The sequence below is a fragment of the Apus apus genome, chromosome 4 (genome assembly GCF_020740795.1).
Source record: "Apus apus isolate bApuApu2 chromosome 4, bApuApu2.pri.cur, whole genome shotgun sequence".
In the NCBI taxonomy this organism is placed as follows: Eukaryota; Metazoa; Chordata; class Aves; order Apodiformes; family Apodidae; genus Apus; species Apus apus.
Window position 1 is genome coordinate 64,078,728 of NC_067285.1, and position 273,533 is coordinate 64,352,260.

Below are 273,533 nucleotides of genomic sequence, written 5' to 3' on the forward strand. Positions count from 1 at the left end.
AAAAGTTAAAGGAGCTCATGTACTTCTTACATAAAACTTGAGAAGCTGAAAAGCAATTTTATTAGAATAAGATTGAAAGGATGTTCTGTGGCCTGCCTGAGGCTGATGTTTTTAAATGACAGGTGTATGGGGGAAAGGGAGAAGTTTGATTGTTGGTATTCCTGTTGTTTTTTTTAAGGATATTAACACCTAATCTTGCCAGCTGCTCTGCAGGTAAGCTTTGTGGGGCTAGTAGGGCACTGCTGCAGTGAAGGAGTCCCTTTGCAGCTTTTGGTTAAGACAGCAGCCCTGAACTTGCATCGTTGATTGAGAGTGTTTGTAGTCAATTAGAAACCTGGTTCTGCCTTACATTAGGGCTGCTCTTCATCACCCTGGGAATATAAAATGGATTTTAAGTTAGTGTAAGTGTAACTTATAACCATAATAAAGCAGCTTTGTGTCTTATAGCAGTTTAAAGCCTTGGGGTAAGTGAGAATCTGGATTCCCACTGTATAAGTTATGGTTAGTCTGAATGAAAATTAATTGACAATTTTTATGTTTTTAATGCTACCAGTAAGCCAATTTGAATAAGTTAGTTACATTTAATTCAATATAGCAATTTTATTCATTAGAACTCCTGAAACTGAATGGTAAACTCCAGGTTTCAGTGTTTTGCTTTGTAAGCATTTGGAAGCCTTACAGACACACATGCAGAGATCAGGTTGTTTTGTCCTTTTTTTTTGCCATTCTGAAGTTCCTAGGAAAAACATAGCACAGGAGGTCAGTATGGAAAACACATTCTACTCCATTGTTCCTTTTCATATTCACTATGCTTCTTTAAATAATACGTCACCAGACACTTTATATTCTGAGAGCTTTTGGCAATTCAGTTAAAGTGTTTGGTGTTTTTTCCTTGAGTATTAACTTACTGTGACTAATTATCTCACCCCTAACACCAGTTATTGTCAGTTTCTTATGTCTGAGCCCTCAGTTGACACTGATGGCACTTGAATAAATTATTTACTCCAGGATGTGTTCCATGCATGTTACCTTTAAAGTGGCAGAGATTTAACGTATGGTCTTTTCTGCCCATAAAGGCAGCAAAAATAATAATAAATCATGGCCCTTTATGAAAATAATATGGCTCTACTTTTGAAAAAAAATAAAATAAAAATTACACATGTTCATCTTTGTTCTTGTGTCTCTGACAATGGCATTGCTTCTGAAAAAGGAGACAGAAAACACCCTGGGTATTAAACACACTGAGTGTCACGTCTTAATTTAGGATCTCTTCAGCTGCTCCTGCCACTAGTAGTTTTTAATACTGTGCCAGAGTTAAATTAGCTATGTGTTAGATACTTATAATACAAAATGAACATGTATCTTGTTATTTTGCCATTTCCACTTCCTTAAAAATAACGTTCCTTTGTCTCTAAAGAGGCATCAGTCTGTCATGCTGTTTGCTGCTGTAAGAACATCTTAAAAAAAGCGGTGATCTTTCCTTCCTTTCCTTTCTTTCCTTTCTTAATGTATGTTTTCTGGAAGATTTTAATACTCTTTGGGTAAGATCTTAAGGCCCACTGTGGAATCTGTATTTTGTAGTCTCCCATTAAAAGCAATGTCTAATTAAGAACCAAAGTCTGCAGGTTGAACTCTCTGGGAGCTAATGACTAATTCTTGATAGCAGGACTGTGGTTTTAAGCTGTTGCCAGCATCTTGAGAACAGTTCGATGCTGGAAGCTGCTCCCAAGGGCCCTTTTTTGCAGTTACACAAAGTACTGGCTTAGGCAAAGCAGGGGAGGTAGATGATTCTCATCGCTCGGAGGCTTGAGGGTGTGCGCACCAGTAGGGGGAGATAAGGGGATATCTTTCTGCTGCTTGGAACCTTGGCGCAGTTGCCTGTCTTCAGACGCATCTATTTCTTCTACACTAAGGCATTTCCAAAGCACAAACTTTCAGTGCTTAATTAAAGCTATAATTTTAAACACATTTAGGCAATTCAGTGCAGTGCTCTACTGGATACGTGAGTTGACTTAAATCTGCTGCTAACATCAGTAAATTTATGGGGACAATCTACTCCTGCAGGTCAAGTTTTAAACCAATGCTTATTTATCCATACTGTTGGGCTCTGCCTGGGCTACTGGCCCTGCAGCTGGATGCAACAGGGCAACTGGGACTGTGGCCCAGCTGTGCTGGAGCTAAGACTTGGCTAATTTCCTCTAATAGCAGATGTGTCAGGCAACTCCACCAGTTGCTCTTGGCAGTCTGCAGTGCCATTTGGCTGTAGTTTTGCTTCTGACTCTCTTGCTTTTCATTCTTGTTTGCTTAGTCTTGATCCCTGGTTCCTGTCTCCTTTGTGTTATGCTCCTATACCTCACCTTGTTCCAGGCCTGACTTACAGTGAGGGCTCTTTGATTTTCAAACTTCTGGCTCTATGACTTTCTGACTATGCTTTTCAGTTTGATATGACTTTGTGTCTCTGGTGTCTTGGTTTAGTCTTATGCTAGCTTTAGTACTTGTCTCCAAACTTAATTCTAACCCAGTCTTCACCTTTGGGCTTACTAGGGTAGTCTGATGAAATTATGTGCCTCTTAAGAAATCTGAAACTGCAGTGGAGGAAACTTGCATTAGCTCACTTCTCAGCAGTATTGGAAAGGGAATAGATATGGAAGTCCCTTGCATGATTTCTCCTGAGTTTGCATGCTGCTAGGTATTACAGGCATGACTTGTGGATCAGTTTTGCACCAGAGGCTTAATCTGAATGCAAATATTCTTTCACAGTCTTAGATGACCAGTTATGCTTCTTTTATAGTGAGACCTGTTGTAAGCAGGCCAGTTTTGGCAGGGGGTATAACTATTTCCAGGGTTCGAGGTAATTTTCTTCCACTTGTGTTCTTTTCTTTTATTATCTGTTGACTTCAAATGTCAGTCAAGCTGTGTATAATTGCTCATGGCACCATTTGTTACTGTTTTCTGTGTTGATTCAGCAACTTGGCATTTGGAGATAACCTGCTTTCCCTCTCTACTATTCCAGATGCCATTGCTTGCATTTTATTCCAATGCAATTAATTTTGGTATCATCCATTCCATGACTCTCTGTGGAATTATCTATTTTGCTTTGCTTTCTAAACCAGGCACAGTATCATTAACAGTGTGTATAAATTCTGCTAAAAGCTTCAGGACCAAATCCAGAACCTGTATAAATAGCTGAGCCAAAAGCTTAACAGTTGTATGCAAGGGGAAAACATGTAAAGCTCCAGAGAGGCTGACAATACAACAGGTTAAGTGCTCACACTGGAAGCATAAAGGCCACGGGTGGAAAGGAGAGGATCCATTAGGTGATGGATGATACAAAGTATTTTTACCTGCTACAGACCCTTTATCTAGCTCCCTCTTGTGTACTGAGGTAGAATAAGTGTGGGAAAACATTTGTCAAGAAAATCCTCAGACCATGGCCCTTGATGGTGATCTAAATTGGTATATGGTCCTTTGTATAAGATCTCTACACTGGAGTGAATTTCCTCTCTTGGATATGGTGGAACCGAATGGCACGTGGAGTACTGATAAATTGTGTTGGCTTTCCAAGGCCAGTATATGGCACTTGCTATCAAGTTTATTTTGGTCACATGTAGATAAATTTAGTTCTTTGGAAGTTTTAGGTGCTAGTAAATGTTGTATAACTATTCCTTATTACTTAAATCTGTAGTTTTCTCCCATCTACACAGGTGGTCCTTCAGCTTTTTCTCACATAAACCTCCTTTGCCATAGAGGTATCTCTTTTCCGTGGAATCTGAATCCTATTAGATTCCTTTTTCTCATTTAACAGTAGGAAGAGAACATAAAGATCACATATTTGAATGGAAAAAACAGAGTATGTGGATTCTGGGAAAATTCTAACAAATTTGCCCTCTTGCATCACCAATCCCTAGTAGCATCGTTAGTCATTTCATTTTCTAGTAGAACAGAAACCCAGCATGACACATCAGAAGCTCTGATCTGAAATGCAGTCACTTCTGATCACAGATCTTGGAGACAAGGTCTGCGAGAGCTGGGGAGAGGGAATTTTTTCGAGTCCGGTTAAGTCAGTCTCCACCTTTTCACCTCAGATGAGCCATTCTTTTCCATTTTAGCTGAGACATGTCAGTTAGTTTATACAACATTACTACTAGCATAGATATGAACTACAGAATTTTTCGTGTCTGTTACCTTTATGAGAGAACAAAGATAGTATTTGGTGATTTCTCTCTCTTCTTTTCCCTCCCTGACAGCAAGGATAAGGATTTTGCAAATGGTCCAAAAACAAGTCATGGGGTTAAGATTGCACCACACCATAACAGAGTAGTCATGAGGTCTTATACCTGTAATATAAATCTTGGCCACATCATACCTTGCAGAAGTGCCATGGTATGTAGCATTTGGTGGTGGTGCTCACCTTTGTCCTATGAAAGCTCCTAAGGAAGAAACTACCTGAAATGGAGGTTCTACCTTGGAAAGGCAGACTAAATGCATTTGACAGATGCATAATCAAGACTTTCCACAAGATAAAATGAAATAACTTTACCTAGCCTGGATGGCATATTATAATTGAAAACTTAGAAGCAAATTAAAACTTTAAAAGTCCCATATAACTTTCAGAAGTAATACAATCACGCTGGAGTTGTGATGCTAAATGTCCTTACGTAGCAGCAACAATAATAATACTTTCTTGTTTAAAAAATCAGAGCTGAAGTCTTGTCCTGTGACTAATGGAGGAGCAAGGGTAAGCCTGAGAGATCCAGAGTCTCTCTTTATTGCCACCTATCAAGAAGAATGCAGATGACTCATGCAAACAGCCTGCAGTCACAGAAGAACGGATCCCAACTGGTCCTCTGCATCTCATGAAGTTGTGGCCCACAAGGTGTAGGCAATACCTGAAGGTACTGGCCATACTGCATTCCTAACATGCTGCTTCCCCTTCTGTGTCCGAGTGCCGCTAAACAGTGCTTTCCAACAGTGGAGAAGAAGATGCAGAGTTTTCTTCTGTCCGGCTTATTCTATGCACTTGCTGCTTCATGAAGTATGCCTGACATATGGGGAGCCTTCTTTATACTTGTAATGGCATTCAAGAGTTATTTGGGCATATATAAAATACCCTTGCTTGGGCACTAGCTCCATTTCTTGTGTTACCATCATGATAAGAATCTCAGATGGGAACTTTGTTACCCAGCTAGTTTGTGCTAATGGAACAAAAGGATGGTCACACCACATGGAGCTCACCACGGTTGTCGGAACAAGCTGAGAACTCATGCTGTTGTGCTGAATGTCAGCTGCATACGGTGTCTTCCCATATGCAGTGAAAATACCACTAGGACAGCCACCAAAATGGCCCCTAAAAATGTCAGGCAAATCAAATCAGAGAATATGTGTCCTAACTGCCATCTCATTTTCTTTGTGGCTTTCTAAAGCAATAGTATCTGCTAAGCAAGCAACTTGTGCATCACCCTGGAGGGAAATGGGAAGCTGGCTTAGGTGTCTGGTGATTCTTGGCTCATCTACACAGAAGTTATTCAACAACAGCTCTGTAAACATCCCTCTTACAGAATAGGTGTGTCCTATTTTCCTCTTTAATTAAAACTCACTGTGTTAAACTAAACCGGAACAGCTCAGCCTTATTCTGGAAATTAGTCATGAAATTAGTCAGGAATAGCTCCTCCTGAACAACTACATGTATAAACAAGCCCTAAACAATATTTATGTTGTCTGGAACAATGTGGGACATCAACACTGATGTAAATTACTTTCCAGTCCTCAAAGAAACATAAAGTAAGAGTTGTCATCTTCCAGCCAGGGACAATGAACACTTCACACCCCATGTCTGACTGTTGCCTTTGTCCTTCCTAGGCAGTTTGAGATGGTGAGTCTGAACAGGCCACAGCAGCAAGGCTGAGTGCTGCAACTCTGCCAGCCCTTTCGGCAAGCGGGCCTGCACCAGGTGCACTGGGCGAGATACACAATGCCAGGAGATGGATACATTTTTTCTTTTATCCGTAGTGGAGAGCATCTCACCCGGGGGATGTATTAGGAAGCCCCCAGACTGAAGGGTGTTATTTGAGCAGTTTCCTGCAGACAAGCCTCGGCTGTGCCCCCGTGTGACCGTCCCGGGGACACCCCTCCTCGGGGCAGGCGGCTGCCCGCACCCCCGCAGCAGCGCGGGGCGCAGTTACCCGGCGTGAAGCCGCCGTCAGAGACAAGTGGCGGCCACCCCCGCGGCCACGGGCGGGCTCCCACGGCCTCGCGGAGCCTCCGCGCCTGCCGACCCGGAGCCGCGGCTCCGCGGGGGGCTGTGAGCTGCCCGGGGCCGTGAGCTGCTGGCGGCCGTGAGCTGCGGGGGGCTGTGAGCTGCGGGGGGGCCGTGAGCTGCTGGCGGCCGTGAGCTGCGGGGGGCTGTGAGCTGCGCGGGGCTGCCCGCCCGTCCCCGCGGAGCGGGTGGGCGCAGCGAGCGCACCTGGGCGGCGCGGCGCGGGGGGCGGGGCTGCCTGACAGTGATTGGCGGCTGGGCGGCGGCCAATGGCGGCGCGGGCGGCGGGCGGGCGGGGCCGGGCGGAGCGGGGGGCAGCGCCGCGGAGCGTGTGCAGCGCGGCGGGGCCGCGGCCGGTGCGACTGCGGGGAGAGACCCTGCGGGGGCTGGCGGGGGAGAGACGGACCCGGATCCCGATCCTGCGCGGCGGCGGTGGCCGGTGGCGGCGGCGGGAGGAGCCGGAGCAGCCGGCGGCGCGCCGCGGAGGAAGGAAGCGCAGGGCTGGCCGCTGCGTGTGCAACCTGGCTGTTCCTGCTGCCCGCGACCACTCGCGGCTTTTCCTGGCGGCGCTGCCTGACAGCCGCCCGCGGGGCTTGTCGCCGGGGGCTTTGGCGGGGGGGGGGGGAAGAGCGAGCCGTCCTAAACAACCTGGAGGCGTGATTGAAAGCGAGCAATTATTAACTGGAGGAGGAAGAGAAGGAGGAGGACGGGGGTGGGGGAAGACGAAGGAGGAAGGCACCGCGCGGCAGAGCCCAGCCGAGCCAGCCAGCGGCGGCGGGACGCGGCAACTTCGGCCGCAGCAGAGGAGCCGGAGCCCTGACCGCAGCAGCGGCCGCCGCCTCAGCCCGCGCCTGCCCTGCCCGAGGGGGGAGAGCCCCGCCGCCTCCCCGGCCGCCGGACATGTCGGAGCATAAGGCCGTTGATCCCAAGTTATCGACAACGGACAGGGTGGTGAAAGGTGGGTGCTGCGCCCCCGGCGCCCTTTCGGCCGGGTCGTCCCGTCGTGCCCCTGGCCGGGGTCGCGTCCGTCCCCCCCTTCCCCGCCGCGGGCAGGTACCGCGGGTTTGCCGGCGGCACGGCCGCTGGAAGCGGTGGGCTCGGCCCCGGGGCTTTCGCCGGGCGCCGGTGGAGATTTGCGGCTTCCCTCGCCTGCCCGCCCGGCGCTACATTGCAGCATTTCCCCCCCTTCCTCCCCCCGCCGCCTCCTCCTCTCCGCCTTGAAGGCGCTGCACTGGGCTGGCGTGAGAGAGAGGGGGAGCCCCAGCTTCCTCACCCGCCCCGGCGCCTGGGGGAGAGGGGGGCAGGGCTCAGCCCCCTCCCCCAGCCCTCCTGCTCCTCCGGGCATCCCTCCTTCCTTCTCCTCCTTCGGACTGCGCTCCCCGGAACCCCCCCGCAGGCTTGTCACTGCCGTTCAGCTGCCCACATGCAGCAGGATGCCTGGAACCCTTCCCTCGCCGGCAGCCGCAGCTCTGCTCCCTCCCAAACCAAACCCGATTGCGGGGTTCGGGCAGCGCTGCCTGCCTTTCCCCCACCCCGCTCCGTGCGGGGCCGCCCCCGCGGCACCCGCGGCGGGGATGCCGGGCGGGGAGGGGGGCCGGGGCCGTGCGCGCTGTGGGAGGCGGCGAAGGCTGCTTCCTCCTCCTCCGTCGCCGCCTCTTGCTGATGGCCCGGCCTGCGTGGATGTGAAGTTATCCAGCGGGCGAGCCGCGGCCGCACACCCGCGTGTGCGTGCAGATGTGCGTGCAGATGTGCGCGGGGGTGCTCTGCACAAGCACGTGTCGGCTCCGTGATTTTTGCTTGGTTCCGAAGGGATACCTGTGCTACCAGCCTCGGCCCTATAAACAATTTAGAGTTGGGATTAACAACACGTCGTGCCTTGCAGTACAGACCGAGGTCTTTATTGGGGAAGTGGCTGATTTAAATTGCACGTGTGCGTTTGTCTACATCTATGAAGTGCGTTTATGTTTAGTGGCTTGGGTTTTTTGGGTTTGGTTTTCTTCCAGTTTCTACTCTGGCCACATAGGTGGATATGCTTGGATACAGTGTAATTCATCCAGTATAGGTTGTAACCCGTATACCAATACAGAGTGCTTTTTTTTGGTGAAAAGCACAAATGCCAGATGCAGAATGCAGCCTTCCAGAACCCAGGAGGCTGGAAATTGAAATGGCCTTGGAATAGATACTCTTTCGTATTTACATGAGTGTACACCAAGACTAAACACTCAATATAAATATTATTTGAAAAGGCATATTGTTTATATTTTCGTATTTATATTTATATTTGCTTTCTTATGCTTTTCCCTCCTCACTATGTTTTTTTTTTTTGTCCTCCAAATGAATATGTCTGTCTTCACATGTTGTAAAAAACATAATTACAAGCTTGTTAAGGATTTTTTTAAAATGACTTGGGAATTTACCTTTACCTTCTAATATCTAGAATATTTACTGTTTAAGTATTCAGTCTGTTATATCACACCAAGAGTAGGCTTTAGAAGCCTGTTTAGCTGATGTTTATCTTCTGTAGAAACAACGCATGACCCATCCTATTGGGAAGACTTATTAATGATTATGGGATGCCTAACTTTATTTTTTTTCTCTTTACATCTGCCTTGGTCCTAACACGTAACCGAACGTCCTGATCTTTGCTATGGCAGATCTTCCTTTGGCTTAAATTGATGAGTAGGAATTACCTTTATAATATCCTTAATAATTTCAGCACTTCTTAATGTGTTTTGTCATCGATAGCTCATTTTTCACACGTAACATCTCAAACATCTGAAAGGACTGTTTCTAAGAAAACTTAGCAGTATGTATAGTTAGATATTTCTGTAATGCAACTAAAACATAAATCAACTTTGTTAAACTGAGAATTGAACAAAAAGAACAGAACATACAGGTGAGATGGGTGCCTAAGCAGCACGTAACTAATGTCTCATAGTATCAGTGTTTCACTGGAGATGTGAAGATTTTTTTAACTGGTTCAGTCCCTTATTAAATTTTTTTGAAGGCCTTAAAATAGCATGTGAAGAATAACCTGATTCCTAAAAGAATTATTCTTTGCTGTATCATAGGCACTTCACACTGCCTTTGTATGGACTGTAAGGATATTGAGTAAGAAAATAATTGGTGGTAATAATCAGAGAGACAGAAAAATATTACTGTATGGTTTCTTTCCTATATGACATGGTACCTTCTTGATGAACAACAGAAACAGGCTTGCAGTGTTAAATGAATAAAGAATATTTTTAAAAAATAAGGTGCCTTGTAAGCACCTATGCAAGTAGTTGGAGATCCTTGGTATTTTAGAGAGGAAAAACAGATGTTCTGATGTTGGTGAGATATAGCCTTTGAAAACAACTTTTTATTTTTTAATGTTAGTTTATCATATAAAATCTTACCTGGATAGGAAATGTTTTAGCATATGTATGCAGGCTCTGGGTTAAACTCTGTCCTCTGTTTGCAGGTGTTGGTTGTTGCTTGGGTTTTTTTGCTTGTGTTTGTTGTCTTTGTGGCATTTTTTAAAAACCCTTTGGATTTGCTGGTGCATAACAGGAGATGTCTTCTAACAACAGTTCTGGGCTGGTTGGAGACAACCCTGGCTGGGCATCCTTATGTAACAGGGGGGTGGGTTTGGGGTTTATAACACTTTCAGCGGCTTCACGGAGATGGCATGTGGCTGAGAATTTCCTCTTTTTGGGGTTGCTCTGGGCTTTTTGTGTGTGTGTAAGCGTGCCATGCCTCAAATATGCTGAGAAGTGGAGTATTTCCATAGGTGAGGACATCAACTCATGGTCATTTTGCTTTACGTATGTGTCCTGCTACATTATGGAATTGTTTGAACTGTGCTTAAACAGATCTGAATAAAAAATGGAGCATGCTTCTGGGAGGAGGGGAAAGAGGCTCAGGTGCCCCTAATGCTTATAAACTTTTGGTCTTATCCCACTGCTGTTATGCAGCTTGTACGCAGTTAAATTTGATGTTGGAGTGAAATTTTTGGATCTAATGCTGTCGTGCAATGAGCAGTGTAAAGAAGAAATTCAAGTCTGAGTGTAATGTTAAGTTTTCAGAAGCAAATTAACTCTTGGCAAGATTAACAAAATTGTTTTCTGTTGAGTTAAAGGGAAATAATATCCTGTATGTGAATCCAGAGGCTGTAGTTAAAGAGTTTGAAAATTACTTTTTTTATTTACTCCTGTGTTCTCCTTAAAATAGTATGTGTGAAATGATGCAAATTAGACCTTTACTCTCTGGATTTTGTGATCCTGTGCCGGACAAATGCTTTGAATGGTCTGTTAACTGCAAATCAGAACCTGTACATGCAGATATTTGCGGGATCCAGGCTCAGGACAACATACTGTTGCAGCAACTGCTGACTTGATGTATTTTTTAATTGAAATTCCATGCTTTAGTGTTAGAGGTGTGATGCAGCCTCCACCTGGACAGAACTGTTTCCAAGTTCTTATTCTTCAGGACTGAGAAAGCTACTTCTTATCCACACTGCTTTTAACTCCTGAGACTTGCCAGCCAGATTGTGGGCTTGGTTGTTCTTGTGAAGGTAGGAATACCTGTCCAGGAAGAACTGAACTGAAGATAGTAGCTCATTCCTTATGGGACACACAACAGCTGTCTGATGTCAACAGCTTTTGGTCACTACTGACATTAGCAAGATTGAACACCACTGACCTGGAGAGGAGAGCTGCGTATCATGTTACTTGACCTCCTCAAAATATTCAGTATTGCATTACTGCCTCCTAGAAATACTGCTCTCAATCAGAGTAATCCTAAATAAAAGCTTAGAAAGTGAACAAGAGTAGTCATACAAAGAAGTACAGGCAGTATTTCTTGGAAATCTTGCTTTTAGCTAGGTACAAGGATTGTTTTGATTCTTCTGGGCAGGTCAGATTATGTGCTTTTGAGTGGCTTGTTTGTGGAGGTGTTTTTTTTTTGTTTGGTGGTTGTTTTCTCTTGTGTGTGTGGTTTTTGTTTTATTTTCTTTGAAGAAAAATGTAGTTGTAATGAAATCCTTCTGTCTCAGCTGTTTAGATGGGCTGCTGCCATGTATCATGAGCCTCAATGTTGGCAATCTCCTTTCCTCTTGTGCAGTGTGTGCAAAGGTGTTTGCAATTATATAAGCAATTTGGAACACCCAGAAAAGCTAGACACTGGTCTTTGCTGTCGCTGAATTTCAAACTGTGTCATTATTGATGGTCTTCTCATGTTCAGACTATTGGTGATATAATATGAATGTCAGCTCATTATCAGTAGGTTAGCCAACAGTGTTAATTTCAGATTAGTGGAAGGTAAGATTGCTGTCAATAATGGGAATTAGCAATTAAGTTTAGAGTTTCCATTAGCCCAGGGAGACTCGTATGTACTTGCCAAAGGCTTGTGCTCCAGGCTGGAATCCAGCATCATTGTATTGCAGGAGCCTGCCTCTGTCTCTGTGAATCAAATACAATTTTTCCAGCATAGATGGGACCTGCAAGTGCTGGGCCACCCCTGTGTGGTTTTTGGGTAATTGTGTGATTGATGTCAGTAGTGTTTGTGAATTTTATATAAATTTTGGTATATATGTGAATGTTAGGAAATGTATGACAAGGACCAGTTGTAGCTTTCTAATGGCAGTAGATTAAATGGTTCTGTGCCCCTCTACTGAGGGTGCCGATGATTTGGTGTCTGTCCGATCCTCCTGAAGGAAAGGAAGGAGTTGCTTTGTAGCTGTTTCTATTAGCATAGGAAAGCTGACCTTTTTCTTTTAATTAATTTATCTTTGTAGAACTTAGGAATGTACTTGCTTGCTCTGGGGAAGCCTGCATCTGGCTTTAAGGAGTGTTACTAACTACAGAATTCATGCTTCAGCTGTGTCAAAAAGGTGGCACTGGTACAGCTGGGAATTACCTGCTCTGCTGTATCTACTTTCACCTTCATTTGAAAGGATGGGTGTTCCTCCACCTCACCTTTGGTAACTCTGTAATCACAGCTCCCTTGCTACCTCCATGAAGCAAGCCATGAGATGGAGCTGAGAGCAGAAATCAACTGAATATGCTTCTATAGGCTTTATGGTTACTTAGGAAGAAAATGAGGTTGGCTTGTTTTGTTGTTTTTTTTGTGTGGTTTTTTTTTTTTTTTTTTTTCTTGTAAGTAACCATTTTGTTCTTACATCATGGTCAAAACTAAGTTAATATTTGTAAGACCAGTGGATTCTGTGAGCTGGGTGCTGCTTGGGTCCTTGTATGATTTACACCGTGTAAATATGTCTGAACTGTGAATAACACTCATAAAGGATTGTGAATGTTGTAATGTGAAACTGAAACAAAACCAAAGTACTGTGCTTGACAGTTATACTTGTGTAATAAAGCTGGTGATTTATTTTGGTTTGTGAACTCACTGGCCTCTTAGTCATTAGGATCATTTTGTAAATAAGGCCTTCAGCAAAACAAGTCTTTTACTGTATAAGCGTAGGGAAAAGTCGTGTTCACACTAAAGGGTGCCTTTCTAATGCAGTTATTGCTGCACTGCATGGGTGGAAGGCTTTTTTCGTGCTCTGTATTATGTGAGTGGTTTGCTGAGCGTGCAGAGTCCCAGAACTGATAAAGTGAGGGACAAAATTGCTTGATTTGTGTGTTAAAAAAACATTTGTATGTTTCTGAATTCCACATTAGCTACAGCTGTCTTCTGTTACCTGCTCTTTCTGGCTGAGCCTGGCAAGAGAGCTGGTGCTCTTGATGCCATTGGTGGTGATGAGAAACCTGAAAGAGGAGTTCAAGCTGAATGTTATCAGCATTTAACTTAACTGGAAAATGTGAGACAGTTTAGGTCATTTTCCATAGAGGGATGGTGTAGAGAACAGTTGTTTCCTCTCTGCAATCTATTCCCAAATTGAATGATATCTGCTTCCACTGTGCTCATCCCACTTAGAAATGATAGGTGTTGCATGGTTATGCTTGCTTTTCTGTGCAGGTCATGACAAGAAGATCAAATGCAAAATATATTTACCTTAGGTTACATAACTCAATATCTTATTTTTTTGTAGTTTCATGACTTCCAGAACTCTCACATTCCTTACTGTCTGGTATTTCTAAAGGGATTTTCTGTCATTTTGGGTATTGTCTATTTAAAAAGTACTTGTAGCTCAGTTAGTCCAAATGAATCCTTTTTTTTTTTTTAAGTTTCTTCTATTTTTTTCTGAGTGGCTCCTACTTAAGGTGCAAAGGCAGGATTATAATTTAAATTTGGTACTCCATTTCAATATGAATATTAATTTGTCCAAGGCTTCCCAGTAATGTTCAAGCAGCATGTTGTGGAGGATAGTTCTCTCTTTATAACTTCAAAGAATGTGGAAAAAAGTACTTCCTTAAGAGTATTTTAAGATATGAAGATATTGCTTAACACTTTTCTCAAGCGTGCCATAAAAGAAGCCACAAGTTTCTGAAGTAAAAGCCACTTCAAATCATCTTTGTGAAGAGGTACCTTCTAGTATTCTTTCGTATGTGGTTTCTCAAGTCAAATGCAAGTTACAATGGCATTAATTGTTCTTCAGCCTAATACTTAATGTATTTCCTGTTCTGATAATCAGTCATTTACCTTGACTTTCCCCAATAAAAGATCATTTAATGGCTATTCAATCAATAATGCTGGAAAGTATCATCCTAGTTCTGAAAAATATTGTAGCATATGTGCGGCCTAGTTCATGTAAGTGTGTGGCTCATTGAGCTGTCTGCCAACCTGGTTGTAGATTCAGTCCTGTTATTGCTGGAGGCTGTACCCCAGATATATTTTTGTTGTTTCCCTTCAATTATTGAATGAAGTAAGAGATAGAAGATGGTATGTGGAGAAACAGGGAGACAATACATGCTACGATGGTGAATTTTTCTTTTAAAGGTAAAATGCTGAATTTATTCCTACCCTACTTACTCCTCCACCAGGAAGCTGCTACTGTTGAACTAACACCTTCAGAGTAGTACCTCCTTGACAGTCATTTACGTGCATCTTAAACTGACTATGAAATCTATTTTTATAAGGGAGGTTGCGCATGTTAGCGTTGATATGGCAACACTGCTGTATGAGGAGAACATGACCGTCTTAATTTTATGATGCCAACACAATTTCCAACTAATATCTAGCTGATACCATTTATGTTTGGAGCTGGAGAGGGGAAGGAGCAGAATGGAAAGGCACCAGAGTTGAAAAATTGTGGGTTTAGTTAGAACTTAATTCCTGGGTGTCTGGGGGCTGCATGTGCTTAAGGTGTAGATGGTATTCTTTCCTATTAGGGTCTACTTCATGAAGTTTTTGAAAATGTTTAGTTTGAGGACTGTCTACTGCTCAGACTTCTTTCTACTTAGAAACAAAGCTGTGCTGTACTGGATTTCTGTTGCAGCTTCCTTTTTATTTGGGTGTGTTCTCTTTTATTACCTTCTCCCTCTTGTGTTTCAATCTGCACTTTCTTTTTCTGCCTGTTCCCTTCCTATGTGTCTGCAAGCTTCTCTCCTGGTTGCTGTCATGCTTATTGCTAAGTACGTGGAGTAGCCTAAGTGCTGTCTGGTAGTTGTGATTTGGCTGCGTGTACCTAATGCAAGATGTTCACTGAGCACAGTCTGGTGTCTTTCCTCTGGTGCATCTGTAGGTGCTGGGGGAAGCATGTGAGAATAGGGGAAGTATATTCTTCCTCTTAGGCTTATGTTGTAATTCTGCAGCCAGCTGCTGACTTTGTAGCTTTCTTTTCACTGAATAGTTCCATGATCAGTGTGCTGCTCAAGCTCTGCCCCACTTGTCACAGAAGGACATCTCTGTTTTGCAGTTTGGCTGCTGTTAGTAAGTTGCTTAGCAGTAATGTTGAAAGCTCACAGTGTGCCTGTTTTAACTTGTAGACTGCATAAAGCTCTGAAGGGCTATCTAGTGGTGTTCTTTGGTTAACTTGAGAATAGAGGTGATACAGGCACTTATGCTTTGGTGTCTCTGCAATCAGACACAAGTTAATTAGCAACAGAAGGGAAGATTTGGTGAAGCTGATAATACTTGCTTGAAATAAAATGTGAAGTTCACTACAGGTAAGTGAACTGTAAAACTCCCACCTTAAACTCTAAGCAGAGAAGGTGCAGAGCTTGGTCTGCATAGAGATTATACAAAAATCTTTGTGTTAGAGAAAGAAGGAAAACTATTCTAAAATATGGTTGCATTAAATCTTAGCAATAGTAATAGCTATTTTTCTGTCTTTCGGATAGGCATGTATGGCTTAATAATATAATCAAACTCCGATGCATTACAGGGCTTTCAGAATTGGAAAGTGCTGTAATGGGATTAAATATGTACTTATGGAGACAGGTATCAGTATAACAGCACTGGTATTGTACGCCATATTCTTTTTCTCCATCCCATCTTTTAGAGGCATGCAGCTTAGCCATTTTATTGTATCAGATTAGTGTTGGCCAAAATACTTTCCTGAAGTCATCTTTACTGTTGCACAGTGTAGAACTGATGGAGCAAAAAAGTATAACTAACCTGCTAGGAGCAAATTCTGTTGTTATGTTGGGTCTGATACTTGCCAGTCATACAAAAATACAAAGCCTGCACAGTGTTGCCACAAGAAAGGAAGTGCACTTCAAACTTCTGTTTGGAATGGTGAAAATAACATTTTAAATAATGGGTTACACAGATGTGAGGCTGCGGTCTTTAACACTCACTCTGAGTAAGGTTCAATAGACTTAATTAACAGAATTCAAACTGCAGGGTTTTGGCTTAATTTGGTATGTGGTTAGATTTTAACTTTTAATGTAAGCTTTTGGGAGTGTCTTTGGAAGTAGGTTGTACTTTTCTTTTTTAACTTGCTGATAGTGACAGCTCAATAATGGTGTGGTCAGATAAAGTGCAGTTCCTGAGTTGTTCATATTTTGAAGTAACCATCACTTGGCAAGAAATCCTCTGTGGTCTAGATAAATGGCCCCGAGTAAGGAAAAGGTGTGGCTTCAAACATGTTTTCCGTTGCTGTGTTTGGTTATAAGTACATGTTTAACTATTCTTTCTTTCCTTCTTGGGATAGGGATGGTTATTTCTTATTCTTCTTTTGCTATGGCTGTATTTGTTACTCGTTATCAAGTCCTGCACTGATTTCTGTGAAGATAGATGCATGCTGTATGATTAGGTGATAGTCTTTCTGAAGTGTTTGGAATTCCTCTGGAAGTGTTTTTCTGTCCTAAAGTGGAGAAACTGGTAAAATTAAAACTAATTCTCTTATAGTAGTGATTTCCTTGGTAACTAGGGAAAAAACCAAAACCAGTGCAGGATTACTTTCTGGTCTGTAGTTCTATATGAGTTACTTTGGAGGGGAAGGCACATGGTAGAAGATGATCATGTACACATGTGTTTTCTCTAAAAATGGCATGAATTATTATGTTCCAGCTTCTGTGGAGAATTTATGTGGAATACACACTTTCCCTTATCTTTTTCTGTATCTGTCAAGGGGTAATGCTCCAGTAGAGAGTATTGTATCTGAAAAGCATTTCTGCATCTATTTTTGTGGGTTTTTTCTATTTCAACTTTTTTGTTGCATTTCTGCATTTGACATATTGTGAAAAATCTGATTTGGTTCATATATAGTATTGTTCATAAAACAGTTAAAAGCTTCTAGATGGGAAAGCTCAGCTTGTTGGCTCCAGAGAAAAGATGTTTTGTCATCCACTTTGGAATTGAAATAGTTTTACTCAGCACACCTCTTAACAGATTAGGAATTTCTTGGCTGTATCCTGCTTTTATTACTGGAAAAGACAGTTTTTTAGTAATTGAATACCTTTTGTTTACCATCATTTTAAAGCAGTTTAATGTAATTGACAATTTGAATGCAGAACCATTCATACAAAATCCCTGCCCCCCAAGCACAAAAAATAAGCCATGAACATAAATTAAAAAAAAACCACAACAACAATCAAACAAAAACAACCAAAACCCCAAACAAAATTTAAATAATATTTGTCTCTTTTCCATGATGCTTGCCAAGTTTCGGTTTGATGTAGATTACAATGGTCATACTGTGTTACAATCTTTGAAAAAGTGCAACTGGTCATTAGCTGCAGTGACATCAACAGCTGTAGTATTTTATGATAACAGCTGGGAACAATCTAGTTCTCTTCAATAACTTTATTTTATTGTTCCTTTCATGCCATTTTTAAAATGAGAAAGCGAGATTATTGTATTTGTTCTCTATTTTACTCCAGGGATTTCCTCATAGGCAGTGGTGGCAATTAGATATCAAAATATGGCGTTGTTTATGACTTGGAACATTTCCCTCTGCAGGACCTATTTCATAACCCACTGAAATATGTGGGAGTTGGAGTCCTTTCATTAACTTGAGTAAACTGTGAATCAAGTCATCATCATAGTACTTATGATTTTGGCCTTCTTTTTCAGATCATGATTTCTCTTTGGTTTAAACTGCTTTGTTTATCTGCTTTTATGCTGCTTAGGACAGGACAGCATTAGCTCTTACTATAACACGGAGCAAAGTGCACTTCTGCTTCGCAGTGCTCTCTTTTAGCAGGTGAAAAGGGGCTTGTCTATTTGTAGGCTGCCGGTTTCCCAAGAAATAGTTTGCTGTTCTGTTGCTGTGTCTTCAGAAGTGTAGTCTGAATTGCTTTTTGTTTGTGTATGGATGGTTGATTTTTATCATTGGAAAGACAAGTAGGAGCCTTTCTCATGTATATGTGTTTTTGTGTCCCCTTTCAAATTAGTTTCCTTCGGCAATGAACACATCTTGGTTGCCTTAAATCAAATCTGTTTGACTTATTTTACTGGTGTACTAGAGGAAATACTAAAATCACATTGGTGCTACTGAAGATGTACATACCAGATCTGCATAGGAATGTTATTTTCTTCCTTGAGGGACCTGCTGTTCTGTGTCGCAGAAGTGGTGTCTGTGATTACTAGAGGGGAGCCTAATGGCATAACAAGGTATATTGGGCGTACGGCTAGGGAGTTTGCTTTTTTCAGTGCAGTACAGTGTTGCTTAGGAAATCCCATCTAGTTTAGAAATCAAAAGCAGAGAGCTGTTCTAGGAGTGCTTTGCCTAATGAGTTGTATTGGCTCAGGTGAATATCTTAGAGGTGTTTGTGAGCGGCAGGAGAGGAAGGTATGTGGTAACTACAAGGGAGTTTGTATCAATAAGCAGAGAACTGGCAAAGGCAGTTGGTGAAATTTTTAGTTACTCATATACTGTAGATTGGTTTAGATTATTGATGAATGATCTTCCTGCAGCTTTTAAAATAAAAGTTTCCTGAAATAAGGTGCTTAGTTTCTGTTAACAGTAAGAACTTTTAAGCTGTTTGTCCTTACTTTATTAGTAATGAGGAGGAGGAAATTACCTTAATGTGCTATCTGTTGAGCATAGTGAAATGAGGTTACTGTTGCTAGACAGAGGAAAGGAAGAGTGAACTCAGCATCCCCCCTCCCCATATTTGTACTACAAAAGGGGATGAATCTGCATTAACTTATTAGTTTTTTAGTTTCTGGGCTGTTGACTACCTTAGCAGATATGGGGTATTTTTCTTTATAATTTAAGCTTCTTTTTGCCCCTCCACTGGAGAAATACTGTATCCTTTATTTTTATGAATTCTATGTTGTAGTCCCTTTCTCACTTGCTCTTGGCTAAAATGTATGAACTCTGGCAACTTCACAGAAGCATAGAATGGTTGAGGCTGGAAGGGAACCTCTGGAGGTCGTCTGGTTCAGCCCCAGCTCCCTCAGCCTTTCCTTAAAGGAGAGATGCCTTAGTCCCTTAAATCATTTTGGTGGTCCTTTGCTGGACTCTCTGCAGTTGCTCCATATCTCAATGTTTCTGTGTGAAATCTAAATGTAAATAAAAGTTAATTTATACACAAAGAACTTGCACACTTGGGCGTAGCACACGCGATCCTTTTTAACAAGGTACTGCTTCTTTCTTTTAGTTCTGCATTTCAGGGGACACCTACCTTGCGTGTAAATACTGTCTCACAGAAGATGAGGGATATGACTGTCATTAACTGAAGTCTTAATACTGTATAAAAAATTCACATGCGTTTAACCTAACGTCTTGTGTCCTATTTTCATGGACAATACTTCACTGTAGAATATTGTTTGTACAACTTGGGCTAATCCTAGAAGTACTGTCAGTCAGAAAGTTACTCTGCAGATCTTGGTTATAAGCCAGTTATCTTTTTGGTTATAAGCCAGTTGCTATGGCTTCTAAATGGGTGTTGGACTCTGCCTCCTCCCTGGACTTATGGGAGTTGAAAGAGACAGGTTTATATAGGTCATCTTAGAAAACTTACCAACAACCTCCTGGGCTACGTTAGCAGGAGTGTTGCTAGCAGGTTGAGAGAGTTAGTCCTTTCCCTCTCCTCAGCACTGGATAGGCCACACCTGGAGTGCTGGGTCCAGTTCTGGGATCTCAAGGATGAGAAAGACATGGACATACTGGAATAACTGGTGTAGGGCCACAAAGATGACTATAGGACTGGAGCATCTTCCGTATAAGAAGAGGCTGATAAAGCTGGGGCTGTTCAGCCTGGAGAAGAGAAGGTTCAGTGATCTTATCCAAGTGTATACATATATAGTGGGAAGAAATGAGAAGAGGGAGTCACGTTCTTCTCAGTAAAGAGAACTTACAAACTCTCAACTTGACAGTTCTCATAGGGAGTGAATTTTCTGGTTTTCAAACACTAGCACAAGTTGCCTAGGGAGGTTGTGAAGTTTCCATCCTTGGAGATACTCAAAAGCCATCTGAACGTCACCCTGGGAAGCTGTCTTTGGTAGCTCTGCTTGAGGAGAGGTGCTGGACCAGATGACCTCCAGAAGTCCCTTCCAACCTCAACTATTCTGTAATCCTCTTTTATTGAACTCTTTTAAATGGATAATTAAAACACTATTTATAAATTCACAGGCCTTTTGACCAAACATGAAGTACAGATATCTCCCTTTAAAATGAAAGATTGTGTCTGCTTCTGAGGTATTCTACAGGAAGAATGCTTTGTTTAATTGTGAAGATCCACCATAAAAATACGTATTTGGAAATAGCAGCAAGATATGTTGCTTTGGGAAATAATATATTTTTAATTGACACATCGATATGTAGCTGGTACTGTTGCTGGCAAAACATTTGCACAGGTGACTCTTGATGACTTCCAGAATCTCCTGAGCATGTAATTGAAATGGAGAAAAAAACAACTTTCATATGAATCTTTCATAGATGTTACCAGTACTTCTGACAAGATCATCAGAAAGGTCCATTTTCTGGTTACTGGAAGGTAGTGGTTATCTTTTACTAGTCCTTGGTTAATCTAATTTTTTTCTATAGTGGCATGATGATTAAAACTGATGGTGATGTCAATCAGTTAAAAAGCTTTGAAATTTGTGCTAATTACAAATGGCTTTGTCTTTCATCTCTAATACTCTCTGGCATATTGTTTTCTTTACTGCTTTTCATGCTTTTTTATTTCCCTCTGAAGATGCACATTGCTCTGTAAAGCTGACTAGGAAACACGTGTGTTGTACGTGTAAAAGTAAAATCAAATCTGATCAGGAAATCTCTTCATGTGAGTGGCAGGGAATGAAAATAAACTGTGGAAGAGTTTGAGTGTGACAAAAGAATGCTGACTGCTTCAGGAAAGTTGGTAGAACTACCACACTGGAAGTTTTGAGCAGGTTCTGGAGGTGGGATCACCTTTGTGCATCATTAATATGGCTAATGGAGATGATTTTTTTTTTTTTTTGGTAGTGAAATGCAGCTGCCAGGGTTGACTCAGTTGACTAGATACATTTGAGGAAAATGGTAGATACTGTTATTTGAAGTGTGAGTTATCTTGGTGTTCTTATAGGTCACACTGTATAAGAAAACCTGGGACAACACACATCCCTATGAAAGAAGTTTTAATGCATTTCTGTTTTTGCAACATACCAAACAATGACTGGGAAGAGGACTTGCTAGTGCAACTAATAAATCTTTGCAAAATGGCAAGTGAGGTTTTGAAGAGTTGCCTTAAAGACACTAAAAAAACAAAAACAAAAACAAAGACATTGAATGTAGATACTGTGGCCTGGAAGGATGTTCCTGGCAAGTAAACACACTAAAGGAACTGGAGAGGTGCTTTGAATAGATGGAAATGAAGAGTGAATGAGAGAGCCCAGCAACCTGCAGGTGCTCTTAATAGCATATATTCATCTATCTGAAGCATGAATGGATATTCCAGGAATCTCTCTTCTAGCTGTGCTGCAGGGTGTTTCTTCCTAAGTAGCCCACTTAGCAGTCTGGACACCTGCAGTAGGCACAAATAAGTCACCAGAGGAAACTGTTTCAATGGATTATATTAATAAAAAACTTCTCAAGAGTGGCTGTGGAGGAAAAGTTAATCATACAGCTGCTAACATGGCTTTTTGAGGGAAGATACGTGATGCTGGGCTTTGTTGTTGAGAGTCTACTGTATCCTGATTCTCTGATATATTTGGCAAGATTAAAAGTTGACTTCAGTTTGTGCCATGTTTTATCTGAATCTGATGGAAGCTGCTTCTAATAAATAATTATATCAGCAAATGTTAACAAATTACCATGGTTTTGTAAGGCTTCTAAAATGCTTTCCTGAAGTTTTAATATAGTAGAGCTAAAACCTGTTTCTGTCATGATTCCCAGAAAATAAAGAGCTGCGTGAGGGCAATGGATTCGTTCCGTGCCTTGATGCAGGGCCAGAGTTTTAGCTGCCTTTCTAAAGGTTTAGCAGAAACCCTTTTTGCCTAAAAAAATGCAGGTTTTATCTTTTCCAAAGGTAACTGGTGGCAGTAATAATACTTTTTCTAATATGCGAAGCAACCAAGTGAACTTAAGGAGTCAGTGAGATCAGGTGGCCTCTACAGCCAGAAAGTGCTACAAAATCCTGTCACAACTGTATTTTAACTACAGAGCAAATTACCTTTGAGTTTATATTAATCCAGTATCATGAATTATTTGGGTGAAAGCCAATCCTTTCAAGGTGTTCCCCTTCACTCTTCTAGAAAAGCTACCCTTTTTAAAAAAAGCATAATGGTACATTTATAAAAAGTAGTATGTAAACATGGGAATAATACATGGCAGCTATTTCATTGCCAAAGGCCTTGTTGAAAACAATAGCTTTTTTGCAGGTGTTTGTTTGTTTGGTTTTGTTATTGAGGTTTTTTGGAGGGATTTTTTTTTCCAGCACCGTCTGAACATACAAAATAGTATTTACTGATGAGCATCTACTAAGATCTGTCACATTTATATGAAGGTGAGCCTTCTGAAAGCTTCAGTGCAGTGGGGACCCTGGGAGGAACAGGCTGAGTTAGTTCTGAAACTTTCCATGTTGTAGGAGGCTGAGAAAGTAATAGACTGAATTTGTTACTGGTGCAGTATGCAGCAGCAGTCAGGAAGGGTGCTGCTCAGAGCTCAGGAACAACACGTAGATTTGAATTGCTGTCTGCTGCCTTGCTAATAACAATGCAAATATTTCCTACAAACCTAGGAGGCCTTGCTTTTGCATTTTTTAGGTGAAAAAAGGAAGTGACTTTTGTACTAAAACACTTTACTTGGAAATTGTGCTATTTAGTGTAAACTTTACAGTAAAATTATTTAAAGGAGAAATCTTCTTGTTTGGTATTAACTTTGACTATCAAGGAGTGCTGAGCATGATAAATGGACCAAAGAGTATAGTTAGTTATTTATTAATGTTTGTGTATCTGCTGCACTGTAGAAGTGTTTATTGAGGGGCTGGTTTCTCTTAAAAGATGTTTGTACATGGCAGAACTGCAGTATCCTGCAAACAGGTGCTTCCAACCTTTATTTCAGGACAGGAAATAGAAAAATGTGGATGTTTGCTATGAAATGATAAATACTAGGCATGCTAATAGTTTTTTTCTAGTAGAACATCATCTCCAGTCCATGTATGTGTACCTGTTTCTGGTTCACTGGCATTGCAGCAGAAGAGGTGATATTTGAACCAGAACCAGTGTATAAGGGAAAGGTGTTAAAAGCTTGCTACTTCAACCACCACTGATTCCGTTTCCAGCCTTTAAATTCCCGTTTAGGTGGGGAAGTAACTGTGGGTGGTTGTGTGGCCAGGTAGGTCTTGCAGAAGTAGTAGTGTTAATATTTTGTGCTGTGTACTGGCTAGATTTTGATACTTTGGAAAACATTTGCCTTTTTTCACCTCAGAAAAGTCTTGGGTCCCAGGTTGCTAAATGTTATGGAAAGGAATAAATTCATTCCTGGGTTAACCCAAATGACTGCCTTTTGATTCTTTAAAAAAGAAAAACATTTAAAAAATCAACAAACCTCATAGAAGAATATATATATATAATCTGTGCATGATTCTTTTTTTCTTCTTTATGTGCAAATTTGGACTTTCCATGAAAAAGAGGAAGTTTTCTTGCTTTGGTGACCTAGCTGTTAGAAAACTTGTGTTAATATGGCCAGTCTACTGTCATATTCTTCTTGTATACCAAGAAAACTGTGATGATTGGAATGCATGTCCTCAGTCTCTGTAGTCAGGGTACTTGAAATATTTACAATACTGAGATTATTTTAGAACATCTTTCATATGCCTACACTATAGCTGCCTTGCATGTTTTTGTCTTTCAAGTTTAAGTCCTGGTTTGCCCACTGTTCTTGTTTTCTAGTTTTTAACCTAAGGTATTTGGCAAAAATGAATACAATACAAACATCATCTCCTTTTGCCATGTAGACACTTCTAAAATATCCCAGTGAAATCAGTAGGACGAAGGAGCAATTGTGCAAAGTTTGAAGCTTTTCACAGGGAAAAACAAACCCTCAAGCATCTGCTGAAGCAGCCAAATTCTCTATCAAGGGGCAATCTGTCAAGAGACTGAAACCTTTTCATGGATCCAACAAATGGAAATGAGCAACAGGGGGATAAATCCTGGAAAAGGGTTTCTGGAAAGGCCTCTGTGTTTGGAATGCTATGTCAAATGGTTGAGACCAACCTATGAATAACCATCCACTTGAGTTACTTCCAGTAGGCACTAGATGCAGAGGCGTTTCAGAGCAAGACTGCAAGTCCAATACATTTCTGTGTTCAAGAGCTGTGAACAATTGGTGTCATTCAGCAGGTCAAGGGAGGTGATTCTCCCCTTTTATTCAGCTCTCGTGAGACCCCACCTGGGGTACTGTGTCCAATTCTGGAGCCCCCAACATAAGAAGGACATGGAGCTCCTGGAGAGAGTCCAGAGGAGGGCCGAAAGATGATCAGTGGGCTGGAGCACCTCTCCTCTGAAGACAGGCTGAGAGACCTGGGGTTGTTCAGCCTGGAGAAGAGAAGGCTCTGGGGAGACCTTATATTGACCTTTTAGTACCTGAGGGGGGCCTACAGGAAAGCTGGGGAGGGAATTCTTGCTAGGGCTTGTAGTGAGAGGACAAGGGATATTGGATTAGAACTGGAAGAGGGGAGATTTAGGTAAGACATTAGAAATAAATTCTTTAGTGTAAGAGTGGTGAGACACTGTAACAGGTTGCTCAGGGAAGTTGTGGAAGCCCCATCCATGGAACTGTTCAAGGCCAGGTTGGGTGGGGCTGAGCAACCTGATCTAGTCCCTTCCCATGCAGGGAGGTTAGAACTAGAACTTGAAGGTGCATTCCAACCCAATCCATTCTATGTTTTTTAGAAGGAACTTCTACTTCTTTCAGACCCTGATAGTTGGTCCAATGGGAAATAATAAGATAGCCCAAAACTATTACAGCCATAATATTTCCTGCCTGATGGACAAAGTTTACAGTAAATCTTCTCAACCCTGACTATGGGCTTACTTAATTGAATCTCATATTTTAAACTGGGTGTATCTTGGGTTGAGCCCAGGGCATGAAACTGGAGAGGTTTTGGTGGCACTAATGGATTATGATCTCCTGTAACTGGATTGCCCGGTGTCTATTGCCTGCCCAGGAGGAGGCAGCATGAAAGAACATGGCCATCCAGTGACAGGCAAAGGAACTTGCCTCTTGAATTGCTTCTTGCTGTGAATCTCGTAGAATCTTGTGTGCTGGAGCCTAGAGCTTCAAAATGAGGCTTTTATAAGTGATTTTGCTCCTCTGGCACAATGGAAATACCCCCAAGAAGAGGATTTGAATTTTGCCTTATTGCTAGGCTAAAATTGTGGAATAAAGTTTGCCTTTTTCCACTGGGATGAAGGCTCATGCTAGATCTAGTGGTCGTAAAATAGGTTTAAAATCTGGGTGGTTTGATGTGTCTCGTACCAAAGTGAAGCTCTCTTTTTGCTTGTCCCTCTCTCTGTGGAAAGGCAAAGAGTTCAGACTTCGCAGATGCTGATTGTTGTTGTTTATTTCTGTTCAGGTTTTCTGGCAAGAAGGACAATATAAGAACAAGAAGAGAAAACAAGTATTGACAGCAACAAATCATGCCTGCATATGTGGCTGTGTAGTTTTTGTCTTCCTTCACAGCTGAGGGCTTCGACGGCTGGCTGACACACCTGGCCTGCACTGCTGGGCTGTACAGCCTGTCTTCCCTACCAGGTTTTAACAGTTTTTGTCACTTCTTTCTGAGAATTTTCCATTTTGCAGGATATTGAGGGTATTGTGTGTTTTGGGGTGTGGTTTGTTTGTTTGTGGCTTTTCGGTTTTTTTGTGGTGTTTTGTTTTTTTTTTTTTCCAGGAGTCCAGTCTCCTCCCTCAAAGGTTCTGTTGTGTGTTGATGTACATAAACTACCTCAAGGTTTTCTTAAAGAATAGTGGAAGCTAGCCCACTAGTCCTCCCAGGAGGAAAGTGCAGTGAGGTCAGTGGTATTTCTTTTGCTTCCCTTTTGGTTTTGTTCACTCCTATGCCTTGTAAAATAGCCAGGAAGATTTTTCACTAATCGCTTAATTTCCTCTTCTGCAAAATATAATCCAATATGGACTTTTTCTTACAATAAATCTAACAAAAATTTGGATTTTTTTACAAGCCTTAAAACAAAATACAAAACAAACAAAAAACCACCCCCCAAAACCCACCCAGGCATTACAAACATATCTTGGGCATAACTTCACTCAGACTTTTTTGTTATTGGTCTGAGTTGTTTAATCTCTTGTTACTGAATCATGGAATGAGTAACTAAGGTTCACCTTGCCTGTATAGCCTTTGATTATTTTGATTTGTATTTAAAATAACTATATTATAAAGTTAAATGACTGTTATAGGCATCTTCACATATGACTCTGGACTCTTATTCAGGTTTTCAGGTGTTGGAGAGTTTTATTTGGGAGAGGTGTCATGACATAAGCAACAGTGCTACAGAGAGGGATAATCTGTGCAGAAAGGAGGAAGAAAGCAGGGGCAATATGAAATTTTTTTCCTGCCAACTTTATTTCCTTATAGTTTTCACTTGAGCCCAGGCCAAGAAGGGGGAATGTAACTTTTTTCTTCCTCAGGTTTTTTGGTTTTGGTTGGTGTGTGTGTGTGTGTGTTAGCATCCTCCTGTTCTCAATGTGAGTTGTCAAAAGGGGAAATGGATCAGGTGTCCCTGGTGGGAGTTAACATGTGTTGAGATCTACAGCAAATTTCCTCTCTGAAAACGCACTGCGAGTTACTGGAGTTTGTTGCTTGGTATTATGCACTAAAGCAAACGACAAATATTATTTTGCTGTGCTGATTGGTACTCTTGTTAACATACAAGCTGTGAGTTTTTTCTGTTTGAGACACAGAGGATAACTAACTTGCCTCTCTGAGTCCACAGCTGCTCAGTGACTTTCCCATTGTCTTGCTGGAAGCCAGCAGCAGAGTCAGGACAGGCAGCATTTTAGTCTCCTGCTGTGGAATCCAGTGCCCCAGTATGAATATTGCTCTAAAAATAGTGCCACTTAGTGCTACCTGTGTGGTGAAAGCATTTGTTCGGGGGTTGGACTAGATGATCTTTCGAGGTCCCTTCCAACCCCTAAGATTCTATGATACAGAGCTGTGTTCTCACTGTGCTGCTTTACCTTTTGCTTAAGTTAGAGCATGTGTATTCTACACCCCCACGTACATGATTCCTCTTTCCACAACTGGGATTGCAGAACAAAAGCAGGGATTAATCTTTAAATGAGACTATGAGTCATCAGTGCAATGCCTGGACTTCAAATAGAGTCAGTTGTCCTTATATTTTTGGGTGCAAATCTTTTATCTTCTTCAGAGCTGTCACAGCTTCTCCTTTCCATCTCATTTTTTTAACTGCAATGTTTGCTATCTTTTAATAACTTTACTTGAATTGTTATGGATAGAAAGTAATCAAGCTGCTCACAACACAATATTTGAAGGTTTAGAATGTATATTAAATGTATAGTAAGAGTCTGTTGCTTTCACAGCACCCTTGGGCTTTGATTCCTCTCTTCAACCTGACTTCATCAACATTCAGAGTCTCTCTGGCACAGGGAAGTAAATGTGAAAGGCCAGAATGTCTTTGGACAATTACACAGGTGTGCAGTCATCTAACTTTGCAAGGCTTTGTTGTAGCTTAAAACAATGCGTGCATTGCTCTGGTATATCCTCAGACCTTGAAGATGTTCTTGGGCAGTCAGCCAAATACGAATTATTACCACCGTTGAAAACCGGTTGGATTCCAGTGTAGTTTACAGTAATTTGTTTTTGTGTAGCAATGGATAATTAAGATAAATACCCTCTGAAAGGCCTCTCAAAATTTTAGAAATAAAAGGTCTTATTTTCTCTAAGACATACTTTCTTAAGGCAAAGTGATTATTTTGTAAACTGAGTCTCCTGCGGTGATTTTTTTTTTCTTCCCTCAAGAAAATGAAATGTGAAATTCACAGAAGAGCTGTGTATAGAAAATATATTGCTCTCAGATTCTCAAAGGGAGAAAGTGCTGTTACAAATGAAAAATACATTAACAGCTTTAGGGAGGGCAACTAAGAAGTACTTTCTGGTATCTTTGAGTGGCAACAATTAGGAAAGTATTTTGTGATTCAAGAAAAAAATTGACATTGCTGTTCACAATGGCTTGTGACTTGTACATTTATTGAAAAGAAGGACCATGAAGATATGTCTTGTCTTTTTGAAGAACAAAGGGGGTTGTTCTGTGGGTTAGAGGTGCTGTCTTACAGGGTAGTGTGGTGTTGTCCAGGAAAGAAACCCTGTCCTGTTTTATCTTCTACTTTTGTCCCTTGCCTTTTTTTTTTTTTTCTTCTGTTTAACTGAACTGTGTTGATTTGTCACATGATCCCAAAGACAATGAAAATGAAGTGTGTTGACAGGTTGGCATTCTTTGAGATCTGGTGCCAGAAGGCTTTTGGAAAAATGCCTAATTCTAGCACATCGAGAAAGTTAGATCAAATACTGTATGGGAGACTGCTTTCATTTTGTTCACTGCAGAAGAGGAACAAATTATATTCTTATGATGGTGTGCTAGCTCTGGTGGGCTGTCAGGAGTATTGTCCTTCTGGGGACATTTGTGTACACAGAATCGCAGAATTGTCTTGGTTGGAAGGGACCCTTGAAATCAGAGTCCAGCTGTCACCACAAAAAAGCCCAACAAAATCCAAAGAAAACCAAATCAACCCCACCCGCCACCCAACAACAACAACAAAAACACACCCCACCAAAGAACACCCACAAAAACCCCACAACCTCAGCCACTAGAGCATGTCCTGAAGTGCCACATCTATGCATTTCTTTAATATCTCAAAGGATGGTGACTCAACCACCAGCCTGGGCAGGTAAAAAAGGTAGGTTGTGGAGTTCTAGAATGGGATTCCCTAGATATGCCTAGTTTAAAAATTACAGCTATTTTTATTTTCCATCTAAACTCACAATCAGCTGAAAGCAAGTTTAAGGGAATATTTGTGGATAGTTGTCTAAATCACCCCTAGTCATATAGAAGTTTTTCAGTATTTCGTACCAGAGCTGTGTTCCTTAGCCTCCATGTACTGGACTGGCCCTGAGTGGAAATGGAACCCTTTCTTCAGTATTGTCTGATAAAAGCTATTTGTTTTGGCTGTATGGAGACCATGTTTTGCCTTTAATTCAGCTAATGGAATAGCCAGTTAAAGCTATCAGGTGGATGGATGTCCGTGCAGGAAGAAGTAGTCTGGCTGCCGAGCATGCAGGGCAGTTGCTAGGTAGGACGGGTTAGGTCAGCCCTGGCCTCTCATCCGTGCCTTCTTGCAACAAAGGCTCTTCAGGGAATGGTGACAAGCTTACGGTTGTCTTCTCAGTTCACAGGCTTGTTATCAAGCCTGCTTATTGAAGTGGCAAAGGCCTATGGTGTTTTTTTGTGGTTGTGTTTTTTTTTCTGTGTTTTTTTTTGTTTGTTTGTTTTGTTCTGTTATTTGCTAGCAATGATGGGCATTTTGGCTGGAGAGCCAGTTCTTTATAATGTGTAGCCTGTGAGTTGGCTGTGGTGTTCCCTGTATCTGCAGTCAGTCCTGTCTTAATGTACCAAACAAGCATAACGGTTTATAGAGAGCTCAGGAAATACACTTAAGGACTTGTAAATATTGTTGCCTTATCTCTGTTAACCTAAACTGTTTCTCTAAGTGGCTGGTGGTAAATTATCTTGACTAAGTTCCATGAAAATTAAGTATTTAATTTTGAATTAGTTCAAGAGGCCAGCCAGAGTTTACTTGCATGTGATGCCAAGTTCTCAAATCTCGAAGTCATGTATGGGGGGTCTTGAGGCAGGCTAATTAAAATTATTAGGAATCTAAAATTCAAATCGAAATACCAAGATTTCTTTAGGTTTTTTGTTCTTAAAAGGTTAGTTATTTTTTTTCCAGAATTGTATAATCTGGTGTTTTACAGAAGTTGTTACTAGACATTGTAAAAGTTTTAGCATCCCCTCAATTATTAGAAGAAAAATTTAAAAGTACTGCTTTAGCAAAACATCTGCAAGAGGCTGGAGTTTATTTTGTCATTTTGTAGAAATGAGGATGGATCAAAAGGCTTTTTCCTGCCAACCATGTTGTTCCATGGTCAGCTGAAATCATAATGAAGATGCATGATGTCTTGGCTGTGTGGGACATACAACCCTTGACATTTTACTGCAAAAACTAGAAGCTGACCTGTTTTCTCAGCATCGTGCCTAAAGCCAAGTATGGAGCACTTGTTCAGTAACTCAGTGATGTATTTTTGATAGTGTTTCCAGGTCTTGTTCAGCTCATGATGGCTTGTTGATTAATATAGGAACTACAGTTCTTGTTAAACTTTGTCATCTTCTTGCTTTAGTTTTGTGATATATACCTCTAAGAACATCTCTGAAATTTATTTTCTCTTGCTTTGCTTGACTTGTGAATTCCTTTTGATTTTATCATTTGTAAAATGTGTGTTTTAAACAAATTCTGCTGCCACCTGTCCTTTTGAAGGGGATGGAGGGTGACTGCCTAGGCTTTCTGAATGACTCAACGCGAGTCACCTTTGCTTGCAAAGAATGTCTTGGTTGCTGTAGACCTCCATGTTGGAGGAAGTGACCTGCTTCTGTAGTCATCCACCATCCAGACAGAGCAGCTTCAGCATTTCTGGTGCTGTTACCATGATCCCCATAACACGATGCAGGTCAGAGGACTCCTCATCCGAGGGTGGGAAGGACCTGTGATCCTCTGTATAGTGTAGGACTCTTCAAAGGTCTCTGTGCCAGTTTAAAATGTTTTACTTTCTTTAGGAGGAGGAAAGAAAAGAGAAGCTGCAAGTCTGCTGATCCTCCAATTTTCCTTTCCAGCATGAAAAAGCTCATTAGCTCATGGTTAAAACTTAAAGCAGTTTCACCTGTGATGCAAGACAAAAGTCACAGTAACTAATTAACTAAAGTCACAGTTCATTATCTATTTTAAATAATCATAAGGCGGGTTGGACTAGATGATCTCTAGTGGTCCATTCCAACTCAAATGGTTCAGTCATTGTGTAATTCTGTGATCACAAATCTCACTTCAGCACCTGTGCATTAGCTGCTGCATTCTTTCAGACCCTCGCTGACCCAGGTTTCACTTGTAGAAATCCCAGGGTAGCATGTAGGCCTCATGTTGTTCTTTGTGCTTATTGCTTTATTTCAGCTCTTTCTTTTTCAGTGTTGGGATTGACATGTGGCTCTGGTGGTCATGTACAATGTCAGAAATAGACACCCTGCATGCAGACAATTAGTAACCTGGGAAATCTAGGAGAGAGCTGCTGCCCTTCTACTTCTCTCCCCTTTGCCCTAGGCTGCAAAGCTCAGAGAAAATAGCAGAAGTCCTAATAAGTAAAATTGTTTATGTATTTCAAGACCATTTTGTAGAACAACTGAGATCACATCTGGAGGTCATAAAGTACAGCAATGGATGTGCTTGTCCTTTAAATTCTTTAAAGGGTTTCTTGAGGTTGAACATTTCAGCTTTTTAAATTACCAAACATGGTATATGAACTATAATACTCTCCGAAGAAGAAGTGTAAGAGAGTCAAAAGCATTTGCTAAAATCAGTAAAGGAGTAAGTAGACATGGTATAATTTAGATTTGCCTTTCAAATCCAACGTTCTGTAATTTTAGTATTAATACAGAGATCTGTTCCCTGTGGCGGGAAGTCCTGAATGAGGCAGAGCTGAACTTGCATAGGAATATATGTAATATTTTTTTCCCTACCCGGTTTCCCGGTGGAGGGAAGTTTCCTTGCAAATCTCCTTACCAGTGTTGTTCTGGCAGAAATTTTCTCTAGCCATGTGCAGAGCGTAAGCTCTTGTGACTTTTAAAAACAATCCTTACTGTTTATGAATGCAGCAGTGAGAATGAGGTCTCTGAAAATGGGTCCAAATTCATATTTGTGGGTTGGAGCATGTGAGGTTTTATGTTTTTTTTTCTTTAAATCTGATGCCTCGAGACAAGCAGCTGCAGTAACTCTAGCATTGCTCAAAGGGATGCAAAATTGAATTAATCAGGCATGCTGCTTTTCCTGATGCTTAGAAACCCTTGGTAACCCTGAACCCTGCTACTGTCCCTGGCCAGCTGAATTTCACCTTGTTCGAACTCCCAGTGCTGTTCTCTGCAGTGGAGAAACCTGAACCACGGGCTAGACCATTGCCTATCTTACTAGTTTACTTTTTTCTGTATCTAATTGTTTAAAGATTGATTGGGGTGTGCTAACAACAAAACAGAAACAAATATGTTTATCCTAGGCTGCAGTATCATTAGCTAAATATGCAATATGTTGTAATCTTCCAGACTAGCATAAAAAGTGCGTAACTTATGAAAGGCTGGAGGATGCACAGTAAGCATGGGATATGGTGACTGCCTTCCTCTGTGTTGTGGTGCTCCCTACCAGTCCCACAGTGGGCTGGGAGCTCCTCCATGGATGATGCATCAGCTCTTGTACACCACCAAGCTGCTTCCAGGCATCTCCCACCCTCCTCTGGAGAGGAAGTTTTGCTCTGGTGCCTGGACAGATATTTTTGCAGGCTCATGAAGTCAGAAGGCTAGGCAGAGGCTTTTCCCACACCTGGGTGTGGATGGTACCTCAGTAGGTTTCCTCATTCGTTTTTCTTTTAAAAGGCAAGATATTTGCCTAGGTCACAGAGCTGAAACTAGACCATGTCTCTCAGTACATGGCCCAATGTCGTCTTGAGCTGCCGCTATGTGGCCTTAGTTATGATGTGGAAGCAAAAGTAAGGGAAGGAATGGTGCTGATATGCAGTGTAATGTGGCATACTGGTCGTCGGTAGTGCCAGTAAGGTAAGTGCATTTTGCCTTTGGTATTTATGCCAGAAGACATCAAGCTGAAGGTGGTAGCCCCCTGGGGAGGGAGCAGGGTGGTGACAGTGGTGTGTGGCTCTGCAGGCAGAGCAGAAGACTCTACTGCTTTTCAGGATGTCTTCAGTTACCTGATGTGCTGTACATTTTGTCTTTTGGCCTCTCAGATTAATGCAGGTGCTAACCTGCTCTCAGAGCAGTTTTGGGTATTACTGGTTTCAGATTTGTGAAATCCTTCTGCTTGATAAATTTTTACTATGTATATTTCACAACTGGTGTGTAAAGACTGGGCTGTGATAGTGACAGCCTGAAGGAGCCTTGGCAGGGTGGATGTAATAAATTAAAAACTTGTCTTGATCCAAAAGGTGGAGTTTGCATTTCTTTTGGGGTGGCTCTTTTGTTTTTCAGTCTGCATAAGTATCACCTTTACTGTGCTCAATAAAGCCTGAATAATTCATGCAACTCAGACTAGTAGTTGACAAGAAGCAGCAGCAGCAGTGCTCTTGGAATTTTTGTGATTGCTGAGATGGCTACTTGTTAAGAATTGAAATGAGCTTCCTAAAAACTGAGAGTAGAAAAGTTATTTCAACTGGAAGCATGTTATTGTTAGGTATTTTCTTTTTTGCAAGTGGACTTGCAAACCGTGTTCAACAGAAGCATAATGATAAGAAATGAAAACCATTGAAAAGGAAGACTGTATTAATGTGTTTCCTGTTTTATCATTATTTTGTGTTTAACTTAATTTGGCAGTAGCAAGATTCACATGACCTAAACCATCCTTTTGAAGCAAATTTGCCTACTTGTATGACTGTGCTTATTAGTTCTGCATTTTCAAGAAATCCTAAGTGCGTTCCTGAAGAAGCTTGCTTTCAGTGTGATACAGCATACTGTGAATTATCAATTACTGCTTTATTGTACTTTACTTACAGGAAATGAAGTATGGATGACACTAAGTTATTTACTTAGTAGTAGGTGGTCCTTGTACCTCTTAGTATTTAATTTATAGAAAAAACACATGTGAACAGCGGGTGGGAAATATGCATCTCTCTTTTTTTGCATGAATAAACCAGGGTTTAATTTGCTACCCCAAGGTGCAGGCTTTAGTTTATAAATGTATACCTCCTCTTAGAATGTAACAGATCTATTACTGTTTTCCCTTGGTCACTCTTGCGTGAAACAGGAAAAGAGATGCAAAGCTTTCCTTCAAACTACAGCATAGCTACACATATAAAAGCTGCGGAAAGCCCCAGTGCGACTTTTCAGTTGTTTTCGGTTGAGAATATTTGTGTTAAGCAGTCTCCAAAACTAGGCAGTGTAGTGACGAGATAGGAGGAGGTGAATTATGCTGGGACTGCTCCAAAGCGGTGGGATCAAGGCAGCTTCCCAGGCCCACTTGTATGCCCCAGTTATATCATGACCCCATATTAGGATGAGAGATGATGTTTAGCATCTCTTTCCCTCTCCCAGCTTCTCTTCTACTGTATTTTCCAACACGAGGAAGCTTATGAGCAACGTTTGGCAACGTGGCTGGGTACTGTGCAACCTTGCCCTGGATGGGGATTCTGGACCCTGGGTGGGCTGCAGAAGGCACCTGCAGCTGGGCTTCCTCACAAGCTCTCCTCATTGAAGAAGAGATGCCCAAGTGTGTCCTGTGCAGGAAACTAATTGTGTGAGTGGGTTTCCAAGTAAAGTGTTCAGCTAGGAGAAGGGTTATTATTCATTTATCTTATTGTTTTAAACTTGGAAGCATATCTAAGGGTTGTAGAGTTAAGAAATAGTACCAATAATGGGCATTAGAAAGACAAACTGAGCATTCATAAGCAGAACAGAGCAACAGCAAGATATGCAAAGTTTCTGAAAAGGCTGGCACTTGTCCTACCAAAGTGATCTGTGTAATGTTACAGTAAACTGCTAATGCTACAGAATTTTTCATAGATTAAAGTGCAGTTTGTTTGTATAGATTTTTCTCTAAGGTTCATTAATTCCAATTGAAAATGTAGGTATTTAAATAAAACTGTTTTCATCTTTATTTGTAAAGCTTGCATAGTGTTCTGGCTGAAGAGTAGTTGCCATTTTGGAACTTAAAACAGTAAGTTGTTTTTTGTATAACTTTGCAAACACAAAATAGCTCCACAGTCAAGTGAATAGGCTTGTAATCTATATGGATGCATTCCTGGTTTATTTGAAATACATGGGTCATTTAACATGTTCTTATTACCTGTGTCTTCTATAGACCCTTAGAAAGGGTGGTTGGTTTTTGTTTTGTTTGGGTTTTTTTCCCGCCATTTGGACAATCATGATTTCGGGAGAGTTGCCTTTCATCTGAAAACGTGACAAGGAGTTTGTAGCTCATATAGTTAGTTCAGTTCTTAAATAGCACCATCTTTCCAGATATCTTTTTGGTTTCTGCTTAATTACATGCTTTTGGCAATAAGAATGTGGTGGGGTGTGGGTTGTTGTTTTTGTTAGGATAATAAATAGGTATATGCATATAAAAATAGGCCCTGTTGAAACTCTGACCACCAAACTAAATGTTAGTATTTAAAAATCTATTAGCAAATTCTGTGAGGAAAGAAGTGTTCACAGTGACGAGATGAGATTAGCTTGGTTAAAGCAGATGCTGAAGAAATTATTTCTTTTCCATTGCCTGGATGACGACAGGCAATACTGCAGTCCACTGAGAAATCAGGCTGAAATGTTGAGCTAGGCTCAGTTGTTTGCTGTCAGACTATTAAATTAATTCCTGGAGGAGGCGTGCTTAAGTTGTTTACTAGTCAGTGTTCTCATCATTCATCATCCATTTTTTACTGTCGAAGAGGGTAATTTGAGCATTTTTGGAAGACAGAGTGGGAAGGGCTTATAAGCTGTTAGGAGGATAGATTTAAAATTTCAGATGAAGAATTTGAAAAACGGTCTCAGATCGATGAAATGAAATTTAATAAAGATAACCGTAAAGTGTTACACTTTAGAGAAATCAAATACACAAATATAAATGGTCTAGGCAGCATGCTGCCCAGCAGGGAGGACCCCGGGGTCTCAGTGGATCGCAAACTGAATTTGTCAGGGATGGTGTGTGTAACACTGGGATTTCATTAGGGCTGTATAGGTGATGCAACATGTCAGATAAATAGCAGAGGAGGTAATTATTCTTCTGTGCTTAGCCCTGTGCTTTTAGCCTCTTTTAGACTTCTTATTGAAGAAGGATGTGGTAGATAAAGAGGGCAGGGTCTCAATGGGACCAAAAAGGCTAGGACATGAGATTTGAAAAACTCAGCCTTTGAGGAAAGTCTGAAGGCATTGAGTTTTTTTTAAGCCTAGAAAACAGAACAATTGGGGGATACCTGAATCTTCAATCGTATGAAAAGATGGTCTAAGGAAGATAGACAACAACTATTCTTTATTTCTGCTGAGGCTAAAACTTTTTTTTTCAGTTGTTTTTCTGTTAGCAGTGGTGGAGCTTTAGATGACATGACATGTAAAAGTTCCAGTGCTGAGCATGTTTTAAAAGCAGAAAGAAATTCTCCAGATACTTACAATTGATAGATGAAACACAGACACCACTGTGAAGATGCACAAATAAAAAGTGGCCTTAGTAGGTAACCTCCTCAGGTCCCTTAGCTGTGGTGTACATTATAGGAAAGGAGATTGTAGTTGAACTCTGAAAGAAACAAAGCAACAAGTTAACCCCAGCCTTAGAGCTGCACTGACATAGCCAGGGATGTCTGGTTCTGTTCACATAAGCCTGGGATGCTTCTGTGCAGAAATTGTGCTGTGTGTGGTACAGAGAGCCTAAAGATGCCAGAGTCTGTCTGAAGGCAGGGACTGTAATTGGTCGGGGCTTCTCAGCTTTTCTATCTGTTTTTTCTTAGCAAAAATTCTTGTTCATCATAGTGTGTGGTTCTTGGATTGGGAAGACTCTCCATGCCTTATTTGTTTTCTGCAGTTTTTCAACCGTGAATTACACGTGACAACTTGGGAAGAACAGGCTTAGATGATTGCCATCGGCTATTTTTTTTGAGTTCTGATTTTCTGTCATTCAGTGTTAAAATTATCAGTTCTTTGTGTAATTCACAACTGTTTGCAACTGATTGAACTTGATACCTTGCATCTCATTCAGTCACTTTGTACACTAGCTTCTCTGAGGACAGCATCTTTCATCTACTGCTATTAATGCTAATAACATAGCTTTTAAGATGATGCTAACATTTACTTATACTCTTTTATACAAAGATTATGTTCAGTTTTCTCTCTGGTTCCCTCTGAACTGTGTTTGATAAGCTGATGGTTAGCTCTGTACTCACTGAGGTCAGTTTTGTATTGGAGTTATCCAGGAAAAAATGTGCTGGTTTGTTTCTTTCTAGTTATTCAGATTCTTTAGCCTTGAGATTTCAGGTTGTTGGGATTTGTGTCATCTTTTTAGCTTTGGTAAAGCTGCATACAACTATGCAATGAATTAACATTCTGTAGTGAGTGGTAGTTTTATTGCTTCCCTTTTTATTTCTGAAAAGTACAGTGTGTACTTCTGGATTCCTTGTGTGTGAATGCTTTAATTGGATCGTTTTCATATTCTCTAAATAGTACCAACTGATTATTTCTTGGATGTTTTTCAGTTTTATCTAAAGGTGCATTTCAAAGTTAGGAAAATGAATGTATGAGGATTAGCTTGCAACTTTGAAACAAGTCTGAGATTCATAAGCCTTCAGTTTAGCAGGCTCAGAAGCAGGTAAAATAACAGAGCTGGCTGTAGTGTACACATCTGAGTCAATGCAGCTTGGATATATTTGGCTGGATATACTTGCCTACAAGAGACTCTGTGCTTCAAGGACTAAATTGGTTCGTCTGCCCGAGCTAACACATTGAGAACTGGCCTGGGAGTCTCTGTAGTGCTGAAATACCTCAGTCTTGGGCATGTTCTCCAGCCCTGAAGCTGTGGTACAGGGAAAAGCAGTCTTTCCTTCACACTCTGTATTTGGCAAGACTACTGATTTTAAGCCAGATGGACTATGTTAACTAGTGTGTTTGGAGAATTATTAGGTGGTAGCAAGAGTCATAGTGTTTTTCTTTTCCTGTCCGGATCTATCCCGCTGCACGGAGCACACAGACTCAGATAAATTGTTTACTTGCCTTTTGCTGTGACTTGAAGTAGGAGCTGCATGCACTGATGAGTATGAGGTGACTTTTTTCTTTTTTTTTCTCCACCCCCCCGGCCTTAAACAACAGTGGTAGATAAAAGAATTAGTTATACTTACACATCATGAGGAAAAAAAAAAGTCCTGATTACAGATCGAAATGACTTTTTTGCTTTTTAAATAAGTTTGCTATTTTTGAAATTAATATCTTAACTGCTGCACACAGAAGGGGGCATGAGACAATTTCAGGAAAAAGGAAATAAACAGTTTTTATAGAAGTTGTGGAGCTGTAGTTTGGGGTTTTACTGGAGATGGGCTTTTGAGCTCACTGAAGTCACTTTTAACTTAGATGCTTTTGCAAATGAGAGGAATGTTTATTTTTGTAAATTAAAGAGGAAAGATTAATTAAAGCCTTCTGTAAAGTAATCTTATTCTTGAGGGTGGAGGAAAGTTCTTAAAAGTGAAATGATACTCAGACAACAAATTGGCATTTAAACTTTGCAAATTACATAATCAGAGGCTAAAACTTTGAAACACAGATATTTATGCAAGTTTGTCACTTTATAAGGACCTGATTTTCAAAGTGCTGCAAATAGGAAATTTGTGCCTTTCTATACTGTTTTCTTTTGATCAAGCGAAAGTGTACAAAACCAAAACGTGTTTCAGTGTTGAGGCCATTGACCATTTATATCAATCTCAGGGAATTCAAGTGAAAATGTTACATAGAGAAGGGACACATGTTCCAGATGATTTCAGAAGATAATTATCATAGTTTACGACAATTTTGTTTCCAGGCTGCTGCTGTTAATTCCTAATTCAAGTGCTTCTTGAGGAGATGGATACATTTAATTATAAAACCTAGTTCTCTGGGCAGCTGCAATGTATGATGCAGTTGCCTCATCAGCTGGTTTAAGGATTATTTTGGAAGTCTATCTTACTGCTCAGAGTAAAATTAATAGTGTAAAGACTTTCTCATGGAGACTCTAGATCTGGTTTGCGGCAGTTGAAATGCAGATTAGATGGTAAAGTAACAGTAGTCTTCCAACGAGTACTTTCAGTGCACTTGGTCAGCAGCAAGGCTGGTTTCACTCCTTCATTTAGCAGCTTGTGTTAGCCTAGTCTGTTTTGATTTCACTTCCTTCCTTGACAGAACACCTACAGAAGTTTCTCATGAAGTTTTTTTTCACAAGTGAAAATAGCTTTGTTAATTGGCTAACATCACTAGTAGGGTTTCCTTTGCTTCTGGTCAATTAGTTTTTCTTCAGTGTGTGAAAATATCAGCTTCACTGTCCACCACAGCATAGAAACGTTTCTTCAGAAAAACTCAAATATTTAGACAGCTGTTTCCTTTATTCAGTACAGCACTAAAGAGGATATTTTTACTACCCTGACACTGTGTTCTCATACTAACTCCTTAATTCATTTGGCTTCTTGTTTTTCCTTCTCTGCTAAGACAATTGGTTTATGATAGTCTGTTCCATTGCTCTGTGATGCTTTCTGCTCTCACTGTATGAGGGGCAGCAGGTAGTTCAACAAGGGATGTGGCATGTGTGAGATCAAATGGTGTGAAAGGTGGGTCTTCACTTTCCTGAAAACAGAAAGTTGTAATTTTCAGTGATGTAAATTCAAGCTTCCCAAATATTTTATAGTCCATGTGAATGCACCAAGCCTACTGTTCTCTTACTAGGCTAGGCAGAGATCAGTGTGGGTCTCAGCAATTCTGAAAATACCCCCCCCAATCACACCAAATACTTTCCGTACCAAGTGAAAGGTATTTGTTATTTATCATCCGCCAGGATTTGACATCCTGGCAGTACCTGCTACTTCTGCAGGATATAAATATGCCACTTTAATATACTGATTTAAACTTAATACTTATTTAGACATGCTTTGTGGTGCATCTGTGTACATGCTAGAGTCAGGCAAATCTGAGGCACCTCCTGGGGTTTGCTGAACTTCTTTGTGAGTTGCATTTACTGTCAGTCCCACTTTGGACATCCTGTACTTAATGACAATTTGTAGTTACCAAAGCAGTTGCATAGGAAGGGTTTTTGTTTTTTTTTTTTACCTGTTGTTCTGTGTAGGCTTCTCTGGAGCATGTATTCTAGGCTTTCTAAATTACTAGAAATTTTCATATTTTGAGATAAATTTCCCCTTGTTTATAATTGTATATATCTTTCAGAATATTCTTTACAGTGTGCAAAGCTAGTGTTTGAAATGTATGCAATGCTGGGGGAATAGTAGAATAGTCCCCAAAATGAGGCTTTTGCAGTTGCTAGCTTTGTGTTGTGAGATTGTGAAGCATGGAGTGATGTTACTCAGCATGCGATATCTGTATTTGCCAGAGGTTTTTCTGAATAGCAGGTTGGTATGGGACATATACCTGAACATAGCCTTGTGTATGTTCATGTTCTTTTCCACTTCTCAGATAACTTTAGGAACAGTGGTAAATTTGGATAATAGACTTTGTAGAGTTACTGCGTGGTAAAGGTCTTCTCCCAGTGGTTCTCTCCTTTCAGTAAGAATCTTAACTATTGATGTCCAAAGACAGTATATTTTAAAATTTTTTTCTAAGACTTCCTCATTTCTTGCTTTCCTCAAAATTCTTTAGCTATTCCTGTTTTCCCCACATAACTATTTATAGCCAGTGTCTCTGTAACTGGGAGGACTCAGCTGGCAGGGCTTGAGGGGGATTCCTGGAGGTGACATCATCCTGTCTGCACAGCATTCTCCTGCTGGCACTGCAAGGAGGGAAAAACCCTTTACTACAGATGAGATAAGAGAGCTTGCAAAATGCCTTTTATAGAGAATACGTGCAAAGATGTAAAATCTTCCCCTCTTCCTACTGCCTGAAGAAATAATGTCTCAGAAAGACTGCAACAGGAGTTTTGAATTTTTAAACTGTCCACCCACTCTTTTTTCTCTCCTGAAGACTCCTTTGTATTTCTTTTCAAGTGGAACTTAAAAGCTTTTTGAAGCAAACAGAGGAGAAAAGAGATTTTAATTTCCTTGTCTTTCAAGCAGTAGATCACAAATTGGATAGAACTTAGATTTTCATTCTGACAATAAGTTTCTTCTGTGGCGAGCAGGACTAAGGAGGACAGGTGTTTTGTTGCCTTTTTGCCCTCTTGGATATCTGCATCCCTCCTTTTACATATCCAGTTATTATATGGTATCATCAGGAGAAGAGAATGTACACAAGGATGTAGCTATTTACCACCTATATTTTTTAGATGAGGAAGAAAAGGGCTTTCTGTGGGAATAAAGGATAAAATTTTCTCCTATTCATGATATGGAATAAAATATATTTTGACAAGAGATATATATGGACATCATAATCTGGAAAAATACCTGAGGAGGGAGGATAAGGATTTGGAATGAATGTGGGCTCTTATTTTTTTATTATTTTTTTTTATTTTTTAACAGGAATTTGAAACCCCCAAATGGCATGGAATCCAGGTTTTCAGGTTTTCCTTTGCTGAAGCCCTGAGCCCAAGTAACAGAGCTAAGCAGAGAGACAGTGACCACGTAGGAAATGCTTAGGCTCCCCAGGATTGTTTTTGATTTGCAGCATGGCAGGGCTGGAGCAGCAGCTGATGAGGTGTTGAAAGTTGAGCAACTGTATCCCCACTTCACTTGTCTGTGTGCCAGAACATCTGAACTCCAGCCTGTCTTCCCTTTCATTGTCCCTCAGTGGTCCAGCAAACTTGAGCTTAAGATAGTGCTTGCTCTAGAGATTTTAGTTGTTGTGAGTTAGATTATGAACAAATCTGTAGCTAAAATGCTGAGGAAACAAGTCCTTTATAAAAAATAATACAGCTACAGTGACCTGTGCATTTTAGGACTGTTTATGTGAGAAGAAAGTAGCTTGGAAGAGGTGCTTTTTAAAACCTAATTGTTCGTTGATGTGATTGATGTTGTGACACTTACTGTTTCTGGCAGGAGCAGAATAATGTAGAAATGTATCAAAAGGAGGTATTTAGGAAGCTGCTTAAAATGGCAAGTATGACTCCCTGCTTCCGCCGCTTTGAAGCATGAAGTCATACATTTAGCCTCCCAAAAACGTTTATATTCAAGATGTATTTGCGAACTTGAAAATGCTGGGTATGTTTGTAATTGTTTACTTCAAAAGGACGGATTCTTGCATCTTGGTTCTCATGCAAGTCTCCAAAGCAGACAGCTGAAGTTTTGTTGGGGAAGAAGTGGTCAGCACAGCAGCTGGAGGGCTCTTCCTGCTCCTGTCTTTCCCTTACAAAACAAAGGGGAGAAGAAAGCTGATTTCTTGGCCAAAAAAGGTACTGGGGTTTTTTAGAGGCAAAAAGATTTCAGCCTCAGCTGTCAAAAACTGATTCTGAGATACGGCTGGTAATGTGCTCTTCTGTGAGAAGCCTGAACCCTGTCGCAGGTGACAGCTGACCTACTTACTCAAGCCTGGCTGAAGGGCAGTGGCCAGCCCTGGTGCCTGCAAGTGATGGGGACATGTGGCTGCCCCCGCTGCCCCGTGGCGACCCTGCCCCAGCAGTCTGCCCTACAAGAAATCTTCTGTCTCCCCTGTGTAATTAGTGGCAGTATTTAAACCAGCACACTGGCAACAGTTTGGCACTTTTTATTAAAAGCCTGTACCCAAGGGAAGAGAGATAAAAGGGGCACAGCTTGGAAAATGCCTGGTGTAAGCTTGTGTAAAAGGAAGGTGTCTGGGGGCTGAGAGGTTGTAGAGGGAAACCTACTGTGCAGGCAATACTACTTAACACAGTGACTTGCATATCCTTTTAAAAAAATAAATAAATAAAATCTTTTAAATGTCAGAATAAAAAGTTCACTTTGCTTCATCTGTTTTTGAACTCAAAGTAAGATTTAGTTGCTTAAGGTGAAGTGTGTGATCAGACTCTTGTACTACCACTTACGATTAACTGTCCTCTCTTACCTTGCTAATTGCTTCCAAGAATGTATTCCTTCCTGTCAAGTGTTGGCAGAGACCTGTCATTCTGGGATCCTCATTTACTTGTTTTCAGAACTGCAGTGGGAGGGAAGGAGGAAGGACCAAGTATGCGCATCAGTAGAAATTTCATTATTGCTATCTGTATGCTGTTTGTTTAAGCCAAGTGTAATTGGAAATGTATTGCATGGCTTGCACCCTCTCTGGCTGCCATACTGAGGAAGGAAAACAATTGGTTCCTCTTCATATCACTGGGCTGTGAGTGTGTGCTTGAGGCTGAGTGCAGGTCGGTGTGCTTTCTTTGACCAGGACCATTAGTCATATTGTGCATCTCAGTCATTTTTTTTCTGTGAAGAAACAATGTTTTTGTGAACCTTAAAATAAAGGGAATAACAGCCACATACAGTGCAGCTTCTTAGATTTTTTTTCAGTTAGACTTTTATCCTTTTTCTGTAAGAAGAGGTAAAGAAGCAAAGAGAGAAGAGACAAATGTGCTTTAGGCAGTTGCATCTTTTACCAGTGTAAAGGCCAGTGTTCCCTAGCTGGGGTTTGCAAATGTGTGGAAACCAGTTAATATTGCTTTCATGTAATAAAACAAAGATCTCTCCCTGTGCATCTATTTATTTTAAAAATAGACCCTAATATGTATAGGCAAATAGATCTGAAATCTTTGCTTTGACAAATTCTCCCATGGGCCATTTTGTCCTTCATGGCAGTTTTGTTGAGTCGAAATTCTATGAGTCTGACCAACTTGAAAACAGTATTAGCATAAGGCAGAAAAGAAACATGTTTGTTAAATAGAAAAGGAAAAGAAAGAAGGCTGAATGTTTTCAACACCCATTAAAACCAGCTTTTCACTGTAGCTGCTTGAGTAAATGAAGACACGTGTTGTGTAAAGCAGCTTATGTTGGTGTCCAGATGCAAGCTTCTGGTCTGGACTCCTCTGAATTCAGTCCTGAGATAACATATTACTTTCTGCCTGTTCAAAGGGTAGGCTCCAAGTTTGGGGTTAGTGCATAGGAGGATGTAAATTTCCCAGTTACTAAAGTAATGGTGTGGGGAATTCTTTTTTGTTTTGTTTATTTTTTTGGCTTGATGCTGAAGATTGAATGATGATAGAAAATCTATAATAAAACAGTTAGTAATGGTCAGTTTACCTGAGAATTAAGGTTGCTTTTTCATTGTCATGTCAATTTTGGTGTAAGAGCCCATATTTTTATTTTACTTAAGAAAACAAACAAACAAAACAACTGCATATTGTGTCAGAACTTCAGTTTGTGGATGAGAAGTACATCACAGGCAGCAGCTCAGATGTGGTCCTTGTTTGGTAGTACTGCTTCATTTATTTTGATTGGCTTTCCCATTTAGCTGCCAGGCTCTGACAACATAGGAATGAACTGAGAAATGTTCATGCTGGCAGTCCTCTGATTCCCCAGGTTGTCACAACTCCAGCAAGCAGTTTGGTCTCCAGAATGCAGAGATGCTCAAACACGGTCATTTGGGCAAAGCTGCGGTAGAACTTACCTCGAACATCAGAAGGTGGCCAGCTACAGAGTAATTACTGAGGAGGAATTTGTTTGTGATGGGTTCCCAGTGGGCCTGCACTCCATGGCCTCCAGCCCTGCTGGTGCCAGGCATCAGTGGTAGATGTGACAGGCCATATGCTCCTGGTTCGAGATCACTTAAAGACAGTAAGTCAGTGGTTGCATCTAGATTTTTCTTCCTGGCATTTCTGACTTGTCTCAACCTCAAAAACAGTGTGCAAGAATAGTAAGTAATCAAGCCCGTGAGGTTTAAGAGGCAAAGAACAAAGTCTTAGCCAGTCCTGTCTCATCCAGTCACCTAGAAGCTGCCATTTTCTTCTGTAGAAGTTGAATGCCATGTGCTAATATCCAGTATATATATAGAATTTGTGGTAGGTAGGGGGAATCCTTGGATGACCTAGCCTGTTGCATCCACACAATTTGCATCTCTAGTATCTGTCTTCACAGTGGCATCATGTTATGAGTGTTTGACCACTCCAAATTCCCTGTACACGGCACTGAAAACCCATAAGCTGTAAAATTGTTCTATCTTAACATTATTTTTCAACCTCCTTCCTCCCATTTTATTTCTTTAAAATAATAAGGGATGTTTCTTCAGTAGGGCTGTTGATTATGATTACAAAATTGTATAATGTGGATGCAAATAGTTAATAGTGCTGAATAAGCTTTAAATCTTATTCCCAAATGTCACTGCACCATCTGCTACACTGAAATACAGTAGCTAAGATCTGACCCTCAGACATCTATGCAGAGTTGGATTTTTGTATGTATGTGAGTGAAACCTGCTTTTAGTCAAATAATAGCTATATTTGAAGCGTTGCAGTTGTTGTCAAGATGCTGGGTTCTAATCTTCCACATCCTGTAATATTGCATCCCGTACTATTACATCAACCTTGCAAATTTGCTGGAAGGTGACTTCTACATGAAATTCCTGGTATTTATCAGCCCACATATTTTGAGCCACCGGGAGCAGGTTTTTCCACCTTTTAATAAGTATCTTACAGTGGTTTTGAGCATATTGCTGAGCATATACTCATCTGTAAAGAATATCATTCTAATAAAGAATAATAAAAAGAGTTAGGAATAGTATTGTAATGGCAGCTGAGGTACCTCTATTAAAGATATTTGTTGTTCTGTAAGGAGTTTTGTTTTGTTTTTAGTATCTTGTAAAATTCAGTAACTAGCACTTGACAGTGTCATAAAGAGCAGAGCAGTACCCATTCAGTATTTTGTCTAGTTGGACAAAATTGGACTTTTGAGTGCACACAGGGCTAAGTTGGGAGCACCTCTACAGCAGCGCAAGCGCACATGGCCCTTCTGAGAAAAGGTTTTGGGATCATTAGGGCAGCAGTTTCATTGGCAGTAAAAACAACTATGGGGAATCATGCTGGAGTTTTAGTCCTTTTTTGTACTACTACAACTGTGCAACTACAGCACTGTACACCTACAGCATTCAAGGAAAATATGCTTTCTGGAATTATTGCAAAGGCCAGGTTTTATTTCCCTGGGGAGTGAGCGCTGCTTCAGCGTGTGTTGTACTGGGAACGGGGATGTCGGAGAGCAGCGCTGCTGCTGCTGCTTGCTAAACCAGCCTTGAAACCCCCACACAGCTGGTCTACCAGCAGTTAAAAACTGGCAGAGGTGGTGTGGGGGAGAGAGGCTATTGCTTACCTTGACGAGGACATGAACACTGTCTAACAGTGCCACCCAGTGATATCTGCCATAACAGCACGGGGGAGCAAGGCGCTCCCTGTGCCGGTGGGAAGGGGACGGGCTGGGGGGCCCGGGGCCACGAGGCTGTGCTGTGCTTAAGCCTTCGTCTATGAGCTGCACGTTTGCAGTGAGGGAAATAAAGCTACTTGTTGACAAGATAACATCTACTTCCAGCTTGAGAGGGTGCCTTGTTTAGTTACGTGCGTGTGGGATTAAGCTTTGTAGCTAGGTCTTGTGAGAGATGATTTTTTGAGTGTACAAAATGCAATTAGCTTCATATACCTTGTTCATGTGCAGTAGTATTAAATTGACAGTGCAGTTCTGTTGCTGTAAGTGTGGCAAGAGCTCAGTGTAGGTCTTTGACATGTTTGTAGTCCATGTGCGCTAGGAACAGAATCATTTTGAGACTGGTTCAGTGGCCCAGTGTGGCAGTAATCAAGCATAACTGGGCTGTGGAAACGAATCACTACTGAGTATTGAGCTATAGTTTAGATCATGCTTATCTTTTGTGTTTAAAAAAAACCCAAACAACCAAGGTAATTTCTGAAATGTTACAAGAAAGAGGAGACTGTATAATATCACTTTTAAGTGGCATCAGTCCTCTGTCTTCTGTCTTCCCAGATACTATGTTGGAGAATAGCAAAATCTAGAAAGCTGGAGTTCAACTTGCAGCTGCTGAGTCCTGGGTTGGAATTAGGCAGAATTTAAGCTCTGAAAGCCACCTGGAGGTGTGGAAAGATGACCAGGGTCTGCAGAGGGAGGCATAGCGTTTTAGGCAGCTATTGCATTTTTTTTTTTAGGAAGGTAATTCAGACATCAGAGCTTTTTCAAAGGCAAATCGGAATCTCTTTACAAACAAGCCATTTGTATGTAAAAACTGTGAATTGAGATTACATGAAGTAAAAGATTAATGTGTATTTAAAAGAAAAAGAGATTTAACAGTCTGGTTGTGGTCTGAAACTAAAAAAGATCGGTTTTATTACTCCTTTAATTTCAAGCCAGATACAGCAATAAAAGTCACTGCAAGGCCACAGAGAGATGAGCCACCCTCTTTTGTGGTTTACGCTTTTTAATAGTATCTGGCTATGAAGCGTTTTGGAAAAAGTGGAAGAAAGCTTTCTGAGTATTGCTGATATCATCATGACACACTGGCTTAATTTTATTATTTTGCATACTTTAATATATGAAATTAATTTGTTATTGCTTCAAACTGTAAAAAGTTAAGATGCATTTTAACATCACAAGTAGTTGAATATTCATGGATCAGACTTCCTAGAAATACTTTGAGAAAAAGAGGGATAAATTGGATACTTACCCTTCTCCAGAGGTCCTTGGTAAAGTTATCGAAAAGTATGTAAGCCAGCAGTGCTATTTCAGAAGAATGAGTGATTTTGGAAGGGGAGTGTGTGGTGATAACGTAAAAAAAGATAAATACTCTTGAAAAAGAGAGTGATTTTTTTTTATTATTATTTTTTTTTCCTTGATGATCTATAGAGTGTTCTCAAAACTGGAGTCTAAAGGCAGATGCCTTTATGTAGATCAGGCTTTTCTGCATCCAGTAAAATGTTGGCACTGGTACCTGATTTCTAAAAACTGCTTCTTTGTAAGACAGGCATAAATCCTCAGTTTTGTTTTGTAAGCTATGCAGAGTGAAAATAAAAATTCCTTGCACGCCTTTTTAATCTCCCCCACCTTTTGTATTTCTGGCTGGTGGTCAAAGCCTAAAGAGATCTCTTTCCTACTCTTGTCTTGGAAAATCTGTGGATATAAGCTGAGTTTGGCTTTTGTGTTGTCTGCTGCAAATTAGCTGAGTCCATTGATAAGTAGTCACAATTTTATTATCCTACATTGGGACTAATGGGATTGGGGCATGCACATACTTGAACTTCTCTTTTGTTTAAAGGGATTGCAGGTGTCACAGAGAAATCTCCCCAGCCCAACAGGTTTAATGTGCTGCCTGAATATGAGGCTGCCTCACCTGCTGGAAATGTCTGAGGAGATGGGTGCTGTTTGACTTGCAGAGAGCTGCTGTGAACCTTTGTATGGTCCATTAAGCAGAAACTGACAATTTTAATTGTGTTCTTCTCTTGACGGCTGTTTGTGTTAGGGTGGAAGAGAAGGAAAAGCATTAAACATTGGTATTATGTGGAAATCCAAAGGGAGTGGCTCTTCAGTTGAGGTCTGGGCTATCAAGTTTTCCTTTATGAAAGAAAATCTTAAACTAAGTAAGTGCTTAATGTGTTTTTGTCCATATAAATCATGTTACTGGGGATGAAATTAAGCGGAGTAATTACCACTTTAGATGAGAAAACCCTCAGCTTCATTGTTCACTCTTGACTTGGGCAATAGAACTTGATGTAGCTAGCAGTATTGTTGCTCAACTTCCCCATTTGACCTAATTTTGATAGCAGTACTGTTTCAAACTCCTGTCAAGCTTAGCAGCATGTCCAAGAAATTTTTGTAGTATTTTTTACTCAAAGTTAATGAAAAAGTGTAATGATTTTTGTGTTTCAATAATTAGCTTTCAAAAAAACCCAAACCTTGTTGAGCCTTTTTGGGATGAAGGGATCTCCTCTGTACCAACACTGTTTCTCTTAATTTTACACATTTGTTTCTAGTGGTAGTCGATGCTCAGTCTTTCATGTATGGATGTTCTGTGTCATGTTGCATTAGTAAAGTCAGAAAACCACGCCATATAGGACATATTTGCTGTCTACTCTCATGTCAAAATATTTGGACCTGTTTCTTGCAAAGGAAGATGTAGTGAGCCATCTACATTCAGAGATGTGTTATGACTACTGTTCCTGTGTCAAGATCTAGGTCAAGATCTAGAACTGGTTTCTCTGTAGTAAGGCTGTTACTCTACACGCTTTGTGGAGTCCAGTATGAATGTCTCTCTGTATGTGCAAACACTAAGAGTGCTTTTCTGTGGTAAAGGCAGTTGTTACTTGGTTTCTTTCTTTAATGAAGTGTGAACAATGGTGTAATAAAACTTAAAAATATTTTGCCACCTCACACAAATGATGGCTTTTTCTGCTGTAAGAAAAAAAAATATACAAATGATCTCTTAGCAATGTATTTTTGCAGAATAGTCTTTCACAGGATCAAACATTTAGCCTTTACTTAGTCTCACTGGATTCTGGTGCTTAGTTTTGGTGGCTTTTTTTTGGCATTTGTTCTAATATGTTTCATAACTGAATTTAACGATTTTTTTCCCCCTTGGTTTATTAATGTCAGATTTGCAGTAACATGCTGTGCGTGTACCAGGACATGAGTGTGTGTAGGTGTTTTGGTCTGTGTTAGTTCTTTACTCAGATAATTGTTAGCACTATTCAAGTATTTGCTTTCCTAGCTTAGATTTGCTTGTTCCTGTTGGGTTTGAAAAAGAGTAGTCTGGTACCATCTGTTCATTTCAGACTGCCATATAGCTTGACCGTTGTAATACTTGTCAAATGTAGCACAGTGCTGCCTTGGCTTGAAATTGCTTCACATGGGAGGCTTCTTCTCCTCCCTACCCATTGAAAAACAAACCTTGATGCTTTCAGTGTTTTGTGGGGTTTAATTATTATTGTGTGTCTTTTTCCCACTGAAGAGGCTCGATCAGTGTATAGATTCCAAAACTACATCTGCTTACTGCTTGCTGCTGCATTCAGACTGTCATTTTGGTCTGTTTCTTTCGTTTCACTGGACTGTTCAAAATATGGAAATATATGGGAAACTTGTCCAGTTTGTTCTGCAGAAGTATGATTTGTTTTCCTTAAATTCATAAACAGTTAACCTTTTAACCCTTAAGCCACAACATGGAAAATCTTTTCATAAAAATCTGTGTGCAGTCTTTCTACTGTAAAGTGGAAGGAAAAGGCATTAAAAGAATGTAAATTATGTAAACACAAACATTCTCAAATTTGAACAATTACTGATCAAAAAAACCCAAACAACTAGAAAACCCTAGCAAAACTAGTCTTAACATGTCTGCATTTTCAAATAAGATGTGTTTGGGAACTTGAAATGCTTACATATAGGACAAACCCACCAATATTTGTACTCTTTAAATACCCGATGCAGCTCTTTCCTTAAGCAAAGTTGTTCAGTGTGCTTCAAATTATTTAATGCATCTTAGTGATAAAAAAGGAAGATAGCAACAGAACAAAGCAAAAAACCAAAAACCTTCCACAACCCTAAACCGACTGCTTTCTCAGAAACATGGCTGTTTTTTTTTGTCCAATTCAAAGCTTTTTATGCTTTCCAGTCAAATAGTAGAACATTGGATGTTTATTGTTTAAGATTTTTAAGCTCACATCTGTTAAAATGTTATTTGTTTTCATAGCTAAGTTTTTTATTTTCAGTATGTTTTAAATTATCACATTTCGTTCAGTAATTGAGTTGGGAATAAGCAAGACTCACAGTTAATTTTGCATTTCTATGCAAATATGCAAGTCTGACTAGTGCTTAGTTCCTTTACCGTTAGTTTATTTTGGAGAAATTAGATAGAGTAAAAAGGTATGATAATTTTTATTGCTGAACTGCTTTACATAAATGTTGACCTGTGTATGAGATAATGGAATTGTTGGGCAAATTAGTTGAAGAAGTTAACTAATTAATAATAATTTAGGAAGTCATGCATCAAGCATTTGATGTCTTAATGGAATTTGAGACACATCTGAAGAATATCCCACACACGTAGCTCAACCAAGGTGCTGTTTACTCCTTGAGGTTCACCAAGTTGTAAATGTAAACAAAAATGTGCATCAGTGGAAAAAGACAGAAGTTCCAAAGTGTAGACTTAAATATAAGTTGGAAGCAGTCTAATTTTACAGATAAGTATATTTAAAAAAAATTCTGGTCTTAAGATGATAAACCCTCTCTGCATCTGCATGCTAAGCTACAGAAATAACCTGTGTAATAAAATACAAGTAGTAATAATTGTCCTAATCTTAATCCAAGAGTTTTGTGAAGTGGAAGTGTTTAATATGTAGCAAGGTTTCATAATGGAAGCAGTTGCAAGAGCATCTCTGAGGATAATGTATTATCAATAGAAAAAACCTGACAATAATTAGAAAAAAATTTCTGACTTTGAGCCAGAAGAGACTTGCTTGCTCAAAAAGCAAGAGCTTTCCTCTACAAAATTAATTCTTTTACAGGAAGCACTGTAAAGTAAGTGATGTGGAAAGGTACACAGGGCATAATGTTATTGGAACCACATTATAAAATTATTCATACTTTTATGCCTAATATAAGAAAATGTATCTGTTTTTCAGTGAAACTGTATGTGCACACTTCTCGGCCTTACATTTAGTACTTACTGTGCAATTATACTTGCCTAAATATTTATCTGAAGTTACTTTTGGATAGGAATGCTGTGTAAATACAAAGTACATAAATAAAGTCTATGGTCTGTGTATGTACAATAAAATTATTAAAATACTATTTGTGAAATATAATTATATAAAATATGCTACTTTTCATATAGCAGCCACTTGAGTAATGCTGATAGAGTGAACACTGCGTTAGATCTGCTGTTCTGGACAGTATTGCTGAAACCCAAACCATAACTGGGAATGTTGATCCCCAAAGAAAATCTTGCCTCTAAGTCGGGAGCTGATGTCCTCTCCCTGCCTGATTGCTGTTAGGGCTCTTCCCTGGGTTTCTGTGTCTGTAAATACTTGGTTGATAATGAACTATTAGTTGCTTGTCCCCTGGGAAGCTGTATGTATCAGTTCTGTGGCTTGATGGCAGAAGCAGAGCACAGTACATGTGGCACTGCTGCCAAAATTAGCAGAGCAATAACAGCAGCTGACCAGGAATCTGGAGGGATTATTTTAAAATTGCAAGAGGAGGAGTTTCAGGACTGGGAAGGACCTCTCCTGGAGCACTGCATCTGCTCATCTCTCACCTCCAGTGCTTCTGCAACCCTCTCCAGAAATGGTTCAAACTCCACTATTAACATTGTTGAGATTTGTTTCTCTTTCTACCTGGACTCATAGACTATGTGAGATCTCATCAGTGCTCACCCACTTGTTCTCTGGTCAGCACTTTCCACCACTTCCTTTCCAGCCCATCTTTCCCCTTTAGTGCTCTGATGTCTCTATGGCAGGCAACCATCTCCCTCCCTTCTCCTGGCATTCATTTTTGCGTAGCAGAAGGAGGCAAACTCTTTTAGCTTCTCATAAAAGAGAATTGGGGTTGCTGTGATCATCTTCACAGCCCTGTTCTGCACCTGTTAGGGTATGAATTTATTTCTTGATCACAGGTGACCAGAGCTATACATTGTGCTCCCTGCGATGGCTCACCACAGCCTTCCCAGTTACTGTGTCTCAAACTTGCCTTATACATTCCAGGATCTTTTAATAATTTGTGCTGCTTACTGCATCTCTGTATGTAGCTCATTTAAGCAAGGAGTAACCTGATAGGAAGGGTCTGGAACTAGGTCATGTTTTGAAATTACAAAACTCAAGAAATAGAAATATAAAACTTGGGCTGATGAAATGAAAAAATTCAGTGGACTCTTTCAGGAAAAAAAAAAAAAAAAGCAGGAGACCCTTGAACCTCTGCTGATAAATAGATACTGGTGACAAGCATAGTTTTTAAAAAGTTATTGTTTGATATTTTTCAAGCTGAACTCTGCAAAACATCCAAAATAGGAACAAAATCCTGCCCTGTCAGGAAAATGCTCGGGGTGATGTAATCAGCACTTCCTTTTTTAACCTCAGTATTTCTGTAATATACCATTGGTATTCTCTTCAGAAAATCATGTACAGAGGGAGCTGAAATAAATAAACTGCAGTGAAAACACTGCCTAAAAATGGTTTTGGATGTGATACACCAAGTCTCTAAGTGCAGTAACCAGCTTGTGGGGAATAATCAGCTGGTTCTTTGCACATCAAAAACCACTGTGTTGCAATTTTGGTGTTCAGAATATAGTGCTGGAGACCTTCAGTACTTCTCTTTGATGCTGTGGGATACATGCTGAAGGGTTTTTTTGGTCAAGATTTTTTCTCTCTCCTTCGCTGTGGGGAGGGGGGCATATCTGGACAGCAAACAAAACTTTCTATTTTTAATACTGTTGTCATAAGAGAAAAACTAATAATAATAAAATTCAAAGTAATTATTACTTGCAGAATACCTAGCCTAGCAAAGACTGCAGAAATGTTACCTATAGGCTCTGTAATTGGTATCACTGTGGATGTGATGCATTTACTTTTACATCACACAAGATTTTATTTTTCCCCCATTAATCTCAAAAACTCCCTGTGATCTCTACAGTAATGGTAGTGATAAACACAGCTTACAAAAATATTTTGAACATGGCATGAAATCTTAGAGATGAGGGGGAGAAATTTAAAAGCAAGGCAAATGTTTGCTAATTAAAACCCAGACTTACACAGGTAGGAATTAGGTAAGGATTCCTAGGATGGGTATATGCTAAACCCCTTGATCTTGAAACTTGGGGTGGGGGCATTGGAATTCTCATGGATTGTCAAAGATCCCTGCATGGGGATCGGATTTAGAAGAACCTGCATCAAATTAAATGATTGGAAATTGAAATCTCAAACCTTGTCAAACTCACACTGGATGTGTAGACTCTGTTGGGAGCTGCTACATGCAGCTCAGAGAGCTGAATAGTTCTCTGTGGTGAAAAGATAAGATACGTCATATCTTCCTATGCCATTTCCAAAGAAACACTTTAGATATACAAACTTGAAAATTACCTAATGTTTTTTGCTCATCTAAGTTATCATATACTGATCCCATGATTTCAACACAGAATTTATAGTGGCAGGAATTCTATTTCATAAATGGTGACAAATCTCCTTTTAATTAATCTAGATATTTTTCTCTGAGGGTTAATAAGTAACTTCTAGTTAGTCTAGTAAAAAGCTTGATTGACAGTTCTATTCTTTGCTTGCAGAATATTGTGCCCACAGTGAATACTTCATGCAAACTTCTCTGGTGTAGCAGCCAAATATAAACTACAGGAACAAAGATTGTATTGCAGGTGTAAGTTCAGGTCAGTTTAGCAGTTCAGAGCTGCAAGTCCACAATTTACTCATGTAATTGTCTACTTTCAACAGGTAATACCCGTCACCTAGGGAATAATTTTTAAAGAAATCTGAGAGGTTCTTGCAGCTTCTTGCAGGTTTTCGTCATGAGTGAGTAATTCTAGTGGTGTGGTTCCTCCCTACCACAGAACCAGTGATACTCTTGGTTTTGTCCTAAACCTGCAATGAGGTATGTCAAGACAACTTCCTTTTCATCTTCACTCCAGAAACTCTAAGCTCAACACCTCATACCAACTGGGCAGAGTTTTCAGTTGGTGCTTGTGGCAGAAGGTGCAATTTTAGAAACACTGAAGTACTTCTGGATTCATTTTTATTTTGTGCAGTGGTTTATCTCCTGCAGGGAGATAATATTTTAAACAGTATTTTCAAAATACTGTTTAAATACAGTATTTAAACAGAACAGTAAGTTCTCTTACTGTTGCCATTTAGAAGGAAATTAAATATTTTTACATAATTCCCATTGTTTGAAGTTTTCTTAGTCTAAACAATATTATTTAACCCAAATCAAGCACCATAAATTCCTAGTTTGCCCTGTTTATTAGTAACATCCTCATAGGAGGTGAGCATTTCAATGAAATGCTGGTGAACCAGAGCTTGCTTGCCACCATCATGCTCTCTCAGCCAGTTCTGAAATTATTTACTGCTGGGAAAATGAGCAGGAGAAAGCAAGAAGACTGACGTGCAATAGCATTTTATTACAACAAAAACAAGAAAAGTTGGCAATCTACAGAAGTAATCTGTTTCTAGTGTAATTACTCTTCAGTGATTTTTCTCTCAACCCATCACCAGCTTCTGTTTTGGGGGAGGATGGAGTTGGCCATTCTTCAGCTCATAGCCCTCTCCTGCTCTCTCCCCACAGCATCCTCTGATCTGGCTCCCCATCCTCAAATAACTGCCATACCTGTGCGTCCCACAGCCTTGCAGTCATGATGTTTTTATTGATGGATCTTTGGCTGGCTGAGGAGCCCTAAGCAGGAGGCAGGGGCAGCTGGCAACTGGTGTCTCAGGGAGCTCAGCTCCACTGGTGTTGCTCTAACTGGCAGCTGGCCACAGTGAGCTGCTGTGCAACAGCCTGGTGCAGCTTTTGGACTTGGCATGGTGCAGCTGCAGCCTCAGGTAGCAGAGGAAGCAGAGTGGTGCTTTCAGACCCATTATGAAAGAGCAAGCTCTTGTTACTGCTCTTGAGAGCAGAAACCTTTGCTTCACACACCTGAATCAGCATCTTGGGAGGGCTTGTTGCACCCGTTCTGGTTTTGCATCTTTGTCTTGTTCCCTCCCAGACCTGATAGAAGAGGTGCAGTAACTGGAGGAGGTGGCTGAAGTAAGGCTGCAGAGGAGAGGGAAGGTCTGGGAGCCCAGAGAGGGAGCATGGTACTCTGGCATGGGCTGGTTCTTGCAGCAGTGTCATAGGAGATGTAGTCTGGAAGACAATGAGATAACCAGCTATCAAGTTAGTAACAAAAGGAAACAGGATCCTATCATTCTTCATTCATCCTTAATTAAACACTGCTTGTTTAAATGCAAGTGTCATAGAATGTAGAAGTTGCTGCAAACTGACTAAAAATTCTGGTTTTAGCTAGGAATTTTTTCAAATCCCCTTCTACAAGATTTTTTTCAGTTATAACTTCTGTTTCTTACAGTGGTAGAAGTGTTACACTTTTTTCCTGAATTGGGCTTTGGGTTGCCTGTTGCAATTGTGGCATTCTAATAAAGCTGATGGGATTTAGTATATTTTTGTTAATTAAAATAAAAGATGTACAGGTATATTATGCATGCAAGTTATATCACCCTTTTGATGTTGCAGATTTATGATTATATTGGAGTGAGTGGGAAAAATCTACTGAAATTATTTATTTACGGTCATAACAGGAAAGAAGATGACTCTTTGCTTTAACAGTATAAGTCCCTGTCTTTAATCTTTAATTAACTCTCTGAATTCGACTAGATCTGCAAATAGCAGATGGCAAAGTGCTGCCAAATTGCTGCTCATCATCTGCTTCTCACATACATAATTTGTAAGAATCTAAGTGTAAAGAAAGTATATAAAAAGTCCTCAGTACAGTATTTTGTGATAGCAGGGGGTTGTGCTCAATTCTTTTGGCAATTAAGTTTTACAGTGAGCAAGAGATTAAATAAAGCATTAACACAAAAGAACACTTTCATGATCAATTTTTGAGAACAAGCAAATATGCAGCTATTCCAAAACTTTGCATTGTACTAAACAAAATGAATACTTGGTCTTTTAACTGTGTGATGTTCAAATGAAATGGATAGTAGCCTACAGATGAAGTATGTTACATATTTTTGGTGCTAGTAAGTCATGTCTTTTGTTAATTGTCGTGGTGCTTCTGAACTGTGACTGGGTTGTAGTAGCTGAACACAAAAGGGGAAAGAAGGGTTCATTAAATGCAGGAGTCCCTTTTGGGGCTGGGAGAAGCATGGTGACTAATTTTACCTGGTAGAAATACACAAAATTATTCCTGTCAGCACTGAGGAAAGATGGAATTGTGGAGTTGTCTTGACAGCGTTTATAAAAACTCTCATTGATAACTGAATGTCTGCTTTAAAAGAAAATAATATAACTGCAAAATTATAAGTCAATTTGAAATACTGAGAAAACTTGCTGCCTGGCCAGTCACTCATCTCCAGATTTAAAGGTATTTCATATGCAAGGCTAGTTTTGCATTATGTTTTCAAGGCATTAGTCTGTAGATGGTACAGTTCTCAAATATTACACTTCCTGTAATTCAAATAGGATTGCAGCTGGGGGTTTACATCAGCAGATCTTTTTAAGGCAGTGATTTGAAGCTTAACTGTGTGGGCTTGACTGTGTTGTTTCTAAAGATGGCCTCATCCTCCTCTTACTTGGGAGTCTGTGAGTCTTACAACTGGGAGATGCATATGTGAAACCTTGCAAGGTGGGGGAGGAAATTGCTTGTGTCCTTTAAGAATTTATTTGAATATGTAAGAATTTATAGAAGCTTTTTATACCAGAATAAGAAGAAGTTAGTCCAAATTTTTGTTGGAGGAGCAGAGCCTTACAGCACTCAAACAGTTTAACAAGCTCACAACTGAGCAAGATAGTCCATAGAAGTAACAGACTTGAGGGAAGAAAGGGGGAGAAAAAGAGCTGGGTGTTTTATCCATTATCTGTACTCTTTGGCAATATTTTATTAATGGTTTTTTATGGCTTCTTAACTTTTCAATTCCATTATAATTAAGTTTGCATTTAGAGTGTACCCATTACTTCTGATATTTGTCATGCTGTCAGGGTTTTATACTTATTTTTGCTGTCTAGTAATAGACATGTGGAAAGCTACATCTTGAGTATATGGGTTGAAAATGAAGGCAATAATTTTGCCTTCCTCACAGATCAGTCTGTCATGTCACTTAAAAATATATTTCTAAAAGAGCTAGTCACTCTTGAGCTATGTTCTAGTGTGCTTGTACTGGGAAGAAGGGATTCCTGAAAGGGAAAAAGTAAAATGTTTTGCTGAGCATGATTCAGGAGGGTGGTTGACTTGAATCAGATTCAATCTCAGAGCTCAGATGGTGTCAGTTATGTTGGTGGGAGGCTGGTGGCAGTTGACAGTTTCTCCTGCTGTAGATATTATGAATGTGGTGGTGTGGTTGCCATCTTCAAAAGATGTTCACAGAAGGAGTAATGGATAGGAGAAAAAGCTTTTCATTTCTGAATACAGCCATGCAAGCATTCAAATCAGATAGACAGAAACCCAGCTTTTATTTTTAGAGGTTTACATATACTCCTATTGCGCTGTGTTTAACCAGAGGATGGACTGTGAGTGGTGGGGTGTTTGTTTGCTCTGCTGACTCAAATCTTTTAACTGCCTATATTCCTGAAGCTGTGTAATGGTAGCAGCTAGAGGCCTTAGCTGAAAAGGAGAGGCCATTTAATGAGGTCTGTATAGAGACCTAGGGCTGGATTAATCTTTCCCCATGTCTCCACCTCAGCTAATCAATTGCTTTCAGTTCCTTTTCTAGTCACTGGAGAGCAAGGTGCATGTGGGGCAAAAATTCAACCCATTTAAGATTCATACTGTAGAATGAATTCAGTTGTGCTGTCAAGATGCCGGTAAAGGGAGTCTAAAGATACTCGAGTAGTTATGCATATCTATAACTGTATGTTAGGGATGAGCTTTGCTGAGAGGGTCTTGCGCTTGAAGTCTCTGCTTCAGGAGCACGTTCCACTTTAGGACAGTATCTCAGTATTTGTTATGTCAATGGAAAATTCAAGGGGACTTGAAAAAGTGTTTAAAGTAGCTCTGTCTGAGATGGTCACTGAGGTGGTTTTGGTTTGCCTGTGGTCCCAGACAAAATGCAGAGTAGGCAAGCAAAGAGTACAGTAAAGTGGTGAAATTTGCTTGTCATCATGGACCGGGTTCATGACAGAGCAAGAAATGTTTACAACAAATGAGAGCCAGTCCTCTGGACTTGAATTAGCTTTTAGGTTCATTTTTAAAAGCATAAAGAAAGATAGGTTGGTCTAGCTTTGATGTTTGGGATATTAAGTCATCTCTGGAAGTCTAAATATGACCTGGCTGTAATTTTATAGCTGGGTCAGGCAGAGCTAGAGGAGTTCTCTTTTTATCCTGATTTTAGTATACTAAATGTAAAGAGGTCTTCAATAAAATAAGGGAGGTCCAACATGTTGAGAAAACACCCTGACTGCATCTTCCTGGTCCTCTTTTCTAAGTAAAAGAACTCAGACCAAAGCATGACTTCCTCCATTTTGTATTCTACTTGGAAATGAATGTATCTGATACATTCATCTGAGTTTCAGCTGTCTCATGTGCGCTGTGAAAAGATGCTTATGTTTCTTATGCTAATCTATAGATTAGCTGCATAGTGTCCTATATTTTGTCTCCCAACAGAGAAAACACAACTCTTGCAACTGTTAGACATAAACCAAAACTGGAAACCTGCTTTTGAAAGAAAATAATGGGGACAGCAACAAGCTAAATGCATTTACAGTGATGAAAGCACCTTGAAACCAATGTGCAATTGTAATTTTTTTTTAAACCTGACTTTTAATTTCTTCTTTGTAAATCCCTGTCTTTAACGGGAGACAACAGGAGATACAAGAGATAGGAAGTCATCTTGGTTGCATATTCAATCACAGTTGAGATTTGTGATAAAACCTCATTTTATCTTAGCCTGCCTTTTATTCTGGTCCCAGAAAATCTGACAAGGAAAAAGAAAAGTGAGGAAAAAAAATATGCCTGGAATTAGCACTATGTAGATGAAATACGTGGTTTGCGCTTCTGTGATTTGTTACATGATCTGAAGCTAATTTTGAATAATAATGGTTAGCAATAGTTTCTGACAGAAGTGGGTTGTCATAATCCCTTGCATGTGGGAGTGTTACAGGAGTACATAGGAGGGGAAGTGAGCCCCTGGCAAAGTCAAGCCCCAATGTTGGGGGGCAGGAGGTAACAGACAGCTCTGTCTGCACAGCAAAATCCTGTAAAGAACCAGCAATAATACACTTCTTTTTCTTTTTATCCCTCACCTTCAAACTGCCATGAGTGTCTTTGTCTTCAGCATAGTCTTCTAGTGGCAGGAGAGAGGTGGGTGGTAGTTTATTGCTATTCCTGTTACCTTTTAAGTCTGCCGTTGTGTGTTTGTACCCCTACTGGGTTGTGCACAATGGCTTCATCTTGCCAGCTGCTTTGTTTGCTGTAATGCAGATAAAAAGCTGTATAATCCTCATGGCTGGCACTCGCAGGAGATTTTTAGAGTAGATGTGAAGTTGCTGACCAAGTGAGGGCTGCCATCAGGTGATGCTACCCCAGGGAGTGGGTCCTCCCCTTCCCTGGCTGCTGTGTTCAGAGAGGGAGATGTGCATGCCCTTCTTTGGCCTTGCACCAGTTTCCAACAGTGGCCACATGAAGGGCACATGGAGGGATTAATTTAGCAATATACTTGGAATTTGTTCTTCCTCCTTGCTCCTTTTTCCAGTGACACTAATGTCGATGCTCAAAAGAATGAGGTATTAAGGGCTTCTTGCAGCTGTCTCTTCCATTTAAAGAGATGTTTGGCATATGGACAGCAATACTAAATATGAATGGGAAAAGCAGTGATTGTAACTGTTGAAGGGCAAGGATATCAAAGGGACCATGTATGTAAGGGCCAAGAACGCAAGTGATGTTATGCATGTGTGCATTTGTGACTTACAGTTCTGTGAATGCAGAGTTGAAGTGAAAGGTTTTGGAATACCATAACTTATCCTCTTGATAACTCCCTGAAATGAAAATGTTAGGAAATTAGGATAGTAGAGTACAGCTCAGTGAAATGGTCTCATTCATCTTTTTGTTCTTGCTGTAATCAATTGCAGCAGATATGTTAAAACAGAGGAAGAGAAATGCTTACTGGCCTTCTTATTCTGGAAGCACTAGTATCACAACTAAACCTGTCATTAGCTAATTTTAATTTCCAAGAACATGCTTGTGCATTTCTTAATTTAAAAATATGCATATTTTAAGAATAATATTATCCCCTCTATTCTTCTATAGGTAAAATTATATCAGAATTTTACCTCTTTTTACACGTGAAGGCAGTTTCTCATGTTTGTAGGGAAACCTACAGATTGATTTCTCCCTCTCCATCCTATGTTACACATAAAAAGATACTGTAGGTATTGATAAGCAACTGATCAACCTGCTGAGTGTGCCCTGTCTAATTTGGGTGTTGATACTATGCCAGGTTTTTTTTTGTTCTCTTGGTGTGAGAACATGGCAGGCTCTAACCAACATTTGCTTTTTCCTTTTCTTGCGAGTTCTTAGAAGAATGATGGCACAGTCACAGCTGAGTCACACAAACCAAGTGCTGCTTCTTGGTAAAATTTACTTAAGTGGTAGGTAGCCCTCCGCTGGTTAAATGCCAATGAAACATGACATTTTCTCAATTTGTACCAAAGAAGAATTATCTGGTAGGATCAGGCCTATGCTGTGGCTTTTGTGCAGTTGCACTATGCAATAGGGTAGATAATCTCTTTTAATTAATTTTATTCCAGTTTCTAACTGATTAGTGGATGAGTGGTTTTTTGTTTGTTTGTGGGATTTTTTTGTGTGGTGTTTTTTTCCTTCAATGGGTGTTGGTATTGCTTTTCCTTCTTTTATGATTGTTTTCCTGTGGTCTAATACATAGTGAGGACAAAGCAATTCTCAATTTATTGTGAAATTAGTGTGTTTGTTATTTAATGTTTTAACTATGTGCTGAGTGGAAATGACAACTAGGAGACCGAATCTGTATCTTTGTTTAACCCTTAGGGATTTGAAGTCATGATTTTGCTGTAAAAGAGAATTTTTCGTGCCTAGAGGTGAGATTATTATTACTTTTTTTTTTTTTTAACTAATGTCAGAGAAGTTTATTTGCAACAATACATCCACAGTTGCTTTTTAAAGCATGATTGAGCATAATTGAGTTATGCTTTCTTTTAAGAGATTCTCCAATCAAACTTGCTCAGTCTGCAGGTAAAATAGAGTTTTTGTTTGTTTTCTCAGCTTGTAATTGCTAGTTTTTCAGTCATAGCTTAGAGCATAAAAAATTTAAAAATTGCATATAATATGTGTTTTTAGTACATATATATGATTATGATTATTGTTATGTAGAGAGGTTCTGCAATTAAATTTAAAGAGCTCTTTTAATGTTGCATGAGCCAGAAGAGAGTCCAGCACCTTCTACAGGTTTCAGCTGCTGGTTCTGCATTGTTAGTGAGAATAGTGGGACACAGGCTTGTCAGATGGCAGATGTCCTAAAGTCAGTACGAAAAACTGGAGCTTGCAGACCAAGCATTCCTGAAGTGCGAATACCTGTTCAGCTGCTGTTCACATATTCATCATGGTATTGCTGTCAGTTGTGTAGTCACAGCCGAAATCTCCCCTCAGAGCTCCTCTTTAATTTGTCTTGGCCTATTGGTTTCTCATGTCCTTTGTGATATGCTTCCCCTTTTCGTCTGATTTTGGGCTTCAGTTCCTGTGACATTGAATTCTGTGTTGAGTAAGGAACGCACTGTTTTGCTCAGTTGACTTTTTTCTTGTAGCTACTCTTCTTTTTATTAAGAAAATATAAATATTCCTTACTGCCAGATTTCCTTTGGTGAGCAGTTGTCAATGTCAGAATATCTATATTTCTGTGTCAGAATATGAGTTGAGAGTAGTTAGTTGAGTGGATGCTCTGGTTAAATAGGGCATAGCTAACTCAAATTTAAATCCATGTAACTCAGTTTTTCATTGGTTTTGTTACTTTTTAACCAATTTTACTAACTTTCATCTTGAAAGATTAGTTCATCTGTTGTCTTAGTTTGTGACGCCATTATTCCCTTAGAGTGATATTAAATTATGATAAGTTAATAATGCATCACATGACTCTCTGTTGTAGGACAGTTTCTAGAAACCCAGAATTCTGCTCATTAATAAATAAATTTGATTTTTTTGTACGTGGTATAAAGCACTGATAGTTCTCCACCAGCATCTCAGCATGTTTTGGGATATCTTGGCACATGCAGCAACTACTCTGTTATAGGCCTAACCCTTCTCAGCACTGGTGAGGCCACTCTGGAGTGCTGGGTTCAGTTCTGGGCTCCACAGTTCAAGAGAACAGGAATATGGTGTAGTGAGGCCGGCAAAGGGCTATGAAGGTGACCATGGGACTGGGGCATCTCTCACATGAGCAAAGGCTGAGAGAGCTGGGGTTGTTCAGCTCATAGAAGAAAAGACTCAGGAGCAATTGTGCCAGTGTGTATAAATACCTCATGGCTATTTATACCCATAAAGACAACAGAGCCAGGCTCTTCTCAGTGGTGCCCACTGATAGGACAGGAGGCAGTGGGCACAGACTGAAATATGGAGAGCTTTGTTTAAACATAAGAAAAAAATATTTTCCTGTGAGTGCTGTCAAACTCTGGCCCAGGTTGCCCAGAGAGGTTGTAGAGTTTTCATCCTTGGAGATGCTAAAAATCCCCCTGGACACAGCCCTCAGCTTCAGCAATTCTCCCATTTGTGACAAACTAAAGATATACAATATATACAGTATACACAATACAGGATTAATGAAAACAGTAAAAAAGACTAAGATGAAAAATTAATGTAGAACATATTTTTTTGCTTCAGATTAAGTAGTTTAGTCACATTCGGCAGTCCATGCTGCTGTTCTGGATTTTTGGCAGCCATTTTATTTGAATTGACAGGAGGCTGGAACACAGGCTGCTGCCTCTTCTGGTTTTGTCTTCCGTCCTCTTTGACCTGCTTGCATCTTTCACTGCAGTTTCCCTTTGCCAATCTTCCCTTCCCTGCTGTACTAAAGCAATGAAATCATGCAAGCTAACAACAGCCTGTCAGAAGCCATGTACTTTGAGAGCAAATAGGGAAAGAACCGTGCACGCACTGCACCTCTGACAGGCCAGGGTGCAGATCCCCAGTGCAGCTCTTGTCTTTCATGTCACATGCTTGCAGTTTTCAGTTTCTTCTTAAATCTTCTAAGTGCTTAGATGCTGAAAATACACTACTTGGGAGAATGCACTGCCACCAAAAGACTGTGCGATGAGTTTATTAATGACACCAGGAGGAACATGTTTTAACGGGTTGACAAGTCATTAAAATAAGTATTTTGGCAGCTAAATGTTTTGTACAGGCCTCTGAAATGCTGATGTGGAGGAGTCTGAACAGAAAGAGCAATTAGGTACACAGAGGTATGGCACCAGTTCTCCTTTCCTGTAATTGGGAGGGCTGGGGTCTGCCTCACCAGTGTTTATCATGTCTAATAGCTAGGAAACTGGCTTAAAGCAGAAACTTTAGTTTTTGTTCATAATGCCATCTCTGTATTATAGCCCTCCAGTGCTGGCCTCCCATATTTTTTTTTTTTCTGAAATGTTTGAAAAAGTCTAATGTTTTAGTGGAGACTAGTGTAACATACTAGCAGCAGGAAGTTGAGATACTTCACTATACAGGGGAATAACTGACTTTGAAAAGGTATCAGCTGCTGAAATTGATGGGCACATAGAAAAAATCATTATTATCCTTTACTGTAGCTATATACTGCATGAAACCAACATATGCCAAGTAGAAGTTTTATTTGACTTCTGTGGCTGTCCATTTAATCTTTTTTTCTATTAAGTCTTAGACATTAATCTAAACTGCAGCTATGTACATCAAATTTATGAAAACATTCCTTCGTTATTAATCTTCAGTGATGTAACTGCAAGCCCTACATTGTCTCCTTCTTAAGCTTAAGCTGCTAAATGAGACTTCCTTTCAAGTGTAAGCACCCAATTATTTGATGGCTTTTCCTCTTTCCTCTTACTTACTACCTTCCTCAAATGTGTGAAGTCTCACCAGACTGTGAGACTGTGATTGTGTGTTAATCTGTTGGCAGATCAGATCTTTTTACCTTTTCAAAATAAATACCTGACTTTTAGAGGTCATCAGGGCTGGAGGCCCACTGTTAGTTCCTCTTGCAGTGAGACTGCGGAAGCTAGTAGAGTTGAAATTTTAATAAATGGGATAGAAGATCTGCTGGCAAATGCCAAAATGTGTAACCTAAGTATGGAAAAAGCTTTTTTTTGTGTGTGTATATGACATATAAACAATTGTACCCTAGTTTTCGAAGTAGCATGGCTCGGTACTTAATCCTGAAGTTGGAATTCCTTATTTTGCCTTCCCTTTGAGCCAAGTCACTGATAATAGATCAAACTGTCATTCTTAATGGAGTCAAGAGCAATAAAATAAGGACAAAGTGTGATGCCTTGTAACAGTGTGAAACTGGAATCAGGACTGTTAATGTGAGAGATGTAATGGCACATAGCTCATTCCTGCACACAGGCTGCATCATCTCAGGGTAATGATCTCCATGATAAGACAAAGTGTTTCTGAGTGAGCCTGCCAAAAATGAAGAGTATGAGTAAGACAGTGGCTTTTTTTTTTTTTTCCCCCTTGCAGAAAAGAACTGTGTTCTGTAGGCCTAAATATCAAGTTAAATGGTAACTTCCAAGTATAGATACACTTTGGAATAGTCAGTATCAACTGTGGATGGCTGGTGACCTTGTAATGTGTATTGCATAAGATGAAATTTCTGCTCTCTTTTGTGTTGGCTGTATAAATGATCTTGAAGAGCAGGTGAACAGCAAGGTATTACATGTGAGTGTGCACATGGGAGCAGGAAATATGAGGAATAAATAAATAAATAGACCCACAAAAAAAACCCCAAACAAACAACAAGAAAACCCCCCAACAACCTAAACAATCCCAAATCTCTATACCATGACAGCTGTGAAGCCTTTCAGACTGACAGGTGGTGTTACAAATACTTGTTCCTAAGAGGAAGAGAAGTATTCTAATTGGAAGCCCTTACATTAGAGGGAAAACAACGTTAGGTATTTCCTTGGCAGAGTATCTGAGGGTGAATCTTGCCTAACTTCTTTGACGAACCTTGGAGTGCTGAGTTAATGCAAGCTACCAGATATCTGGGGTTCATTTTCAATTCTGGAAAAGAATAAGCCTTTTCTTGGGCCTAAGGGTTCACAAAAAGGAAGGAGGGGAAGGAGAAAGCATCAATAGTACAGAGGTAAAGGCAGGCAATGCAACCTCCTGTTTAAAACTGGGGCTTCTATATGCATTGTGTATAAACTTTAAAGAGTTGCTTGGTATTTACACCAAAATAACTGTTTGGAAAGAGTGCATTGCCTGTTACTACTTCAGAAGAGTTGGTTGTTGTTTCCAAATGTCATTTTATTTTGTCTTTTTGAATTAACAATTTCTGCCCATTATTCAGAGAAATATGCATGCCCCTGTTCGATCCTTGCCTAATGGATGTTTTTTTTCTGTGCTTGTGATTTGCCATAAGGGTTTTTCCAATATGTCCTTCTGTACACAGGAAGATGAGTGAGATACTATATTTCAAGTATGGTGTTTGAAGTAATTTCTCAGGTAACCAGAAAGAGTTAAATCACTGAATCATAGAATCGTTAGGGTTGGAAAAGACCTAAATGATGTGGATGACAGAATACCTTTCTTAGTACTGAAAAAAACCCAAAAGGCAGTGTGGATGCATGTGCTGGTTAATTTTGAATTCCAGATGTAAAGATTTTAAGCCCTCTCCATTAACATAGGTAAGTGTAAGTATATATTTTGGTTATTGATAGGGTTTCCCCCCACTCAACTCCCTTGGCAAGATTTGTCCAATGAATACATCTTCAGCATGCTACTGTGTAATGTTTTCCTGGAAAATATGTGAAGTTAGTTCAACTGAGTAAACTGTTAGTGCATTAGACAATACAGCTCTCTCTGTATGCTGTGACGAGTAATGTTATTACTAGTTTATAGACCTGGTGCCCAGGAAAGCAGGCCTTTTGCTCTTGAGCTGAACAGTATGTGTGTAATACAAATCAATAAAATCTAACTCATTTTGAAGTTGATGTATGTGAGCATTGCTGGAGTTGTGATTTTATTATGTTAATCTCATTACTAGGGGATCCCATGGAGAAAGGCAAATTTGAACATAGTCCAATGTGCATCCCAAAAATTTCAGGGTGAAGTTTGAGGAAAGAGGGACAGAGGGAGTGCTGTGGAAACTAGATCACTTCTGTTTTGCAAAATCGCTGCCAAAGCCCATCCCTTGTGGAAGAAAGTACAATGTGTTTTATCTATGCCATGGCATTATAAAATAAAGCACAGTCCCTCATACGGAAAAGATGGATATGCAGTGTTTTCTTTCCATTCTCTGGGACTCTGTGAACCTCAGAAAACCCATTCATCATCCCTTGCCTTGTGTTCGCTGTGAGGAACTTTTTCTTCTTTCCTGCTGGATTAGCCCAAACAATTTTAATTATTATTTTTTTCCCCCTCTTGAAAACACAGCTTCATACATAGCTTCTAGCCAGGAAACATTCTGGGATTCCATTTGGAAGGTTTTAAGCATGAGAGGAAGGAAAAAATAGGCAAACAATTTAACTTGCTTGACATCTGCTGCCAAAGTTGACGTGTGTAAATGTGTCAGATCATTTTTGGCTGCCTGCAGAAGAGGGAAATACTAAAACCATAAATTCAGTACTGTTGTTTTTGTCCTGTCAGCTGAGGTTGCTGATTCAAGTGATGATTACTGGGTAAGAGTTTGTGGTTTGATTTAATAGATCTCCTTGCGTGTCTGCCCCTGAATATATGCACGGTAGATTCTGACAATTACACTACTGACATATACAGTGTAGGCATAGAACTCGAGTAATTTAGCAATAGTATTTTTGTAAGACTAAGAATTTAGTAAGTAGCGTGCTTTTTTTCCCAAAGGAGTTAAATCAGAAGCTATGAAGTTTGAACTTAAACGTTTAACTGTAGCATTTCTTCTTTTGAATTTGCCATTAAGTATTTGTTTTAATATTTAATATCTTTAAATGATTAGGACAGTGACATGGGTTTTCAGATCTTCAGATAATGAAAAAAAGACTGGATATCCATGTACATTAATTCTTTCATGCATCCTGCAGGGCACAACCTTAAAATCTGTTTGGGTTTGAACTCAAAGGCCTTAAAAGTGTGGTAGCTGCCCTCATGCAACTGTGTCTCTTGGTTTTCAGGTTGACAGGCTGATATAATATTTTTTTTTTATTTTTTTTTTTTTTTGGTCAGTAACAGTAATGTTAAAAGCAGTAAGAGGCACTCTTTCCAAACAGCTATTTTGGTGTAAATACTGAGCAATTCTTTAAAGTTTATACACAATGCATAGAGAAGCCCAAATAAAAAACTAAGTCTATAAATGGTAACATCAAAGCAGGGATCTGAAAGAGCACGATTATAATGCAGGTTTTGCCAAAGAACATGGTGCTTCAGGTAGAAAATGGCAGCAATGCACAAGGTGAAAATTAGTATTACTAAAATTAGTATTACTAAAATTAGTATTATTATGATTATTTAGTTTCTAAGGTTTAATTCTGACATGCTAGCTTGAACTAGCATGAGGAAGGATGGAAACTACATTATTTATGTGTAGGGGAGCCAGGGATTAGTTAGGGACAAATGTTTTAGAATCATGTTACTGCTTTTTTGGATGATGGTGCAATTAGACCAGCAATCTTTGACATTATTGTTAGTTTATTATTTAAGAAAAATGTGAAAGTTATTCTGTGACAACATGAACAATGATGCTAAAACTTTGAGAAACTGGAGTTTGAGTTTACTGACTTGCCTGCATCTGGATAAGGAATGGATTCTCTGCTGCTTTGGGAAATTCCCAAGAGGCGGTCTTGGACTTTGTTAATACATGTTCAAGAAATTGAGCACAAAGGATTTTATTTTTTGTGTGCTAAATCCTACTTAGTAAACATTAGTATCTTTATGTTCTTAATGCTAAGATAATATTAATCTTAGGAAAGCCTTTGTGTCATACAAATATAATATATAATACATTTGTACTTGCCTTTCACTTACATGACAGAAGGGCAGGATTTTCTACTCTTTATCAAGTTGCTGAGCAATTTGAGACTGCTTCCTTCTGCAGAAAATGATTCAGTTGAAGTGCACTTAATTTAATCTCCTCTGTTGCACTGAGTATTTGATAAAAGATAATTGAAAATGCCTCAACTTGTGCTTCAGAAAGTTGTACTTGAAGTTAAATCAGACTTTGGTTTGCTCTTTTTTTCCTGCTTCCTCTTAAAGGTCAATGGATCTTATTTGTAATAGGAATTATGCTAAAATGTAAGCCATTTATGGACTCAGTTCAGAGCTGATGGAGCAGCCAGTTAAATATGCGTCTAAAAAGTAGTTGTTGCAATATTCTCAGTCTTACAGTGTGAATGCTGAACTAGTAATCCAAGTAAGTTATTGCTGGTTTTGAGGTGGCCAATAATTGCTTCAGGATCCAAAGAGTTCCAGATTTTTGCCGAACAAGTCTCTTTTTGCTTATTTACAAAAGTAACTCTGAAGGGGTCTGTGAGGAGAACACATGAACGGTTGGGATTGCTTTTGCTGCTTATTTCACAGACAGTAGTTTGCTGGAAGGGACATGAGGGTGCTGGTTCTATAACAGAAGTTCCTTACCAGTTATCATCCCAGTCATCAGAATTGCTTTGATAGTGACAGAAGTAAAACTGGTGACTCCTCCTGTCTCCTGTGCATGTCCCCGGCATTTCTTTTAAAATAGAGTGGAAATCAGTCTCTTCTTTTTTGTGTTCTAAGTTGTTTTTTTTTTTTACTGATTTTCTAATTCAGTGTAGGGTGTTGTGCTTTTTTCCCCCAAAGGCAACAACAGAAGTAATACCCCATTTTCAACAGAACACAATTCCTGCTTGTCTTTCACCATCCTTTTGTTAGAAAATAAAATTGTCTTTGTCTTGTCTAACAAAACGGTGATGGTTTCATTAAAGGCTGTTCTTTAAAGCTATTAAAGAAAATATCTGTTAAAAAAAGCTCCAGGTATGGTTTATGAGTGAGCAGAGAGGTCAAAGAGATTAACGAAGTTTGAAGGAGGTAGATAGGGGAAGGAAAAAAAGTTTTTAAGCAAATAATGACTGCAATTAAATGTACTATTTTGTAGTTTAAGCAAAAACTAAAACAGCTTGCCAGTTGTGAGGAAAAAGATATTCTTTCCACAATTGGTGTGATATTGCTGCTGCTGTGTATTAGTTCTGAGGGCATTAACAAAGAACTAATATAGCAGATAATTGTGGGGTTTCACTTCATACCTTAAAAAGAGAGATAGGGAAGAGGCTGCATGACAAAAACCTTTGGTAATTGAAGCATTCAATACAATTATTTGGAAAATGGGTCAGGAAGCTGAAGTTTACCAGTTCTGATTAGGAACTGGAGTACACCCATTGGCTTCTGTGCCAAAGAGTTTCCATAGCTCTTGGCAGGTCTCTGGCAAAGCAAATGAAGTGGCTCAGGTAGGGCTGAAATTATTCCAACAGTAGCATCTCTTCACCTCATGTACCAAGTCAGCACATGACATAACAAAATCAATGTATTTCCTGAGATGCAGGGCAAGCATGCTGGAAAATGATCTTGCAAACTTATTTTGGAGGAAGACTGTTGGACAAACTTTTGCCACAATTTGTAGTACCAAAATATCTTCTTTTAAATGTAATAACATTTCCTAGCAGAGGGGTTTTATAAACAAAGACTCAGTGCATTTGGCATAATGCGTGTGTGGTTAAATGAGATACTCTGAACTGAAGCCTGAAGCTACTCTGTGCTGTGCCTTGCTTCCTTAGACTGAAACCTCCTTACTGGTTCTGTAGGCTGTGATAGAAGGAAATCAGCTGTGCTGAGATGAAGAGCAAAACCCCAGATTCTCTGGAGCTTAAATATACATTGAATCAAATCGCAATACATTATGTATTTAAAGATTGATTAGTTCTTGGATATGCTTTTCCAAATAGGAAACAAACAACCAACCAAGTCCCACCTCAGGTTTTTTTTCTATAGACTCCAACAGGTCAGGTGGCCACTAGGGGGTACTAGACAGAATGTGTAGAACTAATTACACATGGAGCACTAGCTGGATTTTGTAGAGTAAAAACCACCCCCTGCCACTCCTCACCAAGTCACAGTAGTTTATTGTGTTGTCATAAAAAGACATAAATTAGACTTCAGTGTTCACAAGGTACACAGTGACACGTTTTCAAAACAAAATTACATGCAAATCACTTGGGCCTTTGCAGCTCCCGTTGAGATTTTGAACATGTTGGCTGACAGCAGTTAGTTCTGTTAAGTCTTATACAATACGTTATAAGCATAATGAAAAATACAGCTATCTTTTATGGTAAAGTCTAATTGGTGTTGTTAATAATACTTTTTAGTGTATGAGAGAGAGGGGTGGAAAACAGTGGGAGAGGTAGATTCTGCAGTCTTTTAGAGACATGCTACTGGAAAATTGTGAAGTCAGTAGTAAAAGATATGCTTTCCTGCATGGCAGGACTGGAACCAGATTAATGGACTGGGAGTGTTCAGGTCTGAAATAAAGTCTCTGTTTGTTCTGACATCTATTACGTAGTCTACAAGAAGCTGCTTTTAACAATTATAGAAAAATACTTTTGTGTCTTCAATCATAACATGTTCTGGGGGAAAAAAACCAAAGTTATTCCTAATGCAAAGGTAGTTATTAATTTCTAGTGACTGTATCTTTTAAAAATATTTTTTATTTTCTTCTTGTTTTGTCTGTTTGGTCATGTGCGTACAATGTGTTAATAATGACAACTGTCAGCTGGGTTTACAGGGAAATACTGTAGACTGTTCTGGAAACCTGAAGTTATGTCATGAAAAGCAGCCATTCCATTCTTCTTAGTATCTGTTGTGTTACCAATATGAAAAAAGTGTGGAAGCAAGTTTAAATATTGTTTCACTACTCTCCAGTGGTATTCCAGAGGAACAGTTAGCAGAATAGAGCAGCTGAGAACTGCTGTCGTATTTTTAATTTGTTCTGTGCTGGAAAACGTATTAAAAATTAGATTATTAAATTGAAAACAAAGGTATTCTGTACCTTTTTGATTGTGTTTTGGAGACCATCATAATAAGGCAATTGTTTTATACCTGATCAAAAGTTACTCCTTAGGGTAAAGAGGAGACAAGCAGCTGTCCCTCAGTTGAGCACTCTCCTAGAATGTCTGCCTGGGTTTAACTTGTTTGTACAGGCACTTTTTGTAAAACGGGAAGGGCTTTTGAAAGGCTCACCTTCTCCTTCGAGTTTTCTGATTACAAAAGAGGATACTAGGGTACTTCAAACCTGGAGCTACCCTCTGGCTGTCCACAGAATATGAGAGACTCTTTTGTCTTCTCCTATTAGAGCAAATTGCATCTGAAGATAAGGGCTCTGCTGAAGATGTTCTTTGAACAGAGGCACGGTTGTTGTAGTGATTTAGGTCAAAATGAAGGTAGCCAGTACTGAGGAGTTTCTTTTGGTATGCACTTCAGGTATTATACACATTACTTTAGAAGGAGCTGAAGGATCTAAATTGTCTGGGGTACTCGAAGCCACAAGATTTATTTCTTTTTACCTATTCACCGTGTTTGCTAGATACCATCCTTGAGGCTTTTGGAAACATGTGGATTAGTGTTCATTACCCTTTGAATTCAGCTGGAATACCTCATTTGAGATTTTAAGACTAAGACCTACGCTTTCCCAAAATTGGTTTAGTGTCTTAGGGTTCACATCTTCACAATGTAATGTTACCTGCTAGCAAACCCAATGTTAGCTTATCAGCTGTGTGTGATGTGAGGGTTTTTTTCTGTGAAAAAGAAATAGAAATCTGTACAGCCCTTGGTACTTCTCTCTAGTTCTGTATAGTTTTAAAGATAAAATCCATAATCCGTATAGGTTTTCATTGTGTGCATAAACATTCACACAAACATAGACATGCAGGTATATAAGTTCATTAGAATTTCAGTAATTGTAATTCACTCCTTTTTTATTGAAGTAAGAGTGTGTAACAGGAGTGTCAGCAGTATGTCTTGATAGCACTATGGTGTATAGATTTATAGATTGTCTGGTAAATGCAAAACACATCAGAATTACTGTGCACAGATACGTATTATAACTACTTCATGTCTGTGTGCAATCTCTGTTCACTTTACAGGTACTTCTGCATTTGCTGCAGATAGTGCTGGGTAAAACAGAAGTTAAAAATTGTTTCAAGAAGCATAATAATCTTAATTTTTGCAATTGTTTTTAATTTTATGAAGCTGAATATATTAAAAAAGAAAAAACAAGCATAAAACCAAAACAACAAAACAAACCAGAAACCCTCCTAATTTTGAAAATGTGTAGGGCAGGTTGCTTGGTTCGGGTATATTTTAAAGGCTCTTCCTTTTGTTATACTGTTCTTTGGAGTAATTGTTGCCTTGGTTGCAGCATGTCCAGAGAGGTGGTGATAAGGTAATGGCAATGCAAATCTTCATGTACCTTTCAGGTCAGTAAGGCATGTAATTCAACTCTATCTTCCAGCATATGGTCAAAACTGTGTGAGCTTTGCCCTTTCTCTGAAAAATGAACCACTTTGAAAAGGTGTTCTTCTTACCAAGGAGAAAACTATAGCAAGCCTTCACAGAGATAGACTGAAGTGCTCATCTTGTGAGTAAATACCAGGCATCTACAGAATCCCCACTGGAGGCTTAGCTGAGAGATGTAGCAAATATTTTGCTCCTTCTATGATGTATTTACCCAGCCTAGTTGGGATTGCATCAGGGCATTAGTCAGCACATAGCCTCACCTCAGATTTTGCTGCATGTGTGTTATCAAACCACAGACTGAACTTAAAACACGGTGGGGCCCTGCCAGGGGTTTTGAATATGTGGCACGTCAGAAGTTTGACTTGAAAACAGAGTGAAAGTATGGTTCCAAACCCTAAATATTTGTGAATTTTGGATGCCTTGGGAATTTCCAGGTTTTATGTTAGTATTTTTACTCTGTTTGCTTTTTAGAGGCCACCTATGCACCAGAGGTCTTGGAGATTTTTCGTTGTAGAAGAAATAAAAAGTGTTTGAGGGGTAATTTGTTTTTTATTGTTTTTTAAGTGTTTAGTAAAACTACACAAGTACACATATGTTTAAAAGAGTTTAATCAAACAGGAGGAAGTTGTCTGTGTGGTTACAAGTCTGTTTCAGAAGGTATTGAGCAAACTCTTTTCCCTACTTTTCTTTTTTCCTGCTTGTTTTCCCACTGCTTATTCAGGTTGTGAAGTTTTCTTTTACTTTGAGCTTCTCTGACCTTTCTGCTGCCTGTCTTGCACCAGTGGGAAGATCTGCAGGAAGCAAGAACCAGTGAATTCTCTGGCCTCGTGCTGCCTTGTGCCCCCTTATTTGAGTCGTGAAGTATGCCTTTTATCTGCGGGTCTTTCTTGGATGCTGAATGCAAACCCATTGTTCAGAGTGAGAAGCAACTGCAGTCTTGGAAAGATGCTTCTTTCATTTATAAGTAGCAGGAACTAGCCCCTTGATATTTGAATAGAAGCACTAACAACCCCATGTTCCACTTAAGTCAGAGTTGTTTTCCTTGAGTCAAGATGATACACAGAAATTAAATAATGCATCTAACAGAACAGCAACATGCTCTCTTGAGAGAAAATCCAAGTGGCACACACATGGATTGTGTATGCTGGATGGCTTCTTGGTGCTAGGTTGTGATTATGGCTCCTGATTTAGGTCCTGCTTTGCCTTGTGCTGCTTTGTTTCATTATAGTGATAATGTAGTAGGCCAGCTGTATTAGTTAGATCAATAATGTCAGTATAAAAATATTTCAGATAGATAAATTACTGTTTCCTAAGGTAATTTAATAAAAAATTCTGATGAACCTTACATTTAGGATCATCTCTTAGTAACACAGTGAGCACGTGGTCTTGAGAGATTAAGAACCAATGAAAATGTGTAGGCTAGTTTTGTCATTTGCAATCCATTGGTGGATGGATTTTTAAAATATTTCTATGAGAAATGGCACCTGTGGCTTCTCCTCTGGCTAATGGTGCTTCCTTTTGTGTATAAGCAGAAATCTTAGAGAAAACCTGACTTGAGATCTTTGATAGAGCACTTGAGCCCTCTTTGCCACTTTTGGCTTTTACTGTCCTTATGTGGAAAACATTTTAATTTTATTAATATTGAGTAATTTATTGATATTAAATACTAATTATGAATAATAACTTCTATAAATGTACACAACTGCTGTCCTACCATGCTGCAGCAATAAGAGCCCATCATTCTTCTCCCCCCTCCATCTTGTAACCATATCTACATCCCAAGCTACTTAAAACCTTTGAATTCAAGGAGGAGTAAAATTTCTCTCCTTTTGGGAAAGTAACACTATTGCTTGTTCCTGGAGGAAAAGACAGTCTTCTCAGTTTCTCTTGAAAACTGCTTAGTGCTTAAAAAAAAAAAATAAAAAAAAATCAGACTCCGTAGGACCAGAAAAAAATTGCTTATGCAGGAGGGGAATGCTGTTGTCAAAATTTCTCACCCTGGGACAGATGAAGCCATTTTCTATGCTCAGGGACCACCAAATGTCAAATGTGAAAGCGGTTTTTGGAGCAGAAGGCTCCAGATTTCCTGGTGCCTGCAACTGCCTAGGCTGCAGAGTCACGTTTCCTCTCCTCCTCTCTGATCCGTGGCTTTTTGAGTCACCTTTGGAAAAGTATTTTGAGCATGGTAAGAGTCGGGGGGAGTACCTCCCAACCTCAGCTTGGACAGGTCTATAGCCAATACCTTCACCAATAGAACAGAATATGGTATTGAGCTAAGATATCTCAGCCACAGCACTTCACTGCATGAAGTGAGCTCTGGCTGACTGAAATCTCCTTTGATCTTGGTTTGAAATAATAGTGACTGGTTCTGCACTAAGGTGTCTGAGACCTCAGGTGTGCCCAAAAGGGCCCTGCTTCACCTTGCCATTACCAGATGAAAGAGTCTGCTCTTCTTGGTTTCTCTCTGGTAACTACTCGTTTGCTGGCTTCTTTGGAAAGGGTGCTGAAAGTCCCGTTGTGCCATGCTGGTCTCCATGCTGGCATCCTTCACAGACCCACCATGCCTAACACATGCTGGTGGATGGCAGAACTGAGTGCCCCAGTGCTGAGGTCTCTCTGCAGGTGTAGTCATCAGCAAGTGAAGATTAAATTGCTTGCATACAACAAACCTGGGAATTAAAGCACAGGTCTCTTGTTCTCTCATAGTCTCATAAAGCTGCTTTTTAAAACTCCGATGTTCCGCTTAAAAGCAGGATGTTTCAGCAAGTATTGGCAAAATGGTAAGTTTAGACAGATTTGTTTTTATGCAGCATGTTTATTACGCAGCAATTGAGATTTGACAGAAGGTATGGTTTACAAAAACACAAAAGCATCTTTAATAAATAAAAGGAGGATTTGGATTAAATATCCTTTAAAATACAGGACTAGAAGCTTATACTGAGGGCTTAGAAACTATTGCTGCCACGTATATCCAGATAAAACCCAAAGCAACAGTTTAAAAAAAACCTAACTATTTAAGTATGTAATGGTCCAACCAAGGAAAAGTAGTTTTTTAATTTTTATGTTTTTGCAATTCTGAATGTGTAATTTTGTAAATAAAAAGCAACTTTCTGTGCAGGATGGCTGATGGAAATAAATAGGCTTTGGAAATGAGTCCAAGGCAGAATTTCCATGTGGATGCTCCATGGTGTAAGCACCCAAAGAGGCAAGCCATGAAAATCAAATGAAAATATGAGGGCTGTTTCAGAGCCATGTTACTTCAGATTAATGTCAGTGCCACTGGGTTTGATTGGTAAGTTTTATTTAGACATTGAGAGCAGACAGAGTGCCATTTCAAAGCTCCTAGTGTGATCTGTTAGTGCTGGATTAGAAAGAACATTTGTTTAATGGCATTACAGCAGCACAGCACAGTGGTGAACGTGGTCCATAATCTTTAGCATTGATCTATGCAAACTGTAACAACGCAAGAAAATTAGTTCTTTGAGCCTGCTGGAAGAAGAACAAGTCGTTGTTGGGAGTGGGTTCCTGCAATGTACTGGAAGAGTTCTGTTCTTTTCATTGGGAGTGAGATGCATAATTGTTTACAGGGCCTGTGGAGGGCTTGTGTACCCTTCGCCTTCTCCTTGTGCGCTTTCTGAAAATGAAGGGCTGAATTTTCCTATGAAATGTTCTAGTTTGGACTGGGGTATTAGTTCGCACTGGCAAGCAGTATCTCTGGTACCAGGCACAATGAAACAAATTATCCTGAGCATGTATGGGGTTGATTAGTTCCAGGAGAAGTCAGTAATTTAAACTCTTCTTTGGGTGTTGTTGATTTGTTTTGGTTGGTTGTTTTGGGTTTTTTTTTTTTAACATATGACTCTCTGTAACATTATGTGTATGTCCCTAAATCCTAAGACAAAGTCAATCCGTTTTGTGAAGACTGTTGTTAGCTATCTGTTAAACTCCAGGGGAAAAATAGTATATATATATATTAAAAAAAAAAGACCAGTACGTTTTAATGTTCTTTTTTCAGGTATATGACCTGACCCCTAAACAAAAAAGGGCCATAATTGGGTTAGTAATAGGTGGAACCTGGCACAAATTGGTTTTCTTATATAATCAAATGCATTTTTTAACGCCTGTGTTTCTTGTCTGTTGATTATGGCTGAACAAGCAGAATTCAGTTTTAGTGTAACTGAGATGTGATTTTTTTTACACTAATATGTGTAGAGCTTGGCCATCCCTCAGCATAAACCAGTATGAGTCAGTGTAGATTCACTTGTGCATACATATGCTGATTTAAAACTTCTGACAAAGGCAAAAATACGACGAAAACAAGCAAAGCTGTTCTGGAGTGAAAAAACCCCACACAACCAAACAACAAAAAAAACCAAAACACCCCCAGAAGCCCCAAACTGCTCTTTCCAACTACTTTTTAAGGTTAATTTGGCTTCTGCTGCAATTAGTCCATACATATATTTGTAAGACTTTACTCATTAATTTATATATAGCTTTAGCCTTGTCTGACTGACTTATGAAGTGCTTGTGTAGATCTACTACTTACTGCATGTCTCACGACCAGCAAAATAATAAACCAGATTAACATTTACAGATCAGCATGATTTTTTAAAATTTATTTCACATGGAATAGTTCAGACACTAATATTTTAAATGTTCTTTACATCCTGGTGTTTATTGGCTTAGGTAAAGTGTTTGGGTTTATTGATGTTTGTTTCCACCAAGGTTTACTTTTTAAAATTTACATGATTTTAAGATACTGTTTGCAAGTCCTTTGCTCAGAATTAGCAGCTTAGGGCCTGCAAGATTCAAGCAGGAAAGTACCAAGTTCTGTTAGTGTCCCTAGCCCCTCGTCGTTGCCCTGTAGGCCGCAGGCTCTTTGGGCAAGGTACCAATTGCTAGATGCCAAAATGTCCTAAATTTGGAATGCAAGATTTCCACCCACCCCCTGCAAAGATTACCTTGTAATGCTAGCAGGAATTTCCATTTCCCCTGCCTGGTGAGTAGCAGCTTGACTTTCATGTAGCAGCAGGAGGTGAGCTGGTGTTTCATGTTCTGTGAAGCAACTTCTGCAGGCAGACATTGAAGCAGAGCAACTTTGTCATCTAACTTTTAAGCAGTGCTTGACAACAGAGCATCTGCAAACAAACTTTGCTTTACCTGCACTCTGTCATCTCTCCTTCTACGAGTGGTTTTAACAAATTTGTATAACTAATGCCAGACTGTGCACAGCAGCAAATTTTTGGAAGCTAAATCTTTATTGTATTTAAACCATGTCGTGATGGAGCAACTTTGGAGAGGAAAGGATGTGTGCTTTTCTCTCCTTTGGCATGTCACTGGACACTTTGAGGCAGATCTCAAAGCTAAGCTGATTTTTGACCAAACTTGAAAACTGTACCTCATTATGCTCAGAAAGGTGTAAGGGGGTCTTAACTAAGACTTCAGTTTCTAGGTGAGGAATTGTCTTTGGTGCCCCTTTCAGCTGTGTTATCAGGTAAGAGACTGAAATTTGGTGGTGTCATCTGACTGAAGTAGGTTGAATGAGAAAGTCAGAAGAAAATGGTGCCATACATCTGTATTGACACCTGAAGGTTATTCAGGTCCTAGAATTGATTATTTTTTCTCACCAGTAGATTGATATAATTTCACATGTGATCATTTACTAATTGTTTCCAATTAGGAACAATAGTGAAGTCTTACTGTAGAAGAGACAGGATCCATCAGTCAAGTATTTTGGAGGATGGAGGAGTGCGCCTGATTCCTTATCTAAGTCTTGGAAGACCTTTGGTATTTTCCATTGTTACAGGGTTGGTTCCCCCCCCAACTTTGTTTTCTCCAAATGAATTGTTCCTATAAAGGAATTTAAACTCTGGATAATTATTGTTCCAAAAGCTAATAAAAACAAAGCTCAACAGTATGCAGTTGGAGGCCTATGGAAAAACTTGGGTGTAACACACCAAGTAGAAAAACAAACTTTGCTGATGAGGCCAGGAAGCTACGATCACATTTTCCAGTTTCAACTGTATGTGTTGGTCCTAACTGGGAATGTTTCCTGTTAAACTGAATTTTTCCTCTCTATTTTATTTTTCAGTTGGTTTTTTATCCACAAACTGTGGACAGGAGGGGATAATAAATGTCGAAGATACTTGCAAATGATCTTGAACACTGGGAAGGGATATATTTTTGTAATATTTTATAGGGACAAATGTTGCTTTGTGCTCTATAAGACTGGTAGGATTTATTTGCTTATTCCACTAGTTGGCCAAAAGATGCTTTTGGAATACTGTTAGTAAATAACCACATACCCTACAATTTGGCATTTCAAACAGACCTGTTTTTTGTGTTTCGTTTTTTTCATGCAACTTTTAAAGCGTACCCTTGTTCCGTTTCCATTCCTTACCTCTTCTTAGGTTCTCAGCGTATGGTCTGTGATGTGTGTGTTTTCTGTAAATGTTCTTTAAAAGTGTTTATGTAATTTTTATTTTCTGGTATTTTTTAGGTGCTGAAAAACCTTTTTGTTGCTGGTTGTTTGATAAAGATGGAAGATTAGTTAGCTTTGACTGGTTATGATAATACAAATTCATGTGTGTTACTGATATCAATGCTTTAATTTCTTGTACAAGAGTTCAGGGCGGTTGGGATGGCTACGTGTCCGTTAGTTCACCAGACAAAAATCAAACCACCAAGGCAATTTTGTGTGTTTTATTTGAGCCCAGAGTAAGAATAATGTGTCACTGCTTGAAACGTTTTGAAGAACTCCTTTATGTAAATTCTTCTTTAAGGTTTTTAAGGTTTCCTTCGGTGAATCTAAAGAACATAAACTCCTGTATTGCTGGGTGTTTTTGGTTTTGTGGGTTTTTTGTTGTTGTTGTTGTTGGTTTGGTGTGGTTTTTTTAAATGGATTTTTTTCTGTGTATGGTCACTTAGGGTGGGATAGATACAGCAGCTGAGGGAGAGGAGGTAGAGAAATCAGGAATAAAGTTAAGCCTGGGGAGAAGGGACAGGTGGGGGAAAGGTGTTTAAACATGTAGTTTTTATTTTCTCATTATCATGCTCTGATATTCATTGGTAATAAATTTATTTCCCCAAGTTGAGTCTATTTTGCCCATGTTGATAATTGGTGAGTGATCTCCCTGCCCTTGTCCTGACCCACGACCCTTCTATTACATTTTCTCTCCCCTGCTGAGGGAGGGGGGCTGTAGAGAGGTATTTGTGAGCACCTGGCATCCAGCTAGGGTCAACCCACCACACCTCAGCTGGATAATTCAACAGGAATGATGGAATTACAGCCTTGTTCTGTGGTTCCAAGTTAACGGTGATTTTCAGTGCCCTTCCTCTTTGCTGTGGCACTCAGCTCTTTGCAAAAAGATCCCTGTATGCTCACTGAAGTGGCAGAGGTAGTTGAGACAAGATCATCTTGTAAAAAACCTATCTGCATCATTGAGAGGTAACAATTGTTACTGCACAATGTGCAGTCCTGCCTTCACAGCCTGTTGAATGCAGCCTTCTGTGACATACCAAGCTGCTACAAAGGGTGAGATTTAAACTTTCCCTTGTAAGTTTGAGGCTCAAATCCTGCAAAAGCATTTTGTGTAAAGAATTTGCTTCCCTTAGCTATCACAGAGTTATGCTACATGAGGACTGCTTGCAGTGTGCTCAGATGGGTTTGCCTAGAGTGAGGCATTTCATGTGAGGAGTGAAGGGGTGAAGTGTACTGGTTAGAAGGCCACATCAAGTACCTTAGCATTTGGAAGTAACTTGGCAACATGTTGAAGACACCACACAGTTGACATAGCCCTTCCTTTTACGACATAGCCCTACCTTCCATACGTAGCTTATGTCTAAAGTTAGGTGAGCTTCTCTGAGGCAATTCTTTCTTTGCTGTTGTGTTCTCCAGTTATGATTGAAATGTCAGCAGTTATTAAAAATACTCATCAGAGCTGGGGTATTTGATGACGTGCCTTTTGTTAATTTCTTTTATTTTGAGCCTTCATACATCAAGGAATTATGCTAGCAAGGCTCATCTCAGTCTTTTTTGAAGCAGTTTCCTTGCCAACCTGTAGTACCTTCTGGTGATGATACCAAGGACTAGAATTTGTTAATGGCTTCAACAGCATTTAAGCAGCTATGTTGTGGTGAGTTCTATTGCCCCTAACTGTTCTTTGAGAAAGATGCTCCCCTCGACATGTTACATGAAGAGGAGTCGGTGATCTTGGATAAATACCATTTTTACCACAACTGACTCTGAAGTCTATTGGTAATGGTTATTTCTGGGTTGCAGGTGTTATTATGCCTTCTTAAGTGGCCTGTTTTCCATGCTGCTAGCTGAGATAACTGTCAAAGGAACTCCTTTCTATTGGCACTCTACACTTGGAATATGTGGGCATTGTTGAGGAATGGCTCTCTTATCTGCTCCTGATTTGGTCCACAGGTGCTGCTACTCTAAGGTGATTTCATGCAAAGGCACCTTCTTTTTGATGAACTGTTTCGTTATGCGGCATTGACTCACACACCCACTGGAGCCCTCAGCTTTCTGTGACGCTGCATACCTTGTTCTTGATTTAATTATGTCTTTAAACAAATACAGCTGTGAGTACTTCTGATGGCCATGGGGAAAAATTAATGCTAAATTTCTATAAGAATCCTCATAGTTTCTTTCTATTTTATACTGTAGATTTATTTTCCAGATTACAGTCTCAAACGCTTTCACCATCCAGTGAACTGATTTATTAAAATCAGTCCTCAAATATGTCATGTCTTAAAATGGCAAATGAAAACTTGATCTTTTAGAAAGGGGTTGCTAATTCCAGTGATGTTTCAGAACCAGGAGTAGCTTTCAGGCAGGCTGTGCATCACACGTGCCTACTCTAATGGCAGTAGCTAGTGTGAAATGAAACTTGATAGCTTTCATTAGAAAACATCAGAACATGAGTTCCACTTTTAGTTCCACTAAGAAAAATTCGGTTTGAGTCTTATGCTGTCATAAAAACAGTTGGATTATTCTTTTTACCAGGTAGAGACACGTTTTTCTGTCTAAAATTCAGAGAGACAAAAAAACCCCAACTAGTAAGAACTTGCATTGTTATGTATGCTAGAGTATAAATTCTTATGTTGAGAATAATTTTTTTCTTTTATAAAGCTCACCCTTCTGTCTGCTACTCCTAAAAAATACCTGCTAAGACAAAAAAGTTTATGCTAAGATAATCCCAGTAATCCAGTGAATTTGCATGGTGAGTTTGTTGCCAGATAAATTTTCACATGGAAAGGTTCATCCACATGCTGCCTGAGGAAATCCATGGAGGGGGATGTTTGTCATGCGAGAACTCCATGTCCTGTGTGGCTGAGTGTTTTTGGCAGCATCCTTTGGCTTTCCCACTGCTTTGGTGAGCCCTGTGCTGCCTCGGCAGCTTCACTCTGTTCCCCTCACCAGCTGTGAATGGCAGTGACTCATCCTCTTGTTCCTGTCACCTGAAGTAAGTCATGTTCCTGAAAAAAAAAATAAATTAAAAAATCATCATTTCTTCCTTTTTGGTTCATAGTAGCCTGGTAAGCCAGAAATTTGTAGGCAACAGTACAGGAATACACTCAGAATTATGTAGAGTTAAACTATGGCCATTACGTGTAAAAGTTGATCTTGGGCTGCATCTTTATGTACTGGACCATAGTTTTGGTCAGACACAGCATAGTACAGAAATGCAGAACTCTGAGCAGCAGTAAATGCTCCAGTATGGATGTTGTTATTTTTCAGCAAGAATGCCCAAGAATATGCCATGTGTTGAACCACATCGTAAAACAAGGGTAGGCTTTCAAAGTCAGCATGCAAAACTGTTAGTTAGCTATTAAAAATGTTCCTGGCATTCAAAAATTCAGTTTTGTTGGAGATCCTGAGATGACAGGAAAAATTTTGTGTGCAAAGTCCAAGTGCTGTCAATATGTAGACGTACAAAAATAAAGCTGCAGTGTGACCTGACTTTTTTGGTACGTTTAGCATAAATCTTGACCCAAATAATAACTTGTGCTTTAGCCACTTCTATAGTGCAAATGTTTCCCAAAAAGCAGAATGGCAAATTGCCATCAGACAAATGCAATGCATTGGGTTGTTGAGATGATGATAATTATAGGTGTGTTTTCCCTACAAATGAAAAGGAAAGTATTTATTTTTTGTAGAAGGATGTTATGCAATAAACATAGTTATATACAGCATAAGTTACATGAAATTACAGGGCAAGCATTACAGAAGGAGATAATTTGCAAGGAACTTGAATATTGATGAAAGATAGTTTTTCTTACGGGCAGCCTCCTCTGAGATAATTAATTTAGTGTACAGCTTCATTTTAAAATGAATAATATATAAGCAAAATAATGCTTGCTATGCCGCATAATTGTATTTTATTTATGTGTGCACACATGGTCCACTCTAATTAAGCACAACTCTTTATGGTTTATTTATTTGTTTTAGAGAGGCTGCTTAATATTTGAGAGAAACAGTAATGATGCATCTGACTTTTGCAGAGGCTGTGTTAACAGTAAGATGGGTTTTGCAGGAGCCTGCAAGAACAGTAAAATAGCAGGTTGATATTTTTCTCCATTTGCTGGAACATGCTCAAGTGACCTGAAAGCAAAAGGATTATTAAAAAAAACAACAACAAAGAAAAGGTAGTTGAAGAGTATTTTCTTGTGTTTTCCGATCTCGGGAGAATACTACTGACAGGCTGAGGCAAAGGGTTAAGAACTTTGCTTTTTTTTCTTGGCTTTTTGTTGTGCACCATGTTTTATTACCAAATCACCAGGGTAGTATTTCACATGTTGAATAGTTGGTTATTGGGGTTTTTGTTTAATTCATTTGTTAGTTTTAGTGCCAAGACAAAAAAATAAATGTAAACAGAGGCAGAGACCAGTCCAGGTTCTAAGTTTTAGAGAGAATGGGTAAGTGTGTGTGACTTCCTTGTGTGGTCATCTTGTAGTGGCATTTGTTACTAAACTTCATAAAAATACATATGGTATGTACACTAAAATTTTATTGCCTCTCCCTTTTTTGTGGCCTTGGTTTAATACAGATTCCCACCTCTTTTTAGAAAAACATCCCCATAGCCTTATGTGGTTGCAAGGAGCTCGGTGTTACCAGTTCAACCCACCATTCCTTCCTCCTCCTGCCTCTCCCTGGTGGACTCTTCTCCCAGCTCCATGCTCTTTCCCATTGTGTTTGCTGTGTGCTCTCCGTTTTATTTCTGATGAAGGCAAAACCATCAGGAGAGAGAGTTATTTGTTGCAAGAGCTAATAGCATAGGTTTAAAAATAGGGAAAAAGAAAACAGGCATAGAGAAGCCAATGGATACCTGTGTAATCAGGTGGTAACGTTGCTATATATAAAGCAATGAAAATTAAATGTTTTTTATATTCATAAAAGGATTTTGGTTGATCTAGGCATTTCTGAGTGATACCAGTAAAGAGTGATGTTCAACTGACTTCCACATGGCTGTAACCATTTCTTACGTTGTTTTTCTGTGGAAGCTCTGTGTATGTGTACATACAAAATTAATAATCTCATAATGGAAGATGCAATTTGTGGTCTACTCAGTCACTCATGATTTTGCTAATTAATCATTAATCATCTTCTATTGGAACAGTATCTTTTTTCTTTAATTAGCCACTGGTACATGTTTGCTAGAAGTCTGCCTGCAGAGCTCTTATGTGCTGCAGTATATGCCATGTTTTTCTCAGCTTTTCACAGCTTTTTGCTTGCTTGCTTGTCTGCTTTGCACTGCATTTATAAATATAAAAATCTTCTTTCAGCATACATGCATATATGATCATCTCAATAATAGTATGCTGCATGCATTTTTACACTGTGATACTTTGGGGGAAGAGCAGAGCATGTTGTGTTGCAAAGAGATGCAAGCTAATAGTATGTGCTTCTCCCAGCCAAACTGATTGGAGATAAGTGACAGCTTTTCCCTCTCCTCCTTCCTGTGTGCAGGAAATGCAGTATCATTAGGACTAACTAGCCTTCTGGGGTTTTAGTTTTGCTTTTTTGCGTAAAGAAGATGGAGGCTTTGAGAACTACCGAGTTCTCATTCACCCTTCTTTTTATTGCAATGATTATTTTTTTTTCTTGTTGCATAATGAATTGTTTATACCTCATGTATGTAGCCATCTTGCTTTTGAGGGTCTGATGTATGTGAAAGATTGGCAAAGCATAGAACCTCATTTTTGTGAGTATCATCAGATAAGCTTAACTGCAGTAGCTGCAAAAAACAGGGTCTTTTTTTTTTTTTGGTCTTTAGCAGCCTACCTTTTATCATAGAAGTACCACTTAGAGCAGTCCAGAAGTTTTTGTAGTTTGAGAAGATCATCACAGATCTGTGGCAGGGCTTTCTAGCGCTAAAGTCTGTGTTTTAATTTCATTGTTTGTTGTGGGTGTCATTGCTTCAGGAGAATTCCAGATGTCTGAGTGACATGATACAATTTCACCTTCTCCCCCTTTTGTTGTTCCATGTTCAACACAGGCTTCAGTGTTGCAAAGACCCACATTCATTAGTGCATTTCAATGAATGGACTGCTGGAGCTGGGGCAACAAAAAGAAAAAAAATATTGAGGGGAAAAAAACCAAACAACAACACACAAAAAAAACCCAAACAAAGAAATAAGCACCTTTTATGGAGGTGTTTGTATTTAAAATACCTGGAAAATAACTGCATGAAGTGAAGTTGTTTATTAGCTGTTCTGTTATTTCTGGTAGTGTAAGTGGTGGGTTCTTGGCTTGGTCTTTAAATGACGTGTGTGATTTGTGGGCTGTTTCTGAAGTACACTGGTTGTAAAATGAGAAGAAAATTGAAGCTAACAGGTATGTTGATCTGCTGTGTTAGGGTTTTGTGTCTCCCAGTGTGGCAGAGCTGCCAACAAGGTGCTCTGTGGGAGACGAGGCTCTTTGGCAGGGACAGGGTTGCGCTGCAGATGCAGCCAGTCGAGACCAGCCTGCTGGCCACGTCCTCTCCCTGCTCAGAGCTCCTGAATAACCTGACCCTCCTGCAGCTGTGGTAGGGATCAGTATAATTACCCTGTGGCTGACGAGGCAGGCAGTGTCTAATGCCACTCTGAACTACAAGTAAAAGGGGGTTAAGCTGGGATAACACTCCAGCCTCATCCTGGCAGCTGACGGCATCACCTCCCAGCTTCCTCACTCCAGCTGTCTCCAGGAGAGCCAGGGCAGGAGCATCTCAAGTTTGCTGTGTGCTGCAGACCTTATGTGCCAGCAGTGGGCAGCTCACTAGTCACTGCCATGTTGCTCAGGCAAGCTGCCTATTTATTCATTTATTCCCAACTTGAGTCTGATACATCCTCTGCCTTGCCTTTGCTGGAGCATGGTCTGTTTGGCACTCAGGAATGCTTTGATGGGCTTCCAATGTGTCTTGTGTAGCCAACTATTACACAGGAAAGAACATCTTCCATCTCCCTATCCCAAGTCATTAGAGAGAGGTCTGTCTTGGATTTTGGCATTTTAATTGTAGTGTATCTATGCATGTCCATGCAGGGAAATTAAATATTGCACTTGTTTGTGCATTTTATGCTCTTAATGGAAGGGAGCATTATATCAATATTCTCTAGTGCTACTAGAGCAGCTTAATCTCCACTCTCTTCTTTCCCTGATATTCCCATGCCTTTTGAGGGCCTTATTTGAATGTATCTACATATAAATATGGCCTTAAGTAGGCCTTTCAATTTCTTATAAGTGTGAATTATTTGTTCTTGCTTGCGTGAATCATGTAGCCTGCAGAATACATCTGGTTTAATGTTATCTTTGATAATCTACAAACAGTTTAAAACACAAATTATAAGAGGCAGTAGAAAAATTATGTTTTGCAGCAGAGATGTCTTCTGAAATGTGTCATTATCAGTAGTAGAGGCTTTGCTCTAAAAAGTGACCGGATATTTTTGTTGTTTATTTTTCCACTCAGCTGTCCCATTTCCTCCAAGTCACCGGCTCACAGCTAAGGAAGTATTTGATAATGATGGAAAACCTCGTGTGGATATCTTAAAGGCACACCTTATGAAAGAAGGGAGACTGGAAGAGAGCGTTGCTTTGAGAATAATTACAGAGGGAGCTTCAATTCTCCGCCAGGAAAAAAACTTGCTCGACATAGATGCACCAGTCACAGGTTAGTATAAAGTTACCATGGTGGAGGGGACAGTTGCTGGTCTGGGACATGTTGAGTAATGCATTAGTCTATGTGGCTTCCTAAGGAGCTGAAAGGCAGCCTGAAAATAATTTGTTCTCTCCAATATTCAGTTTTCTCTTTGCTGCCACTAGAATAATGGAGGCCATCCAGCAGCTTGTAAATTAGAGGAAAGGATCACATCTGCTCAGCCTTCTGTGTGTAAGGCAGAGAACATTTTAGTCTTTAGGAGAAGATAAGAAAAACTTTCTTAAAATTGAAAAGTTACCTGGCCTTTTGTACCAGGTATTAATTCCATAATTTTATAGGTGCCATTTACCATAGTAGCAGTGTTCAGACATACAGCACTGGGCTCTGAAAGAACAATGGTGCCAGAATAAATGGAATTTTTAATTAAATGCTAAGGAAAATAACAAGTGTAGAAAAAAAGGGGAAAAAAAATAGCAGAATCCCAGTTTGTGTTGCCTGGGGGATTAATGAATTGTGCTGTTTGCAAAACCCATCCTGCCCTTGACTATCAAACACTACCACGCACTCATTAATCCTCAGGAAATGCCTTATACTTTGAATTTCCTTCTCTAATTGTCTCCAGCCTCTAACTGCATTCTGAACATATGAATGCATTTGCTTTCTCTAATGTGCCTCCTCCCTGTTTTGTTACTGTTATCGGATATGAATGCATTTTTGGCAAGAAATTGATTTGTGGTGTAACAAGTTAGCTGTGGGGCAAAAGATAACTAATTCCAGTGAGCTTAAACTATGAAACCAAGCTATAAAACTTTGTTTAAAAAGGCAGGTCTTTTTGTCATTTTTGTTTCTGGAGACCCTTGACAAAAGTAAAATAAATAGGTTCTTCTGCTGCAGAAGGATCGCTAGTCTTTCTCATCAGTACTGGTAGCATTCACCAGAAACTACACAGAAGTAGCAAAACTGTAATTTTCAGGAAACCTTCTCTGAGACTGATGTGCATAGTGTCTGGACTAGAATGATGCACAAATTAAAGCTTGCCATTTTTTAAATTACATCCAAATAGGGGATTGTAGCTTGACCTGGGAACGTAATATGTATAATCTCTTATGCAATGCTTAGCATGATGACTGATTAATGTGGTGTCAAAGAATTCTGATGGAAAAGATGTCAATAGTGTTGCAGCTCATGGATAAATAAAAGAAATAAGATGAATAAAAGGATCAGCTCTCCTGAGTAGACTGAGAATAAAATTATACAGACATTTGCTCTGGCACTTCAGGAGAAATGGATGAAGTCATAGAGGTGCAATACCATTGTACATAACTGAGTGGCAGACATGAAGAAATTCTAAGTGATTTATTTTTTAAAATCCACTGAGTGATGTAGACTATAGGAAAATGGGTATGGGTAATAGGAGAATGTCCTGACTTATTTCCCTACATCCATGTTTAATGTTCTCTTTTAAAATAATCTTTCTCCTTAAAAAATATTTCTTAAATGCTTTTGAAGGTATAAAAAACGTTCTGAATTATATTTTGGAGATTAATCTCCTGAAGTGTACCCAGTTATATAACACTGGTATACTTTAAGGCTTTTTTTCTTTTCTTCAGTTGAGCCTATTTCTTGCTTTGTTCCTGCTTTTGAAATGATTCTCACTTAGTGATTGGTGCAGCATTTTTCAGGGTGGCTGGTAGCTTCTCTCTTTTAAGCCAGTGTAGGAAAGCAGTGCTCCTAAAGCTTGTTAGCAGGGTGGCTGAGAAGTGCTAATGTTCTGTATGAGCAAACATGAAAGCTGCAGTTACAAACGTGATCATCAGAAGAAGGAAAAAAAAAAACTGAGGAGGTAGGGAAAGCTTGTGAAGAATGTTATTGTGGGCCTGACAATTTTCTTTGTGTTTATGATTGCTTTGTTGACTGATGATGTGGTGGAAGTGCAAGGTATAAAGACAATCGTAACTATGGAAGAGAGGAAAGCTTTTTTTCAAATGCATGGAAGAACAAACAGAACCACTGATAACACGGAGAAGAAAATACATTTTAGATTTTGACATGGCAAGCAGTCGTGTTGAAGAGTGACAGTCAAAACATTAATATTGGATCCTTGGTGGTACATGCATTCATCTCTTAGAAATATATTCCTGTAGCTGCTTAATGAGATACTGATCATCAAAAAAGAAGAGAGAAGAGCACAACTCTTGAAGTAAGAGCACTGTGGATTAGTACAGTGATATACTTGATAAATGTTTAAAAAAACATGAAAAGTTTTTTCTTAAAGCCTTGTGTGGTCATCACTCAGTTTGAAGTGTTTCTTTTTTTTATTTTAAGGGGTGAGATAATTGTCCTCAGAAAAAATATCAGAGTTCTGTTTATAAGCAAAACCATGTGAAATAAAGTGGGTACATGGATGACCTGCTTTTGAGGGAGGTGATGATTTGTATAATAAAGGGAAACCATAAAAGAGCCTTAATCTGGAATGCACAGTCCATGATTTTGTGTATGTGTATAAAACTTATTCTGTGCCTGTTGTTAGCTGGAAGCACCAATGCATTTGTTATTTTGAATTAATACTTTCTATTTTCAAATTTGGCAAGGTTATAGGCCTTTTGAAGTATTGCTGATTAATTCATTTGCAACCTTGCCTCAGATTCTCATTGTTTGCTATGCACAGTTTGCTACAGTTCTGACTTACAACTTATTCCTGCAGTTGGTACATAGGGCTGCTGTTTGTTGAGTATGAATCTGGGCAGAGCCAGAACTGAGAATCCAAGTCTTCTGCTATGAGAACTGTTCTTGCATCTGGGAAGTGTTGAGGCAACTTTGTCTTGACTTGTGGATGTGAGTTGGGAAGAATGAAGAGAACTGGGCAAAAAAATAGTGAGTGTATTGAAGGGAAGGTTGAAAGTGGGAATGAAAAGTGATGGCAGACTGCTCGAAGGATGACAAGGAGGTGGTTGAAACTGGACACTTGACTTGAAGACAAGAATATGTTATATAGGTGAAAAGCTTGTAAGACAAGGAAATGGTAAAGAGGCTGAGTCAGAGGTTGACAGAGCATTACTGGGCAGGCAAAGTAGGAAGATGATCAGGTGGTTGACAGAGTATTGGAACTAGCTGGGCAAGGTACCCGGTCTGGGAGGTGAAGTGGCACATGGTGGAGTGGGCCTGTCTGCAGAGTGACAGCTGTGGTACAAGCAGTTAAAGTACAGACCTGTCCCATGACTGGCAGCAGTGAGGGGCTGGCACAAGGGTTGGGAGGTCATCTAGGTTTCCAGTGTGGGAAAGAAGAGACCTAGGCACCCTGGGCTTCCAGTTGCCTGCAGCATCATTGGGAATGTCCATGCCAGTCTTAACCCACCAGGGAATGGGCAGACAGTAAGGGAACAAGGCAGATGGATTGGTTTTGACTTCTTCATCCCTTTTCTCTTAGAGGCATGTGGTCTTTGTTCTAAGCCTCTGGGTTTAATGAGGTTGATTTACAACTAGACTACAGCTGTTCAGAGGAAAGATGTCTTTATGGCAGCCTTTGAATTTCCAGGCCTGTTTCGTGTTCATAACAGTATAATGACACCTGGAAAAACTGGCTCATTTTAATTTTTTTTTTAATTTTTTTGTTTGTGGTTTTGTTTTGTTTGGGTTTTGTTTGTTTGTTTTTGTTTTGTGTTTTTTTAGTGGTTGTTGTTGTTGTTTGTGTGTCTGTTTGTTTTTTTTTCCTAGAAGGCTAAGGTAGTATATCCCTGAACATCCCTGATGGTGATATTTACTGAAGTCACATTCCAAAGAACAGCTGGAATTGCTAGATTTTTAATTCCCTGGGTAGCTTTATGTGGCTTTATTATATAGGCTTATCACTATACAGAGAGATTCTGGGCAAGTGATGTCCCACTACCCTTTGCATGATGACTGATTAATTACCTGCTTGTTTTTATGGGTCCTCACTTCCAAGTCTAAAATCTGTTGTGCTTCATTACTGAACACTCTTAACTGCTTGCCAAGCATGTGTCTGTTTAACTTCAGTGAATGGGTAACTTCCTTTGTGCATGTGTTTATATCTCTGTATATTATAGAAATATCTGTGAAATGGCAAGTTCTTTGGATTTTTGGAATGTGTTATGTCAGAAAAACAAGTTTAGGTAATGCCTTTGATGGCAATGTTGCCTTGCTTGGCTCCCAGTCTGTAAAATGGACCCTTCAACTCACCCCTGCGTTGAAGACACACTTGCCTTTTGAAGTGAGGAGATCCTGCTGTACTGAGCAGTGTTGAAAGAATGTGAGTGAGCTGATCTCACTGTGTTCAGAGCAAGGTTCATAGAAGTTTTGTAACTAAGCGTATTTCATACAAGTGAAGAGATCACATGAAAGTTGCTCACTGCATGAATATTGTTAATTCTGACCACTGCATGGAAAAGAGCAGAAAGTGACTATATAATTAAGGGATTTGTAGCGTAATGCAGATGCAAGAGGGGTTGTACTTGAAACCTTAATTCTGTCACATCCTAAATATGTATTTTTTGCCAACATTTGTGGTGTTCACTTTATTTAGTAGGTGTGAGATTTCTTGACATTGATGGGCTGCAGTTTACTGGTCCTTTTAAAAGCAACCAAACCTGCACTTTTGGAACATGATAAATTGTCATTTTCCAACATCTGCAGAAGTTACCGGCTACAAAAGGTTAAATAGCATTCATTATCTGGAGGGTCAGGGATTAAAATACAAGAAGCCAAAGGTCATACTGCAGAATTTTATTTCAACAGCAGAGTAGCTGATCACAACAGCCAGTTCCAGCTTCAAAGCTAGATCTAATTTTGAAGTTGTCCCTGTTTTGATTAGAGCAGGTTGTGCTAGATGACCTTCCTACCTTACCTTTTCTGTGAATTTATACCTTGTTAAATGACATAGTTAACTGCAGGGTTAGAACCTGCTTGTACCTTTTGGATTATTTTTCTTGAGGATATTGTAAGATTTACAGATACTGCATGAAGGTAGCGTGATAGCTCTTGCACATGACTGCACAAGCTAATGAACTTGTAAGAGATGTGTGTTGGTGTTATTAAGGTAAGGTTTTTTCCCCCCTATTTATCTATTTTTGAAGTAATTAACGTGCTCTGTTTCTTCTTGTATCATTTGACGTGGCTTTTTTTGTGTATTCAGTGTGCACTCCTTTTGGTTAGTCTCTGCTCATCATTACTAACAAGAGCTTCCTCAAGTAAAGTAAGAATGCATGCACCTAAGTCATATGCATCTTTATAAACCTGTGCTTTTTTGCATATGATACTTATATGTAATGTATGAACATTTCAGAGGCAGCTGCCTGTGTACAGATATTCTCAATTCTCTTTGTGTGGCTGCCTCCACCAGTCAGGCCATGTGCAGCACAGGGGGGAGCATCTGTCTGTCCCTCTGTTAGAAAAAATGGAAACCAGGTAAAACAAGCATTTATTATTGTTCTAAACCTTTATGATCTTTGAAGCTTCCAGATATTATCTGGGTACATTATTCCATGGGATAGGGTCTCCTGGGCCTGAAAGGCTCCTCATGATCCACATGCATTTTTTCCTTTGCTCAGTTTCTCTCATTTGGTAGCATAAAATAGGAGTAGTAGGTTGCTAGTGCTGTGCAAGTTAAAAAGAATTTCTAGATAAAGTGATCAATGATAAGGCAAGCTAATAAAAGTATTTATGCCCACATTATAGTTAAAGGGCATTAATGTTCATAATTGCATTGAATGTAGCACACATCTAAATGATCTGATGCAATTTTGCAGAGTCAACCTAAAACAATGCTTTCTTATTCTTACCTTTGAAACAGTTCATTATGTATTTCCAGCATGGAAAATAAACTAGAGTGCTTATTAGGGGCCTACAAGTACTGTAAAATCTATCTATATTAGCACAACATCAAAGCTGGTGTGAAATTACAGTTTCAGTAAAAGCAATTTTAGTTAAAACATCTCCATTTCACACTGAAGAAATTTAGGTTTATACTCTAAACGTAATGCACCATGATTACTTTTGAGGACACTCTTGTAACTAAAATATTTACTTATGTGTAGAGAAAAAAACATTTACATGATCAAATTGTAAAGCTTCATCCTGAGTGTCGGTGTCTTCAGACTCCCAAGTCTGAAGGCTTTAATGTTGATTTGAAGTCTGGATGCCTGCAGCTTCTGAGGGTAAGTATTAAACAAAAGAATTATGCTTTTCTTTGCCATAATGCATTAATTAAATTTATCTTCAAAAGCATATTTAATGCTGCTTGAGACACTAGGAGTAAGTAATGGAATCTGCCCTTCAAACAGGGTTCTGGTTACAGTATGATGCTTTATTTGGTTTCTCAGCCAAGTTAGTGGTACATTTCAGTTGTAGCTTCTTCAGCTGCTGCTTTAATTTTATAGCCAGTCAATATGAAAACATGCTGGTATTTTCTTCATTGTAGCCTTAAAATGTATGAGAGTTCCAAGTGTTCCTGGTATTACTACATCAGGTTGAGTTTCTGCATTATACAGGTATGCATTCCCTGGGTGGACCAGGCATATTCCAGCAAATTATTCTCACACTCAGAATAAATTGCTGGCAATTAATTATTTTTCATCATAGGAAAAGTGTCTTTGGCTGCAGTGAGGTAAATGTTTGAAATAAACTTTGACTTTTCTCTTTCTTGATAACAATTTACAATCTCATTTGCTTCAATATGACATTTCAAAGAAACAGGTTGAAACTGTGGAAGAGGAAGAAAGGGAAAGTATCAACAGTACCATCTACTCTTGCATTCTTCTTGAAAACAAATTATAGGCCAATTCTTTTTACATGCCTATATAAGGCAGATTTGTTCTCTGACTTAAAAAATTTCTTTATGAAGAAATATTTGCCATAATTAAAAAAAAATGCGGTAAATACACTCTTTTCTCAATGTACACATGAGCACAATTTGCTCTTGTAACAACTATTTCCCTTTACGTATCACTGTTGAATATTACCAAAATACAGAGAACCTTCATGTTAAGCTCCTGTTAAAAATAATTTATGATATAAACATGTTGTTGTACAGCTAAAGTGAACTTGATTGGATCTTTAATTGCATTGCTGATTAAACCTGACACTGCTCCAGCTATTTTGCATGCTTTATTGAGAAATCATCATACATTAAATCACTTGTGACTTAAAAACTGGGACTTAGGGAAGAAGGTGAAGATGTAAGGCTGAATGTGTTCAAATTTGTTTTTGACCTGTTCCTTCCATAAATGCTTATGTCGGTTCCAAAAATGGATTGAAATATGCCCGCCTGCATCCCTGGGAGAACAAAGTGATTGCATCTTGTAGCTTAATTGAGCTGCTTCAGACATTAGCATCTGACATTTTGGCAGAGCTAATGTTTTCTAGTAGCAGCTGCTTAAATCTGTCATTGTTGCCAAGACAGTGGATACTACAGACCTTATTCTGTACAACTACCTCACTTGTTCTTATAAATAATCCAGCTATAATTCTCTTGCTTTGGTGCAAAAACAGTATTCGAATGAGTCAAAGTGAAATAATAGAATCTGAGATGCCCTTCAGATACGGAGCTTAATTTGCTGCTATGAAATGGAGGAATTGGGCTTCAAGTCATCACAGAGATGGCATTGATTAAAAAATAACCACCAGCAAAAATATAAAACCAACTGCTTGCAAATACAAAAGATTTTAGGACTTTGTTCTTAGCATCTTTGATTTAGTGTGTGGGTGCTTTTTCATCATGTAAATACTGATGGCACAGTATAGCATGTTAGCATTTCTTCTTGGGCTGTTCCAAGACAGTACATTGTAGCAGTGCTGTTCATGGGGGCTTCTCAAAGATTTTTCTGAAATTTGTAGATTAGGTTTTTTCTTTGTTTTCCATCATGTAGTCAGTGGCGCAACTTGAGTTAGAACTGGATAGTTCTGGGTCTTGATAGTTCTGGGTCTTTGACACTTGGATTCCCTTTTTTGAAAATAACCACAATGTTTGCAGTGTATAATTCTCATTAAAAAGAAAGAGATCCTTTGTTCTTGCCTTTCATGTTCTCTTAGTTTTTCCTGGTTATTCCTCCTTTTGATTCTGGCCTCAGGTTAATTTAACTCAATCTTAGATTGTAGTTTATATTGGCAAGGGGTGTGGGAATGCTGTGGGATTGCTGCTGAAATCGCAGTCACCCACGTTCCTTCCTCCCCTGTTTTGGATGGAGGAGCTACTGAAATGAGTAAGACCTAGAAGAGAGCAGAGGGAAATTCCAGCATATGTTTGCTTTACTCCCCAGCAAAACAAAAATCTACCAGTCATTTATGAACTGATGTTCTGCACTTTCTGTGTCTGTGAAACAATAGAGGATCATTACTTATATGTTTATGAGGCTGGATGGGGAATTGATTCTGTCTTGATCACGCCATACCTGCAATAGCTAAAGAGCAGCTGCAGTGAAGAAAATCAAGCTGGCAACAGCTATGAGAGATAAGACGAACTGGAGGGTGAGGGTGTGAACTAACAGCCAGACAGAGACAGTGTTTTTTGTCGGCTGGTCATCGCCACTTGGAGGTACCACTGCGTTCATCTCATGTGGGGATCTCAGTGTAGATGTAGCTTCTGCTGTTTAGTGTCCAGTTGGGCTTTCAGAGTGAACACCAGCTGTCTCTTGCCTTCATCTGTGCTTTACATTTATGTGTCTGACCTTTCACCAAAACCTGACTGTGAAGCACTGGCAAGTGCAAAGGAGATAACTAGCAGGTTTGTTCTTAGGAGATAATATAAACATCACCTGTCATCACTTAGGAAGAGCGTAATTCAGAGAGCATTAGAAATTGGAAGTTATGCTTATAAAAGGATGTTACTCTGGGATGGGCGGTGGTTCTTCTTCCTTCCTTCAGGTGTTTTTTCATTAGCATTTTCATTATTAATTATTTCCAAGTGTATGTAATATCTTCTGAAGATTTTGCCTTTTAAAATGAAAAAATATGCTCTAGTTCAAAACATTTACTCAGTTTTGGGAATTCTCTTATATTATTATTGTATTTAAACTCTGTAAAAAAACATGTTCCTTAAATAAATGTACCAGTTGTGAAGATTGATTGTGCTGAACAGGACCATGTTTTCAATCTACAGTTGACTTTTGGAAAGGCTTGGTAGGCATCACAGAGAACTGTGGCGGTGGCATATGTGACTTGTCCTGATAGTGTGTCAAGCCATAATATTTTTTCATTATGTGCCTGGTTTAGGACATCAAATTATTGAGTGGTGAGTTTCACATTGTTCGTTGGTGCTGTCTCAAGAATGACTGTGTTGGCTTCTGCTTCTCTCTTCTCTTAGGTTTGGACATCTAAATCTGATTGAAATTCACGTGTTGGTACCACTCAGGATGTTAATTATGTCCTGAGAAAGTATTCTTTACAAGTGAGGAGGATCTTGCTCCTCATCCTCTGATGAAGATTCAGCAAGAATTAAATGTTCAGGAGGAACTTAAGTCCTATGCTGTTTTGTCAATCCCTTTCTTTATTGCATAAATAATCCCTTGAGCTCAGCAGATGTGTTAAACATTGTAGATCACTTGGTTGAAGTCAGTGTTGTTCCTTTTTGTATTTTTTTGATTCAGCTACGTCTTTATCTTCAGTGCAGTTAACCCAAGAACACGATGGCAGTAGATTAACCTCCAATTTGAGAGCCTGTGGCTGAGAATCTAAACAGATCTCTTGGTGCTCAGCACAAGGGAAGGTGTTGTCGAGGATCCTTTAGATTCATTAGGTGTATCATCATCATTGCTTTCAGATGTTACTTCTGAAAGATGCCATGTTGAATATTTGACAGTCACTCTTACTCCCCTTCTTTCAAATCTACCTCTGAAAGAAATTATACCCTTAAAAGTGGAAAACAACACAAAAGGATTGCTTTGATCAAAATAGGTTGAATTCAGAAATGAAAATGAACTGCTTTTGAGAGTTCACTGAAGTAGTTGATCCAGCCAGACCAAAAATATTTGTTTCTGAATAATTGAGATGACGTTGAGTGAACTGTCAGTTTTATTTATGCATTAATAAAGGATGCTTTAAAGTATCACTTTTAATCTATAACCTTAAAACAAACAAAGAAAACAACCCACAACACATTTCAGCTCATCTTTCATCCATCTTCCGTACGTACAACCCAAGACCTACATGGTGGCAACGTGGCTTTGGGGTGTTGCTGGTGGCCATAGAAATCAATCCTGTGACTTCCGTCTTTGACAAAGTGGTGGTGCAAGACCACTTCCATTTTCTTTCTGCTTGGCTTGCTTTCTGCCATGGGCAATAGTCAGGGTTGTCTAGAACAATAAATAAGGAAAGCTAATGTTGCATCTTTGTTCCACTTCATTTTCTTTGTCTCTTGCAAGAGTTCAGGGGGAAAAAGCTACCCTCAGTGCAGATACACAATTAAAAGTAAAGTGAAGTAGACCTAAGAGCTGCTTGTGTGATCAGCCTATATACTTAAAACTAGGTTATATTTTTTTCTCCAATCTCAAAAACTCCAGTTGAATGGGTAAAACTGCTTTGAGGAGAAACTAGATTCTGAACAAATAAGACAAGATGTGCCTCTAAACTGCAGTTCATTTTTAGAGCGTATGAGGGGTGATAGCCATTTCACCAAAATTTTACTTGAAATGAGATTAGCATGGTGAGTGTTGAGGTGAGACTAAAGTGATCTCTACATACGATAAAGCCATCAGTGTTAATGATTTGAGGGTCGTTTGTGTGTTATACTTGTTATTTTAATTATTGATTAAAGAACTTTGTAGTCTGTTGTTTCTCTTAGAATTCATTGAATTTTGGGGGGTTTTGCTTTGGGGTTTTTTGTTGGTTTTGTGGTGGGTTTTTTGTTTGTTTTAAGTTAAGCTATCTGCTACTGGAGATAACTTGCTCAGTATAGTGGAAAATTTAGTTTCTGAACACACGTAGAGTTTGTTTATGGCCAAAACCATTCCTTAATATAGAGAGCCAGCATGAAATGTAATTAAATCCTGTGTTCATCAGTAGTCCCCTGGTTGAAATTCAGTGGCATTGCACCTAGATTTTATTGTAAAATTAGAGAAGAAACACGGAGATGTGTGGGGACAGGACACTAAGCATGGTGCAGAATAGTTGTATGGCTCCTCAAATCCTTGTTGAGGGAACAAAGGTATCTCCAGTAAGTTGGTTATTTTAGCAACACAAAATTACTTTCAGATCGTTGGTGCCAACCTAGGTGTTCAAAAGTGCTTCCTTTTTGTTGTATAGTTTCTTGAGTCTTCAGCATACAAAGACAGTATAAAATGCACAGTCTCCTGCTGAAAGCATGAGCTGTTTAACATCTAACTGGTTGAAGATGCCATCTGGTGGTATGTGTTTGGTATGTCTGGCTGCTTCTTAATGTACCTGCCATCAAGACCATATATTCTTTAATGTGCAAGAGAGAAAGAGTAACCATTATGGTAAGGCCAGAAAGCAAAGGTCTCCAGTTGTTGCTGTAGGCACAAGCCAGAAGACTGCCACAACTGTGGGAGAGAAGATAAGCATAAGCAGTTAATGCAAATCAGCCTTTTATTTTGAAGTTTGACTTTCTAAGTAAGCATTTGAGGAAAATTTAAAGTTGTCTTTCTTGGGTATTCAGTGATAAATAAAATGGATTTGTGTTGAATTGAGGTGGCAATGAAATAATAAGGACCTGTCACCATTACTTGATGTAGATTTTTATGGCAGAAAGAAATGCATTTCAATTGTATAAACAACAACAACAAAAATGTCTAAGGTTTTACGTTAGTTGATAAAACTTTGTGTGTGTCCTAAAACCTCAAGGGTTGTATTTTATTTTATTAATTTGTAAGAATATCAGGATATTCATAGCATCTTTCCTAGTTTTTCACATAATGCCTTTTTCTTGGAGAAGAGCTCTTAAGGACTAACATTAGTTGAATGGGTAAAAGTTAACAATTTGTAGCAATAGCAGTTACTCACTGTGCTATTGAAGCTAAATTAGTCACTTAAGCTAGTTTAAACAAAATTAAAGCAGTAGTCGGCCAAAAGTCATCTATCTTCTCTTTACATTTGCAGGTTCTTTTGCTCTTATTTAATCATATGCTTTCCCTAGGCATCAGTGACTTATTCTCCAAACTACAGCTCTTTTTTTCAGCACAAGGTTTCATTCAGTAACAAAGATAATCTTATTTGTATTATGTTCTTCCTAAATTAAGCCCTTTCCTCAAAATCCCAGAATAATTTAGGTTGGCTGGTACCTTTTGGAGTTACATGGTCCTGCCTCTTCTTCAAAGCAGGGCCTGCTTCAGAGATAAATCAGGTCTCAATTCTGCTGCTTCTTTTCTCAATTAAGCCATCTTCTTCCTTTCAACTTGCACACATTCCTCCTTCCCTTGTAACACCATGCCTCTGAACAGACCTCTTACTGTTTCAGCTGTGTAGTGAGGAAGGCTAACTCAGCAGAAAAGCCATCATATTCTCAAGCATCAAGACTTATCCCTCTTACTGTTTGCCCCTGTTTTATCAATTATCCACACTGTTTTGCTCCAAAAACCCTTGTGATTTACCTGACCATTTCAAACTAAACCTCTGAAACATTTATTTGATTCTTTGTAAAAGGAAGGCCATCCTTTTCTCATTGTTTTGGTTTTTTTCTGTTTGTTTTTGTGTTCCCCCTTTCCCCCTCCTCCTCCCCCGCATTGTTGACTTTATTCTTGAAAAATCTGACCTTGGAAGAGCTGTTCTCTGAGCACTGAGTTATCCTTTTCTCAAGACCAAGTCCTTTCACATGTGCTTCCTGGGACAGTCAGTGTTACATTTAAGTTATTAATAGCTATTACTCTGTAGCACCCAGTGTGTGTTGACCGTGGTGTGTTGAGGAGAGCAGGTTGTTCACAACTGTTGTGAGTGCCTACCACTGTCTCATCTGTAGCCCCTTGATCACCTACCCTCTCTGTCTCCTTTTGGACTCACAAAATATTGCTTATGTAAGACTTCAAAGAAAGAATAATAATAAAGAGAATCCATCTACCTGATATGTCACTGTCACAACTGGAACTTTGACCTCAGTGATAGATAGTATTTAAAATATTATTTTTGTGTCCTCAGGAGTACCTGGACACAGAATCTGACTTGCAAATAATCTGACTGGTACTTTTATTGCATTCTCAGGTGGCTCAAGTATCTTCAAACTTTTTTGGAAGTGAAATGTTTGGTTCAACTTCTGTTGGTGTTTTGGGGCATGAGGGTATACAAAAGGACCTCTCCAAAGTATCTATCTGCAGGAAAAGCATGGGGAAAGGTATTTCAGTAAGAAGGATATGTTTCTAGTTGCAAGAAATCAATTCATATTTACAAGGACGTTGTGGAAAATACAGGTACTAATGATAAGAATTTTTAATTCAGTGTCTGTTTTGCTGTGTGTTTCATTTTTTTTCTTGTGAACTAGAAACCTTTTCCAGTAAATAAGTCTATCTAGAGGGTATGCCATATGTGATCTCAAAGCACAATTGTTGCAGCTGATAAATGTGCTGTGTGGGTGCTGGATCAGTTGTGAGGCTCTGGTGTATTTGCATGCATACAGGGAATGGTGTAATTAACCACATTAAACTGAATAACATACAGCCTCCCCATTGTTCTTCTTTATGGGTGTAATTAGATGCTGAGAGAACTATAGCAGGAAATAGGAACAGTTTCCTCCTGCCACCCCTCAAACGAGTTTTCAGTTCCAATTAAAATAAATTAAATTTTCAACCAGAAGAGATTACTCACATGATATCTATGTCATTTAGAAACAGGCATGTAAAGCCTGGTGTAAAGCTAAATATTAGAAAGGAGAGAGTGGAGGAGAAGAATTCCAGTTGGTTAGGCTTTCTACACTAATAAAGCTGATTCTTTTAGCTGCTCCATCACACTCCAATGAGAAATTTCTACTAAAGGTTGAGTAACTAAAGGGGGTAAGTATCTTCAAGATTTTGGGTACTAGGGATCTCTTTAAACTATGTGATGTGCTTTGACACTTTGAAGAGTGAAGTTTTATAGTTTTATATATTTGTAAAAAACCTTAATCTTAGGAGACTATTTAAAGAAGTAGTAATAATATGACACTTTCTGCCCAACACCTTCCCATTTTGATCCATCAGATATTCCGAGAGTGCATCCTTTCCGGTGCTGCTGTGGCAATAGGATTTGTAAAACAAATGAAAGAGAGGAAAATTCTTCATTATGATGAAGGTGTAAGGACAGGATTTTTTTTTAGTATTATTTTTGCTGAAACACCATGTGTTTCATGTCTCAAACAGTTGTTTGGTTATGAAAGTGTCATTAAGAAATTAGAAGAAAAAAACATATAGTAAAAATTATCTGAAAAAAGAAAAGCCTAGTCCTTTGGGCTGTTATGAAGTTCAAGATTATATTTGTGTTCTTAATGAATAAACTATCTAAGGGAAACCAGCAATCTACTAAGTAGATGTTGTCCAGAATAGGAGCCTTTTTTCCTCTTTTTGGGGATAAAATGATGGGTAAGGTGGTGTTAGTGAGACTATTTGAGAGATGAAAAATTCCTAATTCTCTATTATTATAATTGTACACTTCTAGTGACTTATGAATCTTTTGATAGACATTTTGATGAATTATGGCTGTCCTTTTAGTTTAATCATGTAGAAAAACTTGGGCTACATTGCAGGAAAAATGCTGTCTCCTGTCCTTTCCTTAAGTATTGTGGCTGTTTAAGATGGTTTAAACATAGTTGTGATGAAATATACCATTACTATAGTAATATAGCTGCTTTGAGCAACCTGGTCTGGTGGGAGGTGTCTCTGCCCATGCAGGGGGGATGGAATTAGACGATCTTTAACATCCCTTCTGACCAAACCATTCTAGGATCATATAAATATGCTTTTGAAGTCATTCATGAAGAGGATCTTTGAGTCCAAATTCAGTAGTGTTGCAGAATTGCAGAGAACTTCATCCTCCAAAAAATAACATGTGATCTGTAGCCTGACAAGTACAATATTTTGAAAGTTATGGCTGATACAATTAGTGTCTTAAATCAAGATCCAGTAAAGCAAGAGAAAACAAACCAACCAAAACAAACAAACAAAACAAAAACAAAAAACCCAAACAAAACCAAACCAAAACAACAAAAAAACCCATTAAAAAAAACCCAAAAAAAGCCACACAAAAAAACCCCAAAACAAAACAAAACCAAAACAAACAAACAAAAACGAAACAAAAAACAACCAGGAGTTGGAGAAACTAACTGATTGATCCATGCTTGTTACATGGGGGTTTGCAGCAATCTCACCTTTCTGTGAGTTTTCAGAGTGGCTTATTTTGTACAAAGATGATAATATAGTTTTGGACTGACAATCTGAATTGCATTTGGAAGACTCGATAGCAGTTCATGTCTCTGTAATTGTGTGGTAAACTTTGAAGTAAAAGCAATCCAATGACAATTCAATTGGAAAATGAACTACACAATATGGAAGGTGGCTCATTCTCCTCCTACTTCTTCCCCATTCTTTCATCTACAAAAATAGTGTAATTCCTTACAATCTTGTTATATTTGCTGCAATTTTCCAGTGTCCTGGATGATACTGGAAAAAATACAAGTCTTAATTGCTTCCTTTTCTGAGATACATGAAGAGATTGCTCTTCGTGGTTTTGGTTTTCTTGTGTTTTTTGTTTGTTTGGTTGGTTTTTTTAATATGTGCTGTTGCTTTCTTCGGTTTAACATTAAAATGCTGAGACAGTTTTTAAAATTGCCTGTAATAGTAAATTCAGCTCATTGCATAAGGAAGTTAGAGCATGTTCTTGTACTGTCACTGCTGTTAGTTTGCCATCCATGTTAACTCCCAATATCCTTTTTGGCCTAACACACTGAATTATTGTAATGATACTGCTGCATATAATGTCTGTTGAAGAGAGTGACACAAGTCCTGCGGATGTTTTCTCAGGTGAGCAGAGCCAAGCATCCAGGGCCTCCATTTTTCTTTCAGCTTCTAAAATGCTGAGCCAGTGTGAGTGACCCTTTCTTTCTTCTAGCATGGCTGTTTGCCTCTCAAGTGGTGTTTGTGGTCACCTTGGCTAGCTGGGGGCTGTTCTGTGGCAGCAGACTGACTTGCCTGTCCCCCTGGACTTGGGGGCTCCCCTGGACCTGTGTTAACCTGTTGCACCATGCTAAGCCCACTGAAATATAGCAAAACTTGCTAAATTAAATATTGTGCTTGGCTTTTTGCTGGTTCAGTGTGCTGAAGCAGTTCATTTTGCTCCAGGATGTCTGAGACCAGGAGTCAGGGCATTGGAATGAGGGGGACTGCAAGGGCCAGGAGCATGAGTAGCTTAGATTGTCATGAACCCTCAGGCTGAAAGTACATTTGCTCATTAGAGAAGCTGAAGGTACTCTGTCTTTGAAATAAAGGATTTTCCTGAGTGCTCGGGAAAGAATAAATACCAATTACCTGGTAAAGTTAAGTAAAATGTATAATCCAGACATGCTTAATATGCATAGTCAAAGCAAGTAATGCTTTTTTCGTGTTCTTATAGTATGATATTTAAATTATAGGAGAAATGCAACATTTCTTGGAAAGTAATTTGCTATAGTCTTTATATTGCTGCTATATGGAAAATCTGCTGAGATTTTTCTGAGTATTACAGAATAATCCTAGGCTCAATATTTGAGTCATCCTGTGCCAAATGCGCTGAGATGCTGTTGTCATCAAGAAATTCAGTACACCATGATGCTTCTTTGCTATGATTTCTTCATGGTAAATATGCCTAAATTACACTTGTGATTTTGCTCACAAGATGAAAAGGTTGTATTTGTTTCCATTGAAATAATTCTCTGTGGAACCAGTGTAAGGGAGATAACTGTTCACTTCTAGGCGTAAAGAGAATCTGAAATCAACATGTGTGTATGAACACAAGAGACAAAGCTGACACATATTTTGAGCTGGGTGTTGTACACTTGTGTTTCTATGTGCACACACAGTTCACTCCATGCTGGGGAAGCATCAGGCAGTGTGTATTATTTGACTTAGATTTTAAAGATATTTGAGGTGTTTACAGTAATAAGCTAACATTCTTCTTCAAAAGTAGCAACATTGCTTGTGCCACTGCTCAAAATTATGGCTTGGTTTGCAACTGTGTTTATTACGTGGATGCTAAATACTGGCTGATTATATACTAGATGTATCTTTTGGTGAGGAATGCCCATACTTTGTTTTCATAGAATCATCCTGGTTGGAAGGGACCTTGAAGGTCTTCCCAGGGTTTTGAATGTTATCCTTGCAAGTCTCATTTTGTTGTGTTCCAAGGAATATCAGTTTAAAAGTAATTTCTGGTGCTTTGGCATCCATTGCTATTTCTTCTTGTTTTCAATCAAAGTCTGTTTATAAACATTCTTCTGGTGATCTTTTGCTGGCTCTTGGTTGTATCCTCTTCATGCCATCCTTAAAGCCAGCTAACTTCATAGAAGGAATGCCAGTGTGTATTTGACTCTATATTTAGTTTTGGTGGGAAGCTGTTAGCTGTATTCCTCATCTAGGCTGTGGAGACCTGAAGTTAGGAGTTTTTTTATTTTTTTTTTTTTTAGTGTTGTCTTCTCCTCCTTCTGTATTTTCCTTTTGTAGAATTGTAAGTGGTTGATGTGGTGTCCCCAGTATTGCTGAGGCAGGGACATCTGTTTCTAATTCGTGTTTGTGTGAAGACTGCTTGAATACTGGGGCTGAGAACTACTTTAGTCTGCTTAAATATGGTGTGGTTTTTTTTAATCCTACTTTGTTTCACCGTAACCTCTTCCTGAAAGTATTGTGGGGGGAAGTAAGTTAAACTTCTTGTCCTGGGGTGAACTTACCACATTCTCTCTGATGTTCTCTTTTTCGATTAGAAAACAGTCACTCTCAAACAAGAGCATCTACATCACTCTGAAATTTCTGTTTCTTAAAGCATCATGCAATATGTTTTTGGAACAATTTCTGTTGTGCTAAGTCTCATATTGAGAGCACAGCCACACCTTTGCCTTGTCAAAAGCTTCATGCAAGCTCTTGTCCACTCATCTACTTCCGCATTGCTCTCCTGCATCAGCTTTCAAAGCTGTCTGTGACCTTCTGTTCACTTGTCTCTCTGCCTTCTCAATGCATCTGGCCTTGCCTTTTCCCATTGTTTCTCTTTGCTCTACCTGGAGCTCACTTCCTCTCTTGGTCGCTTCCTTTCCTCAAAAACACATGGAATCAGTACAAGTTTTCACTTTATCTTGGCGATCCTGTAAGTGCTGTGTCTGAGGGCTGATATCTGGATAATACAGAACTTCCTCTGAAAGTTTTTTAGGTTAGTGAAACTGAGCTGCAGTTTTTTAGTACCAGTGTGCCAGTTCTTTATCGGTTTTCATGGTTCATATGATTCTATGATATGTGAGATTTAAAACATCAGAGTCCTTGTGCAGAAGGGTGAGATCTTTAACCTACAGAGTCAGCTCAAAAATCTGAAGTCAGGAGCAAGGCAGTAACCCCCGCCCAGCCCTGGAAAGTCAGATTTGCCCTTTAGTTTCCCTTTGAAGTCTGGGAAATGGAGGAGGTTGGAGGCCAGATGGCTGAGATGTAGGCGGGCGCCTTGTGAAGCCTCAAGGCATATGACACCCCTCCAAATGCTGCAGAAGAGTTCCTGCCACCACCCATGGCTGGTCCCTTCTTTTGTGAGGCAGCTAGTTATATCTGCAGCAATGCAAATTTATTTCACTTTTTCTTTTTTTTTTTTTCCCCATTATAAGCAGAGTTGAAAGGACTTGCATTTTAAAAAGAAAGGAGAAAAACCATTTTAGTTCTGTCTTTAATCCAGATCATTTCAATAGGCTGACTTACAGCGAATGTCAGAGTTGCCTCAGCACCTGTTGAATACCCATCTGCATGAAGGAAACAAAGTTTCCATTTGAAAACAAGCTTTATAAATTGACTCCTGGGTTGTGACAGAATGTGAAGATGCATTAGTTAATCTCAAGTATATTTGTTAGAATGTTTTAATAAATTCTGGAGAAAGATGCAGCTTTATTAAGAAAAAAAAAAGGTGTGGGGGGGAAGCAAAATCTTAATGTAAGGAACAACATCTGTCTGTTCCCTCAGGGAAAGTGGGGCCTGCTTTAGATGTCCTTAAGGGTGGGGGTGATTATGGGCTGTAGGGTGTTTTTCTAAAGTTCATTAAAAATACTTATGTTCACAAAATAGCTTACATTTATTACAACTCTCATCTTAGCTTTTTCATTTGGGTTGTGCAACTTTGAAATTTAAACAGATGAACCACATTAGCCCCTAGCTCAACTTGAAGCTTTTAGGGCTTTTTTTGTGTCTTATATCCCTTAGTATGAAATATGGTTTGTCTGCATTTGGTAATGCTAGTAGTAATACTAGGGCAAATTGGGGAATGCTTAGTATGATATCTCATTTGAAAGGGTAATAAATGGCCTTTTTTTTTTTTTCCTCTGGAAGGACATTAAAAGACCTTCTTTTGCTCTGGAATTGAGCATGCGTGTTCTCTGCTCCCAACTTAGGAAGAATCTAGTTCTGATTCACGTAGTGAAGATGGCTTTTGAAATAAGAAGGGCAGTACGCACCATTTGCTGCGGTTCTCAAAGGAAGCGTAGAGCTTGGTCTTCTGCTTAATGGATGACTGCTGTTAATCCAGAGTGACAATTCTTGCTGTAGTTAATATTTCATAACTAGGCAGAGTTTTTGCTGAAGGGAGTTTTAATACAGTGGGCTTTGGTCTCGGGAACAGCTTAAGAGCTCTGTACCCCTGTGCGCTCTGACATAGCAGAGCACAAATCTTCTCTGTGTCACTGCTCCTGTTTGCAGAGCTTTCAGCTGTGCTTTTATTTGCTTAGTAATGTTTTGTTCTAGTTATTTTGTCTGGCAAGCACCTTTTAGGTGTCTCCTAATTTTGTAATAGCATACGTGCAAATAAGGTTGAAGTAGATATTCTTTATGTACTTGTTCTCCCAAGGTACTGTACAGCCTTCCTGCTTTGGTTTTTCTAGAAGTCAGAGAAGGTTGTACTGCGTTCTGTTTAATCTTTTGTTCTGTGAGGTAGCTACAGGATGTAGCAATAAATATCACAGAGAACTAGGCATAAACACTGTTTTGATTCCTACATTAGTAGCAAATTTTTCTCTCATTTGTGCAGTTGACCTGGGAAGAACATGGTCAGTGAGTGTATTCCTCAGTCTAAATATGCCTAGTGGCATTGCTCTCTGGTGTGTTCTGTTAACCTTCCTTAACACTGAGGTCAAGCACAGTCAGATTGCAAATGCTATTTTACTATGTTCACTATAATCACTTTAGAACAGATGAACCCTCAGTGGTATTTAACCACTGTTTTTGATTGTGTTTCTTACAGTACCTACACATCTCTCTTTATTTGTTTTTATTACTTCTGTTCCTTTGGGCTGCTGTTACTTACCAGCAGAGATGAGTAAGAGCTAAAGAACGACCTGGTTTAGATGCTGCAATGGAAATTAATTTGAAAGAAACACACACTTCTGGAAACAGCAGGACATTTTTGCTCTCTGGAGTGGCTAGACATGTTGCTCTAATCTTTATGCCGACGACTTAAAAAATCCATATTAAAATAAGTTCAGAATTGTGTGGTGTGGCCTTTTGTGTTCTCTTGGAGCCTGTGGAAGCTTGATGCTTTAATTTTTGGAAAGGTATACTAATTTGATGTTTGTCAGAAAAGTTTTCACAATAGTTGGCTCACATGGAGTACTCTGTAAAGGTGTAATGAGAACAGGACACAGATGAAAAGTACAGTTTACTTCTTTGCTATCAGAGGAGCACAGTGTCAAACAAGCGATATAAATAATAATGTTAGTGTTCCAGAAAACAGAAGATTTCAGGGTTTAAAAAGGTAAATTGGAATGGATTATGAACTCTCAAGAAAGAACACCCTAGGAAATAGTAGGATTTAAAGACTGAGTTAATGTCCTTGTCCTTTTTTTTTTTTTTTTTTTTTTTTCCCCCTTGAGCATTTGTGTATAATGATGTATGCAGTGAGCTGGCTGTAGCCAAAGGCTTTTGGAAAGTACTTTGCCTAGGTCTTTGTTTCATCCTACTGAAATGGAAAAGGATTTCCAAGGGACAGAAGCGGGCAGATGTTAAAAGGTTTTGAAAAGCTCCCTGTTCATACATGCTGACTGGATTAATGAGACATTTCACAGCTCAGAGCATTATTTTTATATGCTGTTTATGTTTTTTAACAAAAAAAACCACAACAAGTTTCCTTTTCAATTCCTCCTCTTTGTTGTAACTTCACTATTGACTTTTTCTTATGAATTTTAAATTAATTTAGAGCCTTCATATATATTTCTGGATAGCTGTCTGATGGGAAGTTAGTGATGATAATGTGAAAGAATCTGTGAAATTTCTGCAGAAGTTCAAGACACTGCGGAAAAATACTCTAAATTGCAACAAAATAAGAAAACCAAGAACTCTCTGATTGCTAGATACTGTAGTAACTAGAAAGTGTATATATAATGTATTTTTAAGACCACAAAAGATATTTTTGTTACACATGTGCATCCTAAGTAAGTGGAAATACTGTGCAAAAGTGCGTTTGTTTTTATTTTTTTATTTTTAATGAAGTTGCTTCCATGCAGGTGATCAGCATCTAAAACCTGTGGAACAGATGGTTCTCTCCAGGAGAGTGAAATGCAGAATTGCAGAGTGCAATCTAATGATGCCAGACAATGCAGGACAATCTGCTGCCTGAACTTGCCTTAACATCAGAACAGGAACAATCCAGAATTCATAGATGAAAAACAGTCACAGAGCAAAGTGGGGCTGAACATAATATACAGGTTTATTTTTGGGGAGAACAAAGAAATACTTGAATAGCAGCAGGTGAGAATGGATTTTACATATATAATGGTGCTTGAGGTTAATTCCTTGCTTTTGCCTCTTGAGCTGCTAAACATACAGGAAAGATGACCACTTTTAAAAGCCATTATGTCTTTCCCATGATAAACCCCTAAATCTGTGGTTTGTTGAGCAACTGGCATGCGAATAGATATAGAAGGAATACTCCTCTTCCTGGCCCTACAGCAAGCCCTGTACATCTTGTGTTCTTTTCTTTCTCCCCTTCTCTGAAGGCAGCGTCCAGTGACTTTTGCAGTGACACATTTGTTTATTTGAGGGATTTCTTTCCTTTCTATTGTGCTCTTTAAACTGCAGAATTTCCTGCAGATGATGTAAATATCTTGTCTCAAAATGGTGGTGATTCCAGTCTCAATGTGGAAGCATCTTTTTCTCTGGCCTGTGAGGAAATTTCCTGTCTCTTCAGCAGCATACATCACAACTTGAAAGGCCTCTACATAAGAAATTTTGGCTTGCTTGTACAAGATGCTTTATTTATCTCCTTCAGCACATCCACATCTTGCTTACCCTTGGAGGCTTATGTTGTCCTGTTGTATAGGAGGCGTGGGTTTGCATCCTGGAGAACAGGCTACAAAGGCAGGCAAAGTGTTAATTTAATCTATCTGTAGAAGGTAGCTAGGTTTGATGAAAGTCTGGCAGCAGACGGATTCTCAGCTAGGAATGAAAGCAAAAAGTAATGTGTCTTGCAGCATCCCTGGCTGGAGAGGATTCTTGAAGAGGTGCATTACATCAGTTCTTGACATGATTAATGGCTGCTCTTCTATCCTAAAATTTTAGTGAGATGTTTTTCCTTTTGAATTAATTCTGTTTGCAGCAATGAAAATTCTGGTGTGTAACAGAGTGCTTTGATCTATGCAGTTGTCCTTTTCAAGCAGTTGATGGTTGAAAGAATATAATTAATTTATAAGCACTTGTTGCCCTTTACTTGGGGCGATTTTTCATATTTTCCTTTTATGCTTCCTTTTGCTCATGTACATGTGAGGCTGTCAAAAATAAATCCAAGTTTTTATTGTCTTGTTTAGAGTAGGACTTTTTTCCCTTGCTCCTATGCTGAAATAGCTGAGAGGGACCAGGTACGACTGTATTTTCTTCCAGGGTCGAACTCAGGGCTCTCTCTGCTATCTGTCCTTGTTACATGTGACTCTTGTCAAAGCTTTGCTGCTGATGCCTTGTTTATCTGACTGTAGCTGACTCTGGCAAAAGGCAGGTGGTTCTGGGGCTAAACACAATGCTGAAACAAGCATCTACCTTGGGGGCTTTTTGTGCTTGCACTGGCGTGACCTGTTTCTCCTTTTGAGAAGACCTGTAATTTCTGCAGTGGAGTGTGGCTTCATGTTGCCCAGCCTCTCTGGCTGTGTGTGAAGGAGAGGAGAGCTTGGGCTGATGAGTGGGCTTCATTTTATCTTTATATCCACTGCAGAGGAAGGTTGTTGCTAGCTCTTTGGATGTATTGCTATTTCAGAGATAGCAGAAATGGAGATGAAGCAACAGGGGTTAGTGTTCTAATGTGATGGATACACAGAGCTGACATGGAGCAGTGAATTTGCAGAAAGACAGTCCTGATGATCACATAACATATATGCTAGAATCTCTTCTAAGAGTCAAATTTGGTTGTGTATTTAGTACCCCCTGAATTTACTGTAATATTGAATTATTTTAATCTCTACAATCTGAGGGCTCGTTATTGTAAATTATTAAATAATAAAAGTAGTAGTGAGCCATGCTAATCAGATTGCAGCCCATTATGCTGGGCTCTCTGCAGTGATCTAGTAAAAGAGTTTCTGCTTCAGAAATGTCTGTCCCACTAGTTTTTGTCCCCTCTGTTGTTGTGGGACTTTGGTGGTGGGGGTTGTCTTGGTTTGTTGGTTTTTTTTTTTTGCTTATGTACAATAACCAATGCTAAATTGGGGGAAAATTCCTTTTGTACTACGTTACTCATCAAATTTTGGTGTGTGTGCATTGGATAAAAGGAAATGACAGGGAGGAGTGGGGAACCTAACAACTATCTCAGGCAACAAAATCCATGTATTTAAAATTGACTTGAGTGATTTCTGAATATCATGGGAAAATAGACTTGCTCTTATTAGAGTATTGGTTTACATTATTCTCTCATCCTAATTGCTAGTGCACACTGTGATATTACATTAGGATATGCAGACCAAAATTTTTTTACTAGTCTCTTGAAACTGGAACAATGAAACACGCTGTTCTTTGAAAACTATCTAGGGAGCATACAAATGGTTGATTGCCATTGCTAACACATGCTTTGAGGAGTACAATTTAGATCCTAGATGCCTAGTTGAGATTGCAGGGATGCCCTGGGGTATCAGTAGCTTGTCACGAAGGCAGGATGTCCCTTTTTCTGGTACAGCAAAGGGAAGGGTTTTTGAGAAACAGGCATGATATTTACTGAAAACAGTAACCGAAATGCCAGCAGAGTAATCCCTTGTACATGACTGTTTCTGTGGTAAAGGGCCAGCATGCCTAATTGCGTATTCCCCAGCAAGTCTAACCAAACAATGGGGTTTAAAATAGCATTGTGTTAGCTACGAAAGGCATTTGGGTTTCTTTGACAAGAGTACTGCAATGTTTTTGTGCTACCTGGTATGGAACAGGTGCCTCTTTCAAGTTCTGTATTTCAGTGCAAGCTTCTTTCTAGAAAAGTTAAACTACTTTTAAGGTGTGAGCTCAATGGTGTGGGTGGATGGCCCATGCTGCTTACCACTGAGAGAGGTCTGTGCTGTGGGATGGCTCTTGCTGTGGAGTGGGGGTGGGGAGAGAGTGTCTGCAGTTCCTTGCCTAGGTATTGATGTCAAGAAGAACAAACCAACCCATAATTCCTCTTCTGAATCGCTTACAGAAGTGTCTGACTCATGTTGTGTAGCTGGTGCTTTTGTCAAATAGGTAATGGATTGTTGCTGGCAAATGATACTCTCCCTTACCATGCTTATCATGGACGGTGCTCGGCTGTTTGCCCTGTTTTGGTGTGGTGGCCATGTCATGCCAAGCAGCTGATGTACCTAGAAACTGGGGAACTTGACCTGCCGCTTTGGCAGTAATGTCTGCAGCAATGTCTCATCTGAAGTTGCACCAAAAAAAGAAAATAAGGTTAAAAGGGACAATGAGCTGTTGAGAGTTGTAGTCATCTTCCTGGGCAAAGCCTCTCCCCTGTGACAAGTGCTGATTGGCAGGATCAGTGTATGTGTCAAGCCTGGGATGATCTGGGCTACAAGCATTTGGGTCAACCAGGAACTTTTATCTGCAGATATTCTAGGAGCCTGTCCTGAGACACAGCAGCAGCATGCAAACAGGAGACCACCTTGCAGGGTGTTTGGAAGATATATGTGGCTTTTGTCACATATGGACTTGTGCCAGCTGAACTTCGGCCATCCTAATGAACCTTTAGCTGATTAGCAACCAACTGGATGCAGGCATATTGAGTCTTTCGGTAGAAGCTTTGCCCTACTGCAAAGTGGGTGCTGTCAGAGCACCTTTGAGACCTTGCCAGTCTTCAAGGTACAATCAGTGATTTTCATGTGGTTTCTGTCAGAACTGAGGTAAAGTATTTTTTGGGAGCATGTATGCATATAACTTATGGAAGGCATAAAAGTAAAAAGAGGAACTTATTATTGTGCTTCAGTGTAGCTGTTGTGATTTGCAGGAATTAATACATGCTGCTGAAGTTTTCCTGAGGCTTGCTTTGGTTTTTTATTTTTTTGTCCTGAGTGTATGGTACTTAGTCTGCAGTACCATAGTCAGTAAAGCTTTTTATTGAGCCAAAGCTGTGATGACAGTAGCATGCCATTTTCAGAGAAAAAAGGGCAACTTGGCGGTCAGTAATTAGAAGGCTTGTGGCTGCCAGTTGTTATGCTCCTGAGATATTACAGATGTACAGTGTTTCTTGAAGAAATGGGAGGAGAGCTTTTCTAAGGGCTTGAAAGACAAAATTTTAGGGATTTCCAAGTTGTTTAGAGCATCCAGTGAAAAATACTTTCTCTTAAATGATACTCACCAGGAACATGTTATCACAGACCGGTTGAGGTTGGAAGGGAGCTCCGAAGGTTATCTGGTCCAATGCCCCTGCTTAAGCAGGTCCACTGAGAGCCAGTTGCTCCCTTGTAGGGAAAATATGTTCCCTGATTTTTTGGAGGGAATGTCCTGTGTTTCAGTTTGTCCATTGCCTTTTGTCCCCTCCCTGGGCACCACTGAGAAGAGCCTTCTCTTCTCCAGGCTCTCCTGGAGAGTTACAGCTCTCCTAGCATTTTCTCAAAGGAGAAATGCTCAGCCCTTTAATGATTTTTGCAAGCATTTGTTGGACTCTCTCCAGGATGTCCATGTTTCTCTTGTACTGAGGAGCCCAGAACTGGACCCAGCACTCCAAGTGTGGCCTCACCAGTGCTGAGTAGAGGGGAAGGATGACCTCCTTTACCAGGAAACCATTAGCCTTCATTGCAGCAAGGACGCATTGCTGGTCTATGACAGCCTCTGTGAGAGTGATTGAATCCTCTACCATTTTATAAATTGTTTATTTGGTTGTAATTTGCATCATGATGTGTAGTTGTTCTTTCATGTGGCTGTATTCGTGCTCGTGGAGCTATGGCTGTAACTTGAGGCACAGCGTTTGATTAGTAAATATGTGGCAGTTCTGCAGGCAGTGTGGTATTGACTGCTGCAGGCCTGACCTGCCGGACCAAACAGCATGTCTGGAAGAAAGCTGAATGAAGCCAAGTTACGCACAGCCACACAACCATGGGCACAGTCATCTGTGTAGCGTTGTGTTGTGTGACTGGGAGAGCTGTGGTACCTGAGGGGACTAAGATAGAAGGCAAACCTGTCTCGTAATCCTCTTGAAAGCAACTTACACATCTGCAATTCTATCTTCTGTTCCCTACTGTACAATTAAAGCTTGCTGTGCATAGAGATTTTTTCATGGTGACACTGGGTACTAGAGGTTAACCACCTTTGTGGCTTGTAAATAGCTGTGTAAATTACAGGTTTCTTACCTAGAGTTTCAGAATTGATGCAATGCTACCTCTTACAGGTTTTATCCTGATGATAAGTCTTTTTTGAGGTATGTGTTGAGGGGAGAATAACCCAGTAATTTTGCCCTGACTACTTGATTGTACTGTCTGCTTTCAGTGAACACGTTTGGGTGATCTGATTTTTCTTTTGTTGTTTGGATGCAGTTGGCATCTCACCCAAGGACAGGATGCTGAGGGCAATGTTGGCCACAGAATGCAGTTAGGGAGGAAAGGTGCCATCAGGTTAGTCCATTACAAAGCTCGCTACAGCATTCCTGCTAAGTATGAAATGATTTCCCTTTCAACATGTAGTGTGGGAGATGCAAGGAGGTTGATAAGAAAGAAGTGTGGAGCCAGGCAAGCAAAAGTGAGCAGGTGTAGTGGCAAAATTGTCCCCTGCTTTCTCTCCAGATGCAAATGCAGCTGCTGGTCTGAATGTGCAGATATTGGAGACGGGAGATGGTTTGGAGGAAGGGCAACAGCAATAGAAGAGGCTGCTAGGTCACATCCAAAGCTGGAACTTAACAGTGGGGATATCAATTCTGGGAGAATATCACAGAATACCACAATTTAGTATAAAACTCTCTTTGTTATCTTGCAGCCAGTTTGTTCTAGGGCTGACTGGCTGTGTGGTAGCTTGGGTTTAGGCTGGGCATCTAGGTAATCTGGTTATCATTGAGGTCACCAGGCTTGTGATTCTCACCAGAACTCTCTCAATCTTGTAGTGCTAAGATGAGGTGGCCTGAGCACTGCTGAAGGAACTGCTTCTTTCCAGAAGGTGTGGAGGTTGATCAGGAGACAAACTGTATATAATATTTTAATTAATTTTCTTGGCATAAGAGAGTGGGCATGTGTTAATAAGTTTTGCTGAGGACACTCTGTGGGAGGCACTGTCAAATAGAGTAGGACTGGAAAAGAGGGAAGAACTGGAACATATTAAAGGTTCCAGTAGTAGAAATAGGATGAAATCCTTGATTTTTTATGTGAAACAAAGAGTTTCTGTTGTGAGCAGGTTATCCATCAGCTTGTCTGAAGGAGAAAGTTCTGGGATGGTTCCAAGTCTGAAAAAGACCAATTTTGTCACGGCTGAAAAGGCATTTCTAATAAGCACAGAGAAGTGTTGAGCTGATTTTTGTCAGCGTGTGGTTCAGAGGCCTGGTGAAACTTGTCTGTAGCAATGCATGTATTGCATGAGAGTTGGAGAAAAGAATCCTCATCTTTAGACCAAAAATTATCTGGAATGATTCCACTAGAACTAGTAAGAACAAGAATGAAATTGCTTAAAATGGAACTGTTTTTTGTTGGGGTTTGTTTGTTTGTTTGTTTTTTAAGGATTCATAACCAGAATTATTAAGATATGAGGACTGTGGGCTTTAATCCTCTTCATTCCTATATTGCAGTGCTTTTAAAATTCATAAATTAGTGTTTCTGTGTATGTTTAACATGATGTCTTGACTGATTAAAGGTGGGTATTTTTTTTATTTTAAAATATTTAATATATATATGTGCTTGTGGCTCAAGCTGGTAAAGCTGTAGGAAAAAATGTATGAATTCTGATGAGGGGCATAGCACATTGTCTGAACTGAACTGCTCTCAGTGCATGAATGAACTCTTTCTGTGAACCTTCACTGGAAGGTTTTTAGGTTTTTTCCATCTGAGGGCTTCAGAAAACAACCTTAGGGCAGAAGTAGCCACGTGTCGGTATTTTTATTAACCCCTGAGCCAGAATTTCTGTTGATGGTTTCTTTTAAGATTTCATATTGTAAATTGAAGTGTATGCAGATTACAGAATCACAGAATCATCCTGGTTGGAAAGGACTTTGAAGATCATGAAAAATAAAAGATTATGAAAAATAAAATTAAGAGTTCATTTTTGAAGTAGCTTTAAAATAGTTTTAGAGTAGAGTGAGGAAAGGACTTATTGAAGAACAACAACAAATCTTGAAAGTAAAGAAAATTTGCTTCAGTATCTTGAAAATTTAGAAGCACAAGTCTGTTTTTATAAACACTTCCAGCTGTAGGTGATGGTACTTCTGCCTGATTTCCAGGGGTTCACTGGACACAAAGCAGAATTAATAAGAAAACCAGAAGAGTCAAAGAATTATCTGTTTCATTAAATAGTACTTCTTTTTCAAAACACTTCTGCCAGAGATCTGTCACTACCCTTAATCTCTGCAGTGCAGCAATGGTACAAGTGACAGAGATATTCACTTAGGGCACCTGGGATAACTTTACCCACAGAGTCATCTTTAGGCTTTGTTATCTCATTCCAATTTCACTTGTGTAGTAGGAACTAGGGAGCCCCTGCTAATGCTGTTAGAATTACAGCTTAGACAAGGTACACATCTGTGCTTGTCAGTGCAACCCAGACACTTTACAGCTGGCTCTTCATTATGTTTGTCTCATTATATGAGCTCCTGTCTTGAAACCCTGGGTTATGATTTTGTTGAATTACTGATCATGTAGTTCAGCACATCAAGTTGCCAGAGTCTGTGCTTGAGTTCATCACATGCTGAATGTTTTCTTGTGTTGTTCTGTTTCCTTTGAGAGTGCGTTAGCCTCGTGTATCTTAAATTGGTATGCAGAGTTGATGGGTATTTAACAGGAATCCAGCTCCTGAAAGAGATTGTTATGGTGATGCAGTTGGAGCCCCTCTGTGCCTCGTGCTGCATGCCCTGGGAAAACCCCTGGGGAAGGTCAGCGGCTCTGTTTGAATCCTGGTGTGAGAGAGGGAGAGTGCAAGGCTTCATCATGGAGCCCTATCTTAAATCAGGAGAAAACCAGAACATTGCTCTTTGAAAGTGTCTACAGTCCATCCCTTGCACTGCATGTGGCAAGATTCCTGGGGAGAAAGGTGATACTGTGGTCTCTTATTGAAGGTGGTGATAACACATGTGAAAACAGGGCTGAATTCTTGTACTGAATACTTGACTTTGCCACCTTAAAGTGTTCTTTCAACTCTTTTGCCATGCCTACAATTTAGCATTGTTGTTTGGGTTTAAGTAGGCAAGCACAGATTTATTTTTATTTTATTTCAATAAGATGAAAAAAGTTCATGAAGTTCTAGACGTGAACTTTAAATGGAATGAGAAAAGTTAATATTAAAAGATGAGGTCAATTGCATTATTTTTATTTACTTGTATCTTTTGGCATTATATATCCAGTGATGGAATAGTAGTGCATTGTCAGCAGAGAAGGAGAGCAGTGTGAACATCGAAAGTCACCAATATTTGGCACCTGCAGCATGGCTGAGCAGGCCAAATAACTGGAATGGGCACTCTGCAAATTGAGCACATGGATAGTAGTGCTGGCAGCCAAACCTCTATCCCTCTTCTGAGTATTGAGTATGCTGGGAGGAGGAGGCTGGGCTGGGGGGACAGGAGACTGTTGGGAATGTCCGTCTGTTCTCTCTGCAGATGAGGTTACAAGCCTGTGATTTCTTGGCAGGAGAAATGTGGGTAAATAAATAAAAAGGTTCTGTGACTAGTAGCAACAACTTGTGCCAGAAGAGGAGGCTATCAACTTGAGATCTTAAAAAAAAAGAATATTTTATTTTTTTAAAAAATGTCTCTCCTGTGGATCATTCAACATCCTTGTGAAATGATTTTTGCTTTTTTCCATTAAGATCTTTTAACAAACCAATAGTTCAATTCAAACCAATAATGTCATGCTTTGGATCTGCTAATGCACTTGTTCTTACAAGCCACTCTTCATGTGTGTGGGAAATGCAGTGCTATTAACATAACCTCCTGCTGAGGTTCTGTAAATCCTCCTTGCTGTTACGTGTTGGAGGACTGAATTGCAGGGAGCTGATTTGAAGGAGATACAGATTCATTTCTGCGTAAGTGTGCTGTGCTCTTTTTTATTAAATTTCATTTTAGCACCAGGTGTCTTTTGTGAACCTGAAAAGTGCAGAGTTGTCATAGCTGGAAAGGTAGTCAGCTTTCTGCAACCTGTGCAGTAGTATGTGTGGAGTAAATGAGTGTTCCAGTAGCTAATTTTTGAGTGCAATAAAATGGAAAATACAGGACAAATTCCATTATAAGGTTCCTTCTAATTAACAGTAATTACTTTTAATTAAGTGTAGTAAGAAGATGGACACTGGTGTTGCTGAAGCTTTTTCATTAGTTTTATGAGGTTTCTCAAGTCATTGCATGTTTCTAGAATCTGAAAGTTAATGAAAACATTTAAGTTATTTTCTTTTCTTGTAACTCTCAGCATCACAAGATCACAAATACTTCTCTTTTTACACTATTATTAGGGAAGAAGAAATGTTTGGTACTTAAATGTCTCATGTTGCTTATGGGGACCTGCCTAGTCATGTCTCACGGAGTCATGAGGTAACATGCTGTCTTTTGTGACCTGTTATTGAATCTTCTAACTTTGTTTTGGAAAGTCAGCATAGCCTACCCAGCCCTCTTTGTGAGTCCATCCAGGGTGAAGACATGGGTTAAGTCTTAGAAGTGAACAAGGAGTTGCTGAAATTTCTTTACTTTTCTAGGGATTTATAGTTAGGGAATATCATCAGATGAGAAACAGCTCTTCTTATTTACAGCTCCCTTATTTCTTTAATGTAGGATAAGTTAGTTTTATATATAATAATTTGTGTTGTGAATCTCTTTAGGCTTTGGCATGACCCTGATGATGGACAAAGGTCAATATCTGTTGCATCTGATGTCTTAGTAATTTCCTTTCCTGAGGAGTACATAAGGAATACTCTTGAAGAATAAACTCTGCTGCAGCATACCATACAGTTATTTTACTTGTGTGTAAGTGCAAAGAAAGGAATGCCTCCAGAAATATGTGGAGGCATTTAATTATCAGATTCATTTGTTATTATTATTTCATTTGCTGTTAAGGAAAACAGAAAGAAAAAAAAAAAAAGCCAAAACCCTCCTGGGGAACCAAAAGCTTTTTAGATGTGTTTTGTGGTTGATGTTTCATACTTGTTAACTCCAGTATTTGGTTTCAAAACCCTTTTAATAGAGATGCTAATGGATTCTTCATCTTACAGAATGTGTGATAAGAGATTTTTGGGTGAGAGCAACATGCGCTGCAAAGGGCAACATACCCTTCAGTAACTCTGCCCAGATTTCCATAAAGCTGATGTTTCTGGGGTAGTATTTCATGAGAGAGGGGGGAATGATTCTTCTCCAGGCGTTGCTTATATGTTTGTTTGGTCCTTGTCAGTTTACTGGCAGTCTGCCTTGACCACGTGCTTAAACTTGTGTTTGTTCTTTAAAAGGTAAACTACGGGTAGGAATGAAACCAAAACATCCTCCCTCACCAAACACACCAGCTAGATGCTTCCCTCAGCATGGCTTTCCTCACCTGCCATGCCAAGTGAAAGCTTGTGCCTGAAAACCTTTTTTTATTCCTACCTGGGTTTGCAGTGATCTGCTGTAGAAAAAACAGAAGTAATTTGCAAAAGAGATTAGCATGGACATCTGCATTATCTTGATTCAGAGCCTGGAGTTTCATGTGGGGTAATTTACCTTGTTTGTCAGGGACTTACCCTATTCCTGCAGGTCAACTGCTGTTAATCTTTAATATGGCTTGGATGTCCATCCGTGGACTAGAGCATCTGAGGCACAATGGCCAGGCAAAAGAGATTTGAGGAGGAGTTTACTTCCTATGAAATCTTCATTTATTTGTACATTCTTCTAGTTCGTCTTCTGGGACCAGGAGTTTCAGTCATCTGCGGTGTAATTGCTACTACTCTAAGTAAAATAATGTTGCTGTTCTGAGTTAGTTTATTTTGCTACACAGTAGATTTTATTTTGAGCTGTGGACTTCTGTTCTCTAAACAAAAGTTGATTTAAGTGACTATAGGCTTGGATTTGATAGATTTATTTTTTTTTCTCTTCATTTTGTTCTCATCAGCTGTCACCCTGCCAAAGGTGAACCCTTGAGATGAACAAATGAGGTGAAGGATAGAGACCTAATGACACTGTTGGAAATAGGTTGTACTCTGGATGTTTTCCATAATTCTTGTTCATGGTCCGGCAGCTTGGAAATTTGTTTTGTTTAGATTTTGTGATTTCTGTTTTATGTTGTTTCTTTGCAACTGGAAATGCTATAAATTCACTTCAAATATTGTGTCTGGCTATCAGATGCGCTCCCATGCCTGTAGGATTAACATCAGACAGACCCTCTCTATACCTAATACAGCAGGAATTGTTTCCTCTGAAGATGCAAAGAAGCAGAATTAGGTTTGAATGGAAAAATCAGATAAAGGTGAATTGAGAAGGAACAAGAAATAACTAGTGTGAGTTTTTGAGGTGAGGGTTGAGTGTATTGTGTTGTAGGCTGTAAAACTGCTTAATTCAGTGACTAATTCAACTGTTGCTACTCAGCGTAGCATGATGCCTGCCCCTGCATTCTACTGACACAGTCCTTAAAAATTAATTTGAAGTGCTGGCAGCAGATCTAACCTTACTTTATTATAGAATATCCACCTAATGTTAGACAGCTGTGCTGTGTTGTGAGTACCATGCATTGAGAAACTAACAGCACAAAATCTTTCTAGAGAAGTCTTTTAATTTTTTTCATAACATAAAAAAAAAAAAAAAAAAAAGGAGGATGACCTGGCTCCATGTGAGCTGGTGCAGTGCCATCCTGAATGTGTCACCTGTGGTGCTAGCTTCCTAGAAGCAGGCCACAGTGTAAGTTCAGTGAAGGTGGGGATGATGCCTTCATGGAGATGAGGCTTTTGTGCTGCCTCTTAGACAGGACACCTGATTCATACCAAATTGAAGTCTGAGTGGGTGAAAATTGGAGGTCCCTAACAGAGTTTAAAGGCTTGGAGGGATGATTAAACTTTAATGATGTTTTTCAGCCTCATAAGCTTTTTCATGTTATGAAGCTGCTATTTTCCACTGTTTTCCTAATGGTTTTAAATGTAAACAATGGCATGCTTCTCTTTTGTTTTCTGTTGAAATAAACTACTCTCTAATAACATGAAGATAGCGATGAGGGAGAATTTTCTTTATCTGGGATGCACAATCTGTGTATGAGTCACAGTTACAAGTAGCATTAGACTGATGGTTCCAGAGGGTGTATTTTTGGAAAAAAATGCATTGAACTAAGCATGAAATTTGATTCTAACTTTGAATATACTCTGATTTTGTTTACTCATTTCAGAATGGCAGATTTGTTTCTGCCTTACACCATTTAAAAAATAATGCATGGTAGTTGGTTGTTAAATGAGGGCTGTTGTCTTAGAATTCTCTTCAGGAAATTTTTTTTTTTTTTTTTCTTTTTTCACATCTGCACTTCATTTATGCTTGGCCTGTCACTTAAGCATTGGTCTGTTCCTGCCTTGAACTAAGAATTAATCTGGGTGTCCCAGGCTTTGATGCAGTCCAAGTTTCAGGCCAAGAGGGAGCCTTGAAAGCTGTGATCCCTTCTTTCCCTTCTTCTGTAGCTCTGCCATCTTTGTACTGATGTATTGAAAAACAGAGTGAAAGCACAAGTGAAAGAGCAAAATAAAATTAAAAAATAAGACAGCTTCAAAGCTACTTATTTAGAGCAATTTTAACAGTGTGCCTGGACTTTATTTCAGAAGTGTATCCATAATTTTGCATTATCTTTTTTTTTTCCTTCGTGTTGCTCTTTCTGTGATTTCTCACAAAGTCTGCATCTGCCACATTTAACCCCTCTCTGTCTCCATTCCTGAACAATCAGGTCTACAACAGAAAACTAAACTGTGTGATTGAATCAATACATCTTCCCTTTATTTGTGTTTAGGCAGCCCTTTTCCTCCTGTAATTACCTAAGTAGCAGAAGGAAACCTTTTTGCTTGCTTTATTTTATATGTGTTTTGTTCAAGATACAGCCTTGGAAGAAAAAAATAGTCTTTTTTTATTATTATTATTATTCTGAATGCAGAAAATTACCATTCTGTGTGCAGAATGATCACTTTATTTGTGACAGAAGTTTGGGGGATAGGTAAAGTGACCACCTCCAGCCCACAGCTTCACATTCACAAGCCATGGTCCTCATGGAAGACTTCAACCACCCTGACGTCTGTTGGAAGACCAACTCTGCTAAACGCAAACAATCCAGGAGGTTCCTAGAGTATAAGGATGGTAACTTCCTTTTCCAAGGAATCGAGGAACCAACAAGGAGAGATGCTATGCTGGACCTTATTCTCACTGACGAGGAAGGACTGGTGAGGATGTTAAGCTCAAGGGCAGCCTTGGTTGTAGTGACCATGAAATGGCGGAGTTCGAGATCCTTAGGGCAGCAAGGAGGGCTCACAGCAAGCTTACTACCCTTGACTTCAGGAGGGCAGATTTCAGCCTCTTCAGGGATCTGCTCAAGAGAGTGTCTTGGGATAACATCCTGGAGGGTAGAGGGGCCCACAAAAGCTGGCTGATGTTTAAGGATCACCTTCTCCAGGCCCAAGAGCGTTGCATCCCAACTAAGAGGAAGTCAAGCAGAAACTTCAAGAGGCCGGCACAGATGAGCAAGCAGCTCCTAGAAAAGCTCACACGTAACAAGGAAGCATACAGGGGGTGGAAGCTAGGGCAGGTATCCTGGGAGGATTATAGAGAGGTTGTCTGAGCAGCTAGAGATCAGGTTAGGAGAGCCAAATCCCTGCTAGAATTCGATCTTGCCAGGGATGTTAAGAACAATAAGAAAAGCTTCTTTAGGTATGCTGGGGAGAAAAGGACATCCTGGAGAGTGTAGGCCCTCTCCTAAAGGAAACGGGCAAGGTAGCAACACAGGATATTGAGAAGGCTGAGGTCCTCAGTGAGTTCTTGCTTCAGTCTTCTCTGGCAACTGCTCCAACCTCAACACAAAGGCCACAGAAGGTGGCAGCAGGGACTGGGGGAATGAATTACACCCCACCCTAGGTGTAGAGCAGGTTCGTGACCATCTAAAAAACCTGAAGGTGCATAAAATCTATGGGACCTGATGGGATTCACCCACGGGTCCTGAGGGAGCTGGTGGATGAAATTGCTAAGCCTCTGTTTATCATATTTGAGAGGTCATGGCAGCCTGATGAGGTTCCTGCTGATTGGAAAAAAGAGAACACAGCCTGTGTTTTTAAAAAGGGGAAAAAGGAAGACCCAGGGAACTACAGGCTGGTTGGTTTCACCTCTGTGCCTGGCAAGGTCATGGAACAGATCCTCCTGGAAAGTCTGCTAAGGCACATGGAAAGTAAATAAGTGATTGGTGACAGCCAACATGGCTTCACTAAGGGCAAGTGATGCCTGACCAATCTGGTGGCCTTTTACAACAAGGCTACAGAGATGGTGGATGGTGGCAGAGCAACTGATGTCATCTACCTGGATTTGTGCAAGGCATTTCACACTGTCCCACATGACATCCTGGTCTCCAAACTGACAAGGCATGGATTTGACAGATGGACAGATGGCAGATAAGAGATTGGCTGGATGGCCACACCCAGAGAGTTCTGGTCAATGGTTCAATGTCCAAATGGAGGCAGGTGATGAGTGGTGTCCCTCAGGGGTCAGTATTGGGACCAGTGCTGTTTAACATCTTTGTTGGAGACATGGACAGTGAGATTGAGTGTATCCTCAGCAAATTTGCTGATGATACCATGCTGCGTGCTGTGGTTGACACCCTAGAGGGAAGGAACACCATCCAGAGGAACCTTGATAGGCTGGAGAGGTGGGCCAGTGCCAAACTCATGAAGTTCAACAAGGCCAAGTGCAAGGTCCTGCACCTGAGTTGGCACAACCCCAGACACAAATACAGGCTGGGGGAAGAATGGCTGGAGAGCAGTCCTGAGGAGAAGGACTTGAGGGTGGTAGTAGATGAGAAGCTCGACATGAGTCTCCAGTGTGTGCTGGCAGCCCAGAGAGCCAACTGCATCCTGGGCTGCATCAAAAGAAGTGTGGCCAGCAGGGCCAGGGAGGTGACTCTGCCCCTCTGCTCTGGTGAGACCCCTCCTGGAATACTGTGCACAGTTCTGGTGCCCTCAGCACAAGAAAGATATGAACCTGTTGGAGAGGGCCTGGAGCACCTCTGCTATGAAGGCAGGCTGAGAGAGTTGGGGCTGTTCAGCCTAGAGAAGAGAAGGCTCCAGGGAGACCTTATAGTGGCCTTCCAGTAGCTGAAGTGGGGCTACAGGAAAGCTGGGGAGGGGCTTTTCATCAGAGAAGATAGTGATAGGACAAGGGGTCATGGTTTTAAACTGAGAGAGGGGAGATTTAGGTTAGGAACTGGAATGGGTTGCCCAGGGAGTTTGTTGATGCCCCATCCCTGGAGGTTTTTAAGGCCAGGTTGGACAAGGTTTTGTGCAATCTGATCTAGTGGTAGGGTTCCCTGCTCATGGCAGGGGGGTTGGAACTTGATGATCTTTTAGGTCCCTTCCAACCTTAATGATTCTGTGATTCTATGATAAGGTGCTCCTCTTGCACCTTGCACTTTCCTCTCTTCTCCCTTCACTTACACAATTTCTCTGGTTTGAGGAATGTATCCTTCAGCAATTCCAAAATGTGAATTTTCAGTTTCTAGAAGCCTACTGAATTAAAATGCATTTTGAAAACCAAGATGCACTCTCATGTGGAATAACTTTCTGGTTTTCACAAATACTGACAAAATTACTTCATGCTGGTTAGCAACTCAAAAAACTGCATCAGCCTGTAATGATTATTAGAATACTGTACAGAAGAAAGATGAAAAACTCAAGTGAGGCTACAGGGAATAGAAATGGCCTTTTAAGTTAACAATAAACTTTTTTACTGTTGCAATTTACAACAGAGAAATATTTCCTCATTTCCCAGCAAACTAAAGTAGCAAAAGAGGCTGGCGCTAATTGTTCTATTAAATTCCTTTATTCAACAGAAAAGCAGAGTTTTGCAGCCTACCACTTACTTGCATTGTCACTAATGGAGTTTTAAATGTTGCAGTCTGTTTCCTGCTGTAGTAACGATTTGTATCTTTCTGACTAATGAGCCTAGATCATTAGAGCATCCATGTTCAAGGGCTGTCTTCGAAAGCAAAGCAGTCCTGCAGTCCACTGAGAAGTTACCTTAAATGCTGTTTCTTTACCCTTTAACTTAAAAAGCAACTTCGCAGGAATACTGTTCTTGTAGGCGGCTAATAAAAACCTCTGATAGAGACAGAACCTGAATCTGAGAAAGCATTTTGTCTAGTCAGGTATCAATTCATCCCACAGATCAATAATAGAAATAATCTACAGAAAGAAGACAGGGTTAGTCCAGCTCTGAATGACTGTATCTTGTAATACCTGTTCAAGGATGTGAAACTCTCTAGATGTTTCACAACATCATCCTCTATGCCTGAAAGGACACCACGATTAAAGAAAGACAAGTAAGATAATCACGTTAACTAACCTTGAATACCAAATTCACGACCCAGAAAACAAGCAGGAAGTGTTTATTGGAGTACTTTTTCTTCTTTTGCAAATATTTCTAGGGCTGTTTTTTTTTCCTGGAGAGACAATAGTCTGTAAATGAGATCTATGTGAGTCATTTTTTAAGTGGATAAAGACTTTATTGTGAAGGGACTGCTGAATACTAATAAGTTTCTTGGGTATAAATTGCCCACCAATTTCTTTAAATGGAAAAAAATATGTTCTGTAGTTGACATAATTTTATATAAGATAGTTGTTTATATTCAGTTATATACTAGCCAGCCAAGGAACAATCCTAAGACAAGGAGTACAGTGAATAATAATGGTTGATCCAATCCAAATCACAGCTGATTCTTATTATTTGCCTATGCTACTGATGGCTCACTAAGAACATTCAAGTTAAACAGGTTTTTTTTAGCATATATATGAATACCTGTACTAGAACTTTATTGTAACAAATTTTATAGGGGAGAAAAAAGTGAAAACTGCTTACTTTACTTCTGCATTACTTCAGCCTGGTGCAGCAACCTTGCTAGACTGCAGAAGTCTGTTGTAGCTTTGTTTTTTTAATTGCCTCATTACTGCTGTGTGTTAGTCAGGGTAGATCAACAAGAGGGGCTCAAAGAAAGTCCTGAGTCCTGCCCTGCTGAAGGTCAGGACTGAAAGCTGCTCTTTGCTCAGCCTGGGAGGGACAGCACTCTTCCTACTTTTAAAGAGGATTTTCTACACCCCACCCAGACCCCGAGATCCCCTGTGGGTGTGTATACTTAATTTGTCAGTCCTTGATGGAATAAATTACAGTAATGGGGTCCACAGTAAGATTCTAATCCCCACTTATCTAATTGTAATTGTTAAAACAGCTCCTGCCTTTTAGATCTGTGGTCCAGTTTCAGTGAGTCTTTTAAATGAGCTGAACAGGTGGTTGAAGTGAACTTTTATAATGTATTTAGTTCTTAAAATGGTCTGTTAGACTTTTAACAGTTCTTGAACAAAGGACTAACATCTATGAAAGGTGACTTTGTCTCTTCTTAGTAATAGTTGTAGAGATGAATTTCACTTTCAGCAGTCATGGTAAGATGCTATTCCAGAAACCTATCCTTATCCTCCCTATCAGTATTTTTATACCTAACTGTCTTTTTGTTATATAGCTTTTTACTTCCTTTGTTGGAAAACCCCAAATATTTCCTCAGTCTACTTGCATTCTTTTGAGTGAAGAGAAATAAGATTTTTGGATTACATTCTAGAATTGGTTGTTTTATGAGACTGCATGAAAAAGGAGAAAAGTGGGTTGGCAGCCCATTCTTTTTGAGTAGTGTTTTTTCACAGTTTTCTACTTCTTATGATGTATAGATATCCTTGCTTCTCTTGGAGACTGAAAAGACAGACCCACAATTCCTTTATTTTGTGGGTGATGATCTTCTGAAACCTGATTACCTTACTTGTATGTTTTCTCAAGATAAGATCCTATCTGCACTGACTCATATTTTTAGTCATGATGATTTGTCTTGCTTTTTTATAAGAAGCCTCTATTGATGTGGGGTGTTTTTCTTTAGTCAGGGTCACATGCTTTTCAGCTTTCTAACAGGCTATTTACAGGATACAGACCTTTGTCAGCTGAAGGTCATTAATGAATTTTCTCTATAAAGTTCAGTAATTGAAATATTTTTATTTGAAATATATACAACAAAATAACATAAAGTTTTCAATGAAAGCATGGGTTTTAAAAATTTTAGAGTACATGAAAACTTTTGGGTGTAATAAATACAGGGTTATGATCCAGAAGGTATTTTTTTATTACTTGGCCAGATATAGGAGGCTAAAAAAGAGACTGCCAAGCAATTTCTGCAGTTTCAGTAAAGCACAGGCAAGCTTTAACAAACATATGAATATATTAGAATTTTAGTATTTTTATGTACCTATAAGGTTTCTGCCTTGCATTCACTTCAAATAACCCTGCTGTTGGAATCCAGAGGGAGCAGCAAGCAGCCTGAAAAGTCACTGAAGTGCAAATAGTGTGTGTTTTATCTGAGCACACATTTTTCACTTGACAGTAACAAATCCATCAGAGAACAGTTTCCCTTGACTTGCTGGACTGCTGAGAACCAAGTTTCACCCATCACTCGTACTAACCAATAGAAAGGAGCAGCAGCAATCTGTGCTTTGTAAAGGAATCTATAACAAGGGCAAAAAATTTTGTCATACAATCAAGGCAGCATGTTCTTGGGAATGAGATCTCCTGTTTGCATGCAAGGAACAAAACAGCCAGCAATATGCATGAAAGCAATAATATAAATTCCCTCATGAAGATGTGGACCTGTTGGAGCGTGTCCAGAAGAGGGCAGTGGAAATGATCAGAGGGCTGAAGCAGCTCTCTTAGGAAGACAGGAAGAGGGAGCTGGAGTTGTTCAGCCTGGAGAAGACTCTGGGGAGACCTTACAGCAACCTTCCAATACCTGAAAGGAGCCTATTAGAAGGCTGGGGAAGAGCTGTTCACAAGGGCATGTAACAGTAGGACAAGGGGTAATGGTTTTAAGCTAGGAAAGGGTAGATTTAGGTTGGGTTAGACATTAGGAAGAAGTTCTTTAAGGTGAGGGTGCTGGATCACTGGAATGGCTTGTGTAGAGAGGTGGTGGAGATTCCATCCCTGGAGACATTCAAGGTCAGGCTTGATGGGGCTCTGAGCAGTCTCTTCTAGTCAGAGATGTCCCTGCTTAATGTAGGGAGGTTGGACTAGATGACCTTTAGAGCTCTCTTCCAACCCAAGACACCCTACATGGGTTGGAACCTCACAGCCTGTAAAAGGTGGTAGAAAGTGGCATTATTCTCTGAAATTTGGTATTAATGAGGAGATGAATAATACTCTAAGTAGAGAGTTTCAAGTAAAATAAATACTCTATCACTGTGAGAATTTCCAAGTGGTTCCTTTTGCCAAATAATTTTTCTCTGTAAATGTTTTTGTGATCCTTGTCTTCTACAGCTGTGAGCTGAATTCAAAGCTGCAGAAAACACATGCTAAAGAAATAGAGAGATGAGAAAAATAAATGCAATTGTTTTAATAGAATGAAAAGGACATTTATTTTTTTTTTACTATTTTTTTCTTCTTTTTTCTTCAAGACAAAAGTAAGCTGTGGCTGGATTTGAGGTTAGTGTTGTAGTAGTTGTAGCTGGAAAGAACATTTTCTGGAATGTATTAAAATAATGTATTTTATCTTAGCCAAAAGTAGACAATGTTCTTTCTGAAAAATGAGTCATTTTGCAGAGCTAGAGAGTTAAAGACTAAAGTTCTTCTGAAAGAAAGACTCAGCTTCTTCAGTCACTGCATGAACATAGTGTTTTGTTAAAAAAATATCACCAGTACCCAACTTGCATGGAATACAGCCAAGGCAATGGTCATTTTTAGTGGCCCATTAAAGCGTTATTTTGCTGTATGCTCTGACAGGACAGTGTTGCATATAATATTCAAAGGAGTATGTGCATTGTGGCCTAAAGTAATGATCATAGATCTGGTTACCTCAGTGTGTTGTGGAAGTACAGCTGATACTAGCCCAGTAAGGTTCTGAACAATAAGCATCCTCTGCTAAAATATAGATTGGCCTTTTTGCACTGGAAATAATAATAATTTAGCAGTACTCTGCCCCTTAAACCCCTTAGACTTAGAGAGCTGGAGTTTTATGCTTGTATCTCTAGTGGTTCACCCACCAGCCTCTGAAGAATAGCAAGCACAAGGCTCGTAGTTTCAGAAGTGATTTCAATTATTAAAAAAAAACAACTGACAAATGTGAAAAGAGAAAAAGACTTTTTTCTTGTCTGTATTTTTTTTTTTCTGCCACCTCATCATCAAAACTAACAGATGTAAGAGATTGGACTTTCTACCTGAAGTATGTGGACTTAAAGTTTAGACTGTTTATACTGTCCCAATACTGATAGAAGAGTATGAGCTACGGTGTTAATATAGACAGGCGAAACTCAAGAGAGTTCAGTGGGTATTTGCTAGTATTTTGAGAATAGCCAAGAAACTTTACTTGCAACTCAAATAAAATACTGATTTACTTATTAAATAGATTTTCCTTGGTTAGTACGACTTTACAAAATGCAAATTTAGGAAGGAACTAATTTATCTGCTCCATAGCAGTTTGGAAATCCCTCTAACAGAAGGTCTGTAACCACAGAAGACAAGGTTGTGTTAACTGAGTGGAGCAAAACCAAACTCTTTGAAGTTCCCAGAAGTCAAAGCCTAAGTAAGCAGGAAGAAAATTGGCATTGCTTAGCAGCAAGTTGTCCCAAACACATTCTGTCTTGAGTATTACAACAGTAACCAGAGCAGTAGCATGCAAAGACAGAGTGTTAAAGAGAAGCGTAACCCATATCTTTAAAATCCCATCAGATACAAAGCTCCATTTCAGACTGGTACAGCAGTCTTCTGGTACAGCCATACAGGCATGGCTATTCTACTGTCAGTAACGCACACCTGCAGTGTTGTATTTTGGAAGAACCTGTATTGGAGGAGGTTTATGCAAATATTTGTCAGAAAATTTGCATAGTTTTACATAAAAGGATGGTAATTGTTTCTTCTGGTGTGTGACACTGTTAGGTCCTGCTGATGAAATTTGCTGCTTTTATGTTTAGTGTTGAAATTACTCTCTCAGGGAAGACCTGGTGTTTGAGGGAGTCAGATGCTGGTCTCATGTCTTGTATTTTCTCTTGAAAGCATCCTTATTCATGTTGTTGCTTTAAGAGGAAATGCATTGTATTTTCAGGTACTAACCTTTATTATACTAGCTGAATTTAAATGGATGCACATTATATTTAAAAACAAAATTTCATAAGGTCACAAACATTGTTTCATATTTAGAGTATGTATATGTCCAGGATTATGGTGTTCCATCGTCTTTGAAACGAGATAATTTGGGAAGTGCTGTGGAAGAAGTAGTCGTATTGCTTCCATCAGAATTAATGAACTCTGTAGCTAGATCCTCTGAACTTCCTGAAAATCTCATCCTTGCACTATAAAAAGCTAACCTGAGTTTATTTGATATCTATACCTATTACTCCTTATTAAAATCCTAAATCTGTAAGATTATTTTTATCATATGGAACTGTAGCTGGGGGTGTTTTCAGGCTGTATATATACTGCTTTCATTAATTGCATGTGTATATTTTTTTCAGCTGAGGCTGATTTAAGCAGTGGAGGCCTGTATCCATTAAGTGCAAAAAGTAAGATGGTGGAGATGCTTGGACAGAAATACTTACATGCTTATTTCACGTGTACTTAATTCATATATCAAATTTAACTGAATGCCGATGAAATCCTGTTTGGGTGACTGGTAAGACAAGGCATGAAACATTTATATACTTCCCCTTGTAAAGTTTGGTCTGTTATTATTAAAAATGTATCTGATAACTCTATATTAGAAACCTGAAAGAATGTATTATTTGAGATTATTGATACACTACAGACCAGAAGAGTGCTATAAAAGCCAATTCAGTGTATTAGATTTTTTCTGGTTTTAATATTTATTTTTTTTTACCTGATATTATCTTTGCAAGCTATTTTTTGATGGTGGCCTTTTCTTCTTGCCTCTGTTTCTGAATAGCAGTACTCCATTACTTACCAGAACAACTTACTGCATGTAATGTGGTTGGTGGCTGTTTGCTACCGACCTGTTCCTCCTCTCCTCTGACTGTTTTTTGGGTTTTTTCCCTCCTCAGCCAGCCACTGGGAATATGATTCTTGACATAGTGGGAGAGACTAGTTAATTTGCTTGAGGAGTATTGTGCAGGAGCTAGCCCAAATCTGGCTGGGTGTCACCCCTGATGCTACCCAGAGTCCTGGCTAAATTGCATGCACTTATTATATGCCTAATAGCAAATCATGCAAAGAAACATATTTAAGGCTATTCTGTTAATCAGTGTGACTTGTGTTCATTTTCATAGTTGTCATTAAGTGATAGTGGGTTTTTTCTGGAACTGGATGATTGTCAAGGTTCCTTCCAGCCCAAAACATTCTCTGATTCATGTTGATTTAGGATCACCATGTGAATTTATAAACATCTACTCAAGAACATGTTTAGGTATATGGTTTCAGCAGGAGGAAGTTAATGTGGTCAACTCCTCCTTGCACTGTCTTCTCTGACTAGTTATCATATGAGCTTTTACCAGGACATAAATTACCATGGAGAGCTTCCTCTTCAAAGCACTTCCTCAAAGGTTAATAAATTTTTACTGAGAATTAAATTTGTATAAGGCTTTGGTTATGAAATTTAGATTTTTTCAGTTTTAAAAAGTAAACTTACATGGCTTGAGCTAGAAATGGGAAACTTGGACATTATTTGTTTTCCTTAACCCACTACCCATACACTAGCACATGAACACCTGTAGTACGGAAAGGTTAGATTAAAATAATAGCTCAAGCCCATTAAAGACATGAGGTTAAAGCTCAGTAGGCCTTCACTGCTGGTTCTTTTTGCTCACGGCTGTGGATATCAACTGTTAAGCCCAGATGCTGAACTTCACAGAATTTCCTTGAAGCTAATCATGCTGGCTCATTCCACTCAGGATGCATGCAAGTATCTATGTCAATACTGCCAGTTGTGTATTAAGAGCCTAGGAATTTGAGAAATAGAATATTTATTTTCCCTTACCGTCTTTTTTCTAGCCAATCCAGGCAGAGTACTATAGATCCAAAGGTAATGAGCAAATGCATTTGTGTCAAGCAAATGTTTGTTTTCTACTGATATAACAAATTGTTGTGCTGAGGATGCTTTTTTGTCATAGAGTAATGCTTCTGATTCTTAGTAAAACAGCTAGTGGGGGTGCAGTGGAGCATGAAGCAGGTCTGCAGTGGGAAAGGATGGGAAAACTGCAACAACAATGTTATCCTTGGGTGAAAATGTCAAATATATGTTACAAGCCAACACGAATGTCTGGTTTTTGTAGTTAGGTTTTTAGATGCTAGACATTCCTTCACTGAAGCTCAATATATTAATGCTGCTACCCATAAAATCTTGTAAATTGTTGGGTGCTAGGAAGGTAATTGGATTGCTGTCTTTGAGGGTAATACTGCTCTAAAATTCTACAGTAAGAAGAGCAAACAAGGATAGTATCCACCAAACCTTTGTAAATACTGAGGGCTTCTTTGGGCTTTTGATGATTATTGGTATATCCATGTAATCCCAGTGTCTTTGTTTTAACTTTACTGAGGATGAAAATTGCACTGCTGAGAGAAATTGTAACTGTAAAGAAACCTGATCCTAAGAGTTGAATTAAATAATCAACAAAATTATCACATTAAATTGTGAAGGACTGGCTGTGTACTACTTCTAATGGCAAGTTCCTAACTCTGGAAAAACATTGTATAGCAAAAATCTAATGGAGGTCTCTTCAATCAAACTTGTGAGAAAGATATAACAGAGGAAATCTAATCATGGACTGGTATGTTATACAGACAGACAATATTATGGTCCAATCTAGGCAAAGAAAAATCTATTCCCAGAATAAAACACAACATTGAATTTCACACTTCTTTTTTCTGCAGAGCTGAGCATATTTGAACTTATCTTCTTCTAAATCCCTTTTCCCATTTTGCCTTGTTTCACCTTCCCTAAATTTAATTTGGAGCATCACATGTAAAGCCAGACTGGGCTGCTTCTTGTGGAGGACCTTCCTTCCTCATGGAAAGGGCTCTCTTCTTCTGGTGCATTGAATTGAATGGAGTGATATGAGGATATGTTTGTTCCCTCTCTGGCTATCCTTGTCTTCCTACAGACCATACTCATGACTTTATAAATTATTAAAGTTTCCCAGGCCTTTGTTTTTTACATCTGTAAAACTAGGGCAAAGAAAATTTCCCTATTGCTATAGCTAACCGTGATCTAAGAATATAATCTGGAAATCCTTACCCGTAAACTAATGAAGAACTTTCCCTTACAAGTAATCCTTCTGATGGTGTTATTTGTTAGATAGGTTGCTCCCTGACACTGAGGGTGCGTTAACAGGAGATAATGATGGCTCATTTGCTTTTCCATTTCCTATGGAGGATGCCCAGGGGCAGTGCTGACCTTGGAAGGTGACAGAAGAACGAGTTTCTTTGATGTGTATGGGGGTGAATGCTGTTTTACTCCCGTCTCCTTTTATCTTTCTTCCTGTGACCTGATTCAGCATCTTGTAGTATATGTGATGAGAGCACCTTTCCCTGTTGATCTTGGAAAAAATCTGTAAAATACTAACTAGCTCACTGTCCTGTTTCTACTACAAGTCTGCTATGTTGCTTTGACCTGGAATGGAAAGTTTTTATCTGGCATCTCACTGCTGTGGTACCCATTTACTCTCCTGAAAAATTCCAGATAGGTCAGGAGAGTGTAGGGAAGGGATTTTTCTCTGCCAGTGTAGGTTTTACAGTACTTGCTGAAAGCTGTTTCCTGAGACTCTCTTGCTTCTGGTATCTCTTATATATATGAAGGTGCTCCTCTGCTGGCCAGGCTTATATACATTTTATTTTGTTTTGAGACACTGCGAATAATTTTGTGATACAAAAAGTAATCCTGTGAAGCTATTTTTAAAAACTTTGTGCTGAAGATATTTTGGTAGCCTTAACATCTTGAAGGACTTGCTGCTGCATGTTTATTTTTGCTTCCTCCTTCACCATAGAACTTTAATGCCTGTTGTCCTGCAGGTCTTTTCTGATATCTTTACCCTTTCCTATTCTTTTTCACTCTACCTCTTCAAATCAAGTGTCATTAATTTGTTCTAGCCTTCAGGGGAGGGTGGGAGAAAATTAACTCCTGTTACAAGGAGTGAGCGTGGGTTGATCTTTACAGACACTAGCATTACAAGTGCTGGCAGAACAGAACACAGTGTAGTGTCCCCTGTATTGCACAAAGCACCTTTTCCCAAGATATTTCTGTTTTCCCCTTTTTCCACAATACAAAGAAGGAAATTCAGCAACAAAACAACATCGTCAAATGTGGCATTGATGGTCCATTTGTGGTTTCCTTTGTATATGGCTGATGATTTCTGGCCTTATCTTTGGTGAAGCAAGCCTCTATGAAAATATGTAATTGCAGTTTTTTGGTAATGCCAGTTCACTCTGGTGGTATACATTTGTCAGTTTGCATGCAAAGATTGAAGGGGAAAAGATAGGTGAAAGCCTATTATAGTTGTGCTAGATGATGAGATATGAATATGAATGAGATCATGCTTCTTTTGGAAATACAGAGCTGTGTTGTTAAATACACTTACAATAACAAACATGCATATGAAAGCCTATTACGTTGAGTCTAGTAGATGTTTTCTTAGGAAAAGTTACCTAGCAAGCTGCCTAATGATTCTGACTTCAGTTTGAATAAATCATGAAGAATGCAAGTTCTTTAAATATCTCACTTATAAACAGAACTGCATGACTATAAAACAATGTATGTAACTTAGTCACTGAGTTTGTCTTGAGTACAGCTTTAGTGAGCAGCTACAAATAAAAACTTCTGTAGTTTCTTCTTTTGTTTTGTACTTCCTCCTTGTTCTCTAAAAAGTGAGCTAGAAAAGTGCCCAATCTTTAACAATTAAAAAAAAAAAAAAAAAAACTAAAAAGGCATGGAACAAAAATTCTGGCTTTTTGAGCATTTCATGCTGCTGTGGCAATATATAATGTTCCTCAAACTCATACACTTGGAAACAAAGCTCATTCAAGATGAAAAATTATGTAATCAAATACATGTGACACTTGTGTGACTTTGTTCCTAAATCTTGAGGAAAGTGAGAGCCTTCTGGTTAATAGTTGAGCCCTTCAGGAGCAATGCAGTAGTTTTTCTTTAAGCTCCTGAGAATTTCATGCAAGTAGCTCTTGCAGGTGTTTCCCCTCATATTTATTGTTTGGCTAAGGAAGCCAAGCTGCAGAAGTTCATCTAGTTGTCTTTGCTTTTTGCCTTTGTGTGTCTACTGTTGCTTGTAAGTACTGCTTCCTCACTTGGCTTCTTCATTCAGCCTTTAGTAACTTTTCATTGCTCCAATCTGCTTTCCTGGATAAATGATTGGGTGATACTTCCCATTGGGGTTTGCAGCCTCTTTACCATCCTATCCTGTAGACCTGGACAAATGAGCATCCACGAGACAGCTCAGACAGGTGCAGGTCCCTTTGTGAGTAAGGCTTTGCAAGTACTGGGTGTCTCTGGAAAACAGTGAGCTCTTGGAAGCCTGTGCTAACTAGTGGTGTGGTAAGCACTTCCCCAATGCTGTACAAAGCAAACCCCTTTGGAACTTGCAGTCTGCGTTTTGCAGTGTAACTCATGAGGGTGTTTTTCTCCTTCAGATTTAACAGTATTGCATGCTGGTTTGCTGTAGCACAACCTCTTGGAGCTCAGTGCCAAGACATCCCTAGCTTTGAGAATGTAAAGAACAAGTTGTCAAGTGATTAATAATATTCCCTACACACTGTTAGTTTATTCTTTAAAAGGTGTATTTGCTTCATTATTGTTGTCATAACATGTATGAGTTTGCAGATGGGCTTCTGAAGCCGCTGATGGAGTGTTGTGTATCTGCTCCTAATCCCTGGTAATGTTTGCAGATGGGAATATAATCTTATGATACATGGAATGTAAATGCACTTGAAATACTAATGGTATTCAATATCAGACTATAGTGTTACACCAATTAAGTATATACAAGATAAATGAGAAAATACGTGCAGCTTATCCTAACTGTTGTGGATAGAAATTTTTTTAATTGACATAGTGTTTCATGGACTATGAATATAAATTTCGTTCCTAATATCCATCTGGAGTGGGAAACCACACAGTCTCTGGACAGAGTTTGTGTGTAGTGAAGAACATTTAGTCATCTGAAGGAAGGTATCTGAAGAGCATTTTCAGACTTTTTATTTGTGCCTGTAAGTCATTGCAATCTAAATCACTGCTGTGCCACTGTCTTCTGTAAATAAGCTAGCGCTTTGGTCTTCTTTCAGTGGTTCCTGTTCAATATTGTTTGTTCCTTCATCATAAATCAGAGGGAGATCCTCACAGTGAAGCCATCAGAAACATAATTTTATTTGTATTAGGGTGACAATTTCTACAAATGAAAAAACTTCTTCCTTCTCTCTCCCATGTCCAATTTCTGTTTTTATAATAAAATGGTATTTTAGAGAGAGTTACACTGGGAAAATTCTGGTGTTACAGTGTAAGGGGGTGTAGTGTATCAAAAGACTCATCATCTCAACAAGCAGAAGTTGCTGCTTACAAGCATGATTTCTCAGGAAGTGTGTGGACAGTCCTGTGAACTTGAAAATTTTGGAGCGACTCACATCTCCCCTGAAAACGTCCTCAACAGAGATCAATTTCTAAGGGGTCCACAACCAACCAGTGTTCCCTAAACCTTCTGATTGCACTAATGAATTCAATAAGAGAACCATTTACAACAGCTAAAAACCCCTTTATTTACATGGCATTCTATGTAGTTCTGAAGCCTGCCACCCAGAGAGTCTAGGTAGGTGGACACTATGGACAGGCTCAGTTAGACCAGTTCATGGGCAGTAAGTCTGGTGCCTGAACTGATCCCTGTAAATGGTAAGTCAGTTGAAAAGCACTAAATAAAATTAAGCAGTCTTTTAAGGGTAACAGTATGCTGTCAGATTATTTTGGTATCGTAAATTGATGAGTGTAAAAAGGCTGTGACTTGATGGCACTTTTGGGAAACCAGTGATATAGGAAAATACCTGAATTTCTAATAGAGCCATACTACCTGGTGTTCCTCTTTTTTGACAAATTTGTTTTGTACAAACACAACTGCTCTTTATGTTAAACCCACACACATACAAACTGTGTTTTATTTTCCCTGTGTTCATACTTTAAATCCTGGAGTTTGTCATTAAGAATTGAATTTCCTGCCTCACTGCACTTTTTTATTTTCATGCTATTTGATGGAAAACTGTTCATATCCTGTTGTTCTATAGCAAGTGCTCCAGTACCAAAGTTCAAGTACAAAAAAGAACATTTTTGGCAAAATTTAAAGGAGTGGCAGCTCCAAGGGTAATGATTGTATGAGAGTATACATTAATGTAGGATAATTGGTGTGCTTTCAAAACTTTTGTTTATAGTACAAAGGGAGAAGGCTTTTGGTGGGACAGTGCTGCAAGGTTCTTTGTTAGTGATGAGAAGCTGCGAGACAAGCTGTGAAAGGGATGGCAGAGTTAATGGTTGATGGATGTTTCAGACTTCATGAATAGACATATAATGCTGGATCTCTTCTGCTCCTACCTAATGAAAAGTAAATATTAATCCAACTGCCTGGGATATTTTCCAGGTTTGAGACTCCTAGAAGTTGGAAAAGAAAGGTGGCAGAACTATAGCTTTAGAAGCAGTTGCTTTCAATCTATAAATGGAGTATAGTCCTGTATATGTACAAAATTGGATGGTTCAGGTCTATAAACTCAGACCTGGAAAATATAAGTTCCTTAAGCTATTTTGTGCTGTGTCAGGCAAGATACTAATTGGATTAACTGTAAGTCTTTCAGTAGGAATTCTGGGATCTGACCATTCTAAATTAAATCTCTGATAGTTGAGTGTCGTCTTTTCCTCCCACTGCTGTTACCTGCTGATTTTAAGCTTCTCTTTTGGAACTACTTTAATTGCTTGGCAAGGTTTGGGTCCGAGGGCTTTTTAGATTTCCTTTTTTTTTTTTTTTTTTTTCCTGGATACGTTTCTGCATCTGTTGTCAAGTATAGAAAGAGTAGGCTGCTGTGTGCAAAGTGCCTGGAGTATCCATTGAGTATTGACTCTGAGGTCCAATTCAGAATTTTGCAAGTTGTGGGATTGCAGGGTTCTGAACATTTTATTTCTGTCCTCTTCACTAGTTTGCTGTCTGCTTTTCTGACTTGTCACAAATTCAGGGACATACAGCTACTTGAAGAAAGTGCTCTGACCTTCCTGGTTTCTCCGTAACAGCCTCAATGTATTTTCCTGTTCACACAAACCCGCATTAAAAAAAACCAACAAAAAACAACAAACCAAACAAAACCACCGCAGACCAAAAAGCAGCTTGTTTCCTTGTGCTTTAGTGAAAGAGCAGAAGTTAAATCCATTTTAAAAAAATGTCAGGTTGTTGCATTTGTTGCAGATGGGGGCGGGCGGTAATTGGGAGAGCAGTACAGTTATATAACTAAAAGCTCTTCTGGTATAAATTGGGAGAGCAGATTGCTTGGCCATCAATATGCGACACGTGTTCTTAATCTTCCCACAGTGTCCATGCAGAGGAGTACAGGCAAGCAGTGTGTATTGGTTTGGTAGATTAATGTGTTCAAATAAAAATGCTAAAACAAATTTTCAATGTGGTACAATTTTTTTTTGTGGGGAAACAGAGGTGTTGATACACCACTTGAGGATTTAAATAGTATTTATTTTGCATAATTAATTAATGGTAGATATTATTTTAAGATAGAAATTCTTAACTGTTGATGGCTTTCAATATTAAGGTTATCATCTGTAACTTTTAGAGGGAGGAGGACCAACTAGGAAAAGGAAATTATTCAATGTAACAAAGTGGTGACAAGAGTACTGTATTGCAATTTTATGGGGGAAATACCCTGTTACTATTACAGAAGAATTTTCAGCTAGCCAGCACTCATGAATTGTGTCACCAATTTAGCATAAATATTCATGAAAGCAGTGACTGGGACATTCGTGTGTGTTTCTGTACACAGGGTGTGGGGGAATGTATGTGATTCACTGGTTTGATTGGGGGGTTGGTTTTTGGTTCTAGTTTTTTGATATAATGACAATATTATATTGATCCTATTTTTAGCATATGCCTTCAGAGAAAAGTGATACAAGTAAAAAATATAATGTTGCACTGCACTGAGGTGAAAGTAAGTTATGAACACTCTTTGCACTGTGAGTTTGTTTGGTTTGGTGTTACAGCTGTTCTATATTGTCCTCTTATATCTACGTGGAGATGTGACTTCAGCTTCTCCATGCCATGTTATAAATGTGAGGTCTAATTATCTGTGATGGAACACAACCATTACAGCAGAGAGAGAATCTTAAGTCTACTGAATTTCGTGCTAACAGTTATCAAGAAGCTGTGCTGTTGTTGCAAGATAAGGTCTATCTTGGATCCTTGGTTTACTCAGTTTCTTCATAAACAGCCTTCAACAGCCTTGAAAATCAGATAATTTTTTTGAGTCACTGAAGAGAGAACCAGTCTAAACTGACCTCAGTAAGAGTCAAGGCTGTTAACATTTTCTTTGTTAAGGATCATTGCCAGAAAGGCCTGGCCTTGGCCCTAAAGTGGAGGGGTGGGGGGAGAAGTTCTCTTCCTCCCTTGGGTAGAGGAAACAAAGCAAGGCAAAACAAAGTAGGTTTTGACACAGCAGAATGATGTCAAAAGAATGAGCAACTTTGCTTGAACATGTTATCTTTTTCAGTACAACTTTGGTTTGTCTTACTATTGCCAGTATTGTGTACTTTGCTGGGCAGTAGGAGGAATGGACAGGTACCTATGAAAATAGAAGTCAGATTTGCCTGATGGCTCTCCTTTAATTACTGGGTAGCCTTTTGCACACACTTATATGGATGGATGGCATAGAAAACAGCTTCTGATGAGCAGCTGCCACATCTCACTGGTTGTTTAACTAGAGGATGATGCACGAAATTGTCATAACACCTTTCTTGTAAGACAGTGACTTCAGAATGCATGTGCCTAGGATGAACTTTGCGTGGTTAATCAGAATATTGTTCTTTTTCTCTTCCAGTTTGTGGAGACATCCATGGTCAGTTCTTTGACTTGATGAAACTGTTTGAAGTGGGAGGTTCTCCTGCCAACACGCGGTATCTCTTCTTGGGGGACTATGTGGACAGAGGGTACTTCAGCATTGAAGTAAGTTTCTTATTTCTGTTTTTGGCTGTGAAACTGCCTGTGGCCTATTGTGTATATTTAGCATTGTAATTTAACCAGTTTAGGAATAATCAAGCTCTTAGCAGATCACACTTGTGAGCTAAAAAAGTCAATGTTAAAGTTGCTGGTGGTGTTTTCTTAAAGGTTGCTTGATATCCAGCCAAATCCTACCGGTCTTTGCTGGAAAGCTGATGGTGAGCAGACTTTGGTGCTAACTAGTGGCCACACAAACATAGCACAGAAGGCAGTCTGCTCTGCAGCTTCTGCCAGCTAAATAGGATGAATAGACATGAGGTATTAGAAAAGAGACGTAACAGAAAAACTAAATTAACAACTCATTGTTTAGTTTGATGTTTAGATTTATGGATCTGAGTCTCATGGATGCAAAAATTTTATGAAAATGGAAGGACTAGGCTGGAGATAAATGGGACAAAAAGCCAGCAGATTATATGCAGTGCTGGAGAAGGATGAGTTCTGTTTAGATATGGCATGCAGGAGCGAGTGATCTCTGGCTTGTGATGCAGCACTTGAATGCACAGCAAAGAAGTGATACACAACCTCCAGTATCAGGTTGTAGAATGTGGAGGTCAAATTACATCATCTGTATCTGGCTTGTGAGATAGTGTCTTGTCCAACATGCCCACCTATGACTTAAAACAAGCCAAATACCAAGCACAAATACTTTGTTACAGTGTTCATAAAACAAACTGGTCTTTTTCTTCCCTTCTGTATTGCTCCTTGATTTTGCAAACTGAGAGATGAGGTGCATGATTATCAAATAAAACCTAATCTGGATTTGTTAATTCAGGTCATAGTTAATCTAGTCCTTGAACGATCAGGCAGAAACCCTTGCAGAAACTTTTGAGCTACAGCTGGACTCCTTTCTCTGAGAATTTTAGTCAGGGGTGAACACCCATTATCCATTAAAAGCTATATAGGCCCTATGGCACATGGCTGTGTCACTGTAAAGATAAGATGGCAGCATGTGAAAACACACATACTGCTGTTTCATCCTACATACCACATCTTAGCACACTGTTGCTATATTGGTGTAAAAATACGTAATCCCAAACAGCTGAGTTATTTTTGTTTGTAAAAAGGCACAGTGCATTATCTTGCCAGTGTTAAATTTATAGTATGAAGAGAAATTTCTTAAAGATAAGATTCAGTTAAACTACCTTTTATTTGTTAGTTAATTTAAAATTTAATTTTAAATGTTAACGGAATCTTTTCACATATTTTTCACACACAAATATACTGTTCCAAGTACAAATGCTCTAAAAACTTAAGAATTGCAAGGTTCTTTCACCCATCTGCCAAAAATCAATATAGCCAGGATTTAGTCTCATACTGAAGTCAGCACTTTAGTAATGATGGGGGTTTTGAGCCACATTTGTTTGCTCCCTTTTCTGGTCCATAGTGAGTTGTGAGCTCACTTTGCTGTGGATTACCATGCTGGATTGTATGAACAAAGTGGGGAGTTGTGGGGGTGGCTTCACAGACTTAAACTGTTGTGCAGGTCAATCTTGAACTGCCTTTTTTCAGTTGCAATAACCTAGTTTGCATCTCCTGTAGACTTCAGTTGAGCCAAGTTGTATCTCGAAGAGAAGAGTTTAATGTTCATTTCTATGTATGTTTTTAATATAAGAAATAAAACAAGTGAATTTGCTTCATCTTTCAAATGCTTTTGACAGTTTGCTGAAATCTACTCCAGGGCTATTACCAATTAAAGGCCTTAGCAAGTTATATAACACAAAGTAAAATAGCTTATGGGTGGGAAATAAGCCCTTTAAAATTCCTCATTTAGCAACCTGCACATACATATTTAGCAAATTACGTTCTGAATTTAGTTTTTCCATTCTGGAACATTACTTTTTCACTGGAAGCAGCACTGTCTTCTGCCAGCACTAAGGAACTATCCGAATGGTCACTTACATTATTCCTTTTTTGTATATAATATATAATATTCTCAAATCACTACTGGTTTTGGTCGCATAACTGATTCTCCCTGCCTGTCACCTTGAATAAAGAATGCCTTTGAAAGGAAAGGCAGTTTTTTTGTTTTGTAAGTGTACTTGGATGGAGAGCTGTGCATTCAGGTATGAACTCAGCACAGTAAGTAGGGAAGGAAAATGGTGAAGAATGAAACTTGGCATGTTGGGAGGGGGGTGTGCATTTTGTGGAGAAGAGGCACTGAGCACATCTAGCAGGCACCAGCTCTTGCCAGTACTTTGTGCTAGAGAAGTTGTGGTGGTAAACAGTCCTGCCCTTAGCTCAATGCATGTTTCTACCACGTCAGTCACATGGTGATCTTTATTCTATCAATCTGTTGGCTCCGCTTTCTGCTGAGACTATTGCAGTTCTGGGATCTTTTAAAAAAAAAAAAAAAAAATCAAGTAACTGGTCCAAGGTGCTAATCATGAGTAATATAAGCTTTTTAAAAAATCCCTTTGATTGCAGTGTGATATCTAGTGTAAAAGTGACACCATTGAGCCTCGACCTAGCTGAGTTCTGGTAGTGGGCGAGATAATCCTTGTCCGTGGGCTGCAAAGCATTTGGGATTCTTCTGGATAAAAGGTACTATATAATGTAAGCTATTATCATTAAGACAGAGGAAGAAATTGCATAAGGTAGGTGGAAGACATTTGATAATGCAGAGGGGAAAAGAAGTGTTTGCATAAGGCACTCAGCAGAAATTACAGTCCTTGCCCCATGGAGCTTTTGATCTAGGGGATCAATCCTTCATCTGTGTGCTCTGTTTTTACCAGAGTTAGCTCCACTGTTTGAAGGGGGATGGTTTGTCTCATTAAAATTAGTTGTAAGCAAGGCATCACAGGATGAGAGACCAGTAAGTTACAACAGGTAAAACAAAAAACATCAACATTGTAGATAGGATGAGATTAGGTTTCTTGGCACAGACCAAATCTTTATTCTTTAGCTGCGCAGAGCCTGAGCATTTCTTCACTTAGAATAACAAATTTCTGCAAGTTTTGCACCATCTGATACAGCACACTTGCTTCCTCAGCTCTGTAACTGATAATGTAGTCCACCATTCCAGGGATTTGGCTCCAGAGCAGAAACCTCTCAGTTCTCGCTTTCAAACAAGTTTTATGGTCATCAACCCAAATGATCAAAACAGAAGGGCTATTTTTAAATCCAAAGAATAGGAAGAGCATAAGTGGTTCTGCAGGAATGGGTCGTAAGGAAGAATGACTAATCTCTACCCAAGTCTGAGAAGTCTCTTTTGAAAGGCAGAAATAAAGGCCATGCAGTGTGGGGTGGAGTGTACATATAGACTGCTTTTCATCACAGTCTTGGAAAAATTAAAATCAGAATAAATGCTTACTGTAATGCATTAATAATGAACTGTTGGAATTATTTTCCTGCCCAATCCCACATGAAAACCTACAGGCTTAGATCCTAATTGATTATCACAAGGTACACACTGATAGTTTTTGACAGAGCAGATAGTTAAAATACAGAAAATCAAACCAATGTTTACAATTAACAAAACCAGAGTTGTGTTTCAAGGTTCAAAACACTTTACGTCTTAATTTCCCAAACGCATTCCAGAAGGAGAAACTGTTTTTCTAGTGAGAACAGAGTGAGGTGTTTGGAGTGAGTCTGGAATTTGACCATTGGATCTTACATCAATTAAAAAAGCATCTGGCATTTGAGATGCTTCTGAACTCAGGGAGCTGTTAGAAATTATTAACTGGTTTCTCCCAAGGAAATAATTACATATACATAAATTTGTGTTAGTAAACTGTGGGTGTGTTTGTCATCTCTCAAGTCTCTGTGCACTTTCTAGGACATTATTGGAAGAGTTAACACCTTTCCGTTTCCTCCACTGCTCTTGTGTGTTAATGTTTCCCAATAAACAGCTTTATTTCAAATAGTTGTGGCTGGTCATAAATAGTTTACCAGTGAAGTCAATTGTTTTTTTCACTTCTCTCAGAGCAAAGAAAATCCTAATACTTTAATTGTCCTAAATTTCTTTACCTTTTTCTTCTCTGTAGCAGTAAATATATGTCTCTCCAGCAAGAATTTGCATCTTGTAAGTTCTCATTTTTGCTGGGCAGCACTCCTCAGAGACATGAATATTCACTGTTTCAGCAAATTCCAATAATTTTTGAATATATTACATTCCCAGACTGGAACACCTGTTTGTGTCAGGACCATCCTTGCAGCTTGCCTTGTCCTGCACCAGCTGTTCCCAGAGCAAGACACCAACATGCCAAGAACCCCTTTTGGTTGTGGGGAGGGAACACAGGATAGTGCCCTGGAGGTCACTCAACATCACACGTTTCCACATCTCTCTGTGGAACCCATCCATCTCCACAGAAAACAGCTGGGGCCAAGACACAATGTCCAATGAGGAGAGCTAGGAGCTGGCACTTGGGTACCTGCTTAGAAAGTACTAGCTATAAGAATTAGAGGAATATTTCAGAAAAAAAATATTTTCTAGTCACTTTTTGGTTCAAAACAAGTACTTCCTTTTTGGACCTGTTGGGGTCCTTCTATGGAAACACTAGAAGAGGGTATAAGGAATGTAGCAACATTTTGTAGGTGATCACTTAGCAGAATGAGATTCTTGAACAATGTTTTAGAAACAGGCAAGACTCTGGTCAGGAGGAGTGGCATCACTGCTAAGTCCACAAGAAGTCTATTTCCACAGCAGTAGCCTTTTAAATTTTTAAATATGCAACCTGTATGTAAGTGAGCTCTGGGTTTAGAAACATGAAAAACAGGTAAAATAAGAGTATACAGGCAAATAAGTTGTGGCACAGACTATAAGTTGTCACTGAAGATCTGGTTGATGCAAGTAGCATTGTCCCTGTTCTGCAGCAGAGCCTTAAGAGATCATCCTTTATGCCCTGAAAAAATAATAAAATTCTGGTTGCAGCCAAGACAATACAATCTTTTGTTTGTTTTCAGTAGTGTTCAAAGTTTTCTTTCTCTGTATTCAAGGAATGGTATTTCAGAGATGGCAGGAACTTGCCTCTCTTGTATGTTGGTTACAGGTTCAATGTATCTTTGTCTCTGAAATAAAGCTGTAATAAGTAGTACACCAGTAGTGTGAATGCAGTTCATGTGTAAAAAAATCCGTGGCTTCCGTTGGAATAGTTACTCCATTTTAGAAAGCTGTACCTCTCCTAAGTACTGTGATGGTATAATTGTTTCTGTGCAGTTAAAGTAATGTAATATTTATGTTTAGGTGTGGTGTGTGTTAGTTACAGGGTGAAGAGGCTATGCCAATATATTGCTCCACAGTTCAGAGAGCATCAGTAGAGACCTTAGCAATGTGGTGCTTAAATTATCATTTTGAGTATGAATTACCTTTCATTCATTCACACTTAATTTCATCAATCATCTAGAGAGGGAGTTTGCTACCTAAATAAAGCCACACAGCTAACAGAGCAAGCTACCTCTTTTTCTTGACACAAGGACCCAGCAGTGAGTGCCTTGTGTTACAGGTGTTACTGTGATAGTATGTTCCTTGCTTTGAGCAAACAACTTGAGATGCCTGTGAGAAGTCTGAGGCTTTTGGTTTTGCCTTTTTAGAAGGAGCTGAGATGTCGAATTGTGTGAGGGCTCAAATTCAGCATGCGACAGTGGAGTTAAATCCCACATCCATGTTGAAAATATGTGCCTTTGGCTTACACAGCACTTTATTGCACAGACCTTTTCTTTCTTGATGATGAGGCTGCCAGAGCCTCACCAGGAAAACAGTTTGACTGTAGGAACTGGGAGGTGAGCCGATTACCTCTTTGTTATAAACTTAACACATCTGCTATTTCAACAGCTGAAAGATACTAAGCAAGTTAGCAGGGGTGCTGTTGAAGGGCTGGCATTAAGTAATGTAACCTTTTTTTTTGGGTGGTATGAAGTGAGACTGGCCAAAAATACTTTAGAGATGTCCATATTGCAAAGTCACTTATGTACATTTTACACAATCACAGCAGAGCTGATGCATTATATAGTCTTGATGGAAAGAAGTTGGAGAGGAAAAACAAATATTTTAAAATACTGCTATTGGAAAGCAGTACTACCAAATACTTAGAGACACTGAGTTCAGATTTTCAACAAAAGCAAATTATCACACATCTTTTGACTTCAGAAGGAATTAAAATATGCAAAGCATAGTTAGAAAAAAATAAAAACAGAATGTTTGGGCGTAAGTTTTTTAGTATGTAAATGACTAAGTTGAAAAGCCACAAAAATTGTCACAGTTGTATTTGCTGTTTAGTTTGTATGGGGAAAAAAATAATCCAGTAATTAGTTCTTCTTTACTATTTTGATATTACAGTGTTGGATTTTAGGTTCAGAAAAAGGAGAAATTTAAAGGAATTGTCTAAACAAAATAAGCCTTCGATATGGTATCACTTGAAAACATCACAAGATATGAACAGTGGGCTTATGTTACTTGAATAGTGGCAGGGAAACACAGAACTTTCTGGACTGCATAGATTCTCTGTTATCTTCTTGGTCTGGTTCTCATGAATGCTTCAAAGGAACCATAGAAAAAAAGGAAAAAAATAAACCTACAATAAGCAAATGTAAAAAGATCTACATGTAAGCAAGTACCAAATGTCCAAAAGATAAAACTTCCAGATTTATTTCCCCTGTTTCTCAAATTGGAATAATATTCTAACTACCTAGGGCTCATTTCAATCTTGCCAAGGCTTTATGAAAACATGAAAATGAAAACTTAGTTATAAGAGAAATTTAAACCACAATTTTTAATTTTAGGGTTTTTTTTAATAATAAAGCACATTTTCTAAGCACTAATCATGGTGCTTTTCTAAATTATAAGTTGCTTTGGCAGGATTAGAAGCTCTAGGGTAACTTAGATACAACTTTAAATGCTGGAACTTTTTTTTACATGGATGGGGGTGTCACTTTGAACTTCTTGCTTCATAACATTTACATCAAAATTTTGCATTGGCTAGTAAGTTCAATGAAGCAGAAGGTTTTGGGAATTTTTGGAAGAAAGATGAAGTTGTCATCAAAGAGATGGAGAATTGGCACTGAAGACATGAGGAACAGGCTTCCTTCCCCACTGAAGGATTTCAGTCTTCAAAGCCAGATCTTCTCTCTGTGCAAACTCCAGGAAATCCAGGCACACCCTTTGTGATTGTTTTGGGCAACAGCAGATAGTCCCTGTGACCTAACACCATAATCTCACACTGGATCTACCTGTCATTGTAATGTCTCTTTTTTGCTTCCTGCAGTGTCCATAATGCCCAGGAGGTGGGAGAGATGGGATGAGCTGGGAGGCATGCATTTCCAAGGGGGAGAATTACTTTTGCAGGCTCTGAAGGATGCTCTCTGTACTTTCTGCTCTTTGTACCTGGTTCTAGACCACCTGAGAAGAAGAACAGAAATTAGAGTGCAGGCAGAGCACCCAGATGTTTACGTGCAATAAATTAATGACAAAGAGTAGTAGTATAATACCCCTGCTGCTATATAATTGTCTATGGATAGTGTGAAGTTTAGTGCAAACATAAAAATGTTTATCCCTTTTTCTCGTTTGTTTTTTGTTGTTGTTGTTTTGTTTGTTTGATGTTTTTTGTTTATTATTATTATTTATTTTTTCATGTGAGGACCATGTAGCAAATGAGGAGGCACAAACCAAAATTTTCAGACGCGATTAATGTAACTCATCTGTTCCTGCAGTTTTAATGAGATATTCTGAATTGCGGAAGGGAATTCACACTGTACCAACTTAGAGGCATTACACTGACAAGATTGTTGATTGCTCTAGCAGAAGTTGTGGTTAGGAGTACATTCTGGATTTCCAAGATATTGACTGTTAAAATAAAAAAGGTTAAAAAAATTGTCAACAGAACCAAGGGGAGTGGTAGAAGATAGTTGCAAATTAAAGTGGGGGTTTTTGGGTACCTTCTATTCCTTATGCAACAGTTCTGCAGTTCATGGATATTTAAGAAAGGAAGGATTGGCAGAGAAATTGTTCAAATAGTTTTCTAGCCCATGTTTTTTCAGAGGCTGTTTGTGGCCTGTACAGTGTTCCTGCAGACAGTGGGCTCATCTCATGGTATGAACGGGTCTTATTTCCATCAGCTCCCTTGGAGCTGTGAGTTTGTCAGCCAGGTACTTGAGCAGGGTCATCCTGAACAAAGGATAAATCTTCTGTGAAGTTTGCTGGTTTGCTCATTTGTCAAGAGTCTCGTAATGCTTTGACATCATTGCACTGGCAGTTTTGTTTTCAAAAGAACTGTTTTAATCGCGTGGTTTTGAGAGGTCTGAGCAGAGGTTAATCTCTCCAAGTCTCCTTATTTTATCTTTAAAAACATGTCTAGAAGAAATTTCATCTCAAATAGAAATCCTTTGGAAAGATAAATGGCTTTATAGAAGCTTTGTAGTAACTTCATTTAGTGCAAGAGCTTTGTGGATTTTTTTTCTCAGTCGTTTAAACAGAACAATGTTAAGTGAAAAGTTAGCAAGCATTCATGTGAAAACTCTGTAATACTGGAAGCTGAGGTATTTCCTGAAGTGTGGGTTAAATTGGTCTACGGAAGCTTTTCCTCATGCCAGGAAATGTGGCTCTTCAGGTGGAATTATTTCCAGGGTGGTTTTCTGCCTAACCTGCCAAGTGGAGAGTACGCATTAAATCTGAGAGAGGCACATCAATTGCTTCTTGATGGCTGAGACCACTGAAGGCAGCACAGGGCTGAACAGGGAGATGCTATTTAGCAAAAGTGTTAAACTTCATTAGAGTATACTAATACTAATTTCAGACAGCCCAGGTTGAAGTCCAGAAAAATGTTTGCATGTGATGTATGAAAAGTGAAGTTAACCCATTGAAAATAAGTATTTCACACAGAATACTATTTCTTCTGCTAGTTTTTTTGGTGGAAGGGAACATAAGTGGTTGGATTACATAATTAATTATGGATTATATTTTTCTTTCCTATTTCTGATTTTCAGTGTGTGCTGTACTTGTGGGCCTTGAAAATCCTCTACCCCAAAACACTGTTTTTACTTCGTGGGAATCATGAATGTAGACATTTAACAGAGTATTTCACATTTAAGCAAGAATGTAAGTATACCTTAAGGTTTCTCCTCTTAATTCCCTTTTCTACAACTTGGCTTGTTATTTTGTGGCTACTTCATGCTTGTTTACCATTAGTAACTTTAAATGTGCTTTTCATGTTGACTCTCATTAGTTTTAAAATGCAATCTCTCTTCCCCGAGAGGGCAGTTGTCTGGCAGAGGGAGAGAGTGTCTCAGTGCTGGAGAAAGGACAGGGCTGGACTCCCTGCAGTGTTGGGTGGCTGACCACCCGTACAAACCTGGGGCTGTCATCACTTGGTGCTGCAGGTATCAAAACATTTCAGCTTGCCAGCCTGGCCTGGGGAGCAGCCTGTGGCTACTGTGGGGCCACCTGGGCTTGGATGCTCTCAGTAAACCTGTGCTGCTGCTGTTGCTCTTTGCAGCAGTGGCTGGGTTGTTGCCCCATTCAGCAGCCTGGCTGGCAAAACCTGCCGGCACACCAGTTCTGGCACCTCTGTGACGGGTCCTTCATGGCTAGTGGAGGAGTTGGCTTTACCCTAGGTCTCATCTTCCGCAGGAATAAAACACAAGGAATTTTTAAGTTTGGGTTTGTTTGGTTTTTTCCTTGAAGTATAGCATTTTCACATTTGTAGTGGGCTTCAGCTGTTTTTGTATGCTCTTTTTATAGGAATTCCTTTCTGTGTTGCAAGAAAGGATACACTTGACACCTAGAAGCTCATTAGATGTAGACCTTCACCTGCCCAATGAAGCTTTTTTGTTTTTCTGTGGTACTTTAAGCTAAAACTATAGACATAAATCTGTGTTCCCTTTTTAGCATTATGGATAAAGGAAATGTTAATTGGCTCAAAGGCTTCATGGTTTACTGAGTTTGATTTGTGTATTGGTAAATTAACATTTCAGCTTCATCGTACCACCTCTTTCATTTCCTAATGGCATTTATGCAGATAATTAATTACAAGGGACTGGGCTAAAGTTCTGATTACTTCACAGAGTATTTCAAGCAATAATGTAGTAGAAGATAACCATTCAGCAGACTTTTAAAGGCTTGCTGTATAGATTTCATGGCAGAATATAATGGTATATTAAATGGTTTATTTTCAGTTTTGTAGAAAAATGTAGTAAACTTGGCAGAACTTTAATTAGTTTCACCTCCAAATCTGAAGAAATTTTCTGGCAGTGAATAACAATAATCCCAAAGAATTTTTTGCATGAGACAAGTTTTAGTGCAGTCCTCAGTGCAAGAGAGAGCACTCAGAGCACGAGTGAGATACTAAGCAGCATCCTAATTTCTTTTTTGCTCTTAAATATTGATGGAACTTTCTGATACCATCTTGATCTTTAAAAGGTAAAATCAAATATTCAGAACGCGTGTATGATGCCTGCATGGATGCCTTCGACTGCCTTCCCTTGGCTGCTCTGATGAACCAGCAATTCCTGTGTGTACATGGTGGCTTGTCTCCAGAGATCAACACCTTAGATGACATCAGAAAAGTAAGTCTGAATAGTGCTGAGGTCTAATAAGTGAACAGTTAACCGCCAACAATAAAACTTGAAACCTTTCTCACTTACTTGTTTGTGGAAGATGCTTGTGTGTCATTTTGACATTTATGCTGACATTATCAACCTTTAAAGATGTTGTTAAATAGAACATAAAAGGAATTGCTGCAATTAGTAGTTTTTTACTGAGATAAGGAAATCACCAGTATCCGGTAAAACAAAGGATTTATCATCTTTGTGTTCCAAAACCAAAAATACAATGTTAGGTGTGTAAGTATTTAGGGGTGAATGAATACAGAGCATTAATTTAAATATTGTCTTCTAGCACTCTCTGTTGACTAACACACACCTTCTGATGATTCCTTGCACCTTCTAAGGCATTCCACACTTTCTTGGAGAATAAATAAAAATAAACTTGGGGAAAACCTCACCATATTTAAAACATTTAATAAAAATGTATGATGTAATAGCAATGAATATCATTGATACCATCAAACCCACAGTATTATTTTTAAAAGAGCCAAGAGCTTCACTCTCAATACGTCCTGCCACATTTTTAAATAGTGCTACACTTGAGTGCCTACCAAATTAAGCTGGGCTCAGTAAGTCATGCTTGTCAGGTAGGCACTCGTGTTCTAAGAATTTTCTTATAAATCTCATGAAACTTCAAACAACGTCAAACAGTTTCTTCACATAATCCAGTGTTGTTGCATATTATTAAGGGTTAATTTTTTTCAGGTGTTTTCTAAAAGTAATTTCAGTTGATACTTGTAAAAGGAGGTATTTAAACTGTTCACTTAGTGTTTCCAGCAAAAAAGATTTTATTTCATGTTTGTAGTTTGAGACTTGCGAATGTGCATATATACTTCTGAGCTTTAAAGTTGCTAAAAGACAAATTATATTCTGAGGTTAATTTGTAGCCTACTAAGAAATTCGTATGTTTTAAAGAAAAACACTTGAGCCAGTAACTATATGTTTTGGTTTTAAAGCAATTAGATTAAGATATCATAACTGCACAGATAAGAATTACTGAATATGAAGGCTTGTTTCTGAGGTTAAAGTTCACTGTCTCATTAAGCAAAAATATGATCTGCCTAAAAATTAGCTGGCTTTGCAACAATGTAGTGGTAAAGCTATTTAGCTCTCAAATTATAGATTAGGATCACTAATATCTTCAGATCCCCCCCACTAGTAGGTTTATTCATATTTCACAATCAGCAGGAATTAGTTTTGCATATTTATGAATTTTTATTTTAAAATTCATCTCAATAAAGGGGTGTTTTACATTGGAGAGTTCTTGTAGAGGAATACTGATTTTAATATTGCCCTATTTTGCTGTATTTTGTCTTATTTAAAGTATAATTCTACATAATTGGAATTTTTTAATACCAACGGGCAGAAAGAGGAGTTTTTAGCTGCTTAAATCAGGTTTAAGTTTTCGAGAATTAAAATAAAATGTCATGGCAAGATGCTGTAATGTAGAAATGCTGTCTTGGTATTTAAATGCAATTTTTGGTTAAAATGTATTTACATCAAAATGGGAAATTGCTTTGATATAACTGTTGTAGTTTTTCTTGAGCTGCCTCGCATAAATCGAGTGCCATAATGTTAAAAAAATCATAAGATACAGACATAATATCTTCTCTCTTATGCACTGAAATGCTTGCAAAAAATGTTAGAAGAAGGAAAAAAAATGCACACAAAAGTTCACATAGAATGGGAATCTCTTAATTTTAAGTTAAACTGCTCCTTCTCTTTGTCAGTGTTAGCAAGGAGTGTTTTACTGCTGTTACTCAAAATCTGTTGCTTTAAAGATGGGAGCAACCCAAAACTGAATTGCTTTGATTCTTTGTTTACCAACCCATAGAATGAAAAATAGCAACTTTGCTTCAGTGTTTCTGTGATACATAGTTGAAAGAAGTTAGTATTTCTTTGTCTCCTGTTTTTCTTAGTTAGATCGATTCAAGGAACCACCTGCATATGGACCTATGTGTGACATCCTGTGGTCAGACCCATTGGAGGACTTTGGAAACGAGAAGACTCAGGAACACTTTACTCACAACACAGTCAGGGGGTGCTCGTACTTCTACAGGTGAGTATTCCTATTTGAATTGGGTTTCTGTATGTGAACTTGTTCTGGTTTTGCAGTAGAAATATTTGCTTGAAGTTCATGGCCCTATTTAGATAATTGGGCTTTTTTTCTGCAGGCTTGTCTTGTTTTTAGGTAAATTAATGTTTGGTTTATTTGTATCTTGCTTTCACCTCCAAGTGGAAAACGCTAAAATTACTTGATTTTACTCACCAAAGCCTGTGTATTTTGCTTCTTTCTGTTCTCTTAAGTTACAAAATGAATGTGTCACTTTTTAAAAGGGGTAGACAACTCCATTTTTAGTTGGAAAATGATAACTTAATTTTGAATGAAAGATGCCAGCATTAGAAAACTCACTACATGTTGCTCTGCAGGGTCAGTAAAAAGTGTGATTTCCATCACAGAGGTACTTTTTTCCCCCCTCTCAGTTTGATAAAACTTTTGTTTGTGTTTAAGGAGTAGTTCTTTGCAAGAAATTGAGAATTTGAACAGCATTGGTTAAATGGGACTTGCTATGAGCTGAAGTGCAGACAAGTGCCTGTAACATTCTTGTATTTAATTTTTGAAATTATTTATTTCTACTGAAGTTTGTTAGTAAAATAAAAATGTGATAGTATTCCTAAAATAAGTAATAGTAATGGGGATAGAAGGATGTTTAAAACAAAGCTTGTGGTTTGGTTTGTGACTGCTTAAAGGAAGCTTTCTTCTGTTTCTTTTCTACTTAGTGGTAGTTGACTTTTAAACATGGAGGAGTTTTGTATCTGTGTCTCTCCCCTGTACATTAAAGGAGTGGATTTTTTTAAGTGCTAGGGGATGTCCCACTGTCCCCTCTTTGGCAAAGCAGAAGGGAGACAAAAGCAAGCAATGATGGGTTCCTCTTCCCCAGTTCTTCCTGGGTGCTGGCTGCTGCGCTTCTCCATTCCCAGTGGCAGGCTTCTTGGTCTGTAGACAGAGTCCCTGTGACCACCAGACAGAAGACACCCTGTTAAGTGTGCCTGAGCTGGGGATGAAGTGCTACTTCCATTCTCTTTTCATCGTAGGAAGGGACTCATAAAGAAGTGGTGGTGTTTACATTGTACCTCCCTCTGACTGTGTGGGGATTTTGAAGGATTTTGGCTTTTTTTGTTGTAGTTATGGTAGTTAAGAACAAAAAGAAAACAAGTAGGGGAGGAGATTAAATGACAAAATGAGAAATGTAGCTAGTGGAATCTTAATTTAAATTTATTTTCAGGAGAAATATGAAGACACGATTGAAATGTTAAGAGCTTGTTGAACCTTTTGAAGGCAGTGGTTCTGCTTCAGCCTGTGTTAGTGACACTCAAGTCTTAAGTTTTCCCAACAAGCTCAGCAGAAGTGAGAAATCCAGCTCTTTAGGGAAGTTCTGGAAGCCCCATCCCTGGAAGTGTTCTAGGCCAGGTTGGATGGGGCTCTGAGCAACCTGGTCTAGTGGAAGGTGTCCTTGCCCATGTAGGGAGGTTGGATTTAGATGATCTTCAAGGTCCCTTCCAACCCAAATAATTCTATGATTCTGTGATACAATTCTATGATCTTGGAGAATCATAGCTGCCCTGTAGCTGCTTAGTGACATCTTGAAAGTAAATCAATGGCTCCCACCAGTAACCAAGAAACAGCCACTAGAATCAACCCCCTTATTGGTAACGTTAGCAGAAAGGTAACAGATGGTTTGGCTTTGAGAAGTTCCTTTTCCTAGTCCTTCCTTTGAGCCATAGTTTCTGTGTTGGGGGGGGATGTGCTGAGGACAGAGCAGTTTGTGCTACAGCCTGGGCTGCCTGCACACACCTTCCCTGGGCAAGTCCTACCACCGTCCTTGGGCCAGGAATGTCAGGGAAGTGCTTCATAGATGTTTGGTCTCACTATGATAGAAGGTGTCAAACTGTTGCAAGCAATTGATCTGCATGGAAATGGGCTGGTGACGCTGAGGGCTAGAATCATTCCTCTTCCTCGTGGCAGCACCGAGTGCTGGCCTGTGCTTGGGGTTCCCGGGCACTGCTCCCTGCAGTCAGCAACAGTTGTTTCCCCTCATGAACGATGTAAACATGCCGTGTGCTTAGATGCAGGACTTACTATATACTGGAACAACTTCTAGGTTGTAGAGTTTGGGGTTTTTTCTAGAGAGCTCAGTTTCTTACTGTTACCATAAAATTTCCCTCACATATGTATCAGTTTTCTCCCAAAAATGTCAGATGTAGTTTGTGTCCTGACTCACATTCAGAAAAACGCATATGTCAGGAGAAGAGGAAATATTTGAAAGATACCTAATTGTCAGGTCCTGTGTGAGGGACATGTGACTGCTTAATGACACAAGCAGGTGACTTCGCTTGGAGTCATGTTATCTGAGATAATATAAAGTGTTACTCTTAAAAGAAGTGCCTAGTTGCTCTGGAAGGTCACTAATTGCTTACCTAATGATAATCCCAGTCATTTCCAGAAACGAAAGTTAAAGGTAACAGTGGGTGTTTTGAAGGAAGGTCAGGAAGATTTCAGGCATGCATGTGAGCCAGAGGAATGATTTCTAGGTGATTAAGATCTCTTAATCAATTGCAGGAAAGAACTGTAATAACTTCTCTTTTACCAGACACATTCATTATCATGACAAATTTCAAGGGACTTTTCTCTCATTTAAAGTTATATCCTATAGCAAAATTCTATGAAGACAACAACAGTAACATGGCTTTCAAACTGTGTACATATAATATGTTAACAGGACTTTCCAGCTCAGTAGCACATGAAATCTCCATTTGTTAAACACTGAGTATTTTGTTTGAGGAAAATGAGGAAGTATAAAGACTGTAGTTTACAGTAGCCTGATAAGCTTCTCACTGCATTTCTTAGGTGATTGCTCATATACAGCACATTCAATTTCAAACTGATGAAGTTTTTCTTCAAGTAATTTCCTTTTGTATAAGAGTTCTTGAAACTATTATGGCTAGGACTGTAAAATGTCAGATTTTGAAACCAGAGACCTAACCTGCCATTTAGAGATATAAAAAATGGTTAGCTTAATTTTCAAGGGTGCTAAAAGTCAAAGCTTAATGCGTGCCTTTTGCATCCAGCAGCATTTTGCAGTGTGGCTTGTTGAAATTTATGGGTTCTTGGAAATGGCAACAGAACAATGCCAGGTTGAAAAGTAACTGTGAAATGTAAGCAGTTCTTGGAAATGTATTAAAGTTCTCTGTACCTTAAAGTGAGCAAAGAGCAATAGTGTTGAGATTTCATTTCCTGTGCTGAAATTTAAGGTTGTATGTCCTCTGCAGTCATGGTCATGTTTGATGCAATTTCATGAAAAAAATAGAAATAATTAATGGAGTCCTAGTTATGTAAACTGTTTTTGAATTATGAGTTAAGCTTTTCTTTTGCCTTACCCAAAGTAATGCCATATTCAGGAAATACTCTGAACAAGAGGGAACCTTACCCTCCCACCCACCCCTGATTTTTCAGCTGATCAGCAGATAAAGAAATTTTCCTCTTTGCTTATCAGATTATCTGTTTTTTTGCCTTGGATTTATTTAGTGAATATTTATTTGCACTTAGCTGGTTGTACTGATCTTGCCAATGACGCATTGCACTTATTTCATGAACTAGTGGTACAGTAACTCTCAGGTATTTCTATAAGAAAGGTATCAGACTTGTCAAGATGACTGCTACTTGTTGTCTTGAGAATGGCTTCCTTCAGTGATCAGAAAGCTTGAAGTCAGCTTGACTCTTTTTTTCCTCTCTGAAGTAGTAATAACTTTCAGAGAGACAGCTGCTAAGTGGATGTAGGTGATTGTTGAGGTGTGGAGAAAGCTCTCTCCTTTTTAAGCCACACTAAGATGGGGAACATCATCATTCCCATAAGATTTTTGCTGGATGGATGAAGAATTAAATATAATTTCATTGCATTTGGACAAAGTTACTATGAGCATGCATGACTCTAACCATGAAAAATTGCAATTGGATCCACACCCAGCTTGTTTTCTTTCCTTTGTGTCAAAGCTCTGGTAAAGAATGTCAGGAGACTGGTTGCACCACTGAGTTAATTAGCAGTGTCTTATCCTATATAAAGTATATCAAGGGTTTCCTATCAGGAGTAAGCAGATGTGCAAGCTCAACGCTCACTTTCTGGGATCATTTATGTGCATAAGACTTAGTTAAATACTGATTGTTAACAAGCGCATGAGAATGGCTTGAGCCTGGCCAAATACAATGGATGGCCTCAGAAGTAAAGCAGATACTCGGAAGTTTTCTGCAGGCATGTTGCTCCAGCCTCTTGGGTTTTCTTAGTAAGTTTAATATCAGTTCTTCATGAATGTTGAGCTTTATAGAACTCTTTGGCTGTTGACTACATTGTTACATTGTTCTAGGCAGAAAAGACAGAAATAGTTAGCAGTGGCAAGAGGGACTAGATTGCAACCTCCTCTAAGAACTTTATTTGGCATCCTGGGGTAGCAGTGAAATGGTTCAGCCTTACAGATGCTCTGGGTGTAGTTTTGGCCCTCCCAGCACATCATTTCAGTACTTTACTTTACACACATGCTATGTTTGTGAGTATGCAAGGACTAGAGAAATATCTGCTAAAAGCTTTTGAAGACTGTTGTGTGTTTCACTTCGCGGTGCGAGGCACAGTTGTATGAATGTTGGGTTGGTTGTTTTTTTTTTTAACAGTAGCAGCATTTTAAACAGATGCTTTTGCCCAGCCTTCCTTCTTCCTAGCCAGAAGTGTCTTGCTGCCCTCACATTATCTGCCCAACTGTATTGATAGAGTTGCTCATGTGCTCCATCAGACCTGGGAAAACATCCAATTTTAAAAGAATGACTCTGCAAAAAGATATGGGTGTGTTTGTTCCAATTCTGTGCAGTTCCTTGCTCTGTTTCTCAGTGCAGCTCTGCAGAGAGCACAGCTAAGGGCAAGAAAAAGCAGGTGGAGTGAGTTGTGCTGGTAGCTTGGAACTACAGAACAGCAAAAGCATTTGCCTTCAGAGGGTGAAGCATGAGGCCAATGGGCTTTGCTGAAAACATTTTTTTTCTATCTGTATGTAACCTTAGAGAAGCTGTTGGGCTAAGTTTTAATGTCATTGTCTAAAAAAAAGTTTATGCCTCTGCTTTAATGGTGTGATGAGGGATATGAAAAAACCCAATAGATTAGATCCCTTCAGTTTTTCCAGTTACTGGTGGAAGAGCAATTTGAAAACATTTCCCATTTTGTTCATGTTAGCAAAGTATTGATTCTGTTCCAAAACTGTGTAGAAGTAACTGGTGACCATGCAGAAGGGACCTCAGAACTGGTCAACTATGCATGAGGCATTTTCACTTAAAAAAAAGGATGCCAGAGTAGGGAATATCAGTCACATGTTCCATGGAGAATAATGTCTCTCAAGCTTAGTGGTGGGGTATTTTGTTTTCTCCATGAGTCACTGCTCTTCTGTGATTCAGCATGACACACGAAGCACAGGCAGAAGGCTGGGTCGTTCTGGGAAAGCCTGTTGCGTGGGGGTGTTTCTGTTTGTTTGTTTTCCTTCTTGGCCAACTGCTTCATTTCTGGCCCCTCTGAATTACAGTCTGTGCTCTGCAAAGCAGGGCAAGGGGGAGAGTGGTTCTGGAAGGGTGGTGATCAGAAAAACTACTAGGGAATTTCATTATAAGATGATAATTTTCATTAGAAAGATTACGAAAAAGTTCCAAGGAGAGGTCTTTTCTGTAAAACCTTGTTACTGGTAACTTCTGCCACAATCTGTGTTTTGTTGGCATTTTGCAGGTCTTCCTGCTGTTTACTTAATTTTTCTGTTGAGGAATATTCTTTAATATGAAAATGCATTTGGGCAGGAGCAAACTGATGTTAAGGAAGTGCTGGAAATTAAAGGCCCTGTGTTTATTGTTGCAATTGGTATAGCGTATGTAATAGCTGCATGTGGTGAAAACTTTGATTCTTCCCAGCCCCTGCTTCAACCAGATAACCAGCTCATGGGTTTAGTGGTCTGGGTAATATGAGTACTTGCTTCTTACAGATACCATTGTATTCATTTACAAGTAAAGATGGCAGCCAGATTTTTCTCTGTGTGTATTTGCCTAGAGCACTATGTTGCGTCTCTGCCTTTCTAGGTGGAGTCCCTGTGGAATTGGCCAAATTCTGCTAGTGGAAGTCTATTTTCCATGGATTTATGAAGAATATAATAATTAAGGAGTAAAAAACCCCCACTTTTGTACTTTGAAATGGAAAGAACAGGTTATCATACCTATTTGAAAGCATTTTTTCACCACTTCATTTTATCTTTTTTAAAAGCAGTACTTAACACTGGATGAAAAGAATACTGTGGAAAAAAAAAGTAATAGGCTAGACATTTTGAGCAGCTACACTGATAACAAACAATCAACTGTCTATCAGATTTTTCATTATAGAACCAGTTTTCAGAAGTTAATGTAAAAATATCTAAACAGAATGCACCATAAGTCTACATTTAGTCACAATTAATTATGAAAAGAAACATATGCAAATTAGTTCTCATTTGCCAGGGGTTTGAATGGCAACCTGTCAGCATTTGAGATCACTACAGTTGCCAAAATGATACCCCATGTAATTTGGGAATTGAAATTATTTTATAATGGCAATCTTAGACAATTCCAAATACCAAACTCACAACTGAGAATACATGCTAGATGGGTCAAGTCCAAAAACAGCAATATACCATTCTGCTGTGTTTGTAGCCTCTAGCTGCAAATGACATTTCAGCTTCAAAATAACCAATAAGGTTGGAAGTAAGCAGTAGTTTTTCTTGGATAAGCTTAAGGGAGTCGATGCATTCGATTTTGGTGTCTTTGTGGGGTTTTTTAATGAATTTTCATCTCTTTCATGCATGAAGTTAGAAACTGATGGGGCTGTTAAGTGATTGCAAGTAGGCTCTGAAGGTGGCTTGTGAAATCATGGCTGGGACAGCAGGTCTTTTGTATAATGTTCAGTTGAGATTTATTTTTAACTTGCTCAGTATGTTCAGTAACAACTTTTACTTTAGTATTTCGTCCAACAGTGTTACTGCATAACTGCATCTTGCCCCTAAGGTACTGCAAGACCCTGTTCTTGCGAGGGTCTTTGATAATACGTACAGTTCAGTAACATACCACCTGCATGTGAGTTAAGCTTGGAGATTCAGAGACCCTGCATGTTTGTGTTACTTGCAGGCACACTGCGAGCCCTTCGTGCTGCAGAACCAGCACAGAAGTGATCACGGAGGTGTCTTTCCAGCCTGCCTCTCTGTCAAGTCTGGAATGTCATCCGAATACTCTTTCCAACCCTTAGATGTTTTTATGGGGCCTGATAAGGTTTTGCCAAATGTGTGAAGTCTTTTTTATTCCAACACCACTTCTCCTGTACCCTCTTCCACGCATGTACTTTGTTCTGTTCTGCTCTTGCTACAGTTGGCTTTTGACGGGAAGCCAGGAAGTTTTGGCTTTCTTGACTTCTGTATTAAATTACTAATGACAGAAGAAGAGAGGTTTTGCTTCCTGACTTGAGCTGATAGATGCCCATTATGGTTTGTTATCCTTCAATACAGGCAGGGAGAGTCATCAGCAGTTTAAAAGCAAGAAGAAAAAACTTATTTTTGAAAGCAAAAAAACCCTGAGTTCTATAATGTTTGTTGAGGTATAAGTTTAAAATAGTTTTTTTTCTTAATATTTCACACTTTTTCTGTCATAACTGCATTCAGGTTATGCTATCCTGGTTTTCTTCTGTGTAATTTCCATATGTGTTCAGTAACTTAAAAGAGTAAGAAATGTTTTCACAGTGCTGAGGTTGTAAGAAATGGTTCCACCATTATCCTTGACAGCAACACTGTCCCTCAGCAGTGAGAAATGTGATAGAAATTCCTCTATCATGTTCCTCTATTACTATTTTCACCTGATGATTTTGTTTCAACTCATACAGTAGAACATGTCTTGGAAAGATGTATCCAATGAGAACATTTTGGGGGTTTCAGAAGTAACAGAACTTACATTTTAAGTTGCTAAGGGGAAAGGTAGTTCTTGTTTATCAAGGAGATAAAGTTCAGAAGATCAAACATCACCAGTTTGAAAACTGATTTGCATTTCTTTCTGTCTTTCTCCTTCTCTTTCCACACACCATGTTGTCTGGTGTCCACAGCATCCTGTGCATACTGTGGTTAGTGAGCGAGGAGGTTTTCTGTTGCCAGCAACCGTTGTAACCCCTTTTTCCTTTCTGGGAGTACATTGAATCTAAAAGTATAAAAAAATAAATTACTTTATTTATGATAAGCACTAGGGTGATTGTTGTTATACCGTGAATTGCAGCTTTCCAGCATTCCTCTCCGCGCAGTTATGGGGTAAGATTAAAAAAGATGCTGCTGCCAGTGGTGTGTCTATGGAAATCTGCCTGCAGAGCAAGGGCTGATTTCATGAATGACACATGTTGGATGAAACATTTTTCTGAAAGCAAGAGCTAAATGTGGTGCTTCTGATAATGCAATAACAGGTGCTATTATTTTCTTCCAACAGTTACCCTGCTGTATGTGAATTTCTACAGCACAATAATTTGTTATCTATACTCCGAGCTCATGAAGCCCAGGATGCTGGGTAAGTATGTGTGGAGACAGGGCACTAATAATGAATAATGGCTCGTAGTTGGCAAAGAGACCAAGGAAAGAAGGAGAAACTGAGAATGAACAGGAAAACCTTAAGTTACACCAGTTTGCACTTTTTACTAATGTTATAAAAACATCCATTGGCATTAGAATGTCTTTTGCATTGTTATTGAGTTACAGGACTTAGGGAATCCTCATATATCCCACCTACCTAGCCTTGGTGATTTTAAGTGGCATAAAATGGACAAAAATTATTTTTATGCCAAACTTGGGAAGGAAAACAACTTTTGCCAAGCTGGAGAAGTTTTGCAAATGTTTCTGAAACTTCGGACACAGTGATTGCCATGATGCCTGGGAAGTATTTTCTCTCACGAGTGCCAGAGCTGCCATCTCTTAAGTCTTTCACACCTATCTGAAACTTCTGAGCCTACTGGTTTTATGCTTTACCGAGAATATAAACATATTCTCAATAGCCAAAAAATAATGTATGGAGGAGTATCAGTAGTGAATTTAAGTTTATTAAGAGGCTGTGTGCAAAAACAATCCAGGTCAAGCACCTAATGGTTCCCTCGTGAAACTATTGCTAGTGTAGAGATAGAAATTTTGTAATGCTGCTTAAAAAATACATATATCAAAAATCATACTTAGGAGATTTTAATAAAGGATTGGTACCTGAATAAATAGCTTTGTATATCTGGCATAAATTATTATTGTGTTTATTTGGAGGTAGAAGCTTGACGCAACCTGAATAGTAATAAAAGATAAAGTAGCTAGATTGTAGGAATGAGGTCAATATTCACTGTGCATGTAAAAAAGCTATTCTGAATGTTTGAACTATCACATACTTAAAAACCTCAATGCAATTAAAAGCAAGCTATTACTCTGCCAAAAATAACTGGCATGAAGTATCCAAGGGTAATGAAATTTCATTTTTATTGTATTGCTTTCCAATTAAGGGTGAAAAAAAATAATTTGTAGAAGGGATTTGCATTGAAACTATAAAATGGTTCCAGTTCACCTGTTGTGAATGTTTGCCAAATTCTTCATTTTCTTGTAGCTGAAGACTAAAGAGCAGTACTTGGTGTTACTTGTGTCTTAGAAAAAAGTACTACTTGGTTGATTTGCTTCCAATAACTTGCAGGTTTAATGCTTCATTGATTATATATTTGTCCAATAAGGCTTTTATTTTTCATAAAGCAGCAAGATTAGACAATGAAAATATTAATAAACTGGCTAATAGACTGGATGCCATTAGACACAGCATGGAAAACGTTTTATCCCCCCATTTCACCTCCCCTTCTCATACTTTGCATCTCCTCTGGTCTTACCCTTGCCTGCATGCCCAGGGAGGGCAGGCAGCTGTGGAGGGTTGTGGGCGACATGCACTTATTTCTCCTCTGAAGGCAGTGCTGGGCATCTGCAAGGCATGTGCTGGTGCTTTTCTTTACCCTCAGTGCTATGGGGGGAAAGTCTGAGAACATCCTTGGGTGCCTGCCCATAGAGACCAGCTGGCTCCAGGGAGGGGCACTGAGCAAATTTGCAACAAAACCCACCTCTGGCACCCTAACGTTCAGATGGAGACATGGCCTTCCAGCATGGTTTGGATCCCTGGCCATCCAAAATGGGTATAATCAATAAACCTGTAGGAAGTATCTTTTCCTTGGCTTTAAACAGTGCATGTGCTTGTTCTTGTGTCTTGGCATTTGTTAACAGGCAGTGCAGTAATGTACTAGGGTTTTTGCACTATGTTTGGTCAATGACAAATACACATACAACATTAGGCAATAATTGGTGTCTTTTCTTTCCTTTTAGGTATCGTATGTACAGGAAAAGCCAAACAACAGGCTTTCCTTCACTAATCACAATTTTTTCAGCACCAAACTATCTAGATGTATACAATAACAAAGGTAAGAATTTCAGTCCTGTTACAGTAGACTGTACTTCTGTTTACACAAATGTATTATGTTGGTTTTCTTTTTCACTCCTTTATTTATCAGTTCGTGCCCAGTTTCTTCCCATAGTTATTAGTTCATGCCTATTCAATTTATTACATAATACAATTCTAATTACATTCTTGCAGGCATATGTGTGCCTCTGAACATAGCTGCACATTCCAGTGTGGCCTAGGATATTTCTGTATTTTGACTGCAAGTTACTAAGTAAATGTTACACAGGAAGCAAAACTGAAAAGAGCTCTGTTAACTAAGAGGTTTATGTTAAGAAATGCTGTGGTCAAGCTGTTCAGAGCCCAATGTTCTTATTATTTAATTATTTGTCCCTTTGCTCCTTTCTAGTAAAATTAATGGTATTTGTAAATATAAACCTTCTAGCCAGTTAACAACTTTTGCAGATCATCGGTGAATAAGCATGGGATAGATATGAGTTCCTTTATGTTTGCATTTTTCTTAATCACTTAAGAAGTATTATGTATGAAATTAAATATCATTAGCAAAAAAAAAAGTTACTGCACAAATGTACAATCACTGGTCACTCTATAAAGATTCCACTGAATACAATTGTTTTCAGCTTTTCTGAGTTTTAGTTTATTGCATTCCCTGAAATCTCCTCTAATGAACTGGAAAAAAAACGTTTCTAAAACTAAAGCCTTCTAATAAACATGTCATCCTATATCTCAAAACAGGCAGTAACATTTACTTTCTCCCAGCAAAGTGCAAGTTGTGTTCCTCTCTGAGCAAAACAAAAAATGTCAGGTTTTTTTCCCTCGATGGTATTCTTGAAAGTAGCTCCGTTGCAAAGACATCAGTCTTTCTTGAGGAGAGACATTTTTAATTTGGATGTTTGCCTGCAAAGGAAGTAAGCAATATTTAGTTTAGTTTAGTGGCTTTTTTTTAACTTGCAAAAGAAAGATTCTTGAGGCATAGTTTTATATTATAAAACTTAATCTGAAAGCTGTTACGCCATCAACTGTGCACAAGGGAAGAAAATGAGGTGTGTACACTTGAGTGTTCTCAATATGCATGTTAACTCGTGGAAAAATTAATAAAAGTATTCTAAAAAAGCACATGCAAACAGAACTGTCAGAAGCTACTTCTGTAAGAGTAAACAATATAGGGACTCTGCTAGTAATCCAAAAAGTATAGGATGAAGCAAAGAATGGGCTGATACTCTTGTCAGCATTGTTACTGTTGATGAAAAGAGTGTTTATCTCTGAGCTGACTGGTTTGCTCAGAAGGAAGAGCAGGGAGGAGTCTGTGCACAGAAAGCCTTTACCTTTTGTTTCTTCATATGCGGTGGCAGTTCTGTCACATGAGGGCAATGGTTGAGCAATGAGAGATTTTTATAATGAAGGTAAATGTCAAATATAAAGCAGTGACTTCTAATATTAAAAATCTTTGAAATTTGAAACCACAAAGCTTGGGTGGTGAGAAGTGCCCCTCCCCATTACCTCAATTTCAGAAGAGAGGTTAATTTCCTTTGTTCCAGGATGCTCAGCTGTGGCAGGCAGGTCTTAAAACTGGTGGAAAGCCTTCTCTGGTGAAAAGCTGTAGGCCAGCTGCTGAGAGACACTAGTTCCCTGCGGTCACAGCTGACGTTTGGATGCACTGCCAGCAGTACCTGCTCTGAGTGAGCTCAGGCGTAGTAGCAGTGGTGCGAGACTGGCACTGGTGTGCCACTCTAATAAATGACTTGCTGTAAATGTAGAGGCTGACCTTAAGCAGCTTTGTAATGAGTTGTTGTGGGGTTTAACTGCCGCCTTTTCTCTCATTAGAAGTTTTGACACAGTATTTCATGTGACTGATTGTACTGGCTCTTGATATTTCAAGTACCTAGTGCACAATTTTCCATGCTGCGTTGCTCATGCATCTTCGTATGGATAGTGTTTGGGTGCTTGCTTCCCTTTTCAAGAAAGAAAAGCCCCATCATCCTCCATCAGTCTAAAACATGGCCACTTGTTGGCTTCCTTGAGGTGCAGGTGATTAATGATTTAAGAACACAGAGTTTCTGACTGACTGATGTAAGGAAGTGAAGGAAGGCTTTTCTATACTGAGGTGTTACGGGACAGTTGCTCTAGCTGACTCACCATGCGCTGATGTAGATACCCACTTAACTTTTACAGATGATTTGGGGTTTTGGTACTATCAGTGCTTGGAAACTCTTCTATTAGTAAGTGCCTTCCTTTCTAGTATGAATTCTTAGTATGCTTCTTGTTGTCACTTAGCTGGTAAAATCATCCTAAATAAATTCCTAAGATGCTTTATCTCCCACTGGTGACAATGGGTCATTTTAAAATTCACTGGTTTTTAAGATACATAATTTTTTTAAAAAGCTGCAAAGGGCTAGGCATTTTGTATCCCAAGTTGATAATGCTCGTGCCCATTACAGCAGATGTACTTTCCTGTACTTCTGCAAAGCACTTCAGAAGGAGTGAGTTTGGTTGCCAGCTTTATCCAAGGCCTTATTCGGTCCCCGCTGGAGTGCAGTCTCTGGAATTAGATGTGTACTTAAAGAGCAGTAGGGATACAACATTCCTAGAGGAAAAGGAGGTTCAGCAAGAGCAGGTGAAGATAAGGTACCCACATAAGCATATCTGCTGTTAAAAATGCTGCTGTGGACCCTCTGCATGGGCTGTCGCACAGTCCCGACCTGCCATGGGGAATCTCTTATGGCTTTGCTCTGCTGGATTCTGGCACTGAGGGGAGTTTATTGTATCCTTTCAGTTACTGGCCATTGCCTCTTGAAGGCTGTGTGAGTAATTTGTCATCATGTGGCTGCTGGTCCTGTCGCAACCCCAGCCCACACACATGCACAACTGGGTGCCAAAGTTACATTTTTCAATTAGGAGGCTCTTGTCAGGGTTTGCCTGTGTACTTAATGGAAGTAGAGATACATGCTTTCAGGGAGTGATTCAGAGACTCAGAAACTGCCTGGATTTTGGGAGCCTATGGTCCCTTCTCTTTCCAAGACTATCCTTTATTTATTTTTTTTAATTTTTTATTAATGCCTTCCACAATTGTTATAATGGAGTTTGGACAAAGGGGAGGAATTTTTTACATACGTTTTTTGGCAACTTCCAAGCTTCTGTTCAGTGTTTTCATAGCTTTCTCAAACATTTGTGCTCTCATTTATATTGATAAAAGATGTCAGAAAAAAGATACTTTGAGATTATTATTAAAAAGTGTTACAGGAAATACTGGTGCATTGATTATTTTCTTATACTCCTCGTGAAGAGGATCAAAACTCATATGCAAGAAGAGAAATGTTAACTGAATCGTGATAGTTACCTGTGAGCTCATGGCCTCAGAGGAAGGCTGTACTGATCAAGAAACTCAGAGAAGGTTGTGTAAGTCAGTACAGTTTTACTCCTGGATTCAAGGGCGCCCATCGCCAGGAGAAATTCTCCATAGCAACAGAGTGAGAGGGTGCCAAAAATTTCTGCATTGTATCATCTGCTGGCTTTGAACTGCATCTAAACTTTCATTCCCACATTTAATATTTCTAATGCCTTAATTAGGACTTTCTGTAATGCTGTTTGCATCACAACAAAAAACAAACCAAACCAAGATTTACAGAAGTTCTACAGAGGCCAGCAATGTATTTGTAAATCATTGGCAATGCTTCATATTTTCGTGTCTGGTTGTCACTTCAGAAAGTGCATGCTTTTTGGCTGAGTGAACAATTTTAACTAGCTGTCTAAAGACAGACTGTTATCTTTTGAATATTTAAAAAAGATTAGCTTTTGTAGTGGTGAAATAACCACCAGAGAATCCAGAGCTATCGAAAAAATAGCATGATGTTTCTTCCAGCATGCTGCAAAATACACATGGTGTTGCTGAAAGGAAAAGCAGATGATGAAGGAAAGGAGCAAAGAAGGTATGCAGGGGAGTTTGGGATATAAGAAAAATCAAACCCAGCTGTACATCGGTATGCTTGTTAACATATCAGATAAGTAATATATCAATGAAACACGTATAAAGTATCAGCATGTGACACACCAAAGATACACATTAAGGAACGTACCTGATCCAAATGGATCTAACAGGAAAATTATTTTCATATTGGAAAAAGGCAGAGTAATATACCTGGAAGACAAGGATGATTTCTGAGAAATAATAGCAATGGAAAAGTGGCATAACCTGTTTGCCCTATCAGTTTTCTTTAATGTTTTGTCTCTACTGTTGTGATAAGGCCTTGTCATGGAAACAAAAGCTTTTGAAGAGGAGCTGTCAGGGTATCTAGGCCATCTCATTGCCGATTCAGGGAATTTTGCCAGAAGTAATTTTTGCAGTCTATTGACAAAGTCTTGAATGCTATCATGCTGTTTCTTTGGAAGATTCAATTGCATGTGTAAAATAAAAATCTGCAGAATTCTGTAAGGGAAGATTTTTCCCAGCAGTTTCTGTATTGGATTATTTACCTCATTACCTTGTATAATAAATAATTCTTTCCTTTGATAAAGTTTAAACTCCTTCAGCATGTTACTAACCCTTGACCCTGTCCTGTCTTGAGCAGAAAACACTGTGGTTACTTAGCAACTCTGCTGGAGGAGAAGACACTGTTCCAAGTTGCACAGTTAATGCTGAAATTAATTTGACATTAAATCAGAAATTGAAATTCTTTCTAATGTATGAAGAAATTGATAGAATTTTCATTACATTTCTAAATGCAGGATGAGTTTTCTGAAAAAAAAGTACATGAAAATAAGTTACCTTGTTTACTAGAATGATTTTGAGGTTGTTCATCTAAAAACATGTAGCTCATTCTGGACTAGTATTTCTAGCCTGCTCATTTTTTTTTTTTTTCCTCAGATGGAAATGTTACCAATTAATTTATACTGCAAAATGATTCAGCAGATCTTGAAACAGGATATGTTATGTCTTTGGGTAATTCTCAGCTATCAGTCTCACAGTTTAATGTTGTTCATATCGCTTAAGGCCTTAATTCAGCTCCCAACATAAAGGCTTTTAAAGTACCATTCGAGATGCCAGAAGGATCTGACACATTCACTCAGGCTTGACAGGTGCAACACAGGAGGCAGGGGTGCCCTAGGCTCTTCTTTAACAGAGGAAGACCAAGGAGGTGCCCCAGGGGGTCTTAGATGGCACTGGGTGCTAATACTTGACCCTGAGAAAGTTGGAAGAACTGACTCCATTTCAAGCTGAAGGAAGGAGATTTCTTACCTGCATATTTTTCATCACACGTATTTCCATCCTTAGGTACCAGTGTTAAATGTTTGAAGCTAAACAGTACAAATGCCCCTTGCCTGCTGCATTAGTGTTTCATTTCACTCTAATGTGATTTCTGCATCCAATATCTCAGTTTACTAGCATTGGAAAGAAGTATAATGTCATTTGGGACATCTGCACATCTTCACTTTACCAAGCATTAGCTTCTAAAACTCATTTACAACAACAAGTACCAAAATGAGGTTAAAATGTGTGTGGCTGTTAAGAATAATAAAATAAAATTCTTGCTCTGCCTGGTGATTATACACAATAAAACTGACTGGTGGCTTGGTCTGCTAGCATCTGTCCAAGGACAGGTTTGGAAAGAAAAGTATTAGGAGTTTCAGCCTGGAATAATAAGCAACTGAACTTGGATATGTCAGATAGAGTCATGTTTTCCTCAGTTACAGGTTTCATAACCAAATGAACCCATCCCACATTCTTATGTCTCCGCCATCAGCAGCCATGTGGCCTGTAGCCATATAATCTTCAGAAGATTCCTGCTCTTTCAGGACAGCTAGAGTTTCTGATAGCTACTTAAGCATCAGGTTAATCTAGATAGAAGAATGAAGCAGCGGTGAAACCCACAAGCTTTTTCTGAGGCAAAAGGGTGGGGGGAAAAAAGAGCTATGCCTGAAAGAATACATGGGGCCAGAAGAACTCAGGGAAGCTCCTACTCAGTTATCTGAGAAGCATTTTCTTCTTGGTCCAGGTGAAGTTTCTTCTTCGGACTACTAAGCAATAGTTGGAACTGAACAATTGTAACAAGAAGCAGTTTGCTTAAGATTAAATATCATCTTCGTTAGTTACTCAAGAAAAATATTTTGTGTACATTATGCTTGTAAATGAAAGATTTTTAATTGGTGATACTGGTAACTACTGTACCTAATTTAATGAAGAGTAAGGTTATTTTAGAAGACTTATGTGGCTGTTATTACTGTGCTTTTTTGTGTAGTGTTATTTTTCTTCAAGTGGCTTTTGAAGTAATTTGTTGGGGAGAGCTGTACAGGTCATTTACAGACAATACTTTTAAACATACTGTTATCAGAACTTGCTTTTGTAAGATATTCAGGTACATAAATTAGTGAGGCAGTGTGAAGATTTTTTTACAGTAATCTCTATAGAAATGAATTGTCTTCCTTTAACAAAAAAAAACACAAACCTGCACAGAACTGAAGTAATTTATATTTAATTTGATGTTTTCCAACTGTTCTGCTTATGGTTCAAGCTCTTTTTTAGGGTCAATTTTTAAGGTTTCTTGTAAAAATGATTTATTCAACTTCCACAGATTTTAGAAGTAGACTTAACAGATAAACTGAAGAAATACTGGGAAAGGAAACTATCACTAAGATGATGAAGTTGGAAGTTTAGTGCTTCCAAATGAAACTTGACAACCATTAAGTGGTCCTTTTTGTGTGGTTTTGACTCATTTTTGCTATAAAACCACAAACTATTCATCTTTACTACGCAATTGTGTCACTGTAATAGGAGAATGAATTTCAATCTGCCGTATGTAATCTCAGCCAAAAAGTGATGGAAGTATTAAAAGCATCGACACTAGTTTTCTCATTTTTGCTAATAGCCATATTAAGCCATTTTTATTTTCCTGAGAAGCAGAATGGCTGCCAGCTATCAGACTAGAATGGGCAAGAGTCAAATGTGGTTTATTTAAATGGAGGGTGTCTGCCTGGCGAAAGTTTGTGTAAACATTAGTGAAACCATTTTTTGTGTGTATCAGAGAGGAGGCTTCAGAAACTCCGAGGTCACTCTGGACTCTGCTATGGGCCACAAACAGAATCATTTAGGTTGGAAAAGACCTTTAATATCCTAGAGTCCAACAGTGAACCTAACACTGCCAAGTCCACCACTAAACCGTGTCGCTAAGTGCCACATAATTTAGCAACCTACTAAATTTTTGTAGGAAGGAACAGTGTGGTGCATCAAAAAAGTCTGTCTGATTGACACATGCTTTGGTCAATGGGAGCAAATGGATAATGAGAAGAAGTGTTTCACCCCCTTCAGCCAGCCTGGTGATACATTGCATTTCCTACAGTGCTGTGTTATATTGCAGTCATGCAGATGCATTTCTATGCTGGCTGTTAAGCAATAACCAACCCCTAGAACTACATTCCTCCTTGGGTACCTGCAGGTTGGAAGTCTGGAGGAAAGGGGAAAAAAAAGTAGGCTATACCTCCTTCTCTGTATGTCTTTGGTATAGTTTATTTCTGATGTGCTTTTGATTCATGCTGCTTCATCATTTATGAAGGCATTATCATGTGTGTTTCTACCTTGACTCGTCTTTGACTAAAGCTGAGGACAATCATTCTGAAGGTCACAGGTTACTAGATCTCGTCAGGAAGGCTGATTTACATGACAGTACATGAGTGTCTTTTAATATGTGCAGTATATTGTCTCCAGATTAAAAAGTATTTGGTGACAGCTCATCTACAGCTACAGAACTAAAACTGCTACAAGATCAGGTGATGACCAGCAGAATATAGTGAAGTCAGGGCTGTCTACATGAGAGTAAGCATCTGAGTGGGGATTACGTTCAGAGTTGTATGTAAATGCTAGTAATGAGGTGACCAGCAAACTTCACATAAAGTTCACTGAGCTGTCTATTGAAAACTAGAACCCCACCCTTATTTTTCTAGTAAAAATGTAAAATACCTGAAGCTTTGACAGCGAATGGAAGCTTCAGCTTGTGTTGACTGTATTAGTCCCATGTTGATTAAAGATCTTGTCTGCAGTCTCCTGTAACTGTATAGTTTGAAGGCTTTCCTGTCATGTTCAGGATAGTTATGAGTCCCTTTGGTTTTAGGCGGTCATCTCAAAATTACCTTTTTCTCCACAGAAAAGAAATACTTGCTCTCCTGTTTCTTCAGTGGCTCTGTTCACATCCAACAGCACATGTATTCTGTGCTTGCGCAATTTAGAAATTAGTGAATTTCAGGAAACAGATCCTGTAAATTAAAATATACACTAATTAGGTTAGAGGTACTGTTAGCAGAGTGTGTCTTGACTGCATTATTAACATTTTATGTTACATGTGTCTTTGCAATAAGACAGGAAAGAAAAAAGGATAAGACACGGATGAGATCTAGATTTACTGTTTCCCAAGCTGAGGCAGTTGGCCCATAAATGCAACAGCAGAAATCCAGCACTGGATTATTTTTATTGAAAGACAATATTATTTAAAGCTCTCTCTCAATACATTCTTTTAAAGCTGACAAATAGATCTGTGATACAAACAGCTGCTGACAAACGGTGACATGAATCCATACCCATTTTGTTCTTCCTGGCAGTCTCAGTAAATGTCCTGAGGTCTGAGTAATCTACAGCACTCTAATAACCACTTATTATTATAAAAAAAAATGAAGGTGCATGAGACTCTAGATTTTGTGTGGAATGTAGTGTTAGCAAACACTTAATGTTTGAAAAAATGAGTTTTGATAAGGACAGTTTATAGGCTTATTGTAGAGTTCATTTTATTTTATCAGCTGCATTTTCAACATGATTACTTTGCTCCTCCCTAACCAAATCAATACTGTCACTTTCTCTCCTGCCTACACTCTTTGCCCTCTCTACCCAAGCCACATTCAGCCTTTCATCTGACTTCTTACTGCACTGGGCCTGGGTACAGCTACAGTCTCTTCTTGGAAGAAACAGTAGTTTCTTACTGATATGTTTTGTAATACTTCAATGTACTTTGTTATATTCATATTGCAAAAACAGGTTGAAGTTAATCCGATCCTTTTTCAGATATGAACCTAAAGTCCATAGTCACAAGTAAACACTGAACTTGGCTTGGTGCTTTAAAAAATGTCAACGGCATAAATATCTATGTTTTTGCCCATTAGCAAGTGTAGTGTTGACAAGAATGTTAGGAATTTCAAATGGCATGAGACCACTTGTGCCATTTTTCACACTATTGGCAGCACAGTCTCCTGTGCCTAGACTTTGAGAAATGTGAGAAGAAAGTATCGTCTGTTGTACAATACTATTAATGAAATAATTTGAAAATGTTCACTGGAGGAGCAGCATTCAGACTCTGAGTGATAAAAGCTTTTCTTTGTTATCTCTGAAGTGTGGTTGCAAGGAGCTCAGGTAACTGTGTGAAATGGGTGGCTTGGACAAGTCTGCCTTGCTCCCCACCAGTGCCAGATTCCCGGCATCTACGTTCATGACAACTCAGTTATTAATTCACTCACCAACCCACCTTAGTGCCAGGGAAAGCTGGCGACACCACTTTCAGGCTGGAAATGGCTTGCAGCTTCCTTGAGGCTGTATCATAACTAGCAGTCAAGTGCTGCCCCTGGGTCAAGTGGTTGAAAGCTGGTGAGCAGCTCTGCAAGCTGTGGGCACTGGGAGTGTTACTGGTCTGATGTCTTTCTTGCTTCTTTCCTTTCTCCCTTCTAGCTGCCGTATTGAAATATGAGAACAATGTTATGAATATCAGACAGTTCAACTGCTCCCCTCATCCGTACTGGCTTCCAAACTTCATGGATGTGTTTACCTGGTCCTTGCCGTTTGTGGGTGAGAAAGGTATGTAAATTGACTCTGTTTGTAGAAGCTGCAAAGTGGTTCCTTAGTCACTGTGCATGGGGCCTCATTTCTTTGAAATGGCAAGAATAATTTGAAGATAGGTGACTTGCTTTCAAGGATGAATTTGAAGAAACAAACCTCAGAGGGGCATGTTATTACCTATGGTTAATCACACTTCTTGCTCATATGTTTTTATCATTTCCACTCTTGCCAGGCTATGATGCCATTATGTTTCTCCTGTAGGAACAGATTTTATGACATTGCAGGCCAGAGGTGCGTCCACTGAATAAAATGCTTATTAGTTTTTCCTTTATAAACTCTTGGCCATTCCCTTGGTTATTGCTTTCTGCTCAAGGGACATCTCAACAGGCTTCACTACACCATAGTTACATCCTTACCCAGTGGAACTTTCTGACATGATGATGGATTGCTTTTTCACCAGCAAACACAGCTGGTTGAGAAGACTCAGTCTGATTAGCTGTTGCTGGAGAGAATAAAGAGATGGCAGGAAGAAGGAAATCCTGCTCCTCAGCCCCTTCTCTGCTCAGGGCATACAGTGCCTCATTGCTGGCGAGAAGACTCTAAGCAACATAAATTACGTTTTATTGAAACACGATGCTCTTGATATGTTGCCTGAAGGCACCTTCATGCTATGAATGGCAAGCACACAAAAGGCATGAAAACGCTTTAGTCTTAACATATTAAATGAATATATAATGCAAACTGCTTAAACTCCAAGTAATTTTATTCAGGCCTGAGCTGAAGCTTGCTTTGATATATCCATTATAGTATATTACTGTAACAGCAATTACTGCCACAAAACTATAATAAACTCTTAAAAGCTGCTTGGAGTAACAGTTCTCTCTTAATAGGCAACTGGAAATACAGCCAGCTGTGGCTCTTACCTGCAGTCATGGCCAGCATTGTTTTCAGCTACCCTTTTGTACTAAGAAAGCCACTGGTGAGACACCTGAGGTCTCTGTGAACAAAGCAGATAGACAATAAAATAAGGATTAACAAAGACTAAATAGCTGTTTCCACTAATAGAGACATTATATAACCCATGCTGACATGTGTTGCAGACTCTTGTAAAGCAGATAAAACTTTCATTTGCTTTCACTGTAAACTCAGCCAGGCTGTTTTTATAATGGGCATGTTCTCCATACACATTGTGGTTCTGTAAGATGCTCTGGAAGGTAGTTTTTCCAGAATTTTCCCATCAGTAACCTCCTCTTGAGGCTGCAGGACGTGCAGTCACATTTGTTGAGGTTCTGTGACCATGAATGCTCCTCCTGCATCTTTCTTTCTTGGTTGTGGGTTGTTTGGGTTTTTTTCCTCCATGTTTTCCCAGGGGTCTCTCTTACTAATTGCTTGGAACTTTTAAAGATCCAAGAAGCAAAAAGAGTATTTTTCCCTTTCTCTGCAAAACAAAATTCATGGATGTAAGTGCTGATGTTCTGCACAGCTTTTTGTTTATTTCCTTTTTTTTTTTCCATAGATTTTTTCCTTAAAGGCCTCTCAAGGTAGGAAGCTGTTAGTTTCTGGTGGTTGTTAATGTGGAAAGTCTTTCCATTAATCCTGTCAAAGGAAAATATTAAATTTGTCACTAACGTAGGAAAAATTTAGCTGTGTCCCACCTTTCTAATATGCTAAGTCATCATACTTGTCACAGAAGAGGATTTTAATAACCACTTGATTAAAACATTTGAACTTTCAACCTGTGTAGCTAGTGCAAGGCTAGACATGCCTGGTAACCCTTTTAATGATGCTACAAGTAGATGTAGTGGAGTTTATCCTCAATCTGCTAATTATTTCACATATAACTTTGGCTTTTTTGATCTCTGTCCATTTTGTTGGTTCTCAGTTTTGCTGGCATTTTTGTTTGGGTTTTTGGTTTTGGCTGATCTTTCCAGAAAAGCTGGGACCAGGTGAGGGGTAACCTGAGGCTGATTCTTCCCTTCCTGAGTTGCAAATTGCAAAAAAGAGAAATTTTAACACACTATTTTTTTCAGGTCTCATTATTGTGGTGTTTGTTGTATTTGGAACAATTCTAATGGAATCATGTACTTTACTACACAGCATAATTCAAGCTTATATTACTACATGCATAAAACAAGGTCCTTGTTTAAAAAGTAGGTGCCATTTCTGCACTGCTCCAGCTGGAGTTTGCTCTCTGACAGACGGTGGAAGCTTAATATTTTGCATTTGTTTTCCTTTTTAGTGACAGAGATGCTGGTCAATGTGCTGAACATCTGCTCAGATGATGAACTGGGAACAGAAGAAGATGGGTTTGATGGTAAGAGCCTCCTGTCCTTGGTTGAGGTTGTTTGCCTTGAAACTCCTTTAAAAGTTTATTACTGACTCTGGGATATTTTTCTGGATCCCATTTAATTTTGTGCTGCTGAAAACAACTGTTGCGCTAGCATCCATTGGATTTGCTTACTGCATGCTTTAGAAAGAATTAATGGATTTATGCCCTGCTTTAACCCTTTTCATGGTCTCACTCTTCTGGAAGAAAAAAAAAAAGTATTTTCCTCCATGAAATCTGGGTTGCATTGTGAAGGGATCAGATGTTAATATTATGCATTGAGATCCCAGGGATTCCCATAGGAAATTTAATTATATCAATAAAATTATCTTCCTACAATGAAGTAAGCTTCCTGGAGACCTCCTGCCAAAGAGCTGGTACTGCAACTTCAGAAGACATGTAGTTGAAATATTTCATTAGTTGCCTCTTTTAATGCACTTTTGTATCTAAAAGGCTTTAAGAAGTCATATAATAAAAATAAACAACCAAACACAGGTAGAGAGGGTTCTGACCTGACATTTCTTCTAAGAAGAAAGGAATGGTCACTTCTGTTGTCACTTGGGTTGGAATTTACATGATGATTAGTTGCCTCATACCTGTTGATTTGACTCTAAATGATACCTTATATCTTGTAATTTGGGGGTTCTTATAAGTCACTTTATTTAACTAGACATAATTTTCTGTTAGGCTGCGCAAAAGTAAGTTGCAGCTCGCCAGTCTGTTCCTTATCAATTGAGCAAAAATGAAGAAAATCCCATGCCTCTCTAATGTTCTTACTATGAATGCTTTTACTGTTTCAAAAAAAAATCTAGGAAGAGAGCAGAAATATTTAAAAAATTTAAAAGAACCTAGAAAACCTAGCAGTACCAAATATTCTCAAGATATTTGTAGGTAGAATGAATGAACAGAACTTTAAAGTAAGACAAATATTTAATGAAGTTGTAATTAAAAATTAAACTTCTCTCTCAAAGTCTTTATTTTTAATCTTTAGAAGAGGAAGCTAGATCATGGGTTTTGTCAAATGTTTCCTTTGCAATGGAGAAGAGCATGGATGATAGTGCTTTGCTTTTACTCTCAAAAGCCAGATGGAATTCCCCACTCTGTATCTGCCACAGAGTGTGGACATGAACAATTATCTTGAAGGATTTGGGATAAAGACTGAATTTATTGAAACCAGTAATCAGTGGAGAGAAGAAGACACCTGTTTGAATATTGTGCCCAATTTTTTTCTCATTAAATTTAAATAAGTAGCTACTGTGTAATTAAAGCAGCGTGTGAAGCAGTACGGAGGCACAGAATGAGTAAAAACTGTGTCAAATTAAATACAGTAGCAACAAAACCATATGCTTAAAATCCTTGGCTCAAGAAAGCACTTAAGCACAGGCTGAAATCCCGCCGAATGCGATGCCAAAGTTAAGGCTTTATGGGAAGGATTTTTAAATTAATTCATCATTGGCCTGATACTTTCTTTTAAAGTTGTGCTCTCAACTTCTGTTGAGCATAGATAGGCTAACACCTGTTAGTCCTTTTCTAAAATTTTATTGCATCAGAATTCCCATGTCTAAGTTATACTTTAGGAGCCCATTTTCAAAAGCTGAGTCAGAAATGATGAAAGTTGTTAGGGGTCTTTAGAGACAGCAGCCCTTTCCAGCTGCAGGAGGTCTCTGCATCTACCGTGTTTTTTCTGGGAGCACGGTGAACCCCCCTCCCTGTCTTCCTGGGAATTTTACTCTGGCACTCCTCCAGACGTGGAGTCTGCAGCATTGCAGGTGTCTAAGCAGGGAGGCAGGTTGAAATCCTCTGGGCTTGCATGTGTGTGTACTGCATAATGATACCTAACAGCATTAACATTTCCAGATGAGGAATAATTAAACCATTCCCAGTACTGTAATGCTAATACTGTTGTCTAAATTTGCTTTCAGATTTTTTCTGAATGACTGATTTCTCCATGTAAAACATTATTTTAAGGAAGATACTAGAAATTTTGTCATCTTTCGTGCGTATAGCTAAAACCAGAGCTAGTATATGTTTGTGTCTGCTTCCCCTTAGAGCTGTAAAATGGGATCTGTGGCATTGATCGTGCAGCTTGCTGTGGGTGCACTCATGTACCCTCAGCCCACTGGAAATGGTGGGTTCTTAGGGATCATACACATGGAAGAGACTGAAGGACTTGGGCATAAAAGTAAATTTAAGGGTTGATTTAAATGTCAATAGAGGCTGATATCTCTAAGGATGGGTTCTGATTTTATATCTGTACAACACAGAAAAATCCTCTTTCTCTCAGAAATAGTTGAGTTCCCTCTCTTTCCTTGTTTTTTATTCCTTAGAGCATTGTCTTTTGGGGGAGAAGCTACAGATGTATTTCATGTGTGTTCCTGCTGAAACGGACTGAAATGATTATCAGCTTAAAAGTGTTTCTGTAAGGGCTGTATATTGACAGCCTTGTAGTGGTTCAGCATTTCCACCAATAATTTCTGTCCAGCTTCCTTGGAGGACTGCAGCAGTGCAGTCCTGCTTGCCCACTGGCGTTTTTCTTTAGCAGTATTTCCCATAGAAGGAAATGCCTGTTATCTGCAACAGCAGATGCATTTTGTTTGATAGAATGATTCTTTAAAATCATTGCTTATTTTTCTATTATCAGTAGTTTTCAGGGCTCACTGCTGATTTCCTTTTTCTCCTTGCAGTTTGAACATGCCCTGACCTGGGTCCCCACATGTAATGAGAATGATCCATCACTATGGTTTGCACTGATCATTCATTTGTTATCTTCTTACACCTCATTGCCCTCTGTTTTACCCTCTCACTTCCCCCTTCAAAACAAAGCCCCTTAGTATTATTGCCTTACCTCACTGCATGGTGTTCTTGTGAGACATTATTATAATTATTATTATTATTACTATTAATGTTAATATTATAATATTTATTTCTGAGTCATGCATGTTGCATCTAGCCATGAGCAGGATGCTCAACGGCATGTATTCCCATTTTTCTCATCTTTTTAAAAATTGCTTGAGGAAACACATCATAGGGATCTGTGCAACTTATAGGCAGTTCATGTGTATGCTTAGCAGGAGAAAGCCTAACTAGCAATTGTAGTGCTCTTTAGCCCATATCTCCATGCTGGCCTGTATTGGCCTTTTGGTTTCATGTGCTTTAAAAATGAGAGGATATGATAGCTCAAGTTTTTGTATCTCTGGTAGTTTCCTTTGCTGTACTTTCTCCTTCCTGTTGCTTGCTATGGTGGTTGCAGTATAATCTGGTCCTGGGTGAACGTTAGCTCATGTGCTGTATGGTTTGCGTATCTAACATATTGCTTAGCAACAGGAGCTGCAAATACTTCTTCCCAGCCAGCATGTAGTCAGTCCTGGTTTATTTTAATTAGTGACATTTCTGGCCTCATGTGTTTGATTGAAAAAACTGAGCTGCTAATTAAAAGGGTGCAATAATGTAACAGACAGCTTGACACAAATGTACTGCTTGCTTTGTATGTGTTGCTATCATGATTTAGCATAAAGACACTCTGAAATTACCTGCCTTAATTTTTGTATTGCCTTCAACTTTGTAGCTCACAGCCTGCTCATGGAAAAGCCACTGTTGTAGCTCTAGCTGCAGCATTTATTCCTTGGTTGGAAATTCCTTGGTTGGAATACAGCTTCCCCAGCACAGTGCTATAGTCCGAGCCTAAAGGGAATGACCAAGTCAGACATTTCCTGTCGATCCATAACTGGTTCTGGGATGAATACTGGCATACAACATTTGCCACAGCTTTTACCTGCAGTAAACTGCACCTGGGCCAAGCTCTATACCAACTAACTCAAAGGCTGATTGAGCAAAAGCAAAGGCCTTGCCTTTAGGTCTCTGATACTTACCTTGCCTTGATAAGGCCATTCATGGTACTACTTGGGCAGATGAGAGAGCCTTAGCTTTTCAATGAGGTACTTTTTAACTAGGAGAGAAACTGAGGGGCTTTCCCACTGGCTTATGTTTATTCTTCTTCTTAACGAGCAAGGTTGGGCTGCAATGTGTACCTATTCTGTGAGTTGGTGGCAGAGCAGCATTTTAATGTGATCTTTTTATTTATTCATTCATACATTTATTTGGCCAGGTATGGTTGTTTACATGCCCAAAGCATTTTTCCATGTGAGCCATACCTGGGGCATGTCGCTGTGCTCTGCCTCTGAACTCTGAACCAACCCAGCAGCATATATTAGATAAACCAGTGCCCCCAAAACATGTGCCAAAGTGCAGTTATGGCTGGGCCTGAATTCTTGTGCTTGTCCTGCTCTCAAAAATAAGTGATTTGAAAATGCCTTGTACCATGGTGGTGGTTGGATTTGATAACTGCAATCTGCTGGACCACTCAAACAAATGCATGTGTGCAGTAGGTAGCACAGATTTTGGTAGGAGCAGCAGACATCTGTAATAATAAAGTAGGTTTTCAGATACCACATCTCAATAAACTGGAAGAAGTGGCTTGATTCCTCTAGAGGTGTCATCAGGCAGGCACACCCCAAATAAACTGGGGGGATGGGTGCTCCTTTTGAGAAGGGATTGACCTATAGCAGCTGCAATAATGTAGGAGAAAGTAGGCATTCAAGAGGTGGTACCACTGAGGCTAAACATCACTGCTGATCTTCTGCCTGCATGTTCCTTTCCTGCACAACCTACTAACAAGGCTTAAAGCTGAAAAAGCTGTGGATTTTTTTTCCTTTTTTTTCCCCATCATTCTCAATCTGTTTCTTTCCTTTTGGTTGTTCCCTGCCTAATTTATTTCTGTTCTGTTTTTCAGACTTTACTTAAACATTGCGTTTCCATTGGTGTTATCAAATGTTCTGTATTATTTTTATTTTCATTCTGCAAACATCACTGATCTTTTTCTTTCCCCTCCCTTTGGAATTCATAAGAAGATCCCACTTATGCACAGAAGACAGGTATTCAATGAATTGGAAGGCTTAAGCTCCCTTCATTTTCATAATGCTTGATTAGATAATATATAATGTATTATGAAACCAGTGACAGATTTGGGGTTGGCTTTTTAACTCAGTATGGTCTTCTATTTGCTCAATCCTATATCTTGGAATATTTTCAGAGTTTATAACCTTTTTTTTTTCATTGTCCTGCGTTTTAATCTGAAGGTCTAAATTACATTTTCCTATAAATTCTGCATATCCAACTTGCAAGATCTGTGTTTGGAGGCTACAAATCCAAAATCCTAGAGAACTTGTTAAATCACTGAAGTAAGATTCAAAGCTTTTATTCTACCTCCCAAATAATTTTTCCACTCCAACTTCAAACTTGACTGTGTTCATAATTTTTTGGTAAGTTACTTCATGTGGATAGGGTTTGTTTAGATATTGAAAGAAAGGAAATCATGCAATGCTTGCAAATGCTAAAATTAACCCTTTTACCCATAGCCAGTTCTCAGATTGTGACCAGTTCTCTTTCACATAAGTGTATGCTTAAGTGTAGCTGAAGTCATTCATAAGGATTTGCAGTAATGGTAAATTTCAGAATACTAAACCTGAGTATTCACACTTGAAATGTGAGTCCAAGATTTATGTGTAAGTACTTAGGGAGTCCAAGCACTGTAGTTTAGTGGTACTCAGTCAAAACTTACAGGGCAATAAAACATTGTGACTATCAGGTGCACTATTCAGCAAATACTATTTTAAAAAAAAACAAATTGAGTAAAGAAAATAATTACTAGTATTTAGTAAATGTATAAAAATGTAAGTCATTTTTACAGATCTGTTGCAAATTAGGAAATTCAGTGGAGAGCAAAATCTTTTAAAGTGTATTTTTTAGTAAGCTTTTATATGTATTAATGCGAGAAAAAATACTACCTCTGAGCCTGTTGTGTTTTATGATGAAGTATTTTTTTTCTATTCTTAATTTATATGTAAGTGTAGGACATTGTATTTCACTTTGGTCATAAATTGTATTTCCAGTTTTCAGTTCTCATCTCTTTTGGAAGTTAAACAGTGTGACTGAAAAAAGGTCAAATAGACTTATAAGGTCAACTAGAACAGTGTGGGTTTGTAATAAGCAAGTGAGGATAATGACACTTGGGGGAAAAAGAAAAATTGTGTTTAAGTGCTTTCAGGCTAAAAGAAGGCTGAAAACCATGTCTTGTGTATCTTGAGAGTACAATTCAGTGAGATGGTACTAACTGAGGTGGGAATGTGCCCCCCTCTATTTCCTGAAGAACCCTCTAAATCATTGCTGTTTAAGTTTTTCATAGCTGTTATGAATATATTATATTTAATTCAGATACAGCTGAATTACAGCTGTTTCCATCACTTTCTGGTCTAGAACTAGACATTCACGCCTAAGACTTTGTATTTATATTTTTTATATATTTTCCTTATATTTTTTTTTATATGTGGGAGATCTGAGACCCATCGTGCTGAGCATAGTTTCTTCAGTTTGAACTTCAAGATACATGTGTATAATATCAAGACACTGTAGGAGGACAGTTAGAAATGCGTGTATATAATGAATTTAATAGCTGCCCCAAAAGGTGGATGCATGCAAAAATAGCATGCATGACTGTAAGACATCTAGTTGACACTCCTCAGCAGACGTATGGACATACCCAACACCCAAGTGTACAGTTATCAACGTCTGAGCAGGCAGATTGTGACAGCTGTGGGCATACAGGAGGTAGCTCGTGTGGACCCATTTGTACACGGGCTGTTATCTGTGCTATTTGTTGCCACAGTTGCTTACCTTTCTTTTAAACAGCTCTAGGAGTTGAGAGTTGACTTTATTTTCAAAGTTTTTTTGTGAAGGATGGCTCTTTGTTTTAAAATTCAAGCACAAGGAAAAAAAAAAAGTGCATCCTTTTTAACCCTCCTAAAATGCCAGGGTGTCAGCCAGGCCACCTAGTCATCTAGTTAGTCTCATGAAGCAATGCTTGCCTTTCCAGCAGTAGTCTCAAACTGTCACAAAATTAATTGTAATTGAGAAATCTGCAGTAGGAAAGGTGATGGTGCCTGACAGTAAACCCACGAGGCTGCCATCAGCAGAGATGCATGGAGGTAACTGAAGCTGAGAATTGTCAAAGTCGGCTCTGAGAAGTGCCCAGCAAATCTCCTGTGTGGCAGCGCTGGACCCAGAGCAGCCCAGAGGGGCTGGGACCACAGAGAGGAGAAGCAGCATGTGAGACCCTGGTGCTGCTGAAGCAACTGGGACTTCTGCCACTGAGTTCAGTAAAGCCCTTGTTTTGATAGGAGCCTGTTTGACTGAAGTCACTTTGTGCTCATAATACAATGAGGAAGGGTTTGTGTGGCAAGGCCCTGTAGCTTGTCACGTCTTGCATCCATCCACCTTTGGCAGCATCTTGGTCCTCTGCCCAGTGCTCTGCTGCCACCTCAGCTCCTTGGCACTGTCACCTCTGCTACCATACCTCATTTTTAGCCCTTTCTGCTCTTCTAGCTTCTGTGAAGGACTCCACTTTATAAAATGAATTCGGCTGCTAGCAATTGAAAATAGAAATTTTCAATTTTGTCCTTGAATTCTGGAGCAGTGAAGAAGAAAGTGTTGTTGTGATGGGTGGTCTCAGGTTGCACCCTTGAACCTCCAAACCAGGAGCTGCCAGGCAGCATCCCTGCAAGCCAAGGTTATCTTTAGTTCAGAAACCATTGGGAGAAATCTTCATGACATATGTGATTATGATTGTGATACTAAGTAAACCAGGTTCATTTAATTATAATATGGCATTTTCTTGGGGATGTGAGTGATCTGTATTAAAAGAAGTGCCCTGTTCTGATAACATAGTACTCTTTGCTTTTCTCGTTCAGGTGGTACTCTCTGTTCTCTCTTGGATGCAAGATGATACCCTAGGTTTTGATGATACCCAAGCAACAAATAGACACACAAACTTAGCTGAACTGTAGTCTCTGTTCCAGCAGATTTTTTTTTGAGGCAGGTTATTATGTGAGTTTCAAAGTAATTGTAATTTTGAGCAGGCCATAGCAGTGACAGAAGAAAGTTCCATCTATAGAACTCTTAACTACTGCCAGCCAACACAACCCCTGCCATTTCACACTGGTTTTCAGGACTCCGCCTTTAGTTTTTATCACCATTTAAATACTTTTTAAATAGGGATGGAAAACCCCTAACTGCACCCTCTTGGCCTTAAGTTTAACTCAATCACTTTTTTATAGAAAACTAAGTGAAACATGACTGGTTTTCACTTAAAATTGTAAGATTATGAAATAGATGTTAACTTCATTGTCATTTAACTTTTAACTTCTGCTTTTATGGTTTGGGCAGCATTCATGTTAACTATCTTTTTGGTATTTTTACCATCTTCTATGAAACTTGTTTTTAAAAGAGTCTGTTCTCTGAAAATTTTTTTCAATTGGGAAAATAGCATACATTGATGGAAAAACATGCAGCTTTAATGTGTAGCAGGAAAAGGATCACCTCTGTAAAGGTACTAATAACTAGATTGTTCAAAAGTGAGCTGTAAATAATAAAAAATAATAGGGTTTTTTTTCCTTTTTGACTGCAAATGCGGCTTAACTTGGCAAACCATGGATATGTTTTTTCTTGTATTTAGAGTTCAGAATAGTATTGTATTGTTTACAAATCCCTATAACTGTTTTTAATGTGTTTTCTATAGGAGCAACAGCTGCTGCTCGGAAGGAGGTTATAAGGAACAAGATAAGAGCAATAGGAAAAATGGCTAGAGTTTTCTCAGTATTAAGGTAACATTTTTTTGCTGTTTCAGGTTTTTTAATGCTAAAACACATCTTTGAATGATTACTCAGAGCAGTCTACTGTTAATTAAATTAAATAGCAGATTTGATGTTTTAATGTACCATTCAACTGAGTTTTACTGGAACGTTTTAAAGATTGTTTTATTTATACAGTATTGCTATTTATTATGGGTCTGAATAAACTTCCTCAGGACATTTGCTGAACATAAAACAAACCAACAGAAGTTATTGGCAAAGAAAATTGCAATTACCCTTTTTTTAAAGACTTGCACGCCAGGTGTACTAATTAACTCTTTGCCACTGCAAGACAAGACTTAACTGTAGAGAAAAGGGTATGTTCCACATCATGTCTCATTAAAAAGGATGCCAACTGTCCCACTTTACTACCACAGTTGTTACTCACAGCCATGAGTAAAGATGATTAAAGATGAAAGCATTAGGGTCCTTTAACTAAAAATCCAGGAAATCATTGTGCAGATAACAGCAACTTATTTCCTTGGGCTTCACTTCCCTGAACACATAAGTAACTAATTGCTACACAATGTTTAGAACTTTCCATTTGATGTCTCTAAGCAGAAGAGAAAACATGCTGTACTGTGCTGTGCTGAAGTCTAAATATGGAAAACACAGTTCTCCCTCCCTTTCAGCAGAGGGATTTTTTTTCTCACAATACCATGTGTTACTCTGTTGTAGTCAGTTTACGGCTATTATGGTTACTGCAAAATCAAGGAATTTTTAAAAAATGTATTGGAATTATTCTATGACTGATATAAAAAGAGGAAATAAAAATACCTGCTTGAAGAGTACACTCTTAATTTCAGACGAAATTCTCAAGCTTGCTTGTTTGAAACTCTTCTGCAGCATGCAAGCAGTGGGCAGGTTGTCAGTGGGGCTTTACATGAACACAGGAGTTTGCCCACACATTGCAGATTGCAGCAGCACAGCTTTAAATAGCTGACTGAGATGGAGGGCTTTGCACCTGGGGTTTCCAAGGTGTTATATGTGGATTACTAGTGATGCACAAGCTACTTCAAAGCAGTACCCATAAAAAAAGAAAAGTTGGCACCCTACCTTTTCCCTTAAAAAGATGGGGGAGCAATCAAATGTTTCCACCTGCTCCTCTGTACCAAGTCTGGCAGAGAGCCTGGATTTGACATTGGCACCACCTTCATAAAACAGCATGATTATTTTTCTTTTATGATAGTTGAGTAAACAAAGTTTGGGAAACTTGGCTTTCTCCCATAACCTTCAACTGCAGCTTCTGGATCTACTGTATATTGTTGCAGAGCACCTTTTGAAATGTAGGATCAATTCAACAGAAACCTGGAGTTAAATATACAGAAAGACCTGAAATTGGTTTATCAGCTGATAGATTTGGGTTTTGATAAATTGCAGATGATTGACATCACCTATATGTCAAAGACTTTTCAAAGGGAATTTTGTGGCAGGATCCTTTCAAGGGTTTCAGGGATGGAAGAAGAATACAACGTGATTCTTGTGTGTTTTGTTTAAAGTGACATGCATGGGCCCCATATCTTAGGGTTTTAGCACTGTTTGAAACTTTGAGCACTTTTAAATTATTTCACAAAAATCGACATTTTGAGGCATTGAAGAAAATCAGTCTTGATTGTTCACTGAAAAGCTGTCAAATTCATCTCAGAGTTGTTTTTGAAGACCAGCAAAACATATTTAAGTTTTTGAAAACATTTTTCTTGAATCCAGTATCATTTCTAGCATTCAAAACTATTAAGAACAGTACTGGTAAGGATGAAAGTGCTTATTAATTTTAATGAGCTTTTAGCTGCCTTTTTTTTTAAGTGGCTGATGATCATTAATAAATAATGCACCTGAATGCTAGTGCAGACAAAATTTTAGTCTCACAGCATGAGACACTTAAATGTGTTGTTGGCAATAACTCCTCCTTTGGTCCTCCTCATATCGATTCTGTGACTTTATATATATATATTCAAATGTATGTCATACCTTGTTTTGTAGATGCAGGTTATAGTGTTAACTATAGTAGGAGTCCAAGCATGGTGTGGTACAAAGGTGAACCACTTATGCAGGTTCAGTCTGTCCTGGTAAAGAGATTTGAGATAAACAAGTAATTGCAGGGCATGTGTAGCTAAGATATGTTCCATGTTTGTTTTTTTTTAAAGACAATTAATTACTTACTTTTGATTTGTGTTTTATTGGGTTTTTTTTTCTGCAGAGAAGAGAGTGAAAGTGTGCTGACGCTGAAAGGTTTGACTCCAACAGGAATGCTGCCCAGTGGTGTGCTCTCAGGAGGAAAACAAACACTGCAAAGCGGTAAGCATGTTTGCCTGTGTGTGTCATTATGTGTAAAAAAAGTAATTGGTTTTCAATGGCAGAACTCAAGAAAAGTAACGACAGTCTTCTCAGAAAAAAATCCAAAGGACAGAATAAAAGAGGCAGTCTGTTGTACTGGAGGATTTATGAGCAGTTCATGTAAGGCCACCTCTCAAAACTTATTATGTACTACTGATTTTTAAAGAAAGAGGGGGGAAAAAATGTCCATGGAAATCAGAATGGTAAATCAGCATTGCATGTGAAGTGCGCTTGTTCCACAGTTTACAGCATCTTTTGGGGTTTTTTCAGAGCAGTCTTTGATACAGAGAGTACTGAAGGTTCAGCTTAGATAATGACATTCAAACTATTTATTTTATCTGATTTGTTCTTCCTCATAGAGAATCACCAATGGAAAATAGCTCTAGAATTAGATTTTCTCTCCTAACAGTTCTAGGTGACAGCATGAGAAAAATTTTTCTCTGATTTAAGCCCAAGTGAAGGGAGGCTCTTAAAAACACCATGCTTGCCATGTACACAAACACAATACAGATTGTCAGTTCAGTTTTATACCAAGTGCTTCTCGTTACAGGAGATCCGTAAGTCTATAGTAGGGCTGCCTTTCATGAAATATTCCTTTTTGAATAAAGAGATGCAAAATATTTAATTTACTACTATAAGCTCTTCTTTTTATTCTATGTGTATTGCTGTAGAGCATATTGCAGGCATACAAAAATGTCTCTTGCTTATTGAGGTTCTTCTGTTGGCATAAGGTGTAAGAATAGAAATGCTTTATAACCTTAACGCAGTCTCAGCCTCTTGTTTTCCTTCCTGAAGCAGTACTTCTCTGTACTTTTCCCTTTATTGTCTCTCTTACGTAGAAGATTCAGGTATATGGAAGTAAACCTTTTTTTTCCCTTTTTTTCTCTTTCCTTTTTTCTTCTTGACGACTTGTGTGTTACAGACACAGTAACGTTCTGCTTTGAAAATGCTGCACTATGATTCCCCATGATGCCTTTCTTAATGGGGTTGTGGTCTTTACTTAGGCTTTTCTCTGTATAGTTGCTTTACATTTGTCAGAAAATTTGATCCGAGGAGACTGCTATTGTTGCCCTGGAAAAATATTAGGAATTGAAAAGAATTTGAGAAAATTGCCTGAAGTTCTTGTTACAAATGACTAAAAGGAAAATCTCCTCATACTGCAGTATTCTGGCTTAGTAAAACATTACTATACACAAGCTTCTCCATTAGTTAACACGTAGTAGGACCCCATTCACCAAACAAACTGAAGCTTATGTAGTTTCTGTAAGCACACATTCATATTACCATATGTCTTTAAAGAAAATACGAGTAGTATGTTCTGTTGTGGAAGTATACATTTTAGTCGTCATTTCTTTTCTAATGTGTCAGTGCTGGTTTGGATCTGGTTATTCTTCTTAATTTCTCATCCTAGTTATCGTGTTGTTTTTTTTCTTTTATGTTTGCATTGGTTTTGTTCCTTTATTTTTTGCCATCTCTCTTGCTCTGTAGCTTGAGAGGCATAGGCTTACCTTGGTGCATGTGGGTTAGCTCCTCTCATTTCCCCATGCAGCAAGATAACAGTATACATATTTTAGTGTTTATCTCAGTCCATATTTAACATCCTAAATATATATTTTAAAAAAAGGCATTTTATGGAAGACCAAAAAAGCTTTTACATAGGAGGAAATAAGACAAAAGAATTCCTAAAAACCAGAGAAGTTCTTGAAAATCAAAATTACTTTTTCAGTATTTGAGCTGTACCATTGCTATATTGGATTGCATTTGCTGATTTGCATCAGCTTCTAAATCTCTAACCGTAGAAGCAAATTCATGCAGAAGCTGATTGGTAGAACTTGAATGAAATTGTCTTTAATGACAATGAATGGTTTCACAGAGTGTATTCATAACACTGCAGCAGCCTCCCAATTACAAACTTTTCCCTCTCTGATCAGCCTTTGCAATTTTGGAGGTCAGCAGCTTTCAATCTTCCATCTGTGTCCACTGATTTAAATAAAATATTAGAAGAAAGCTGTTTTCAGAGATTGGGTTGACAAAAAGGATGCTTACAGATGGAGCAAACTGGGCAAGATTGCAAGCAAAGACAAAACTGTCTAAGCAAATTCTGTCCCATGCTGTGGGGAGGTTTCTTTTAGTCAGAAGACAGGAAAAAAAAAAGTCATTCTGAGAAGTTACATATGTGGCTCTTTTGCCTTGTGCTGGCAGCTAATACTTGTCAAGCTGACATTGTAAGTGGTATGAATTTTGTGTGATGGCTTTATGCCATTTTTCATTCTCTTTTGACAGGGCAAATCAAACTGCTTTTATTCAAAGCTGGGAGAATTATACAATAACCTTTCCAGGTCAGATGTGCAATATGGAAGACATTTTCATTTTGTAGTTCTTTTGAGTCAAAAGAAAACTACTCAAATGTGTCTTTAAAAACTTCTAGTTTGTGAAACTTCTGCTTCAAAACAAACTATAGCTTAATTCAATCTATGAATTATTGTTTATGTGTAAGCATTTCTCTGTGTGTCTATTTTGCCAAAATCCAGCACTTACAGTAACATTAGTGTTGTAGTTCCTTTGCTGTTCTCTGACTTGTTCTTAGAGTTAAAATCCTCTGCTCATTTTTCTCATTCGTTTTGCTACCCCTTTCTTCTCTTCAGCTACTGTTGAGGCTATTGAGGCTGATGAAGGTAAATTGGCCAGTCCCCTTTCTGTTGGTGCCACAACAGATAAGGGCTCTGCTGGGTGTATTCATTTTGCTGTAGCTTGTACAGATTGTGTGGGTGTTGGGCTAACAATCGTGGCTCGGTATTAACCAAAATGTAATTGCTTTAAAGGGGAAAATGTTATATTTTTTGTTGTTTCCTTTTGTGTTGCTGCTGTTGTGATTTGTTGGGGTTTTTTTCTTTCTGAAAGTTACAATCATGTTGGAATTGTTGTATGTTGAACTAAGCACTGAATAATGCCACAGTAGGAGATCAGGGCACTTGGATTTCGTGGGACATAACTCGGCAGCAGCTCATAAATGCTCTGTGACACATAGCTCAAAAGCCATGCACTGGAGGCTGGGTCTTGTCTGCCTCAAACCATCCTCAGCAATCTCTGGTCAAGGAAAGCACACAGCTTTTTCTAAATATTCTCTCTTTTTTCTTATATTTTTGGTTTGTTCCCTTTTTTTCCTTTTTTTTTGTTTGGTTTGATTTTGTTGGGTTTTGTTTGTTTTGGGTTTTTTCTTGCTTTTTTTCTTCTTTGCATCAGTTTGTTTCCTTTCTTTTAGGTCACTCGTAAAAAACTTTTATTGGTCTTTTGTTACAGTTCAGCATGTTTCTGTTTCTCTTTAAAAGTAAAACAACATGAGGCATTTGTCTACAAGATGTCTGCTTCCTCTGGTAGTGGCAGTTTACACACTGGATATTTACATTAGAGCAGCCATTAACACCAGCACCATTTTAGCTACAGTAAAGTAACTGGCTGCATCCAAATGTTTCTGAATGTTTAGTATTGAAAACTGTGGTGCTGTATCAACAGACCTCTAATTTAACCCTCAAGCAATTTTAAGTGCTACCACTAAAACATAAATAATCATGCATTACAATGTAGAGGCACAATATTAATCTGCATTCTAAAGTTTTGGAAGAAGAATTTTCAGAATTCCCCTTTAAAACAAAATTCTTCAGTTGTATTTTGTTCTTGCCCCTCAAATTGTCTGTGGGTATTTTTTTTTAGCTAATTAAAAAACATAATGATCTGATGATTGCTGTCCTTTGCTAAGATGTGCCCATTTGGCCAGTTGAATTTGTTTTTGATTTTTGTAAAGCAGTGAATAAAATTACAGAACAAACAAGTAAGAGAAAAATACAACTGCTTTCTAAATAGCAGTGAGTAAGCTGCTATTTATGTTGGAATTATCTATTCCTATTGGCAATCTTTAATCTGCAGTGTGCATACTTGTTGACAGTTTGGCTGTTTTCTGTGATTTTCTGTGACTATGTGTTGTGTTTTAGTATACTCTCAATGTAAACTGCTAATACTCATTGTCTGACCAGCAACTACAGCAGAGCACCTTCCTCAGTGTTACAGACACTAACACATAACGTGTCTGCTTGAAATGCAATTGATTGAATGTGCCCCTAGTCCAGCAATATGCACCCTTCAAGTTAATTCTTGATTTGCCATCCTTGGTAGTTAGATGCTGTAACTGTAGTCGCAATGGCTAGTCCATGTAGATGAAGCTAATGATGGAGAAAACGTTTCATTTTTTGCCAATTGTCCCTCTGTAGTTTGGTTCAGGGTCTGGTAACACCAACTGGGCTGTGCTACTGGCCAGCTCTAGGACACAGCAAGTGTTTCAGCTTCAACACGGCCATCCGTTAAACTATTGTTTTAAGGGATTGGTCTGGGTGCTTGTTAGACATCTTTATTTGGTGGTAGAAGATAAAGTAAAACAAAGCAAAACAAAACAAAACACATTTGAAAAAACTCACTGTAGGGTCTGTTCTGTTTTCACTGCTCCATCCTGGCTCACTTGACTAATCACCATTATGATGTTGTTGTTGTTGATCTGAGTTGAAGTATAACACATGTTAAAACTCATTCACTTCACAAAGTTCCAATATAACGTTTGTGAAACTGGCTAAGGAACTAGATCCTGAGGCAAACAGGATCTACCCATTTTCACAGAAATGGTTGGCAAAAATACCAGCATGAAAATGTTTTTCTCAATCCCCCCCAAAATGCAAGGAGTGGTAGATTGGTACCAGGGATGTTCTGGGGCTTGGGGGCTTGTTCACTTTTGTTCTTAACAGAAGTTACCAGCTTGTCTAGAATTGGGACTGCATATTGGAAGGAGGGCAGGAGTACTTCAGGGTAAAGAGAAGACAAAGGGAGGGAAGGAATATTGAATTTGATCTTTGAAACTCCCCTACCATTTTCTCCCCAGCAAGTTTGCAGTTTCCTGGTACTTACACACCATTTCTGCTCTATGGCATGTTAAGATAGAGGCATAGCAGAAGTGCCAGTTCTGGAAGTGCAGTGCATTGATTTTGTACAGATAAGAGAAAAACACACAGAAGGCTATGACAGATTATCTACAGAGCTGTTACCTGCTGTTTGCCTGTGGTGCTTTTTTCTCTTTTGCTTTAAATCTAGAAATATTCAACACTTCAATTAATCAGAGGACAAAAAACAATTTTAAAAAAAAGGTAAAAATCACACTCTACAAATGCCTTCCCCAGCCTGTGGCCACCTTCTGAGGTCAGTGTGGCCTCATCAGTGTTGCTGCTGAAGGGCAGATGAAAAGTCCCCAGGTTCAGTTGGAACTTTCGTCCTTTATCAGTGCGTTTCCAAAGTTAAATTGTACAAACATGCGACAATTATTATATCCCTGGTCTGTGTTGCACAGCGTTACCGCTGTTTGACTCAAGCTGCTTACTAGAATTCCAGGGAGGTGTCAGGGAGGGCAACTGCCCCGAGCGATCCACAATCAGCTCGCCTGTGTGGAGAACATAAGGCAACCCATAGCTTTAATGTACATCCTGCAGACTGGCCCCATCGTGTCAGCACCATCAGTAACTGGGCAGTGCTTTTTACCCTGGTGTTTGAAAGTCAAATGAGAGTTTTGCCGGGTTAAGGATGTTCCAGTGAGGCACGATGTCTTCAAGGCTGTAAGTGATAAAGACAAATGCTAATTCACTGGCTGATGGCTGTGCCATAAGCATGGTTCCTAATTGCAAACTGTAGTTTCATGTCAGCGTTTTAAGCTGAAGCCCAGAGGACAACAAAATACTGGAAGTTGATCTTGATGAAAAATAGTTGTGTTGGCAGGAGATGGTGGTGGTGAACCCCCAGCTCTTTCTGAGTACGGTAAGGAGTCGGTCGTGTTGTCAGATCTCATTGCCGCCTTTGCAAAGAAGGACTTTCGCATCCATTGCTAAGCTGGGGGAAAGCTGCCAAGAGTTTTACCTTGCTAATTTTACCTTTTAATAATCCTTTATTTAGCTATCAAAGGATTTTCACCCCAACATAAGATCACTAGCTTCGAAGAGGCCAAAGGCTTAGATCGAATTAATGAGCGAATGCCTCCGCGCAGAGACGTGCCATCCGATGCCAACCTTAACTCCATCAACAAGGCAATCTCCACAGAGACTAATGGCACGGACAGCAACGGCAGTAATAGCAGCAATATTCAGTGACCACTGTCTGGGGCGGGGGGTTGAGCTGCAGGGCGCGATGGGGTTGCTGCACATCAGCAGTGGGATGTTCTTGCCTCTGATAACAGCTTACCTGCTCTGGGGGCCAGGTGTTGGATTGAGTTTACAAAAATCATCTACGAAGAGATCGTCAACTTTAATTTGGTGGGGGGTGGGGGGGGTGGGGGAGAGACACCTCCTTTGGATATGCCTTTAAAATGCTTATAGAAAAATGAAAGCTCATGCTGGTATATATTGCAAAGTTAGGGGAATGAACATGTTTTCCTACTGCATTGGGAACGTCTAGGTATGTTACTGAAAGGCCTTTTATTCTGTTACTGGACATGAAAACTTTGTTTAATTTCTTACTAACTATTGTACGTTTACAGTTGCAGCACTAAACATGGACAACATCAAAACATTTTTAACAAAATGTACAAACTAAATAAGGACTATTTATTGATAATGTTTTGCTACTCTTGTCAGACAATGGCTATGAAATAAATTAGGCAGTCTTTAAAAATATAGAGAAAAAAAGAAAAAAAAAAGAATGTTGGAAATTTGTTTAAAATGCAAAAAAAAAAAGAGAAAGAGAGTGAGAGAGCGAGCGAGAGCGACAGTTTAATTTTGTACAGATTATGCTTACCTCAGGTTTCTTTAGTGTGCTTCAATGCCCTTCTTTAAATATAAGACTTATATTACTAATTTGGCAGCGATTATCCTTTTCTTTGTTTAAAAAAAAACAACTGGAATAATGATAACATTTATCTTTTTTTGCTGTTTATATTTAGGGGGGTTTGGTTTGGGGGGTTTTCTGGGTTTTTTTGGTAAATCAAGTCTTGGTTGTGGCTTGCTGAATTTAAATATTTATGAGTGGTGCATTTTTAAGTATAGTGAACAAGACACCATATTAAGTGCAGTGAAAAGCATCTATATTCTGTAAAAATCTGCCTATGCATGTTTTTTAAGAAAAAATGGCTGTATAGGCCTGTATGGGACTGTAATGCGCTTAGTGGTCTGACTTATACTGGAAATGTATGTATACTGGCGTACTTTATATTCTCTAAAAAAACAATGCTTAATGCCTTTGAAATTTTGTAATCAAAAAAAAAGCTTTGAAAAATTTAAGGAAAGAGTATTCTTAAAGTTTTTAACATAAGCTTGTCAGTGCACATATAGATGGGTAGCATGTTTAGCAAACCTTGTGAAATTTAAATAAGTTTGTAGTTACATGTGAAATTCTAAATGCATGATAACTGTTAATGTCATAATGGTTTAGTCATTTTGTTCTGTTCTGTCATGTGCCACAAAATGTGTAATTTTTTCACTTTTTTCCCTTTGTATATCAGTTACGGGTTTCAACTGGCTCATTCTGAAAAAGAAACAACACAAAACAGTCCATTGATATTTTTTAACAATTGTATAAGTGCCCAAGTAATTCACTACAGCCTACAGCCTTGCCTTTGTAATTTGACTTCGAAATGTTGGCAATCAAAGCATGCACTTGTAACAATGAAAGAAGCATTTTATATTACTACTCAATAAAAATGTGCATGAACTTGAGCGCTCTTCCCTTTCTTGCTGGCTCCGTGGCAGAAGCTCACGCAGGCTGGCGCGCATGTGCGCTTGTTGCATCCTTTTGCTTCGGACAGGAGAAGACCCTTGGTGTAAGAGAAGAATGGCTTGTTTCATGATTCAAGGTCAGTTCTTTACTAAGGCAAAAAAATCAGTTATTGCCTAACCATTTTAGGCTATGGAATGTCTGCAGACCTCCCCAAAGTTCTGGTTAGGAGGTTGGGTTTTCACTAAAATGAGTAGGAGGTGTGCCACAAGTGGAGTGCAGAGGGAAGACGTGCCCTCTTTTCACTCCCTCATCTGGACTGTTTGAAAAGGTCCGTTAGTATCTTTTATGATGTTCCTTTATGGGAAAAAAATAATTCAACTGTTGCAGATTTCAAGTGCTCTCTCATTTAGCCAGAGGTGAACTGTCAAAGCTCTGTCTTCTTCTCATTTTCTCCCTCGCTGTGCTCAGCATCCTTATGCAGTCCATTAGCCTGTGAAGAAGTGATGGACGATGCCAAATGGTGCAGCACTGTGGGTATTGCTGTAGTTCTCCTTTCAGGTACCACTATTAAATGTTGGCTTGGTGCCTGCTTTCTTACGTGTTTTTCCCACTTTAGTCCTTGTTAATTTTGGCAAAATATGACAGGTGGCAAAAAATGAAGAGAATTCATAATATATGGGACTAGGAAGCTGCAGCAATTTCAGCTTTACATTTTTATTTCAGAGCGTACAGAAGTGTAACAGGGGAGAGACACACAGGGTCTAGCTGTTCATCTGATCAGTGAAGCTGCTCATCTGGTTAATGAGCATGGTCTCTCCAGAAAGTAATGGGGAAAGTCTGAGTTACCACTTTACTTGCCTGTTCCTGCCTACATGCTAGCTGAACAACTGTAGGTTATCTCAGGTAAGTTTTTCTATGGAGACATCTGAGGTAGCGCTCAGCAGGCACTTTTTGCAACATTTGAGCACTAGGCAGTGCAACGTGTGCTGTCTGGTTTCATTTAGATTGGGCCCTGGCAGTTGCCCAAACCAATTTAACAGCACGGAAGGGATTTTACTTCTCAGCAGTGACAGTGTGGCGTAGATGTCTCAATTGATAGACTTAACCCATCCTACATGCTCCATGCTACAAATCAGTGGTGGGCTTGCAAATGCCGGCTGTAATTGCCGAAGAGCTTGTGGGTAAGTGAGGCCGCCCAGGCTGAGGAATGCATTAGGAAATGTACAAAGTCTGTCTGGTCAGTAAGAAGATTTTTAAACTTTTTATATCTTAGAGGATTGAAAAATGTCCTGAGCATGCAAAATAGCAGTCTCCCGTGTGTCCAGGTAAGATGGCCTGGGTCTTTTCTGGTGCAAGCCCCACCAACCTACCATAGGGCTTGTTCTAGGGATAGCCTAAGCTATACTCAAATGTTCCTAAAAGCAAAAATATTTTTTTTTCCCTAAGATTATCTCTTTCCAGGGCATCCCATCTCTTCCAGCTGTCCTTCATTTTTCCTGCTGCGGAAGAAGCTGCAAGTGAATTTGAAAAGTCTTGGTGCCATAAAAGGCTGAATTTTGGATTTTGTGGCCTCACTCAGTGACGTGCCATGCAGTAGACTATGTCTCCCAGTACAGGTTTCTTCCTTCTTGCCAAATGCTTTAATGCAAAAAATGTGTGCCTTCATTAGAATTTACTGTATTCTTTAACCATTCCCACTGTGTGAGATGGCATATTGGATACATGTATTATGCATTCTGCACTATCATAACTTTCCTTTTCAGCATCTATTAAACATGGAGTGTATTAGCTCCTAGCATACATTTTTCTGTAGAAGACAACATTCAGATTTTGTCCAGGGTTTCCCCCCAAAATTGCATTGTGTTTAACTTTGCCTAAAGTTTATGCCAGAATTCCCAACTGTCAGCCACAATTATAAATTCTTTCAGCATTTTCCTTGATGCCCCTTTTTATTGCCAGAGGAGAATCGTCTGGAGCCTCTGGAGGAGTTTGGGTATTTGGCTTTCTCCTGACAATCTGGTCAGTGATATTAAGGTCAGAAAGCAGGGCTAAAAACAGGCACTGAAAGAGGCTGCTTGTTATCACAGAACTGATCTCTGCCCTCTTGCACTTTAGCTTTATTTTTAGTGAAACAATTGAGTTCAGAGTGCAAAATATGAAAATGTACGGACTCTTTCTAGGTTCAAACTGAATTGAAAATTTTAGTCCTTAGAAATCAGTCTCTCTTCTTTTTTCAAGATACTGTTGCTCAGATTAGTCAGATCCATGAATCTTCCCACCTCTTTCACAAAGAGAGGGATGTGAGAATCAGCTATTTCAAATGGTAAAAAATCAAAAGCACCAAAGCAACCATTTGGAAAATAGTTCGCAGATTGCTTTCTTGGTTGCTTTTGGGAGGATGTTTGATTCTGCTAAAAATTTCCATGTTTGCAAAAAGATTAACTTTCTGGTTCTTCAATTATTTAGGAAAAAAATACATTCATGTGTTCATATGTATATGTTCATATGTATGCGAAAACACAGAGGACTTGCAGCCATCTCCGTGGAGTCACAAAAAAAAGGAGTTGGTGGAGGTAGGAGATTTATATTTTTTGCCTAGCTGAAGAGGCTTTGCAGTAAACACTATAAAATACATGTTTTATGAGGCTTTGATTTTTTAAATTTTTTAAATAACTTGAGGGCAATTTCACTTTTTGGATGTGACACATTTCATCAACCTGACAGGTTGCTGTGTGCTTTGGGCTGTGTTTGGCTGTGGCACACCATTGCAAAGGAAAGGGCTGCCTTGGCTGTGTCATCCCTATCAAAAGCTGGTTTTAGTTAAAGTAACTCTACTAAGAACGTGCTAACGGACTGATGTTGCTGCCAGTGGGAAGTCTGTAGGCATGGAGGTAGACAGGACAGTGTCTGCTCCTTTGTGTAGTCCACTTGGGGCTGCCACTAGTTGCTCTGTGGTTCACCAAGGCTCCCTTTCCTTTTTGGGAGGAGGCCTGCTTGGTTGTCTGCTGGAGGTCTGGGTCTGAGTGCCCAGTTATGCAATTCTTACAGCAGCAAGGCTTGAGCAAGGGGTGTTTTTTTCATACTTTAGCTATTACATTCCCTGAGGCAGTTGATGTAGACAGCCATGGTGTGATCGAGCAAGTCCATTTCTCTTGACATCTGGCTATTTAATAATCTCTTTTGCTTTAAATGAACAGTTAAACACTGTGACTTGGGCTAATTTTGCAGCATTTTAGGCCTGTTAGCTTACAGGTTGGCAGGCACAGCTGAGACTGGCTCCTCCAACCCAGCTGCTCACACGGGTCAGATAGAGCTGGCTGTTCAGGGCCACGTACAGTTGGGTTTTGAGTATCTGCAAAGATGGAGACTCTACAACCTCTCTGGGCAACCTGTGTCAGTGCTTGATAGCTCTTACAGTAGAAAAGATTTTTCTTACTTAAAAAAATTCCTTGTATTTCAGTTTGTGCCCACTGCCTCTTGTCCTGTCACCAGGCCTCACTGAGAAGAGCCTGGCTTTTTTACTGCCCTCATCAAGTATGAATACACCTTTTTTTCCAGGCTGAGCAGTCCCAGCTCTCTCCATCTCTCCTCTTAGGTCAGATGTTCCGGTCCCTTAATCAAGGAATTTCATGGTCCCTTGCTGAACTTGCTACAGTAAGTCCATGCCTTTCTTGAGCTAGGGAGCCCAGACCTGGATATGGCACTCCAGGTGTGCCTCTATTAGTGCTGAGTAGAGGGAGGAGAAAAGATAAAATACCTGCCCAGTTTTCTCTACATACCATTACATTTCTACAACATATATCGATGCCAATAATTTAAGACAAGAAGATACTTCTGGCCTTCTAAGTCAAAGAGGCGGGAGCCATGTCTCAGATATAAACGCAAGAAGCAGAGGTATGTTGCAGTTGCAGTGCTGGGATGTACTAAGATAGACATCCAAGAAGGTCAGAGAAGATGAATGTCCTCAGCAATTTGAGAGGACAGTGAAAGGCTAGAATAGTGTTTATTGCCAATTTGGTAATAAATTATGTCAGCAAATTATCCAGGTAGGTATTAATTGCAAGAGGGAGGACCCTCTTCACTGTCTCAGTACAGTTCGTCCTGTCTTGCATCCCATCTACTGCTGATCCACAGTGCTTCAGAAGGCAGCAAAGAATTCATTAAAAAAATCTGGCCAATCTTGTATGAAGGTAGGTAGTCCCTTCCTGGGTTCAGTGGGCAAGTGGCTGAAGGCCTGAAGCATGTGATTTGTATACAATCATCATTGTAATGCAGATCTGCATGTGCTATCAGGACATCACAGAAATGAGAGACCTTGTGCCTCCCTGGGGAGGGAGAAATAGCCTTCTGAGGAGGTTGCCTGAGGAGAAACTGATTTGTTTATCTGTCACCTAGTGGTCTATTGGTTTCAACATGTATTTAATGAGTTTTGCACTTGGACTGCATTTTTCTAAAATGAGAAGTAAGTGCACTCTGAAGGGAATATAGGGCTGACACTGCACTGAGCTTAAATGAGGCTGATGTTTAGGCAAAAGACTAAGGAAGCCTTGTAGCCATGGACTATGTCACCAGAGAAGGGAAAAGAGTGAAGAGTGGGGCTGGCATGAGAGCTCAGGGTATTTCTTTCATTCCTTTCTCAAGGTAGATAGGAGAAAATGCAGTGTGGCAGTGCTAGAGGAGATGTGAGTGCTTACACGGCAAGGCTGAGATTGCAAGATACAGAAGTTGTACAATGTACCTTGGTTTTGGGTAGGCAATAGCAAACTATTTAGGCTCATAAAGTTCACCTTAGACAAGATGTAGACTTAAAAATTATTGTAGCATTCGGGCTGTGACCTGAAGGCAGTCATGTGGAAAAGGAGAAGTAGGGAAGGGCATGGGAAATAAAATTTTGGAGGGCTAACCTATGATAAAGAGCAGGCTGAGGCTCACAGCCCTGGCAGAGGAAGAAGTACAGATTGCAGGAGTGAATACTATACTGCATGCCAAAGAGTTGAATCAGTTCAACTTAAATGCAAGTAAGCCTGTAACCAAGGGCTTTGGACCTAATACAAGGGAGTTGCCATGAAGTCAGCTGGGATGACTAGCCAAAGCCTGGGCTCTATACAGGACAAAAGGGCAGGAATTAAGGGGACCATAAATCTCAACTAAACTTGTAAGGCAGGGCTTGCAAACTAACCAGGTGATGGATGCCTCAAACAGAGAAAAATAAGAAACTAACGAGTGGAAAAATGATCTGTCAGCCAAGTAAGTTGGGAATGGCCAGTAAAGTCTAAGCATACAGTGAAAATCAGCATGAGTCCAGCTAAGTTGTCTTTGCTGATCATGGTCAAAAAGCAGCATAAAACCTTTCCAGACACTTGAATAGGAGAAGCAAGGTATAAATAAACGGGAAATGATGCAATGAGGTTAAGGGAGAGATTTAAAGGAGATGCATTGGCTGAAAGACAGTGGAAGGAAAGCCAGGAATGAGATTTAGGGTACAGAAACAAGAACTACAGGAATTGAGACAGAAGAAAATTTAGAGTTTAATGCACTTATTCCAGGAAAATGTAATAGTTTCTTTCCTATAGTGGCAATAGAAAATACCACATTTGCTTACTCATCAAATAGCAATGCCCTTTTACCAGCTCTCTGAATAGGTGGTTTATTTTGAAACTGTACTTGGAGACTATATAGATACAGAAGTATATATAAATAAGGAGTAAGTGCAGGGCCACTGGTCTGAGTATAACTGTATGCAGTGATTTACTTTAAATCTTGAATGAACCACCAACTAAAATGTGTGTGAGAAGGGCTGTTTGCTACAGTGTTGTGTGGCAAAGAGAAATAAGTTATGGATGTCAGGAATATGTACGTGAAGATTAAGGTGGAAAGGGGTCAGCAGAAGGGAAGATCACAGTTTTTGGTGTAGGGAGAGGAAGTTCTGGATGATGAAAAGGTTCCTCAGAGGTAGCAAATGGAAACTTAACTAAGAAAGAAATGCTGGTGTCATTGTAAGTTTTTCCTGCCTTCTCTTTTGCCACTGGTTCTTTTTCCTAGATCCCCCAGGGTGCTGCCAGCTGCCTGCCTGTGCCAGGCAGGCAAAGGCCACACTGCCTGGGCTTGCAGCACCCACGTCCACCTGTGGGGAAGGTTTGGAGCAGCAGAGTCCCCACTGCAGCCTGGCTGCACCAGGATCACATCTCTCTGTCACCTCAGGGATGTCCTTGCCTGAGTTCTGCATGCTGCTGCCATCACCTCCACCACACCTGGACATAGAGGACATGTGTCCAGACAGCTGCTGCTAACAAAAAAACAGAATAGAACTTGATAGATTTGATGGAGACTGGCCCTGAGTGCAAGAGCAGCACAAGCAGGTCACTTGCTCGAGCTTTTTCTTCCTATTAACAGTTAGGAGCATTCCTTGGGAACAGGTGGTGTTAGGAAAACACTGATATTTGTGGGGAGATCGTGACTTGGCAGGAGAATGAGACAATTATTATTTTCTTTTAGAGAACAAGGAAATAATGTTGGCAACAAAAGCTTTTGCATACGTTGTGAGAAGCACTGACCTTGCTTCAGAAGTAAGTTGGCATCAGTAAATGCAAGCACTGATCCTTCCTGATGAGCTGGTGGGGAAAAGCAGCTGAGGGGTCAGTTCAGGATGGGGGGAGAAGGAGGGGTTTCTGGTCTTTTCCACCTCCAAGTGGCTATTTTAGTTACAGTGGAGAAAAAAATAATGGTCAGTTTTGCCTTCGCTACCTCCCAGCAAAGAGTTTCTCTTGGCCCTTTCACCTCCACAGCTTTTTCTTATAAAGAGTGATTCATGCGTGTGCTTTGGTATGGAAATGGATTTGCAAGACTTGCCAAGCAACCTCTTAAAAGCACAGCTGGGTGCTGACACGGCAGTGTTTCCCTCAGTCCAGAAAGTGAAATCCAGAAATAACCTCCTGTCTCCAACAGCCTGATGACTCAGATGGGCTCTGGGGAGGGTGCAGGGATTCCCATCCCCAGAAAGCCCCACTGCTGCCAGGGGGGGCTTGGGAAGGGCTCAGCTGCTGGGGAAGCAGTGCTGAGCTGTCAGAGCCCACGCAAGGAGACATCATCCAGCCCCTGACTCAGAGCAAATGGCTTCTGTGAGGGCCAAGAGTTGATGGAATTGTAGAATCATTATGGCTGGGGACAGGAAGGATGGGGCAGGAACCTTAGGACAGGGCCTGAAGCAGTGCTGGTGGGGCTGCTTGCCCTGAGTGCTGAAGTTTCCCTTTCTCCCCCAAAGCTGGAGGAAGATGCCCTGGCTGTGCCCCCAGAGCATGCTTTCTATGCCATGCCTGGGAACGGCTGAGGCATGAGCCTGCCAAGGTCCCTGCCAGAAACACCAGGTGAGAGCTTCGCAGCCCTCCCAAAGGGGTGTCAAAAGCTGGCACACCCAGCTGAGGATCCCTGGGGATGCACGTCTTCAGCTTCCTGAAGGGGAAAGGGGGGAATGAAGTGTGTGCTCACAGTCCTGACTCACCCATTCCCAGCCACAGTTCCCGCAGTGGCTGGGCTAGCAGCTCCTCGGTGGTGTGTTTTCTGTTAAACCATCTAAGCCATTGTCCAAAATGAAAGCATCCTCGTGAACAAGTAACTCTGTGGCAGTCTTCCATAGCGAATGAAAATGTATGCTATGAGATCTACAGTCAATTATTCTGATTATTAAGATATCAGTAGCCATTAAGATAAAGATACTCACACAGTAGGTACAGAGCACACCATTACTCTGGACCACCCAGGATTTCTTGCTGGGCTGATCTTTGGCGTTTCGGTTCCTGTGCCACTCCTAGAGAGTGAAGATTAGGTGGAACTATCTGTGGAAATATTTTTTTCCTCTTCCTAGAGGTTGTGCTTTTATTGTTGTTTTTAAACACAGTTAACCCAACTTAACCTTTGTATCTAGTGTGTCAAAATTACTCCCAGCTCCTCATTACTTCATTAGGAGTGTGAAATCAGCATCAGCACAGGCTCTGCCTGCAAGGAGATAAATATAGATATAGATACAGATAGATATATATGTTAACTAACTTGGGTGTTTTGGGGACAGAATATGATCCTTTTTCAGCATTTTAGGTTGGACCTGCTTCATTACCCCACAGGCATCAAGAGAAAAGATACAAAAGTGGGATGCTGTCATGTCTACCTTTTTTCCCCTCTCCCTGTGTCTGCATGTGTAATCTGGTCCTTCCTCCAGGTTTCTTCATTGCCCTTTCCTATAAAAAAAGAGGGAATTCTACCCCCCTCTGGGAAAACTGAATCACAGAAGGGACCCAGCAATAGCTTGAAACTAGAAACAAAAATTCTCTTAGCCCAGTTGTGCAAGCACCAGCACTGACAGCACCCACAGGCCGTCCCCACTGCTAGCACTGGTGGGTGCAAACCCCATGGCACCAGGTCCATGGCAGCCAGGGCTGGGCAGGATAGCTGCAGCTCAGTATGCCAAAACGTCTCAGGAACACTAGAGCACAGCCCATAAAACAGCATTTTTGATCTGAAAAGCATGTGTCTGGGTAACATTATGATTATTTTTCTTGCTGTTCCTAGCCTGGCAGCCTTGCCTGTCCATACCCACCTCCTTCAGCTGGAGCAATAGGTTAGAGATGACTCAGCACAGGCGGGAATGTGCTACGGAGGAGCTGAAGGCAGCAGCCAGGCCTGGGGCTCACCTGCTTGGAGCACACTGCACATACTTGCAGGAAACCCGGACAAGCAGGAGCCCAGCAGAGCTGCCCTGTCAGTCGCTGGGGGGATTTACATCAGAATGATGAAAGCACATTTATTATGGTGAAAATATTTTATGCATTTTGGCACGCTTTGCCAAAGCATTCTTAGGAAAAGTCAGCGATACAGCCCTGAGCAGCAGGACAAAAGGATATCTGGGCCATTTAGAGCTGGTAGGGAGTTTTAGGTAATATTAACTGTAATGCTTTTTTAGTGAAGCTGGGGGAGGAAAACCTTTGTATCTAATGGAATAACTGTCATTATTTCCTGGCTCAGAAATATTTCCAGTCTCCTGTGGTATCACATGTACTGGAGACGTCTCAGGCATTGCCTGTTTGCAAGGGCAGTGAAAGGCCAGGGCTGAGGTAGTGGAGGGAGAGGAGAGAGGAATGGGAGAAAGTATGATTTTAATAGCAGAAGACACATTTCTTTTCCAAAACTCCATTTTCTTTTTTTTCTTATTATTGTCAAGATTAATGAAGGATAAAAAGCCCTGAAATACGGATCATTTGAAGATGATCAGCTGGGAACAAAGCTTTAGTAAAATTGTCAAAAGACTAAACACATCATTTATCTCAGTGCCACGGCTGAGGTGCAATGAAAAATACATTCTGCTGAGCACTGGAAATTAAATTAGGTTATGCTCATATGAGCATTTGTATGTTTTTTAGAATAAAACCCTGGGGTTTTGTAATTGGCTCAGCTCCCCTTTGGGATGGCTGTTGCGGGGTGGGCTTGCCCAGCTGTCGGCTGCTGCTCCATCAGTGCGTCACAGTGGAAACACCCATACTGGCTGTCAGATCTGTGGGTTGTGATGGCTTGAAAATTACAGATGAAAAGGTTGGTGGGAAGCTGCGTGTTGCTGTTGGCCTTTTCCTAAAGCTGGCAGCACACCTTGCCTCTTCCCCAGGGAGCTCTTCTGCCTTTCTGCCTTTCCTGTGGGCTCCCCAGCAAGATGTGAGTCCTCCTCAATGCAAAGAAAACAAGGGGAAAACCCCAGTGTGAAATAACGTGTGACCTCTCTTTCCATCCTGTAAAACTACTTGGTGTTACACAGCATGGCACTGGCAGTCAGAAGTGATGAACAGCGCAGGGAATAAATTATTTAAGTGATATAATGTGTGCTTTAAGTCCAACTTTGTTCTTTCCCACCCCATCTGAAGTCTCCTGCTGATGCCCCAGCCTCCCAGGCCATCACTGCAGACCTTGTTCTCTTTGAAAGCTGCCACCGTCCCTGGGGATGTGAAGGGTGGTTTGTGGCTGAATGACTGCCTCTGCCTCCCACGGCCCTCCCCTTTCCCTCCTGGAAAACTGCAAAGCACAGCTCAGAACAATGGAGGTTTGCAAGACACATCCTTTAACCGAGTGTCTATGGATATCTTCCCTGAACTGAATTGCACCTCCTGGGAAGAAAGAATGGGAACTCCTTTCTTTTCCTCCATTTCTATGCCAGGCAATTAATTCTAACGTCCAGCAAAAATATTCAGAAAGACCAAGCGATTTACAGTCACAGCCCTTAACCCTGCTGTGGTGGGAGCAGCAATGCAGCTCTCCTGTGAGGACCTCATGGTGTTGTTGCCTACTTCTGTGTGCAGGTTTGGAGCACAGGTGCCTGGGCATCACTATGTGTAAGTGAAACCTGTTGCCGTGGTGACCACAGGGACTTCTAAATACGGCCTGTAATGCCCAAAATCACACATGTGTTAACTGCTGAGGTGTGCGCAGGGTCCCTGCTGACATGAGAAGCCTGCTGCTGGGACTCACCAGGTAAGAAAGTGTTTGTGCTGCTGGGTGAACCCCATGAACCAGTAGTGGTGTTAATTACAGGTTGCTGATTTTTATTTTCCACTGCACCTTGGTTGCTCCCCAGGATGTGCAGGCTGGCTTTGGGATGCTACAGCTGATAAGAAGCTGGACTGGATTTATCTTACAAGTGCAGGGAGGGATTTGCAGTGTTTTCAGTACTTGACATGGCTGGGTTCCTTCCTCGCTTAAATCAATGTAACTGTTCCAGTACTTACCTGATGGGTCTGAATGAAGACAGGGTGAGATTCCACCTGACACAATCATCAGTCTTGTAATTATATGCAAAAGCCCCAGACACCCTCCTGGGTTTAGCATAAAGATCTAATAAGAGTCAGGCTCGGGAATATTGCGGGCTAAGGGAAACCTGTGTTTGCCAGACCTGTGCCTGCACCTTTTGGTGAGAACTTTGGTGCAAAATGCAGCAGCGATGTGTGTGAAGCCACAGCGCTTGCATGCGTGTGCCCATCGGTCTGTGTAATGTCACATCCCACTGGGGAGAGACAGAAAGTTCACAAGCTGGCCACTCCACAATTGCCTTGATGCTTGTCCTTCCCAAGCACGGGAAGGGTGTTTGCTGGCAGGTGAGAGCTTTTCTGCGCCACCTGCGCATCTGCACTGCCTCTGTGCTGAGCTGGGGGGTGTTGGAGCAGCAGGATGTGAAGGCCACCATGCTGACTGGCTCCCCAGAGCATCCTGGGCTTTCCCAGCTCTGGTCCCAGCCATGTCATGCCAAGAAGAGCTGTGTGAGGACCACGTACCTGCTCTGCCCCCTTGGTCTGCTCCAGCACTCCTGAAGAGACTTTGATTTCAATGAGAATTAGGAAACTGGCCAATGCTTTTTGTTCCTAACACTGCAAATAATAAAGATAGAAAAACATTCTGGACTGGCTGGTGAGACCCCTCTCCTCAGTGCAGGCAACTTCTGGGCTTCCCCCCTCGACAGATTTCAGTGTGTAGTTCTCTGCAGCATGGGGCAGGACATCAGGGTTGGCCCCTATCAACAAAAAGCTTCCTTCTGGTCTTAGAGCTGGTGAGGCAGCTCAGTAGGAGCCACATCTTTGCAAGCATCTTTGCAAGCTGTAGGAGATGCACGTTGAGATGGAGCTGGAGCACACAGGGAGAGGGTACAAGGTGAGGGTCTCTGTTGGTCTCACTGCAGGAGGAGGAGGAGACAGGAATATGGCAGAGATTATGGCTGCTGCTTGATCTGCCTCCCAGAGCTTCCCAGCCTCTTGGAGCAGCTGAAACCTTCCTAATACAAGATTTCCTGAATAAGAAGAAATAGCTCACATTTGAAGTATGAGGCATGGGGTGGAAGAAAAGGCAAGGAGTGAGAAACACAATGCTGCAGACTTCCAGAAGCCATTGCAGATAATGCACAACAGACCTAGAGACAGAGAGGGAGGAAGCCTGTGGGGCAGCCCGGCAATGGGCAGCGGCTTTTTCTCACTGGAAAAGTGGGGAAAGGAAAAGGGGGTCAGACACACCAGTTTGCAAATTAATGTATATTGGAAAGAGAGGCCAACAGCAGGAATTATTCAGATGATATAAGGACATTGGGAACATCCTATGCCAGACTGACAGCTTCTGCACCGGGTCTGGTCTCCAGCTTGATTCAAGGTGCATGGTCAAGCATGGGGCATGAGGGGCCAGGGCTGAGCTGCAGCTGGTGGCATCCAAGGGGGCAGAGAGGAATTTGGTGGGAGGGAGGGAGGCAGGCTGGAGGTTGGGAGCCACACATCATGCTGGTTTTCATTTCACAATGGAGGTGAGACGGTGTCTTTTGAAGCTTGGAGGTGGCTGTGCTTTTTAAAAACTGAATGAAATGTGAAAAAAAAAAAAAAAAGGAAAAAGAAAAGTTCCCAGTTCTATACCCTCAAAATGGTTTATGTGGGTATTTAATCCCTCTTGTGTTCTCCTGCCCACCATGTTCTGTTTTTTTTCCTCTGTGCTTTTGTAATCAGTGGGAAAGCAGCATGCTACTAATTACAACCCAGGGCTGTTTGGACACAGAACTAGGGAGGGAGGCGAAGAGAAATAAATAAATAAATGAGAAGTCCCATCATCATCATAAATGTGGGTCCCACTTTTCACAAAGCCCACCGGTGTGTTTCCAGGGCGACTGCAAGTTACCGGTAGCAGTTTGTTGAAGCCTGGCTGGCTCAGGCTGGCATTGGTGCTTGCTCTCCACCATCTACACCTCTAAGACAAGCCAAAATTTGCTGGCGTGTGGGGGTCCCACTGCTGCATTTTCAGGGGGGGATGTTTGCATGGCCAAGGTGGCACACCTGCCCCAGCTCCATGGGTGCAAATGGAGGTTTTTGAGGCTGGTGCTGGGTGCGGGGCAGGACGGGCAGTTGCTGCCATGGTGCCTGGGGAAGCGTGGTGCAGTGTGTGGTGCCTGCGCTGGCAGAGATATTTGCTTTTATGATGACTGTTTCTTAAAAGCGTGGCTTTAAACTTTCAGGCTTTGTGTTCATATGCTGATGGATTGCACAGTCATGTCCTTCATTAAAAATAAATCCTTTCCTGGGTTGCCTCTGTGTGGGGGATGCAGGCCATGAAAACAGGAGAGCAAGAAGCAGGGAAGCAGTGGTGTACACGTGCTGTCAGTAAGGCTGGCAGGAGGGAACCTGCAGCAAGATGCAGGCAGGGCTGGTGGTGCCTCTGTAGTGCCTGCTGCCAGTCAATTAATTAATAAAGCTTCCTGGCTTTTATCTGAGCCACCATCTCAGCCAGTTTGTGCTCCCTGCAGGAAGCCATTCATGGCTGGTTTTATTCACTTTGCTTTCTAGCTCAAGGTCCCTCAGCAGGCTGCCTCAGCCCAAAAAAAGAAGTAATGCAAACTATTCACTAAACAACACCAGAGGTGTTCCCCATGCTCAGTGCTCTGGCTTGCAGATTTGGCCAGCCAAGATCTCTGCATAATCTCCTTGAGTCCATCCTAGTGTCATTCAAGGCAGTTGTGTGGTGGCTGGCTGCCAGCAGGTTTTCTTCTCCTGTTAGTGGGTTTTTTTGCTGTATTTCAGACATTAAGTGGCTGGGGAGGGGGTGGGTGGGAGGTGTTTGTTTGTTTGTTTGTTTGTGGTTTTTTTTCTGACAGCCTGAAGGGCAGGAGATGGTTTCAAATTAAAGCAAAGTTTTGCAGTGTGGCTCTTAGAGCAGAGGTGGGTGGCTCAGCATGCAGAGCAGCCTCTTGGGGGATGGATTAGGGAAAGAGTCCTGGAGGCAGGGAAGGCATGCGTCCTTAACCTGCTTCTCCTGCAAACTTGCCTGTCTTCCCTTCAGAGCCCCTGCTACACAGACCAGGCACGCATCTGCCCATCACGCTGGGGTTCTGCCTCCAGTTCTCCCCCCTCCACTTGGGACACCCAGGAGGGGGCTGATTTCACTGAGCTGTTGAGCAGCCAGACCTCACACCCGTGGAATTCATAAACTGCTAATAAGAAAGCAGTGCTGGGTTAGGATGCCCACAGCTGCACCGCTGACACAGACACAGCTAATTGCTGAAAAACTTGGTTTGGGATTTTTTGGCTCATGGGCTCCTGTCCTGTCACCTCCCTTTGGCTGGCAACAGCCTAACATAGTAATCAGAGAAAAAGATTAATTAATTTAATCCCGCTTCTTCCCGAGGCACAGCCCTGCAGGCTGCTTGCAGCACTTGTGTGCAAGGCCACAGCAGCAGAAGTGGCCAGTGGGTGAAGGGAGAACAGCTGCTCCTGGGAGCCTTTCTGAGCGACGGGGCCCGCTCCCTGCCTGCCTGTCAGGGAGTCTGGCCAGCCCTTTGCCAGGTTTCTGGGGCTAAGGATTTATTATTTTGCCACCCACCTCCCCTGCCTGGTAGCTCTTGTGGTAGAAGAGTATTTCTTTAGCAGGGAGTTGTGCAAAATCTTTGCTTTGGGAGCCAGCAATTCTTTGGGATGTGCTGGTGAGGTCCATTTCTTTCTCTGTGCTGGCTCCAATGTCTCTGATGCCCTATGAGGCCTGATGTCTCCTGGTAGCTGTATGAACTGGGCTGCAACAAGGATAAATTTAATCCCAAAAGTTTTGGCTGCAGTTGATGTAAATACTTGCTGTCATTTTAGTGATGACCAGGGACCTCCCTGCACACAGGTGGATGAAGCAGATCCTTCCTACCAACTATCTCCAAGTTTTGCCTGGGTGCACTTCCCTGCAGTGGAACATAGATGACCCAACCTGTAGCCCTACGGCATCCTCTCCATCCCTCTGCATGGGAAAGGAAATCTGTCGCCTGTTAGGTTTCCACCTCTAATCTCTCCCCGTGTAGGCCTCCCCTCAGTGCAGCCACCATTATGGTGTCAGCAGGAGTTGCCCCCCAGGCCCGAGCAACCAGGGCTGGCTGCTGCCCACACTGCCAGGTCCCTGCCACCAGGACCTCTGGCAGCCCAAGGTGAAGCCAACAGTTTCTGAGAGCCATGTGATGAGTAAAAATACAAAGAGGAAAAAAAATTCAGCCTGCACTTGAAAATGTAGGTATTTCCCCCTTTTTTTTGTTTTCATCTTCAGGAGAAAGAAGTGTTAGATGGTTGCTTCTCCGTTAGCCTTTGTCTTATCAAAGAAGAAAGGTGTTAGTGGAAAGAAATGAAAAGTGGTGCATGGACTTTTCAGCTGGAGATGGAGGAGAAAATGCACAGTTACTGTTTTCACAGCAGAAAAATCTCAGAGGGCTGAAAATACCAACATTTATGATAATTAACATTGTTAGTAATTACTTGTCTTCCATTAGGTATTGCAAATGCACTTGTGATTCACCTATGTGTGGTGTTCAACACGGGAAAATGTCACTTCTTGCTTTCCAGACCACCACTTTTCCCATTGCCCAGAAGTGTGGGCAAGGTTGCCCTTGCCTCAGATATACCACTACAAGATCTGGTTTGAAGGGTTTCCACATGGTCACGTGCACTGCAAACCCAGCATTTCTTCTTCCACTGCTTTTGTCTTCCTCCCAGCCTCTTTCTCTTCCTCATCCTCCTATCTCTGATCATCTGGTCCCGCAGGTCTTGCTGTGCAGGACAGACCACACATACACACATCCAGCAGCATGATCTGGGCATTTCCAAACATTTAAATACTTCTGGGAGAATTAATATGATTTAGAAGAAAACAAATTTGCTTTGAAACCTGCAGATTGTTATTTTAGGGCATACAAAGACACTCTAGGATTTAGCTAACTTGCATGAAAAAAAACCCTGAGAAAAAACCAAAATCCTGCTGCAAGCAGTAATAGCTGCCAAAGCCGTAATTGTGCAAAACTGGAAATCCCTTGCTCAGCTGAACCTAGCACATTGGTATAGCATCTTAAGGGAATTAGCTGGCACTGGAAAGCCAGCCTTTCTTATTAATAATAAACCAAACATTTTTTCTTCTAGTCATCCTGACAGTTGGTTTCTTTTGAAATCTGTGAATATAATACTTATGTTAACCAGCTGTGTCATCTGGATCAGCATTTTGGTTTTCTGATGGGGAATTAGAAGAGGTAACATCTGTAAAGGCATACTATTTGTATAGATTATAACATACTGTCTCTAATACAGAACTAGATCAGCTATGACGTGATAATTTTAAAAAGTATTATCATTGTAATTTATGGATATGTTTATATTACATCATAATTTATTCTGTTATTTTTCTGTTTTTCTTGTTGATTGGCTTTTATTTGTCCTTACTAGTCTTCTATGTGTAGAAAGATTATTCAGCTGTGCACCCAAGAGCAGGATGCTGGTGCGTGCAGTGGTTTGGTCTGCCTGTTTTGTGCTGTGGGCATGATCCCAGTTGCTCCCGTAGGCTTGGGTGCATTTATAGATGTTAACACTAGCCCAAAAAAGGAGGCATGGCAGTGTGATCATTGTGTTTGCTGAAGGGAAACTGGTGTTCTCATTCTTCCAAGTCTTTTTAGGTTTCAATAGGTAAAGAGTGAGGCCTTTTTTTTAGCCTGGCTTTTCTTAATGGAGATCCCTCTGCTTCTACCACCCAAATCTCTCAGGTCCCATCTGCAGTCACTGGGGGTGATAAGTAGAGATAGATGGTTGATTGATGCCTGTCCGACAAGCACAGCAAGGATGTCTGTGCATGCAAATGGGAAAGTGCTGATCAAAGCCATTTGGGAATATGCAACGTCGTTCCTGGCCTGGGTGTTGGAGGATAGGGAGTTACAGTGGGTGAATAGTTATGCCCTGGGAGCAGTTTCTTATGAGCAGAGCTGTCATCTGAACTTGATGGTTTAATGGTTTTCCATACAATAAGCCATTATGAAGCCAGTTTGTGTCAGTATCAAAGGCGGAGGCCTCTGGTGGTTTGATTTCTTTTCTCAATCTAGTAGAGGTTTCCTCCAGATCCTCATCCTGGTAACCCAATCCTGCCTCATCCTGCGTAACTCCATGAACCCATCTCTCATGTCTGTATGTCTCAAGCCACAGAGAATAGGGCTGAAGAAGGAGGCACAGAAGAAAAATGTCAGAACAGCCCGAGTTGTGGCTCAGTTGGGCTCACTGGGTAGCTCTCTGATCTCTAATCTTCTCATCAAGAGTTGTTCCATGGTCAGATAAAGAGGTCCTAGAGGGTGACACTAGTTTCCAGAGCCTGGCTAGAAGAACTGGTGAGGCTCAGGCACTGGCATCCCTTTTAACTCTTGAGATGGGAGAAGCTAGCCAAGGAAAGAGAGGCCCAGAGAAAAGCATCAGGATCAGGGTGCTGAGTGGGAAAAGCTTGGGAGGACAGACCTGGGACACTCCAAAGGAGGATGTAATTCCTGGGAAACAGCATGACCCAACTAAGCAGCATAGCTTTTGATCCCTAAAAGTACATAGAATAAGGGATATGTAAAAGCAAATACCCAAGAAACACTGAAAATATTTACATCTTTCTTCTGTGTTGTATTTCAAGAAGTGGCAGACACCACAGTATGTTGTGGACCAGAGGATCCATAAGGGTGCCCAACCTATGGAATTCTAATGAGAAACACTGAGTCTGGCAAAGCTACAAGATTATAAGCTCTCAAGGCATCTGTCCCCTCAGATAACTTTGTAAAAAAGTAAGTACACTTGGTGGCCATTTAACACAGTTAGCATTTTAAAATTAGGGGGGAAAGGAAGATGCACATACCTTGGAAAGCTAATATGGGGCAGAAGTGAAGAAATCCATCCTATGTTATTAAAATTGCCAGCAGCTGCAGCTGAAGAAATCAGAAACAGCTCTATTCCACTTGTCATACAACTGTCCATATGGAAACACTCATTTGGGAAGAAATAATTGAGAGCCTTAATAAAAAAATTGGGTTGGATTTGCCTCTGAATCAATAGGTCTTTCTCCTTCAAGATTAAAATTTTACATTAAATATTAACAAAAGAAGGAAAGCAATTTCTGCTGAGTGTTTATAGTATGGTAGGGAAGCCATCAGGAAAGCATTTCCAAGGATTTGCAGTTGTGGGAGGGTGTGCATATAGGGCAGTGGTGGGAGGCAGTCAGGCCCTGGCAGTTTGGCTCAGCAGGGCTGAGGTCTCAGTTGCAAAGTCAGCCTGGCTTAAAAAGTTTGAAAACAAGAAATCAGTTCCAGAGCAAAGAATGAAAGAAAAGTGGTTTGCCTCTTCAGAGGTTTGCAATTAAAATAAAGCAATTTGGGTTGAGCTCTTTGCACTGCTGAAAGCCTCCATGGGCTTACTGTTTTGCACAGGGCGAATGCAGAGTTATGTCTGTGTCAGGATTCCATCCCCTTTCCTCTTCCTCCTACCACTTTGACAAATAGGCACTTGTAAATAATTTAACACTGTAAATTGTCCAAGTCAGTGACTACCTTTTAAGATAAGAGTCTTTAAGTGCACTAATGTAATTCATACAGTAGTCTGAAGTTCTGGATAACAGATACCAGGTATGATTTTATTTCAGGGTATTTCTAGCCAGAGCAGCTATTGCAGAAAGTTAACAAAACATACTTGAAGAAACATTTTAAAAAACAGTTAAAAAGATGTATGGCTGAAACTAGATTCAGTTCATCTTCCTCTCTAAGTGCTCTTTGCCTAAAAAACGCTCCCTGCGCGAGGGTGTTCCCCGGGCTCGTGGGTGCTGGAGCGTTCCCCTGGATCATCCCACCACTTTCCTCCCTCCTCCTTCTCCCCTTAAACTCATGGTTAGGCAGGGTGCATGAAGTGCTCAAAAAAATGAAGCTAAGGGCAAAAAAATGGAAGCACGTCGTCTGCCTAAGACCTGGAGCACAGCCAGGCTTTCTGGTATTTAGAACAAGGGGTGCAAACAAGTATTTATTTATTGATGGAGAAACAACACAGCATTTCTCTGACTCGCTATCGGCTTCCAAATCTGATTTAAATAAACTCTTCCAGTGCATAAACCCAGACAAAATTTTGTTCACCATATGTTTATTACTAAAACTTGGCACTGACTTTCATCAAAGTAGTTTTCACATTCAGGCTGTTTGTTACAAAACCTCAGCAAAGCAGGTATAATTAGCATTAGTGCTTGAGGGGGAAAACAGGCCGAGAGCAGAGAAAATAATTTCCTCCCTGCTGCAGAGGGAGTCGGCACAGGGATTTGGAATAGAAACAGCCTTTCCTACCTTTCCATTCTCTTCATGCAGATTACTAGATTTTCACTTTTAATTAATTTTTACAACAATTAGATAAATCATACCTTGCTCATTTCTTCAAGAAAGTGCTTGAAGTGACTAGCTTAGAAATATCCAAATAAATGGTTTGCCAACCTGAATGGCAATAACTACCTTGCAAAGAAGAGGTATGATGAGTTGCTGTATGCCATTTTGCATACAATTAACATTCATCAGCCAGAAAACAAACTACTTTCTGAATACATAATTTATATGAGCTTTATAAATGAACCACTCTTGTACTGCTGGCATAAGTCACTCTGATGAAACCATGCAAAGAGCCTCAAAGGGATAAGCAACTAGTACAAGATGGTTTTGTATGAAAATTCTCCAACCCTTTACATATCACCACTAGGATTATTATCAAGTGCTCAGACATTTTGGCCTTTCAAACAAAGTCCAGAGCTCCAAGGAGGCAAAGATAATGGCTTTTCCCCTTTTTTCACTTTAGTGTTTATACATGAGCAAATAAAAGTATAGGCTGATTTTCATATTTTCTTGGCTGCAAAACAGACGTATCAAAGGATTATATGCACATGCATTTAATCTCCTTTTAGTTAAATTTGTAATAAATACGAATTTGAAATTTTGTCTGAGAGTGGCAAAAGTAAAAATTAAAAAATCCATTAGTTCTTTCTCCTAACACATGGAATTTGATTTTTCTTTCCTCTTAGGAAACTGCTTTATGCATGCTAATGGGTCTTTCTACCAAATCCAATATTGATTCTTTGAGCATAATTATGCATACAAAGTCTTTTTATATTTCATTAAATATTACTTTTTAATTTACTTTCTCCTATTGTAAAATTATCCAAGTCCTTCTGTAGTAGAAGTGTGAGAGAGAACAGGTAAGAGATCCATGAAAAAATACTTCCTGAGAACTGCACTGCTGCTCCTCTGGGAAGCTGAGGTTGCTCTGGGTGCTTTAGCTGCTGTTGCTTGTTGGCTCACAAGTCCATTGTTGCCCTCATCTTGCAGCTCAGCTGGTCTCACCAAATCTTTCTCTCCAGATCTCCAACTCCCAAGCAGCATATTGCTTACTCTGTAAGTATTTTTGCTCCCCAAAAGCCCACAACCTTTAACACATGACCTTCTCCACCATCCTCCATGTTGCTTTCCCTAAATTTAAGATCTGCACTTCTGGATGTCTGGTGGGAGACACATACCTGTGCCATGCACTGCATACCTTGTGATATACTTCATGTCTTTCCATGTTACCATCGTGTATTGACTGCTCCTGTTGAATCTGGTGGGATGGCTCTTTAGATCATACTTAGCTGGAGGAAAAGTGTTGCATCCTGGGGTTAATTGGTAGAGACTGCAAGTGCGGAAGGATGAGGTAGTTGGTGTGAAACCTATGATGTACACAATGTCACTCAGTCGGGCATTTCCCTGGGTCTTAGTACAGTATCAGAGACAAATTAAGCCAATTTTTCTAGTCCTCAAGTAGTGTTAGAAGCTGGAAGGTTATGGGTAAATTTTAGGAATATTATGCATGCTGCTACTGTAATTTGGTGATAGAGTGTACTATTTAAAAAACCCTCATGGTTCTAACTCTTCCACAAAAGCACTTTTAGTGCATCCAAAGAGCTACTCATACCTCCAAAAAAAAAAAAAAAAAGACATTATGAATCTTATTTTCGTCATCATGCAAAAAAAAAAGAAATAAAAGCTGGATAAATTATATTTTCATAAGGTTTGTTTCCCCATCATTTTGTATATCCCCTCTGGGGAATTTTGTGCAGCCTAGAAATAAAGATACTCAAAGGGTACATAAAAACAAGCAGTGTGTAAGGCTTACATGGCAACTGGCTCTGATGCTTTTAGGCTTAGCCCAAAGCTATGGCTTGTTTCCACACAGCACTCTCTGGGCTCCATTACCTTTGTTTTAGGCTGATCCTACAATCACCTGGAGAAGAGCCAGAGCCATCCTGTGAAGTGGACAGTGTTTGCCCTAAATATTTCACCAGACAGGAAAAATGGTGTTGCTGGAGGTGTCCTGCAGAGAGTTGGTTATGTCCTGGTTTTGGAGCCAGGGGCTGTCCTCCTGGGTGGGCACAGTGCTGGCCAGGCAGCTGATGCCTCTCTGTTCCTGCTCCAAATGAACTTCTGCAGAGGCAGATGAGGTTATTCATCATCCCCATTCCCTTCTTTCCACCCTCTTGACTGGTGTTTCATGATGGTGTTGTGTTTTTCTTTTTCCTTTGAGTTATTAAAAGTGGCAAAGCTTTCACTGGCACATTAGTGCTGCTTCAGGTGAGTGGTTAGCAGGCAAAAAAAACCTAAGTGCATGGGGAGGCACTTGGGATGTGGGTTGTACTGTCAGCACAGACGCAGATAATGGAAAACCAGAGGGAAAAGACCATTAACCACCTTCCTCTGCACTGGGCCCTGGGTGGGTAAAGGGCTGCTCCTCTTTTGCCTCTGCAACCCCTCCTGCCATGTCTTCAGAAGGTGCAGCCTGTGGAGGGGCATCGCAGGGGCTGGCATCTGCAGGGTGGTTTATACCCTCCTACCTGCAGCTCTGGCACAGTGCTAGACCAAGTCCTCAGCATTTGTCACCATCCCTGCCCGCAGCAAAGATGGGGAAAGAGGGGATTTAGAAAACACACAAAACCCTTAAATTTTATCAGAGGGATTAATTTAAATATTGAATCTTTTTGAATCACATAAAAAATCACAGCTAAGGAATGAACCAGAGAATAAAACCCCGATCTAGAAAACAATTAGTTCCCCACATAAGCCCACTGGGACTATTACAGGAGACAGTTTGATTTCAGGATGGCATTCTATGGAAATTAGAGTTTTATTCAGTCTCAAAGGGGAGGAATCAAAAGACATGGAAAGTGTTTTTTAAAGTGTGTCTTGTGATAAGAATTGGGAGTTTGGGAACGAGGCAGTTGATTTTCTTGAGAACTTTGCCAATCTTTTGGCAGGTGTAAGCTGAACTCAGTGGGAGGATGCTGGTTTCAGGCAGCATGGAGGAGGCTGCAGTGTCTGCCTGTGGTGTGCCCCCAGCCTGGGGTGGCTTTTCTGCTCCTGGCTGCTGCCAGCATGTCTGAGCTGATGGGCTGTCCTTGCTCAGGCTCTGGTCAGGAATTTTCATCTCTTGGGAGTACTTTTTTGGTTATTCATTAGGATGTGTGTGTGTGTAAGTAAATCTTTACACCTTAGGACAACATTTCCCCAAGAAACAAAACTGTGTAGAAAGGATAATTAAATAAGAGCAGGTTACAAATGATGCATTGAAATGCAAATCGCTGTTGACTCAAACATGCAGAGATGAAATAGCAATTTTTTACAACACCAGGGTCAAAGAAAAGAAAGTTGAAAACAAACAGAAACCAGATTGTGCAGGAGCAGGGTAAAGGCCATGAAAATAAGACCTAACAACAGCCCTATAGTAAGCAAGGATGAGTGGAGAGGATGGTAAACTGAACGGGATTAATTAGAAATGTAACTGCATACAATTAGGTTATTTGTTTGAAGTACTGGAAACACACATTTCAGCTTATTTCAGTTGCCATACCAACCTGGTACAAGCATCACATAATCTTTTATCACATTATTTTGCTATGATTACATTATTTTACAACTTTGGTTGCTAGGAGAGCACAGTACCTTTCTATATGCTTCCAACAGTTCTTCCTTTGCAGAGACATCAGCTTCTCGTGGCTGGCCTCTGAGATAACTTACAGAATCATTAGCAAGGCAAGAAACCAAATTACACATATAGGAGTGAGTTTCACTGGGAAGACTCTCCTCGAGAGGATGGCTGGGATTTTCTCCTGCTGCCAGGCTGGCAGGGCTGGCTCTTGTCAGAGAAGAGCTTGGAAATAAGGAGGCAGCAGTCTGGGGGTGCAGCCATGGAGGGAGCTTTACAGAAGTGGTTTAAGCTGAGGAGCTTCTTGAGCTCTTGCTTTGATGACTTTGTATTATAGAGTACAAGCTGCATTTCATGCTATTGGATTCCTTTGCTAAAGAGGCTAAAAACCTAGAAGTTATAACTCTAAAGTAGGAGCATAAGCTGATTCCTAGTCACTGAGCCACACTTTTGCACACAGAATAATCTAGTATACCCAGAGCAAAGACAGCAGATAATCAGTGGGACAGTTGGCTGCCCTGTGCTTTACAGCACTGGTGCATTGCGGAAAAGGAGTGGTTGCTATTTAGGATAAAACTGTAGGGACTTCTTGGGGAGCAACACCCAGCAGAAAGCAGTGGCAGGCAAGGCTAAAATGTCATGGTTCATGCATTGGAGATGGGTGTGCATCACACTGAGGACGTCTTGGTTTGGCATATGGCCTTACAGATGGATTGGGGGCCAGTGTTGATGGCTTGCAATGACAACTCCAGACGTCGGGAATATATGAGAGAACGTGATTTCCTGCAAATACCAACTGCTGAAGAAGGCAGTGCTGGGAGAGAGGGGGCAAGGCTGGAGGGAGCTGTTCTTGTGCCTGGACAAAGGACAGTATTTCCCTATCTCTGGTATCTCCATAGGCTTTAATCCTTTGCAGCTTCTGGAGGAAAAGGCATTACAGGTCTGTGTGTAGATTGTGGTTACGATGGGTAATATGGAGGTCTGAAGTGAACAGGAAGATGAGAAGAACCTTTTTTTAAATTGTGTTTAAAAGCCAGGAGCTGTTAGTAGGAGCAGAGCTTTTCTTTTTCCTTTCAGATTTATTTATGATTACAGGGGCTCTCTGGGAAATTTTGTCCTTAAACCACACCCGATAGTGTGAAACAGAAGAAAATTAGTTTGTTTCCACCCCCCCAGCCCCCCCCAATCTTCTTCCCTCCTGTGCCTTGAGTTTGGAGCAATTAAAACAAGCCCAGTTGCCCAAGAAACAAAACAGAAAATCATAGGGCAGCCTAAATATCAGCTTAATCTTGTTTTCCTTTAGTCCTCTCCTTTGAGAATTACAGTGACTGGCAGTAGTGCCAAGCCAGGGATTTGAATACCAGCATGCACGTCCTGCAATGAAAACATAGAATTGGTGCGTTTGTCACTCCTCGTGATGGCCACGCATCTCATTGGAGGCACAGAGGGATTATGGGCACAGATCTGCACGAAGAGGGATTTGCTCTCCCAGACCACGCTCTGCTTGAAAAAGCTGCCAAACTAACATTTCTCAGTGGTACAGGACCCTCCTCCCTCTGTTATGAAATGTCAGGCTTTGGCATCTGCAGAGTACCTCGCTGCTTTGAAATGACAGCCTACCTCTCCAAAGTGTCACCACTGATCCAGGCCCCAATTAACTGCGCGGGTTTGTGGGTTTCTGACACTGTTCTCAAAAGCTCCTGTGGGCTGCTGCAGCCTACAAGCCAGGGATTATTTCTGCTTTGCAAGACTCAGAAGAGGGGAAGGGAAAAAAGCTGGGTAGGAACAGCTACAGTTTCATTATTCCATGCTAGCAGGATAACAGAATACATTGCCTTTAATACTGAAATGTGTCATTTGAGAAAAGATCCTGCTGTCTGATCAAGGTCTCCATTAGTTACTTTTGCATGTGCATGCACAAATCCAGCAGCTAAGCCTCCAGCACTGCTGTATATTGGAAACGAGACAAATGCTGCAGAGAGTTTCTAAAGAATAGCAATTTGGAGGTTGTGGGTGGTTTGTGGGTGTAATAAAAAAGGCTGCATATGGAGGCCTCTGAATTAGGCTTCTCTTTAGGCTGCTTACAGACTCTATCAAGATTGTTAAGAACCTGTTCTGTCATCCTTATCCTCACCTACTAACATTTGCTCCGGTGAGCGATTTAATTTACATGCCACCAGTCGTATCCAGGGCCCTAATGTGGAAGTTGAGCCCCAGTGTGGCTGAATGCGAGCGAAAAAACACTGAGCTTTACTGTAGGTACTGGTGCTACCTGTGTTTTTAGTAACTTGAAAGCTGAGATCAGTTGGTCACCAAATCTCAACTCATGGCTGACACACCACCTGTGACATCCCTCCACATTGCTCTCCATCCCAGTGGCTGCCAGGACCACCACAGTCAGCATCAACAGAGGGAGCAAACCACAAAGAAGCTCTCTACACACTGCTGGCTCATGCTGTCCCCCTCCCCGCCATGCTGGAACATTGGCTCGATGCCCTGCCACCCCAGGGGCTTCTCCCCCAGCCACAGCCACCACTATTCTCAGGAGACTCAGTAGCTCTTTCCTTCTGATTGGTTTTGTTAGTTTTGTTTTATTTTGAGGGTCTTCTTCGTTGGTTGGAGAGATGGTTTTGCAAAACTGTCTCCTCTTCCACCTGAGGCTCCCTGTCCTTGCTTAGCTTGAAGGAGGCGGTGGGACACCATCTAGGCTCCTTGCAGCTCAGGAGCACAGGCGGCTGACTCTGGCCTTGCCTCATCTGATTGACTGGTTACCACAGGGTGGGGGGGTGGGAACCCAGTCTTTGTGCTCCCTTGAGCTGAAGTTTCACCAGACTCTTACCTGCAGCCAGAGCACGCTTTATGGCCCCTGTGCTCCCATGTGCATCAGCGCTGGAGTGGCGCGGAGGCCGGCTCAGCCCCAACCGTTATTTCAAGAGCACACCTAGCAAATTCCCCCTGTTAGTTTATAACTCTTATTTTGCTAATGGAAAGTTAATAATTGGCTTGAAACTGTGCAAAAATGTTAAGGGAAAGAATCACAAGATCACAGGAAGAACTCTAATATGTTTCCTAGGACGTCCTTCTCGTTTGCCTCTGCGGATCACAGCTCTGCCTCTACCTCTACGTACCTCGGGGTGAAATGTGTCTGAGCATTTCACAGCTGGCAAATATTAACTACCTTAGAGCAGGCCCAAACAAGCAGCGTACAAGGTTGGGAACCTGAAGTCTGTGGAAATACTAATTTCTTAATTCTGCCCTTCATTTCTGTAATTTTGTGAAAGACCAGTACTGGAAGAGAATAATGCCACAAAAGCACTCACAACACGGGTGGACCTGCCAGTGCTTGACAAACATTATTTCCTTAAGGTTTTTTGTGCCCTTCCAAGATAATTAAGGCATTATTACCCTTCCTGCTTTTAGAAATAGGGGCACTGGGGATTCTCAGAGAGTAATGCAGAGCCAACTAACTTGTAATGTCCATCAGCTCTCTGCAGACCCTCTAATCGTCACTGAGGACTTCTGACCTGTGGTGCAGAGCAGTCCACCTGCATCGTCTAGCTAAGAGAGCAAAACATGCTATGAGCTGAGTTGTTTGTAAAAAGAGAGAGAAAAAAAATAATAAAGAGTCTGTGTTCAATAACGCTGAACACTTTTCTTTCTGAAATCCACTTTTCCTGCTCAGAAGTGATATTGCATTCGCTGCCTATTGGAAACAAACACGCTAACATGAATGATGACCCCCCATGAGGAAGCTGAACACGTAGCGTTACTTCAGGACCTTCCCTAGCACTCATTATTGTCCTTCTCAGGGCAAGACTGGGTATTGGGCTGAATGAATGTTATCAATACATACTGATTTTAGTGACTTATTTGGACAAAGGAAATATGAAAACTAATCTGCAAAGACTTGAAATGTCTTTCCTGGTGGACCAAGGGGACTAGGCTGTAGATCATACCTGATAATGTATTTGTCCTGCAGTAAAAATCAAAGTCTCTTTGCACCTTCTTTTTTTTTCCAAATGATGTTTTCTAAAGAGGGAATAATACAAAACTGGTTAAAAAAGCATATGGCAGAGAGAGAGAACAATAAAATTCTGGTGTTTATGCAGAATAAGCAAGCTGAGAGAGTGGAAGTGCTAAATGCTTCTTGGTAATTGATCGGCAAGGTTAGAGGGGTTTTTGGTGCTTTTTGGAAAATATAATCTGGCCACCCACAGAGAACAATCTGGAATGCTGGTGGGCAGGCTTGTTTGCCTCAGCAATGCAGCTGTGCTCTTTTAAGGAGCAGCATCCCACAGGAGTATAGCCCACAAAGCAGAGCAGGCTGGCCTTTTTGTGCTCTTGGGTTTGAACCACTTGAACTAGTGGGGGGAAAAAATACAGTAAGAAGAAAGTGTACCAGAGACAGGGTATGGCACACTGCTATTCAACATCTGGAGGCAGGGGTTGGTCTCAGACTGCAGGTGATGATGTTCCTGCCCACAGCAACCCTTTGTCACCACTGCAGCCACTGCTTTGTAGTCATATACCTGTCCATGACTCTCCTCTGTGTCTGTCCAGTGAGATGTTTGTCAGTGAAACAGCACAGCCTCACCCTCCCTAAAGCAGCCAGTTTTCTGTCTGTGGCGACATGCAACACAGGAGTAAGAGGGGCTTCTTTATGTTTGTATTTCAGTTTGCTTGCTCTACCAGTTTAGTATAAATTACACTGATTTCTAGCAAACCTGAACACTTAGAGAACTAATGAAGCAAGAGAAGAACATTGTATGTAACTGCCAGGGAGCAACCTGTGCTTCTGCCATTTACGGTTGTATTTTACTGCGTTAGGAAAGCTTCCACTGAGGTGCAAACTTCTCCGTGCTGTACAAATGTTAAATCTCTAATAAAAATAAGATTGAATACAATGGCCAAGAACTAGACACTTAAACAAACTGAAACCAGGCACATACTCACAAAAGAGTAATTATCTTCTCCATACTGCTGTGCTCCTGTCTCTCTGGTGAGTCATGCAAGGTGGCATGAGAGCAATCATCATGCTCTTGCTGGATTTCATGGCAGTCTCCCCAGATAGGACTTCAAAGAAACAATTAATGGGAAGCTTATCCCTGAGAAGGCTTTATTTGCTGCTGAGCACTGGGCACCATCACTGCTCTAAGTTGTCAGTGCCTCTCCCAGGGCATGATGATGTGGTTATGTGTGGGTGCACAGGCTGTTGCCCCTGTCCTGGGCCAGACAGAACGGCACCAGCTGCAATTCAGAAGCTGTGCTGAGTCCCAGCCCTATAAAGTACCTGATTTGTTGGCCAGCTGGTTTTCAAGACCTCAGTTAGTTTCATTATGTGGTCTGAGGGTACTGCTTGGCAGGTTCAGAGGTAGTCCTTGTGCTTTAGTGCTCTGTATACCTTGTAACAATTGTTCCCAGAGAACTGCAGTATCTTTCTGCGACATACCTTCTGGCATCTGAGCACTGGTGAAGGCAGCTGTCTAGAACCCCACCTGCCCTTACAAAGCACTGTTGGTTCATTCCTCTTGGCAGCAAACCCCTCCTGCTAGGAACTTGTCTGACCATCACTGCATAACCCTACTCCTTCCATAGGTCACGAATAATTATGGTCAAGGAATCTTTTGTCTTAGACCTAGATAGTAAATCAGTGGATGCTTCCCTCACTTCTAAGATCAGTATAAAGTCCCAATTGCAACTCCAGAAGCTATTTCTTGGAGTGAGAGATGCCAAAATCTACAAGAGGTGCAAATGCATGGCAGCCTCTCATAAGAAGTCTCTAAGAAGTCGGCAGCCCAGATGTGCTGGCCCTGGGAATGACCAGTCAAAAAGGTGCACCAGCATGGGAAAATACCTCCTGACTCACAGCTTTATCTCATGTTTTCTTCCAGCTGCTGCTGTGATGGCTAAAGAGGCTGCTGGCTATGTGAATGCACCAGATAAATCTCTGGTGTCTGTAGGACTGTGATTTTCAGCTGAGAAATGTGCCCAAGATACCTCCTTATACTCTGCTGCAGTGTTGGCAAGAAGACTCCTGGCTCAAGTAGGGTTTGGGTCTAAAGAAACCCATTTTTTACAAACCATAGCTACTTTTTAATGATGTTCTCCTCAGCCTGACTTTCTAGATATTTTTGTCTTTTATTTTATGGTAAGGTGTCAACATTACTGTGCAGGTAGTGCAGCGACCTCTGAGTTTAATTTGGTCTCATCTCATAATGGCATCCCAGAGGAAACACTGAGCATACTACAGACAAACACCAGAGCACAGTCACTCTTCCAGGACTGCTAAATGCTCTGGTGGAAAGACAACTCTGTGGGAATTCAGTTACCCCAGGAGCCCAAATTGTCCCTCTGATCTGATCACAATTCCAAGCTCTTCAGTTTGAAGACACCTGACTGTATTTCTGGCACATGCAACAAGATCAAGGGGAGACAGGTGCTTTAGATTAAGACTAGGTAGTTACACTACACAGATATATGAGCTGCTCAAATGCTGTTAGAAGTTTCCTGCAGACTTTTTGCGAACTTCTGACTGCTACCTGGATTCAGCCAGGAAGAGATGTTTACAAGTGTGGGTGGTGGTTGCCACTTTGGATTTAGATAACAAATGGAGATGTTCAGCTCTCCCAGTAAATCTATGCCCAGGTGTCCTTCTTAAGTAGAGAACCATTAATTGCTCAACTAGGGAGGTGTTAGCTGCTGTGTTGTTACAGCTGCAGCCGACTATTTCAGCCTGTGGGAAAACTGTCCCATGATGACTTCTGCTCCCAAGATGGCTCACAGGATCCATGCAGGTAGCTACACCACAGAAACCTTCAATATAGCAAAAAAAAAATCCATTGAAAGTACTGGTGGGACAGAAGGCGGGTGCACAGCCCTTCAGGTTTGCTGGACTTGCTTTGACAAGAGGTGGTTAGCCATCTGGAAGACAGGTGAACATGCTGCACAGACACCCACCAAGTCAGTGTGCTGCAGACTAAAGGTCAGAGCTCTCTTTTTTTTGGTTGTTATTTGTAGCTGCATTGTTTAAAGATGTGATGCCTCTAGTAGTGAGCTTTGGGGGCCTCTGTGCTGTTAGGGGGTTGTGCTCTTTGTGGAGACATCAGTTTTGTTGTGGTGGGGATGGGACTACAGCAGCACATGTGCCCAGGGTTTGCTGCTTGGCACTGCTGCTGCAGCTGTCCTGTGGCCACAGTGTAACCTGCAAGGCTGTCTTCTGCATGTTTTTCTTTTCCATCTGCTGTGACTGCAAAGCTGTAACAAGCTGTGTGTATCTGGAGTGCTTCTTTTGGCCTAATAGTTTCTTAATCATTAGCAGGCAGGGGATGGGAGGGATGCGCTGACATATGAGCAGCAGACAACTCTGTCCTCAATACCTCAAGGTACTCTAAATTAATGCTGATAAAGCTGGCAGCCTATGCTGATCCTCAACTAACTGCATGAAAACTGATTAATAAAACAAAGCTTCAAGCTCCAACTGCTCCTGCATTCAGGTCACTGACCCTATCTTAAGAACCAGGCTTTTGTGCTCATACATGGTTCCTGTTCCTGGGGTAGGGAGGCAGAAGTACAAACTGGGGCTACGCACTGGTCTCAAGCATGGTGTGGCTTCTGCCAAATTCTTCTCTCCAGACAGAGAAAATTTGCTGTTGCATAGTCTTTTTACTAAATCCTCTGCTTATGTCCTATGAAATGTTTCCTGATGTTTTGTACTAATGTTCTCATTATTTAGTAGTGACAAAATGTATTTTGTTTCTAGGAGAGTGAAAGCCTTATTTTCTAACCATGTTTAGCTTACTTGGGTATTTATTCTAAATGTGGTGCTATTAAGACTGCATACATTTAAGCCAGGAGTGATTGATGTCATGCTTAAAGTCTATCTCTAATTTCTTTTTACTAGTGAGTTGGGCAGGAGGTAAAATGCATATTACTTCTGGACAGAATCTGAGGGCTTAGCTATATCTAATTCAGCTGAAGCTAATTAAATTTTTCAGTCCAAGAAGCAGAGACCTCTGCCTTGAGGAACTGCCCTCAATGGGAAGGTGATGGGTGTCCTTCCTCTATTGCTTTCGGGGTGTTGGATTTGAGAAGCAGGGGTGGTTGTGTCTTGCTGCCACCACCATGGTCTTGCACTGACAGAACAGCCAGGAAATAATAAATAGCTGTAGGTTTGCTGTATTGCAAGGCCAGCATGTTCATCATGTACCCTTTAGGAACTACCCTCGTGGTTGACTGCTTTGGTGTGATTAAGCGTTGAAGAATTCAGGGATCCCACCAACCTTTATTTGGATTGCCTTTATCCTTTTAAGAGGGTTGTTATTATCATGCTCTTTGCCAGGACAAATTTGGTAAAAAGATTGTGGGCTGCTGTCATCCCAAGCAATTCAGGTTTGTAACTCATCAACATGGGCTTCCTCCATCCACCCCTTGGCCTTTGCCCATGCCTGTCTCTCTTAGGAGCCAACTGTGAGGAGGTCTGGCCCAGAATCCCCCAAGGTTAAATGCAGAAACATGCTGGCCAGAACTCATCCCAGTTGGAGGCCAAGCCTGCCTTCCTGAGCTGTTGACTCAGTTGAGACACCTTACCTTCTAAAACTGTTTGAAGACTTATTATTCCTGAGCTGCTTGAGCATAGGAGTTCACAGTCATTTTCTTTGGCCTTTGCAGAAAACTGTAACCGGCAATTTGGATTCTGTGCAAAGCCCTCTGAGCACAAAGCCTTGCACCAACACACCAACAGCTGAAGCTTGCTCTGCTGCAGAGCAAACGGTACATTTGCAAGCAACAGAAGCACAGAAAGCATTAATCTCCTATGCACTTCATAGACACCACTTCCCATTCCAGGCTCTAATTTCAGAGTGCACCCTTGCTTCAGTGCAAAACCTGTGACAGAAAATCGGATTTCACTGAAGTATGAGGTGTTAAAACACTCATTGCTTCTGTTTCACTTGAAAAACAGCTTCTGCTCAGCCCTGAGATATACTAATATCCTTCCCTGTCATTTTCCCCAAGTTCAGCTACAATAGGAATGAAATTTAGTGGAAATTGCAAGTACCAGATCATCTTCGTCAAGAGATGGCAACAAATCAGTATGGAGCCAAGTTATACTTAATCAGTTTTTCAGAGACTCGTAGGCAGTTACCCCCTCCCCTCTGTAAAGTACAATTAAGTTCATTTCAAAACAAGATTAACATTCTGTGTTTGCTTAGTCTAGTTTTGACAGGGGAGCCTGAGCTAAAATGATGCTCTGCTGGAAAGGAAATTGAGACACCCAAGGGGTCTGTGCAAGGGAGGCATCTCATCTGATGCTGTGTGTAGCTCATCCTGCACTCTACCTGAGTGTTGAAGACTTCACACTGTGGTGCTGTTCTTGGAGGCCAGTGTTCAGCCCCTCGAGGAAGCTGTGGTGCATTGTGTATTGCTCCATCTGAAGTGAAGTCTAAATTAAGATGGAGGAGGTGGGTGGTGGGTTTCTAGCTGAGGACAGAAACAGAAAGACTTGCTTCCAAGAGGAACGTAAACAGCAGGACTCTGGAGAAGGATTGTAGGACTTGCTAGACATTTATTTTTCTTTTCGGCAAATTAATAGGCTCTTTGAGCCATTCTGTGAAACCTGTAGCAAGCTGTGAAATTTTACTCAACAGCTAAACTTCTGACAGTTTTTTGGGCTATTTTTCGTCTACAGAGAGGGAGAAAAGAGAGCAGGAAACTACAAACTGGGAAGGACTAACGCCGAAAGAGGGATGCTCTCTGCCAGAGTTGGATTTCAGCCCTCTCCAGCATTTTAGTGGGAATCCCATTAATAGCTTCAGTCTCAGAAGGTTTAAGTGGGAAGACCACAGGTGATGCAGTGGCTTTGCATCAGGCAGCTGTGTGGGGTTGTGAAGGTCATCTTCCAAAGCTGACACCTGGCACAAGTGGTACAGTGACAAAGACATACCTTTGTGCATGTGTGCTACATCATCTGCAAAAAGGGATCTGGGTAAAGAAAAAATTGAGTGAGTTGTCTCTTTTATGCTACTTTGGACCAAATTGCCACTGGAATATTTGGGCTACTTTATCAGATCAAACTTTTGCGTGTCATGTAATAGTTTTGCTGACACGATCAAACTTCCTAGAATGAGACATAATGAGGCATGGTACTGAGTCCTAGTGAAAGATCTCCTTGTGTTTTCTTGGGATGTCAAAACAGGGACTAGTCCCTGTTCCTCTGCTGTTTTTTTACATCCTCTTGGTCTCTACACTCTTCTTTCAGGAAATCAGGGTTATCTGAGGGTCACTCAAGCATCCTCAGGTAGAACTCTCACAACTGTGAGCTGCCCCCCTTTTGTTATTTCTTGTGTTTCAGCAGGCCCTTCTTTCACTTCAAATTCACTGCAGGATCAACAAAACCTCGTGCTCTTCAGCAGCTCTTTCCTCAGTTGTTTTTGGGCTAGCACTGAGAGCAAGCCTGCAGTCCTAAAAACCTCCCAAGGGGCCTGGATGCTATTGCTTGGGGATTCTGTATTACTCAGGCTTTGAAATATCCCAATGCCAAGATTAATCTGGCATTTCAATTTTCAGACCCCATTCATGCATGGGGTTTCTAGTACTCATTATGTCCAATAGTGACTAAAAGCAGAAACAGAAAGCCTGGTCATTCTGCCATGACAAGGTCACAGAAATCTGAGACAAAACAAGATGTGTTCCATGCTTTTATGTAAGTAAAATTTAAATTCAGTTAAAAAAAAAAGGGACTAGGGGGCAAGAGTTAGAGAATGTCTCTGTTCTTTTTATCACTCAAGTTTACCCGTTACACTCATTAGTCTGCTTTCCTACATGACAGCTGTAGGAATCCAGCTCCTATCCCAGGGTCACAGCAAATCCTTCCTGGCATGATACAGAAACAGTATTGGAGGACTCTTTAAGCCAGATGGAACTAATTCAGTTTTAAGTAAGTCCGAGGAACAATGCTGTTTGGATAACAAACTTTTGTCCTTTGCTCTCAATAGCTTTGTCCCTTCTCATCATAGCACTTCTCTGCTGCATGTAAGGCTCACCCTTACCCATGAAAAAAAATTCTTCTAGTAAAAAATGTATTTCATTCCACTTGTATCCTTAACTTATTAGAATAAGAAGTATTAATGTCACGAACATTATATACCATGGAGTTCAAGCAGTCAGTATGAAATGCCATATAAGCATAGGTAATTGGGTCTGGTGCAATGACAACCACCCTGGTGGCTGCTGAGAACCTGAAGTTTAAAGGATGGTTTGCCTCAGATGCTCACCCCTTTTGGAGGTCTGCTTGTGTTGCACAGGGGCTAGAAAGGAGCAGGGTTTCCCTGTTTAGTTTAATGAGAGCATGTGGGTCAGGGCTAGAGCTTTCCAACCACAGTTTTACCAGAATCCGTGGCAGATTTCTCTTCAGCAGCTCCTGGCTGTTTCTCCTAGTTTGTCCCTCTCCCAGTGGTGGGGGAATAAAACATACCTACGTTTCACGCACTGCCAACATGGTATAAAAATATTCATCACTGATTTGCATCATATTAGAGCTGTGCACCAGGGTGGCTAAAGCATGGTCATGCAGCTTGGGATGCTGCCTTCCTGCAAGAAAAATGTTTACTAGGATGGCAGCTGAGGGAGGGAACACCTTTTAAGCTTTGCATGTAAACCACTCAGACTTCGGCTTTAATCACTCCTCCAAGAGGCTGAGAAGGAAGCTAAAACAGCTTGAACCTGAATCCTCAATTTACATGTATTCCTCAAGGTTATTACTCATTTGCAGGATTTTTTTAAGTGGCTAACTATATCCTGTGTAATTAAAAAATTTAGCCATGGTGTCCATTACAGATGAAGGAAGACACTTTTTTTTTTTTCCCCAAAAACCCAGCTGAGCCTTAAATTGGAACAACCAACACAACATGTTTACATTGGTGGGGTAAGCATAATTATTGCAAGAAAATACTGTCTTGGCATCATTCTCCTCTGCTGGGAAACTCAGCACCTGAAAGGCCCTGAAGCCACTCTTGTACAGGGGAGGAGCTGCCACGCTGACAAACTGTGGCTTTTAGGGAAACAAGTCTGAGAGAGAAGTCTGCAAATTATCCTAGGTCTTGTGTTAAGAAAAACAAAAGCAGTCTCATGTATTTCTGCAAAAAAAAAAAAATGACAGAAATATAGTTATAGGGAAGGTGAGAGTTGGGGGAGATGAGGGCTATGAAATGCATCTATTCCAATCTTGTGAAGTACCATAGCATATCAAAGCACTTCAGTGAAAATCAGGAGAGATGGATTTTGACACAAATGTGTCATCTGAATCAGTTAGATGCACATCTCCCTGCCAACATTATTCAGAGGTGAACTTTGAGAAGTGCTAGCCTCATCAAAATGAAAAACCAGATCACTTCTTCCCAACTCCAGACAAGCTGAGCTCTGAAGGAAAATATATTGTTAGGTGCAGGAATATGAACTTTAATGAGCATAAAGGGCTGGATGGACCTTCAGAGATCAGCTACTGATTATTTTTTTTCCCTGAGAGTCTGTAGCTCTACAAGGAAAATGTAATTGTGTTACTGAAATATAATAAATTCCTCATTTCTTCCTATTTCACACAGGCCTTAACTTTACCAGCTACTGTAGCAAAAATAACTAGAGTGTTCATAACTGAGAATTTAAATGGAATGTGAGGTGCTATAATCCATCAGCACACTTAGCTTTTCTTGCATGCAGTGCAGTAAGCTTATCTGGAGCAGAGGCAGAACTTCTCCTCTAACACCACCAGAATCCATTGTGCTGATGTAATAAATTCCATAATTCCTAGTGGTGTCAGGCAAAACTTCTAGCTCATTTCCCCCACCCACCCCCCCAGCTTTCTGAGGAGTTGCTGCTTACAACCATGCTGGTCAACATGCTGTTGCGTGGCTTAAGTGGGGCAGAGAGCTGTGTTAGCTGTGTGGAAGAATCGTAGAATGGTTTGAAAGGGACCTTAAAGTTCCAACTCTACTGCCATGGGCAGGTCTAACCTTCCACTAGACCAGGTTGCTCAAAGCCCCATCTAACCTGGCCTTGAACACTTCCAGAAAGGGGGCATCCACAGCTTTCCTGGGCAACCTGTTCATTACAGTGTCTCACCACCTCATAACGAAGAATTTCCTCCTAGTATCTAACCTAAATCTCCCTGCTTCCAGTTTGGAACCATTTCCTCCTCATCATATCACTACATGCCCTTGTAAATAGTCCCTCTCCAGCTTTCCTGTAGGCCCCCTGAGAAGATGAGGGGAGGAACTGGGGAGCTGGAGCTCAAATCATCAGGAGCTTGAACACCATCTAGAACTATTCTGGCCTGAGGGGACTGCTATCTAAATGAAAGAAAAACATGCTCCATCTTCACCTTTCTGTATTGTGATGTTGGCAAGATTTGTGCCTATCTGTCTGTCCTTATAACACTTTTTTGTATTTTTTGTATGTTTCTGTATAATTCTGAAGGATTTTAATAGGAAAATGAGGAAATATAGATTTCTTTTGAAGTCCTCATATAAAAAAGGAATGTATTTGAAAGTTATTTAGGTAGATTTTCAGGCTACAAAGTAACCTATTTTTGCCATTTTGCCGTGAAAATTCTATGTAGCATTCCCTGAATACTTAAATTTTATTCAAACCCCACAAAATGATGCTCTGATGTGGTGCAGAATAAGGTTTTAAAGATTCTCTTTGATGCTCACATCCAGAGTGGACCTGTCAGTTGCTAACGTTTGCATGAACAGCCCAGCTTCTTGGCTAGCTGTTCCCCAGCAGTCACACTCTGACCTCCAGTGAGGCTCTCCTGGTCCTTCAGAGCACACCCTCCCAGTCAAGCCTGGACCCGAAGTCTGAAATTTAGGAAACTTCAGGCTTTCACCAAATCTTAAGAAAAGCCCTATTAATTGTCAGTACTGGTGAACCTCTGTTCCTTCAAAACCCCATCGCCTCTGCTGATGCCTGCAGTAAAAAAGAAAAACATTTTTCTGTTGATATCAGTGAGGCAAGGAGTGGGCCCAGCTTCATTCACACCCACACGGTATGTTTAATTAGAAACTATTTTCCTCTAAGATCAGGCATTTGAATTTCTTGAGATGTTGCAAAGAGCTTCAAGAGGGAGTTGCCGGGGGGTGGGGGTGTTTTAGGTAGGAGGAGGCAGATAACAGTTGGGGGGGGGGGGGGGGGGGGGAGGGTCTTGGATCAGGGTAGTTGTGTAATGATGCCTAATTAAAGGCTGTTTGCATGTGCTGCAGATTTTTCAGAAGTGTTTTCCATTCTTCTCAGGATAAATTTGACCATGATAATAAAGACGACCAGCCTGGCTGAATAGAAAGATTTGGCTGGAACTCAGGAAGAAAAGGAGAGTTTATGGCCTCTGGAAGAGAGGACAGGCCTCTCATGAGGAAAACAGATGTAAGGCAATGCAGGGAGAAAATCAGGAGGGCCAAAGCTCAACTTAAATTCAACTTGCCTGCTGCTGTCAAAGACAATTAAAAAATCTTTCTATAAATACATTGATAACAAAAGGAGGACTAGGGGGAATCTCCATTCTTTATTGGATGCAGGGGGAAACATAGTGACAAAGGATGAGGAAAAGACTGAGGTGCTAAATGCCTTCTTTGCCTCAGTCTTTAGCAGTCAAAGTGGTTGTTTCCTGGACATCCAGTCCCCTGAGCTGGAAAATGGGGACATGAAGCAGAATGAGACATTTGTAATCCAAGAGGAAATGGTCAGTGACCTGATACACCACCTAAACATCCATAAGTCTATGGGGCTGGATGTGTTGCACCCAAGAGTAATGAAGGAGTTGGTGGATGCACTCACCAAGCCTCTTTCCATCATTTACCAGCAGTCCTGGGTAACTGGGTAGGTCCCAGTGGACTGGAGGGTAGCAAATGTGGTGCCCATCCACAAGAAAGACTAAAGGGAGGAAACATGGAACTATGGATCTGTCAGTCTGACCTCAGTGTCAGGGAAGGTTGTGGAGCAGATGATCTTGAGTGCCATTGCGCACCATGTACAGAACAACCAGGTGAACAGGTTCAGTCAGCATGGGTTTATGAGAGGGAGGTCCTGCTTGACAAACCTGATCTCTTTCTGTGACAATATGACCTTCCTGGTTGATGAGGGAAAGGCTGTGGATGTTGTCTACCTGGATGTCTATAATGTGTTTGATGTGGTTTCCCACAGCATCCTGATGAAAAACCTGCGGCTCGGACAGATGTGTGCTCTGCTGGGTAAAACACTGACTGGATGGCTGGGCCCAAAGAGTGGTGGTGAATGGAGTTACATCCAGCTGGTGGCTGGTCACATGTGGGGTTCCTCAGGGCTCAGTGTTGGGACTACTTTTTAACATCTTTATCAATGATGAGGAGACAGAATGCAGCCTCAGTAAGTTTGCAGATGACACCAAGTTGAGAGGGAGTGTTGATCTGCCTGAGGGTAGGGAGGGTCTACAGACTAAATCAATTGGTGGAGGTCAACTGTATGAAGTTCAACAAGGTCAAGGTCAAGTCCTGCATCCTGCACTTGGGCCACAACAACCCCATGCAATGCTACAAGCTTGGGAAAGAGTGGCTGGAAAGCTGCCCAGCAGAAAGGGACCTAGGTGTTCTGATTGATAGGCAGCTGAATATGAGCCAGCAGTGTGCCCAGGTGTCCAAGAAGGCCAGTGATATTGTGGCCTGTATTGGAAATAGTGCCAGCAGGTCTAGGGAAGTCATCCTCCTGCTATATACAGCAGTGGTGAGGCCCACATGTTGAGTAGTGTGTTCAGTTTTGGGCACCTCAGTACAAGAAAGACATTGAGGTGCTGGAGCATGTCCAAAGAAGGGCAATGAAGCTGGTGAAAGGCCTTGAGAATAAGTCTTATGAGGACTGGCTGAGGGAACTGGGGCTGTTTAGTCTGAAGAAAAGGAGGCTGAGGGGAGACCACCTCATCCTCAAAACTACCTGAAAGGATGTAAAGAGGTAGGCACTGGTCTCTTCTCACAAGTAACTGGTGACAGAACAAGAGGAAATGGCCTCAAGCTGTGCCAGGGGAGGTTTAGAGTAAACATTAGGAAGAGCTGTTTCACTGAAGTGGTTGTCAGATAGTTGGAACATGCTGCCCAGGGAGGTGATTGAGTCGCCATCCCTGGATGTGTTTAGAAGTTATCTAGATGTGGTGCTTAGGAATATGGCTTAGTGCTGGACTTGGTGGAGTAGGGTTAATGGTTGGACTTAACGATCTTAAGGATCTTTTCCAACCTAAGTGATTCTGCTATAATCTAGCTAAATCTGTTTTCTAGACAGTTACCATGGGTCAGGATCACACCTCATAAGGGAAAATAACAGCTACAAGGAACAACTACCTTGCTCCAAAAGTACGTTTCCTTTAGATGTCCTCTTTTAGCCTGCTGTGAATGTGCTTTCAGTCCTGTTCCCAGGGAAACAGTTGTTTATCAGTGTCATAAGGAAGTTTGTGCTCAACTTAATTAGTAGAGTCTGTGTCTGTAGCTTGCTTATTGCTCAGCCACTGGGATTTATGGAGGAGCCATTAATTGTTTGCCAGTATGTGCAGTTAGATGAAATGATTACAGATTACAACCCAAGTGGTGTTTAATGACAGTGGTAAAATGCAGTTAAAGCCAGAGATATCACATGAGCTGTCCTAATTCATGCCCTAATTACATGTTTGGAAGCTTGCATCTCCAGGCACCCTCACAGCTTGTATGATGTGTGAAACACAGAACTTGGGGCTGAAAGTTGATTTCTGACTGCTGGGAGGTCCTATACATTAATAAAAAGCCCCTCTTTATTGCAGCCAAAAATATCCAATCCCTCCATATGCAAAGGCTGCAACTGAGATGACCTCTGACACTCAAGTCCTTTGAAAGTACCTACTAGTTTTTTGAGAGGTGCAGCCACAGACTGAAGTGTTCCTGAGGCTGCTCTTTTCCTCTGGGATGTATGAAGAAGAAATTGCCTTTGGCCTTCCAATGAAACCGTATGTCCCATGGTGTCTGTCACAGCTAGTGAGCACAGGAGGGATTGGGAGCATTGACCAAGTGAAAACTCTGATTTGGGTTCAAGGTGCAAGAGGGACTTGCTGGGAGTTATTAACACTTGCAAGCCTTCTTATCAGGCTCTTCAAAGCAGATTAAGACAGGCAGGCATGCATAAGCATCCTATGGAGACAAGCTGGACTGACAGCTGTTTCTGAAGCCCAGGGAGAAGTGTGGCAGGAGGAGCTGGCTTCCTGGTGGATGGAGCTGCTGTCTGATGGCAGTGGTGGGAAACCCCTGGTGGTGATATAGAAGAGGGAGATGTGCAGTGAGAACCCGACATGCTCCAGTGCCCACCGCTTCATTTTGATCCTGGCACAGTCCTTCCTTCTGCTTCTTAATTAATTCTGATTACTTGATAGCTGCCTAAAATTGAGTAAAGCTGTCACTATCAGTAGTGAAGATAAAGATGTGCTGTGCTACTCTTGTTTATTTTCACTTCAGTTTGGAGGATAATGCAGTGCTGAGGCACAGCCCCACTGTGCCTACACTGCAGCTCCCCATTTCACTTTGGGTGTACCTCAGCTCCGGGAAGAGGAGGTGAAACAACAACAGGTGGCACAAGGAGCCACCCTCTGAGTATCTCCATCCCGGGGGAGGGGTGTTCAAATGAGCTGCTGTAGGCAATGCACTGTGTGCAGTTAATCAAATGGAAAAGTACTGCTTCAGACTCCAGGGTGGAAGCTGCCTTTTGTTGGCTAGAAAAGATGATGGTGTTATTTAGCATCAGCATACTGACTGTGAGGCCTTCTGTAAGAGTGCTGCAGCGCTGGGGGAGAGGGATGTCACTGGGGATGTCTGGGAGAACCAGGGGGGTCTTCAGGACTGTGAATATTTCTAGAGAAAGGGGTTCATCTGAAGGAAAAAAAAAAAAATCCTTTATGAAGGAGGGGCTATGTAAGGAACTGTGAGATGGTACCACCTCACTCTGCCATGGGTTTAGCCCTCTTGTCCTTGATATTATGGTTCTGATTACAAAAAACTGCTACTTCATTACTGTATATTTTAATAACTGATTGGCAGCTGTTAGGCTCATGCAGTCCCATCATTTGCTTGTAAATACTGTTCACTACAAATTTCTTGTCAAAATATAGTTCTTCCGTGGTGATTTTTCTTATAAATAAGGAGTTCTGGTGTTCCAGAAATGAAAATGCAAAGGACACTTTTAATTTGCCATGGGGTTAGCACAGTCCAAAATCTTGAAGTTTGTAGCACAGAAACAAAATACTGTAGAGTCATTTCAGCATTCACCTGTATTGTCCCCAATATACATTCTGGGTGATGTATGTTTTGTGCCCAGTTTCCCCCTGCTGGAGCTCCCCACGCCAGGCTATACCTGTCTATCATGGAAAAAAACATGGTGCATGAAGCAGCCTGGTGTAGCCCTCGGAAGTCCCACGACTGCCCTTGGTTTTTTGGGAGGCTGGGCAGCCTCCCAGTGAGAACTGAATCTGCTATTAGTTTCTATATCTGAGGTCTAAGCTGCAATATAAGAAATACATTTTGCATGGGAAGCTCCACTGTGGGAGAGGACTTGGAACATGGAACCCACAACTCCTCCAGGTGCTGTTAGGCCATGCAGAACTACTATTTCACTTTGGCAAGAGCCAAAGCAACATTTTTATTTTGCCTTAGCATACACAACTGAAAAATTTTGTTTCAGTCAAAACTAACATGTTGAAAAAAGGTTGATTTTCCTTTAAAATTTGTATTTTAAAGTATTTTTAATCAAACATATTGAAATTCCCTTTTGCTTATTTCAGGTTTTTGCTCAGGTGTGACTAATAATTGATGATTAGTTTGAGGTACAGAAAAGTGATTGTCATAATGTAGTATCAGTGACTAACTACAGTTCTGGTTTTTTGGGGAGGAAATGTTAGTTTTCCATTATAAGTTTGATGTTCTTATACTATAATTTTTTTCCCCCAGTGGCTGTAAAGCTACCATGTCCAATAGAAAAAAAATCCCAAACAATCAGAACCTTAACACTTTTAAAATCTACTGAACCTTTAATCGTTATACCTCAGCACATTAAACATTTCAGTATCTTTGAAGAAATTTGTTGCTATCAGTGGAAGGAAATCTGAGTAATGCCCATAACATTTTTAACTACTCAGCTTCATAAACATCAATTCATGGCATGTATACAAACTGAAATATATAGCTACAGATTCTGCTACATGCTCACAAATAGGAATTTATAGCTTAGTGTACAGAGAGTCTTGTAAGGTAAGGTACAGTATGTTTTATGAATAGTAACAAACTCACTTTTGGGGAGATAACTTTTAAATGAGGAGAGATTGTTTAGTGTTCTTTTCTGGCTGCAAACAGTGACCAGCACACAAGCTAATTGTGGATTTCTGGCCTGCTCTGTTGTTTTCTTCTGGCTTGATCCAGAATTGTTCCTTTCCTCATGATGACTTATTAGTCTGTATATATATATTTTTTTAAATGTTATAACTACAACTTGAGGAAGGGCACTGACCCTCCATTATAGGGCTTCTGGCACAAGGGGAAGCTGAACATGATTTCAGCTTTAATACACAGGGTTTTGCAATAAGGTGCCCATTATAGATTGATTTTTGGTTTTTTTAAGATACAGTTAAAAATATCCTGGTTTCAAAAAAACTTAAAAAACAGTTAACTGGTTTTTTTATCATATTAATTTCATAATACCATATTTTGCCTTGTGCCTCTTTGAAAACTGTGGAACCACCAGACCCATTGCAAAAGTCTAAAAGACTGTTGCCTTCTCATCAGGGACATGGGTCTTCTTCCAAGCGATCCCATAGACAAGATCTACAGGGTCTTTGCATTTTGGGGAACCATATCGTCAGGGCTGTGGTAGCTCATGGGCTGTAGCAGTGAGTTGCTGCTGTGGCAGCCTGTGATTAGGGGGAGCCAGATTTCCTCCTTGCTCAACTGAGAGACCAAAAAACAAAAAGTGGTGCTCCTCACACGGAGCCATCAGGATACTTTCTGTGTAGCATGTTCATGACTAAGGAACCAGTCTGGCTGATGCTGCTGTCCCAGGGGCAACCCAAAATGAAACGCCAGCCAGCAATCAATGCATGAATCAATGTAGCTAATTTTCTTTTACTCTATTTTTTTCTTCAGTGCAGTGAAAACAAATAATTGGATGCCATGGGCAGCTTCTTGATCCAAGGGCTTTACTGTCTTCCTCCTGCTAAAGATAACAGAGAATACCCCCCTATTTTATTTATTTTTATTTATTTTTTTTTTCTTAAACAGCTATTGAGCAGTTCAGTGGGAAGCTCAGAATCCTTTGTGCAGCAGTAAGGAAATTATTGTACTGGCAAATTTACCATTCCTAAGGAGTGGAAGCATAGTATTAAAAATCACTGATGCTGCACTGTTTACAAAAGACAATGAGAACAGTCAAATTTTACCTTCTTTAGGTGATGAGCAGATACACACAGAGAAGGTATGGGGCCTTTTATGGAGTCTTTGGTGAGGAGCAAAGCTCCATGGGCAACTCTGTCTTCCCAGAAATAATGATGCTCTCTAAAGATACTAGCAAACAATGACAAGTTCCTGATTCTGGTGAGATTTACTTGACTTTTTTACTGGTAGTTATTGTGGAAACCTCAACTGTCACCGTTTGACTCAGGTCCGACAACAATGCTCTCGATCCCCTCCCCCCCCCACCCAGTTAGGGAAGGAGAGAGAGAAAAGGAGAGAGACTTGGCTGGATTGAAAACTAAACTACACAGCTTTAATTAAAACACTAATGAATCACACAAGAAAATATATACAATTATATACAGATATATTCAGATATGGGCAAAAGCCTCTCGCCTCCCCTCACCCCCAGCAACTCCCGCAGCACTCCCCTGAACTGGCAAGAGTCCCGAGAAATCCCGGAGCCGCTGCTGGAGAAAGCGGAGAGTTATGAGGGTCAGGAGAGCTCGAGCCTAAGGGTCGGCGGTGATGGATGAGCAGAGTCCTCCCCGGACGCCGGCCATGGACGGAAGAGAGCGGCAAGAAGAAGGAGGAAGCTGTCTTCTAAGATCTCTGTCCTTCCTCTGAGCTTACGTAGATATATGGAATGGAATATCTTTGGCCAATTTTGCTGTCTGTCTAACTCAGCCTCCCACGGGGGGGGTCAGAGATCTCCCCATAGTGTCTGAGCCGGCAGAGTGAAGGTGTAACCTTGAAGCCTCAGTAGTTAGAAAAACATTCCACTGTCTTATCAGCCTAGCAGAACACACAGTTGCTAGTTACAAGAAAGCTTACTGAAGAAAAAAAAAATCAGTGAAAAGAAAAATTGGCTTAATCCTGGCTCACACCAGGACATCAACCCAATGGTTTCCTGGTATTATAGACAAGAAAAAAACAAACCTGTGAATGCTTCTAAACTGACTCGGTGTCTGATTAAGGCCAACCTGGCAGTTTGGGAGGTCCTTATCAACTGGTTCTTAAAGTGATTTGTAGTCTTGGCTCCTCTGTACTTCAGGAACTGGAAAATTCAGAAGTTGAAGCTTATTGCTAAAGTTGGCCTGCTGAGTTACTGAACTTTGACGAAGGTGGCTAGGAGAGACCATATTGTTTATCATCTTAATCAAGTAGTTATCAAGAGGGTTTTATAATAGAAGAAAAAATTACAAGTAGGAGTTTAAAATTAGACATGAAAATGCAGTCTTCCTCAAAGAGATTATACCAATTCAAAATCTAGAGATGATAAGTGTAGGTTGGACACATTCTTGTATTTTAAAAATGAACATTTTCAGACTGATAAAGGTCCTCCAAAGTAAAATGTCTAGGAAAAAAGAAAAGGGGAGTGGAAAGACAAGGGTGGGTTACGAAAGGAGGATGGGCAGTGAGGCTCAGAGAAAATGGCCATTTAAGAAGCATTTTTGTTTCTATATCAGATGATGTATAGAAGACTCGTGAGATAAAAATGACTCCTTTTATATGATATTTCCAAATTTAGAAAACACAGATGAACATAGTAATTGCTAATTGTTCCATGTAAGCAGTAGAGAGCAGATGTCGGCCAGCTGTCCCAGCTGAGGAACCCAACAGTGCTGTTTCCGGACCAAGAAGGAAATGAGGTGTCTGAGGTGTTATGGGAAAGTTTCATCTGGTAGTTAATGCTTTCAAATAATGCTCAAACGTTGGGTTTTCCATAGGGCAATATCCCAGACATGAGAATTTCAAATCTATTTTGATTTAAGTGGCAGTGAGTTAGTGTATTGTAGAGGTTTTAGAAATCATCTTTCTGTTAGAAGTTAGGTCTGATGATTGTCTTCATACGGGATATGGATAATTATAAGTGCAAATGGGAGTATTTTGTGTCAAGAGTGAGCATCCTTCAAACTGGCAGTTGCCAGCTCTGTGGTGTGCCTCTCCCCTTCTTGGATTTCACATAAGTTCTGTTCTAGACTACAGCAATGCTGCCAGTGAGTGTTTCATCAAAACCAGTATGTACTGCAAAAAGAGTCAGTTTTGACTGAGCATAGTTTTTTGATTTAAAAGGTAGTTAGAAAATTCCCAATCCAGCTCTCATTTCAAATGTCATTCTTTCTGTAGAGGAAAAGCGTTTTGGAAGAAGGATTAAATTTTTGTTTTATCTTTGTCCTCTGAATGTGCATTTCCAGAGACAGATCAAATGAGAAGGTTTATTCTGAGCCACTACAAGCTTTATCCTGGAGTATTTGGACTGTCTCGATTCAGAGGCATGGGGCAATTGCTGGTAGCAATACACAAGTTCATATCTGGACTCTGAATTTAACGCCTTAAGCACACACCTGAAACTGAGAAGTAGAAGGGTCTGAGGACAAGTCCCAAATACTGCTTTAGACACAGAGAAGGCAAGAAGTGAGCAGCTTCCTTCCTTCCTATCCTAACTGTACCCTAACATACTCTTCCTATCCAGCATCAGTGAAAGAGGATGCTTGCAGATGAGTCACAAATATTGAGTCGCTGTGGGTAAATCCTCATATGAGAGTTGTGAGCAGAGTTTCAAGCCACAAGCAATGTTGGCTGGCCATCCAGGCTTAGCAGGGTCAAACAGAAACCCTGAACTGGGCACGTGGAGGAGACAGCTGGTGTGTCTCCAGCTTTCTCCTGCATCTTGATAGCTTTTTGTCAAAATTAATTGAGCCAACAGCTCTTCATTTAAAAGCTGATACCTTGCAATCATTTTGATTTGTTAGGAATGGGATGGGGTTTAAACCTACTGACCTCAAAAAAGTAATTGAGGTTATTAAATATCTTTTATTCTGGCAGAAAACCCTCTAACTGATGATGAAAAACTCGAGAGCGTTGACTGTATGAAAAAACACCCTTCTTTAGAGAAAGCCTTGGTATGCCAGCACTCACTGTCACTAAGCTCTGTAATGATTGTAAACTACTGATGAAAAAAGTGGGCAAAAAAGGACTATTAAAAACAGCAGTAAAAGATGTTCTGGCCAGCTATAGGTAGAAACCCAAGTTATCTTCCCACTGGGTACCACATCATCAGGTGGTTGACAGAGCAAAAGGCAGTGGATCTTCATATAGTGCTTACATGGAAAACCCACTGGGACTTTTTCGATGTTGATGTTTTCTTTAAACAAACAAGCAACATATGGACATAATATGTTCTAATTTAGCACATATCTAGAGAACAGCTCTAACAGTTTCCCAAATTCAAAGTACTATAGTTGTTAATTACAAGGGATGCTTTGTGCATGGACACTGCTGCAGGTGCAGTCTCAGATATGAAGGTGCTAGTTATATTTTAGGAACACCTGGAGAAGAAATGGAAACATCTGTTGTGATCATCACAGGTCTGTCAGTGGATGTTGAAGTTCTGAATGAAAAAAGCACAGAGTTTTAGTCAAGATTCCTCTTTTAGCTTCACCCTCAGGCAAGAATCTGTCCTTCAGAGTGGTGTTTTGGTTTAGAAGCCAGTGAATAAGGGTCGATGAGTTTAATTTTTTAGAATTGTAATGTGAAGAACTGAAATGTAAACCTTGGTAAATATTAGGGATATAGTGAAGAATGTTTGATTGCTTTCAATTATGAAGTGTATCCATCACCAGAGGACACAACCAGTTGTTTAAACTTAATTTTTACAAGGAGGCAAAAGTACAGACTAGAAGGGGAGGGAAAGGGATTAAAGAATATTTAGATAAGATGGATGTACTTCAGTCAGCAGGGCCTGATGGAATTCACCTCAGAGTACTTAAAGCACTATCTAAAGCAATTGCTGAGCCATTAGTGATTATCTTTAAGAACTTAGAGAGAGGAGGTCCTTGAGACAAGAGAAGGGCAAACACAGCGTATTATATTTTAAAGAGTGGAAAAGGAGGACCCAGGGATTTACAGACCTGTCAAACTTAGGTCCTTAAAAGATTCAGAAAGAAGTAATTAAACTATCAGTTTGCAAGAAGCCAGCTGATATGGTGATGAAAAAAAGAAAGAAGGAATAAAAGAAAGAAGGAAAAAAAGAAAACATAGGTTTGTCAAGAACAGTTGGTGTCAAATCAATTTAATTTTGTTCTTTGTTACAGTAGCTTGTCTAGTGCATAAAGAGAAAGCAGTAAATGCAATAGTGCTTGAGTTTTTGGAACTTTTTTGACATATGACAAGCGAAGGAATGTGGTACAGATATAATTACAATGGAGTAGGTGCATAGTCTGTTGAAAAATAGCTCTGCAGCAATGGGTAGAGCTGGATCACTGTGAGGGAGGATGTTTCAAGTAGGTCAATCAGCAGCTTCTACATATACCCTGTTCCACTAAATATTTTTTATTAACAACTGAACAACAAGCAAACAAATGCAACCTACAGATGATGCAATTAGGAGATGTTGCAAATCCTAGGAGGCCAGGATCCGAACTGGAAGTGATCCTCGCAGCTTGGAGAATTAACTCCCAAATATTTAAATGAAGTTCTGTCAGAAATGGTCCAAAGTGTTGCACCTGAGAAGGAGAGGTTCAGATACTTTATATGGGGGAGAAAATAACCAGTCAGCCGGATACTGGTAGAAGACTTGAAGATCTGTGGTGCCACCTTTTCCTGCAGATGAAGAGAAAGTGGAGAAAATCCAGGGAAAACAGTCAGAATGTAAGGTGCCAGGAAGGGCAACCACAAGGGGATGTCAATTTGATTTGTTCCATTCAGGAAAGAGAAGGTAAGGAAGTGCTGTGGCAGCAGATGTCCAGTGGTGGCTGTGAACAAAACAGTGGACAATTGTTGTCTTTGGTTGTGGAAAAGATAACAAGCAGAGATTATCTTGATTTATCACTCAGTGTCAGGTGAGAAGAGCTGGCACAGTCATGCAAGGAAGCTCCTTGCTGGGTTTTTTTCTTTTCCTTAAGAAAAAAATCGGACAGTGCCTGTTGGAAACCCCTGGCTCCGTGTCAATGCAGGGAACTCATGCCACGAGGTTTCCTACAGCCACACATTTCTACTCAGGGAAAAAAGAAATGCAAAAATGTTCATATTGCTCAAGTTTCCATTTTAACACTGCTTTGACTATATGCCAGAAACTGTTCGATTTGATGGTCTTGCATTGCTCACCATGAAAATGTCAACATTTATTCTCTCTTACCATCCTCTGTATTGAAGATACTGCAGTATTTTAGTTCATAATAAGCCAGCTGGTCCATTACATGTCCTGTGTGAACATAAATTACTGCCTGCTTTAGACTCTTCTTCTTTCTTCATGGTAGCATTGCTCCAAACCTTATTTCATGGAAGAGATAAAACAGGCTTATATAAATATTAATTGAGAATGTTGTGAAAAGAGATTATCTGAGAATCTGTCCTGTGGAGAGAGCAGCAGAGCAGCCTGTTACATTAAAAACATCTTAACACAGCTCTCCAGCAGAACACATACACCCCTAAATACTCTGAATAGTCAGATCTGGACACACAAAAACCCAAGAGTTTTTGTTTTGTTGCTGGCAAGGGTACAGCTCCCAGTTGCAGTAGTTGGGGTCCTGCTGATGCCAAAAAGTCTCCAGTAGAGGCAGCTAAGGGAGCACAGGGATAGCCCCGTCTCTGCCACAGCCACCCACACAGCCTGTCCCATGCATGAGAGCTCTCTTGGCTGCAAGAAAAGCACAGGCTGACCAAACTTCCTTTCTGGCTCCTGCACACCATCCCTCCCAGGTGGCATCAGGCTGCAGCCAAAGCTGCACCACCATAAGAGAAAGTTGCACGAGCACCTCCCAAAAATCAGTGGTGGCCTTCTGTCCCCAGACCCTACAACTTAGCTGTGTTTGCACCAACACTGTTACCTCACTGCCTGCTTAGGGGCATGTGGCCCAACCCACAAGTCAGTGACTATTTTTCCTAATGGTACCACCTATTGCAACCTGGCAGGTAACTTCTTTAAGTGATACATAGGCTACCCTGTCACTGCAAGAAGTCATTGATTTTAGGGTATGTTAGCAATAACCTCACAGTTAATGTCTACTGGTTTGTTAGAGCAGTGAACATCCTCAGCTTTGCTTTCAGCTATTAATTAACCAACCAGTCATTATCTGCTGCTAACAACTGATTTACAGGGAATTACTGCTTAAATAGCGGGAGGTATTTAAGAGGAAAATAAATTAAAACAAAAAACTACTGGATCCTTGGGCACAAAAAGGACTCCTTGTAATATAGAGCATGGCTGCTACAGCACTGTAATTACAGAGTGATAAACAGTCATTGGGAAGTATGTTCCTTTCCAGAGACAATGACATTATGTCTCCTGGAAAGAGCCCCTTTGTCTGCACTAATTGAATGATCTGAAATGAATGATGTTATCAGAAACCTAAGCAAGGCAACTAATGTTATATTTATGGGTTATCAAAAATGTTTAATCATAGCCGCTGTCTCTCCAAGATGTGCCATGGATGCTACAGCATCCAACAATATGATTGAGGGCCAGTGCATCACATTATCTTAATTATAAAGGAGAATTACAAGTTCTTCCATTGGTTCTTCCTCCCTCCACACTGACAGAACAAATGAGACCTATTAACCTAAGTGCAAGTGAACACTGCCTCCTAATGACATCTTTTTTTTCTTCTCTGTGGACAGAGAACAAGCAAGTGGTTGCATAATTTTTCCCCTAGGAAATAGTGATACAAATCAATTTATGGCACTTGCAATACATTAAAGTCCACTCACAACTCCTTCTGTTGAATCTGCCTGGGTTCTGCCACCAAGGTCAACGTTTGGGTTGACTGAGCAGGCATTACTGAGCAGGTCAAGGTGCATTTGCCCTTTCCCGGCCACGTTGAGCCATGTTTCGCTGCCCTCTCCTGGAGCAAGAAGCTGCCTGCTACGCTGCCTTTTATGCTCTTCTGGTACCCCAGCACTAGCAAAAATATATTTAATATGGGGACACAGTGAGAAGACCACTGCTTTTTCACATCTGAAGCTGTGATTTCTCCTGCTGTGAGGCTCTGAGTGAGATGGAGGCTTGAGGGGTTTTGCTTGAGGGTGATAAGGATACTGTAGTAGGCAGGACTTGAGGATAATATCTGACTTGCTATGGAAAGAAATGGCACATCTTTGATCACTTTGAGAACAGAAATTGGCAGAACCCTGAGTGGAGTCTTGTTCTGCCTTCTGCCAGCAGCTGTGTCCTATCTGTAGCCTTGCCTCTCTCCCTTTCATTTGCCTTGATTAATCAGTGTAAATTGTCTATCTGAGCTGTGAGGACATGGAAAACCCACAGTTTCAAATCTTCACTCAAAATCTCAGGTTTTATATCCAAGGTTCATAAACACTGCAAGAATTTACTCAGTTCTGCAATGACTATAGACATTTCTGAATAAAACTGCAAACTCCTAAGCTTTCTCTTGTTCAGCTTCAGCTGGTTTGATGAGCATGTATCTGGTTTGTGTTTAGCTTTTTTTATGGATATCTCAAAAAAATTGTAACCTCTTGCCTTTGAAAGCTCCCCTATCCTTTCATTCATTTATAGCTACAAGGATATTTAATTTCTTGTTTATCTGTAAAAGAAATAGCTGTTTATAGAAGTCTATAGTGAACAACAGAAACGAGGCAGGAAGAGAGGACTATGATATTTTGTTTTTTCATTCTACCATTACTGCATGGCTGGATCTCAGTACGTTTCAGTACCAGGAGGTGGCACTGGTAATCGTGGGGATCTGCAGCAGACCTGAACTGGAAACAGGTTCCTAAAACCTCCTTGATGACACGCAGTATGGCTACAGCTGAGCGAGTCTTTGCAGACGTCTGCATGTGTGGTTTGGCTCTACTTAGCAGGCTGCAGAAGAAAGGGAGAGTGACTCTCTCCAGGCAAAATACTCGATTCAGTCCCAAAAAGGCAGTGCAAGGGTTTTATGGGTTATTATGTGATGTGAAAAGGTGAGCTGCTGCTAGCAAGGAGAGCATTGGTAGTGTGGTTGCCTAACACATTTACAATATTTCAGAACATCATCAAACTGTTATCAGGAAAGATGTCCTCAATTCTTCCAAAATATGCCTGAAAAAGTTATGACTCTCCTGAGGGAGGCAGAAGTGACTAATACTGGAATGGATTTTGGACTGGAGAATCTATTTTGATACTTGTAGAGCTGGAGCAAAGAAGCATCCTAAATGCCTTCAGGCATTGGAGGGCTTGACTCCTAGGTCCTAGCGAGAGGAACCCAGATGCCTGGGACAGGGTAGGTACTGATACTGCACTGTCTTTGGGGAAAAACCACAATTGTTTATTTGGGTTTTTTAAAAGATCTGGAATCACTCTCTTTTCCAGGGTGTCCTCTCAGGGCTGCAAGGAAGGCCAGCAGCTGTCCAGATTTTTCCCCTTGATCTTTCAGGGAGCAGAGATGGCCTCAGTCTTGTCTTGGAAATTGTGAAGGGTGCTTGCAGTCACTCTTGCTTGAGTGCATTTTGGAGATACTGGGGGTGTGTAATGCAAATCTCCTACTGGCCTAAGAAATTTTAAAGCTACATTTTTGATCTCCAAGGAGTGTTTTTTAATTGCCAAGAAGCGTGAAAAAGGGATGTCTTCCTTGAAGCTCACTCTGGAGCTTCCTGATTTCGCTTCCTAAGCCTGATAGAGGCATAAATGCAACATGCAGGAGTATGGCAGCTGTGCATGTGCCCAGACCTGAACCTTTTCTGCACGAAAGCTGCTTCCAGTGTTTGGCTTAGCTCAGGCAGAGTTAGCTGGGAATCTTGAGTAAAGCCCTATTTACCCTGGCATTCATGAGAAGATGTAGCAGGAAAACTGAATAAATTGTGGTTTATTGAAGGACTATTTTTAGACTGCTGCTGGGACTGGTTTTGGTAGGATATAAAGTCCAGTCTCTCTCATTACAAAAAGTCTATCCAACCTGAGGTGCAAACTGCCTCAGGCCAGAGATCATGCAGACTCTCAGTTTTTCTAATAAAACAATGATTGATTTAGTTTGTCTAGTGGCGGTTATCTCTGACTGTATCACCAGCTCCTCTTGAAACAGTTACCATAGTAATGAAAAATAACTGCAAGGAGTTAGAGATTATTAGGGACAACAAATGCACAGTTTTGGTCAGACGAGTATTTGAGGCAGAAGTGATCAGGAGGAGGTCTTACTGGATTACTTCTCTGGATGATACCTCTCCATGCACATCAGGACTATTCACATAGGCCCTATTCATTTGCACACCTGATCTTTGCTCTTATATCTACATCTCCCAGTATCAACAGGGATTGCCTACTGAACAAATTTGCTTTCTTCTTAGACTGTGCTTTGACAAACTTGAAAGAAAGTGCCTTGCCTAAACACTCACCACAGTTCACTTTTTATGCAGTAGGAACTGACCTGCCATTTATTTAATGTCATCTTTTTCTCACATTTAATCAATATGAAATTATCTCTGTTGTTCTTAATGCAACTTAATGAAGTATCAGAAGTTTGAAACAATCATACAGCTAATAAGGTAGATATAATTGTCACCGTTTGACTCGGGTTTGACAACAACGCTCTCGATCCCCTCCCCCTCCCACCCAGGTAGGGAAGGAGAGAGAGAAAAAGAGAGACTTGGCTGGATTGAAAACTAAACTACACAGCTTTAATTAAACACTAATGATAAAAGAAAATAAATACAATTATATACAAACATGTTCAGATATGTGCAAAAGCCTCTTGCCTCCCCCCAGCAACTCCCACAGCACTCTTCTTAGCTGGAACAGTCCTGAAAAATTCCAGAGCTGCTGCTGGAGAAAGCACAGAGTGATGAGGGTCAGCAGAGCTCGAGCCTGGGTGTTGATGGTGATGGATGGACGGAGTCCTCCCCGGACACTGGCCATGGATGGAAGAGAAGGGAAGAAGAAGCAGAAAGGAAGTTGTCTTCTGTGATTTCTGACCTTCCTCTGAGCTTACGTAGATATATGGAATGGAATATCTCTGGCCAGTTTTGCTGTCTGTCTAATTCAGCCTCCTACGGGGGTGTGTGTGTATGTCATAGATCTCCCTGTAGTGTCTGAGCTGGGAGAGCAAAGATGTGACTTTGAAGACCCAGCAGTTAGAAAAACATTCCTCTCTTATCAGCCTTAGTTAGAACAGACATGCTAGTTAAAAGAAAGCTTGCTAAGGAAAAAAAAAATCAGTAAAAGGAAAATTGGCTTCACCCTGTCTCAAACCAGGACAATAATAATTACTTTGCTGTTTTTCTCTATCTAATTAATGCAGGTTTGTTTGGTTTGTTTGTGTTTTTTTGTTTGTTTTGTTTTTTTCAGCCTTACTTTGGAATTACAAAATTAAAGGGACTTGATACAGGAACAATTATTACATTGTTATGATGTTGAACAAAAATATTAGAAAAGCTGCTAAGATATATGCCAGAGCATTACTAGCAGCATTTGAAGTAAGCTTATTTTACCATTCTCACTAGTCAAATTAGGTTTTTTGGTGATTACTGGAAAATTTAGGTAAGGCTACAGTAAAAAGAAACTCTAAATAGAGCTTATTGGCAATTTTAAGACCTTGATTATTTTGTGGATGCCAGGTACTTGAATGAGCTTTGTGTGAGGCGTTGCCTGAAGTCATGGATAATTTACAGACTGATTGTTACTTTATAATCTCTTCTCCTTTTTTTGGCATTTAAAATGCAGAAAGCACTTACTCTCCCCCTCAGTTCTTCTTGGAGTCTTGGTGTGTCATTAAATACTTGTTTGAAGTCCAACCAAGTGTTTCAAGGGTTGAGTGTCTGCAGTAAAGACCAGGAGCAGGAAAGGTCCATGCTGAGGGCTGTGAGCAGCTCTGAAAAGGCCTGCAAAGATTTTCTTCACTCAAAGCTATGTGCAGTATTTGAGAGGAGGAGAGGAGAAGGCTGACATTTGGATTAAGAGTTGTTGAGTGCTAAGTGTTTTTGAGACTGAAGATCTGGCAGCAAATAAGGTGAACTGAAGTGTAGCTTATCTGTTTGGCTGGTTTTCCAAGGGGTAACAAGTCCCTTGTCTAAGAAGCAGACTGATTTGCCAAGGGTGGACCAGGGCTGGAAAAATGTTTTTTTTTACTGAGGATGCTTTCACAGGTGCTCTTTCCTTTTTCTGATTATTCTCAAACAGCTTTTTTGCTTCATCTGTGTGTAAGGCTCACCCATATCTGGGCACCAGCAATTTACTTTTGAAGGGCCACTTTTTGATGAAATACCAGGGCAGGGGGCTTTACAATAACCTTGAGATTAGTCCATAGCTGTCTGGACTTCTTATCCAGCACCTCTCACCAGAAGTTAATTCTGTTTCACCTACAGGATTGTGTTCAAGCCAATTTTATCCAGTGGAATAGTTAAGGTATTAACTACTAAGGTATATGCTATAAGTAGCATAACAACAAAACACCAATTGAAAATGCAGATCTTTTCCTCAGCTGGTTTTATTTGAAACACCTGAAATTATTTTTGCATAAATGGAGCTCCTCAATGAAGAAAGAATAAAAAAGCATCATAGGATGTGAGAAGGAGCTTGCATCTTGAATCAATACTGGAAGAAGGGCATAGATGGAAAATATTGGTCTCTGTAAATTCTTTATAGAAAAGTGTTCTGTAATTTCCTGGGAATGGAATAAAAGACAGAGAAATTCAGCTAAAGAGGGTTTAATAGACTCCAAAATATTAACGGGATATTTTTTCACCATCTTATGGTGTTCAGTTACAATGCTATGATATCTAACTTCTGTACGCAGAAAATATCATGCTTCGGAATGGTAAATTGATTTATATGGCTTATTTTCCCAAGGGCTGGGTCAGTTCATTATACAACCAATCCTGCCATGCCAGGTCAATTGGATATTTCAGCTTCAGTGACTTAAGGACCAGTGAAGGAATGAGGATGAGGAACACCCCCCACACCTTGCTTATAGAGGAATGATTCCTTGGAGAATTAACGCTTACTGTTGAATCCGAGGGAGACCTTTTAACACAATGTTCACATATTTGTGTGCATTCTTTTCCCAAGATTAAGATCTTTTGGCCTTGAGTGCAGGAAGCTTCTTCTGTCACCTAATGAGCCAGCTTGAAATACACATAAATGCAGATGTGCCCTGGGAATTAAAAAAATAAAGGGGCAGGTGAAGGGATTCTGGGCAGGACCCAGCTACCCACACTGGTGCTTGCCTGAAATTGCTTTGCTGTGAGACACAAGCCTGGGTTTTTGGCTGGCCCCAGAGAAACTTGAAAATGATTGTTCTGGAGTGCTGCTTGCTTTTCCTACAGTTCATCGCAGATCTTGTTAGGAAATGAAGGAAAGGAAACTGGGCAACCACGCTGCTCAGCCACCAGGAAACGCACAATGAGAGTGATGAAGCCAGCAGCTGCAGGACAATGGGAACAGGCTGGGGCTATTTTTGTTAGATGTGAACAGTCATTTGAACGTGTGAGACCTTATCGTGTTCCCTCCCTGCCTTCTCCCCCCTTTCTTCAGCACTGGAAGTTTTTCCAAAGAGAAACAGCTTTCCTTTTCTCTTAGCAAAGTTGATTACCATAATAATTTTCTCTTTCATCTCAGAGTAGGTTTCTTTTGGAAGTCTTTGATGGCTTCCTCTGAGCGCAGTTATTGTCTTGCTGTGACTGACTGACTTGCAGCTGGGTTGTACTCAGCATCATGAGACCTGGAGCAGTGCTGGCTGGTATTTGTGAGTGGGTAAAGGTCCCCTCACCTCTGGCTTGTTGAATGTGTAGGCTGGAAGCATTTCTCCCAGAGTCATCTTTAAGGCAGAAATCTGAATTTGAACTGGACACAGCTTTCACAGATGAAAAATAAACAGTAATCATTCACATCCTATCAGATGTAATGAGAAGAAATACATAATTAAGATAGTAATCAGTGCTTCAATAGCTGAATTCCCCCTTATCATTATGACTCTCTTCTCAGAACAGTCCTTTTAAATGTCACAGCAATAATAGCTCCAACTTGCAAATGGAAAAATGGAGGGACAAACACATGATTCATGATGTTAAGTGAGAAGGAAAGAAAAAACATGTTTTGCTCTCGCTAAACAGAACTACATTGTTCCTTTATGATCAGCTATAAATGTAGGAACTCCTTGATGTAGTTATGTCTAATTTATATCATTTCAATGTGCCAATAGCAGATAGACTACACTAGATTCTCATCTTTCATAAGGATGAAAGGAATATTAATTTGTAAAGGAGCTTTTCTAACATCTTGTGATACTTCAAGCGTGCACTGAAGCAGCACTTCAGGTTTGCTATTAATATTTTTTTATCTTCAGTTCCTCTGTGTGTAAGTCTTTCTTCCTTTATTAAACAGCCTATTAGTCACATAGGATCGATACTTTCTGCACTTCTACCTATTATCTTAATGTCACTGAGATCTGGCTAGAACTTCATACCATAATTTTTTCTATTACTTTAATTTCATTATAATTATATGTTTACATTGGTAACGGTTCAATCAAAATTGGATGTGTTTATAATACTTACTGCAGTTTAGATTAACAGCTTACTTCTACTTTGCTACAAGGAAACCACTAAATTGACTGTAATTCCTAATCAATATAGTAATAATTCTTAGAATTCAAATAGGTTTTTAAGTGGTCTTGCCTTTGCTGCTAAGGATGATGTGGCAGTCCTATAATTTGTCATCCAGCTGCTGCAGAATCTGTTTCCAAACAGTCGATGGTTTCATTCTACCTCCAGTTAACCAAACCAGCAAGATTTAATTTTGGGCTTTTTTTCCTATTTCTGACTGTTCCTTCACCTGGACTTGGTTTAATGAGTGGCAGCATTGTATCAAAACCCACCTGGATGCATTCCTGTGTGTTGTAATCCAGGTGATCCTGCTCTGGTAGGGGGGTTGGACTAGATGATCTTTCAAGGTCCCTTCCAATCCCTAAGATTCTGTGATCATGAAGGCAAATCTTAAAACATCTATTAACTGAATCCCTCATCTTAACACCTCCATGCCTGCTGCAGAGGAGATGATGCTGGTAGGTACAGCTGTCTGACTCCTCCCTTAAATCCAGGCTTACCAGGGTCACTCACTTTCTCTTACCATCCCCTTTGTCTGAGTACAACTATACACTCCACTGTCTAAATATGTTTCTGTGTTCCAGGTTTGTGTCTACCAGTTCACCGTAATTTTTCTCAAAATCAAGCACAGTTTCACCGGGAACAGCTGCAGCTCAAACTCGGCTCAGCCCTGAAATTGACTATCACAGTTCTCCAGAGTGGTGAAGTCAATGCTCTGACCTCACCAGCCCTCTCTGAGAAGCCTTAAACGGTGCTTGTGACCAGAGCTCCCAGTTTAGGAATTTATCTTCAATTTCAGGCTCGTCTGCAGCACGGTGACACAACTTGAAAGCATTGGAGTGATATGGTCTGCACCTTGAATAGCCTTTTTTTTTTTTTTTTTTTTTCCTTCTGTGTTTTGGCTATGTTTCAGCTCAGGACCCTAGTGTGTATCTAAGTGTGCCTCAGGCATACTGTGCTCCCACATCAGAGGACACCAGTCCATACCCCACACCTTCTTGCCCCTCCTATGGGAAGGAAACGCAGCCGCATGTGACCAAGACTACTTTTTTTTTTTTTTGACTGGTTTTTCATCTGAACAACCAGGAGCTTTCTGGGCATACCTTTGGACTCAGCCACTGATCAGCTCAAATGCACCCCAAAAGAGACTTGATTAACTTCTCTTGCTCCCTCTAATCCTTTACTGACCTTGTATGCTTGTGCAAAAACTTCAGACAAATACTGATCCATTGATGAGGTGTAAGATGGCATCCTGATGCAGACTGGCACTATGTTGGCTAGGCAAAAGCTCTCACTGAAAATAAATGACCAATTCCCATTGACTTCACTTCTGTGGCCGATTGGCTCAGCAGTGATGGAAGCTTTAAAGGAGGTGCTGGGCCAGACCCTGCCACAGGTATTTTCTTTTTGGATGTAGCATCCTTGGACCAAACTGGTAAAGACTGGGGAAAAATTGCTTCTGGAGAGGTGATCCACATCTAAGTGTTATAGGACTATATTCATTTGCTTTCCTTTTTTATCCCATAACTGACTCTTTCTGAACAGAAAAAAAAAAAAAAAAGGGAAAAAAGAGAGATTCAGGAAATACTTTTAACAGCCTGTGTACTTCCATAACTTGGTTTCCCAGGTTTGCTAATGAAAAAGGAGCTTCAAAACCTCTTGCCTGAAACACCTGGAACTGAACTTATTTCTTGGCCCTGTGACCCTTCCCTGGAAAGACTGCTGCCCTCTGACTTTGGCTCCAAATTGCACAGTGAAATGTCTAGAAACTGGAGCCCTATGTGTGTTGGTGCTTCTGGGTATTTAGGACCTCTTTCATTAAGAAGAGATGACAGCTTTCTTTTCAAATAAACTTGGGGGTTGGGGGGAACACAACAAAACAACAACAAAAACAGCAAGGGGAAGGAAACAAAAACAAGCAAGGGAAAGGAAAAAGGTCTCAGCTCACACAACATGAAGCTCATTTTTCATGTTGTTGGAGACAAATGATATTTTTAACCCATTTCACACAAGTGAGTCCAAGTTTGCTAAACCTGGGTTGTGTTTCTACTGTCTCAGGGCTCTCCATCATACTGGAGTAAGTAACGCTGATGGGACCCCAGCTACCTAATTTTATCTCTCGCTGAACCTGCTTTGGGAGCTCCAGCACAAGCAGAATGGTCCTTTTAAAGGCATCCACCTCTCTCTGATGCTCTCTGCTTTGCTAGGCACCAACTGCAAGGGTGTAAATGGGGCCTAAGCTGGCCTGACTGGATCCTGTCCCATCTTCTAAGCAGCCTTCTATATCTAATGAGGGAAAATAATCTTTAGCATTTCCAGTCCTTTTTCCTGAGACAGTAAATGTGAGTCCTTTTCCCAGTGAGGGCAGGTTGTTAATACTTACGATGACTTCAAGTACAATATCAGATTTGTTGCCTGGCTTGGGGCTTGTCTAGACGGGTTGTTTTATTAGATAGCAGATGGTTTGGAAATTGTTTGCTTTGACAGGGCTGAGTGGAATTTGAATTCTCAGTTCCCAGACCAAAAAAGGGTGGAGTAGGGAAAGAGGAGAGCAAAACTCTCGAGGTTCCCACTTAGATTGAAAAATTCATTTATATATAGATATAGATGTGTATATACATATTATTGAGGGAAATGAGCTTTCCTACACTGATCACAGATCCTTAATCAACTCTGATCAGTTGCAGGATTAATTTCCCTAGTACACTCTCAGTGCCAATATTGGGAAAGTGAATTTACAATTCTAAAGTGTTTAATTTATGCAATTTTGAATGATATAAATGAGCAACAGCGGGGCACATTGACTGGACCAAAAAAAATTCATCAATTCAGATTCTGGTATCAGGTAATTGGATCTACTCTGTTTATTTGGAGCCACATGGGCAGAAGTTGAGGCTGCCTCCTTTGCAGAGAGGTCTGAGTATAAAGTCTTGCTGGCAATGATTTTGGATTTCTCTTTCATTCTAGGCCAATCTTCATGAACTCAAATTAATTTGCAATGTAGGCAGCATCTCCTTTCCCTCAGAGATAGCACAAAGCTCTGCAGATTGGCTTTATATGTCAATATGGACTTAAGTGTGAAGTTTAAACAATTTCTCCTCTGTCTTTGCCGACATCAAGGTCCCCTGGGGAGGAACTGGTTAGTGAGTTGAAAAATTTTAAGTGTTGTGAAGCAATGCCTGTTCTCTAAAGAGATAAGAAACTTTTGTTTCTGGCTTCACAGGAATGAAAAGCCATGTTTCTTAGCAGAAGCTGGGCTATCTGCACTTTGAAGTATTTCAGGTTTTAACCCTGGAGCCAGAGTATGTGCTGATAGAAAAAACACAAACCCAACAACAGGTTAAAACTGACAGTCCGCAACCTTGGAAGGTGTAACTGGGGTAGTGTACAACTGCATTTTGGACTTATGATTCAGGACTGAATGGTGCTTCTGGCTTCCCAAGTCCTCCGGTAGTGTGTCTGTGGAAAAGAAATTAGCTGTGTCAGGGACAGGGAACTGAGGGGCGAAGGCTGAGTGCCTTGGCCTGGGGCAGCCAGCAGAGCTCACAGCCATCCTTGGCAGGGCTTGGGGTAGGAAATCCCTCATACACCTTCCCTCACCACTTGGAGCAAGGGAGAAGCAGCAGCTCTGAATGCTACTCCCTCTTTCTTGGGGGATAGTATAACTGCACACCAGTGTGTATTTATATTTGTGTGGGCAATCCCATTTTTAAAAAGGGTTATGTACCACTTTGGCAATTTCTAACCTTGTTTAATCATAGCATCTGCAGAAATGTAACTTTAAAATGTCAGGGGATGTTCAAAGGTCACATCTGGCTCTGGCAGGAACAAACTATCTGAAGTTTTGTGTAATCTTTTTTAGAATAGACCTCAACCAACAAACCTCTGACATTTATACAGAGTGCATCCATTAGGAGGAAGAGGCACCTAACTGCAGGCCTGTATTTTTGCATTTTGGATTCTTCTTCCATTGCAGGATAATCCTGGAGTGAAAGATGTTGGACTGGACTTAGTGGTAGTGAGCTATCTACTGTATTATCTTCCCTCTGCAATCAGGTATTAGCAAATGTTTTAATAGAAAATAATGTATATTATTAATACAACTAGTGGTAATAATTCTTATGCTTATTTTTCATGCAGAGCCATGCTAGTGGCAAGCTGTTTATTCAGGGAATAAGAAATGCCAAATTTTGTAGTGATGTGCCAAGCAAAGTATTTGCTGACCCTGACTGGTGTCTGCCCTGGTGCTGAGGGCATGCAAACATCAGGTTACTTCAACCTCCAGATAGTTTAAAGAAGACTATAGGCCTTATGCTATTTATTTATTTATTTATTTTTATAAAGGCAAGTGTTCGTCATTGTTTTACCAGCCTATGGCTGCTACTTGTCAAATAATTGACAAAATGGTAACACCCTAATTTTGCAAATGCCTTACTTCTCAAATATTGGGCTGCATTTTTGACTGGTGTTAGCTCTGGCATGAATATATGTACATGATGATAGGATTTAAGGTTTATCAGTCAATAACAGAGTGGCATCAGGATGTCTGGAGTTAGTGCTGTTAATTTATTTAGTGCAATTCCCCAGGATGAGTAAACGTGTTTTTTTTTTCTGCACACTCAAAGCTAATGCTTGATGATAGCTGCACATTGCCATAGAAACCAGGACAGGTTCAGCTGTAAGTCAGAGGTTAATTTATAATTACTTTAAAAATCATCTTATTCAGATACATCAGTTGAGACAGAACTTGTCCAAAACCTGATTCCTTAGAAAAAAACCTATCATTCTATTCTAGCTCTTCCAAAAATACTTTACCATGGCTCCTGCTTGCTTAAGGCAGATTCTCCATAAGGTGTTATACAAGATAACTGTCTGGTTTTGAGTGTTTGTAGCTATGTTTGCAAATGACAGAGTGACTGACAGCACAAGCTCTCTGTGGGATGGCTGTGGACCAGAGCACAGATGACTCATTGTGTATGATGTTGCTTCACACCAAAGTGTTTGCTCTATATACCGAACATGTGTGCGAGTCAATAGCAAAAAGTTCAAGAGCAAACACAGCTTAGGTGGAAATAAATTCACAGTAACTGAAATCATTATGCCCAAACCAGAGAGCTAATTTCATTGAAGGGTAGATGACAAGTGAAACACCCACTTAAATGCCTTTTTAAAGCAGGAGTTTTACTTGGGATGGTTCCCATGTCCTCCACAAATGCTTGAGGGTCAGGCAGTTAGAACAGAGGGTCTTGGCATTTCCTCGCAGCAAAAGCGTTTTTGTTCCAGCAATGGGCAGAAGTGAGTTTGGGCCCCAGATCAGATCTCCCACACACAACAGCAATACCAAATAATGGGGGTACTGTTTTTCACTTGGAAGCACAGACTTTTGCCGAGGACTCACTTTCTCCCCTGCCTGTCTCCCGAGCTGCCTTTTTGGAGTTAAGCAGAGATATGAGAAGTTGCTTTTGTACTGGGAGCTATTTATTCACTTTTTTGCCAATTAACCCTCCCCTACAAGCCTTGCATGTCTATAAGGCATAATTAAAAACAAACTCTTTTTGATCTGATGATGCTGTTAATGGTCCTCCAGGGAAGAGGGCCAGTCTCAGGCTGGCTCCACGGTGTAAAGGTGCCTCCTTGAGCTGGCTTCTCCCTCCTCAGCTGAAATAATAAGATCTATAAGAACAACATGGCACTACCTCAATCCCTCAGGGGTGCTTGACTGTAACTCTGGGCCACTTCTTTCATTAAGAAACCCCTCCACAATATATTTTGGAAAATGTCCAATCCCAAGGGACATTTTACTGAACATAAAAAGGTAATTTCACCTATTGCTGTGCCCACTCTGTGAACATGTGGTAAAGGGACACATAAATATTCCTTTTACCTGACTGGCAAATAAAAAATTGCTTTTAGGCTACTGTGGGAGATTAAACTGTGCAATTTACTTTTTCAATCAGTTTTCTCATGAGGTTGTGGGTATGAGCCCACAGAGGCTTCAGGAGTCTTTACTGGGCTTTGCATTGTGTCCACAAGAACCTGTTGTAGGTGAGGGGATGGTTCCGGCAGTGCTGTCTGTCAGGGAGCACGGTGGGAATCACCTGCCAGTGATTGCATGGAGGGTCTTGTGCTTGGTAATGTGGACCTGGAGGACACCTTATGTCAGAAAGCCTCACAAGTCCCTGGCAACGTCTTCTGCAAAGCCTATTTCCGTGTCCCAGATCTTTTCTTGCAGCCTGTGTTTCTGGAACCACACAGCTGATGAAGCCTAGGGACTTGTACCCTTGGGGAGCGACCCAAGACGCAGCTGAGCTTCAAGGTTAGCTGCAAAGCTCCAGATTTGGCCAGGACAGACAGGGAATTCCTATTTCCTCATGTCACAGATAGGCCACAAGGCTGCAGTACCGGCTCTCCCTTTTCTATGCTTGCAGAGGCTGAGCTGCAGCAATGGCAGCTTCACCCCAGGGGAGCCACCTCCTAGGGAGCTGGGACCAACCTGAGGGACAAATTCAACCTTGAAAAGCAGCCAGCAGAATGGTATGCAGATCAAAGGGGTATTGCAGAGCTCAACTGAAAGAGTTCCCTTAAAGATTTTTTTAAAGCGTTTTAGCTCAGCCTGAACTTTCTTAAAATGGAGCACAGCTTCTCTCTGGGAATAGAGAAAAATAAAATAGCAGAGGTTGGGACGTTACTTGAAAAAATATAGGGACCTGAGGAGCATTGCCATCTTCTGCACCCCATCTGCTCACTGACTCTGTTGTTTACAGGAGGTTTATTGTTGCTGTTGTATCTTGCAGAATATGAGACTGCAAATCTCTGAGGCTAGAAAAACTGGTTTGTGATGACATTTAAACATTTTAAATTTCCCACGAGGTGTGGGCAATGTGTATGGGTGTGAAAGAGCTTTCTCAAGAACAAGAGGTAAAGCAGTTGTTTCAGCATTTCATGTGCGTTGGTCAATTTGTTTTAAATGAGAGGGAGAGCGGTTGTTTTTTCCAGTTTCCATCCTCTTGTTTGATTTATCAGTCTGCTAGTGGACACAGACACCTTAAGTGTATGAAAGTATTTGCATGTCAGTGAAGATTTCCAAAAGCATTCAAGCTACAGTGAGCCATCCTATTTTGCAGCTAAATTCCATGTCTCTGATGGATTTCCCTACACTGTTGCTAGGAGATGAAGGTACTGCCTAACAAAGGATATATTGACAAAAATTTTTCCAGAACAAATCTATCTTGTTATGGTAAATAGAGCTTCATGTAAAATGAATATTGCAGGATTTATTTCCCTGGTGGTGATACTGGCAAAATTACATGCATCAAGTTAAGGTGAAATTTCTCCCTCACTAATGCACTTTTGTTTTGTTTTGTTGGCATGAGGACTTTCAATGTGTTTAACGCCGAAGGCGCTGTTGCCTTCCAGTGTGTTTTGTTGCTAGGCTAATAGGATGAACACATCCTACTTTAGCATTTTTCCCTCTTCCCCTCTCTGCTACTTCTCCCTTTGAGGAAGAAATGTAGCTTATTATAGCAGTTTCCTTTTTTTCACTACTCTTCTGGGAAACATGGAGATTCCTTTGCTTATTTTAAAATAGGGAAAAAGTATGCATGACTCTGGACATGTTGGGATTTGGCATAGAAGCAGCCAAATACAATTGAAAAGCAGATCAGTCTATTCTTTACAGCTTTAGGCACATCTACATTAAAAAATCAAAACACAAAGTTGAATGAAAATCTAATATAAATAGAAACTTCAGGAATTCTCATGGAAATATTACATTTCTAGAGAATGACAAGTTATCTCCCTTTCTTGTGATGATGTAATGAAAACACGACAAATGAATTTAAACAGCAAAAGCAAATATGGCTTAAGTCACACAAAATATAACTCTTTCCTGGAGAGTAAGTTTACTTCAGGTGGCGATTATCTTTGCTCATTGACCATCATCCCAGCAGTTCCTGTGCCACTGTAAAGGCCTCTAGCTCTAAACACATGTGAGTAAAGAGCTCCCTGTATAGAAAGATGTGAAGGCTGACAATGAGATTTCCTCTTACCTTGCAGGGGAAGAAAGGAGGCAGGGGGAAATACAGACCCCTTCATTTTCCTACATGTATCATTGCAGAGCAGACAATTTGAACTTTTTTGTGTTAAAGCTGCCACATTGCTTTCTCTGCAGCTGTGCAAATGTTGGGCTGGTTTCATCTCTGGGATGAAACAGCTTGTCCAGGTGAGGTAGTCTGCACAGTCCAGTGGCAGCCATGCTCCCCTCCTTCTCTGTTTGAGAATGGTGTGGAAGGGAATTAGGGCAGAAATTGTCACTTCTTTCCATGTCACTTGCTTGAGCTGTCCCCTTATGGGACACAGCATTACCTTCTGCCTCACAGGGCACAGTGGAGGTAAGCCCACCAGCTGGGCAGAAAAATGTGGGTGGGGAAGGAGGTAACACATCAAGCCTGGAGTTGCTCAATTGCCATCTGTCGTGGCCATTCCCAATTTCATGGGGAGAGGGGGAAATGCTGCTTTTATGGTGTGAATGTGAATGTCTTCAAGAAGTAGTCTTTCCTGGATGTCTCTGTCAACTTTTGCAGCACTAGCAACCATGAGAAAGTCTTGCCACAAACCAGAAATCTGCATTTAATTTGTCTATAAACTTGCATGGGGTTTTAACTAGACACCAATACATTCAGATGTTATCTCTACTTGTTTTGACGGGCGAGGGAGAGGGAACAACAGGGATGGGCCTTGCAGCTCCCACTGTTACTGCACTTATCCTGTTTCTGCTGTAATATCCTGTTTTTAGATGCTTACAGTTTAGCCAAACATTAACCATTTAGGATGAGACTGACCACCGCCTGTGAAATAGAAGTAAAAATAATGTGATTCCCAGATCAAAGCCAAACACAGGGAATACTTTACTCTATACTAAAGGATCACTGCCATCTCTTTACTTTGAAATTTGGCATAGTGGTAGCAGTTAGGTCACAGTGCTGTTTGCAGAACATATGGCAAACCAAGCACATTTAGCCAAAATAAAAAATAGTAACAATAAGCCCTCAAAACACAAGTGGGAGCACTCTTGCATTCAGCAGAGACTTTGTTTCTCGGGACTGCATTGCTTAAGGATTTATTCCCAACAGATGTACCCTGAGGGTCTCTCACTTCTTGCAGCTCTGCAGGGTGTGCATCCCCTCCCTGTGGACCCATCCACCAAGCCTTGAGCCTGGTGTAGGAGACATCTCTTAAGTTATGTGCAGAGGTACAGCTAGAGGGTAGATAACAGAGCAGACCTGAAAAAAACTTTGGTATCTGCTAAGTTGTGATGTCTTCTATGGGCTGGGGCCTCCTGCAATGGGATGACATAATGTAAACAAAGTGTCACAGCCAGTACATTACACCAGGCAACCTGGAGTGGGAGGTTTGGGAAACAATCTGTTTGACGGGAAAAGGAGAGCCAAGGAAGGAGAAAAGATAGCCAAGATGACAAAAGAGATTTTGGGAGGAGGGGAAATTTACTGGATAAAATCTGAAGGCAGATTGTGAAAACCAGGAGCTCTGAGGAGCAGTAACAAGTTACTTATTAAAGAAGGACGGTGGCATAGGAGCAGTGAGTACCAGGAGTCACTGAAGTAACAACATAAGAAATGAATAGCATGAGAAAGAAAAAACAGAAGAGAGAGTTTTTTCTTCTTTTACATTCATGGCAAGTGCTTATTTTCTTTATCCAGCGCAGTGCAGGTACTATCCAAGGGTGATTCATGGAGTGGCTAAAAATCAGTGTGAAGTTTTCTTCAGCTCTTTCCAGCTTTAGGCTGGGCATAAGAGTAACTCTCTTTGCCAGACCTTCTGGCCTCTGCCATCCTCGTGGCATGGGTGACTTCCTTTTAGAAATGTAGATAAGGAAGTGGTTGCAAAGCTCCTGTTTTCTACTGTCTGCTGTAGACCAGCAGCTTGCAGCTGCTCCCAAGAGCCATACCCACACCACTGATTAGCTTCAGAGAGTTCCCAACACTGGGAAGGGTAGCACTCCAGGCATTTTGGTGTCAGCCAAAACTGAACAAGGGCTTTCAAAGCACTTGAGTTTCTACTAGTTTAAATTGAGCTTAGAGCATCAGATGTGATGCCATGAAGTATTGTGAAAATTTTTGTGACTAGGGTGTATTCACAATGGAAACTTTTGCTTACCAAATAGTTCAACTGAAAGATACTCTCATATAGTAGTGATTCATCTTCACTGTCCTTTTTCAGGTGTTTACTGAACTTAAACAAATTGTCTTCAGTAGGTGTGAATCAGCGTGTGCTAAGTTTGTCAAATGTTACTGAGCTCTGTGGCCCCTTAACTGTAAGTTAAATATATTTTTTGTTCCACTGAGTGTTTTTTGAACAAACATATTTTCTGGCATGCTCTCTATACGATAGGGACTGCCATTGCCCACATATTTATTTAGCTCACGAATTGGCAAGTTAAAGTGGAAAAAGCCTTTTCACAGAAGCTGCAAATAGAATAAAATCCCAGCTATATGCAAAATCCAATTTCTTCTGTGATCCTGCCATTACAAGGACTGACCACAATTATTTTCCTATCCATACCAAATCAGATACTTTTCAGTACTTGATTATCATCTTCATCTGCCTTGAGTGGCTCCTGACTTTGTCAAGAACGGATGGCCCATAACAGCAGTGGATTGCCCTACTCAAGTTTCTCTTACGTTCCCAGTGCTGCTCTTCCAATGTCTTAGTTTATTAAGCATGCCTTGGGCTACAGACTTGTCTCCTCCTACTTCCCTCCCTCCTTGGCTCACCCATAAGGGTTATTGACACAAATACATTTCATACACCTCTGTTCACTAAAACCAGTTTATAATGTTCTTTACAGAACTGGTTGGTGCTGACTTCACTTTTCCACTCTGCTCTCAAAGAATTTATATTTAGATTTCTGTGATCTGTTCGGGTATGTTGACATAAGTAAAGGATTCCTTAAATTGTATTAGATGGGAAAACTCCAGAGACAGAAACTATAGTTTATAGTTATCTGTAAACTATGGAATACCAGACCATTTCTTGATTCAGGTGTGACCACATACACACCGTATGATAGTTTTCATACAGATGATGCTGAACTCTTTACTGTCCTGAAAAGATAATACGGTTTTTGGGGGTAAAAAAGTATCTCTATTAAGGTAATTTGTTTTCCCTAATCAGACAGTAAGAGTTAATTGCATTGAAACAAAAATATTTTCTAGTTTTCCTGCTTCACTATGATGTGGGGTTTTTCAAAGGAAGAGTTTCTTTATGAGGAAGTAATTAGTCATTAATTCTTCATTGCAATTACCTCAGACAATCTATTAGCATGAACTTCAGCAGGTATGAAATCTATTCTGTTTTTCAAAGCCACACTATGAAGTCCTTAAAGCCCATTTTGAAAGAAATACCAGTTGCGTTCAGTTACTAAAAAAGTTTCTTTACTGTTCCCTCTTCTGCATCCTGAATTACTTAGAAATTGCAATTGCACAATCTTTATTTAATGCAAAAAAGCAGTTTCTAATAGCAGGACCATAATTAATATCTTCCAAGAGAAGGATGCAAAGTTAACCAGAATGGTATGTCAAATATAGTTCCAAAATTTCTTTGAGAAGTAAGGAAAAATATTTAAAAGAATTTGTTACATACTTCCATGATCATAGGATGACTTACGTGTGAGCAACTAAACAAATCAATGAGGCAGAACTGAGAAATAGCTGGATGCGAATATTCATTCTTGTTTAGCATTCATTTGGAGATGTACTGGTGGTTACTACAGTGAGCATTAGCTTTATCACATGATTGTATTGCACTTCAAATACTTCCGGCATTCTAAATGTGATTTCACATACTCTTCATCAAAGCAATCAAGCTGCCAATGGATTTTTTCCATTTAGTTATATACTAACAATCATATTATTATATATAATACACTAACAGAAAAAAACTCAACACTTCTGTGAACTCAGATGTTAATGTCCATGACATAGAATCATATAATAACATAGAATCATATACATATTTTGCCTTGCAAGCAAATCTTTACTATGGGGGGACCAAAGATGATACTGAGCTATAAATTTATTCTTCTACTAGGAGTATCTTTTTAGCTAAAGATGTGTCCTTGGAAAGTACCATTTAACTTGTTACAAACGTGGCATATGAGTAGGAATAGCACCAATATTAGATCTGCAGCAGTTGATTTTTTTTCCTCTTTTCCTAGAAACAAAAATATTTCCAACAATATTTCGTTCTGAAATGCTACATTTAAATCACTTCCTTGGCCCTCTCTATTTGCATACTATCTTATATTTGACAGTCCGTTATCATGAGTAATAAAGAAATTTCCACACTGACTACAGTAAACCTTTGGCAGGTGCTCCTGTTCTGACTGGTTCTGTGCATAATCACCTCTCGTTCCTTTCAGAAAAGACAAAATGTCATCTTCCTTAGCAGATTGTCTTGAGTTCTTACTGGGACATGACTGTGACAGAACTGTTGTGGTCTCAATCCAAAAGGGACACTATAATGAATTATAAATTAATGAAGACTATAATATTTATTATTATTAGACTGTGGTTATTATTGTTATTGTTCTTATATAAATTTTTTTCTGCCTTGCATTTGTGTCCTGATGATGCAGTTCTTCTCCCATACAACCACTGTTTAAATAATAAAAAGATACAGGATAAAATAATCTTTGGGTACAAGTGTGGCATGCAGAGCAATCTAGCTGCAGTGCTTTTAGTAAGAGTACAGCTATTTTGCATATCAAATATATGTTTGAATTTCAGCAGGAGGTGATGTAATTTAGATACAGAGACTGTAAAGACATGTAGAGCCCTTTGTGTTTAAAGATAGTGCTTAAATATAAACCATTGCTCTTTGATATCAAGTGTACAAGGTTTGATCAACAAAGTGGCCTGGGGAAAACCAGCAGCTTTCAGCTGAGATGAAGCCACTTGGGTCCTCACTAAGGTAGAAGCATCTTCTCTGCTTCTTTCTCCAGACCCTCTGCTCAGGGGCTTTGCTTCAGATTCCTGAACTCTAGGAGGAGCCTGGCAGAAGGACCTAGGGGGAGGATCAAGTAAATTTTTCTAAATTAATTTTCTACCTCTGTCCCTTTCTTCACTTCCCACATGGTCTTTGTTGTAATCCAAAGAATACTGGCTTTCTAGCATGTTTCCAAGTCTAGTGCTGGATGCAGCACTTACTGGACCCTTGAATGAAAACCATGCTGCTACAGGTGTGTGGCAGACACTGTTTACAAAAACATTAATAATGAGAAGTTTTTCTTTCTCATTTGTCATTTTTCATTGCCTGGTTTGCAAGTGCAAAGACAAAAGATCTGGGGAGCAGCTCCAGCAAAAGCTCAAAGCAGGAAGACACATCTATGATTTCAGAAGTGCACTTCAGTCAAGTAACACAAAGGGAGAAGTTTTCTCTTTCCAACTTGCTTTTTGATTTCTATAATTTTTCCAAATAGTTTAACTAGTACAGGTGATTTAATTAACAATTACACTGTTTGGATTTGCTCTGAACAGATTGGTGTGAGTCAAGTCTTGCCCTTCCTTTTGCAGAAAATTAATAACACATGGACCACTCATTAAGCTAATCAATCAGCTCTAGGGAGCTAATCAATCTAAGAAATAGATTAAGAGAAACTGAAGCCTAACATCTGGCAGTCACAGCTAGCCACTGCTTTTGGCTCCCTGCACAGTACAAGGAACAAGGCAGCATGTAGCATAAAAAAACAGAGGGTTTTTTCAAGTATTGACAAGGAACATACTTTTATTATTTAAGATTAAAAAAAATACATTCATCACTTCAGCAAAAAAAGGTCTCACCACTCGGCTTAGTGGCAAGTACCTCCTGCCCTCCACAAGCAGAAAACCCATGGCTGTCATCTTAACTAATTGTTGGTGCCACCTGGTGTGGGCTGGGGAAGTAGCAGGGGTCTTCCTTCGGGCAGCACTTCCCGTCTGCCAGCTGCAGTGAGGAACCAACTGGGTTGTTGGTTGTTGCTTTGTTTTGTTTTCTGAGAAGCAGCACCCTATAATTTGATAGTCATCGTCTTCTATCCCCCGAGGTGGCAAGCACCCTGATCCCTCCTCCTGTTCCCTTTGGGCCTGGGAGGAGCCCGCCCCAGCCAGGCCTGGCCCGCAGCAGTGGTGGGGCCAGGGCAGCAGGGCTGGTGAGGCCAGGCATGCCTGGTTGTTCACAGCTTCTGCTGCTGTTAGGGTTTGCTTTCAGCATCGTTGGTATTTATTAACGAGAGATGTATTCAATAATGGTTATTTCATGTGTTTTTTTCACAATGAGAGTCGAAAGGCAATGGTGCCGGAGGCAGATGGATGCCAGCTCAGGACAGGCCGTCAGCAAACCCCTGCCACAGTTTCCACTCAAGGTAACATAAACTTTAACTCTTCTCAGAAGAGCCAGCCTCTTTTTCATTTCTTCCTCCCCTCCAGCAGCTGCTGGGTTTGTGGAGTAACTTCACCCACACCTGGCAACGAGGGCTAAAGGTCTCAAGGAGATGAAGCTCTGAAGAATGACATTATAACTGGTAGATGATGGAGACCTCCTGACTTGTGTTCCTGGTGGGGGAAATTAGCACTGCCAAACCCACGCTTTGCCTTCTCTGGTGCCTGGCCAGCATGTGCATTTTGGAGCCAGGCCAAAGAAAGGTGCCCAAGCAGGAGAGAATGCTGGTTAGAGGGGTCAAGCATGGTAGGGACATGGGAGGAAGGATTGGAGTGAGGGAAATGAAAGTGTTGCAAGGATGGAGGAGGAGCATGAGAAATGAAAAGGGAGACGGGAGGGACACAAATCCTTGGAAGGCCAGGCTTTGCTAATGCATCTGCTCATAGCAAGACTTGTTGGCTCCTCAGAGCTACACCTTCTGTTCTTGCCTTCCTAAATGGAGAATGACCAAATTCCTGCAGTTGCAAAGATTTGGTTATTACTGAAGCTCATTTTCCTCTTAACCTCTGTTTCTCTCCTGACTGAAAGTTTATTGGCATTTCCACGTATTACAGATTTTTGTGTGTTTGTTCTAAGGAATTATTTTTACCATCCAGACAATCCAGGATGGTACCAGGAAGGCAGGCAGCGGCATTGCTTTTATCTTGCCGACAGCTGTCATAATGGGTGGTGACAGCAGAATTTCCATCCACTGTGTAGATAGTTATTTGAGTGTGACATGACCTTCAGATTAGATAATCATGGGCTGTTGTTTTTATCAGATCTGCCAAGAAAAAATATTACTTCCTTCAAAAACAAATTTGAATTTGTTATTTTCCCAAGGAAACTGCATACTTTTGGTGTATAATAGGGAGATGTTTTTGTGACTAAAATCCTTCTTTTATGTATATGAAGGGAGTAGAGTAAAACACAGTCTTGACATTTCTTAATGATGCAATGCACATGTGATGCTGTACAAAACAGTGGTTCCTAGGATCCTGGAGCTTTAGATAACATAGACACAGGCTTGTACTTCATTTACTTTTTAATCCAGTTGGTAATGTTATACAAGGAAAATACTTATTACACAAAATAGCCAAAAGCCTGTCTTAATTGAGGGATTATTGCAATGCATTGATATGGAAAGAAAATATTCCAATAGTTGCTGTCAGTGTTTTTAGAATAACAGCTTGCAATCCGCTTGGGTTGTGTGCCTAAGCCTTCTCTCTTTTATATTGCACATATTTTAGTGTAAGATTTGTTGAAAAATTAGAGCTTAGTGTGTCTGAACATTGTAGACCCTTGCACACTGTGTTCAGACTATGCCATGGTTTTCTTGTGGGAGTACGTGTTACTTGCCAAATATTATATTGACATCAGGAAGTGAGCTTTCCGCTCCTGGAAACATGCACTGCCAAGTATAGCATTCCTAAGTAAATATGGAAGCAGAGATCATTGTTTACGGTCCACCTATTCACCCATCCAAACCTCTGTACCCTGATGGCCGAAAGCAAAAGGGAGTTTCAAAAGTACACAAGACCACTTTTCTCCTCATTGGACTTTGGGCCTAATCAGGCTCCTTATGAAATCGTTGGACAGAGACTCAACCCCTCTGTGGTAGGAACCCCTTCCAGGGTTTTTATTCCTTCTTTGGAACTGTGATGGAATTTAGCAACCGTCTTGGGTGAATGACCTAAAGGAGAGAGAGACAATTTTCAGTATTATCCTAACTCTGATTCCACCAATTTGAGGCAGGCCAGGGCTGACCAGCTGAAAAATCCCCAATGGGATTTTTTTGGTGATAAGTCATCTGAATTTTCGTGAAAGTTGCTGTTTTCATGGAAATGGGGACCCACGCTGCAGCCTGCACATTGCTTAACACAGTAGTAATGGCTGTCTCCCTGGCTTTTCTACTTATGAACTGTAATAAAGTGGCATGTAATTTTTATATGCATATGTGTTTGCAGTGTAGTAAATTGTTAGTCTGAAATTAATATGCATTTGGTATAACATATCTTTTAAAAGGAACACTACCTAAAACAATTAAATGTTTAACTTACTTAATATTTGGCTCAGTTCTTGTCCTGAGAGAAACTCCTACTAGCTTTGCCTGAGTGAAGAATGAGAAAATAAAAAAAGAAAAGGTTATAGAAGGTAATATATCTCTGCACGTATAGAAAAAACACGTCTGGACACAAGTCTAAGCTGAGACTATGTAGTCTAGATTTATTGAGGCTTTGGTCCACCTGCCTCCATTGCTGTAAACACTTCCATTTGAATAGGGAAAGAGGTTAGTATAGACAAACATTCCTATTATGTAGAGAGTAGTGCTGTGGGATATATTTAGTTCATTGGTCCAAATGGACCTGATCCTGGCTGTAGCAGCCAAAGAGTCCTGTGCTTGCATCTGGTGAAGAGAAAGAGGCAGTTCTTGTATCCAAATGGTTTCTCGCTGCCGTTCTGGCCCAGGAGCGCAGCAGGCATTCAGCAGGGTGCAGAGCAGAGTCCGAATTGCTCCTGCTTTTACCAGCCAGCTCTGAGAGAATGAAGCTGGGGTAGTGCCAGATTTGCTTGCTTTTCGTACTGTAATATGCTCCCAGCACAGAGCAACTAGGCTAAAAGATTTGGGGATGTTATTTCAGTTTCTATCTGTCTCTTACATTGTTAACTACCATAGTTTGTTTATTTGAGCAGATAGAGCATTTCATTGTGGCTGCTATGTTGTTTAATCCTATTTGGGGATGTTGCAAAAAGTTCTTTAAACAAAAGAGTTTGACCTTTTTTTAAGTCTTTGCGCAAAATAATCTGCTATACATTTACATCTTGTGCTCACCCATGTTGCTCACTTTCACATTCTCATTTAAGTTTCTGTAAAAAGGGTTTTTCATTCTATGCTTATGTACTATGTTTATATAGCAGTGTTTCTGTTAGATATTTAGTATGTATATGCACCTATATACATAAATCCATAAAGCTGTTAAAGCCCTTCTCCTTTGGGAGATATTACAGCCTGCATTTCAACAGACTTTTAATACATTTTAGAGGTCTGATTAACTAGCTTTGGAAGTCCTGGAACTCCATGGCTTAGTTATGCCACACTTTGTATAGAAAGCTTTGTGGGAGTAACTACCATTGCATTATATGACTTCTTAAGTGTAGCTGAATGCAGTGGGAGCCAGGAAGGCTGTATTTTGATCATTACAGAATCATAGAATCAGGTGGAAAAGACATTTTAGTTATGTGTCTGCTTTTTTTAATGGAACTCTTGTGTATGCAGTCCCTTCTACTCTTATCATGTACCACTGGAGTCTGAACTGTGGCTTAACATGTTTAAATCTCCAATCTGTGCTTCTTGAGGATGAAGAATAGCGGTTTTTCTGCCTGTCCTAGGAAGAAAGCATATCAAAGCTATTAGTTGTGGTGGCAGCATGCTTACTTTAGACATCTACTATCTTAGAAATAACTGGAGAGAATTATTGACTGTGATTTATACTTGTGTGACTGAAAAAAAGAAAATCAATTAGTGCTGGCCATTGCATGGCCCTGAGCAAGTCATACATAGGCAACAGAGCCTATCAGTTCTTTTAGGGTTGCAAATTATCCAGCTTGGACAATACTTTTTAGTATTCGGAAAAAAATTCTGCTAGGAAAATTCCTTCAGGACAGAGCTTGGAGTCTCTGATTTGGGAATAGAAGGGCTGCAACAAGAAAAGAAAAATGAAAGAATGAAGCTCAACCACTGTTTTAACTGAAAAGTTGCTCTTGAAACTGAAAAATGACAGTATTTTGCATTGAAACATTTATTTACTTTAAAAGATATCAACATACAAATTAGCACAATAATGATGCACATCCCTTATGTATGTGATATCACATCCTGAGTCACTTGAAGTAAGGGAAGTCAGTGGGATTTGGAAATGAGTGAGAACTGAAGTGTGACTCGGGTCTTCCACCTGTAGGGATAGGCAGTGTTGCCACAGGTACCATGAGCCAGTTTTGGAGTGAGTGATCTCAGGTAACCAACTAAAGTGAGGAGCTCCTTACTCTGTTTAGAAGAAAAACTAGCTGATTTTCTCCCTTCTACAAAATATCTAAGTGATGGAATTGGAGCAGACAGAAGTTTACTGACAAGTTGTGTCAGTCTGAAATAAGAATAGAGCAAGGCGTTTCTTCCCAAGAGTGAGAAGCTGCAACATACAACACCACATACAGTTCATACAGTGTAGTCAGGTCTGTATGTGCCCTTCAACAGCTCCAGTGGTATTGTCTTAAGCTCTGCTGCTCTACTGGACCTATGATGGACAACAAGTCAGATATGAATCTTAGCAGTGGCTCCAATGTCCTATGATAGTTATGTAGAACCCATGGGTATATGATTCTTCCTTGTGTCCTGCCCTGCTGTTCAGGCCAGGGCTATAGCTACCCTTCACTTTTACAATCATTATAAAAAAAATCTTGTGCATAGTTAGTTTCAGTATCTCAAATAGTGATTTGGAGGAAAATATGTGGAAATTATGCTTCACAATTAGGTGTGATCCATAATTCACGGAATTACGGAGAACCAGATGTATTACTTACCTGTCCTGGCTTAGCAGTTTCTATCTTACTCACATCACTCCTGAAACCTCTGTTTACAAAACATAATGTCTTTTTCTTTTTTTTTTCATTCACTGCTTGAGTGCTGTGTCTAAAGAACCTTGAAGAGCTGCATAGAGAAAAATAATTTTATCAGTTTTCTTTTGAAAGATTTGGAAAAAGAAGCAGAGAGAATTCCTGAGAGGCTGCAGGAATTCAAGACTAAAGTGCAGAGGAGTCATAGAGGAAGGCTCACAGTTATGGATCTGTCTCTGCTTCACATTGCTGGGATCTCAATGAAAACAGTTTCACTGATTTTGCTGAGAGCTAAGCCATGTCCTTTTACTAGATAGGGTGATATTATACCACTGGAAACTGGGTAATAATACTCCAGAACTGAATATATAGATCTTTGGATACAGGGAAAACTCTGGGCAACAGGCTATGGGATCCTGTTCAATAGAGGGGAAATAGGGCATTTGGATCATTCTTGCAATGCAAGTAAAGTATGTAGGAACCTAAGGGCAGCTCTAGCTTCCATTGAACTCAGTAGCTGTTTTGCCTTGGCTCTTAACAGGGCAAGTGTTACAGCAATCAAGGGTAGGTTTTGCCCCTTTGCACATTATTGAGATAATTCCAATTGATTTTAGATAGTGAGGAATTATGCCACTCACTTTGTAACACAGAAATAATGTTTGGCCTGTTTTGTGTAAAACTGCTTCACGTGAAGAGCCAAGATTTAAAACGAAAAATGAGTTGAAAAAGCAATTCATTGAAACTGTGGAGCTGCTTTTATATGTATTTATATGTTAAAACTTTATTTTGAAATAGTCTCACTGAGCTTTCAGATGCTGTTTGAAGATAAAAAGAAGACTAAGGGTGGCATTTTCAGCAGGGTTTTATCCTGTTCCTTCTCAAGTCAATTGGATTTCCACACAGGCAGGTCAGGGAAGGGTTGTAGAGAGAGAACAAAATCTAAATGAAAGCTCACTTACAGCCCTCAGTCCAGTGGGAACTACTTCAGCCAAAAATGTTAAAGGGGGTCATCATTTCTATAATTTTTCTATGGCTGACTTCAACGATACATCTAAATACTGCTATTTCCATGACTAGTTATAAAACCACATTGATAGTTAGAGCTTAATGCACATGAAGCTTGAAAAAGCTGTTCCACCACCTTGAACAATTCTTGATCTCGCTTGTTAAAATTATCCCATATATTATTGAACTAGTGCAGCTAAAAGATGCCTTGGAGAAATCCTGTATGACAGCTCAGAGAAGAAAACACCTTTCAGATGTATTTAAAATTTGCATTTTCTTGTTCTACAGCATGCTTTTGTAGCAGCTAATCTGAGCTGGTATTCTATCACCTTGTTTCTCAGGCACACAGAATAGAGAGGTCTGTTAGGCTGTGAAAGTAAGACAAGGTTGGAAACCACATGGTTGCTGCATGCTTGTCTGCTGCAGGGTTCATTGGAGGAGAGTGCTGAGTACCACTTAAAATGTGAGGTATTCCCCAGAGAGCCCTAGGCAGTGTGGGTGTCTGCAGAGGAAGGCCAGTGCTGGTGTTGCTGCTTCTCTCACATGGAAGGTGGGTAACAGGCTCGTGAGTCTATCTTGTGTTGAGCATTACTTGATTGCAGCACTACACACACTACTGTGCAGACTCGTCCAGTAAAGCTCTAGCTGGAGATGAAAGGAAGGAAACCAATGAATCACCAAGAATCAGTGCTCAGCCCTTCCTGCTTTCTTTTGAGAGGTTTTGTTAAGCCTCTGACCAACGAAAGAACTGAAAGCACACATAAAGCCCTGGTAACTTCTACGGGGCTCTGCTTTAAGCAAAACAGAGCTGGAGTGTCTTCACAGGTGTAATAATGTTTGCTCATATAACCTCCTTTGCTTCTATATTATTCTGCTCTTTAATCTCCACCAAACCAGCCACAGTAGCAAAAAACAAGCTCATTTTGCATTTCAGCTACTGCAGTTATCTTCCACTAAGTAGTTCTTATGAGTTTACTAACTTTATTTTACCAACAAGCATGGTGAAGCAAAAGTCAGGATGTGGCCATCCCTGAATGCACAGTAAGAGACTTCCATGCATGGCAGCACTCCAAGGGGAGCCCTTGAAAGTTGATCTGCAAAGGTTCTTAACTTCGTACTTGGGCACAAGCGTGCACTAAAGTCCACGAAGTAACTGTGTATGGGTGAGCTCTCGAGGATACAGTTTCAACAGCAAACTGCATTTGTTCACTTAATCTATGCTGTCTCACATTGGCTTCCTCATTTTCTTCATCACCCAGCTGGCTCTGCTGCAGTGGATTTCAGAGGATCAGTAGTTCTAGGAGATAAACCCAAAGCCATTCTACAAAGTAGAAGCTGCATTCTCTTGTGAAAATATTTTCTCCTTTTATCTAAAGGATGCTTAAGGGTTTAAGATGGCATCAATTGCATTTTAATATTTGTTTTGTAATCTTTCTAATCTCTTCTAATCTGCAAGCAAAAGCATTTGCCACCTTTCTCTACTCTCTAAGTAGGGTTTTCTCAAGAAACCTTCTTCCTCATGCTATATTTAGTGCCTCTTTGGATTAATTCCCATTAATTTATGACCAGTCAACACTATAATCCCACAATCCATGTTGAAGTCCTTCAGAGGCTAACTTTCATTAATTCCTTTAGATTTACAAGTCTTACAGTAAATTCAATTAAGGAATTCAGAATGATTCTTACTCTTTCTAAAATGATTCAAATGTAGTCACTAAAAGGTATCTGGACAGAAAAAAAATGTAGTATGTTCACTCTGAGGACACATGGAGACAAAAGTTGCCCTGGTCTGTAAGGAATCAATTAAGACAAATCAGTGCAAGGTGTTTTGAGAATAGCCTAAAAGGACATAAAAGGCTGACCTACTTAAAATAAAAATCAACTTCTAAAAGAGGTTAGTGAAATGGTTACAGCTCTTGTGTATAGGTGAGGTTTGAGAAAATAAGGGTGTTATTACATTTTTATTACAAAAGAGGACTTTCTAGGAATTGAGTTTCACACTTGGTTTTGATTTGTGCTTCTAGTTTGGCT

At 40.2% G+C, this 273,533-nt stretch overlaps 1 protein-coding gene across 2 annotated transcripts; it reads left to right on the forward strand.

The window, feature by feature from the left end:
* The first annotated feature begins 6,684 nt into the window (after nt 1-6,684).
* PPP3CA (protein phosphatase 3 catalytic subunit alpha) lies at nt 6,685-194,628 on the forward strand. Of its 2 annotated transcripts, XM_051617943.1 has the most exons (14): nt 6,685-7,214; nt 87,220-87,420; nt 140,422-140,546; nt 149,517-149,628; nt 150,949-151,094; nt 153,053-153,192; nt 161,695-161,772; nt 163,593-163,687; nt 173,384-173,509; nt 175,731-175,805; nt 184,447-184,531; nt 186,756-186,853; nt 189,538-189,567; nt 192,875-194,628. In XM_051617943.1, exons 1-14 carry the CDS (start codon nt 7,157-7,159, stop codon nt 193,066-193,068), a joined length of 1,563 nt encoding a protein of 520 aa, XP_051473903.1. In that variant the 5' UTR covers nt 6,685-7,156; the 3' UTR covers nt 193,069-194,628. The 2 variants fall into 2 exon arrangements, with proteins under 2 accessions (XP_051473903.1, XP_051473904.1); XM_051617944.1 differs by lacking the exon at nt 189,538-189,567.
* Nucleotides 194,629-273,533: the final 78,905 nt, after the last annotated feature.

Excerpts from the sequence above, each read along its gene's own strand:
- PPP3CA (XM_051617943.1), top strand. The coding sequence starts at position 7,157 with ATGTCGGAGCATAAGGCCGTTGATCCCAAGTTATCGACAACGGACAGG. Across the intron at positions 140,547-149,516 it reads GAGGGTACTTCAGCATTGAA|TGTGTGCTGTACTTGTGGGC; the intron begins GTAAGTTTCTTA and ends TCTGATTTTCAG. Across the intron at positions 153,193-161,694 it reads GGGTGCTCGTACTTCTACAG|TTACCCTGCTGTATGTGAAT; the intron begins GTGAGTATTCCT and ends TTCTTCCAACAG.